The 284917-nt window shown below is 46.3% G+C and overlaps 7 protein-coding genes, 1 non-coding gene and 1 pseudogene across 24 annotated transcripts; 6 read left to right on the top strand and 3 right to left on the bottom strand.

Moving 5' to 3' along the window:
• The first annotated feature begins 16511 nt into the window (after positions 1–16511).
• On the top strand, positions 16512–24878 carry LOC118652036 (annotated as a pseudogene).
• A 13951-nt stretch (positions 24879–38829) lies between these two features.
• PRPH (peripherin) lies at positions 38830–42484 on the top strand. Of its 2 annotated transcripts, none has more exons than XM_036301193.1 (9): positions 38830–39605; positions 39968–40028; positions 40195–40290; positions 40688–40855; positions 40955–41080; positions 41173–41393; positions 41489–41538; positions 41763–41842; positions 42087–42484. In XM_036301193.1, exons 1-9 carry the CDS (start codon positions 39061–39063, stop codon positions 42153–42155), a joined length of 1416 nt encoding a protein of 471 aa, XP_036157086.1. In that variant the 5' UTR covers positions 38830–39060; the 3' UTR covers positions 42156–42484. The 2 variants fall into 2 exon arrangements, with proteins under 2 accessions (XP_036157086.1, XP_036157087.1); XM_036301194.1 differs by having other exon boundaries at positions 38841–39605; positions 42090–42484.
• A 23020-nt stretch (positions 42485–65504) lies between these two features.
• LOC118651728 (trophinin associated protein) lies at positions 65505–72567 on the top strand. Its single transcript, XM_036301198.1, has 15 exons — positions 65505–65636; positions 65837–65991; positions 66087–66270; positions 66941–67098; positions 67182–67319; positions 67516–67598; positions 68111–68163; positions 68608–68729; positions 69672–69788; positions 69895–69978; positions 70062–70121; positions 70833–70967; positions 71128–71761; positions 72032–72225; positions 72391–72567. The coding sequence occupies exons 2-15, from the start codon at positions 65848–65850 to the stop codon at positions 72436–72438; spliced, it is 2154 nt and encodes a 717-aa protein (XP_036157091.1). The 5' UTR covers positions 65505–65636; positions 65837–65847; the 3' UTR covers positions 72439–72567.
• A 1191-nt stretch (positions 72568–73758) lies between these two features.
• On the bottom strand, positions 73759–76349 carry C1QL4 (complement C1q like 4). The gene is made up of 2 exons (XM_036296502.1): positions 75801–76349; positions 73759–73938 (listed from the first exon to the last, which is right to left on the bottom strand). The coding sequence occupies exons 1-2, from the start codon at positions 76335–76337 to the stop codon at positions 73759–73761; spliced, it is 717 nt and encodes a 238-aa protein (XP_036152395.1). The 5' UTR covers positions 76338–76349.
• An 11015-nt stretch (positions 76350–87364) lies between these two features.
• DNAJC22 (DnaJ heat shock protein family (Hsp40) member C22) lies at positions 87365–92174 on the top strand. Of its 3 annotated transcripts, XM_036299736.1 has the most exons (4): positions 87365–87474; positions 88706–89663; positions 90765–90946; positions 91863–92174. In XM_036299736.1, the coding sequence occupies exons 2-3, from the start codon at positions 88824–88826 to the stop codon at positions 90942–90944; spliced, it is 1020 nt and encodes a 339-aa protein (XP_036155629.1). In that variant the 5' UTR covers positions 87365–87474; positions 88706–88823; the 3' UTR covers positions 90945–90946; positions 91863–92174. The 3 variants fall into 3 exon arrangements, with proteins under 3 accessions (XP_036155629.1, XP_036155628.1, XP_036155630.1); XM_036299735.1 differs by lacking the exon at positions 91863–92174 and having other exon boundaries at positions 90765–91250; XM_036299737.1 differs by lacking the exon at positions 91863–92174 and having other exon boundaries at positions 90749–90857.
• Positions 92175–103082: 10908 nt separating this feature from the next.
• SPATS2 (spermatogenesis associated serine rich 2) lies at positions 103083–227151 on the top strand. 6 transcript variants are annotated; one of them, XM_036300070.1, is made up of 15 exons: positions 103083–103241; positions 104042–104126; positions 151390–151645; positions 153909–154069; positions 173897–173976; positions 175391–175499; positions 176177–176226; positions 179117–179378; positions 180498–180665; positions 183155–183290; positions 205616–205674; positions 212523–212632; positions 223149–223251; positions 224395–224621; positions 225924–227151. In XM_036300070.1, exons 5-15 carry the CDS (start codon positions 173965–173967, stop codon positions 226236–226238), a joined length of 1551 nt encoding a protein of 516 aa, XP_036155963.1. In that variant the 5' UTR covers positions 103083–103241; positions 104042–104126; positions 151390–151645; positions 153909–154069; positions 173897–173964; the 3' UTR covers positions 226239–227151. The 6 variants fall into 6 exon arrangements, with proteins under 6 accessions (XP_036155963.1, XP_036155964.1, XP_036155959.1 ...); XM_036300071.1 differs by lacking the exon at positions 153909–154069 and having other exon boundaries at positions 179117–179231; XM_036300066.1 differs by lacking the exon at positions 153909–154069.
• Positions 126644–126748, bottom strand: LOC118652222. Its single transcript, XR_004966489.1, has one exon. It is a non-coding gene; the product is annotated as a U6 spliceosomal RNA (small nuclear RNA).
• Positions 227152–237169: 10018 nt separating the features above from the next.
• On the top strand, positions 237170–254456 carry KCNH3 (potassium voltage-gated channel subfamily H member 3). Of its 5 annotated transcripts, none has more exons than XM_036299125.1 (15): positions 237170–237817; positions 239215–239448; positions 239907–240041; positions 241245–241378; positions 241816–242056; positions 242399–242556; positions 242638–242845; positions 246431–246703; positions 247015–247214; positions 247563–247812; positions 250988–251205; positions 251839–252161; positions 252630–252736; positions 253284–253402; positions 253492–254456. In XM_036299125.1, exons 1-15 carry the CDS (start codon positions 237742–237744, stop codon positions 254086–254088), a joined length of 3273 nt encoding a protein of 1090 aa, XP_036155018.1. In that variant the 5' UTR covers positions 237170–237741; the 3' UTR covers positions 254089–254456. The 5 variants fall into 5 exon arrangements, with proteins under 5 accessions (XP_036155018.1, XP_036155021.1, XP_036155017.1 ...); XM_036299128.1 differs by having other exon boundaries at positions 237171–237817; positions 239219–239448; positions 241813–242056; XM_036299124.1 differs by having other exon boundaries at positions 237171–237817; positions 241813–242056.
• Position 254457: 1 nt separating this feature from the next.
• MCRS1 (microspherule protein 1) lies at positions 254458–264179 on the bottom strand. Of its 5 annotated transcripts, XM_036299136.1 has the most exons (16): positions 264058–264144; positions 263397–263586; positions 262873–262901; positions 262126–262264; positions 261629–261767; positions 260869–261027; positions 260613–260722; positions 259632–259740; positions 259141–259279; positions 256439–256514; positions 256067–256095; positions 255856–255948; positions 255636–255718; positions 255373–255460; positions 255009–255136; positions 254458–254900 (listed from the first exon to the last, which is right to left on the bottom strand). In XM_036299136.1, exons 4-16 carry the CDS (start codon positions 262233–262235, stop codon positions 254814–254816), a joined length of 1350 nt encoding a protein of 449 aa, XP_036155029.1. In that variant the 5' UTR covers positions 262236–262264; positions 262873–262901; positions 263397–263586; positions 264058–264144; the 3' UTR covers positions 254458–254813. The 5 variants fall into 5 exon arrangements, with proteins under 5 accessions (XP_036155029.1, XP_036155025.1, XP_036155028.1 ...); XM_036299132.1 differs by lacking the exon at positions 263397–263586 and having other exon boundaries at positions 262782–262901; positions 264058–264179; XM_036299135.1 differs by lacking the exon at positions 263397–263586 and having other exon boundaries at positions 264058–264179.
• Between the last annotated feature and the right edge of the window lie 20738 nt (positions 264180–284917).

Below are 284917 nucleotides of genomic sequence, written 5' to 3'. Positions count from 1 at the left end.
TTCTCTACTTGGATGTCTAATAGGCATCTCAGACTTTTTTTAATATATATATTTTTATTGATTTCAGAAAGGAAGGGAGAGGGAGAGAGAGATAGAAACATCAGTGATGAGAGAGAATCATTGATCTGCTGCCTCCTGCACGCCCCACACTAGGAATCGAACCTGCAACCCGACATGTGCCCTCACCGGGAATCAAACCTTGACCTCCTGGTTCATAGGTTGATGCTCAACCACTGAGCTATGCTGGCTGAGCTTGAAGTCGTTCTTTTTTTTTTTTTAATATGTTTTATTGATTTTTTACAGAGAGGAAGGGAGAGGGATAGAGAGTTAGAAACATCGATCAGCTGCTTCCTACACACTCCCCACTGGGTATGTGCCCGCAACCAAGGTACATGCCCTTGACTGGAATCGAACCTGGGACCCTTGAGTCTGCAGGCCGATGCTCTATCCACCGAGCCAAACCAGCGAGGGCTTGAAGTTGTTCTTGATTCTTCTTTTTCTCACAACTCACATCCAATCCACCAGAAACTCCTATTCAGAATCTAGCCACTTGTCACTATCTCTTTCTTGTGGACCAACATTCGCGAGAATAAGACCACCGACTCTAATTAGGTCTTAAACAGCAAGCGAGGATTTATTGAGCTGGCCAGTGACTACAGTTACAGCACCCTCCCGAAGCAGAGGCTGAACTGCAGTGCCTACTATAGGAGTTACATTTTATTATTAAATTCTGTGGAGGCTTAGAGAAAAATGTGTCTTTCAAATTCTGGGCCCCAGTATGGAGGAAACGCTCTTTATTTATACTTTTTCCAGGCCTTTGTCTCCCAAATTTGGAATGAGACTTCCGGCCTTCTGAGAAAGAAGGCCTGTGTGCTGGGAAGGGGCCATGAGACCATATCTCAAGGTCTGGCCTGATGTCAGCACCTTCCTATCTATGTGTTTTAGGAACAGACAGCACAGCATGACCCGTCTGGCCGAAGCGCCAGATATGCAGCCCAGCACATCTTCTCAGACGAGAAGTGGCTCCTGCCCAGTTATTACAGTAGCCACTTAACTGGGTTGTCTACTTCCATTCTTGCCTCCCTCCCTACATTCTATCCGAAGCATAGAGGCCACAGTGACCCTGTTAAACAAAAGTCTAATCTTGTCATTACTTTGCTTACAACTCTCCCATGATTTCAATCTCACACCTCTGAGGACTACACAGTCTGGGTCCCTCTCTCTCTCTCTGACGTCATCTCCTGTTGCTTTTCCCTCACTCACCCTGCTCCAGCCATTCTGAGTGCTTGTCCCCCAGAAATCCACATGGCTCAGTTCTTCCTTCAAACCAGACAGGCCTTCTCTGCCATGTTAGGTAAAATAGTGCTCCTCATTACCCTCTCGTATCTCTTTCCCAAAGGCAACATAAACTCCTTGAGGGGCTTTGTCTTGTCTTCAGTTCATAGTACAGTGCCTGGTACACACTAGGAGCCAGTAAATGAATATGTATTGAAGGAAAGAAAGAATAATGTGATTTTGCATTTCTAGAATAAGGTAACTTACATTTCAGGGAACGATACAAAATGACCAAATGATATAAGGAAGCTTAGAGGCTGTATTTTATTTCACAAATGACCAGACTAAGACCCGCTCAGTCAGTGGTACTATAATGAGACTCCAATCTCCTAAATCCCAGAGCAGTGATCTACTTACCAGGCTGTTTCAGAGCAGGTTTTATCCTCACACAGCAGGTGGGAAACTCGGGCACAGTGCAGCCAGGGACCTGGCCAAAGGCTGTGCTCTTTCATCACACCAGAACCAGAGTTCCCAGTGCCGAATAGTTATAATGGCTCTGAGAGTTTACACTCGAGGATATTTTTTTCATTGATTTTTAGAGAGAATGGAAGGGAGAAAGGAGAGAGGGGAGAAGGAGAGAGAGAGAAAGAGGGAGAGAGAGAGAGAGAGAGAGAGAGAGAGAGAGAGAGAGAGAGAGAAACATTGATGTGAGAGAGACACATCGATTGGTTGCCTCCTGCACATGCCCTGACCGGGGACCAGGGAGGGGATTGAACCTGCAACCTGGGTTGGTGCCTTTGACTGGGAATCGGACCCCCAACCCCTCAGTGCCAGGTGGCAGACTGACATTTTATCGTTGTATCTCACATGGCAAGAGAGCTCTCTGGAGTCCCTTTTATAAGGGCACTAATCCCATTCATGGGCTTCACGTCCCAAAAGCCTCACCTCCTGTTGACATCACAGTGGAGGTTAGGATTTCAATATATGCATTTTGGGGTGACACAAACACTCAGTCTATTGCAGGCTGTCTTGGCCTTGACCAGAGGCCACTAACCCCCCCAGTGCAACCAAGCCAAGGTGTGTCAAGGAAACAGGTTTCGTAGCTCGCTAGGCGACCTACATTCCTGGTTAATTTTTCTTTCCTCTGAAACAACTGGGGTTTACTGCCGGTCAGGCAGAGTAAAGGAGGATAGCAGCCCGCGTGTAAAATTTGTTTCTTTGTTTTTGAACACAAAGAACTCTTTCCTTCTCTCTGTTTTCCCCATAGTACGTGAACCAAGCTCTGTCCCTTGGGTTCTGTACAAACAAATGGAACAGGGTAAGCAAATTGATTTTGTAGTTACAGGCTGTTCCACGTAACTCATTTACAAGGTCAGTGGGGACCACAAGTTACCAAAACAAAGAAGTATGTGATTTAAAATGAGAATCTCTTGATTCATCAGAAACAAGCAAAGACCTTTCGGGGTTTCTAAAAGGCTTATATTCCTGACTCTATCAGGAACACAAAAGCTGGAGGATAAGAGGGGGAAAGTACACGGACTAGAGGATCAAAATAGCAAGTGCTATAAAGAGAGGCCGTGTGGTCCACATCTGCTAGAACTCTGTACCAGCCTCCTCCCTTCACGGCGTCATCACTGACGGGTTTGGGGATCATTCCAGGTTTGGAGGACTTGGAGAAATAAACATGCAATTACAGTTGTGGATATAAAAGTGGTTTCATAGGAATGTTTTTGGAGAGAAGACAGTGGTTTGAAACTGAGAGCATTAACAAGACCTCTCAAGGAAGGGGTGAGGATCCCGGAGAAGAAGGCGGGGCCTAACACAGCCTGGGCCAGCGTGTCTCCATACAGTTACTTACCCCCATGAGCCTCGATTTCCTCTTCTATAAAATGGAGGTAACAAAAGTTTCTACCTCACAGGGTTAATTGAGGAGAATAAATAACTTAAAGCTTGTAAACTTGTCAGTCTGGGTGGTGATGGAAGCCAAGGGTCCTGACACAGGAGAGGGGAGGGGGATGGTAGAGGAGTTTGGGGGCTTATAGGACCCAAGAGATAAAAAGGGCTGGGAAAGAACCATGAGGATTGGATTGGGGTTCGAGAGGCTAGGAGGTAACCCTTTCTTAACCCTGAAAGCCCAAACTGGGAGAAGCCAGGCTGGGCTTTGGGGCTTTGGCTGGCTGTGAGGAGAGGGCTAAAAGAACCAGGAGAAGTGGCCTGACTTGGTTAGTGTGGAAGGAGGGGCAGTGGTGGGCAGGGAGTGGAGGTGAGAGCCGAATGAGTAGTATTCACCAATTTCCATGGTGTAAATACATCCCCCACTGCTGATTTCAAACCACCAACATGATGTCATGTCCCACTGGCTCACAGAATTCCTGAAAATCTAACCATTGGCTCTCTAGGCTCTAGCACCGTAGGGAGCAGGGGAATCAGCACAAGAGCCTCACAGGGTTCAGTGAGGGGGCCTCCCAGTGACCCGAAGGGGGAGAGACAGGACTGGAGGAGGCCCAGTGCTTTCAGCCAAATTGAACAAATTACTTGAATAACAGGAGACTATTTCACTCCCCCAAGTTTCCTAACTGTGTAGAATTTATGCACTGACACTCCCTTGCATTGAGGTGCTATTGTACTAATTAGGTAGGAAAAAACAATTCTTGGTGCACTTGAGAATGGCTGGTTCTGTGTCCTGGGAGGAGGTGGGGGGAGGGGTGACAGGTGGAGAGATACCTGGAAAGGGGGAAGGGGGAAGAGTTTCCTGATAGTCAGGCTCCAAGTACATCCCCCACTGTGTTCCCTGCTCCCAGAAGTTACAGTCCCAGGAAAGAAGACCCGCAGGCCTTCTGCTGGGGGTGCTTTTTAGGTACACTGTATATGAAAAAGTGAAGTGATGAAATTAGTATCACCATAAATAGGAAAGATTCCCAGATTCCAGGACATGCAAGGTCCACTTACTGGATAAATAATGTAGGTAAGTGAAGAATGTGAGTAGTTCCTTTTAATTTTCTGCAAGAGATTTTACCTGTTTCTCCTAAAGCAGTGGTTCTCAACCTTGGCTGCACATTAGAATCTTTTTAAAATCCTGATTTCTGGGCCTCATCCTCCGGAAATTCTGTTTCTTTGTTATGGGGTGGGGCCATAACATTAGTAACAAAGAAACAGAATTTCTGGAGGATGGGGCCCAGAAATCAGGATTTTAAAAAGATTCTAATGTGCAGCCAAGGTTGAGAACCACTGTCCTAAAGGGATCGGGGAAGGGGATTAATTACAGAAGAGATTGGAAAGAGCGTGGGTAAGAAAGCTTGGCTGTAGTATATAGAGCAGAAATATAAGGGAAACACAACCTATTTCAGTCAGTCACTGTGAGGAAACAACTCAAAGTATTACATTTTTAGGGATTATAAAGCAGATTAGGTAAGTCAATGATGTCTCAGTGGAAGTAAAACGTGAAATTTTGGAGCTGAAAGCCAGTCTTCTCTGGTAATCTCCCAGAACGGAGCTAGCATCTCACATGCAGAGTCCTGCGGAAAGGGAAGAAGTCCAAAACACCCCCGTCAGGGGGAGGAGAGCTTTGAAAGAATGTGCAAAAAAGTTGTAAAGGCTGTAAATATTTGCAGCATAAAAAGAGCAGTGAGTGAAAGTTAAAGAATTAAGGATTATTTTTCTCCAACAATAAAATAACATATTACCTAGGAGATCATGTCCTGCTCTTCTGTATTTACAAGGATAACAAGAAAAAACAAACTGCCTGAACATACTTACGTTTTTTAAAAAGTTATCGTAAAAAAGGCAGTTGAACTTAATTGCAAGGAGTTCTAGCTGTCCTTTGGAGGTCTTGAAAGTTGAACAAATCCTCTTTTTTCTTGTTTTTATTTGCTTGGTTTGTTGTTGTTAATCCTTGCAGGGTGGGGGGACTCGGAGAAAAAGAAACAGTGGCCAACTGGTTCTTCCCACACCTTCCCGCATGCTGAACCTAGGTACATGCCCTTCACTGGGAATCGAAACCAAGACTCTTTGGTGCCCCGGCCAACACTCTAATCACTGAGTAACACTGGCCAGGGCTCTCTTTTCTATTAAATTAGTAGTAGCTTTGCCTTAAGATAATAAATTCAGTAAAGGACTTTTCTGGGACTTCCTCTCCCTGTGAACTAGAGCCACTTCTAGGGAAGGGCCCAGAAGTAAAAGAGGCAGGCGACTGTCATTTTAGGCATTTGTTCTGGTTCTACCTCTTGTGGTGTAGGGTAATCATTTCAAGTCTTAGGACCTTATTTCCCATAGTTCCATAATACATTCCTTTGTTAAAATACTTTTGAAAACTTTTCCAGGCACTATTGGAGTAGAAAATGTTTTGTTATAAATTGCTATATAAGCACAAAATATCCCCATACCGTTATTATTTGTAACATGTAATTTTAACTGAATACAAATAAATTTCTCAGTATTACTGGTATCCTCGCATAGCAAACAGGAATTAGACAGAAAAAACAGGAGGTTCAGTTTTATCTGAATTATTTTCTCTTTACTAATGTTTTGTGGACGTGCTATATTTATTAGCAATTTGAAGTGTAAGCTCCCTCGAGCCAGAGTAGCTATGCAACACTTCTTTCCCTAAAGCATTGTAAGACTCCAGCAAAAGCCCATCTGTAAGTATTTATCTAATTTACTTGTGTTTCTTAGAAGACGCTCACTGAGTGAAGTTTTCACTAAGTGGCTAACTCAGTGGTCAAAGTTTTCAACTTTGCTCATTTTTGTGCAGCTCACATGAACAGCAGAATCCTCAAGTCACAGCATCACAAAATATTAGGGCTGGACAAGGCCTTAGAGAGAATCCTGTCCGATCCCCTCATGCGAAACCTGGGCCCAAGGAGGAGAAATGCCCGTCCGGAAGTCATAGCACCAAAACTGCAGAGCACTGGCTCTGTGAATAACTCAGCATGTTTTTGGTGACTTCTGCAAAATTTCAACTTCTGCAAAGTAAGATCAGTTTCCGCATCTCATTCAGTAACATTTAGGCCCATAAAGATCTGTTTGCTTTAATAAAGGTTAAAATTTTAGCTGTCCACCCAGGAAAGAGATTCCCCACCTCCTCAAAAACAAAACAAAACACACACACACACACACACACACACACACACACACACACACTCTACTAGGGGGCAGCAAATGCAACAGGATGCACCTTCACCTCTAATTTTGTCCATTACCACCCCCACCCCCAACAGTAACAGCTACCAATTTTACTTAGTGCCTTACTATGTGTATGTGTTATGTATTATTTATCTTATTCAATCCTTATAACAATGTATCCATCTATAAGTTACATACTATCCCCATTTTATAAAGAAGGAGATTAAGAAATGTGCTCAAGCCCTAACCGGTTTGGCTCAGTGGATAGAGTGTCGGCCTGCGGACTCAAGGTTCCCAGGTTGGATTCTGGTCAAGGGCATGTACCTTGGTTTCAGGCACATCCCCAGTAGGGAGTGTGCAGGAGGCAGCTGATCGATGTTTCTCACTCATCGAGGTTTCTAACTCTCTATCCCTCTCCCTTACTCTCTGTAGAAAATCAATAAAATATATTTTTAAAAAAAAGAAATGTGCTCAAGCCCTTGCAATGGTTCTCAACCTGTGGGTCGTGACCTCTTTGGCGATAGAAGGACCCTTTCACAAGGGTCGCCTAAGACCATCCTGCATATCAGATATTTACATTACGATTCATAACAGTAGCAAAATTACAGTTATGAAGTAGCAACGAAAATAATTTTATGGTTGGGTCACAACATGAGGAACTGTATTTAAAGGGCCAGAAGGTTGAGAGCCACTGCTTTAGAGTATTGATGGACTGAAGAATCTTGGCTTCATTCCTGGTCAAGAGGGCATGTACCTTGGTTGCAGGTTCCCCAGCACTGGTAGGAAACAACCATTCTCTCCCCCCCCCGCCCCCACCTTCTCCCTCCCATTTCTCTCTTCCCCTCCTCCCTCCCTTCCATTTATCTAGAAATAAATGGAAAAATTATCCTCAGGTTAGGAGAAAAAAAATGAAAGAAAGGAAGAAGGGAAGGAAGGAAGGAAGGAAGGAAGGAAGGAAGGAAGGAAGGAAGGAAGGAAGAAGGAAGGAAAGAAGTTCAAGCTACAAAACAAAACAAAACAAAAAAAGCCAAAATCCAAACCAAGGTCATCAGGAATGCAAAACCCTTAAACATATTGTGGTTCCTCAGGGACTATCTGTTTGAATATGAGGCAGTAGGCAGTGAGAGGAAGAAAAATAAAGGTATTTTGTTAATAAATCATATGCAAACAATCCTATCTAATAAAAGAGCAATATGCAAATTGACCATCACTCCAAACACACAAGATGGCTAGCAGGGGAGGGCAGTTGGGGGGGCCAGGCCAGCAGGGGAGGGCAGTTGTGGAACAGGGGGGATCAGGCCAACAGGGGAGGGCAGTTGGGGGGACCAGGCCAGCAGGGGAGGGCAGTTGGGGGGGACCAGGCCAGCAGGGGAGGGCAGTTAGGGGTGATCAGACAGGCAGGCAGGCGATTGGTTGGGAGCCAGTAGTCCTGGATTGTGAGAGGGATCCCAGATTGGAGACGGTGAAGGCTGGGCTGAGGGACACATCCCCCGCCCCGCCCCCCCTCCCGTGCATGAATTTCGTGCACCGGGCCTCTAGTCAAAAAATAAAATGCCTGTTGTTTTTAAATTGCCACCCTGAACCCAATGGTTATTTTATATATATATATATATACTAGAGGCCCGGTGCACAAAAATTTGTGCACTCGCGGGGGGGTGGGGGGGTCCCTCAGCCCGGCCTATGCCCTCTCACAGTCTGGAACCCCCTCGGGAGATAATGACCTGCTGGCTTAGGCCTGCTCCCGGATGGCAGAGAGCAGGCCCAATCCCTAGGTGCAGCCCCTGGTCGGGCTCAGAGCAGGGCTGATTGGGGAGTTGGGGCGCCGCCCCCTGTCATGCACAGAGCAGGGCGGATTGGGAGGTTGCGATGCCACCCTCAGTCACGCTCAGGGTAGGGCCGATTGGGGGGTTGGGCACCGCCCCCTGTCACACTCAAGGCAGGGTTGATGGGGAGGTTGCAGCGCCACCCCCTGTCACGCACAGAGCAGGACCAATCAGGGGGGTTGGGGCTCTGTACCCTGTCACGCACAGAGCAGGGCCCATCAGGGGGTTGGGGAGCTCCCCCCTGTCATGCACAGAGCAGGGCCGATAGGGGAGTTGGGGCACTGCCCCCTGTCACACTGATCCCGGTGCCGGGAGGCGTCTCAGCTCCGCTGATCCCGGTGCTGGGAGGCATATTACCCTTTTACTATATAGGATAGAGGCCTGGTGCACGGATGGGGCCAGCTGGTTTGCCCTGAAGGGTGTCCTGGATCAGGGTGGGAGTCCCCACTGGGGTGCCTCGCCAGCCTGGGTGAGGGGATGATGGCTGTTTGTAGCTGGTCACACACCCTTCAGGGTGGGGGTCCCCACTGGGGTGCCTGGCCAGTCTGGGTGAGGGGATGAGGGCTTTTTTCAGGCTGGCGGGTGACTGAAGCTCCCAACCGCTCCTTTTTTTCTTATTTTTTTATTCTGGGCCAGCTTTAGCTTTGAGGCTTGGCTCCAGCTCTTAGGCCTCCACTGCTGAAAGCAGGTTTCTGGCCTTTGTTTACCTTCTGTATTTGAAACAATGTTGCGATCCTGCTGGCTGAAGCCCTGCGGACTAAAGCAGGTTTCTGGGGTTTTGTTTAGCTTCTATATTTGTAACATAGTTGCTTAGAGTTGCAGCTCAGAGGCCAGCAGCAGCAGGCGGGGAACGTTGGAGTCCTCCGTCACTGAAGCAAGCAAGCCTCATATTCGCTTTAAGCTGCCTGGCTGCCGGTCACCATCTTGGCTGGCAGTTAATTTGCATATTGCCCTGATTAGCCAATGGGAAGGGTAGCGGTCATATGCTAATTACCATGTTTCTCTTTTATTAGATAGGATATATATATATAATTGATTTTTTACACAGAGGACGGGAGAGGGATAGAGAGTCAGAAACATCAATGAGAGAGAAACATCGATCAGCTGCCTCCCACACCCCCCCGACTGGGGATGTGCCCGCAACCAAGGCACATGCACCTGACTGGAATCAAACCTGGGACCCTTCAGTCCACAGGCCGACGCTCTATCCACTGAGCCAAACTGGTTAGGGCCCAATGGTTATTTTTGAGTTCTCATCTTACTTGACCTATTGGCAGCATTTGACACTGCTGATCACTCCTTCCTTGGTTTCTTTCTTTCTTTCTTTCTTTTTTTCTTTTTTAATATATATTTTATTGATTTTTTACAGAGAGGAAGGGAGAGGGATAGACAGTTAGAAACATCAATGAGAGAGAAACATCAATCAGCTGCCTCCTGCACACTTCCTACCAGGGATGTGCCTGCAACCAATGTATATGCCCTTGACCGGAATCAAACTCGGGAACCTTCAGTCTGCAGGCCAATGCTCTATCCACCGAGCCAAACTGGTTAAGGCCTTCCTTGGTTTCTAGGACCTAACACTCTTGGGTTTCCTCCTAACTCACTGGCTGTTCCCTCTACTGTCCTTTTGCTGCTTCTCCCAGAGCTGTCCTTGGTCCTCTTCTATTTCTACACTCCCTCCCTCAGTGATCTCACCCAAAGTCATGACTCTAGGGTGGCATTTAGATGTACATCTCTACCCAGATCTCTCTCCCTTGAAATCCAGACTCTCATACCCCAGTGTGTATTGGCCATCACCACCTACACATGGATATCAACATCTTGACTTGACCCAAAACAAACCCTTGATATCATTCCCCTCCAAGCCTGCACCATTCATAGCCTTTTGCATCTGTTGATGGCAAATCCAGTTCTCAGCCATTCAGGCAAAAAACTCTGGAGTAATTCTTGGCTTCTCTGTCCCTTACATGTGAGCCTTTGGGAAATCATTTTGGCCCTATCTTCAGAATGTGGCCAACTCTAAACACTTTCACCACTTCCTCTGCTACCACTCTGGTCTGAGTCTTCATTATCTCTCAAAAGAATTACCATCACAATGAGTTATCATCTTAAGTTTTCTTCCTGCTTCTACTTGTGCCCTCCTGGAATCTAGTCTCAACACAGTAACCAGAGTGATCTTTTAAAAAAAGGTAATCACTTCTGTGTTTGGAACCCCACATCCCCCGCCACCCCTCCACACACACACCCCACCCCCTCCCCTGTGTCAGAGGAAAAGCCACAGGCCTTGTGGTTTACCAGAAGCTTCAAGATCTGGCTCTCTCCCATCTCCTACTATTCATCTTTTCCAGCCAAACTGGCCTCCCTGCTCTTCCTTCCAAGAACACGCTTGCATCTGCTCCAGCTGCTCACTGTTCCGGGACCACTCTTCTCCCAGAGAGCCACTTGGCTAACCTCTCATGACCTTCAAGTCTTTGTTCAGATCTCATTTATCATGAAGGCAAATCCTGACCATTTTGTTTATATTGCAAGTAATGGAGTCCAAGGTAGCCCTCCCCAAAATACCCCACAGTGGCATATTGATTATTTTGAATTGAAATCCCTTTAGAAGCAGCAGGAGCCAGAGGAGCTCTCAGACTCTCTGTCTAAATGCAGTGAAAAGGCCCTTCCCTGCTGCAGGCGAGCAGGGAAGTAGCAATCCGAGGAACAGCCTTATCAGCGGAAGTAGAGAATCCAGAGCTGAGAAGTCTCTATAAACAAACTTTGTTAACCTTACTAATTTACTGCCCTACCTTACATTCTACTTAAATTCCTTACTCGCCGGAGTCTGCAAGAACTCAAGAAGGGTAGAAGAGGGAATTTCCTCTCCCCGACAGAACCTGCCTTCCACCCCCATTCCTGCTGGAACTCTCATCCCACTTCACTTTGCTCTATATTTTCCTATAGCACTCTACACCTTCCAATGAATTATATAACTTACTCTTTAAAAACATTTTCTTGACAGGGTAGTTGTAACTTTATTGAGGATCTTTTTTATTGATTTCAGAGAGGAAGGGAGAGGGAGAGATAGAAACATCAATGATGAGAGAGAATCATTGATAGGCTGCCTCCTGCAGGCCCCACACTAGGGATTGAGTCCTGCAACCTGGGCATGTGCCCTTGACCGGAGTCGAACCCGGGACCCTTCAGTTCACAGGCTGACACTCTATCCACTGAGCCAAACCAGCTAGTTATTGAGGATCTTTTTAATTAAAATGCTTCACAGTAGAGACCACAGCCTGGAGGGGAGCAGCCTCCTAAATGTTTCCTGCCCAATGACCCATAGATGGAAGCAGAATTGGTTCATTCCCCATCCGCTTCAGGCTAAGGTGTAATGGATGGAAACGGAGACAATGACAAAGAAGAGGCAAGATTGAGGCTCAGTCTTAGAAAAGTCCTAAAGGGCTTCAACTTAAACTAGCTGAAGTTGGTTTTACAGCTGTTCTTCACCCAGTTCCAGCCAACCAGGAATAAATTAATGTTAACATAAAAACATCCAAACCTGTAAAGTATTTTTGTGAGTTTACTTGAGTCAAACTGTTGACAATTGCCAGGAAGCAGTATCTCAATGGATTGGGATAGTGCTCCAGAGAATGGCGGGTTTTTGTTTATTTTTATACATTGCAATCAAAGGAGGGGACATAGGTGGGTTACAAGAAATCCATTGGTGATAGATTAGAGAGGCAGAAGAAAGCAGAGGGAGGGGGGGACCTCTGGGATTGGATAAAAAGTAAAATGATAGACACATACTTAGATGGGTGTGGGATAGCCAACAGTCAACAATTAACATGATAACAATGAAGGAATTTGTGGTATCTGTCCTGGCGCCCAGGCACATTAGGTTATGCCCCAAGGGTTCTGGAAAAAGGGAAGTTACAAGTTACCCAGACATTTCAAGGGTATGTTATTATAGATCAGTGGTTCTCAACCTTCCTAATGCCGCAACCCTTTAATACAGTTCCTCATGTTGTGGTGACCCCCAATTTCATTGTTACAAATTGAATATAATTAAAGCATAGCGATTAATCACAAAAACAATATGTAATTATGTATGTGTTTTCCGATGGTCTTAGGCGACCCCTGTGAAAGGGTCGTTCGACCCCCAAAGGGGTCGTGACCCCCAGGCTGAGAACCACTGTTACAGATGCAAAAAGACTGATAGGCTCAGTGAAGGTAAAGGTTGACCTAGTCAGTGAAGATACCATCCTAGGACATAACTACCCACCATAACTGCTTTTAGTTCAAGTTTAATTTCAGACCATCCTTTGTGGTTACTTTAGGTCTCTGAGTTTGCAAGACCCACGCAGGCCTTCCCTGAGCTTGTCAGGCCAGCATGTGGCCCCTTTCCTCCACATTAATATAGTTTTGCCACCTAAGCTACTGACAACAGTAGCAGCTGTCCAGAAGTTGGGCCTAATTTGTACTAGTTGCCAACATCACAGCTCCCAAAATTGCCAAAGGAGATTTCAGCACAGCTCCTCTACCCTCTCACTCCTCGCAGCGGGAGGGCCAGGCTTCCCTCAGTGATCAGTCCAGCCGGCAGCCTTCATTTACGCTTCTTCTCCTGTTGCTGGTGAACCAAGAGTCTAGGACAGGGATGGGCAAACTTTTTGACTCGAGGGCCACAGTGAGTTCTTAAACTGGACCGGAGGGCCGGAACAAAAGCATGGATGGAGTGTTTGTGTGAACTAATATAAATTCAAAGTAAACATCATTACATAGAAGGGTACGGTCTTTTTTTTTTTAGTTTTATTCATTTAAAACGGGCCGGATCCGGCCGTAGTTTGCCCACGGCTGGTCTAGGAGCTTCTTGCGCTAGCATAACTTAATTTAATTTTTATTATTTTCATTGTCTTTCTTCCCATTCGCTCCATGAGGCAGAGATCTGTCGGTTTTGTTCCCGTACCTATTCCTGATGCCTATTCCTGTTACCGGAAAGGGACCAGGCCCAGAGCAAGTCTGCCTCCGGCTGGCCTAGAGTGTGTGGGTTCTTGACTTCGTGCAGGAAAGATTCCACAATACGCATCTAGGTGATTTCTAGAGGATGTTTATTAAAGCTGGGGACAGTGAAACAAGGAAGGGCCTCGGATAGAAGAAGCAACAGGAGAGCGTAGGTGGGCTGCTCTGGCTCACTGGAGAGTCAGAGTAAAGGGGGCCTTGGAGACAGGTTCACGGGGTTGGCCCCCGAAGGAGCTGCTGCTGCCCAGTGCTCCCCTGGTTGCAAGTCTCTGTGAACCCTGAGAGTCTAAGAGATACATGCCAGTGGGGGAAGAGGGAGAAGGGAAAGGTGCTGATGTGCTCCCAGGAGGGAGAGCGCATACCAGGTCCTGTGTTTTGAGGGTTTTAAAGGCTGGGAGTGTAGGGGAGGTCTTAGGGGAGGGTCTCAATAGAATATTCATTAGCTTTTCTAAGTATGCCCTTTCAGAATCGGGGTCTCTACTGATTGGTCAGTGCCAAGACAACTGGTCCTGGCATCACCCACCTGATTTTGCAGCTTTTTGGGGCCTGAAGCTGAAATACAACTGAAGCCTAGATGCTATTTCTAGGGAGGAAAGGTCAGGGCTCTAAACTGCATGACCAGTAATATGCCAGGGGAGGAAAACCACCTGGGAGTAGGTCTAGCACCAGGTTTGCTCCTTGCTCGGCACCCTGGGCTTTCCGTCTGTATCTGGCTGTGAATTGTTCGCCCAGTTCAACTGTCTCCTCAGTTCCCCCTTCCACTCGCCAAGAAATTTTCCTAGATTCTCACTATCCTGCCTCATTCCTAAGTACCTAGAAACTGTGCTGAGTTTGTTTGTGGAATGAATAAAAAAAAAAAGTGGAATTAAGACTAAAATATTTAGCAACAGACTAAAATGTTAGTTTTTCCAAATTTCAAAATACCTGCCACACAAAGGAATTCAATAAGCATTTGATGAATAAACTATGTACTGTAATCTCTGTACATATTTCCAAAGCATCCATTTTGTGTGTATGAGTTGGAGTCCATTCAAGTTCTGCCTATTCAGTATCCAAAACCCATTTTTGCTTTCATTTTGCCTTTTCCTATTTCAGGAAAAAACCCTTTAACTTACATACTGTATAGCAATCACTATTGTTCCCTGAATATTTCCATAAACGATTACCCAGAGCTGGTTAAGGAACTTAAAAGCTAAGATAACATGGCGAAGTTGCAGAGAAAGAAAAACAATGGAAATAAAGGATGCTAAAGCCAGGGCAGGGGAAGCTTTCTCCTAATCCCACTAGTTCTTCTGGCTGCTCGAATAATTCAAATGACATACAGCTAATTAACAGGAGAAAACAACATTTTAATACAAGTGCACGGAGGAATTCACCTAAGCATGAAAATTCCAAAAACAGTGAGGCAAAATGAGGTATGTACGCCATTTAAACTGAAGGTAGGTTGGCAATTCACTGGTAGATGAGAAAAGAGCAAACATTTGTCAAACAAATTCTTATAGAAAAAAAATGAGACACAGAGGGGAATCTAGCAAAAAAGCTTTTTGCTTTGATCCTCCCTGCTTGTCCCACTTTCCCCCCATCACCTGAGGATAGATCTATTAATTTGACAGAGAGAGAGAGAGAGAGAGAGAGAGAGAGAGAAAGAAACAATCAGCTGTCTTCCATATGTTCCCAGACCAGGATGAATCTGACACCTTTTGGTGTACTGGATTACACTCCAACCAACTGAGCCACCAGGTCAGGGCAACACACTTAATGTTTCTTTTTCTTTTTTAATAAAAATATTTTTATTGATTTCAGAGAGGAGGGGAGAGGAAGAAACGTCAATGATTAGAGAATCATTGATCAGCTGCCTCCTGCACGCCCCCTACTGGGGATGAGCCTGCACCTGGGCATGTGCCCCAGACCAGAATCCAACCGGGACCCTTCAGCCTGCAGATTGATGCTCTATACACTGAGCCAAACCAGTTAGGGCAACACACTTAATGTTTCTGTGCTAAGGTGAATATGCTAAGATTCCCTTCCAGAAGCAGGTTTTGCTATCTGAATCCCTTTAGGCAGATGAGAGGAGGTAAAAACCCTTCTTGAGTCTGTTGGGCTTTAATTATTTTCAGCTGGAAATAATTTGGATGAGGGTGGCACATTCTGGGGAGACTCACTCCTGAGGGCCAGCAGGGACAGTCTGAGTGGTGTATTTCCCATGAGTCAGCACAAGGTAGTGAGGGCATAAGGGCAGCTCCACCAGACCAGCTGTGTTCAACTGGTTTAATTCCTGAGTCCTCGTTTCCTCACCTGTGAAATGGGGATAACTCAGTTTGTTGCACGGATGAAGTGTGATTAATACAGTGTAAAACACCTGCTCCTCTGCACAGTAAGCAATCAAAAATTGGAAGCTATTATTATAATGAACTAAAAAACACACACAACAACAACCAGCTTTTGCACCAAGTGGAAAGAGATTGTTGTTAGGAACGAAAAGGTTCATTTAAAGAGTATCTTTATTGTTGAAAGTATTGAAAAGGTTCATTTGCTAAAGGAAACAGGAAAATGAGTAAGGAAACGTAACCCAAAAGGTGAGATTTCAGGCTGGCTGGTGGTCATGAAGGCCTGGAAAGGGCAACGGGCCTCTCTGGCTGTGTGTGTGTGTGTGTTGTGATGTTTTTATTGATTTTAGAGAGAGGAAGCGATAGAAACATGTGTGTGTGTGTGTGTGTGTGTGTGTGTGTGTGTGTGTGTGTGTGTGTGTGTGTGTTGTGATGTTTTTATTGATTTTAGAGAGAGGAAGCGATAGAAACATCTATTGGCTGCCTCCTGCGCGCCCTACCGGGGATCGAGGCCGCAACCCGAGCACGTGCCCTGACCGGGAATGGAATCGCGACCACGAGGGTCAGGGGAGGACGCTCAGCCACTGAGCCCCACCCCGGGGCCAAGCCATCGCTCTCGGAAACCCCTCCGCCTGCACCGGAGACTGAGGCCACGCGGACCGTCCTCCGGGGGCGCCCGCCCCGCCGAGGTTCGGCACCGGACGCCCGTCACCCTCCCACGGAGCACAGCGCGGCCTCTGCGCCTTCCGGCTCCTTCCAGTCTCCATCCCTTCCCCCTCCTCCGGCCCCGGGAGTCTCCTCCCCTTCCTGGTTCCTCCGGCTCCTTCCTAAGAGTTTGGTTTGAACTTTTGAACTCACCAATCAGCGCCCGGTGCCCACCCCCTCTCAGCCCGCCCTTGTGGGGCGGGGCGCCCGGCCAGGTGCCGCGCAGCTGGAGGCGGGGCCCTGGGGCCGGGCGGGGTTCGGGCCCGCCCCCCGACGGGCGGTGGGTATATAGGGTGCAGCGGGCGGCTGTCGGGCCACTTCTCCCCCGGATTCCTTGGTAATCTGTCAGTGGGAGGTCCTTGTTCCCGGTCCCTCGCATTTTTCAGCCCCGCCGAGCCCTACAAGTCTCAGCTATGGTGAGTGTGGAGGTGGGGGTGCGCGGGTGGGGGTCCCCGGGCGGCGGCATGTGGGGCGGGGAGAGGGAGCCATCCGCGCGAGCGGCGGGACCGGGCTGCACGTGGGGCCGCATCCCGGAAGCCTCCCGCAAACTGGCTTCTGGAGACGGGGCTGGGGAAGTTGAGTTCGCCGGGCGGACTCCTCCGGGGGCTGGAAGGCGCGGCCCGGCCGCTGCCCTCGGTGGGAGCGGAAAGCCCTCTTGATCCCGGAGAGAGGGTGTCGTCCCAGAGCCCGCCGTCGCCCAAGGACGGCGAGGGAGCCTTCCCGGCGGCTCCCCAGGGCTCGGGGAAGCTGGAGCCCCTCCTTCCCGTTTCCCCAATGACCTCACCTTCCCTTGCGCAGTGGGAGCACCTGGGGCACCGCGTGCGCTTCCGCTCGGAAGGTGCAAACGCCCGCTGCCCCCCCTCGGCGCCCTGTGACTCGCTGCTGAGTCACCTGTGGCCGGGCTCCGGGGAGGCGCCCACTGCACCAATCCACCTGGAGGCTGGCGGCGGGCTCCTCCCCGCTGGGTCCAGCCCTGCATTTCTGGTGCTCAGAGGGCTGTTTATAGCTTAAGCCAGCCTGTTAAAAACAAGCCCATGAAAGGATATTTTCTTGTAAAACCACAGAGTCACTAGTACTGACGATGTATTTGTAGTTTTAAAGAAACATGGAACTGTACACACAGCTTGCGTATTTTCTATGTAACTTCCAGAGGTGTTGAAAACAACTAAGAGAGCCTCTGTTGGTCTACAATAAGCCATGTTTTAAAACCAGTATTTATGTATCAAATGTTTTAAAACAGTATCGTTAAAAAAGAAGAAACAGTATCTTTAAAAAAGAATGGCCGGCAAGTTACATTCTTGGGAGATTACCACAGTTACCAAAAGTATGTCTGACTGTAACAACTTGCTTGAATGCTTTCATCAAGCAAACCCCCAAATACTGGTAAAAGTGTACTTCAGAAATCACTCTTTAAAGCAGCGACTTTCAACCAGTGTGCCACAAGAATTTTTAAAACGTGCAATACCTGACTAATTTAGTTAGGGGCACTGGCCTCTTTTCCCTTAGATTCTCAAAAAATATATTTTTCAGTATGCTGCAGAATTTTAGTAATTAGTTTATGTATGCCAGGAGCTGAAAAGGGTTGAAAATCGATGGTTTAAAGGGCAGCAGAGCAGCAGCAGCAGCAGCAGACCTATTTCAACAATAACATGTTAGATGAATAGTTTTTTATATAGGTTGCCAGTTCGATCCCAGGTCGGAATGCATATGGGAGTCAACCAACAAATCGATGTTTCTTCCCCCTTCTCCTCTTCCTCTCTAAAATCAGTCAACAGCCCTGACCAGTTTGGCTCAGTGGATAGAGCGTCGGCCTGCGGACTGAAAGGTCCCGGGTTCAATTCCGGGCAAAGGCATGTACCCTGGTTGCGGGCACATCCCCAGTGGGGGGTGTGCAGGAGGCAGCTGATCGATGTCTCTCTCATCGATGTTTCTGACTCTATCCCTCTCCCTTCCTCTCTGTAAAAAATCAATAAAATATTAAAAAAATAAAATAAAATCAATCAACAAATAAGAGAGACAGTGGCTACTTATCCAGTTAAAGCTAAACTAATTGACTCTATCATCTGTGTAGGTCTGTCCATCTCCCTAGTGGCCATGGGGTAGTGGAGGGCACAATTTAAACAAGGCATCCAGGTCGCCTGTTGAACAATGAAAGAGTTTGGGGGCCCAAAAGGTTGCAGTAGAAGTGTTTCATTAGATGGAGAGTATCTTCTGAGATACTGCATCTCCTTGGATCCGGTTCTGCCGTGAACAGATCTCTGACTCTCCAACTTTCTTGAGCTGTGGCATTTCCAAAGTCTAGTTAAAGGTAAACATGATGCAATGGAAAATAGTCATGGGTTCATTAGAACAGACAACTTCCCTTCTCCCACAGCCCTGGAGCTGGGCGAGTGGGTGCAGGTGACCCCTGAGCTTGCTGATGTGATCAGGGGACCGTGATTGTTTTATGGGGAGTGTAGTGTAGGTGGGAAGGAGGGGACCACAGTTCAAGGTTGTGAGTGATTAGGGTTTTATTATCTCAGGTTATGAAACTAGACTCTTTGAGATCTTAGCTGGTGTTGAATTTTCTTTAACTAGTTTTCTATTAGTGACTTAAAACTTAAAACTCTTATTTGAGGAAAATGGGGGGTATTTATTGTCAACATTTTGAAAGTCCTCTGCCAGTCCCCAAAGTAACTTATACAGTAAACACTCCTTTTTTTGTGTGTGTTTCCCTCTTAAGTCTGTGGGTATAGATATTCATTGCCTTGTTTTACTAAACAGGAATGAATTTAGTAACACTATTTTGTTAAGCAAATAAAGGAAAACATTTTCTCAATAATATTGTTAAACTCTTGAAACTGTAGATTTTCCCCACACTGCCAAAGATATATGTGTACATTTTACTAGGAAACTGCTAATTTCCAAAATTGTTAGTAAAGTCTTGGCTTTTATTTACATGTGTCTCCACCCCACCCAACCTTCCCTCAGTGAAGGGAAAATGTTGTTCCTTAAGAGTAAACTCACAGAGTTAGAAAGCTGCCTCTGACCAGTTTGTAAAATAGAGCTAACCGCTGCTTATCTGGTGCTTTCTCCATGAGTCATATGGCTGCAGTTTGCTGGTTTAAACTGGTTTTAAAGGGAGGGAGAAGCGCTTGTCTTTTATTATTTTTTCTTTATTTATTTTTAAATATTTTTATTGATTTCAGAGAGCAAGGGAAAGGGAGAGAGAGAAACATCAATGATGAAAGAGAATCATTGACCGGCCGCCTCCTGCAAGCCCCCCACTGGAATCCAGCCCACAATCCAGGCATGTGCCCTTGACTGGAATCAAACCCAGGACCTTTCAGTCTGCAGGCCAACGCTCTATCCACTGAGCCAAGCTGGCCAGGGCAAGCTCTTGTCTTTTAAAGAATAGGATTAAAGAGGGACCAGAATGAGCTCAGTAGTTACACAATCTCACAGAATGAATCACGGCTGAAAGATGGATTTTGTGTGCCTTTAAGGGCTCGGCCAGCATATTTTCCAGGAGCTGGGGAATGGACTGCTCTACAGCGGCTTTGTTTTTCTGGGGTGGGAAGAAACCTGACCTTTAATGTGGCTGCAAAGGAAGGGTCTGGTCTGTAGTCTGCCTGATAGTTAATTAACATATCTTTGGTTTTCCCAAGCATTTTTTCTGAATCAGTCTTCCACAGGCTTGATTGTGCAATAGTCCTGGGGCAGGAGTGGCCTTCCGAAAGGTGATTAATCTGTCCTAAAGTTTAATGAGTCATTTTGGTGTGAATCATTCCTAAAAGTCCCATCTGATGTGTCCTATTCTGACATTTTCCTTTTCTTCCTGCCACAGCGTGAGTGCATCTCCATCCATGTTGGCCAGGCTGGTGTCCAGATCGGCAATGCCTGCTGGGAGCTCTACTGCCTGGAACACGGCATCCGGCCCGATGGACAGATGCCAAGTGACAAGACCATTGGCGGGGGAGATGACTCCTTCAACACCTTCTTCGGTGAGACGGGCGCTGGCAAGCACGTGCCCAGGGCAGTGTTTGTAGACCTGGAACCCACAGTCATTGGTGAGTTGATCCCGGGGTCTGGGACAGGAGGTGTGTCCTGGGGGCTCTGTTGAGGCCTTGGGGTTGAGCAGGCTGTGCAGGTTGTTAGTGATGGGCGGCTGCTTTGTTTCGCTTTTGCAGATGAAGTTCGAAATGGCACCTACCGCCAGCTCTTCCACCCTGAGCAGCTGATCACAGGCAAGGAAGATGCTGCCAATAAGTATGCCCGTGGACACTACACCATTGGCAAGGAGATCATTGACCTGGTCCTGGACCGAATTCGGAAACTGGTAAACACAGTACTTTATTTAAAGTGGGGTGAGAGTTTTCTCTTAGAGTTTTAAAGAGAGACCAAACCACAACAGTCATTCCTCGCACACTAAAATAGGCCTTAGGCCCTGGCTGGTGTGGCTCACCTGGTAGAGCATCATCCTGTGCACCAAAAGGTTGCTAGCTCCATTCCCACTCAGGACACATGCCAGGGTGTAGGCTTGATCCCTGGTAGGGGACCTGCAGGAGATAATATATATATTTATATTTTACTGATTTCAGAGAGGAAGGGAGAGGGAGAGAGAGGCAAAAACATCAATGATGAGAGAGAATTGTTGATCAGCTGCCTCCTGCACACCCCATACTGGGGATCGAGCCCGCAACCCAGGCATGTGGCCTGACCAGGAATTGAACTGTGACCTCCTGGTTCATAGGTCGACTCTCAGGCCAATAAAAAATATTCTTAAATTATTTTTTTTTAAAAAAAGGCCTTACTAAATAATTCTATTTCAAAACTAGACAGTCCTGGGTGCGGGACTACTCTTTGGGGTAGGGATGAGAACAATAGGCAGAAGAGCAATGCCTTACAAGGCAGGTTTGGACAATTGCACATTCAGTGAGGGCATTTCACCAGGAGTCAGGGTGAGAACAAGGAGCCTGAGCAGTTTGACTGACACATAAGCCCATTAAACATCCCTGTTCATATTAACCAGTCAGCTTCCCTGCTTCAAGTTGAGACATCCCTTTTTAGGATATCTTAGTCACACTGAATGAGTAGGTGGCTGACTCTGACATGTAACTAAATGATCAAACTTTTAAAAAGAAAAATCTGGCCTGGTGCCTTACGTTGGTACAAAGAGTCAGGGCTGCAGAAGCCAGTATAACACGGATTAGAAATGGCCGACAGTGGAAATGTTGAACAACACGGAAAGTGGAGTTGGGGGAGCTCCCTTATTTTATATATACTAGTATATACTAGAGGCCTGGTACATGAAATTCATGCGCGGGTGCGGTCCCTAGACCTGGCTGACGATGGAAGGGCAGCTGATCTCTGGGCCCTGGGACCCCTGCGTGCGCCCCTTCCGCCTGAGTCATTGGGCCCCTGCCCAGCTCCCTCAGTGTCTGGGAGCCAGGTGGCAGCCCCACCCCCCACTTGCACCCACCTTGGCCTGGTGCCGCCTGCTCACATGCTCCACCATCCCGCCGCGGTCCCACTCTCCTCAGGGCCCATGGGGCCAGCAGTGCCTGTGCTGCTGCCCGCTACCATCACCCTGTCGCCGACGCCCACCATGTTTCACACTGGCCCCTGGTGGTCAGTGCATGTCGTAGCATGTTGTCAAATTCCCGGTCAAGGGGACAATTTGCATATTAGGCTTTTATTATATAGGATTTTTTTTTATTGATTTCAGAGAGGGGGAGAGAGATAGAAACATCAATGATGAGAGAGAATCATTGATCGGCTGCCTCCTTCATGCCCCCCACCAGGGATCGAGCCTGCAACCCAGGCATGTGCCCTTGACCAGAATGGGACCTGAAACCTTCAGTCCGCAGCCTGACACTCTGTCTGCTGAGCCAAACCAGCTAGGGCAGAGCTCCCTTGTTACAGAAGCAAGTATCAATAACTGAAACGAGGAAGGCAATGAGATAGGAACACAAAAAGCAGTAGGCTTGCTTTTCTAATAGAGCTCAGGGTGGTGTGGACTCGCCCTGTGGCAGAGAAATCTTAGGCAATTGTGTTCACATCAATGATGTTGATAACTGTTCTGGGTCATTTTAAGAGTCCTGCAGTCAGCTGACTCTGCTCCTTAGACATGTGGGCAGCTTGTCAGTAATTAACCCAAAATCAAGAATGAGCGCTTGGGTAGACTAGCTTGTTAGCTACTAAGTCCGGCCACAACTGGTCTATTCTAAAAAGAATGGCCTTGATACTTTTCCAGATGTTTATCGTGGTCGCCCCAGCAAAATTGGAGTATTGGTTCCTATGTTTGCAAGTCAAACTTTAGCTACAAGCACTGACTTGGGAATCAGGACCCGCCTTTAGGGACAAATAAACCTAGTAAAAGCCATTGACGGTTTATGAGTGAAGTTCATTAACTACCAAAACCATTGCATTGGTCCTCGGTGTTACTACTGTGTCCATATGCATAAGTAATGGATGTAATTGGTAAACTAGGGTTTGCCCCGTACATTGATCTTATTCAGTGTAGGGATCTACTGGAGAAGTGAGTTCTGAGGGGTTGGTAGAGAATGTCCACAAATCTCAGCACTTTTGAGAAGTAAGGGTTGTCAGCAGAAGACTTTGTTTGAGGGGAGTTGGCTAACCAGAACAGCTTGGTTGACAGTACATCAGCTTTCCTGAAACGGCTGGGCTCTCGGGTAACTAGTGCTTACCGTGCCAGGCACTGTTCCAAGTACTCATGTAGTTCTCAACAGCCTGAGGTAGATTACTATCCTCATTTACTAAATGAGAAAACCGAGATTGAGAAATGAATTTGGTCAAAGTCACACAGCAAGGCCCTAGTAGAGCCAGATCCAGACCCAGCCTGACTCCAATACAAGGGCATTCAGCTTGGCTGTTCTGTCATATTCCAGCTCCGAAAGCCTCTGCCAGGCCTTTGTAAGACAGACATCCATTGTACGGAGCTGGTGGTCCCAGCCCTGCCCTTGGTAGCTCTCCAGCTGATAAGAGTTGCCCTTCATTCGGGAAGAAATTCAAGTGCTGGAGCCAGATATAATAAGCGCCACCATGCTTGCGAAGCAGAAAATGGAGGTCATTTACGTGACATTTTTCATACATAGTTTTAAAATTCCCATTTTCTGTACTTTATATTATAAAAAAAATAAATAGGAAAAAGTACAAAACAAAACAAAAAAAGAGTTGCCCTTGTTCTGCTGTCGCAGCAAGGGCACCAGAGGCCGCCCTTCCAGTCACTGAAACTCGGGCCCGGCATCCATTCCAGACCTCATGATTCCTCTGCCTTCGGAGATGAAAGATTTCATTTTAAAATAGCCTTTTAGAAAAAATAAAATAGCCTTTTAGCAGATGTCCCCTTCCCCCAGGAGTTGATTGTGAAAAGTTTCTCTGAATCACTTAGCACTTTGGAAGCTTTTTGCAACTGCTTTCCTAGCAAATATTCAAAAGATTTTTAAAATCTTGCTCAATGTAGGAATTAAGAGTTAAAGAAGTCACTGCAGCACTCACTGAGGCTAAAATTAATGCTCTTTTTCTTTTCTGACAGGCTGACCAGTGCACAGGCCTTCAGGGCTTCTTGGTTTTCCACAGCTTTGGTGGGGGAACTGGTTCTGGGTTCACCTCCCTGCTGATGGAACGTCTCTCCGTCGATTATGGCAAGAAGTCCAAGCTGGAGTTCTCCATTTACCCGGCCCCCCAGGTCTCCACAGCTGTGGTTGAGCCCTACAACTCCATCCTCACCACCCACACCACCCTGGAGCACTCTGACTGTGCCTTCATGGTTGACAACGAGGCCATCTATGACATCTGTCGTAGAAACCTCGATATTGAGCGCCCAACCTACACTAACCTTAACCGCCTTATTAGCCAGATTGTGTCCTCCATCGCTGCATCCCTCAGGTTTGATGGAGCCCTGAATGTTGATCTGACTGAATTCCAGACCAACCTGGTGCCCTATCCCCGCAACCACTTCCCTCTGGCCACATATGCCCCTGTCATCTCTGCTGAGAAAGCCTACCATGAGCAGCTTACTGTAGCAGAAATCACCAATGCGTGCTTTGAGCCAGCCAACCAGATGGTGAAATGTGACCCTCGCCATGGTAAATACATGGCTTGCTGCCTGTTGTACCGTGGTGACGTGGTCCCCAAAGATGTCAATGCTGCCATTGCCACCATCAAGACCAAGCGCAGCATCCAGTTTGTGGACTGGTGCCCCACTGGCTTCAAAGTTGGCATTAACTACCAGCCTCCCACTGTGGTCCCTGGTGGAGACCTGGCCAAAGTACAGCGAGCTGTGTGTGTGCATGCTGAGCAACACCACAGCTATTGCTGAGGCCTGGGCTCGCCTGGACCACAAGTTTGACCTGATGTATGCCAAGCGTGCCTTTGTCCACTGGTACGTGGGTGAGGGCATGGAGGAAGGAGAGTTTTCTGAGGCCCGTGAGGACATGGCTGCCCTTGAGAAGGATTATGAGGAGGTTGGAGCAGATAGTATTGAGGGAGAGGATGAGGGTGAGGAGTACTAACCTGTCAGCTGCGATGTTACACTCCAGTGTCTTGGGATTGTCTTATTTCTGTTGTTCTGTGAAGTCTATTGTGTCCTAAACTTTGCAATAAAGTTGTTTTCATTTTGAATGTCAAACTGGTTTCTTCTGTTTCACAGTAAATACTTGCCCCTCTTATTCAAGGCCAGTTGGGTGGAGGCTGGCAGACCATCCTGATCATTTGATCAACTTTCCCAGTGGCTTTTGTGTGTGCTGTATTGTGCTAAGTGGTTTGTCCGTTTCACTTAAACCTGATTTGATGAGTGATGATAATCATTTCAGTGAGGCAACAGGCTCAGATTGGGCCACTTTCTCAAACTTTGGCGTGGATGTGTCACCTGTAGCCATTGAAATGCAGATCCAAGCTTTAGGTACTGCATTTTCCAACAAGCTTCCAGCTGATGCTCTTGGTCTACCAAAATTCCAGTAACCAGTCAGACTGCCAAGAGGTATGTCAGTATTTAATAAAACACTTGAATCACATGGGAAAGGCTTTGGAATTGTATTGATAAATTCCATACTTAGCCCTGGGTGGTGGCTCAGTGGTTAGAGCATCAGCCCATGCACCAAAGAGTCATGGGTTCGATTCCTGGTCAAGGGCAGGTACCTGGGTTGCAGATTCATCCCAACCCCTGTCAGGGTGCATGCATGCAGGAGGCAAGCAATCGATGCGTCTCATTGATGTTTCTCCCTACCCCCACTCCCACTTTGAAAAAGCAATGGGGAAAATGTCCTAGGGCAGTGATGGTGAATCTATGACACGCGTATCAGAGGTGACACGCGAACTCATTTTTTTGGTTGATTTTTCTTTGTTAAATGGCATTTAAATAATATAAAATAAATATCAGCTGAAACCGGTTTGGCTCAGTGGATAGAGCATCGGCCTGCGGACTGAGAGGTCCCAGGTTCGATTCCGGTCAAGGGCATGTACCTGGGTTGCGGGCATATCCCCAGTAGGGGATGTGCAGGAGGCAGCTGGTCGATGATTCTCTCTCATCGATGTTTCTGACTCTCTATCTCTCTCCCTTCCTCTCTGTAAAAAATCAATAAAATATATTTTAAAAAAATATAAATAAATAAATAAATATCACAAATATAAATCTTTGTTTTACTATGGTTGCAAATATCAAAAAATTTCTATATGTGACACGGCACCAGAGTTAAGTTAGGGTTTTTCAAAATGCTGACACGCCGAGCTCAAAAGGTTCCCCATCGCTGTCCTAGGGTGAGGATTTAAAAAAAAAAAATTCCGTACTTAGACAAAACCTACAATGGCACATATGTTTGTACTTTACAAATTTGCTGCTTAGAGAAAGTGAAGTTGGCTGAGACAAAATCAGGAGTTACAGGCAGTTGTATGATTGGTACCTGACCCAAGGTATGTCCGGAATGTTTGAAGTAGGGGGCCAAGGAAAATTGAAGAACTGTGTATGTGGGAGAGATTGGAGAGGGGAGAGTTCCCTGATGAGGATCCTCTTCCAAGCACCTGTCAGAAGCGGTGTGGTCCTTAGTTGGGGCAGGAGGGACTATGAGGTAAGGGTGGGGAAGAAGGGGCATTAACGTGAGTGGCTGGGGAGTTGGCGACTGGTACTCCGGTGCCAGTGCTGTGGCCTAGAAGGTTGAGCTGAGCAATGGAAAAGGACAGGATGACCAAAGGGCCAGGGCTCACGCAGAAGGGAGGGGCCTGTGTGGTGCTTGGGCACTGGCCTGGGTGGAAATGCCCCACGAGTGGCAGGAGATGGAGGCCCTGGTGACCCTATTCTGATGGTGCTCAGTTGCCATCTCTCCCCCACTGGTTTTCACCCCTAACCCCTTGCTCACCCCCTGGCTGTTGGAGAAGAGCATCTGAAATGTGCCTGTTCCACCTCCAAGCGCAGAGGGCACAGCTGGAGGTGCTGCACCGTTGTGCTCAGGGAGGGTCTCACCGCATTCACGAGTGCAGCAACCCTGGCCTTACGCCCTTCAGGCCGCCCCATCCTTGAGTACAAGGCCAGCTATTTCTGCTTATCACATGGGACAGAGTCCTCCTGCAGCCCGAGCACAGGCAGTCAGGGATGAAAACGAACCGTGGGTAGGCCGCCAGCGCAGCCACCAGAGGGGCACCCCGAGACCTTCCCGACCTAGGAAATGAATCTGCCGGTTGTCACAGTGTGCGCACTGGAGGAAACGGGACAAGCACGTGAGAAGGAGCAGGTAAGTCATCCGGCCGCAGCTGAGCGTGATGTCCCGTGACACCTGAGAGGCCCATTCTCTGAGCCAGCACTTCCCGAGCACAGCGCCCTGAGAATGGGATTCAGGGCTCCCTGGGCTACGTCCCCCTGGCAGGAGCCGTTCCTCCATTGACCTCAGTAAGCCTTAAGGTAAGTCATTGTCTACATGTGCCAGGTGTGGGAAGGTTGGAGACCTGGAAGCAGCTGCCATGGTGTGGGTGTGAAAGAAGGTGAGGATGCGTTTAGTTGAGAAATAGTCCAGTCCAACAGCCTGGGGAAAAGCAAAGTGCTGGCGGCTGGGAAGGGTTTCTCGCAGGGATGACGTCCCCTCCTGTGTCGGTGACAGTGGGTAGCAGTTAGCCTGCAGCTAAAGACAAATGCAGCCCAAGGTCTAGGCCGCTGCTTTGTGGCTGCCAATCATCCGACCTGCCCTTGAACACGAATGGAAAGGCTGGACTCAGAACTGCAGCCTTTGCTGATGGTGCCGAGGCTCATGGGGATACATGGAGAAAGCCTCAGAGTGCAGGCTCTGAGACCGGCTGCGCAGACACAGGGCTTAGGCTGCCCTCGCCTGCCCTGAGCAGAGAAACAGTCTGCTTCCCGCCACCCCACCCCCACCCCCGGAGGCCACTGGCCACTGAGGGCCCAGCAGGCCCAGCATAGCTGCTTGCAGCTGGGTGAGGAGGAGGGAACGGCTGTGAGGGGCAGTGTGCTGGCCTGTCTACCTGTCATCCTAAGTGTTTGGGGAGCAGCTGGCAAATGCCTCTGCTCCAGGGGAATTGGCCAAGCATCCCGCCGTCTGGACAGAGGCAGCCAGTGGTTCTGAGCTTTGACAGAGCCTGTCTTCAGGCCCCAGACTTCTGGAAGGCGAGCGGCAGGTTGTGGGGGGAAGGGGAGACTGTCAGAGCGGAAGTGTTCCATGATCTTCACCACACCCTGTGAGGAGATGCTTACCCATTTCCACAGCCGGAGAAGTCAAAGCTCAGGGAGATTAAGTATCAGCCTAAGTAAACTGAAATTTGACCCACAACTCTGGTCACATCCCTTGTGGGCCTTTCCAGTGCTGGGTGGGAAGGGCCACATGCTGGGGCGCTTCAGGCCTGAGGCCCACGGGGCCAGCCCTTGGAGCAGCACTGGATGGAGCCAAGCCACAGAACGGAGATCTTGTGATGCCATCGGTTGGTAGATCACCACCCAGGAGCCCATTCTGGTGACAGCACGCTAGTCCAGAGGAGCAAAGCAAGCTGGTCCCCACTCAGACGGTGCCTTCCAGCAAGGGGACTCCATTGTCCCGGCCTCCCTCTGAACGCAGGGAATCCATTCTCAGATCTGGTGCTCACGGGGTCCTTGCAGGGTAGTTGTTACCACCTTCCTGGACTCCTGCTGACGAGACTGCAGCCACAGGGCAGACAGGACAGCTAACACCTGGAGAACCACTACCCTAAGCACAGGGTCCAGGATGGTCTCCTGTCAGCCAAGGACACAAGGTGAAGCTGGCAGATGACCCGGGCAGATGGCTCCAGGCGTCCAATGCCAGGGCGGCTGTCAGGGAGGCAGGGCAGCATAAGGCGGGGAGGACAGACCCGTGTGTCAGGTGGGGAAGGCTCCCACCGCAGCCTCGTGGAGAAAGTCCCCCTTTGCTGACGTCTCATTAACCTGCCCCACTCATTCCAAGAGCCTGTCTCTGAGTCTATTCGTCCTGAGAGCAGATTCTGGGAAAACGGTTCTTTCCTCTTCTGATGCTCCTCGGAGTCTGCGCAGGAGAGACGTACTCATCTCAGCAGCAACGAACCTCACAGAACGAGAGTCATGTGTCCTTTACAGAAAATGCTCTTCAAAAACTCATATCACCACTGCAAGGCTGTTTTTCTCTCTTTTAAAAAACGAGAACAAGCCCTGGCCTGTGTGGCTCCGTTGGTTGGGCGTTGTCCTGGGCACCAAAAGGTTGCTGGTCACATTCCTGGTCAGGGCACATGCCGGGTTGAGGGCCCCTAGAGGGCGTGCAGGAGGCAGCTGATCCACGTTCTCTCACGCACACCCATGCTTCTTTCTCTCTCTCTCTCCCCACTTTCTGTTTCTCTAAAAATCAATTTTAAAAATCTTTAAAAAAAATAAAAAATGCGAACACAATATTAAGCTTTCCTAATTACACAAGAGTTTTGTCTACATTCACAAATTAATTTAATTCGTTGGGGTGGATATTAAGTCAGTCTCACTGCTGTCACCTCCCTCTCTTCTTCCCAAATCTCACTTGGCTCACAGGAGAGGTCTAGCCCGACGGTAAACTGATACTGAAATGCCCCCGGCCAAAGCAGTCATGTCCAATTATGCTCTAATGACAGTCATTTCCGTTTTTTAGTTTTATTCACTCATTATTTTGGGGAAAACCTATTTGGTGCCAGTCACTGTGCCAGGTACTACGGGGAGTATATTGTGTTTCTTGGTCCCCTCAGACCATAGAGACAGGTCATATAGGCACAACCCTAATTCAAGGCGGCAGACGCCACAGGTCAGGAGAGGTGGTCACATGTAGCAGCCACTATTGCATGTCTGCCCCGAAGCCATCCCAGCTGGCTGTTTTACCTGCCAACACAACCAGCTCTGTCCAGGTGTTGTGACCAAGTGCGTCAGGAGAGGCTGGGCCCCCCACCAACAGGATGAATTTAGCCTAAGGCTTAGGCCCTAAGCTGAGCAAGGAAATTCCTTGCCAGGGATAGGTTAAGCATCCAGCATGTGATGCAATTAGGGAAATGAGAGGTGAGGTACTGTCTGCTGGCTGGGGGCTGTGGGGGTGGGGGGAGGGGTGGGTGTTCTTGGAAAAATTTTCTTGCTCTTAAAAAGGAATGCAGGGGCTGAAACCGGTTTGGCTCAGTGGATAGAGCGTTGGCCTGCGGACTGAAAGGTCCCAGGTTCGATTCCGGTCAAGGGCATGTACCTTGGTTGCGGGCACATCCCCAGTGGGGAGTGTGCAGGAGGCAGCTGGTCGATGTTTCTCTCTCATCGATGTTTCTAACTCTCTATCTCTCTCCTTTCCTCTCTGTAAAAAAAACTCAATAAAAAAATATATAAAAATATATATATGTTAAAAAAAAAAAAAGGAATGCAGGGAAAGGATTCTCTGATTTGCAGCCCTGGGTAATACTGTGTGTGCACAAGATTCTTGAAGTTGCCGTAGTCATCTTATGACCACGAGGAGACAAAGGATGAGGACAGAAGCTAACACTGAGCGTGACACAGCAGAAGGATGAAAAGGACCTGGGTCCTTGATGGGATGTTGAACCCCTGAACCATCCCGGAACCATCTAGCCCCGAAACTCCCCTGCCTCTGGGTTTCCCATTATGTGAGATTATAAATCTCCTTGCTGTTTAGGTCATTTTGAGCTGGGTCTTCTATTGCCTCCTGCCAAAAGCATTCTAACTAATATAAAAGCCTTACGTGGTAATGTGATGATTCATAGAAACGTTTAGTAAAATAATAACAAAAATATTAAGACCCTTTAAACCTGTGTAGCCCTTTGAGTGCAAACATTGCCCCCTTCCTCTCCTCCGTTTTTGGCCTCCTTCCGGCCGCAGTTCCTAGTCATACAAACTGATCTGCTTCTTGTCAGTGTTTCCAGGAGTCTTGGTTGAGCTTAAACTGTAAGTTGAAAGCACACAGAGAACACTGATGGCCCGAAAAACGTCCCCTCTTCCCTTTTACATGCACCTGCGAATGGAGCCGGAGTCTGATCTGTGAAGGACTAAGGGCACAGAGCACGCCGCCCCCTCCCCTGCGCCCCTCCCTGCCTCCCTACCCGGGCAACACACACACACACACACACACACACACACACACACACACACACACGCACACGCACACCAGGAAGCCTGCCCTGACCCCAGGGCGGTCCCAGATCTTCCAAAGCCCACAGAGCTATGTGCTGCTCTTGCAGACAAGGAGGTGGTGCCAGGTGACTTGGGACAAGAACCAGACCAGATTTTGGGGACTCCAGAGTGTGAATAAAGGTCACCTGACTGGCTGTACCTGTGTGGGGGCACTTGGGTCCTTGAGAGGAGAAAGCCTGAGGGATTTTCTCCTTTTCTGGCCCATTTGGTTTTTCTACTTTTCCTCCCTTCTCCCCTCTCTACCCCAGCCCTCATCTGCCCTTCCCTCCCCTTCCATTTCTCTCCCCCACCTTCCTCACTCATCTCCCGCTTCCCCATCTCCATGTCCTCTTTCACCTCCCCTCCTTCCAGCCAATGCTCTGCTGAGAGAGTTCACCTGGAGAGTGAGGGAACAGCTAACAGAGGGCCAATTGTCAGGCCTGGCCGGCTGGGAGGCCCACTGGCCCTGGCTGGGCCCGGTGTCAGGCAAGGGCCTGTGTGGCCTGCAAGAGAGGGCAGGCAGGGCAGTTTGTAGGGCATCAGACTCTTTGAACTCGTCTGTTGGGCTGTCACCCGGCCTCTCCCTGCAGGAGCTGGGATGAGATGGATGGCAGTGTCCTGATTGCAGAAAACAGTCTCCTGTTTCTTCTCGCTCAGGCCCTGGCCTGGATAGGGAGGGGTGACCAAGGTTCCTCTAACAGGGACCGTGAGCCGGGGCCCTATCTCTCCACAGCCCCCTGAACTGTAAGGAGTACCTCCCATCTCAGCATCTTCCTTAGGAAAAGGAGGGAGGGGTGCCTGGGGATCCCAGAGTCTCCCTGGGACCTGCTGTAACTTGCTGGGGTTCCAGGCTGAAGGGCTCATGGCAGTTGTGTAGAAGGAGGGGGTGGGGGGAGGAAGTCTGCCATGTGGGCCAGCATAAAGTCTGCCTCTCTCACCTGGCCGGTGTGGCTCAGTGGTTGAGTGTTGACCCATGAACCAGGAAGTCACAGTTCGATTCCAGTCAGGGCACATGGCTGTGTGCAGGAGGCAGCCGATTGACGTTTCTCAATCATTGAAGTTTCTCTCTCCCTCTCCCTTCCTCTCTGAAATCAATAAAAACATATTTTAAAAAAACAATAAAGACCGCCTCTCCCCTGGGCAATCAATCCTAGAAAGTGGAGCTGGGGAGGAAATGCCTCCCTCCTTGGACTCCCTGACTGTGGTCCACTCTGAGCACGGACCCTTCAACGGGGATGAGACCACATGGGTGCTTCAGCTCGCACCATCCCAACACAGGCTGCCTCCCCTCCCCTCCCCTCCCCACCCTACCTCCCCTTCTGGGTAGGGACCGCCTCTCATTCCCACCGGAGGATCCTGGGGCACCGCCTTGTGAAAGAAGAGCTGAAAGCTCCCGGGGCCAGTGCTCTCAGACCCCTCACAGCCTTTAACAAATGTTTTCTTTATTACCCACGTCCTGCCCGGGAAGAGCGTCAGAGATGGTTTAATCTAAGCCCTTTTTTTTTACCAACGAGGAAAGCAAGGCCCACTGACTGGCCCTAGCCTGGGACTAAGTTCCTTGCACACCTTACGCCGGAAGGTGAAGAGAAACCCTCAGCAGGCACAGTCTCCTCCGAGCCCCGAGGAATCAAGTGGGGGCCAGGGTGAGAACCCCGGGTGCCGTTCCGATAAGTGATGTCACTCACTCGGCAACTACTCCTTCTCGGTCTCACTCACCCAGTAACCAGGCCATTGCCTGTGGCAGGACTGGAGACTGTGGACAGAGCACAGGGCAGGGGGGAGCTGAGGACGGATTTTGCTCTCCTTTCCTGGTTTTCGGCTTCTGGATGTGGGGGCAGAGGAGGCTCCTAAAGCCACGGGGAGAATAACCAGGGCTCTGAAAGCCTAACGCCAGTGCTGCTGTTCTATTTCACATGCCCTTAGGTAATGCTCCTCGTTTGTAAAAAGGAGGTCATAATTTTGAAGCATCCTCCAAATTCCAACGTTCCTTTTGCTTTGAGTCTTAAATACAAGCCTGGGTGCAAACTGCAGACATATCGTTCTGGCTTCTGGCCAGAAGGTGGCAGCAACACATCGCTCTTTATTTTCCACATTGACAACCAGGGGAAAGATTTTTTTCAGGTGCCTCAGTTTAATCAACGTTTATTTGACCAAGGTCCTGTGCTAGACACCACGATACAGAGGCGAACAAGACCTGATTACTGCGCTCAGAGATTATATTGTCAGACCCTGCTGGTGCTCAGTGGATAGAGCTTTGGCCCAGTCAATGGCACATGCACACACCTGGATCCCCAAGCCCTGGTTGGGGCATGTGGGAGACAACCAATCAATATGTATCTCTCATATCAACGTTTCGCTCTCTTTCTCCCCCTCCCCTTCCCTTCCCTCTAAAATCATTGGAAAAAATACCCTTGGATGAGAATTAACAAAAACAAAGATCATATTGTCAGGGAGGGAAGAGTCAGACATATAAACAGATTACTAGCTTACTAGCTGTGTGACCTGGGTCAAGTTGTTTAACCTCTAAGTGCCTCAGTTTCTTCAACTTTAAAATGGGAATAGTAGCCGAAACCGGTTTGGCTAGTGGATAGAGCGTCGGCCTGTGGACTGAAAGGTCCCAGGTTCGATTCCGGTCAAGGGCATGTACCTGGGTTGTGGGCACATCCCCAGTAGGAGATGTGCAGGAGGCGGCTGATCGATGTTTCTCTCTCATCGATGTTTCTAACTCTCTATCCCTCTCTCTTCCTCTCTGTAAAAAATCAATAAAATATATTTTAAAAAAAAAAGGGAATAGAATAGTACCTATGGATAGGGTTATTGTGAAGATTAAAAGTGGTAACACATGTAACATGTTGGCCATTACATAAAATACAGTGAGAGAAGTGATGAGATAGAAAAGATACCCAGAGTGTTCCTTAACTGGGAGAAGTGGAACCCCAAAATGGAGACAGTGGGGAAAGAGTTCTACTCTGGTGGAGCCACTCTGCCAGTGGGGACCCAGCTGGACCGGCCTGGGAGAGCCCGTTTGAATGGAGCTGGACCCCTGGCTGAAGCTCTTCCTGCTCCCACAGGCCCAGAGCACAAACACCGGCAGGGCCTGCCCTCCCGGAGAGGGAGCTGCCATTAGCTTAGTGTGCAGCCTCAGACAGGCAACTTGGTCCCGCTGAGCTTCAGGTCCTACCTGTGACGGGGAAGGGGATCATGGGAGCCAAGGAACGGGACTGAGGTCCACATCTCGGACACTGTGGGGAGAGCGGTGAAGTCAGCCAATTCAGGAGCATCCGGGACAGGGAGCTAAGGACGCAGAGGAAGCACTGGAAGGGCAAAGAGATCTTAGGGAGCACACTGCATTTTCCCCAGTGTGTGGAGTGGAGGCTGGGCCAGTCTTAGACCTCAAGGGTCAGGGAGACCCCAGCTGACACTTAGTTACAAGTCCTTAAGGTTGTGTCCTTGCTCCTCTGTGTCTGTTTCCTCTCTGTCACATGGGAGAGGAAGAAGACAATCAACAGTGTTGCGCACCCACTAACTGTCTTACGTACAACAGCTCATACAGAGCTCACAACCCTGGGAGGAGGGAGTCATCCTTCCAATGACACAGATGAAAAAACTGAAGCTCAGAGAGGACAGTAACTTGCCCAGGGCCATACAGCTCGTCAGTGCCCAGGCTGGTGTCCTGATCTTTTCTCCCCTGACCTTTTCCTTCACCCCCCTTAGCCTCCCTCCCTCAGAAATGCCCTGGGAATCTTCCCATCCATTAACACCCCAGCTCCAGGAACACAAACTCACACAGCCTACCCTCTTGGTGCCTCTTTCCATGTCTTTTTCCTGTGTCTGCTCCTTGGCCGTGTCTGGGAGTCCAGCTATGGACCCCTTCACTCTGCCAACCTCCCACACGCCCCCCCTCGCCCAGCGTTGAGTCCAGGGCCCATCATCATTCGGTTGCACTCTTGCTAGTGACCTAAACTTTGTTTCTCACCTTCCAAGCAAACTTCTGAATGCATCCAATTGCCATTTTTCTCCAAGCCTTCACCAAAGCAGCCAAGGGTGGCAGAAGGAAGAAGGGAAATAACCACACTGGCTAATACTCACAGCTCGTCCCGGGTGCCAAGCGCTAAGTGCTTCACATATTGCAATTCATTTCAGCCTCCGACACGATGAGGGAGGTGCTATCAGCCCCACTTGTGGATAAAGACAGTGGGGTGAACTGAGGTTAAATCACTCACCTACACCCAATGCGTACAGTTAATTAAATTGAGGAGCCTTGATTGAATCCAGGTAACCTGACTTGATCTCAGCGCTCACGTCTTTTTAAAAAATATATATTTTATTGATTTTTCACAGAGAGGAAGGGAGAAGGATAGAGAGTTAGAATCATCGATGAGAGAGAAACACCGATCAGCTACCTCCTGCACACCCCCCACTGGGGATGTGCCTGCAACCAAGGTACATGCCCTTAACTGGAATCGAACCTGGGACCCTTCAGTCCGCAGGCTGACGCTCTATCCACTGAGCCACACCGGTCAGGGCTCAGTGCCCATGTCTTAATCAGTGTACTATCTGCCCCGTGCAGAGGGGATGAGCCACCTTTCCCTCTCCATCAGCCAGCAAATACTTGGCTCCTTCAACCCTGGGCCCAGCACTGCTTGCAGCCACTAGTGCGGATACCTAAAAAAAGAAAATCCGCCCCTGAGGACATGCTGAGAGAGAGAGAAACATCGATCAGTTGCCTTCCATACGTGCCCTCAATGGGAATCAAACTGGCAACCTTTCAGTATACAGGACGATGCTCAACCAGCTGAGCCACCCTGGTTGGGCCAGCGGGGATAATTTAAAAGAAGTCCAGATCCTCACTGCATTAGGGGGCTGACAATATCACTCAGGAGATCAATAATATTAATATTAATAATAATGAAACTAGCTTACATTTTAAAAATATTTTTTAAAAATATTTGTACTGATTTCAGAGAGGAAGGGAGTGGGAGAGAGAGTGATAAAAACATCAACAGCTCTAGCCAGTTTTGCTCAGTGGATAGAGTCGGCCTGCAGACCGAAGAGTCCCAGGTTCGATTCTGGTCAAGGGCACATTCCTGGGTTGCAGGCTCGGTCCAACGTGCGGGAGGCAGCCGATCAATGATTCCCTCATCATTGATGTTTCTATCTCTCTCTTCCTCTCTGAAATCAATAAAAATATATTTTAAAAAACCGCACAAAAAACATCAACAGCTGCCTCCTGCAGGCCCCTACTGGGGATCGAGCCCCCAACCTGGGCATGTGCCCTGACCAGAACCGAACCATGCCCTCCTGGTGTATAGGTCAACGCTCAACCACTGAGTCACCGCGGCCAGGCTTACATTTTCAGCTATTATGTATTATCTAGATATTTTACTTATTCATTTAATCCTCCAAACAACACTATGAGGTGGAAACTACAATTATGCCTATTTTACTGAAGGACATGGAAGAACTTAGTATCAGAACTAAATTCATACAATAGAAAGTATTGAGTCAGATGGGAAGCTTGGCGACTGGATGCCAGAGCCCCAAGTCTTAACTGTGACCCTTCCTACCTTTCTTCCTGCCCCAAGATCTCCTGGGCCTCGCTCTTTCTGAGTAAGTGGGACGAGTCTCCTCTGCTTGCCAGCGGGACTTTCCCCACCGAGGCCCTGACCCTACTCCCTCCACAGCTCCCTGAGCCCTGCTGAGGAGGCCCTGGCCCTACTCCCTCCACAGCTCCCTGAGCCCCACTGAGGAGACCCTGGCCCTACTCCCTCCACAGCTCCCTGAGCCCCGCTGAGGAGACCCTGCTGGCCCTACTCCCTCCACGGCTCCCTGAGCCCCGCTGAGGAGACCCTGGCCCTACTCCCTCCATGGCTCCCTGAGCCCTGCTGAGGAGGCCCTGGCCCTACTCCCTCCACGGCTCCCTGAGCCCCGCTGAGGAGACCCTGGCCCTACTCCCTCCACAGCTCCCTGAGCCCCGCTGAGGAGACCCTGGCCCCCTCACTCTAAGGCATCTGGGGTGTGAGCTGGGAGCTCAAACAGAGGAGGGAATGGGAACTCCAACTGGAACTCCCTGGTCCCAGCCCAAGGGGCCTTTACTCTCAAAGACCCAGGTCTACCAGCAGCTCCTTATAAAGACAGGGTCTGAGCTGGTCCTCCCAGGTCCTGCCTGCCCCTCTGCATGCAGTACCAGCTCAGACTACCACTTTGCACCCTGAGGACAGCAAGCAGGGGCAGGGCAAGGCCTAGGCTGGAGTAGATGGGGCTCCAGGCCAATGGCAGCTGGGACTCAGAGCCTAGGGCTGTGGCAGAAAGTGCCAAGGTTTCCCCAGCCCCCTCCTCACATCTGCCAAGACCCTTACCCCCAGCCCAGGCAGGACCCTCTCCCTCCCCACTCCCAGGGGACCCAGGGGACAAGTCCTGGTATGCCTATTCCCTCTCTCCCATCCTCCCTCTTCCCATTCCCCTGGCAACCAGAACAGACCCATCAAGGAGAAGGACCTGGCAGCTGTGCAGGGAGAGACTAATGGCCCGGAAGGAAGGAGGGGCCTGGAGAGAGAGACGGTGGGGATGTGAGCCTGCGGTTGGGCGTTGGCCCTTCTCAGAGGACACACAAAGCGGGGGAGGCTGCTCTGCCCTGCAATGCTGAAGGAGCTGGCAGCCAGGGAGCCACCCTCCTCACTGCCTCAGCCAGAGATCCAACCCGGAGTCCCAAACCTGCTTCCCCAGATGCCCAACTCTTGTCCTGAGGGTCAACCCCAGGCAGACCTGTCCCTGCTGGAGAGCCCTAGAGTCCCCCACGGCAGCAGCCCCATGGCTCCTGGCAAATGCCCGAAGGTCTCAGCTCCTGCAGACCCTGCGAGCTGGAGCTGCCCCGTCCACTCCCCGGCAGTCTGTGCCTGCGTTCTGGAAGCCATTTGACATGCAAAGGCCGGACCTCAGCCTTCCAGCTAACTCCAGGGTGGGGAGGGGAGGAAGGGATGTGTGGTGTGTGTGTGTAATGTGTGTGCACATAGGTGTGCAGTGCTATTATACATATGTGTCTGTGTGCACAGGCTTGTGGATCTGTTCTGTGGCCTCCTTTCTCCTCTTTCAGTCCCTGAAGCGTTGGGGATGGGCATCCTCTCTTCCCCATCCAGCCCCACCCATCCTTGGGTACCTGCACCTCTCTAATACTGGAAACCGGTTCCTGTCAGTCCATCCATCTCTCAGCCTTGGCAGCAGCCGCCACCCCTCAGCCCCCTCCCCTTCCTACCTCAGGAATCGTCCTGGTTCCCGTAAGGCCATGACTGCGCAGCAGTTGGTTGGGGGAAGGGAGAATCCAGGAAAGCCAGACAGCACACACCCGCTCAGTCAGCTCAGCTTCTGGCAGACACAGACCCTGCCCGTGGGTCCCAGAGCTGGGCCCAGTCACCCTCAGCCCCTTGTGATGTGCCCACCCTGTTAGGGCCTGGGTGGGTCCAGGTTTGGAAGCTGTGTCTTCAGAGCGGAGACATAAGCAAGCACCCCCTGGCCAAGTGTCCGGGGAGGGGGAGGAGAAGTGGCCAGTCCATTAGCCGCAGAGCTGGCGCCAGGCAGCAACCCTTCACTGGGCCCTGGGGATTACGGAGAGGCGGCCTTCCCCGCTCCCTTCGCCGCTTCTCCCCTCCGGTTCCCCGACATCTCGCTGGGTGTGGCGACAAAGGAGGTGACTGACAGCAGGTGAACGCAGAGCATAGCCTTCAGGGGGAAAGTGGAGACACAGGCTCTGGGGCCTAAGCCAGGCCAGCTCTCCATCCACCTGAGCCACCTCCTCCCTACGGTGCCAGAACCCCCCAGTCCTCCTATCCCCCAGTTTTTACCAGGTCTTTCCGACAGGGACCCCAGCTCACATCAGCCCTCCCACCCTATTCTCCAGCTCTGGATGCTGGCTGAAGAGCGCTGACCTCCAACCCCGCCTGCCTGTGGCCTGTAGTCGCCATCCCTGCTGGCTTCCCTACCAGCAACAGGGGGAACCGAGTAGGCAGGGCGCCAGCAACCGGGGAGGGAGGGTGCGGCGCTCCCGCGGCTGCAGGGGTGGGGCGTCCCCCTCCCCACTTAGCCGCACAGTCAGGCCAGTGGGAGGAGCTGCCCGTGCCCCCGCCGAGCCTGCAGGATTATAAAGCCTCCCGCCGCGGTCTGCGGCTCGGGGACCAGCTCTGCCAGCGGCGACTGCTCGTCCTCGGTCACCATGAGCCACCCGTCGGGCCTCCGGGCCAGCAGCATCAGCTCCACCTCCTACCGCCGCACCTTCGGCCCGCCGCCTTCGCTGTCCCCCGGGGCCTTCTCCTACTCGTCCAGCTCCCGTTTCTCGGGCAGCCGCCTGCTGGGCTCGGCGTCCTCCAGCTCGTCCGTGCGTCTGGGCAGCTTCCGCGGGCCCCGCGCCGGCGCGGGCGCCTTCCTGCGCCTGCCCTCGGAGCGCCTCGACTTCTCCTTGACCGAGGCCCTCAACCAGGAGTTTCTGGCCACGCGCAGCAACGAGAAGCAGGAGCTGCAGGAGCTCAACGACCGCTTCGCCAACTTCATCGAGAAGGTGCGCTTCCTGGAGCAGCAGAACGCGGCCCTGCGCGGGGAGCTGAGCCAGGCCCGGGGCCAGGAGCCGGCGCGCGCCGACCAGCTGTGCCAGCAGGAGCTGCGCGAGCTGCGCCGGGAGCTGGAGCTGCTGGGCCGCGAGCGCGACCGGGTGCAAGTGGAGCGCGACGGGCTGGCGGAGGACCTGGCGGCGCTCAAGCAGAGGTCAGGGGGCAGGGCCGGGCGGCGACCTGGAGGCGGCTGCTCCACCCTTCCCTTCCCTCGCCCCCAGCCACTCCAGGGAGTTGCTTCCAGGCTCAACGCGGGAGGGCGTGTGCTGGCAGCATCCTTGCCCGCCCTCTACCACTTTGCTGAGTCTCTGGGGAGGCAAAGTGGCCATGTCTCTTCGTGTATAAAGCGGCCTCCGCTCAGCTCCCAGCCCACTAGACAGAAAATGGGGCGCACCCATCAGGCAGCCTGAAGACCCCTCCTGGGAGTCCTGGGCAGTACCCCAGATCCTGGGGGGTGGGGGGTGGGCGGGAGGACGGTGACCCTGCAGCTCAGCCTCTGCCCACTCTCCCCACCAGGCTGGAGGACGAAACACACAAGCGGGAGGACGCTGAGCACAACCTCGTGCTCTTCCGCAAGGTGAGCCGGGGCCCCGCGTGGGTGTCCGTCCCCCTACCTCTACCCCCGGCCTGTGTGTCCAGGGCAGCATCAGTGGGTGCGGGGAGGCCATCAGAAGCCTTCAGAGGCTCTTCCTCTTGCTGAGCAGCCCCTCCCTGCTCTTGAACCCCTATGCTACCCCATGAAGGACGTGGACGATGCAACCCTGGCCCGCCTGGAGCTAGAGCGTAAGATTGAATCTCTGATGGATGAGATTGAGTTCCTCAAGAAGCTGCATGAGGAGGTGGGTGAACCCGGATATCAGGGGAGGCTTCGGAGGTTGGGAGGTTGGTCTCTTTGGAGGTAGGAGGCAAGCTCTGGAGGAGACGGGCAGATACAGCGGAGGAATCGCCCTGGGGAAGCGAAGTGGGAGTCTGGAGAGACACAGCCCCTCCACCTCGGCCTACAGGTGGTTTGTCTCCCGCCCATGCGCCACCTGGTGGCGAAGAGCGGAGCTGCACCGACAACCTAGCCGCGGGCTCAGTGTGGGCCAGGCTCAGGCTGCGCAGTCCCGGGCGCGCTGCACTCCTTGGCGCCCCCTTTTGGTCACTCAAGTGTGTGTGCTCTTTTCTGTGCGGGAACTACGCGGCCCGCGTGGGATCTGCGCGGCGAACTCGACGTCCTGGTATCCTGGGCGGCAGGAGTTGCGAGACATGCAGGTGAACATGGAGAACCAGCAGGTGCAGCAGGTCGAAGTGGAGGCGACCGTGAAGCCCGAGCTAACAGCAGCGCTAAGGGACATCCGCGCGCAGTACGAGAGCATCGCGGCCAAGAACATGCAGGAGGCGGAGGAGTGGTACAAGTCCAAGGTGGGAGAGCCCAGGGGGTTGGGAGGACCCCAGAGGGTAGGGCGCCTGGGCGACGGCGCATCCCGTCTGCCCACACCTGGGGTGCCCTCCACCCTGCAGTACGCGGACCTGTCGGACGCCGCCAACCGAAACCATGAGGCCCTGCGCCAGGCCAAGCAGGAGATGAATGAGTCGCGACGCCAGATCCAGAGCCTGACGTGCGAGGTGGACGGACTGCGAGGCACGGTGAGTACCAGGCTGCCCGCCGGCTGGGGGCGGGGGGGCGGGTACGGTGAAGGCTGCCCCCTCTCTGACCCGTGCTCCCGCCCCCACCCCAGAACGAGGCGCTGCTCAGACAGCTGCGGGAGCTGGAGGAGCAGTTTGCGCTGGAGGCCGGCGGGTACCAGGCGGGCAATGCGCGCCTCGAGGAGGAGCTGAGGCAGCTAAAGGAGGAGATGGCGCGGCACCTGCGCGAGTACCAGGAGCTCCTCAACGTCAAGATGGCCTTAGACATCGAGATCGCCACCTACCGGAAGCTGCTGGAGGGCGAGGAGAGCCGGTGGGGGCGGGGCTGCCGGAGGGGGGCAGGGTGTGGTCCTGGAAGGGATGTGTTCGGGTCTGGGCAGAGGAGCTAACCACTTGCTTCGCCCCCAGGATCTCCGTGCCCGTCCATTCCTTTGCATCCTTAAATATCAGGACGACTGGTGAGTCTCCCACACCTGGCCCCCAGCCTGTCTGTCCCCTTGTCCTCTCCTGCCCTGACCGGACTCTTGCTAAGGCTCTGCTCTGGGATTATTTCTCTCTATCGAATCCTGGTCTACTCTCGCCCTTCTAAGTCCTGCCCCTCCCCTCACCATCGTCGGTATGAGCGCTTAAAAGGAAGTCATCACCAAACCTCCTCTCTCCCACCCTCACCTGCTTTTTCCAGTGCCGGAGGTGGAGCCTCCGCAGGACAGCCACAGCCGGAAGATGGTTCTGATTAAGACCATTGAGACCCGGAATGGGGAGGTGAGATGGGACACTTGGGCCCAGGACCCCATCGTTTTCCATATTATTTCTGAGCCCCAGCTTGGCTGCCGCTGATCTTAGGATGTTGTGGGATAGTGGTTCTTGGGGTGGGAGGGAGACAGAGAAGGTAGATGGATGGATCGGAGCCTCCGCCTTTTATGCCAGAAGGGAGATACCAGGTCCCAAAGGAGCTGGGAGGAGGGTGGTCCTGAATGTTTGTGCCCTTCACATGCCTTGCCCCCAGCAGGTGGTGACAGAGTCCCATAAGGAGCAGCGCAGTGAGCTGGACAAGTCCTCTACTCACAGCTATTGAACCCCTTGGTCCAGAAGTCCCTGACCTGCCCTAGGCCTACTCAAAGCCCATACCCGAACACCGGTCCTGAATTAGTCTCCTCTCCATCTGCATGCATCTAGGGACGGTACCAGTTGCCCCTTCCCTGGCCTCTAGCCAAACCCTACCCAGCCAGCTGTAGCTGAGCCTCTCCCTGCCCTGAATATAGATATGACTCATATATTCCCCTTTTCTGATCTCGGTAAGAGGCCGATGATTCCCCAGTCTACTTCTGCCATGATCCCATGATCAGTGGGGTGGGCCAGGGTCTGAGTTTAACTACGAATCAAATAAAACTGCTGTCAAAGAAACCTCTGTAGTGCATCTGTGTCTGTGGAAGTGGTGGTACCCGTGAGGAGGATTTTCAGCAGTATTTTCTCCTTGTCTCTAGTCATTTCTTTTCTGCATCCCACTATCTGTGCATCTCACTAGGAGGCATCAATGACTCCTATCTACCTTTCTGGCTTTTCTCCTACCTCTCTGTCCTTCTCAACTTGTGTTCCCCCTCTGCAGCCCTGAATGACCAGTTGCCTCTGGGTGTCCCATAGGCCCACAAATTCAACATGTCCCAAACTGAGCTCTTCTCTACCATCTGTAACCATGTTCTTCCTTCTGGATTCCCCACCTTAGAAGAAGGCACCACTAGAACCTCTATTGCCCAAATTAGAATTCAATTCATCTCACACCCTTTTCTTCACCTCCCCACCCCAGGCAATTCTGATAATTTTTTTCTTTTTTAAAAAAATTATATTTTTATTGATTTTTTTACAGAGAGGAAGGGAGAGGGATAGAGTTACAAACATCAATTCAGCTGCCTCCTGCACACCCCCCACTGTGGATGTGCCCGCAAGCAAGGTACATGCACTTGATGGGAGCTGAACCTGGGACCTTTTAGTCCGCAGGCTGACGCTCTATCCACTGAGCCAAACCAGTCAGGGCGTTAATTTTTTTCTTAATTCATTCAAGCCTGTCTGGTTCTCCCCATCCCCCCTGTCACCACCCTAGTCCAGGCCACCATCATCTCTGGCCTGGGTTACACTATCTGCCTCAGTAGTCTCTCCCCTAGCCTGTCCCTGTCATCCACTTAAACCTAATCAACACTTAGCCAGCAAATCAAACTCTGCCACCACTACCCCTCCCCCTACTTGAAAATGTCCACTTTTGCCCTGGCCAGGTAGCTCAGTTAGTTAGCATCATCCCAATATGCCAAGGTTTTGGGTTCAATGTGGTTTGATCTCCAGTCAGGGCACATACTAGAGTCAACCAACGAACACATATATAAGTGAAACAACAAATCAATGTTTCTCTCTCTCTCCCCCCTCTCTTGCCCCCCCACTCAAATCAAGAAATTTAAAAAAAAAATTGCAAGAAAAGAAAATGTCACCCTAGTTGGTTTGGCTCAGTGGATAGAGCATTGGCCTGTTGACTGAAGGGACCCAGGTTCGATTCCGGTCAAGGGCACATGCCTGGGTTGTGGGCTTGATCCCCAGTAGGAGGCATGCAGGAGGCAGCCGATCAATGATTCTCTCTCATCATTGATGTTTCTATCTTATTCCCTCTCCTGTCCTCTCTGAAATCAATAAAAATATTTAAAAAAGAAAAGAAAAGAAATGTCCGTTTCCACTCTGTCCTCCAACTCCATTCCACCTTACCCTTGCCTTCAAGTCAAAATCTACTTCTGGACTGCCCTGGCTGGGGAGCTCAATTGATTAGAATCAACCAATGAATGCATAAATAAGTGGAAAAACAAATCAATGTTTCTCACTCTAGCCGGTTTCTCTACGTGGATAGAGCATCGGCCCACAGACTGAAGAGTCCCAGGGTTCTATTCAGGTCAAGGGTGTGTACCTCAGTTGCAGGCTTGATCCCCAGCCCTGGTTGGGGCACATGTGGGAGGCAACCAATCAATGTGTTTCTCTCACATTGATGTTTCTTTCTCTCCCCCTCCCATCTACTCTCTCTAAAAATCAATGGAGAAATATCCTCAGGTAAGAGTTAATAAAAAAAAAAAAATTGGTGTTTCTCTCTCTCTCTCTCTCTCTCTCTCTCAAAATCAATCAATAAATTTTAAAAATATTTAAAATCTTTTTCTGGATTTTAAATGACCTTCACTCAATTACAGTGCTAGGTGAAGGAAATAAGCTAGAGTCCCCTCTCAAGAAGCTCACAGTCTGGGGGGGGGGGGGGGGGTAGATAGACAACTAAAAAGACAATTCCAACCTGGTGGTGAGTGCTATGACTGGGGAAGGAGATGGATTGTAGGAACATGAAGAGGAGCACCTAACACAGCCTTGAAGTAAGGCTTCTTCTCAAAGGGGGTGCCATCACACTGAGCACTGAGGAACAAACAGGAGTTATTCAGGGGAAGCAGGGAGAGGAGGAGGACTTTCTAGGTAAATGTCAGCCAAGAGGTAAGGGAACAAGTTTGGAAATTAAAAACATTTCTATAATGCTGGGGTGCAGGACAGAAAGGGAGGAATGGTGTTGAGGTTGGAGAAATGAGAACCAGTCATGGAGGATCTTATATGCCCCATTAAGGCATTCAGAATGTATCCTAAAGCCATGGTCGACAAACCACGGCTCGAGAGCCACATGCGGCTCTTCGTCCCCTTGAGTGTGGCTCTTCCACAAAATACCACGTGCGGGCGCGCACGTACAGTGCCATTGAAACTTCATGGCCCATGCGCAGAGGTCGGTATTTTGTGGAAGAGCTGGTATTTTGTGGAAGAGCCACACTCCAGGGACCAAAGAGCCGCATGTGGCTCAAAAGCCCTGGTTTGCCGACCACTGTCCTAAAGGAAAGGGAAGAAAAGGATTTAACCAGGAGGATAAAGTATTTAGATCTGCATTTTAGAAAGAATGTCTAGCTGTAGTGTGCAAAAACAATTGAAAGGAGATGGAGGACCAGTTCAGAGGCTGTTGCAGTGCAACATGCAAAAGATATTGTTGGGCAAAGAAGTGGATGGATTTGAGAAATATTCAAGGAGTAGAATCTGCAATACCCAGGGAGAGATTGGCAGGTGAGGGGAAAAGGAAATAGCAAAGGTGACCTAAGGTTTTGGCTCGAACAAACAGGCAGATGGTGAACCTTTCACAGAAACAGGAAAGATTAGAGTAATGGGAGAGGGGCCCAAGACAACAAAGTCAGTTTTGGACTTTTTGAGTGTGAGAAAAATCAAGAGGAATGGCTGGCAGGCAGTTGGATCCACAGGTCTGGAGTTCAGGTGTGATGGGATAGTTTAAGATACTGAATCTATCAGTATATTTCTGCTTTGATGCTTTCTTCTACAAGTAGCATATAACCCCATTTTTAAAAAAGAAAAAAGGAAGTAAAGAATGTAGGGAGCGGCTATGGGGTCAAGCCTCAGATTGACCTATGGCAGGATCACAAACAAGTCCCAGCTTGGAGGGCAGAGCCCTCCTAGCATAATTAAGCTTGACCTTGTAGTCTTCCCTAGTCCCTTCCTGGATAGCTAGTGGTCTGTGGGAGGTGCGGCAAGTGCTGCCAAAATAAGGTGAAACTCACAAGAACATGGTAAACATGTTGACCACTTCCCTTGTTTTGCTTTGTGTGCTCTGACTATAAAATAAAGCTTTGGCTTGCAGGCTGGGTCTCTCTGTGCCCTCATCCAGGCACAGGAGATCCACCTAGCCCCAGCTGTATTCTCTTGTCTGTCTTCTTTAATCCTTCACCATCCCTCCTCAGGTTCACTGAGCCTGGCCATGCTGAGCGCGGTTCAAAGAAATATCTCATGTAACAAGAGCCAGTGGCAGGCAGACTGAGATTGGTTGATTTGGCAGCTCAGTGATGTCATTAAGGGCCCAGCCTCTATCCAAGGTTCTGCTCAGCTTTAGAAGGAGCTCTGTTCTCGAGATAGTTCTCCTCGGGTCCCAAGTGGCTGCTAGAAGCTGCTGAGTGAGGCTTCTCTCTTCATAGCCAGTGGAGGAAAGAGAAAAAGCCTTATAACCTTGTAACTCAGACCTCCCAGGTATGACTTATGAGTCCTTTTCCTTAGTCTGCCTGTTGGTGTGTCCACTCCTAGAGCAATAAAGTTGCCAGGGGAAAGGCACCAATTGGTTGGGCTAATTCTCTGGTTTGGAAATGATGTTAGGAACCAACCACAGTGTCCATTGTAAATATTGCCAGGATCTCCACCACCATCAGTCACCCTCCACACACAGGCACACATATATTCACACTCTCACTTCATTTTTTTTTTTGTTTAAATTTTTTTGTTGAGGTTATTAACATTGGTTAATAACAGTATATAAGTTTCAGGTCCACAGCTTTTTTTTTTTTTAAATCCCAGTTTTTATTTGTTTTTATTTTTTTATTTTAATATATTGTATTGATTTTTTACAGAGAGGAAGGGAGAGGGATAGAGAGCTAGAAACATCAACGAGAGAGAAACATCGATCAGCTGCCTCCTGCACACTCCCCACCGGGGATGCGCCCGAAACCAAGGCACATGCCCCCGGCCGGAATCAAACCTGGGACCCCCGAGTCCACAGGCCGAAGCTCTATCCACTGAGCCAAACCGGTTTGGGCTCAGGTCTACAGCTTTATAATACATCATCTGCACATCCCATTGTGTGCTCACCACCTAAAGTCTAGTCTCCTCTCATCACCACAATTTTACCCCCCCCCCACCCTTTTTTTAAAAATATTTTTTATTGATTTTTTAGAGAGGAAGGGAGAGGGATAGAGAGTCAGAAACATCGATGAGAGGGAAACATCGATCAGCTGCCTCCTGCACACTCCCTACTGGGTATGTGCCCGCAAGCAAGGTACATGCCCTTGGCCGGAATCGAACCTGGGACACTTGAGTCCGTAGGCCGTGCTCTATCCACTGAGCCAAACAGGTTAGGGCAATTTTACCCCCTTTATCCTCTTCATCCTCCCTCCACTCCCTTCCCCTCTGGTATCCAAAATACTGTTGTCTGTGTCTAAGAGTTGGTTTGTTTTGTTTGTTCATTTGTTGCTTTTTGTTTAATATCCCACATATAAGTAAAATCATATGGTTCTTATCATTTTCCGTCTGACTTATTTCACTTAGCATGATAGTCTCAAGATCCATGTTGTTGCAAATGGCAGTATTTCATCACTTTTTATGGCTGTGGACTCACATTCTTTATAACACTTGCCTTTTCTCCCTTTGATTCAGCGGCAATTATTACCTCAGAGGAGAAATGTCACTACAGAAAAGCAGACAAAAGCTTTAGAGTTACAAATGTTTTCAAGTGAGCAAAATTTCAAGTTCGGAAACTTTCATATCAGAGTCTGTGGCCTGTGATTTGCATGGGATAAAAGGAAGAGGTTGAATTGAAGACAAGGGCATGGGCCTCTCCGGTGTGCTACGTGAGAAGAAATGAAATTACCTAAGAGCGGTGTATAAAGTGAGGAGAGAGAAGGGCCTTGGGAGGCTCCCAGAGCAGCAGCAGAAGATAGTCTTGAGGATTAAGCATCAGAGGTGTGGGGGGGAATTAGGAGCGTGCGGCCCCAGGACGCCGCCGTAAGAGCCAGCTCTCAGGAAGGAGCGGCTGGGCGCCCAGGCTAGAAAACAGTTGGAACATTTGGGTTTTACCAACAAGGAAGCTGTTTGAGACCTCCGTGGGGGCAGCTGCCAGCCAGAGGAGGGTCAGAGACAAACCTGCTCAAATGAAGCGTGAATGAGAGACGAGGGAGCGGGGAGCAGACTGGTTTCGAGATGTTTGGCAGTTAAAAGGAAGAACCACAGCAAAGACAGGCCTGTGCTTGAGAAGCGAAACTTTGAAGAAAAGAGAAACTAGACCAATAATTTTCACACTGTGAGTCATGAAACACTGTTATGCAATTATTGTGTCAAGATCAATATTTCTAAAGAATAGAAAAATTTTAATGTGGCAAAACTTTTATTTTCAGTGTATTTATGTACATGTGTACTGGATTGCCAGGTAAAATTCATTTTTTGCCTTGGATTTTGGTAAAAAAAAGAAAGAAGGAAGGCAGGAAGGAAGGAGGGAGGGAAGGAAGGAAGGAAGGAAGGAAGGAAGGAAGGAAGGCAAGAAAGAAAGAAAGAAAGAAAGAAAGAAAGAAAGAAAGGAAGAAAGAAAGAAAGGGAGGAGGGAGGAGGGGGGAGGGAGGGAGGAAGGAAGAAAGAAAGGAAGGAAGTAAGAAAGGAAGGAAGAAAAAGGAAGAGAAAGAAGACAACCAGACTGGAACCTATTTAAATGCCGAGAAGAATTAGAAAGAATCAAGTCGTCATGAAAGGGCCCAGCCATGTACAAAATGACATCATCCCAGACTTGGATGTGATTGAAGAGTTTTAGGAAAACTGAAAACCCAATTCTAATCAAGAGGATCTGATGTTAACCTCAAGGAGACAAGGCGGGATTTGCCTGTAATTAAGAAAGCTTAGCCCGCATTGATTTGTTGTGCTCTGCTTGTTGAAGGGAGAGAGTTTGCAGGACATCTACAAGAAGGTCATCTCAAAAGCCAGGATGTGGCCACATTTATTTCATACTCGTCCTCGAGAGAATCAGGTTGTGGTGGGCACCTGGATCCTGGGCCCCGGGGAGTGCCCACTGTGGCCGTGGAAATTCTTCAGGGGCCACTTGCAGTGAGTGGAAGAGGGAGTTCAGCCATTTGGGTTGCAAAGAGCAGAATATAACCAACTATCTCAGGCAGTTCATTGTGGTTATACACAAAAGTAAAGGCGACAAGAGCTGCCGCTGCCTGGGGTGGAGTGGGAGCTGCTTCACTTGAGCCTAAAACACCTGTGTGACCTGGCCTCACGGGAAGAATGCGCTCTGCAGCCTCTCAGGCCTCACAGAGGCTCAGAGGGGACAGGAAGCGCCCTCAGCAACGGGAGCACACGGCTCCCGGCCCGGGGTCCTGCAGCTTCCACCGCTCCTGTCACAATGAGCCAATGAGCTCACCCTCCACCCTGGTTTTTGCTTACTCAGAGGTTCTTCTTACTCTTGGCTTCAATGGACCTAGGGCTTCCATGCCTGATAGCAACTGAGTAACAACTTCCAGGGCTTTCTTTGGTTCTGCCCTCACTTCCTTTCTCAGAAGATGCCCACGTTCCTAGCCTTGCAGATTAACTGGCGCTCTCCATTCCCTCTGTGAGACACAACAGATATCCGCACACCGAGCTCTTGTTGGAGCCGATAGGCTGCTTCGTCCCTGTACACCTCCGCTCCCACCAGTAAACGAATGTTAAATGCATAACTAATGTTGACTGTATGTGTTCCTAAACCTGGTTTTGACACTTGTTATAAAAACCTCACAGGTCAAGCAAATATTTTTAAACTAATGAAGAGTGTGAAAAGTACAATTTTCATTAAACACGTGACATCGTGGTTAACATCTGCATTTAAATCTTGGGACCTTCTGCTTACTAGATGTATGGCCTGGGGAGGGGTACTTCACCTCTCTTTGCCTTGGTTTCCTCATCTGCAAAATGAATAGCAGCTACTCCGTGGAACTGTTGTGAAGATTAAATGAGAGTTGAATGGACTTGGCTATACTGGAGGGAGGAGAATGGGTGATATGGCCCCTAAACTGCTTCCCTCGGCAGGGTAACCAGGGACCTTATAACTTGTAAACTAAGGATCACAATTCCAGTTACTCTTTTTTTAAAGTACATTTTTATTGATTTCAGAGAGGAAGGGAGAGAGAGAGAGAAACATCAATGATGAGAGAGAATCATAGATCGGCTGCCTCCTGCACACCTTATAGTGGGAATCCAGCCTGCAACCCGGGCATGTGTCCTGACCGGGAATCAAACCCTGACCTCCAGGTTCATAGGTCGGCACTCAACCACTGAGCCACGCCAGCCGGGCTCCAGTTATTCTTTAACAGTGTAAACATCAAAGTGTTTTTTCTGTTTCAAGGGGAAAGCTCGAGCCTGTGCTGCAGCCTTTCTTCGTACTGTATACATTTCCTATTGCTGTTGTAATAAACTACCACAAACTTGGTGGCTTAAAACAACAAATTTATTACTGTGCTGGAGGTCAGAAGTCTAAAATGGGATGACAGTCCTAGTCAGTTTGGCTCAGTATATAGAGTGTCAGCCTGTGGACCGAAGAGTCCCGGGTTCGATTCCGGTCAAGGGCACATACTTTGGTTGCAGGCTTGATCCCTGGCCCAGGTCAGGGTGAAAATATCCTCGGGCGAGGGTTAACAAAACAAAACAAAAAAATTCACTTAAAATGGCATGACAGCTCTATGGTCCGGCTGGAGGGTCTAGAGCAGTGATGGCGAACCTTTTGAGCTCGGCATGTCAGCATTTTGAAAAACCCTAACTTAACTCTGGTGCCGTGTCACATATAGAAATTTTTTGATATTGGCAACCATAGTAAAACAAAAACTTATATTTTTGATATTTATTTTATATATTTAAATGCCATTTAACAAAGAAAAATCAACCAAAAAAATGAGTTCGCGTGTCACCTCTGACACGCGTGTCATAGGTTCGCCATCACTGGCCTAGAGACTGCCCCCTTTCCTTGGCCTCTGGCCCTTTCTATCTTCAAAGCCAGGGCGCCACTCAGATCTCTGCTTTAGTTATCATCTCTTCTATGACGCTGCTCCCCTTGCCTCCCTCTGATAAGGATCCTTGTCGTTACATTGTGTGCACCAGATAATCCGGGATAATCTCCGACTCCTTCACTTAATCAAATCAATTACCAAATGGGCAAAAAACTTAATACATGTTTTTCCAAAGAAGATATACAAATGACCAACAAACACATGGAAAGATGCCCAACATCATTAGTTATTAAAGAAATGCAAAGCAAAACCTTGAGATATCATTTCACACCTATTAGAATGCTATTAAAAAGAAAAAAAGATAAAAAAGCAAAAAAAAAAAAATGAGGACTGAATAGAACAAAGACAGAAAAAAAGATAGAAAATAACTGGTGTTGGGGAGAATGGAGAGAAACTGGTACTCCCATACATTGCTGGTGGAAATGTAAAATCAGTCAGTTGCTGTGGAAAGCAGTTTGGCAGGTTCCCAAAAAGTTACACCTTATGACCCAGCAGCTGCACTCATGGATATATATACCCAAAAGAATTAAAAACAGATACTCAAACAAGTGCATGTACATGCATGGGAACAACCCAAATGTCCATCAAAGGGTGAACGGATAAACAAGATGTGATATATACATATAATGAAGTACTATTCCGCTATAAAAAGGAATGAAGTACTTGTACATGCTACAACATGGATGAGTCTTGAGAACATTATGCCAGGTGGAAGAAGCCAGACATAGGAGACCACACATATATGATTCCACTTATGTGAAATATTTGGACGAGGGAGACAAAAAGCAGATTGGTGGTTGCCACACGTTGGGGGAGGGGAGAATAAGTAGGAACTGACTTTCGGGTATGAGGTTTCCTTTTGAGGTGATGAAAATGTTTTGGAACTAGATAGAGATGGTGGTTATACAACACCGTGAATGTACTCAACGCCACTGATGCTCACTTTACATTGTTTGATTTTATGTTATACGAATTTTACCCGAATTAAAAAAAAATACTAAAAAGAGCTTATAGCTAAGACCAAGTAGAACCAATATTTCAAATGAATATAATTAACATTCTTAGAGAGATAAGGAGTAATCTAATCTCCATAAAAATAGATAGTTACAAGAAAAGAATGATTAGAGACCTTGGAAATAAAAATTATAATTGTTGAAACGTAAAATTCAGCTTTTGTGTTCCTTATGATAGTCAGTCAAATTCAGCTCCAAGAGGAGACATAGGAAAGGCATAGGAAAACGAAGTTTATTACATTCAGGGGTCCTAGAGAGGGGTCACGACATGCCACACAGGGTCACAGGGGAAGCTATGGTTTTGGTCCAGTGGCAGAAGACGGGGGAGAGAAGAGTTAGGCCACCACATTTATTGGAGTTTCCAAGGGAAAGGCCAGGCAGGGCAGGGTGAATAGTTTGGGATTGGCTAGAATTAATACTTTCCGCAGGCTCTAAACTATAGGAGTGGCCCCTAGTTGCCTGATATCTGGTCCTGGAATGATTAAGGCAGAGGAATATTGACTCCTGGGGTGCATGGACCAGAGAGAAGAAATACGCTCTAGAATCGTTAATTTGCATGGAAAGGAATGCTCTAGGGGGAGTCCTTTGCTACCTTTAGGAATTAGCTGGTGCTGGGGAAGCAGTCTCTCTAGTTTGCAAGGTTTGGGTGTTTTTAAAAAAATATATTTTATTGAATTTTTACAGAGAGGAAGGGAGGGGGATAGAGAGTTAGAAACATCAATGAGAGAGAAACACCAATCAGCTGCCTCCTGCACACTTCCCACTGGGGATGTGCCCGTAACCAAGGTACATGCCCTTGACCAGAATTGAACCTGGGACACTTGAGTCCGTAGGCTGACGCTCTATCCACTGAGCCAAACTGGTTAGGGCTTGGTTTTTTCCCCCAAAGATGTCAGAACATTATCATAAGTAAGAAAAATAAAAGAAACATTATCATAAGCAAAAATATATATCATGTATTATATCTAAGTTATATATATAACACATATTACAGAGCTGACTTGAAGAATTCCAGAATGCTCCTATTAAAAACTAAATTAGGCCCTGGCTGGTTTGGCTCAGTGGATAGAGCAGACTGAGGGTCCCAGGTTTGATTCTGGTCAGGGGCACATGCCCAGGTTAGGGGATCGATCCCCAGTTGGGGGCGTGCAGGAGACAGCCAGTCGATGATTCTCTCTAACCATTGATGTTTCTTTCTCTCTCTCTCTCTCTCTCTCTCTCTCTCTCTCTCTCTCTCTCTCTCCCCCTCTTCCTTCCTCTCTGAAATCAATAAAAATATATATATATTTTAAAAAAAACCTAGCCCTGGCCGGTTTTGCTCAGTGGATAGAGCGCCGGCCTGTGGACTGGGGGTCCCAGGTTCGATTTCGGTCAAGGGTGTGTGCCTTGTTTGCGGGCACATCCCCAGTGGGAGGTGTGCGGGAGGCAGCTGATCGGTGTTTCTCTCTCATCGATGTTTCTGGCTCTCTATCCCTCTCCCTTCCTCTCTGTAAAAAATCAATAAAATATATTAAAAAAAAACAACAACCCACAAACAAACCCTAAATTAGGTCCTTGTTGGTTTGGCTCAGTGGATAGAGTGCCGGCCTACGGACGGAAGGGTCCCAGGTTCGTGGTGGTCAAGGGCATATGCCCGGGTTGCAGGCTCGATCCCCAGTGTTGGGCATGCAGGAGGTAGCCGATCAATGATTCTCTCTCATCGTTGATGTTTCTATCTCTCTCTTCCTCTCTGAAATAAATAAAAATATATTTTAAAAAATATTTTTTAAAAAATAAAATAAAATAAATTCGGCCCTGGCCCATGTGGATAAGTGGTTGGAGCGTCGGCCCGCACACCAAAGGGTCTCAGGTTCGATTCCTGATCAAGGGCACATAACTGGGTTGCAGGTTTGATCCTTGGCCCAGGTCAGAGCACACGAGGGAGGCTCTCTCTCCCTCTCCTTTTCTCTCTTTCCCTCCCTCCCTCCCTCTCTTCCACTCTCTAAAAAAATCAATGGAAAAAATATCCTCCAATGAGGATTAACCAAAAAAAAAAAATAATAATAAAAGTAAAAACTAAATTAGGGCTGCATTCTTCCAGAATTTACAAAAGGATGAAGAGAAAGTATAAAAGTTAAAAACATGAATAACAGATGCAGAAAATCCTAAATCTGTCCAATAGGAGTTTTAGTGGGAGAGAATAAACTAGTACTTCCCAAACTTTAGCAAGTCTGAATCATGTGAGGATCTTATTAAAAAGCAGATTCTGATTCAGAAGATCCATGAACCAGACTTTAATAAAAATTCTCCAAAGCAGCCGAAACCGGTTTGGCTCAGTGGATGGAGCGTCAGCCTGCGGACTGAAAGGTCCCAGGTTCGATTCCGGTCAAGGGCATGTACCTGGGTTGCAGGCACATCCCCAGTAGGAGATGTGCAGGAGGCAGCTGATCGATGTTTCTCTCTCATCGATGTTTCTAGCTCTCTATCTCTCTCCCTTCCTCTCTGTAAAAAATCAATAAAATATATTTAAAAAAAAAATTCTCCAAAGCAGAAGATGGGTATAAGTCTTGAGGTTGAAAGGCTCTTCAAGTGCTCGTTTGAATAAATTAAAACATACACCAGGATATAGTGAGAGAGGAGAGAGGGCTGAGATGAAGTTGGAGAGGAGACAGGGAAAATCAGGAAGCCCCTTATATGCCATAAACTCTGGGAAAACTTTGGTTGATTCTTACTGCAACTACAAAGGACTCTTCAGAATAAACCATGTTACAATATTTCCTCTTCTGGAGAAGAAATAGAATTGATAAATTATCATTGTTACTGGATTAAGATCTGTCTAGTTCAAGAGATAATTTATACATTTTGCAACATACAACAAAATTCTTGCAACTCTTTGCCTAGACAAGTATGCTTGCTACTTTAAAAAATATATATATTTTTATTGATTTCAGAGAGGAAGGGAGAGGGAGAGAGTGATAGAAACATCAATGATGAGAGAGAATCACTGCTCAGCTGCCTCCTGCACACAGCCCCCCACCCTCTGGGGATTGAACCCACAACCCAGTTCTGTGCCCTTGACCAGAATCGAACCTGGGACCCTTCAGTCCACAGGCTGATGCTCTATTCACTGAGCCAAACCAGCTAGGGCTGCTTGCTACTTTTAAAGATTTCTGTTACAGAATAGAAAATGCTGGCTTCTTAATACCTCTGCACTAGTGAAGATTATAAAAGGGGAATACTGAAACCTTTCTTCTAGGAAACAGTTACCAGGCCACATCCATAGAACTTGACCATAAATGAATCTCTCTTTGCTATCTCTTTTAAGACAAAGGAGCCTCAAATATTTGAAATGAAAAAATAAACTTCACCAGCAGAGGGCTAAGAAACCACTACAAGTTATGTCTGATGCTTACTTAAATCTGGATATATACATTGTAAAACAAAACAACTATTACCCTGGTCAGTGTGGCTTGGTTGGTTGGGCATCGTTCCATGCACCAGGAGATTGCCAGTTCCATTCCAGGTCTAGGGCACATGTCTAGGTTGTGGGCTCCATCCCCAGTGTGGGGCCAGCATGAGGCAGCTGATCAATGTTGCATTCTCACATCAATGTGTCTCTCTCTCATTTTCCCTTCCTCTCTCTCTATCTAAAAAAAATAAATAAATATTTATTTAAAAAAATAAAACAACTATAGAAAAACCTTTTTTGGCTGATGTCTGTCTCTCCCCCCCCCCTTTATTGATTAAGGTATTATATATGTGTCCTTATCCCCCCATTATCCCCCCACCCCCCCTGCTCGTGCTCTCACTCCCCTAGTGTCTGTGTCCATTAGTTAGGCCTATATGCATGCATACAAATCCTTTGGTTGATCTCTCCCCCTTGCCCCCCACCCTCCCCTGCCCTCCCTCTGAGGTTCGATGGTCTGATTGTTGCTTCCCTGTCTCTGGATCTGTTTCTGTTCATCAGCTTATGTTGTTCATTAAATGAGTGAGATCATGTGATATTTATCTTTCTCTGACTGACTTATTTCGCTTAGCATAATGCTCTCCAGGTCCATCCATGCTGTTGTAAGTGGTAGGAGTTCCTTCCTTTTTACAGCAGCGTAGTATTCCATCGTGTAGATGTACCACAGGTTTTTAATCCACTCATCAGCTGATGGGCATTTAGGCTGTTTCCAAATCTTAGCTATTGTAAATTGTGCTGCTATGAACATAGGGGTGCATATGTCCTTTCTGATTGGTGTTTCTAGTTTCTTGGGATATATTCCTAGAAGTGGGATCACTGGGTCAAATGGGAGTTCCATTTTTAGTTTTTTGAGGAAATTCCATACTGTTTTCCACAGCGGCTCACCAGTCTGCATTCCCATCAACAGTGCACGAGGGTTCCTTTTTCTCCGCATCCTCTCCAGCACTTGTCACTTGTTGGTTTGTTGATGTTAGCCATTCTGACAGGTGTGAGATGATACCTCATTGTTGTTTTGATTTGCATCTCTCGGATGATTAGTGACTTTGAGCATGTTTTCATATGTCTCTTGGCTCTGTCTCTTTTTAATCTCAATTCATTAATTGGAGCAAAGAGAAGAGAGCCTACCTTATTTTAGCAAGTTCCTAAGTAAGATATTTATAAAAACAATGAAAAGCCATTAAAGTATTTTAAAGCAGGCAACATGTTGAGTTTTTTGTTTGTTTGTTTTTTAATCACATCCTTTTTTATTGATTTTAAAGAGGGAATGGGGGAGGCACCAGGCCAAGGACCCCACCCTGCCAGTCACCCCACACACAGAGGGCGCCAGGCATCGGGAGATGGGGCCAGAAAGCGGGCGGGAACCGCCAACCTCTTGGTCCCTCCCCCCGGCCGGCAGGCTCCAATCACCCGATGGCAATGGGGGAACCGGGGGTGGGTGGCAGCTGGAGGGGATGGGGAGTGGGGATGGGGCTGGCTGCCAGCAGCCAGGGAAGATGGCCCTGATCACATGCCAGGCCTGTGAACGTGTTCCGTGTGCCAGGCCTCTAGTCCTATCTAATAAAAGGGAAACATGGTAATTAGTGTACGACCGCTACCCTTCCCATTGGCTAATCAGGGCGATATACAAATTAACTGCCAGCCAAGATGGTGGCCAGCAGCCAGGCAGCTTGAAACTAACATGAGGCTTGCTTGCTTCAGTGACGGAGGAAACCAACGTTCCCCGCCTGCCTTGCCGGCCTCTGAGCCTGCAGTTTGAAACATTGTAACAAATATAGAAGCTAAACAAAACCCCAGAAACCTGCTTTCAGCTAGCCGGGATCTCAGAGCTGGAGTTATACATTGTTTCGATTATAGAACCCAAACAAACCAGATACCTGCTTTCAGCAGCAGAGGCCTCAGAGCTGGAGCCAGAGCTAAAGCTGGCCCAGAATTAAAAAAAGAAAAAGAAAAAAAGGAGCAGCTGGGAGCTTCAGCCCTCAGCCCCTCACCCAGACTGGCCAGGCACCCCAGTGGGGACCCCCACCCTGAAGGGTGTGTGACCAGCTGCAAACAGCCATCATCCCCTCACCCAGACTGGCCAGGCACCCCAGTGGGGACCCCCACCCTGATCCAGGACACCCTTCAGGGCAAACCAGCAGGCCCCACCCATGCACCAGGCCTCTACCCTATATAGTAAAAGGGTAATATGCCTCCCAGCACCGGGATCAGCGCAGCCGAGAGGCTTCCCGGCACTGGGATCAGCGTGACAGGGGGCAGCGCCCAAACCCCCTGATCGCCCTGCGGCTCTGTGTGTGACGGGGGCGGGGCCACAACCTCCCTATCCGCCCTGCTCTGTTTGTAACAGGGGAAGACGCTCAACGCAGGAGCGGAAACCACAGGCCTGGAAACATGGAACAGACTGATGAATCTCAGAGGGGAAGGGCGAGGGGGGAGGGCAGGAAGAGATTAACCAAAGATCTTATATGCATACTAGAGGCTCAGTGCATAGGATCCCTGTGGGGATCAGGCCAAAACTGGCCCGATGCACAGATTCATGCCTGACCTGTGGGGATCGGGCTGAAACCGGCTCTCTGACATCCCCCAGGGTGTCCTGGATTGTGAAAGGGTGCAGGTCAGGCTGAGGGACCTCCACCAGTGCACTGGGCCTCTAGTCTATATAATAAAAGCCTAAGCAACTATTATGGCGGAATGACCAGAACGACCGGTCGTTATGATGTGCACTGACCACCAGGGGGCAGATGCTCAATGCAGGAGCTGCCCCTTGGTGGTCAATGCACTCCCACAGGGGGAACACTGCTCAGCCAGAAGCCAGGCTCACAGCTGGTGAGCGCAGCAGCGGTGGCGGGAGCCTCTCCTGCCTCCAAAGCAGCACTAAGGAGCAGCAAGCCAAGCAGTAAGGAGCAGTGAGCAGACAGGTGGTAAGGAGCGAGGGGTCCCAGACTGCGAGAGGGATGTCTGACTGCCAGCTTAGGCCCACTCCCCGTGGGCATCCCCAGAGGGCTCCAGGACTGCTGGAGGGTGCAGGCTGGGCTGAGGAGACCCCCCCCCCCGCAGTGTACGAATTTCATGCACTGGGCCTTTAGTGTATAATAAAGCAGTGTGCAGAACTGCCATTTTCTGAAGCATTTTCTCAATTCGTTCAGATTTGTTTTCCAGCAATTGTCATCAGTTTGGATCAAATAAACTCACAAAAATTATATACAGTTTTGAATGTTTCTTATGTTGACAATACTCTACCAACTGAGCTGCCTGGCTAGGGCAAAGCAGGTAACATGGTTTGTATTTATTTATTTATTTTAAATGTGTTTATTGATTTTTTAAAAATATATTTTATTGATTTTTTACAGAGAGGAAGGGAGAGAGATAGAGAGTTAGAAACATCGAAGAGAGAGAATCATCGATCAGCTGCCTCCTGCACATCTCCTACCGGGGATATGCCCGCAACCAGGCACATGCCCTTGACCGGAATCGAACCCGGGACCTCTCAGTCTGCAGGCCGATGCTCTATCCACTGAGCCAAACCGGTTTCGGCAATATTGATTTTTTTAGAGAGACAAAGGAAGGGAGAGGGCTAGAGAGATAGAAACAGCGATGTGAGCCCTGGCTGGTTAGGCTCAGTGGATAGAGCATCAGCCTGTGGACTGAAGGGTCCTGGGTTCGATTCCAGTCAAGGGCACATGCCCAGGTTGTGGGCTCCATCCCTAGTAGGGGGTGTGCAGGAGGCAGCCAACCAATGATTTTTCTCTCATCATTGATGTTTCTATCTTTCTCTCCCTCTCCCTTCATCTCTGAAATCAATAAAAATATATTTAAAAAATAAAAGAATGTTTAAAAAGAGAAACATCGATGTGAGAGAAACATCAATCGGCTGCCGCCTGCACACTCCCTACTGGGGATTGAGCCCGCAACCGGGAGCATGTGGCCTGACCAGGAAACAAACCAGTGACCTCTTGGTTCATTGGTTGGTGCTCAACCACTGGGCCACACTGGCTGGGCAGTAACATGGTTTGTAAAGGTCAATCTTGAACTCATGGTTTTCAATATATTTAGATATAGAAATAAATGTAAATGTGGTGTGTGTGTGTGCACATGCATGCCTGTGCAGTGTATCCCTTAGCTCTGTCCGCTGAGAGAGCCTGGAGCAGCAATATCCTAATAGCAATGAGCACAGCTAGTGTCCAATTCTTGGTTTCAAATAACATTCTCTATTAAAAGGAACCAGAGCTCCTTGGAGAAATGGCTGATTCCAGAGCTGATGCAGGGAATGTATAAATTGAGCCTGAAACATGTTGCTATGCCAGACAGAAAAAAAAACTAAAAATGATGAATGCTGAAAGAATACATTTGAAGGGAACCAAAGTTTTGCCAACCTGAAGCTGCCTTTTTGGGATATTGATTTTAAGCTGTTTATTAAGAAATTAGAGGCTCGCTGCACAAAATTTGTGCGGGGGGAGGGGGCATGGTGCCCCTCAGTCCAGCCTGAGCCCTCTCAAAATGCGGGACCCCTCGGGTAGGGTCCTTAGTCCTGGCCAGCAATCAGGGTCTATCGGGGCTTTCCTTCCCCCAGCTGCCGGCAGCTGGCCCCGGCCCCGCTGCTGCCACTGCTGGCCATCTGTGAGGTGCTGACCCCTCTCCCCTACCACTGGTCACCTCCCTCTGCAGGCGACAGGTGTGGGGTGCGATCATTGGCTGGCCTGGGCCTCCCTCTGCGGGGCAATCATGGGGCGATGGCGGGGGGGGGGGGGGGGGGGGGCGGTGACCAATCACATCGCACCCACCTTGGCTGGCCTGGCGCCAGTGGGTGTCATAGGGTGGTCATCCAGAAGGTCGTTCTGCTTTTGGGTTGTTTGGTCTATTTGCATATTATGCTTTTATTATTATAGATAGAAGACTCAGAAAGAATCTTTAACCATCCTCCCTTTTCCTGCCCCAAAATTTCAGACAGAAAAACCTACTTCAGGAAGGAAATCTTAGGATGCTCGACTTAACCAAAATAGCCCACCTTGACTGAAGTAAGCTAAAGAAGGGGCTCAGGCAAGAGCCTGTTAGATAGAAATCCCAAGGGCCATTGCTTCTGAGTTGCCCAACAAGAATTTGCCTGCCATGTATGTTCTGCTCTTCCTCAGAGCCTGTAAGTCGCCCATTCTCACTTCTGAAATCGAAGACCCCGTCCCTCTCCCTGCTTTTCTCCTTTGCCCAAAATGTCACATATACCTAATGTTGCTTCACTGTCTGGAATTGTCATGCTTATGTGAACTCCCCATGCACATGTATGCATTAAATTTTTTTATTTTCTCTTATTAAATCTGTCTCTGTTAATTTGATTATTAGCCCAGCTAGCAGAACTCAGAAGGTGGGAGGAAAAGTATTAATTTGTTTTAGCTCCCACGCAGTCATGCTGAAGGAGACAGAAGACAACTTGAAAGGACTCCCAGTGACCAAATCAGACAACTTGAGTATAAACATAAACAATATTGGTCATTGGATAATAATCCACTGAATGTGATAGGACTTTGAGTCCATACTGATGTAATTAAGTAAAGTGAAAGCGTGATGAGGAATGGAATATTACATAATCTCAAAGTCCCCCCCCCCCCAATACTTATTAATTACAAACAGGGAAGAGTAATTTACAGTAGAGGAACCTGGCAGATACCACTTTAACCAAGTAAGGTTAAAGGCCATGGGAACAGGCACAGCCTGATAAGACCAAGTAGGAAGAAAACAGAATCATTCCTGTGACTGTCCTGCTGCTGATGCATACCCTGAGTCTAATTATAAGGAAATTTCAGACAAACCCAAATTGAGGGACATTCTACAAAAAACTGGACAGTAGTCCTCAAAAGTGTTAAGGTCATGAAAGTCAAGAATGAAACACTGTTGCAGATTGAAGGAGACTAAAGAGACATGACAACTCAAGGCAGCATATTACTGTGGACTGGATCCTTTTGCTATAAAAGACGTCACTCGGAAAACTGGTGAAACTTGAATGGGGTCTGAGGTTTAGGAGTGGTAGGAATACATCCATGTTCTTTTCCTGGTGTTGATGGTTGTATTGTGGTTAAGTAGGAAAATGTCCTTGTTAGCAGGAAATATACACTGATGTATCGGGGTAGGGTGGGGATGGGCAACATATTGACAACTTACTCTCAAAATGGTTGAGATAAAAAGTTCTTTGTACTATTCATGTAAATTTTCTGTTTAATATAATTTCTCAAGAACAGGGGAAGAAGCCCTGGCCAGTGTGACTCAGTTGGCTGACCATTGTCCTGTGCACCAAAAGGTTGCTGGTTTGATTCTGAGGCGGGACACATGCCCGGGTTTCTGGCTCAATCCCCAGTAAGAGGAGGAAGCCAATTGATGGTTCTCTCGCTCTCATTGATATTTCTCTCTCTCCCCGCTTCCTCCTTTCTCTCTAAAAATAAATAAAAACTATATTTTAAAAAATAGAAATAAAAAACGGAAAAAAGGGTATTCTTTGGAAAAACTTTAGATGGTTCCCACAATCAAGTTGCCCCTAGTACTGCTACTGTTTAATATAATAATGTAAATTCTATGCCAGGATTTAAGAAAAAAACGAACAAAATCAAACAAAACACAACAAGAATAAGAAACCCATGCCCGGCCAGTGTCACTCAGTGGTTGGGCATCAACCTATGAGCCAGGACCTCAGGGTTCAGTTTCTGGTCAGGGCACATGCCTGGGTTGTGGGCTCAATTCCCAGTGGGAGGCCTGCAGGAGGCAGCTGATCAATGATTCTCTCTCATCATTGATGCTTCTATCTCCCTCCCTCTCCCTTCCTCTCTGAAATCAATAAAAAAAAATTTTTTAAACCACAAAGTGAAAAAACTGAAAGAAACATATAAAACTTTTTATTTGCAGAAGACATATTTATCTCTATAGAAAACCCAGCAGAATCAATAGACAAACTAGGAAAACCAAGAAAAGAGTTCATTAAGGTTGCCAGCTACAAATTCAATTATCTTCTACAGACCTAAAGGAAATATTTGCAATATCTAAAATGGATATGGGGTCAATATGTGAATATACAGTGAAATACTTTAAATCAACAAAAATAAAGACAGGAAAGTCAACTGGGAAAAATGTGCATAGCATGTGAGTAGGCATTTCAAAGAGGATGAAGCTCTACTGGCTAATGAGAATATGAAGTAATACTCAATATACTCAGAAGTACAACCGGAAAGAATTAAAAGCCCACTTAATACCCATTAAAGCTGTAAAAATTAGAAAGTTGTATAATATCAAGTGTTGGAGACAGTAGAGGTGATAAGAACTTTCAATTAACATTAAGTGGGTAGATACAGACATTCTGAAAAATGATTTGGTAGTAGTTAGTGAAGTTAAGTGTGCATAACCCTCATGACCCCAAAATTCCATCTGTATATGGTATGTATCCCAGGAAAATTCTTGAATGGGCTCAAAGGGGACCAGGTAAGAAGATATTTCTCTAGAATTGTTTGTAGAAGTGCAGAATGGACAAGTAAACTATGAAACTATGATGGACACCTACTATGGACTCCTATGCAGGACACAGTTGGAAACTGTCATAAGCAATAAACTTGATTATATGTAGCAATAAGGATGGATCCTAGACACAGTTGACTGAAAAAAAGTAAAAATAAAATGAAATGGCAATGCCACTTAATTTAAAACACATACACTAAACAACCTGTACTAGGTTGAATAATGCCCCCCCCAAAGATGTACACATCTTAATCCCTGAATCTGTGAATCCCCTATATATGGCAAAAGAGATTTCACAGGTGTGATTAAGTTCAGTATCTTTTTTTTTTTAATATATTTTATTGATTTTTTACAGAGAGGAAGGGAGAGGGATAGAGAGTTAGAAACATCGATGAGAGAGAAACATCGATCACTGCCTCCTGCACATCTACTGGGGATGTGTCCACAACCCAGGTACATGCCCTTGATCGGAATCGAACCTGGGACCTTTCAGTCCGCAGGCCGACGCTCTATCCACTGAGCCAAACCGGTTTCGGCAAGTTCAGTATCTTGAGATGGAGACATTATTCTGGATTATATGGTAGGCCTGATTTGATTACAGGGTCTTTATAAGAGGGAGGCAGAAGTGAGTGAGTAGTAAATGTGATGACAGAGCAAGAAGTTATAGAGAAGGAAGAAGGGGCCACAAACTGAGGAATGTTGGCATCCTCTAGGAGCTGGAAAAGGCAAACTAACAGACTCTCCCCTGAAGCCTAAGGAATGGAGCCCTGCCAATACTTAATTCTAGATTTCTGACCTCCAGATCTGAAAGAGAATAAATCTGCATTATTTTACAAAGCCACTAAATTTATGGCAATTTTTTATAGCAGTAATAGGAAACTCAAGCATACATGCATAGTTAGGGACATATATCAGTCACATTTGAGGGGTATCTATGAGGGAGAAGAATAGGAGAGCAGACAGAGAATGAAAGGAGGTGATAGAATAAAACAAGTGAGATGGCGTGTACGTCAATGAAAACACTGTTATAACCGGAATAAGAAGATTAACTCGAGTCTCTGTAGGAAAGGTCCAGCAAAGACAAGCAGAGCAGATCACTCTGACTGACGTGTAGAAAACAGCTTGTATGCTCTGATAGGTATGGCAGATATTCTGAGTATTGGCTCTGTTAAAGACTTCTGATATAAAACCAGTCTCCCTTGTGCCTTGATTCTGTGAAACTGGTGCCCTGAAGACCAGGCATAAATATGTTGGTTATCAAAAGGTATACCACTCATGATAAATCACTTAATTTCTCTTACAAATTTGATTAGTGTGTCAGTCCAAAGATCTACCCTAGGTAGCCTGACAAATTCAAGTTTCCAAGTTTGTGAAGATGAGGGCCAACCTTAAATGCACATAAAGACGTGGTGCAGACAACCTGCATCCTGATGCTCCCCCATCCTTCAAAGCCTCATTCCTTCTGGTATCCCAAATGCCTAGCAAAGGGCCTTGCACACAGTAGGCACACAGTGCTTGTGGTTAGGATTTAGGATTTGGCACATGTATAGCACCTGTTAGTGGAATAAGTGACCTTCCCTTTCCCTCAATTCAGACCATCTTTCTAGTTTTATTTCCTACTAGTGGCCCAGTGCATGAAATTCATGCACGGTGGGGGGAGGGGGGTTCTCTCAGCCCAGCCAGCACCCTCTCCAATCAGGGACCCACAGGGATTGAGCCTAAACCGGCAGTCGGACATCCCTCTTGAAATCTGGGACCACTGGCTCCTAACCACTCGCCTGCCTGCCTGATTGCCCCTAACTCCTCTGCCTGATCACCCCCAACTGCCTTCCCCTGCCAGCCTGATCACCCTCAATGATCACCCCCCCCCCAATCTGATCCCCCTAACTGCCCTCCCCTGCAGGCCTGATTGCCCCTAACGGCCTCTGCTGCCTCAGCCCTGCCACCATGGCTTTGTCCGGAAGGACGTAGGGAAGGTCTCTGGAAGGTCTCCCTGTCTAATTAGCATATTACTCTTTTATTAGTATATATGTCGCATCTACCCCTAAGGACTCAGTATTCTCTGAACACTCCATATCCTTTCATATTTGCTTGATATAAATGATGTTCTATTTTTAAAGAGGAAGTTCAAATATTACTTCTTGGGGATCTTTCTTGTCTTTCCATGCATTCATTTGATCAATTATTCATTCACCTGGTGACTCAACAAATATTGAGCACCTTTATAAGCTGGGCACAAAGCGAGGCATGGAGAATGGGATAGTAAGCCAAACATACAGGCTCACCACCCTCATGGAGGCCTAGCGGGGGAGACCGAGTTTAATAAACAGAATGTGTGATGTCCCCATTCATGAACATACAATTAGCATCTGACATGTTCTAAGGAAACAAACACTGTTCTTTGAGAGCACATCACCAAGAAATCCATTTGGAATAGGGTGGGTTATGAGTAGCGGGGCTCAAGGAAGGCCCCTCTGAGGAAGCGCTTTCTTAGGTGTCTGGAATGGCGTCCCCAAAGCTGGACGCCGCGCTCCGATCAGCGTCGGGGGCCGGGGACTCTCCCGCCGCCGCCCACAGAGGCAGCCCCAGCCAGGACGGCGGCCCTTCCCTCCCCAGCCCCGAGACCTCGCGAGAGCACACGGCCACCGGTTATGGCTCAGACTTCCCGGCCTCAGAACGGCCGCCCCCTTCCTCCCCTCGCCCTGCACCCCGCGCTCCGCTCTCGGATTGGCTGACGGAGCCGCGACGAGCTGGAAAGTGGTTCGACAACTAGTCCTATCTTTAGTCCCGCCCACGAAGCCTGCGGATTGGACGGCTGAGCCTGGCGTCACGCGCCTCCTAGAGCGCGGACGAGCCAATCAGGAGCTCGGCGTATTTTACAAACTGGAGAAGGAGCTGCCCCAGAAGCCAAGTCAGGGAAAAAGCGAAGAAGAGGGGGAGACCCTGAGGGGTTCCGGGGAAGGTGTGGCGCGGGGATCTTGGAGGTTTGTAAGGAGGAGAGGCAGCTCGGGGTCCTGGGGCGAAAGAATAGGCTCAGGGTGTCTGGAAGTGGCACCCAGAAGAGCAGGCCTTGCAGGCGCCGGGTCTTCTGGGCGCAGGTGAAGTATCAGGGGTGTGAGCACCGCATCTATGCCCCATGCTGGCTGACCTTTGATTCCTCGTCCTGCCTTCTTCCCCATCTCAGTTGTAGCCGTCATGACCACCTCCCAAACCAAGAAGGACCCTCTCCTCCGGGGTGTATCTCCCACCCCGAGCAAGATTCCGGTTCGCTCAAAGAGACGCCCGCCTCTCCCCACACTCAAGCCCAGCGACTTGGACCGGGAGAACCAGGATCCAAAGGTAAGAGGGGCTTGGTGAAGACAGTAGCTACAAGGAGGCAGCACACACCAGCAATGCACCCCAACGCTGAATTTTTTTGTCCTTCCCTCGCCCAGAGTTTGGAGAAGTTCAGTACTCAACGTCCCCTTGTTGACTCAGCAGGCCCCAGGCCAAAAGCCTCACATCAAACACAAAAATCAGAGAGATTGGTGGGGAGCACTCTGCTTCGGAAACCATTGGAGGAGCTCAGGCCTAGCCCTAAGGAACAAAGTGTGGGGCCTGGGCCCCCTCCCCAGAAAGGTACTTGTTGGGAACTAGAACACAGTCTCCTGGTGGGGAGACTGAGATGGGGATGGTGGAGTTTGGGGGCTTTGCACTGCTCCAGTCTCCTGCTGACTATAGAGTCCTTCCTGGTCCCTGCTCCTGGAAAGCTCTTTGCTCTCAGAAACCCTCTCCTTCCTTCAGAAAAATGTCATCTCTTCTAAAGCCTTTTCCAGCTCTCCAGTCACAATCAATTGCTCTGTGTCCTAATACTTTGCTATACTCTGTTATAACATGTCCGTACTTGGTTTAAGGGGAGGAGAGAGAAACATCGATTTGTTGTCCCACTTATTTATGCACTCGTTGGTTGATTCTTGTCAGCGCCCAGACTGGGGATAGAACCTGAACCTTGGTGTATCAGGATGACACTAACCAACTGAGCTACCCAGCCAGTGCACACAGCCATAATTTGGCTTGAGTCTGTTACCTCTCTATAGTTTGATGATAGTTTTTTGAGGATGGGCTTTGTCTTATTCATCTCGGGGCCCCAGGGCCTAGAATAGTGTCTTACATAAAGTTCTGTGAGCATTTGGTGAGTTGAGTCCTATTATATGAGTCTCTGGCTTACTGTTGCACCTCAAGGTGGCTACACTAGGGTACCTGGCCCCTCTTAGCTTTCCCATGTCACTTTCCTTCTCTTCCTTTACAGAGATTCCAGGGGCCATAGAGTTTGTGGCTGACCCTGAGGCCCTGGCTACCATCCTGTCAGGTGAGGGGGTGAAGAGCTGTCGCCTGGGGCGCCAGCCCAGTCTGGCTCAGAGAGTACTGGTTCGAGGGAGCCAGGGAGGCACCATCCGGAGGGGCCAGGTAATGAGACAGAATATGATGAGATCAGGCTGGGGTGGACTAAGGAGGGACTCCTGAGCTGATAGCCTCTTTTGGCATCCCAGGGTACCCGCGCCTCTACATATTTGGCTCCCAGGACCCCCCAACACCGACTAGACCCAGCCAGAGCTTCCTGCTTTTCGAGATTAGAGGGACCAGGACCCCGCAGCTGGACCCTGTGCACCCAGAAGCTAGAGGCTGTGGTGAGTGCCTTTGGGGGGCTGATACTCAGTGTTTCTGGGAGCTCCTTGCAGGGGACATAGCTGGCCTTGTGAGAGAAGGTATCTCATGATGGCCCTAAGGGGGTCTGTGGAGGCAGATGGGGTTGGTGGTGAAGCCTGAAGGTTTGGGGCTCACCTCTGACTCTGCTTTTTTTTTTCTTTTGCTTTTATGGGTCAGATTCCACCTTCAGGACCTTCCTTTTACCCCTCTGCTCGCCCCAGCTTCCAGGAGCTAAGAAGAGAGACAGGTGGCAGCAGCCGGTGAGAAGGAGGAGGTCATTTGGAAAAGAATGATCTAATGCTCCATCCAGGGGTCCCTCAGAGCTAGGGTCTTCCAGTAGCTTTAGGACTTCCCACCAACCCAGGAGGGGAAAAGGGAGGGTGGGCCTGTGACTGCCCAGGTGAGCCCTTGGAATAGGATTCAGGCCTTGTTAGCCAGGCTTCACTAGGACATCAGTTTCTTCAGGTTGTGGGGGTGGAAAGGTACAAAAATGAGAGGTGCTGTCTCTTTTATTTAGTGGCTAAAGCACAGACTGTGGCAATAAATGGAATCTAGTTTTGATTCCTGACTCTTAGCAAACTTGCTAGTTATGCAAGCTTGCCTTAATCTCCACGCTTCAATTTCTTTGTCTGTCAAGTGAGGATAATGTTTGTGCCATCATTAGAGGTTGTGGTGAGAATTAAATGAGCTGATGTTTGTAAGGCAGTTAGCACAGTGCCCAGCTCATACTTGACACTCAGTGACTTCTAGCTGCTGCCCTTATTGTCATCAGGACTGCAGTGAGCCAGGCCTCGGGATTCCACCTGGAGACCCCAGTCCAGCCTGGTGAGTGTGTTTGGCCATGGGGAGAGAACAGGGGCAAGTGGGCTGTCTGCAGTGGGGATCAAGAGGAAAAAGCTCAGTGGGCTGGGGGAAAGGGGCAAGGCCAGATCAGAAGGAGCTGGAGAGGAAGAGACCTTCTTGATAGGCCAGAGGTTGGCACAGTTGCACTTTCATCAAAGGATGTGGTCCCTACCCTCTCCCTGCCACTTCCTACAAGAATTGCCTTCCACTCACTATTTTACCTTCAGCTCCTAAGAGCCATTAGCACATCCTGAGCCCACTCACGGTATTCAGATTAATAAGTGATTACTGAGGTATTAGATGGATCTCCACCCTTGATGGGGCAGTGGGGGCTGTCAAACTGACATACCCTCTTTTGAGGTTGCACAGCCCTGTGCCAAACTTTGGTAGGTGTTCCAGATACTACAGAAATTTTCTGTCTCCTAGCTTCTTCTCTCACGGAAGGAGAACGTGAAGTAGTCACTCACTCAGATGAAGGAGGAAGGGGCCCTCCTGGTCTGGCCCAGTGGGTTCCATTAAGAGAAAGCCGGGAGCTAACCCACACCAAGGTGAGATGGGACCCTTCTGGGATAAGGGAAGTGGGGCAGGGAGATACCTGGGGAAATTCCCCAGCAGCGGCCAACACTGAGGATTGTGGGTATAGCCAGGTAGTCCTGGGCTTTAGATGTTAATTGGATCTGGGTTTGCTCCTGATGAGCCCATGCCCTCTCCAGAGAGGGACTGGCCTCTGTTTACCAGGTGTCTGGGGCCTGGAGGTGGGAGGTCACAGTCTGGTATATATTTGTATCACCATCAGATCAGTGCTGCGAGATCTGACACTTGTCAGCCAAAGCATTCATTCATTCATTCACTCCACAGTATGTATTGAGAAGCTACTGTGTTAAGCACTGTTCTAGGTTCTGGATATACAGTAGCAAATAAGTTCACATTCTAGAAGGGGGAGGCAAAAAGTAAACACATTGTAAAATATATAGTATGTCAGATGGCGATAAGTTCTCTGTCATAAATAAATAAGGCACGGAAGTGGAAGTGGGGAGGAGGTATTGCAAATGCAAATTGACTAATCAGGGGGATCTTATTGAGAAGATGACATTTAAGTGAAGACCAGAAGGAGCTGAGGGAATAAGCCATCCAGATATCTGGGGGAAGAACATGCCAGGAGAACTGCAGATGCAAAGGCGCTGAGGAGGAAATATGCCTGGTTTGTTTAGGGATCAGCGAAAAGGAGACCAGCAAGTCTGAAGTGAATAAGGAGAATGACAGGAAGTGAGGTTAGACTCAGAGCAATTGCAGGATTGGACTGGGGAAGGATTTACAAACCAGTGTAAGACCTTGGATTTTACTTGGAACGAGTGGAAAGCTATGGGGAGAGGGAATGAACAAGGGAGCAACATGATTTGATTAAGTCTTAAAAGAATCAACGCTGGCTGCTGTATTGAGAACAAGACAAAGAAGGAGGGATCACTCTTCCACCTTGTTCCTCTCCACAGGACAGCCCTGACTGCCACCTGATGCCCTCCCCTGGCCCTGTGCTGCCACCATCCATCCCCCGTCCATCCCCCTTTGGATTGGCTAAGCGTGTTCCCTCCCCTGGCTCCTCAGCTCCGGTTTGTGTCCACAGCTCCTCGGGGCTGGGCAAGGGCAGAACAGTCTGGCTGGGATCCCTGCTAGGTCTAGGTTTTTCATTGCTCAGCTAACTCCATCTCTCCCCAGCCCTCATATTCAGTGTTGCGGCGTCTTGCCATTCGCCCCAAAACCCAGTTCACACCCATCCCATCGGCCCCCAAAGCTCAGCAGGTAAGAGAGGGCAGGGAGGTAGCTGGTATAGGAAGGGAATGGATGGGTATAGGAAGAGTTATTACATCTCACTTCTATCCCAGGCTCAATGTTTGAGTGGCCTCTCTCCTCAGTCTTGCCCTGAAGAGCCTGCCCTGCCCTGGGTAAGTGCCCAAAGCCTTTCCATGCTGAAATCCCTCACTCTGTCCTGTTGGCCTGAGGTCCAGCAGTTTGTGGCAGGTGGGCTCTCTGGAAAAGCTGCCTAACTCTCCAAGTCTCCCTGCTTCTCTGCTGTCCCTCCTAATCTTAGTCTAGGGCAGTGGTTGGCAAACTCATTAGTCAACAGAGCCAAATATCAACAGTACAACAATTGAAACTTCTTTTGAGAGCCAAATTTTTTAAACTTAAACTATATAGGTAGGTACATTGTTATTAACTTACTTAGGATACTCCTAAGGCTTAGGAAGAGCCACACTCAAGGGGCCAAAGAGCCGCATGTGGCTTGCGAGCTGCTGTTTGCTGACCACGGGTCTAGGGCAGTGGTTCTCAACCTTGGCAGCACATTAGAATCACCTGGGAATCTTTTTAAAATCCTGATTTCTGGGCCTCATCCTCCTGAAATTCTGTTTCTTTGTTACTAATGTTGTGGCCCCACCCCATTACAAAGAAACAGAATTTCCGGAGGATGAGGCCCAGAAATCAGGATTTTAAAAAGATTCCCAGGTGATTCTAATGTGCAGCCAAGGTTGAGAACCACTCGTCTAGGGCCTCTCAATTAGAAACCTGACCCCTTCTTCATGAGGGTGGGACTCAGGCGGGTCTTCCCGTCCCAGCCAGACTTCCTCACATGGCCCCTCTCTCTTCCCATGTGGCAGGAGCAGATTGCAGTCCGGCTGTTTGACCAGGAGAATTGTAAAAGGTTACAGGAGGGGTCTGGGAAACCACCTATTGCAACTCCTCATGGACCCCATCCTAGCAGGACCCCCAACCTCCAAGAGCTGAAGATGCAGGTGGGTCTTTGTGGGCAACCGCTTTGATGCCAAATGGGCAGAGACAGGACTGGGGTAGGGAGAAATGGGAGGCGAAAGGGGTTGTGGGAATAGGACAGTGTGGGTAGAGACTTGAACCCTCATCTTGACATCACACTGGGGTATTCTCTCCCACACACAGCGCATCAGTATCCTGAAGCAGCTTTTGCAACAGGAAGTAGAGGGGCTGGCAGAGAGCAAGTGTGCCCCTCTTAGTGGAGGCTCCTCTCTGGATATGGTTGAACTTCGGTCCCTGCTGGCAGAGATTCCTAGAATTCTGAATGCCCCAGTGCAGAATTCTGGGGCTCTCCGCCTTCCTGAACTGTTACAGCACTCTGGACTGCCAAAGCCCTGCTTTCCAGAGGAGTGTGGGGAACCACAGCTCTGCCCTGGAGCAGAGCCTGAGGCAGCTCGGCCCTGCCCTCCGGCAGAGCCAGGGCCCCCAGAGCCCTGCCATAGGAGGGAGCCTGAGATACCAGAGCCTACCACCCAGAAGCAGCCTGAGGTATCTGAGGCCTGCCCTCCCGTAGAGCCTGGATCCGTTCAGGCCTGCTCCCAGGGGCAGGCTGGACTTCCAGAGCCCTCCCCTCGGGCAGAGCCTGAGGCTTCAGAGGCCTGCTCTCTGGAACCTAGGAGTACAGAGCCTAGTCCACAGTCCTGCTGCGGTCAGTGGGCTCCAGCGACCACCAGTGTGATCTTCTCCTCTCAACGCCCACTTTGTGCCAGCCCCACTATCCGCTCACTCCAGTCTCTGAGGCCCCCAGCAGGCCAGGCAGGTAAGTAGTTGGTTGGAAGGGGCTGTGAACAAAGGAGGTCCTCATCTCACTGGGAGCAGGACCTCTGCCCTGTACCCGGTGATGCCAGGCTTGCTTTCTTCCACCTACCTTGCCCAGCCTGGCTTGCCTTCAGGAAGATGGGAGGAGCTGGGCCTCCAGTCCTGTGCTCCTAATTGGTTTGCCTCTTGGTGGGGGATCGAGAGAGGGCAATATAAGGTAAGAGTATAGAACTCCAGAGCCCACCCTGAACTCTGGCCCATGGACCCCCAGGCCCCAGCAGTCTGGCTCCTCGAACCCTGGCACTGAGGCAGCGCCTCAAAGCATGTCTGACCGCCATCCACTGCTTCCACGAGGCGCGCCTGGATGATGAGTGTGCCTTCTACACCAGCCGAGCCCCTCCCTCAGGCCCCTCTCGTGTCTGCACCAATCCTGTGGCCAAGTTATTGGACTGGCAGGACGCCCTGGTGAGCCTCCCCATGCACAGCCAAGCTGTACCTACACAGCAAGCCTGTGGGAAGTAGGAAGCAGAGCAAAGGGGCCGACCTTGGCTCCTTTATAAAGATTATTGGGGAAGCGTTGGCTCACTTCAAGGATGGCTGGGCTATGACAAGGTCTTTCTCTTTCTCCAGTGTTTTATTCCAATTGGTTCTGCAGCCCCTCCGGACTCTCCGACATGAGGCACCCACTTCCACCCGTTCCTGCCCTGTCTTGATCCTTCCTTTTAGCCCTTATTTATTGTTGGTCCACCCTATGGGATTGGGAGTCGGGGAGTCGACACCCTTTTATCCTTCAATAAAGTTTCTAAAGTGTCTGAATATCTTTCCCTCTGGTCTGACCTGGGCCAGCTACTGCTGTTGCTCTCCAGTTGCCCACGTGGTGGCAGTGTCCTCCAGCTTAGAGCCAGCTCCGGACTCTCAGGATCCCAGGGCTCCCTCACCTTAGATCTGTCCTGAAGGGAAGAAATCATCCCACTCTTGTTCACCCCACCCACTCAGCAAGCTCCGTGACTGTGGGGCCAACACTCATTGTCCCCTTTGGTCACCTGCTCTTCTCCCTGGTTCTTAAGATCAGTGCACTTCCAGGAGCCGTCAGCAACTTCTTCATCCCCTAGAGACCCTCTTAGAACTCTCCCTGCATCAGGCAGAACACTGAACACTAGACCTATATCCTTGGAACCTTGTTGGTGTCACTCTGGTTGGTGACTCCCTACAGTGTAAGGCTGGAAGCTCTCCTGAAGCTCATACCGCTCCCCTCCCCGCTTCCCACATCACAGCAGAAGCCCTGGGCTACTCCCCTCCTCCAGAGGCAGGCTTGCAGGGAAGAACTAAGCTTTTGCCTCAGGCAGGGTGGGTGGGAGTCCTTGAGAGGAGTGTGGGTAAGGGTCAGCCTTCTGTCCCCACTCTGTGCACCAGTTAAGAGGCACACACACTCTCTAATGTCACTTTATTGGAAGAGGCAACAGCAGCCCAGATGGAGGTGAAATGGGGACTGTACAGAACGGATTTTAAATGCTAGGAAAGAATTCACTGGTTCCTCCAGTTCACAAGAAGGCTGCCAAGGCAGGAGCCTGGAGCCTGAAAAATGGGGATGGCAAGAGGTTTCACGACAGAGGACAGTGCCTACGCCAGTCCTAACATCTCCCACCTAGATGGACTCCTATCTCTGTTCTCCCTCCTACAACGCCAGGTCTGGCTAGTGAGACCATCCCCAGCTCCCAGCGGGAGAGAGGGCCAGTCCCCAGCTCCCAGCAGGAGAGAGGGCCACCGCCTCCTCGTTCTCAGACCCGCTTTCACAGGATGTGGGTGGTCCGCTCCCAGCCACTAATTCTGGAAGCACTGAGAGTCTGCCCAGTAAGGCCTCCTCCGGGAGCAGGCTGGTCCACCCCACAGCCAGGGTCTCAAAGGATGGGGTGGCACCTTGGGTGGGGCCAACTGAAAGTGGGTGAGGAGGGAAGAGAAGATAAAGGGCAAGCGAGGGGGGTGGAGGATGGGGCCGGCTCAGTCTGGGTAGATGATGAAGCCAGAGAAAGTGCTGTACTTGTTGGTGTTCCCGCCATGCACCTTCCCGCCGTCCAGCTTGATGAAGACTTCATCGCCCACATCCAGGTGCAGGATGACGCTGTTGCTGGCGTAGTCATAGTTCTGGTCTGCGTCCTGGGCAATGGCGCTGGCCCGGACCTACCGAGAGAGAACAGAACAACCCCCTCACTCCCTGTGCGGAGCTGGGGTGGTGAGAGGGGTCGGGCGGAGTAAGTGCAGCTGGGCCTGTGTAAGTAGCTGGCTGCAGGGGCTGGGATGGACAAGGAGAGGCCAAGAGATCTCGGAGCTTCTCAGGCACTAGTCTCACTAGCTATGTGACTCTGGCAAGTCTCACACCTTCTCTGGTCCTCAATTTGAGCTGTAAGGTGGAGGTAATAATAGAGCCTACCCTAAATTAGTTACTACATGTGAAGTGTATTAGAACAGTGTTTTGCACATAGAAAATGCTGTAAGGCCTTGCTATTATTATCATTTAAGAAATAAAATTTTAAAAAAATAAAAAGAAATAAAATTAGCCTGTAATTTCTAGGGTAATTTCTAAGATTCTGAACCCCCTCTGGCCTCCTAAACTTGCATTCCTATCCCCAAGTGTTAGGACACAGGTGTGTCCATGCATATCAAGGCTGAGGGCTTTAAATGGGAAGGTGCAGTGATGCATGCGTGCCTTGGGGTGCCCACTTCCCTCCTAGTTCCCTCTAGCGCACCCAGAGGGGTCGCCTTCTTCCCCAACAGGTAGCCCTTCCTCCTCTCTGGTCTCGCTGCCGCTGCCTCCTGCTGCCAGCCCCGCCCCCGCAACCCCCCTCTTCCTGTCCCGCAGGGGCTGGTTATTAACTCATTAATTATTCATCATTATTCTAATCACTATTTACTGTCCTCAGGGCCCGCAGCGCCCGCCCGTGCAGTGCAATTCTGAGTGGGAGCCACGCAGCCCCGGCCCCCTCGGAAACCGGCACACTCTATACACACTGCCTCCCCCTCCCCCCTCACAGACATCCCCGCCGCAGAGACCGCACACCTCCTCAATGCCACATACAAATAGACGTGCTCTTTGTTCACACCTTTGCACCAGCCCAAGCACCCAAAGACACACTTGGATCAATACACACTCACTTGCACACACAATCTATCTCATACAGACAGACACACAGACACTCGCACTCCCTCTCCCTGGGTTCCTGGGGCGGCCCTGCTGCGAGGAGACCCCAGTGCAGTGCCTGCGGGCCTTGCAGCAGGAGAGCGCTGTGGCCCAGCAGGAGGGAGTTTCCCCAGCCAGGATGAGCAGGCCCTATGCAGCACAGCACCCGCAACACCACCCAATCCCAGCGTGTGGGGGGAGGGGGCATTCCGAGGTCACCGCTAAGTCTCAACCTTATGCCCTGCTGGTTGCATGGCCCAGGCACCTAACCCAACCCTACGCCTGAGGCCCTCACTATTGCTGTGTGTCTGGGTCCTCGAGCTAAGCCACGGCAGCAGTGACTCTGGTTCTGACCACAGGGACAGGGAGCAGCAGAACCTGGAGGCCAGAGGTTGCCAGGGAGGATGTGTGGCCTACCGGACCAGGCCCCCCTTCTCTGCTTTGCCTTTCCTCCTCCAAACCCGTCCTTTGCCTTTTTTCCATCTCCAAATCCGTTCCTTCAAGCTGCCTGGCTGGTCCCTTGGTGAATATACCAGTTCTCACCTCTGCCTACTGACTCGGTATTAGCTGAGTGTAAGGCCACTCTAGAATTGGCCCTAGGCCCTGGGACTAGCAATAGCGCTGATGGTGACTGAGCCAGTATTTTCCTTCTTTTTTACCTTTCCCTTAAAAAATCCAGGCTGAACGCCCCACATGGGAACACCTGCCGACTGTGCACTGCCTGCGACCTGGCAGCCTGGCATTCCTGGGTTCAGTGAGGCTGTTTGGAGAAGGGGATGGGCTGTGTGATGAGTGCAGGGAAATTTAAGAAAGCTACCTGGCGAATCGGGGGTGGGGGGGTCGGGGGGGGGGAGGGGCATCTCACCTGTCCGTTCTTCATCAGGTCTGCCCACATGCTGGTCCCGTCGCCGCCGCGCATGAGCACATGGTAAGCGAAGAAGTAGACGCCCGGCATGGGGCAGGTGAACTTGCCGCTGGCCGCCTCGTAAGCGTTGCCCACGTTAGTCACCACGTCGTCGAAGCGCAGCACCTCGTAACCCTCGTGCGGCCGCCGCAGACCCGCATAGAAGGCAATGCGAGGCACGTAGCCGGCAGGGGGCGCCACCCCGCCGGGGCCGGGGCCAGGAGGGCCCGGGGGACCTGGCCTGCCCGGCTCTCCCGGTGGCCCTCTGGGACCCGGTGGTCCCGGGGGCCCTCGAAGACCTGCCCTTCCCCGCCGGCCCGCCTCTCCCTTGGAGCCCGGCGGGAAGGGGGGCACGGAGACAGGCGCGCCGTCGGGTCCCGGGCCTCGAGGCCCATGCGGGTCGCATACCATGCGACAGCGACCTAGCATCTCGTAGTGCGCTGGCCCGCGGGAGCTGTGCACCAGCAGAGGAATAGCCACCAGCAGCAGCAGCACCATGGCCACCCCGACGGCCGCGCCCGCCACCCGCTTGCGGCGGCTCAGACGCGACGCAGCCAGGGCCAGCAGATCCTCCTCACTCTTGGGCGCAATGGCGTCGGAGGCTCGGGGCTCTCCGAGGGCCCCCGAACCGGTGGCCCGGCTCGCGCCTGGGTCAGGACCCCCCCTGACGGCTGCGCCCGGTCCCCCCGCCCCTGCGGGCTCCCGCCTCAGCGGCGCGGTTCCCCAAACCTTCCGTCAAGGCGAAGGTCCCGCGTGGGTTGGGCCAGGGGCAGCTCCCGACGGTTCGGCGCCTGTGGTCCTCTATTAACCTCCTGTGCAGCCTATCGTCCCCGGGAGCCTGACATCTGCGGCTTCTCGGACGGCTGGCTTCTTACAGATCTAGGATTCGTGCTCTCTGGACAGCTTCTTTCTCCAGGATGGCGGAGCCTAGGTCCCCAGCTACCCAGACGGATTTCTCCTGGCCGGAGCGGGGACTGTTCTCCGCGCTCTGGACGTCCCGGGCTCTGCGCTGGGGTGGCACCCACCGGACGCGACCTCCTCCTAGGTTTTCGCTCTACCTCTTGGCGAGCACTGACCCGCCTTCCTACCCCAGCCGCGCCCCCAGCCCCTGCTGGAGCTTCGGCCCCGCGCGTCTCTCCTGGTAACGTGCTCCCTGTCTGCGTCCCTCACCTTCCTCTCCTCCCTCCCCAGGCGGCAGTGACTGTGGTGTGAGCAGCCTCGCGCCGGGAGCCGCTATAAGCGGCCCGGGGCGGAGCGACCCCTGGCGCCCAGAGCGGGAAGCGCGGGGGCGGGGCCGGCAGCGGCCCCCTCCCGCGGACCCCCGCCTCACGGTTGATGCCCGGCTCTGGGCGATTCTGCATGGGTTCATGTTCCCACCTATCCTTACTTCCACCCTCTACCCCGAGTTGGGTATTCCCGGAGCCCAGAGGAAGCCAGAAAATAGCGATGGGATAAAAAGGGGTCGAGATACACAAGATACACATAGAGAAAAGACAGGTGGATTCCTGAGCTAAAAAGAGCCACCCCCCCCCCGAAAAATTAAAATAAAATATAACAAGCAAACAAACGAGCCAAAAGGGTGGGGAGAAAAGAAATTCACCACCCCCTGCCCCTCAGTACCCATAACCAAATATCATATGGTAAAGGGTTCAACGGTACATTTTGTCTTGAACTAGAAAAGGCAAATCTCCAGCCACCGTACCCTCGACCCCCCAGCACTGGGGAGCACAGAGCCCAAGAGAATGAGGAAGCAGGAGAGAGTGAGAAAACAGAGGAGCCTGTGGAAGCCAGCAGCAAACCGACAGGAAAGCAGGGGGAGCGACAGGAATCAAAGAGACAGAAAGCCAGATAGAGACGCAGAGACAGAGACAAAGCTTGGAAAAGAGACTAACTGACAGCCCCAGAGGGGGAGAGGGAGAGACAGAGACGGCGAGAGAGAGGGGGAGACGGGAGCCCAGACAGGTTGACAGATCGAGAGAGAAATGTAAATGGTGCGCCGCAGAGAGACACCCAGGTCCGTGTTTGGACTCCAATGTGACATATCAACTGTGGGAAGACGCGGGGGCGGGGCGGTTCTTCAGCAGAGTGGTAGGCTCTGGGCCTGTGCATTGTGACCGTGCGCTGGCAGGTGTGGACGTGGATGTGGCCATGGGACCCTGGCCTTGTGTGTCCCTGGGTGAGTGGGGTTGTGGATTGTCTTGTCCTGGTGTGTGTATTGTGAGGGCTATTCGAAGAGAGGTTTTGTATTTGTCTTCCTCTTAGTCCTTAAATGTGGGACCCTATGAATGCCATTTCTCCTATCTCGGGGGAGTGGAGTCCACTGGGGAAAAGAGTCAGCAGGCGGCTCTTGTCCCTTTCCCATACCCAGCCTCGCCTCGTTCCAGCCCTGCCCTAGTCCCAGATTTTTGTCCAGCCCTAGGATCTCTGCCACCTTCCCTCCCCCTTCCTCATAGGTCTGTAGTTAGAAAGACAGAGAAGTTGATAGAAACCCCACATAATGAATGTTTGGAGGAGGGGTTTGAAGTTGGTTTTATAAATTAACATAACCAAAATGCAGATTAACTTCAGGACAGCCTCCCGTGAGAGATGACTGTGTCTGGCACTCCTGTGACCAAGAGGGAACACAAGCTTTGATAGTTCCCTCTCTGTGAGGGGTCAGAGTCCAGAGAAAAAGCGAATGGCTGCATTCCTCCTTAGGGCCTGGCCCTTCTGGGGGAAATTACTTGCTTACAGGGACCCCGGGGGCCAGAGGCATGGAGAAGAGGCTCTAGGACTGGCAGAGTGGGGATGTTTGAAGACCCTGAAGGTGGACAGCTGCAAAGGACTTCTTAGAGACTAGGATAGGCCGGGGCTGTCATGTATAGGAAAATGATGTGTACAATGGAGGGCACAAAGCACACCAGGGCATGATTATTGGGTGAAGGTGATTTCCTCATTTCTTCTTTACTGTACCCCTTTCCTGCCTCTTCCAGCCCATGATGGTTCAGGGAGAAAGAGGTTGCTGAGGGTGGGCCTGTGCGGAGGAAGGCCCCTACATGCTTGAGAAGGTTGGGAGAGAAAGAATTGGCAGTCAGTGGGGGAGGGGCCTCCTCCTCCAACCATAAATACAAATTTTATTCAAGGTCTTTGTCGCCATTTGTCTTCCTGGGGGTGGGGGGGAGGCTGAGGGCCATGTCGGGGCCGTGCATGTCTAATTCCAGATCTGCTCCCCTAGGCTGGATGATGGATGGGTCAGCGAGAAGAGAGCAGGTCAGGGCTCACATCAGCCTCTCCTGCCTGATCCTCAAGCCCCATCATCGACCCCAGGTCCAGCCACTCCTCTCCTTTCTCCTCCCCACTCCCTCCACTCACCTGAGGCAATCTTTGCTCAGCCCTGCTCCCTATCCCACTCTCCAACTCACAAAGACCCTTTTTTTTGAGCCCCTCACCTCAGCCTTCTTCTCTGGAGCTTCCCTTCTCCGCCTATCCCCAGCCCAGGCTATGAGCTGCGTTGACCGGCAGGCTGCAGGCAGCAGCGGTGTGTGTGGTGGTGGTGGTGGTGGTGGGGGGGGGGGGGAGCAGGCTTGGCTCACAGGGAGCTGAGGGGCCAGCTCCATGAATTTATTCATGTTCTGTTGCTCTTTCCCCAGGCTCTGGAATGAAGCTGCCAGCTTACTAGGTCCTTATTTCTTCCCCTGCAGCTGTCACAAGGAGGGATCTGGGTAGGGTCAAGGCCAGTGCTCCTGAGGCCAAAAGCCAAGTGTCTGGGTTCAAGAGGAAATTCTGGGGCCCAAGCTGGGACCTGGGATTATTTCCCCAAAGCTCTTGGGGAACCAAACTCGGAGGCCCCAGGGCAGTGATATGGTTGGGAAGGGGAGGTAAGCAGAGAAGGTTGTGCTACCGGACATAGAAGGAGCAGTGGAGGCGGGGACAAGGCTGATGGGGGAGAAGAGGAGAGGGGAAAACTTTAAGGAGTTCCCTAGGCTCCCCTCTATAAAAGCACAGTCTAGCTCTAGCCTGAATCTTGCCTTAACCTCCACCCCAACTCTGCACTAATCCTGACCCTAATCCCAAATTATACACTTGACTCCTGTATAGTCCTAATATGAATCCTAACTCCATATCCTCATCGTAAATGGAGCCCCTCCCCACTGGTCCTCTCCTGGAACCCAGGGGTCTCTCAAGAATTTTCCCCAGGGCTTACAGTCAGGTGTGCCTCAGAGTTCTGAGGACCAGACTTTTGATTAGCATGTGATTAGCATATTATTTGCATGTAATATGTGCCTTCTACTCTGCAGAAGTTTTCATGTTAAAATTTTATGAAGTCTAGCAGAAAGGTCCTGGCTTCTTGAAGGTTCTCTCTTTTTGTTCCTTTTCCCACACTCCTTATCACTGATCCCAATGCCCTCAAGGGGAAGAAAGGGGGTGAGGAGATGAGCAATAAAGGGCTCATGGGAGGGAAGAGTCTGGCAGGGTAATCTGCTCTTGTCATTGCAGTGTAACCTCCACAAGCCTCAGTTTCCTTATCTGTAAGAAGAGAGGAACCAGCTGGCTGATGCTACATTAAGATCTAAGGAAGCACTCCCCCCCCCCCCTTGCACTCTTTCCTTTCCCACCTTTTAGAGGTCATTCATGATGTGGTTCTCCTCCCTCCCCACCCCATACACACATTCTGGCTTTCAGCTCCCACACCTAAGATGACACAGGATTGGAAGCAGCTTGAGCTGCCGGGCACCAGACCCTTGATATGAAGAGAAAGGAACATTGCCCATCTGACAGCATAGAAAGGGAAATAACATTCCTGGGCGTTTCCTGTGTGTTAGGGCTTTTACATGCAAGATCTCACTGCATGTGAGATCCTCCCAGCATGCTGAGAGGTGAATATATTGTCTCCATTTTACAGACGAGGAAACTGGGGTCCAGAAAGGAGAAATGGCTTGTCCTAGATAGCCCTGTAAGTGGCAGCACTGAAAGGAGTTCTAATCTCCTGGCTTCCTTCCCAGTGCCCCAGAGAAGAGGAAAGGCAGTGGAAGGGTGAGAGAAGCAGGAGGGAGTAGGGAGCGAGATCTGAACTCCTGTTAAAGGGGAGACCTGTATGTGAACCCAGCAGGCTAGGTACTTGGCTCAGCGTAGTCCCCATCTCCAACTACCAGCGCTATGGAGACTGACTGACACCCAATGGGTGTTCAATTTCTAGCTAACAGATGTCAGTGTACGTTGGCTGCGGAAAAGAGCTGTTCGGAGGGAGAAGAATATGAAGCCAGCCTGAGGAAAATGTGCTCAAGAGGTGAAAGGGAGCAGGGCAGGCCAAGAGGACTAAGGCCCGCTCTCCCTCTCCCACCTCCAGTGGGAAAACAGTCACGGCCCTAAGAGCATGCACGCACTTTGCCCCCTTGCACAGAGGATGGCAAGGCCTCAGCCACCGGGGAAGGGCAAGTGCACCGCAGGGCCTAGGCCTCCCCTCATCTGCCGCAGGAGCCCCTGGAACCGCAGCTCCGTGCAGACTTGGGTTCAAAGAACCTCGCCAGCGCCCAGAGGGCAGAGGACGGGCTCCTGGCTCCATGGGGATCGGGTGGATGTTGCTTCTAAGGTGTCTGTCAGGCCACAGCTTCCGCAGCCCTTGACCCCTGGCCAGGTGCAGCTCCTCACCCTAACCTTCCTCGCCGCCTCCTTTTGCGACCCCCTCGTCCCCACCGTGCTCCTGCCCCAGCCTCCAGTTAATGAGATGTGGCGAGAGGCTGCACAGACAGCTGTCAGACCCCTCAATTCTCCGCCGGGATATTGGATCCCGCGCTGGGAGACCGACAGGTGAGCAGAGGAGGGGTTGTGGGGGCCGAGGGAGGGGTGCTGGCTGGTGCGGGGGGGCCGGAACCCAGGAGACAGCGCCATGTTCACAGCCCCCAGGGTTCGGCTGAGCGTCGTCGGCCCTAGGATGCTCTTTCTGCCTTTTTCCTCTTCTCCAACAAACAGGAGACTTAAGGAGCCCCACACCCAGAGCGCCCGGCCCCGGGTCGATCCGCGACACCTGGTCCTGCACCCCAGGCCAGCCTGGCTCGCGCGGGTGTCGCGCGCAGCGGCTCAGATTCGGCGGGCGCGGCCCGGTGCGTCCTCCCACCTCCCTCCCTCCCTCCCTTCTTGCTCCCCCTCCTCCCCGCGCTCCCTCCCCGGCGGCCGCGGCCTTTATTAGGGATTCCGTGGCTGTCGGTCCCACCATCCATCCTGTCCGCCGGCAATTAGGCGGCCAGACAAAGAGCAGCTTCGGATGGATGAGGGTCCCGGCGGATCGGAAATGTGAAGGGTCAGCGCTGCCGCCCGCGGCGCACCCCGCTCCCGGCTCTGCATAATCTCCGACCGCCGTCACTCAGCCGGCCGCCGGGGGAGCTCCGGGCCGGGCTGGGGAGCGGGCGGGGCTGGGGCTGCAGCCTAGGCGCTCAGGGCAGGGCGAGGGCGGACCTGCAACAGGGCGCGTCCTGCGGGAGAACGCAGGGCTGAGTGCGACTGGGCGCACCTGGAGGAGAGAGGGCAGGACATGGCCCCGGGGGCTCCCTGAGGGCGGGCAGGGGAATGGCTGCCTGGGGGCTCCCGTAAGGAAGCGGGGACTCAACCTGCAGAGACTAGAGGCTGGTGGCCCAGATACCCACGGCTGGGAATCTGGGGGCCCGAAGGCCTAAGGTCGGTCTTCGGTCTGTATAAATGGAACTGTGTCTAGGACGAGCTCCCTTAGGGAAACGGAGGGTCTGCGGCCCGGTGCGCCTCTATCGGAACGGAATGATACTACGCTTCTATCCCCCATCTCTTAAGTGAAATTCAACCCTTCCGCCCCAATAGAACCCAGAGGAAGTTGAAGGAGTCGGGTTTTTACTGCGGATTCTTTGGAGCTAGCTTCCAGCTGACAAATCAACATTTCAATCTGACAATTAGTGGTCGAGATGCGGGGAGAGGGGCTCTGGCTGCCAGGACCGTTTAACCCTCCCTGCGAGCGGCAGAGAGGTGGGCGGTGCTGGCAGTGATGAACGACTCCAAGGGGGCCCGGGGCCCCGAGCGCGCATTCATTACTCTTCTGACAGGCGGGCGGCGGGCCTGGCGGGCCGCGAGTGGACGTGCGGGGAAGAGGCCTGTGGCAGGAGGGAGCGTAAGGGAGGCGTTTAACACCCCCCCCTCCTGGTCAGCTCCCGGTTCTTCGCCTCGACCTTGGTACTTGACTTACTTATGCGTGGCCTCTCAGCTGTTGGGGCCGGCCCTGGCTGCAGAATTTGGAGAGCAGGGACAGGGACCTCAGCCCTCTTCAGGTTAGGCGATTTCAGATCTGAGATGCCAAGAAAGGGTGTGGACAGGCCTTAGGGCTAGAAGCTTTTGTCTGACCTGGGAGGAACTGTGCGGTTTTGCGTGTCTATGCACACAGAGGTGGTGTGTGACAGGCATTGATGGCTGTGGATCACGCGTGGGGGGCAGTGATTGTGTGTGTTAGTGTTAGGGAAGTGTCGGCCTGATTTTGTCAGCGAGCTTCGAATGTCTGAGGATGAGCTGCAGCCGCTCCTTGCTGTCTGTGCCCCTCCCCACCACCACTTGCTGTCAGCTCTCTGTCTTCAGTTCTGTAGGAAATGGCAGTGTGCATGGTGACAGCTGAGGGGTGCTTCTGGGGTTGGGAAGATAGATGTTACCTGTGAGAATGCTGGTCTGGACAACTGCTCCCTTCCCCCCCTCCACCCCAAACATCATCCTTTGCTCAAGCTTCCTGAAAGTAGTGGACATTTATCCCCCAAAGTCTGGAGACCCAGCTGCTGAGGAAGTGGTTACTACCAGGTTTCTATAGTCCACACACCGTCTCCATCACACATACAGTCTCTAATATAAGATATGATCGCAACCCTCTGGCTTCCCCAGGCCTGTGGTGAGCAGAGAGGAGGAGCTGGATCTCAGGAAGGGAAGAGGCAGACCATCGGACCTCCAAGACAGCCTACCTCTTCGGGGCCTGGGCTATTGGTCCCTGGAATTCTGACCTTGGATCTCTGGTCCAGTTGACACCTTGGGAGGATAATGCTAATCATATTCTAATTTCTATCCCTAATTACTCTATTCACCGGACTTTGTCTCCACTCTCCTACCCACTCTCAAACTCACCAAAAGGTTGATCTTTCTCCCCAGCTCTGAATCTCCCTGGTCTCCAGGGCAGAGATTTTGGGTGATTCTCAATCTCCGTTTGTTCAGTGTATCTTCCAGCCACCTTCCCTTTGCCTTGCTCTTCCTTATGTCAAGGGTATCTCTTGGACCTTCTGTATCTTTGTTCCTGCAGCCCTTCTCCTTGTGTCGGCATGTCTTGACATTTTTAAAAAATGTTTTTATTAATTTTTAGAGAGATTGATTTTTAGAGAGAGAGAAAGGGAGAGGGATAGAGAGATAGAAACACCAGTGAGATGAGAAACATCATTGTTCGGCTGCCTCCTACAAGCCCCCTACTGGGGAATGAGCCTGCAACCTGTCATGTGCCCTGACCTCTTGGCTCCTGGGTCGAGGCTCAACTGCTGAGCCAGACTGGCTGGGCTGCCTGTCTTCACATTTAGGGATCTTTTCCAGATTTCTCTCCCTACAATTTGGGGTATCTGTGTTCCCCTGGGGCTTCTCCCTCTGGGAATATCCTAGGACAACAGTGAGGCCTCATTGGAATGGAGAGAGGGAGTAGGACTTCCTTCCTACTCCCATCCAGTGGCTATTGCAACCCAAAATGGGCAGGCAGTGTCAGGGCCAAGGCCAGGTCGCTTCTCATTCAGGGCACAGGCGCCTGGTCGATGCCCCGCGGTCCGCCCCCCTCCCAACTGCCCTTCTCCAGGCCCTCGCCCCCTCCGCCCTCCTGGAAAAGGCAAATTTGACATTTTTAAATCCCGAGCCTTAGAGGGATCGATGCGGCCCGGGGGCCCCACCCGGGGTCGATATTCCTGATTGGGAAGCGGCCTCAGCGCGGAGCGGGTGTAAATCATGCGAACTGGGAGAGGGAGCTCCGGGATGCAACCGCGTCCCAGGCACGTGGAGGCAGACAGGGTCCCGGCCTTGAGGAGGGGGGGGACCCCAGGCAATGGAAGGACAGTCTTAAATACCCGGACACCAGCCCGCCCAGAGCCCCCCTCCTCCCCTGCCCAGCTCTGCCGACTCTGCGGGCCGGCTCCGGTTTCGCTTCAGCGGCCGCTACCCTCCGTTGCCCCTGGAGCCGCCAGGGAGGCCGGTGCCGGAGCCAGCCATGCGGCGGCTCCTCCGTGGACGCTCCCGCGGGGCCTGGGCTTCGGCGGCTGTCACGAAGCCGACAGGCCGGCCGGGCCGGGAAGGGGTGGGTGTCGGGGAGAGTCGTTGGAGGTGGTGGGGGCGGAGGGGGGGGAGGCTGGCGCGCTCTGGCTCACCGTGGGCGCGCAACAGATATTTGTGGAACTGAGGGACAGCAAAGTGACGTGGGGCGCGGAGCCCAGCGGGCAGGGAGTGGGAGTCCAGCCATTCGGAGGGGCTGAGCTGGGACAGGTGGCTCCCTCCCTGCGACGGGGGGGGGGGGGGGGATAGTGAACAACAAAAAAGAATGGAGTGAGTAGGGAGGTTTAGGCCCCAACCTACAGCCGCCTCCACCGCCCCTGCCCCTCAATCCGAGAAGAAGTTCCCAGTCGGGGAAACTGAGGCAGCGCGGCTGAGAAAGACCAGGAAGGTTAAACGCGGGGTCAGCGACGGGCAGCAGCCAGAGTCCAGCGTGGGCCCCTGAAGGCACCTGCCTGCGCCGGGCCGTCTGGGTGAAGACGCCTCCACACCCCCAGGGCAGCTCAGACCCTCGCTTCCACCGCAGCTGTTCGGGTCCCCCCACTCCCCACCCCGCGCCAGTTTATAGAACAACAATTTGGGGAAAACAATCCGGGCCGAGTGACGGCCCCGTAATTGTGACAAAGTGAGTGCGGGCGACTGGAGAGAGCGCTAGGGCGGGAGCGCGGCGGGCCGAGGGGAGGCTGCAGCGCCGCCCGCCCGCCCCGCCGCCCTCTCGTTCGCATTCCGGTCACCTCCCATCCCTCTCCTTGACTCCGATCCAATTCTTCTTCTCCCGGCCCCTGTCGCCTCCCTCCGCTTGTTCCTCCATCGCTCTTCCCTTTCCTCTCGGTAACAGCTCTTCTCCCGCCCCCGCCCCGCTGCAGGCCCTGCCCGGTGCGCCTTTTCCTCTCTCACTTCTCCCATCTCTTCCGCCCTCCACTCGTTTCTCCATCTTTTCTTTGCGCTCGGGTCGCCCTGGGGCCCCTGGCTCACACCACACAATCTGCTTCGTTCCCTCCCCAGTCCCAGCTTCCCGAGCTCGAGCCCTGAGCCTCCTCTCATAGAGGCCAGCACAGCCGCGCACTCCGGGGTTCCTTCGCAGCCCGGTGGGCCCCGGCAGCCTGCCTCTGCGCCCCTCTCACCGCCCCCCCCCCCCCCCGCGCCCCGCCGCCTTCTCCGCCCCTTTCTCTGCGCCCGAAGCTAGTTTGTTTGTGCAGCCGCGGAGATGTTTGCCCAGCTTAGCGCGCCGCCGCGCAGCGCGGGCCCAATTAAGTCTCATTCATTATTCAGCGCCCGGGTCAGCCCCCACCCCCAGCTGGCGGCTCCCGAGTGGCTTTGGGGCCCCGCCCAGCCCATCCCCAAGTCAAGGCTGGGAGACCTTGGAGAGCCGAGCTTCTCCTGTGCAGAGGAGGAAACAGTCCCAGAAGCCAAGGTCACATAGCAGAACCAGGATGGGGCCCAGGCTGCTAAAACCAAGGCATCCTTCATCCCAGCTCAACCACAGCATCCAGGCGGGAGGAAGGCCGTGCTCGCCTGCTGGGACGCCCCTCACCCCTTATCCCTTTTTGCTCCTGGCTCTCCCTTTCGCCGTAGCTGCCGGCATACAGGCGGCTTGGGCTCCTGCTTGATCGAGAGGCTCCTCAGGCCTCAGGCTCAGGCCTAGATGTAGTGACCCCTGACTGATACGCCTGGAACGGGGCAGTGAGGCAAACTCGTGTGTGTGTGTGTGTGTGTGTGTGTGTGTGTGTGTGTGTGTGTGTGCGCGCGCGCTGGGGGGTCCCTCTCTGCAGCCTGTCTGTGGGTGTCTCTGCCGTAGAGGCACTGGAAGTGGAGCCATCCAAGGCAGTCTTGAAGGACAAGTAGAGAGAGAGGAGAGTGCAGCCTGAAGTGAGGGGGAAGTCACTTTCCCATTTGTGGGGTGGAAAGGGGCGACCAAGGACCTATTTTTGAATTTTTAGGGACTGCTCTGGGCTGTTTCTCCCGGGCACCTGCACAAGGTGTCAGGGGACCCGCGGGGCCCTTTCGTACGCGGCAGCGCCATCTGGCGGCCGCGGCCGCGGTGCTTCGGTGCCGCGGTGCTGGAGCGCCTGGCCTGGACCCGGCACTCGCCCGCTGCTTGGAGCCGGGGGAGGCTGGATTCGACCAGAAAACCTTAAATCGACTTTACCCGAGAGGGCGGGCGAGAGGAGCGCGAGGTGATCCAGAGGCAGCCGGGCAGGGCCTCGGGGAGGAGCCTGGCCCCAATGACCCGACTTCCGTGACACAGCAAACACAGAAAGACAAAGTCCATTTGGATGGAAGTGGGAGCGGAGTGAAGGGCCATTTTGACTCTATGGTCCAAGGAAATGACTGGTCTGATGCGCGTGGCAGCCGGGGTGCCCAGGTACGGCCGTTCATGCGGGATTAGCAGGGACTGGCTGGTGGTCTGAGTCCCACTCTAAGTAGAGGGGAAGGGAGAGACTAGCAGGCACACTTGGGCATCTTGTTGTATATTCTGGGGATTCATGGCTGCTTTGGAGAGACTTTTCAAGTCGGCCCTGGCAGGAGGTGATTGAATTGTGGGGCACCAGCGTTCAGGTCAAAATGTAATTTCCCAGAGCTGTTTAAGGGGAGGGAATTGAGGACTTTTTTCATGTTTGACTTGTGGGAAGATTTCTTGGCCTGGAGAGAGTTGGAAGGCTGGAGAAGGGCTAAAACCTTGGGTCAGTGTCTGAGGGCAGCCATAGTCCGAGTTGGATTGGGGGACAGGAACTTTCAAAATGTGCAGGAACTTTAGAAGGGCCTTCTATTCACACTTATTCCCTCCACTCCCCATTGAGTCATTCCCAGGTGAGTGGTCCCAGGGGAGGTCTAAAATGTAAGCTTATGCCTTAACCGGTTTGGCTCAGTGGATAGAGCATCGGCCTGCGGACTGAAAGGTCCCAGGTTCGATTCCGGCTAAGGGCATGTACCCTGGTTGCCCGCACATCCCCAGTAGGAGGTGTGCAGGAGGCAGCTGATTGATGTTTCTCTCTCATCGATGTTTCTAACTCTCTATCTCTCTCCCTTCCTCTCTGTAAAAAAAATCAATAAAATATATTTAAAATAAAATAAAATGTAAGCTTATGATTTTTTGTACCTGTTCTGAGTTCTCAGTTACTCAGCTGAAAGCATTTATTTTGTTTTTGGTGTTGTTGTTTTTTTAAAATATATGTTTATTGATTTCAGAGAGAAAGGGAGAGGGAGAGAGAAATAGAACATCAATGATGATAGAGAATCACTGATTGGCTGACTCTTGCACACCCCCTACTGAGGGTCAAGCGGGCAACCCAGGCATTTGCCCTTGACCTGAATCGAACCTGGGACCCTTCAGTCCGCAGTCTGACGCTCTATCCACTGAGCCAAACCATCTAGGGCTACTGAAAGCATTGAAAACATTTTTCTCTCCTAAATTTGGAGTCGCTGTGGTTGTTAAAAAACAGACATGAGGTGCTAGACCCAAGGGCATGGAAGAATCAACATTTCAGGGACACTCAGGAAACTCTGGACTCTATTATTGGAAGAACAAATGGTTACTGTGTTGGGACATGGATGTGGTCTTAAAGCTGCTTTTTTTTTTTTTTTCTATCTTCTAGGGTCTAAGGATAACTCTGTGGCTATGGTGGCCATGATTCTCACAGCGGACTACAGATTTCTGCACTCTGAGCAAAGTCAGGTGCCACTGGAGTTGTTCTGAGACACTTTCCCTAAAGGATGGCCAAGGGGCTCCTGACGACCTATGTCCTCTGGGCTGTAGGGGGCCCTGCTGGGCTCCACCACTTGTACCTGGGCAGGGACAGCCATGCGCTGCTCTGGATGCTTACCCTGGGGGGGGGTGGGCTGGGCTGGCTCTGGGAGTTCTGGAAGCTCCCAAGCTTTGTAGCTCAGGCCAACAGAGCCCAAGGACAGAGGCAGAGTTCAGGAGGCGGGACACCCCCTGTGAGTCCCATTCGTTTTGCCGCCCAGATGATAGTGGGCATCTATTTTGGCCTTGTGGCTCTCATTAGCCTTTCCTTCATGGCCAGCTTCTATATTGTGGGCCTCCCACTGGCAGTTGGCTTAGGAGTCTTGCTGGTGGCTGCTGTTGGCAACCAGACCTCAGACTTTAAGAACACTCTAGGGGCAGCATTTCTCACTTCCCCTATCTTCTATGGCCGCCCCATAGCTATTCTGCCCATCAGCTTGGTGGCCAGCATCACAGCCCAGAAGCATCGCCGCTACAAAGCTTCCAATGTGTCAGAGACACTCAGTGTGCGGCTCTACCGCCTGGGCTTAGCTTACCTGGCGTTCACCGGCCCGCTGGCATACAGCGCCCTCTGCAACACAGCCGCCACCCTCAGCTATGTGGCAGAGACCCTGGACTCCTTCTTGAGTTGGTTCAGCTTCTTCCCCCTCCTTGGCCGCCTCATGGAGTCTGTCCTCCTTCTGCCTTACCGTGCCTGGAGGCTGCTGGTGGGGGATCGTGGCTTCAGCAGCAGCTACTTCCAGGAGTGGGAGAAGCTCTATGAGTTTGTTCGCAGTTTTCAGGATGAGAAGCGTCAGTTGGCTTACCAGGTAAGGCTTTCTTCCCGTCTGGGAGTTAGGCTAAGCCTGATTGGAGCTGGTGCCCCTTGTTTTCATGTCTGCTGCGTCAGGCCGGGAGGGTGTCCTGGTTTCTTGGGGTGTGAAGTGCCGAGGCTCTAATAGTGAGTGGGGGGAAACATGTGTATTTTATTTACTGTTCATTGAGGTATAACATATATAAAGTTTACTAACTTTATGTATATACCTATGTAACCACCACTCAGATCAAGGAATGGAATATTCCAACCCTAAGAATGTTCCCTCCCAAGCTATACTCCTTTCCTTGGAAGTAACCTCTATTCTGACTTCTGTTACCATAGTTTATTTTTGCCCATTCTTGAACTTCGTATAAGTGGATCATTCAGTATGTACTCTTTTGTGTCTGCTTTCATTCAACATTATGTCTGTGAGATTTATTCATACAGTTGCACACAATTGTAAAATGCTTGTTTTCTTGTTAAATAGTATCCCATTATATGAACATACCAGAATTTATGTACCCACTCTATTGTTGATGAACATTTGGGTTCCAGGAGGGGACTGTTCTGAATAAAGCTGCTATGAACATTCTTGCACATGTCTTTGGTGGACACACATGATTATTTCTTTTGCGAGGAAGAGATCCTGTCAGGGGTGTGAAGTTCTAGGTTGGAAAATGGGCAGCTGTGATTAAAGGCAAATTTTGATTCTTTTTTTTTTAAATATATTTTATTGATTTCTTACAGAGAGGAAGGGAGAGAGATAGAGAGTTAGAAACATCGATGAGAGAGAAACATCGATCAGCTGCCTCCTGCACATTCCCTGGGGATGTGCCCGCAACCCAGGTACATGCCCTTGACCGGAATCGAACCTGGGACCTTTCAGTCTGCAGGCCGACGCTCTATCCACTGAGCCAAACCGGTTTCGGCCAAATTTTGGTTCTTGCCATGAGATCCAGAGCTGGAATTCTAATGTGAGGCTCTAGGCCTTTTTCATGTCAAGTAGGAGCCGATCCCAGAGATATCACAGCCTGATTTAAGAAGGAAGCAGAGAAAGGCCCAGGTATTCTGACAACTTATGGGATTCTAATTTGTCAGCTTCTGTTTCCCTAAGGTTTTGGGTCTCTTAGAAGGGGCAACAAATGAAGAAATACATCAGAGATATCGGGAGCTAGTGAAGATCTGGCACCCTGACCACAACCCGCACCAGACAGAAGAGGCTCAGAGGCACTTCCTGGAGATCCAGGCTGCGTATGAAGCCCTGAGTCCACCCAGGAAACTCAGGGGATTCTAGAGGTGAGAAGAACATTTCCCTTTGAGGATGGACTCTTCCTGGTGGAGCTGGGCCGTTTGTCCCAGCTTGTCTTTGTCTACAAGGGGCACCCAACAGCATTAAAGAAACTGCTTGTAGTGGAGACTGAGAAAACCTTAAATAGGTGAGAAAGCTATTGTGGTGGAAGAATGTATTTATGTATTGAATTTCTGAGTTCTTGGCTGTTGTATTCCTATTTTTCTTAAAACCATATAGTGAAATGAAAAACATTATGAAATCAATAAAATATCTTTTAGAGAATATGCCACCTTATCCCACTCTTGGTAACATTGATGAGTGAGGGAGGAAGGTTATTTAACTTCTTTTTTTATGTGCAAAGCACTGGATTAGGAGATTGAAGGAAAAATATGAAGGTTTAATATTTCACAAGTTACCCTGTGACAAAAGAGATTTGATCAATTCTGTGGATTACTAAGGGGTAAAACTGATGTTAAATTTTAAGATTTCAGGAAAACATTTTAATTCCATTTATAGAACTTTCTAGGAGGTCACTTCCCCCAAGAAGGAACAAGCTGCTGTGGAGTAGGGGGTAGGCCCCCCCTTACAGACTCCTCTGCTTGGAGGAGTATTGTGGAGAGCCCTCAAACTTCACATGGTGGTTGGGCTGGCTGACCTCCGGTCTTCCCTGAACTTGGGGTGTGATTCTGAGCTACAACACCTTGCTCCCGGGGAGTTTACAATCTGGTTGAGGACAGCACAGATACACAGATATCAAAGTTCATCTCATTCAGTGTTTTGAACTAAGTGTCACAAGAGGTGTAAATAGAGTTCATTGGGATAGTGGAGAAGGGGTAGATGGCATTGTTGTACGAGCACTTATGGAAGAATTCATGATTTTATATCTCATATGACTTTATGGGGACTTTGGGGAAACTCTAGGGAACCAGCATCTCGAGCATCTGAAAGGAGCCTTACTGAATTCCTGAGTTACTAGCCAAGTGTGGAAGAAACAGTCCAGGATGCAGAGGAAGACTGGGACCAGGTGCAGGATATGAAAAATTATATACTTTTACTCCAGCGTTCTTGTTCTTTCTTATGTGTGGTTATCTTTTATACTTTTTTCCCTTTTTTTCTGGAAGTTAACTCTGAGCAGTATATATATTTAAAAAGTAGAATTATTTTGGCTACTATTCTCTATAAAGAATAATAATCCTATCTAATAAAAGAGAAACATGGTAATTAGCGTATGACCGCTACCCTTCCCATTGGCTAATCAGGGCAATATGCAAATTAACTGCCAGCCAAGATGGCGGCCGGCAGCCAGGCAGCTTAAAGCGAACATGAGGCTTGCTTGCTTCAGTGACGGAGGACTCCAATGTTCCCCGCCTGCCGCTGCCGGCCTCTGAGCTGCAACTCTAAGCAACTATGTTACAAATATAGAAGCTAAACAAAACCCCAGAAACCTGCTTTAGTCCGCAGGGCTTCAGCCAGCAGGATCGCAACATTGTTTCAAATACAGAAGGTAAACAAAGGCCAGAAACCTGCTTTCAGCAGTGGAGGCCTAAGAGCTGGAGCCAAGCCTCAAAGCTAAAGCTGGCCCAGAATAAAAAAAAAAGAAAAAAAGGAGCAGTTGGGAGCTTCAGTCACCCGCCAGCCTGAAAACAGCCCTCATCCCTTCACCCAGACTGGCCAGGCACCCCAGTGGGGACCCCCACCCTGAAGGGTGTGTGACCAGCTGCAAACAGCCATCATCCCCTCACCCAGACTGGCCAGGCACCCCAGTGGGGACCCCCACCCTGATCCAGGACACCCTTCAGGGCAAACCAGCCGGCCCCACCTGTGCACCAGGCCTCTATCCTATATAGTAAAAGAGTAATATGCCTCCGAGCACCGGGATCAGTGTGACAGGGGGCAGCGCCCAAACCCCCGATCGCCCTGCGGCTCTGTGTGTGACAGGGGGCAGGGCCACAACCCCCTGATCGGCCTTGCTCTGTGTGTGACGGGGTAGAGCCATAACCTCCCCATTGGCCCTGCCCTGAGTGTGACAGTGGAAGCAACCCAACCCCCTGATCGGTCCTGCTCTGTGCGTGACAGGGGGGAGCTCCCCAACCCCCTGATTGGCCCTGCTCTGTGCGTGACAGGGGGTGGCGCCGCAACCTCCCCATCGACCCTGCTTTGAGTTTGACAGGGGGCGGTGCCCCAACCCCCCAATCGGCCCTACCCTGAGAATGACTGAGGGTGGCATCACAACCTCCCCATCCGCCCTGCTCTGTGCATGACAGGGGGCGGCGCCCCAACTCCCCAATTGGCCCTGCTCTGAGCCCTACCAGGGGCTGCACCTAGGGATTGGGCCTGCTCTCTGCCACCCGGGAGCAGGCCTAAGCCAGCAGGCCGTTATCTCCCAAGGGGTCCCAGACAGGGAGAGGGCACAGGCCGGGCCGAGGGACACCCCTCCCCCCCGAGTGCACAAATTTTTGTGCACTGGGCCTCTAGTAATAATAATAATAATAATAATAATAATACCCAGCCCTAGCTGGTTTCGCTCAGTGGATAGACCGTCGGCCTGTGGACCAAAGAGTCCTGGGTTTGATTCTGGTCAAGGGCATGTACCTTGGTTGCAGACTCCTCCCCAGCCTGGACCCTGGTCAGGACTCCTGCAGGAGGCAACCAATGGATGTGTTTCTCTCACATCAATGTTTCTCTCTGTCTTTCCCTCTGTCTTTCCCTCTCCCTAACAGTCAATGGAAAAATATCCTTGGGTGAGGAATAACAACAATAAAAAAAACCCCAAACAAACAAATAAATAAAACTAAGACTAGCAAGCAAGAAGTCTTCCTTAGTCTCTACCTGAATTGATTTAGTGAAATCCAGTAAATTTGTATTCTCCCATTGCCACAAATAAAAAATTTATAGACCCTTTAAAAAGAGTTGGAAGAGAACTGAGAAGGCCTCTACCTCAAGAACCTATTCAATGCAGAATCTTGAGAATAGCTTCCTTCAGAGATGACCATTTTGGCTTTTCTTGAATAGGAAATTTCCTTCCTTTCCCACCTTTTGAATATCTGTAATAGTTAAGTTGTTCTTTTATTGAACTGAAATTAGTTTCCCTTTAATTTCTTTCTCTTTTCTTTTTAAAATATATTTTTGTTTATTTTAGAGAGGAAGGCAGAGAAACATCAGTGATGAGAGGGAACCATTGATCGGCTGCCTCCTGCACGCCCCCTACTGGGGATCTAGCACACAACCTGGGCATGTGCCCTTGACTAGAATGGAACCTGGGACCCTTTAGTCCGCAGGCCAATGCTCTATTCACGGAACAAAGCCAGGTAAGGTTGTAATTTCTTTCTAGATTAGTCATCTTTTGCTGCAAAGAACAAAAAACAGCCCAACCAGCCCTAACCGGTTTGGCTCAGTGGGTAGAGCGTCGGCCTGCAGACTGAAGGGTCCCAGGTTCCATTCTGGTCAAGGGCATGTACCTTAGTTGAGGGCACATCTCCAGTAGGGGGCGTGCAGGAGGCAGCTGATAGATGTTTCTCTCTGATCGATGTTTCTAACTCTCTATCCCTCTCCCTTCCTCTCTGTAAAAAAATCAATAAAATATATTTAAAAAAAACAAAAAAACCCAGCCCAACCAGTGTGACTCAGTGATTGAGTGTCAAATTATGAACCAGGAGGTCATGAATCATATTGGGAATATAATTTTATACTGTTTTATCCCCCTCATGGAATCAGGATCACATACACATACACATACACATATATATTAATTATTGTGAAAACTTCATATATATTTTTTATTGAGATGTAATTCACATGCCATAAAATAAAATTCAGCCTTTTAAAGTATACAATTTAGCGGGTGTTAGTATATTCATAAGGCTTTGCAAACACCAACACTATGTAATTCCAGAATGTTTTTACCATCCCAAAAAGAAACTCTATATGCATTAGCAATTACTCTTCATTCTTCCCCACCAGTTCCCAGCAACTACTAATCTACTTTCTGTCTCTATAGATTTGCCTGTATTGGATATTTTATACAAATGGAATCATACAATATCTCCTTTTGTGTCTGGCTTCTTTCTCTTATGGTTTCAAGATTCATCTTTTTTTTCAAATGACATAGTATTTTAATGTATAATATTCCCTTTATTGGGAGACATTTATGCTATTAATATATATTTTTGTTATAAAGAATGCTGCATCGATATCTTTATGTTTCTAATTCATCTATTCTCTTGAATTATTTCAGAATAAATCCCCTTGGGTGGGATTACTGGGTCAAAAGGTATGAACATTTTTATGGCTCTTGTCAATATTGCTTTTAAATTGTGGTGCCCAGAACTAAATGCAATTCTCAGATGTGTACAGACAGGACAGGGTACTGTGGGGTTATTAAGTTCTCAAGGTCTGGACAATATATCATTCTTTAAATCAAGCAGTCTAAGAATTTATTAGCTTTTTCTCATTGCTCATTGAGCTTATAGCCAATAAGTCTCTTAGATATTTTCTTAGGCACTATGTTTCAAACCTATGTTTGCATCTACTCTATAACCCAGTGCTTCTGAGGATTCTCTGACATGAATTTTGTATTTCTTTGTTTTCTTTTTTCTTTAGTGGTTGATCTTAACAAGCTAGCAGGAGGTGTGGGTGTATTGCAGTCTTAGCTGAGAACTGCAGATGGCGCCTTAAGGCTGTCACAAGGGTAAAATATGTGCCTTCACTTCTTTTAGGATCTGATAGTGGCACCTCAATAGCAGGTTTATTACCAGAGTTCATTACCATTTGTGGGGAAGGATAGAGCAACTGTGAATGTTATTCAGGGAAAGCTCCAACTGAAACATATTTTCTAGTTGTCATTTGATCTCCTAGGGGACTCTGGGGCAGTGTATTTCATATTAGAGGTTTCTTTGCTTGAACACACATTTCATGCCACTGCTTTGGCTGTTTAAGTTGACACCCTGAGAAGCTGAGATTTTTTTTTCTTTCTGTTCCTTGTCATCTCTTTCTTTTAGTCACTGCAAGGAATTGAAACTTGTTCAACTAACTGGTTTTGTTTGTTTTTGCTAAGGTGAGTTTTGAACAAAAAAAGCAGAACATTTACATGGGGTTTCAGCTCAATGAGATTCATTTCAATGGTTTTTTGCTCTTTTTTGTTTTCCTTTTTGTTTTCCTCCCAATTCTCTCCTTTCTCCTCGCCTCTCACCCACCGTTTCCAGAGTCCATCTGCTTATTTGCAAATTATTATACATTTAAGCAAGACCTTGACTTTTCTGGATTTAAACCTGACAAGTTTCAACAGAACAAAGCAGTGCCTTGTGTGGGAAAGTTGGAAGGGACTAATTTTAACTCATTCTGTGACTGACCTTAGTTTCATTTCTGGGCTGAGAAAGGTTGTAGGCAACAACAGCCTAAAAGGACATTTTTTTTTTTTTTTCCTATCATCAATAGGTCAGGCACCTTTCAGATGAATTAGTATCAATAAAGGAATGAGAAAATTTTTTTTGGGGGGGGGTAGCATTTAAATGTGTCCTATTCATGTGTCCCGGTCACCGATCTGAGGCCAATGAGGCCTATGTTACTCCCCCACCTTTTCTTCTATGACCATAACCACCAGGTTAGACTTGGCCTCTCTTGTGTCTTTCCCCTTTTCATTCCTGGGGTCCATAGCAGAGAGTGTACATTGATTGATCTTCTGTATATTTTGGGTTGGAAAGCAATGAACTGCAAGTGGTGCCATATTATTTTATATTAATTGATTGGAAACCCATTGTCTCTTAGGAGTGGACTTTTCTTTTTTTTTTTTAATATATTTTATTGATTTCTTACAGAGAGGAAGGGAGAGGGATAGAGAGTCAGAAACATCAATGAGAGAGAAACATCGATCAGCTGCCTCCTGCACACTCCCCACTGGGTATGTGCCCGCAACCAAGGTACATGCCCTTGACCGGCATTGAACCCGGGACCCGTGAGTCCGCAGGCCGACTCTCTATCCACTGAGCCAAACCGGTCAGGGCGAGTGGACTTTTCTTGAACAGCTAAGAGACTAATCCTTTCAGACTCTTCTCCCTTCAAACTCAAATTCTTTTCCATTGTGTGTTTCTTGTTCTCATGTTAATGCCTTTACTGATGTCATTCTTCTTTCCTGTAATTTTTTTTTTTTTAAATATATTTTATTGATTTTTTTACAGAGAGGAAGGGAGAGGGATAGAGAGTTAGAATCGATGAGAGAGAAACATCGATCAGCTGCCTCCTGCACACTCCCCACTGGGGATGTGCCCGCAACCAAGGTACATGCCCTTGACCGGAATCGAACCTGGGACCTTTCAGTCCGCAGGCCGACGCTCTATCCACTGAGCCAAACCGGTTAGGGCTTTCCTGTAATTTTTTACTGCTAATTGAAATCTTATATTTCTTTTATGATCCAGCTTAAGGGTTATCCCTAAATGATGCCTTCACTGAGTAATTCCATCTCCAGTAATCTTTCTTCCTTGAATTCCTTCAGCATTCTTGTCAGTTTTGTAGCATTCTATCTAGCATTTTCTTACATGTTGCCATATAATCATTCCATCTCGTGTTTGTAAGTCTCGTGCCAAAGCCTCTTGAAGGAAGGGGTCATCTTCGCCCAAGTTAACTAATAGAACATTTATTAAGTCTGTTAACTTGTTATTTAACAATTTAAAGCCTATTTCCTCATTTATTACATGGGGATAATGATGCCTGCATCACAGGGATGTTGAGACAATAAAATAAGACAATGTGTTGACAGCAGCTTATAAACCAAAAAAACGTATACAGAGGCATTATCAATTTTTATAAAATGGTGACAGACTGTATAAATGAAAGAGTATGCTGAAATTCCATGAATAAACTTACATAAAAGCAGTATTAGCTATATATATTACACATAGAAATAAATTCACATGATTAAATTCAAGTTTTTGATGAACCTGCAAGGCACTCTCACTGAATTGAGTGTTTAAAATCCGAGTTTTGGTTCTGTCATATTGCCACTAATTTTGCAATGTAACAAGTTAACCTTTGATAATTTAAGGCCTTTCCAGCTCTGAACATCTGATACACAACTGAATTTGGATATCTGACCGAGGTCTTTGGACCTCAGTTTTGTTCTCTGTAAATGGGAAGTGCCAACCTAATCAAAACCCTGTAATAGAACTTTATAGATGGGTGATCAAAGAAACATTAACCCTGTAGAGAAGCCTTCTGGGAGAATTAAGTTTCCTTGGGGGAAAGCTGCATACTTATATAGTGCATTCCCTTCAATATTAGCAAATCACATTTACCATATCAAATGCTCTGAGAAGTAAAGCAAGCAGTTCAACTTGATTTTGACTAGTGTTTCCTAAACTTATTTGGACCTGGAACAGTTTTTTTCGGATAACATCTATGTAGCATCCCATGAAACTAATTTTCTAATACACACAGTTTGGACTGCCCATATGAATATTCTTAGGTATTAGAAGTAGTTCAAGCAAAGGGAAAAGTACACCCTTATGAATGTACTAGTCTTTGTGCCTGCTGTGGCTTGTAGCCTTATCTTTAGTCAACAGAGATTTTGAAAAATCATGTTCCTCAGTTAGTCATTGATTATCAAGTCTCCAAAATAATGAGTAAAATTTTAAGTCTCTCAGATTATTGTTTAACTTGAGCCTCTTTTTCTTCATCATAAAAACATGGAATGTGGCAATCAATCATTTCAGATACAAAATACCAAATTAAAATAAAAACACAAGAAAAGTTCTCATCTCCAGGATCTATTTGAAACATATCAAATTAGGTCAGGTTAATATCTGCAGAATATATCTTCCAAGGTGAAGATTATGTCATAATTTATTCTTAGTTCTAGTTTTGCTACTCAATCATTAGGTAACCTGGGATAAATGAATTCCCTTAAGGCTGAACTGAGACATATGGATGTTATTTCAAAATGATCTTCTTTTGTAAGCCTTAGCAGTTATTCTAATAATTTCAGAAATTTGGTGTTTTTTGGTTTTTCAGAGTAGGTCACAAGAATTATGTTGAATTTATTACAGCATTTCTTTTCCTCCAATATAATTTATAGATTGTAAACAATTTGCAATTATTTAAAAGAAGGCAACATTCACTTTGTTTTATTGTGAAATATAGCATACAAAATAAAAAATGCATAGGTAATATATAGAACAATGATAAAATTAATCTTTATAACCAAGTTCCAAAGAGCATTAAAAAAATATTTTTATTGATTTCAGAGAGGAAGGGAGAGGGAGAGAGAGAGAGAAACATCAATGATGAGAATCACTGATTGGCTGACTCCCGTACACCCACAACTGCAGGCATGTGCCTTTGACTGAAATCGAACGTGGGACCCTTCAGTCCACAGGCCGACGCTCCAGAGTATTTTTGAGACATTTGTTCAATGTCTTTTTAGAGAGGTAGAGAGTGCTGCATGGAGAAAGGGCAAAGGTGGACCATGAGTTGCAGTAGGGGTACTTGCAAACCCCAGTCAGCAAGACATATGCTCTATGTGATCCATCCTCCTTGGAAAAGCTATTTAAAAAATATATATATATATATTTTATTGATTTCAGAGAGGGTGAGGGAGAGAGTCAATGATGGGAGAGGATAATTGATCAGCTGCCTCCTGCACGCCCCCTACTGGTCATCGAGCCTGAAACGCCGGGCATGTGCCTTGAGAATTGAACCGTGACCTCCTGATTCATAGGTTGATGCTCAACCATGGAGCCACAATGACCAGGCTGGAGGGCTATTGTTTGAGTAAAATCCTTGGAAGGAGCTTACCCTTACCTACTGCCACCCCAGGGACTTTGCAAAATGTTCCTTTCAACCACACTCAATCCTCCCTTGAAGGAGATCTATAAAATATGATATTCCTTTGTTTGTTTTATTAATCCTTACACGAGGATATTTTTTCCATTGGTTTTTAGAAAGAGTGGAAGGGAAGGAGGGAGGAGGAGAGAGAAACATCAATGTGACAGAGACACATTGATAGTTGTTGCCTCCTGAATGTGCCCTGACTAGGGCCAGGGATTGAACTTGCAATCCAGGTACATGCTCTTGACAGGGAATGGAACCCAAGACCCTCTGGTGCTCAGACCAATGCTCTAATCACTGAACTACTGGCCAGGGCGAATATGATATTCTTTATCTCGTTAAATTTCCAATGTTTGACAGCTCTCCTAGATTGGGCCTAGGCATGCTCCTTAACCTACCTCTTCTCTTTGAGTGGGGTATCCACATGGAAATAACTCTCCTGTTAAATCAGGGGCTCTCTTATGAGAGGCATAATGTCTTTCCTAAACAGACCATAAGGTTTCCAAGAGTGGGGACTTTATTTCCTCCCAAAGAAACTATATTAGTTTTGCAGCAGCAACATGCCCTGTAATGAAGGCATTTCCAGAGTGACTTTTGGTAGGTGAAGTCAGCCATTATAGAATACGATCTTGGATCCCATTGGTTCAGGTCCCATCCTTTAGTAGGAAGTTTCCTATTAACCAGAACATATCTGCCTGTTCCCACTCGGTATGGGAGGGAAAGGGAATTGTGAAAGAGTTTGTCATTCATTACACTTATCACTTTTCTGTTTCAGCACTTAACCACATTATTGTAGTTAACTAGAGGCCCAGTGCATGAAATTCGTGCACGGGTAGGGTCCCTAGGCCTGGCTAGCAATCAGGGCCTTCCTTTGTTTTGTGCCGCTTCCTGGTGGTCAGTGCACATCATAGCGAGCGGTCGGCCTCCTGGTCAGTCGAACTCCCAGTCAGTTGAACTCCCAAGGGGACAGTTTGCATATTAGCCTTCCATTATACAGGATTATTTAATATCTTATATCCTCTTTTACAACTGGATACTCTGCTGGTGATATGGCATTGTTTTAGTCTTCTTTGTAAGCGAACTAGTGCCTGGGCAAACTATGGCCCGCGGGCCGGATCCGGCCGTTTGAAATGAATAAAACTATTGAAAAAAAAGACCGTACCCTTTTATGTAATGATGTTTACTTTGAATTTATATTAGTTCACACAAACACTCCATCCATGCTTTTGTTCCGGCCCTCCGGTCCAGTTTAAGAACCCATTGTGGCCCTCGAGTCAAAAAGTTTGCCCACCCCTGGCCTAGAACAATGTCTACCACTTATTGGGTACTTACTAGTATGTCAATTTCTATTTGAATCTTTGAAAGAATATTCAATAGGAAGCAACACATGGTGTAGTGCACTAACTGGTTGGATGACTTACTCTTCTGTTTCTTTTTTAAAATATATTTTTATTGATTTCAAAGAGGAAAGGAGAGGGAGAGAGAGATAGAAACATCAATGATGAGAGAGAATCATTGCTTGGCTGCCTCCTGCAGCCCCCCCCCCCCCCATGGGGATCGAGCCCGAAACCCAGGCATGTACCCTTGACCGGAAAGAATCGAACCCTGGACCCTTCAGTCTGCAGGCCAACGCTCTATCCACTGAGCCAAACCTGCTAGGGCATCTTCTGTTTCTTTAGATCTGTAAATGATATGGTTGCATTAGATTAGACATTATTAACCAGGGGTCAGTGGGCTCCAGGGTATTTTTGACTCTCTACCCCATACAAAGTTTAAAACCAAAGGCCCAGATGACTTCATAGAGATTTACTCTATTACTCTATAACCTGTACTGCAACTGCAATAAATAACAAATATGTGGAAACCAAAACTGCATCGTGCCTGTGGCTATACACATTCACATACACTCCGGTTTGTTTACAGCCCCTTAGGGTTTGACCTCAAAAGATAAAAACACAAGGACAGATTCTGATTAAATTTTTTTTAAAATGTATTGATTTTATAGAGGGAGAGAGATGACAGAGAGAAATATCAATTTGTTGTTCTACTTATTTATTTATGCATTCATTGGTTGCTTCTTGTATGTGCCCTGACTGGGGGTCGAACCCACAACCTTGGTGTGTCGGGACAACTTTCTAACCAACTGAGGTACCCCGCGAGGGCCTGATTAATTTTTTTAAATGCCGATTATCTAAATTCCCAGCCTATAGCCGCTCCTAAATGGCGTCTGACCAGTGGGGTGAGCGCTTCACCCACGCAGGACATTGGCTAGGGAGGTGCACAGATATTAAAGGTGCTTCTAGCCTTGGGGAAGCTGGGAATCTGACCACGAAGACGGAGGACTATTTAACAGAAATTCGACGGGCGGTGAGACTGGCCGCAGCCGCCGAGAGGGATGGACAGCTGAGGTCGGAAAACCAACTCGGCAATGTACTGGGCAGCGCGTGGAGGGCATGTGGCCCGGGCAGAGAACCTCCAGCTCGTTCGGGACGTCTCCCCGCTCCAGGCCCGGCCAGCGCCTCCACCCCGTCCCACCCCCACCGGCCTCCCAGGAGGCTGAGCTGCCACCAAGTCCGGACCTCCGGGTTTCCCGCCGCTGGTGGCTTTTAAACGACCTTTTGTTGTAAAAATTTGGGTCTGGAAGGAGGCGAAGAGGAAAGTGGTGAAAATTCTCGGGGCGGAGACGTGAGAGGCGAAAGGGAGGGCGGCCTGAGAGATCAAGTGCGGGCCAGGACCTAGAGAGGAAAACCCTCGCGCGGTGCCCCTCGAGGCGCCCGCCTTCGGCCGCCTCCGGGAGAGTTTCGGCTCTTTCCGGCATTTCCAGCTCGGGCTGCACTCCCAGCGCGCGACCCCCACCCCCGCGCCGCCCGCTCTCTCCTGGCCCCGGCCGTTCTGCTTGCGGACGCAGCTCGGGTCCCACCCGTCCCCGCTTCTACCTAGGTTGTTCCCGACCTGCTCCTCCAGCCCGTTCCCTTCCCCGTAATCCCAATCCCTGGCGACGCCCGAGCCCCTTCAACTCAGGCGCGAGGGACTCGGCCCTGACGGTAACGGTAACCCGACCGGCCGAAGCCCGCCTCGATCCCGCCGCCTCTCCCCTCGCTCGCCGGGTTCGCGCCGGCGCGAGCACGCGCCCTGCGCGCTGGCTGGCTGGCGCGCACGCGCACGCGCCCGAGCGGGCTTCCGGGCGGGGCGCGCAGCTCGAGCCCGGGCGAGGTCGGTGTGGATCCGCAGGCGCGCGGGCCACTCGCCGCCACTGCGATTCCCAGCCCGCGGGCCGGCCGAGGAGGGAAGCGGAGAAAGGGGCGGGAGGGGGCGGGGCGGCGTCCCGCTCGGGAAGAGTTGGGGGAGGAGCGCGGCGGCGGCGGCGGCTCTGGAAGAGGCGAAGGAGGCGGCGGAGCTGCTTACCTCTTCTCAGACCCCGGAGCGTCCCGGACACGGAGCCCGGAACTGGGGGGACACGGCGACTGCGGGGACCCGGCGTCGGTGAGGCTGAGCGTGCTCGGTGCGGAGGGGGGCTTGGTGAGGGATGAAGGGAGCGCGGAGGAACTGAGAGCGGCTTGAGGGAGGGCACCGGGAAAGAGTAGTTGTTGGGGGCTGGGTACGGAGGGGACGGGGAAGTGAGCCCCCTGGGACTTGGGGTGCCCAGATGGTGGAAGGTGTCTGGGGTCAGCGGGGCGGGCCCAAGCACACCGGTCCGACTTGGGGTGTTTCCAGAGGCAGAGGCCGGGGGAACAATGGAGTGAGGGGGTTCTCTGGTGTAACCGTGTGTGGGGTATTGGATTTTAAGAAACAAGGAGAGATGGAAAATAATGAAGAAGAAAAAAAGGGGGGTTATTTGGAAGTGGAAGTACAATGGATTGGGAATGCAGTGGGAATGCGTAAGGTCATCTGCGTGGGTGCCGGAGGTCCTTAAGATTTGGGGCAAAGTGGGATTTGAAAATAAGAGAAGAGCATTTTTGGAATCGAGGGGAGATAAAAGAGCATTCTTGGAATTGGGATGGTGGAAGAGAACGGAAAATTATGCGAAGTGGGGCAGAGGAATGAAATAGATGTGCTTTGGGCTTGAATTAAAGCAGAGGGTAGATCTAGTTAGAGAGTGTAGGGTAGGTGGACCGAGTTCTCCTAATTCATCCAGGGTGATTGGGTTATTTTAGAAGGTGGATCTGTCCCAGGCTTGTCCCTCTGCTAAGGAGTACAAGCTGCTCTTTTAGTAATTTGGTTGTCATGTATAGTCCGTTTCATTGATAAAGCATACCTGTAATAATGGTGTCTCCTCTGCTCAGGTTGCAGTACGTATTTTACCTGTGGTTAATGAAGCAGGAGAGGACGGGTCTCCAGAAACAGGCGGCTATCTTGCTTTTGAGTCAGGTCAGTGATAATGCAGAGTTCATGGTGTTTGAGGGAGAACCAAGAGTTTGTTTTCATTTAGACCAAAAGGTGATGAATAAAATCGAAGTTATCTGTACTTTATTAGAATTGCATTTTCTCACTGAGAAATGTTCAGGTACCATCTGCTACTGGGTTTATGTTCGTGAGAGAGCGTGGCTGCCTCAAAATCTTGATGCTGATTGCAAATGATCAGGCTGCCTCATATTTCCCAGTTTGAATGAAGGTGATTTGAAAATCACCTTATTTGAAAATATCGTGGGGGGTGGGAAGTATTTCTGATAGCTTGGATTTCCAGACTAAATTTTGAATGAATGGTATTAGGTACAAGATTGTTGGTTTTGAAACTGTAGTTACCTTCCTGTGTTCATAAATAGTCCACGGTAAGCTTTTTATTTGTTGGGCATTAAGTTTTGCTGACTCATTTAAGATTTCTGGGAATTCATCAGTTTGTATTTATTTCTCAGCTAGATCTTGTATAGTAGCATTAGGCCACTTTATAAAGGTCCAAAAATAATTATGTAAATTGTCACTTTACTTATATGTTATAAAAACTGGACAAAGCAAGGAGTGAGTGCAGTGTCCTCATTAATGATAATATGGCTTTTTATTGACCTCTTTCAGTGGGCTAGGCAAGGTGCTAAGATTGTTTTGCGTACATTATCTCATTTAATTGAATCCTCACAATTATTTCCTATTTTATAAATTAAGAGGTGAAATAATTCATTGAGGTCACAGAGCTAGTAAATAAAGCTGAATTCAGATCCAGCTCTTTTGGATATCTTCTTTAAATTTTCACTGTCTGGCCCTAGCTGGTTTGGCTCAGTGAATAGAGCCTTGGCCTGTGGACTGAAGGGTCCCAGGTTTGATTCTGGTCAAGGGCACATGCCCGGGTTTGGGGCTTGATCCCCAGTGGGGGGCGTGCAGGAGACAGCTGATCAATGATTCTCTCTCATCATTGATGTTTCTATCTCTCTCTCCCTCTCTGAAATCAATAAAAATCTATTATAAATCAATCTATCAATCAATCTTCACTGTCTAATGATTCTTCCTGCCTTCTCCATCCTCTGGTTTTGGTTGTAGTACAAGCAGCATGAATTGGTTGCAACTTGGATCTGGTATAATATTAATTATTTAGATGAAGAGTGGGTTAGTGGGCTACATCTCTAGAGTTAATTGAGTGTTTACTCCTCCTGTAATTTACTAAATCTGGGGTCCTGATAATAGTGCTAACACATCTTACTAAGGTTTGTCCTGTGAGCACACTTAATTTTCTGTTTAGTGTACTGCCAGCATGCTGTGCATACATGTCACTCTTCCTTGTAGAAGTCAAGACAGCCAATTGTGGAATCAAAACTAGTTCACACAGGAAAACAATGGAAAACTGCTGAGTATTCAAGTGCCCTCCAAGCACCTGTTGAGTCCACAGTTGGTACTAGCATTATCTCTAAATATAGATAGACTCCTCTTAGAAACCCCTAGTGAAACAACTAGAACTGAGAGAAACAGCTGGGGCCTGAGGTTACTGGCCAAAACATCAGCATAGCCCCTGGAGGCTGATCCAGGAGTAGCAAAGGGCTACAGGTACTATTGAATGGCAGGAGGGAATTATTTGTTGAGCATTTCTGTAGTCTAGGCATTGATCTCAGTGTGTTTTATATATATTACTTATAAGATCTCCAATCAATCATAATAAGATAGTTATAAGCATTATCCCCATTTTTCAGATGAGATTCAGAAAGGTTAAGTAACTTGTGCAAAGTCAGTTAATAAAGCAGTGAAGGATGTTTGTATGTACTATTTATTGTTGTTATTATTTTAAACTAGTGTCCCTACACATGAATTCGTGAGCAAGTTGCTCTCTGCAGCTTGTCTCAGCTGGCCGCCCCACCCACTGCTGCTTGTAGCTCTTCCCCACACTGCAGTTTGCTGCCCTGCCCTCCTGCTGATCGGTCGTTACCATCATGGTGTAACAACCATTTGCATATTACCTCTTTATTACATACTAGAGGCCTGGTGCATAAAATTCATGCACTGGCAGTGGGTGTCCCTCTGCCCAGCCTGCACCCTCTCCAATCTGGGACCCCTCGGGGGATTTCCGACTGCCGGCAGTCGGACATCCCTCTCACAATTCTGGACTGCTGGCTCCCAACCACTCACCTGTCTGCCTGCCTGCTTGCCCCTTATCTGCTTCTACCTGCCAGCCTGATCACCCCCTAACCGCTCCCCTGCCGGCCTAGTCACCCCCAACTGCTCTTCCCTGCCAGCCCGGTTGCCCCCAACTGCCCTCCCCTGCCAACCCGGTCACCCCCAATTGCCCTTCCCTGCTGGCCTGATCGCCTACAACTGCCCTCCCCTGCCGGCCATCTTGTGATGGCCATGTTGTGACCACATAGGGGTGGCCATCTTGTGTGAGGGTGTGATGGTCAATTTGCATATTACCTCTTTATTATATAGGAGGATTGCTGTTTGCAGTTTTTCACTATAGAGCCACCATGTTAAAATTGGGAATTTAACAGTTACTCTCTAGGATCCACTATGCTTCTTTGATAGAAGAAGTAGAACTGATTTTTTAATCTTGCTGCTTTCACTGGAGACTGGAAGGAAAAGTTTTTTTATTTTATTTTTCTTATTTAATTGTTGGGAAGGGGAGCCCATTCATTTATTTAACAGATGACTTCTTGTAGAATATAGTTCAGTTTCTTCAGTTGCTTGGTATCTATATATATAAAATCCTAATATGCAAATAGACTGAATGGTAGAACAATTGAACAACTGGTTGCTATGATGTGCGTTGACCACCAGGGAGTGCACTTGGAACATGGCGGGTGTCAGCAGCAGGCAGCAGAGCATGGAACATGGCGAGCATCAGCTGGGGTGTGATGGTGAAACAGGTGAACGAGGGGGGGGTGGGGGGTAGGGAGGAGTGCCAGACCAAGGCTGGGCCCTGTCACTGTCATCGGGCGAGCCTCTGGTGGTTACTGAAAATTCTTTGCTCCAGTGTGCTGTGGTCCTGTCTGGCACTTGCATCTGCTGCTGGTGTTGGCCCCACTTGCACCCGATGCCGGCGCCAGCCAGCCCCGACCGCTTGGCACCATCAGTGGGTGTGAGGGGCAGCTGCTGGCCCTGATCTCTCCTCAGGGCTTTTCCAACTCCCCCTGCTCCTGAGGGGCGATCAGGGCCAGCATCTACCTCTTGCACCTGTTTCTGGCGACGGCCCTGCTCACACCTGCTGCCGGTGCCGGCCCCGGTCCCAATCGCTCAGCACCATCAGCAGGTGCAAGCGGTGGCTGCCGGCCCCGATTGCCCCTGAGGGCTTCTCCACCTTCCCCTGCTCCTGAGGGGCAATCGGGGCAGCAGCCGCCGCTTGCACCTGTTGATGGTGCCGGCCCTGCTTGCATCCGCTGCTGGCATCAGCCCTAATCGCTCCGTGCTGTCAGCTGAGTGGGGCTGGCACCATCAGCGCATGGGAGCAGCAGTGCAGGAGCGGGGCTGCCAGCAGACAGGAGAGGGGGGCCGTGGTGGGAGAGGCCAGGCGGGGTCATGGAGGATGGGCTGAGACTTGTCCCTGTGCCCACTGCAGCTTCGCCGCCCACATTTCCTTTCAAGGTGCATGAATTCGTGCTCTGGGCCTCTAGTATAATTATATATCTGTTGCAACATGAAAATGGTATGTCCGTCTCTATTTTGAGATCTTGACTTTCAGGTAAGTCATCTAGGCTCTGCAGGATGACAGTGAAGCATGCCTGTTACAGACTTTTATCACTCCTGATATATTTTTGCCACAATAGTTTAATCATGTTCTTGCTTGGTTACTTTAAAAAAATTGTGGTAAAATATACATAACAAAAGTTACCCTTTAAACCATTTTTAAGTGTACAGTTCAGTGGCATTAAGTATGTTCACATTGCTGTGTAAGCATCACCACCATCAACCTCTAGATATTTTTATCTTCTCAAACCAAAACTCTTTACCTATTAATAACTCCCTAATTCTTTCTTCTCTGAGTCCTTGGCAACCATCATTCTACTTTCTGTCTCTGTTAATATAACTACTCTGCATACTTTGTATACTTGGAATCATAGTATTTGTCCATTTGTGTCTGGCTTATTTAGCACAGTGTCTCCGAGGTTCACCAGTGTTTTAGCCTGTGTCAGAATTTCATTTCTTTTTAGGACTGCATACTATTCCACTGTATGTGCATACCATACTTCATTGATCCATTCATCAATAAACACTTGGGTTGTTTCCACCTTTTGGCTATCTATACTAATAATAGGGTAATATGCAAATTGGTCAGGACGCTGTCACAGTAATGATTGGTCAGCAGGCTGCATTCACAGCAGGCGTGGGTGGGCGGGGACTTGCAGTGTTGGGGATGGGGGCAGGTGCGTGGAGAGGCCCCTCTGCTGTAGGCCTGGCCTGGGGGTCCACAGGCCTCCCCCTGCTCTGGCTTACCTCTGGGGCAATCCATCGAGGAGCCCTGGATGGGTGGGTGGGGCCTACCTCTTTGGGACTCCCGCACTGTGATAGGGCACAGGCCAGGCTGGGGGACCCTCCCCCTCTGCCCCGAGTGCATGAATTTCATGCACTGGGCCACTAGTGAATAATTCTGCTGTGAATATTGGTGTATAAATATCTGAGTCATTGCTTTCAATACTTGTGGGTATATACCTAGAAGTGGGATTTCTGGGTTATATAGTAATTTTTAATTTTTTGAGGAAGCTTGGTTACTTGTAAATGGTGATTTTATTATGAGTTCATCTGAAGGTAGAAATTGGCTTTATGTTTGATGGATGATGTTCCTCTACTGACTTTTTCTGTACTGTTTGTAGGACACTTGTACTGGAAATGATTCAAAAGGAAATGATCTACCTAGTTTTGATTTCTTTCTTTTAGCTTCTGCCTACTTATATTTATGTATCATGACATCTGACAAGCACATTAAAACATGTTTCAACTTAGCATTAAAGTACTTTTTGAAAAAAAATTTTTTTTAAGCTTTTTTTTTTTTTAAAATATATTTTATTGATTTTTTACAGAGAGGAAGAGAGGGAGATAGAGAGTTAGAAACATCGATGAGAGAGAAACAGATGAGAGAGAAACATCTATCAGCTGCCTCCTGCACATCCCCCACTGGGGAAGTGCCCACAACCCAGGTACATGCTCTTGACCGGAATCGAACCTGGGACCCTTCAGTCCACAGGCCGACGCTCTATCCACTGAGCCAAACCGGTTTCGGCTACTTTTGAAAAATTTTTAAACATTTCAGCTGATGAGTAAAATGGTAGTTTCTGTTCTAAAGTGTGAAATGTATCCAATGTAGAAGGAACCATTTGTTATGTGCAGATCTTTTCAGTCATACCTGTAAATGTGGGTAATCATCTTAAGAACATTATCTGTATGTGTATGTGAGAAATGTGTCAGCAGTGTAGAGGTTTTTCAGTTTATTTTGCTGCCTTTGATTGAAATTCAAGGTACTTTTTTCATTTTAAAATGTTTTATATGTATGAGCTACTGATTACTGCTTATCTTTGGTATCCCTTCTTCATCCATTTGAATAAGGTTTTAGTGTCTGCCATAGGCTTTAAATACTTCAGGTTTTAAATATAGCTGTAATACAGGAAGTAAAATTGGCTGAAGTTATTTGTTTAACACCATTTTTCCCCCCTCCATATGTGAGATAGTTGACATACAGTATGAAATACAATAGGTTGAAATAGCTGCAGACTGACAGTGAATTGTGTCTTCTGATGGGTCTACCTCTCATTTCATTTTTTCTAAATGTCACAGGAGGTTAGTTTATACCTGTATCTTGTTTCTTGAGATTATTGGATTATAAAGGCTCATGTGCTATTTTCTGGGAACCTCAGAGGAGACTTAGTGAGCCCACACCTTGGAGGTGGTGTTAATTCTGAAATATTTCTAAAGATTTGAAGTTTGTAAACACCTTTTCTTTAGGTTACTGGTTATTAAGCATTGGTCAGAGGCCAGCATTTAGTATCCATGTTCAACTCTACCATGGTGGCCTGTATAAGGGTGGGTTCTTGGAACATACATAATCTCCAACACAGATTCTGTAGCAGCCCTAGGCCCTTAAAACATTCTGCAATGTCTGAGGATGTAGCCATTAGCTTAAAGGCAATTTCTGCAGTCATTGCTCAATGACTAATTTGTGGTTAGGGGTTAGCTAGGAGTTCTTACTAGTTCAAAACCTAAATAATAACCTTGGATTGCTAGTAAGGAGTATTTTTACATTACTTAATTAGCAAAATGACATGATTACTAATTGTGGAGGATGTGTATGTGTGTTTTTCAGAATTGGCTAAAGCAGCGGTTCTCAACCTGTGGGTCGCCAACCTGTGGGTCATGACCCCTTTGGGGGTCGAACGACCCTTTCACAGGGGTCGCCTAAGACCATCAGAAAACACATATATAATTACACATTGTTTTTGTGATTAATCACTATGCTTTAATTATGTTCAATTTGTAACAATGAAAATACATCCTGCATATCAGATATTTACATTACGATTCATAACAGTAGCAAAATTACAGTTATGAAGTAGCAATGAAAATAATTTTATGGTTGGGGGTCACCACAATATGAGGAACGGTATTAAAGGGTCGCGGCATTAGGAAGGTTGAGAACCACTGGGCTAAAGGGTATTGGGACTGAGGAGAACAAAGAAGTATGTGATGAGGCCATTACGTGACTGTAGATGAATCATTCTATCTGTATATATAAAAGCCTAAGCAACCTTCCGACCGTTCGGCCGGTAGCTATGATGCACACTGACCACCAGGGGGAAGACGCTCAACACACAGGCATGGAAACATGGAACAGACTGATGAATCTCAGAGGGAAGGCAGAAGGGGGGAGGGCAGGAAGAGATCAACCAAAAATCTTATATGCATACTAGAGGCCCAGTGCACGGATTCATGTACCGGTGAGGTCCCTTGGCCTGCCTGCAGGGATCAGGCTGAAACCAGCAGTCCAACATCCCCTGAGGGGGCCTAAATTGCGAGAGGGTGCAGGCCAGGCCAAGGGACCCCACCGGTGCACAAACCCATACACCGGTCCTCTATATTATTAAAGGCCAGTGGCCGTAACACCATAATGACCAAAGGACCAGTCACCAGGAGGTTCATGGAGCACCTCTTGGGTGGGCCTCCCCCTCCCCAGGGCTCCGGCAGCGTCAGCGGAGTGTCACGGGGTACTGGCAGTGTCCCCGGATGGAGCTCTGGCAGCGTTCGTGGAGCGTCACGAGGCACCGGCAGCGTCCCTGGAGCATCGCAGGGTGCCGGCAGAGTCTGTGGAGCATCGCGGGGCACCAGTAGCGTCCACGGAGCATGTGAGGCTTTGGGGGTCGGTGGACATGGCCCTGATGTCAGGCTAGGCCTAGGGGACCTTACACGCACACGATTTAATTGTGCGCTGGGTCTCTAGTATATATATAAAAGCCTAAGTGACCTGACGGCCCGCCGGTAGCTATGACGTGCACTGACCTCAAGGGGGCAGACAGGCAGACACTCAACACAGGAACTGCCCCCTGGTGGTCAGTGCGCTCCCACAGTGGGAGCACAGCTCAGCTGACAGATGGGCATGAGACGCAGGGCTCACGGCTGGTGAGTGCAGCTGGCGGCGTGAGCTTCTCCCGCAGGCACTCCCCCTGCATGTCTCAAGTGGCAGCTGCAGCAGGCACAGTGGGGCTGGGATGAGCGGGAGTGGCGCGGCACCCAGCACGGGCTTGGCTCCTTCCTGGCTGCCTGCTGCTTCGCGCACTACTTCGTGCTAGTGGGATCAATGCGGATAGCAGGCTGGAATCCAGTGAGCTGGCGGATAAGGCCGGGCCGCGGTGGCGTGGAGGTCCACTGATCCCTGCAGGCCAGGCCGAGGGACCCCACCAGTGCACGAATCCGTGCACTGGGCCTCTAGTTGTGGATACATGGAGAGGAGATGTCTTTTGTATTTGAAGATGCTGCTAATGTTAGTTCCTATTGACCTGCATTGAATTGAAAAGACCATTTTGAAAAACTGCCAGTCCTTCCTTTCTTGGGTACATATGATCTGTCCAGTAGTAAATGATTCGCTGTTGTTTCAAGGCTAACACCAGTAGTAGAGCAGTACTTTTCTTTAAATTATCCACTTGGTCTCTCATTATAGCATACCAGTGTTGTCAGCTCACTGCTGGTTCTTCCTGGTTGTCTTCTGTTACATTGACTTAAAGTATGCATTAGTGTGTGATGGAAGTGACTCTTCAGCTTACTTTGTTTGGCTATCTTATATCTTTACTAGAGGCCAGGTGCTCGGATTCGTGCACCGGTGGGGTCCCTTGGCATGGCCGCGGGGATCAGGCTGAAACCGGCAACCCAATGCCACCTGCTGCTCCCGCCTGCTGCTCTTGTTCAGCCTGGCCCTACTGTGCCTGCTGCAGGCTTGCGCCCAGTCAGTCCCGATCAGGAGAGGCTCATGTTGGCTCAACGGCCTCTCCAGCCGTGAGCCCTGTGTCTGGTGCCCATCGGTCAGCTGAGTGGCGCTCCCACTGTGGGAGCACACTGACCACCAGGGGGCAGCTCCTGCATTGAGCATCTGCTCCCTGGTGGTCAGTATGTGTCATAACGACTGGTTGTTTGGTCGCTTAGGCTTTTATATAGATAGTAAATTGCCTTCATAGCTTACTTAACTCCATATCCTGCACAAGCTCTCAATACAAGGATCTCATTATAAGAAGCTCCCTCACATTTGATGAAAATGGTGAAACTTGTCTATAAAATAAGAAGGAATGACAGGAAGCTAAAGTATTGTACCTGAATGGTAGGTGGTATAGAACCATCTTAGACTAAATCAGCCATTTAGTTTCGATACAAACTTTTTTTTTTGTAAATCTTTATTGTTCAGATTATTACATTTGTTCCTCTTTTTTTCCCCCCATAGCTCCCCTCCACCCAGTTCCCACCCCACCCTCTGCCCTTACCCCTCCACTGTCCTCATCCCTAGGTGCACAATTTTTGTCCAGTCTCTTCCCGCATCTCCCACACCCCTTTCTCCACCAAGAATAGTGAGTTCATTCCCTTTCTATGTCCCTGATTCTATTATAATCAACAGTTCATTCTGTTCATCAGATTATTTATTCACTTGATTCTTAGATTCACTTGTTGATAGATGCATATTTGTTGTTCATAATTAGTATCTTTACCTTTTTCTTCTTCTTCCTCTTCTTAAAGGATACCTTTCAGCATTTCATATAATACTGGTTTGGTGGTGATGAACTCCTTTAGCTTTTCCTTATCTGTGAAGCTCTTTATCTGACCTTCAATTCTGAATGATAGCTTTGCTGGATAAAGTAATCTTGGTTGTAGGTTCTTGGCATTCATCACTTTGACTATTTCTTGCCATTCCCTTCTGGCCTGCAAAGTTTCTGTTGAGAAATCAGCTGACAGTCCTATGGGTACTCCCTTGTAGGTAACTGAGTTTCTTTCTCTTGCTGCTTTTAAGATTCTCTCTTTGTCTTTTGCTCTTGGCATTTTAATTATGATGTGTCTTGGTGTGGTCCTCTTTGGATTCCTTTTGTTTGGGGTTCTCTGCGCTTCCTGGACTTGTAAGTCTATTTCTTTCTCCAGGTAGGGGAAGTTTTCTGTCATTATTTCTTCAAATAGGTTTTCAATATCTTGCTCTCTCTCATCTTCTGGCACCCCTATAATTCTGATATTGGTACGCTTGAAGCTGTCCCAGAGGCTCCTTACACTATCTTCGTATTTTTGGATTCTTTTTTCATTTTGCTTTTCTGGTTGGGTGTTTTTTGCTTCTTCGCATTTCAAATCTTTGACTTGATTCTTGCGCTCCTCTGGTCTGCTGTTGGGAGTCTGTATAGTATTCTTTATTTCAGTCAGTGTATGCTTAATTTCTAGTTGGTTCTTTATCACCACATCGAGGGTCTCATTAGATTTCTTGAGGATCTCAATAACTTTATCGGCGGCTTCTAGACAGTTCCTGAGAGACTTTAAAATTGTGGTTCTGAACTCTATATCTTCCATTGACAGTTTTGTCCTGTTTCTTTGTCTCCGCATTTTTTATGCTTTCTTGGTGCACCCCCTAGTGGTCTTTGTGCGCAGTCTTGTTGTAGTTAAGCCTTGATTGTTGTCGTTAATACTAGGGGGATTTGATCTCCAGGCCAACTGGCTGTGAGAATCAGCTGTGTCTGCAGTGGGGAAACTTCTGTCCTCTAGGGAGGTGCTAATCTAGCCTTTGCCTGAGGCTATCTGGCAAATGGCTCTGCAGGGCCTGGGTGGGGCGGGTCGCACGGGATCAACAGGGTGGGTGGAGGGAGCAGTTATGGCTGCTCTCAGTCCTGTCCCCAGAGGCTCTGCCTCTCAGAGTCCCAGCAACCGCTGCAAACCTCGGACAGAAAGCTGCCCTTGCGTTCTGACCGATGCCAGACAGTCCCGCTTCTCCCGTTTGAGTCTGGGTCCCTAGAGACTCGCCCAGAACTGGAGCTCAGAATCTGAGACTGCCCCCCGATTGAAAACGACAACCGCGCCCTCAGCTACCAGCCCGCTCCACGCGTACCTTCGCACCTTTGTATTTTCCGCACTGCGCCTCCTCTGAGTCTCGTATGCTGTTCTCTTTCCTTCTAGTTGAAGAATTTCCCCTCAGCCAGTCTTCCTGTGGTTCTGGGTGATGTCTGTTCCGTCTTTTAGTTGTATTTGTGAAGTGGTTGTTCGAGGCAGCAAACTCCGGTGTTTACCTATGCCACCATCTTGGTTTCTCTAGTTTAGATACAAACTTGATGTTTTGTTACATTGTACAAGTCAGTACCCAGGAGATTTCTTCAGATGGGTTATCTAATTCCTTGTTACATGGACAGTGCTTTAAACAAGGCTTAGGTGGGTAATCTTTTTCATCTCTGTCACTACTCAAAGCTTGTACATATTTTATGTCAATCTTTTATAAGTTCATATTTGACATTTGTCATTGGTCTGCCTGTCCCGTATTGTTATGATGATCCTATAAGTTATAGGATATGTGATGCTGTGTAATTTGGGAGCAAAGGATTGCAACAGTGATGACTAAATTTGTGTTTGGGCATCTTAATTTAATAACAAAGGAAAAGCTCCTAAAAAAGGAGGGGTATTTGGTACCTTCATCTTGATTACTTGTTTATTGAAATCTTAACATTTAAGTAAGATTAAGTAGAATTATATTCAATTTTGACATATTACATTTTTTAATATTTTTTTTTATTGATTTCAGAGAGGAAGGGAGAGGGAGAGAGAGAGAGAAACATCAATAATGAGAGAGACTCGTTGATTGGCTGCCTCCTGCCTGCCCCACACTGGGGATTGAGCCAGCAACCCGGTATGTGCCCTAACCAGGAATTGAACCATGACCTCCTGGTTCATGGGTCAGTGCTCAACCCCTGAGCAGCACCACCTGGGCTACATGATTACATTTTTGATTAGGCCGTAAAGCTGAGAACACATCATGCTTTCACACTCTACTGGCTAATCATTCCATTGTGAAATAACCCCAAGTATATTATTAAACTTGGCAGATGAACTTTTTTTTTTTTTAGAAAAGAAAGCAAGAATTTATTGACCATAGCAAAAATATACTTAAGACAATGAAACAAGGAAGGGCATAAAAGAAGTAACAGGAGAGCCTAGGTTGGGCTGCTTTGGCTCTCTGGGAAGTCAGAGAAAAGGGGGCCTTGGAAACAGGTTCAGGGGGTTAGCCCTGGACAAGCTGCTGCTGCCCATGGCTCTCCTGGTTGCAAGTCTCATGGTGGTCTGTGAGGTTTGAAAGGTTGGTGACCACTGATTTAGAGGTTAGGGGATACATGCCTGTTGGGGAATGAAAAGGGGAAAGGAATGGCAGGGGCGGGCTCCCTGGAGGGAGAGCCAGCTGGGACTGATGAGGCTGAACTGCTGCTGCCCATTGCTCCCCTGGTTGCAAGCCTCATGGTGTCCCTCAGAGGTTAGGGCAGTGGTCTGCAAACTGCGGCCCCTTGAGTGTGGCTCTTCCACAAAATACCACATGTGGGCGTGCACCTACAGTGCAATTGAAACTTCGTGGCCACACTCAAGGGGCCAAAGAGCCACATGTGGCTCACGAGCCGCAGTTTGCCTACCACTGGGTTGGGGGATAAGTGCCTGTGGGGGAAGGAGAGGGAATAGGGAATGGCCCAGGCGTGTTCCCTGGAGGGAGAGCACGCCTGAACTTTTTTTTTTTTTTTTTAATATATTTTATTGATTTTTTACAGAGAGGAAAGGAGAGGGATAGAGAGTTAGAAACATCGATGAGAGAGAATCATCGACCAGCTGCCTCCTGCACACCTCCTGCTGGCCGGAATTGAACCTGGGACCTTTCAGTCCGCAGGTCAACGCTCTATCCACTGAGCCAAACCGGTTAGGGCTGAACTTTTTTTTTTTTTAAATTCCCACCCAAGGATGTGTTTTCATTGACTTAGAGAGAAAGGGAAAGAGAGAGAAACATTGATGTGAGAGAGAAACATTGATCGGTTGCCTCCTCGTATGCACCCTGACCAGGGATCAAATCCTAAACCTATGTATTTGCCTTGACCAGGAATCAAACTCATAACCTTTTAGTGTACTGGACGAATTTGCAACCTATCATGCTAGGATGATGCTCCATCCAACTGAGCTACTTGGCCAGGGCAGAAGCATTTTATTGAGTGCCTGCTATCTGTCAGATACACACAGTAAAGTAAGTATAAAAATCCTTGCCTGCATGCAGCTTATAGTCTGATAGGGGAAGACATATATTAAGCAAAGGCGTAAAATGTTTGGTATTTCAGTTGGTGATAATTGGTGTTGAAAAATCAAAAACAAAATCAGAAAGGTGATAGAGATAACTCTGTTAGCATGTGACTCAATGTGAGAGAAAGAGAAAGAGAGAAAGGGGGGGAGAGAGAGAGGGAAGAAGGAAGGGAGGGAGGAAGAAGGTCTTGTTGAGAAAATAATATTTGAGCAAAGACTTAAAAGTCATCTTTGATTCCGTTCTCTTCCTCCTATTTCACATCAGGTCCATTTCCAATTCTTGTTGATTTTGTCTTCAAAATACAGTGGGGCCTTGACTTACGAGTTTAATTCGTTCCGAGACCGAGCTCGTTAAGGAACTCCTTAACTCAAATTACTCTATCAACTCAATGCAAAAAATCAGCTGAGAGACAGCTGGTATCTCAAAAAACTCGTTAGTCGGGACACTCGTAAGTCAAGGCCCCACTGTACATCTCAAACCTACCTAAGTAGGTGGATTAAATTGGCAGTGGCAGTTTGTAAAAGTTTTCTTCTGATTGTTTTTTATTGTTCTCAGTGAATTAGGAATCAAAGTGCTCAGCTGAAAGTGAGGGTGGGGAGCAGGAGGGAATGGAGGTTTGTGGAGAAAGGAGAAGGTGTGAACTTGTTCAGGAGAGTGGGAGAATATCTGAAGCAGGGAAATATTGTATGATTGCCAGGTGGCTTTAAGAGCCCCTTGAGGTTTGTGGTCATGAATTTAAAGTGAGATGAGTCAGTATGGTTTTTTCCCTCCAGCCACAGTCAGCTGCAGTGGTATGTTTGGAGTAGATTTAACCATAGAGAGGTTTTACCAAGATAGTAGAATAAAACACGAGAGGGTCAAGGAATAGAGGATATGTGCAAGGCAGCAAATATGTTATGCTGTGGAATTGAAACTAGGTGAGGAGGGGAGGGAGAACATTAAGTGACTAAGAGATGGTGAAAAAAAATGGTTGAATCAATGAATTGATGGACCTGGTGGGATCAAAAGATGTTGGAATTTGGGTATGTGAGAGATAGCTATAAAGATAGTAAGTTGTGGTCAGATGGTAGAATACAAAAAATAAGATCATGGAAGCATTATCATGGGATGCATGGGTAAAGGGTGAGGTAATCGGAGGCAAGGAATTTAGAGAAAGAGATAGGAATTCAGAGAGATGAGGTGTTAGAAACATCATCTATTTGAAATCATTTGGACTTAAGAGTGGTGTTAAAGAGAGTCACAGTGTTGGGGCTGTCCAAAGAAAAAGAACCAGTAAGATCTCTCATCTATGTCCATGTCTGTTATTTCTCTATATATTTGTCATGAATGAAATTTATTTTAAGGATTGGTTCATGCCATTATGGGCGCTGAGAAGTTCCATGATCAGCCATCTGCAAGTCAGAGACCCACGAAAGTTGGTGGTGTAAATTCCAGTTCAAGTCTGAATGCCTGAGAACTAGGACTTAAGTTCCAGTGCAAGGGCAGACTGATAACTCAGCTCCACAGTCGGCCAAAGAGAGAGAGAGGGAGAAGGATGCTGTCTTCCTTTGCCTTCTTGTTCTGTTCCTCATTGGATTGGTAGATACCCACTTACATTGGGGAGGGCCATCTGCTTTATTCAGTCTGCCAATCCAGATGCTAATCTCAGATGAAAACACCTTCTATGTTCGGTCAAATATATGGGCACCTGTTGTCTAGCCAGGTTGACATAAAATTAGCCATCACAGCCAGATAATGTGTAATAAAGTTTTCACGTGATATTCAAGTAGAGGTTTTTTTTATAGGGAAGAGGGAAGGAGACTGATTTGGAAACATCATTGAGGAGCAAGGAGGACACTTTCCTCATCCCCCAGTTCTAGTGGTGTGAGAGGGTGGAGAAAGATAGTTTTCACCACTTGAAGGCTGTGAGGGGTGTTTGGCTTGAAAGGAGAACAGGTTTCAATTAGAACAAGAAGTCGAAGGGAATCTTCAGAGTGGAGGTTGAAAATGTAGGGAACAGTGGAATGGCTTAAAAATTTGGAGAGAGGTGTAAGGCAGATGGGGACAGAGCAGAGGATATGTAGAACAGTGTGGGGATTAGAATATAGGAGGTGAGATTAGATTAAATTAGAATCATCTGGGGATTCTTTTGATGGACAGCATAAACAGAGATCAAGAACATGAAAAGGCCGAAACTGGTTTGGCTCAGTTGATAGAGCGTCGGCTTGCGGACTGAAGGGTCCCAGGTTCGTTTCCGGTCAAGGGCATATACCTGGGTTGCAGGCATATCCCCAGTTGGAGATGTGCAGGAGGCAGCTGATCGATGTTTCTCTCTCATCGATGTTTCTAACTCTCTAGCTCTCTCTCCCTTCCTCTCTGTAAAAAATCAATAAAATATATTAAAAAAAAAAAAAAGAAGAACATGAAAAGATTAGGCCCTGATAGCAGGCAGATAATGGAGGTGAGGGTATGAGTGTTGGGAGGAAGGAAGGGCAAGGAGTCTGGATCCTGGGAAAGGGCATTTTTATATATTTAAATTGTACAACATGATGTTTTGATAGGCATATACACATGGTGAAATGACTACTATAGTCAAGTTAATCAACATTTTCTCACATAGTTACCTTTTAAAAATTGTGATACAAGTACCTGAAATCTACTCTCAGCAAATTTCCAGTATTCAATAGAGCAGTGGTTCTCAACCTTCTGACCCTTTAAATACAGTTCCTCATGTTGTGACCCAACCATAAAATTATTTTCTTTTTCTTTTTTTAAAAATATATTTTATTGATTTTTTACAGAGAGGAAGAGAGAGGGATAGAGAGTTAGAAACATCGATCAGCTGCCTCCTGCACACCTCCCACTGGGGATGTGCCCGCAACCAAGGTACATGCCCCTGGCCGGAATCGAACCCGGGACCCCCCAGTCCACAGGCCGACGTTCTACCCACTGAGCCAAACCGGCTAGGGCATATAAAATTATTTTCGTTGCTACTTCATAACTGTAATGTTGCTACTGTTATGAATCTGATATGCAGGATGGTCTTAGGCGACCCCTGTGAAAGGGTCGTTCGACCCCCAAAGGGGTCGCGACCCACAGGTTGAGAACCGCTGCAATAGAGTACTAACTGTAATCATCATGAGCGCGCGTTAGATCTCTAGACTTAAATCATCCTACATAGCTATAACTTTGTACCTTTTGCCCCATTTCCCTGCCTTGGGTAACCACCATTCCACTCTCTGCTTCTGTGTATTTGAGTTTTTTAGAGTCCAAATATCAGTGAGATCATGCAGTATTTATCTTCTCACTTAGCATAATGTCCTCCAGGTTCATCCTTGTTGTTGCAAATGACAGGATCTCAGGAAGGACATTCTTGGTCCCGCTTCTTAAATATATGTCCATAGTGGGGAGGGATGTCTTAACTCCACATTAAGGGGTCCTCTTTTGATGAAACCTGAGGGCTCTCTTTTGATGATCATATATTAATGATTTTTGCTTTAGCTTGGCCAGTGTGGTTCAGTGGTTGAGCATCGATCCATGAACCAGGTTCAATTCCTGTTAGGGCACATGACCAGGTACGGATGATTCTCTCTCATCATTGATGTTTGTATCTTTCTCTCCCTCTCTCTGGAATCAATAAAAAACATTAAAATTTTTTATAAATAATTTTTTTTAAATTAAATCTTTATTGTTCAGATTATTACATTTGTTCCTCTTTTTTCCCCCCATAACTCCCCTCTTCCCAGTTCCCACCCCACCTTCCGCCCTCACTCCCCACCCACTGTCCTCATCCATAGGTGCACGATTTTTGTCCAGTCTCTTCCCGCATCCCCCACACCCCTTTCCCCCCCAAGAATAGTCAGTCCATTTCCTTTCTATGTCCCTGATTCTATTATAATCACCAGTTCATTCTGTTCATCAGATTATTTATTCACTTGATTCTTAGATTCACTTGTTGATAGATGCGTATTTGTTCATAATTTGTATCTACCGTTTTCTTCTTCCTCTTCTTTTTTTTTTTAATATATATTTTATTGATTTTTTACAGAGAGGAAGGGAGAGAGATAGAGAGTTAGAAACATCGATGAGAGAGAAACATCAATCAGCTGCCTCCTGCACACCTCCTACTGGGGACGTGCCTGCAACCAAGGTACATGCCCTTGACCGGAATCGAACCTGGGACCTTTCAGTCCGCAGGCCGACGCTCTATCCACTGAGCCAAACCGGTTTCGGCTCTTCTTCCTCTTCTTAAAAGATACCTTTCAGCATTTCATATGATCCTGGTTTGGTGGTGATGAACTCCTTTAGCTTTTCCTTATCTGTGAAGCTCTTTATCTGACCTTCAATTCTGAATAATAGCTTTGCTGGATAAAGTAATCTTGGTTGTAGGTTCTTGGCATTCATCACTTTGACTATTTCTTGCCATTCCCTTCTGGCCTGCAAAGTTTCTGTTGAGAAGTCAGCTGACAGTCCTATGGGTAATCCCTTGTAGGTAACTGAGTTTCTTTCTCTTGCTGCCTTTTTTTTTTTAAATATATTTTTTATTGATTAAGATATTACATATGTGTCCTTGTCCCCACGTTACCCTCTAACCCCCCCCCCCCCCACCTCATACCCTCACCCCCCCATTGTCCGTGTCCATTGGTTAGGCCTATATGCTTGCATGTAAGTCCTTTGGTTGATCTTTCCCCCTTACCCCCATCCTCCCCTACCTTCCCTCCAAGGCCCGACAGTCCAATCAATGCCTTTCCGTCTCTGGATCAGTCCTTGTTCATCAGTTTATGTTGTTCATTATATTCCACAAATGAGTGAGATCATGTGGTATTTATCTGCTCTCCAGTTCCATCCATGCTGTGGCAAATGGTAAGAGTTTCTTTTTCTTCTTCCTCTTCTTAAAGAATACCTTTCAGCATTTCATATAATGCTGGTTTGGTGGTGGTGAACTCCTTTAGCTTTTTCTTATCCGTGAAGCTCTTTATCTGACCTTCTATTCTGAATGAAAGCTTTGCTGGATAAAGTAATCTTGGTTGCAGGTTCTTGCTATTCATCACTTTGAATATTTCTTGCCACTCTCTTCTGGCCTGCATGGTTTCTGTTGAGAAATCAGCTGACAGTCATATGGGTACTCCCTTGTAGGTAACTGACTGTCTTTCTCTTGCTGCTTTTAAGATTCTCTCTTTGTCTTTTGCTCTTGGCATTTTAATAATGATGTGTCTTGGTGTGGTCCTCTTTGGATTCCTTTTGTTTGGGGTTCTCTGCGCTTCCTGGACTCGTAAGTCTATTTCTTTCACCACGTAGGGGAAGTTTTCTGTCATTATTTCTTCAAATAGGTTTTCAATATCTTGCCCTCTCTCTTCTTCTGGTACCCCTATAGTTCTGATGTTGGTATGCTTGAAGTTGTCCCAGAGGCTCCTTACACTATCTTCATATTTTTGGAATCTCTTTTCTTTTTTCTTTTTTGGTTGGGTGTTTTTTGTTTCTTTGTATTTCAAATCTTTGACTTGATTCTTGGGATCCTCTTGTCTGCTGTTGGATCTCTGTAAATTATTCTTTATTTCAGTCAGTGTCTGCTTAATTTCTAGTTGGTCCTTTTTCATGTCCTCCATGGTCTCACTATACTTATTGAGGGACTCACTAAATTTATCGGCGGTTTCCATAAAATTCTTGAAAAACCTTATAAACGTGGCCTTGAACTCTATATCCAGTCGTTTGCTTTCCTCCATTTCTGCTATTTGTGACCTGTTTCTTTGTCTCCGCATTTTGGCAGCTTCCCTCTGCACTTTACTTCTGCAGCTCCTCTGGCGCTCAGTGTGCTTTTCTTTCCTTCTAGTTGTAGAATTTACACTCAGCCAGCCTTCCTGTAGTTCTGGATGATGTCCGTTTTGTGTTTGCCACTTACGCTGCTGGGGAGTCCCCGCCACAGAGCCAGCTGGATGCATCCTTCGTTGCTACCGCCGCCGCCCCAGCCACGGTTCCCTTTCTCTTGCTGCTTTTAAGATTCTCTCTTTGTCTTTTGCTCTTGGCATTTTAATGATGATGTGTCTTGGTGTGGTCCTCTTTAGATTCCTTTTGTTTGGGGTTCTCTGCACTTCCTGGACTTGTAAGTCTATTTCTTTCACCAGGTAGGGGAAGTTTTCTGTCATTATTTCTTCAAATAGGTTTTCAATATCTTGCTCTCTCTCATCTTCTTGCACCCCTATAATTCTGATATTGGTACGCTTGAAGCTGTCCCAGAGGCTCCTTACACTATCGTCGTATTTTCGGATTCTTTTTTCATGTTGCTTTTCCGGTTGGGTTTTTTTGCTTCTTGGTATTTCAAATCTTTGACTTAATTCTTGCCATCCTCTAGTCTGCTGTTGGGAGTCTGTATAATATTCTTTATTTCAGTCAGTGTATGCTTAATTTCTAGTTGGTCCTTTATCACAATATCGAGGGTCTCATTAGATTTCTTGTACATCTCTTTAAGTTTATTGGCAGCCTCTAGAAGACTCTTGAAAGACCTCAAAAGTGTGGTTTTGAATTCTATATCCAGCAGTCTGCTTTCCTCCATTTCTGTCATTTGTGTCCTGTTTCTTTGTCTCGGCATTTTTTATGCTTCGCTATGTTGATAGAGTGGCTTTCTGTGCTAAGTGTCCCAATTACCTGAGGTAGACACTCTTGGTGCACCCCCTTGTGGTCTTTGTGCACAGTCTTGTTGTAGCTAAGCCTTGATTGTTGTAGGTAACACTGGGAGCGATTTGACCTCCAGGCCAATTGGCCGTGAGAATCATGTGTGTCTGCAGTGGGAGAACTTCTGTCCTGGATCTCTAGGGCGGCGCTAATCTAGCCTCTGCCTGAGACTATCCAGCAAATGCCTGAGTGCAAGGCTTGGGCGGGGCGGGTCCCAGGGGATCAATAGGCCGTGCGGAGCGAGCAGTTATGGCTGCTCTCAGTCCCATCCCCCGAGGTTCTGCCTCTCAGTGTCCTAGCAACCGCTGCAAGTACCTCGGAGAGAAAGCTGCCCTTGAGTTCCGACCGATGCCAGACAGTCCCGCTTCTCTCGTTTGAGTCTGGGTCCCCAGAGACTCTCCCGGATCTGGAGCTCAGAGCTTGAGACTCCCTCCCGATTGAAACAGACAACCACACCCTCAGCCGCCAGCCCACTCCGCACACACCTCTGCGCCTTTGTATTTTACTTCAGCACCGCACCTCCTCTGAGTCTCAGTATGCTTTTCTCTTTCCTTCTAGTTGTAGAATTTCCCCTCAGCCAGCCTTCCTGTGGTTCTGGGTGATGTCCGTTCCGTCTTTTAGTTGTATTTTTGAAGTGGTTGTGCGAGGCAGCAATCTCCGGTGTTTACCTATGCTGCCATCTTGGTTTTTTTCTCTATAAATAATTTTTGTTTTAAATCCTATTGTGTCTGATATTAATATTAAATTTTGTTTAGATTAACAATGTGCAGTCTTTTTCAATTTTCTTTTTTTAAAGAAGTTATTAAAAATATTTTTATTGATTTCAGAGTAAGGGAGAGGGAAAGAGAGATAGAAACATCAATGATGAGAGAGAATCATTGATCGGCTGCCTCCTACACACCCCCTACTGGGGATCGAGCCCACAACCCAGGCATGTGCCCTTGACTGGAATCGAACTCGGGACCCTTCAGTCTGCAGGCCGACACTCAATCCACTGAGCCAAACTGGCTAGGGCTTCAATTTTCCTTTTAGTTTTCCATCTTTATGGGTCATTTTGCTTTAAGTGTATCTTGGTAGTCTTTACATAGTTGGATTTGAAAAACACTAACCTGATAATCTGTTTTTTGATAACTTTAATCTGTGTGTGTGTGTGTGTGTGTGTATAGTGTGTGTGTAATCACTGATAGTACTTTTAGACTTATTTCTGCCATTTTAGTTTATACTTTTTTTTGCTGTACTTCTTATTTGCTTTCTGTTGTATACATAGAGTTCTTATCATGTATACATGATGAACTCTAAAATGAATATCTTGCCTAACCAGCATGCCTCAGTGGTGAAGAAGCATTGACCTATGAACCAGGAAGTCACGGTTTGATTCCCAGTGAGGGCACATGCCCAGGTTGTGGGCTCTATCCCCAGTGTGGGGCATGTACGAGGCAGCTGATCAATGATTCTCTCTCATCATTGATGTTCTTATCTCTCTCTCCCTTCCTCTCTGAAATCAATAAAAACCTATAACAGGGTGTGGGCAACCCCTGGCACGTGTGCCAAACATGGCACTCCAGTAACTTTTGCTGGCACGCGAAACCCTCTCTTATAATCTTCCATTTACAATTTTTTTCTTAATATCGACCCCCCCCCCCAGTGCACAAATTTTTGTGCACCGGGCCTCTAGTATATATATATAAAACCCTAATATGCAAATAGGCTGAACGGCCTAACAACCAGTTGCTATGATGTGCTCTGACCACGAGGGGCGGGGCGGCGCGCGTGGAACATGGCGGGCGTCAGCAACAGGCGGCAGAGTGTGGAACATGGCAGGTATTGGCTGAGGCGGGATGGTGGAGCAGGTGTGTGGGGGCGCCAGACCAAGGCAGGGCACCGGTCACTGTCTTCGGGCGAGCCTTTGGTGGTTCCTGAAAATTCTTTGCTCCCACCAGGCGCTGCTGCTGGCGCCTGCCTCTATCGCTCCATGCCATCAGCATGGTGGCAGGAGTGGGGTTGCTGGCATTCAGGGGACTGGAGGCCGCAGAGGATGGGCTGAGACCTGCCCCAGTGCCCACCGCAGCCTCGCAGCCCATAGTTCCTTTCAAGGTGCACGAATTCGTGCACTGGGCCCCTAGTGTATATATAAGTCTACACAAACTAGAGAGTATTTCATTGGTTCTAAGATGTGTATCTCCTCTCCCCCAATCCCCCCCCCCATTTAATCTCTGAATTTGTGATGTGTTTTACAATTGATTATATTTTGACAGAGTTATTTTTTCCCTTAGTGGCTTATAAGATAATGTGTCTGGCTTCTTAGATTAGAAGGAAAACAGTATTTAAAATTTTACTCTTCAGCCCTGACCAGTTTGGCTCAGTGGATAGAGCGTTGGGCTGTGGACTAAAAGGTCCTGGGTTCGATTCCGGTCGAGGGCATGTACCTTGGTTGCAGGCTTGATCCCCAGTAGCGGGTGTGCAATAGGCAACTGATTGATGTTTCTCTCTCATTGATGTTTCTAACTCTCTATACCTCTCCCTTCCTTTCTGTATAAAGTCAATAAAAATGTATTTAAAAAAATAAAAAAATTAAAACTTTACTCTTCATAAAAGCAGCATCATATTGGCTTATCTTTTGGCAATTTGCTTTACTTGCTCAGATGGTTTTTGAGATTTGTCCCATATTAATAAACATAGCTCTCTTATTTTTTAAATTAATCTTTATTGTTGAGATTATTACAGATGTCCCTCTTTTTTCCTCCCATAGCTCCCCTCCACCCGGTTTCCACCCCACCCCAGGCCCTCGCCACCCTATTGTCTGTGTCCATAGGTAATGCATACATGCATATAAGATCTTTGTCTAATCTCTTCCCGCACCGCCCCCCCCCCCCCAAACACACACACACTCTCTTCCCTCTGAGAATTGTCAGTCTGTTCCAATTCCATGCCCCTGATTCTATTCCATTCACCAATTTATTCTGTTCATCAGATTTTTTATTCATTTGATTTTTGGATTCACTTGTTGACAGATATGTATTTGTTATCACTTTGTTCATATTTTTTATCTTTACCTTTTTCTTCTTTCTCTTAAAAATATGAACACGTCACGAATTTGTGTCATCTTTGTGCAGGGACCATGCTAATCTTCTCTGTATTGTTCCAATTTTACTATATGTGCTGCTGAAGCGAGCACATTGGTTGATTCTTTTTTTTTAATCTGTAATTTCTTTATTGGTTAAGGTATTACAAATGTGTCTTCATCCCCCCATTAACCCCCAACCTCCCCCGCCCTCCGCCCATTTATGCTCTCATCCCCCTCTTGTCCGTGTCCATTGGTTTGGCTTATATACATGCATACAAGTCCTTTACTTGATCTCTTCCCCTTACCCCTACCCTCCCCTACTATCCCTCTGGGGATTGATAGTCTGATTGCTGTTTCTCTGTCTTTGGATCTGTCCCTGTTCATCAGTCCATGTTGTTCTCTATATTCCACAAATGAGTGAGATCATGTGGTATTTATCTTTCTCTGACTGGCTTATTTCACTTAGCATAATGCTCTCCAGTTCCTTCCATGCTGTTGCAAATGGCAAGAGTTCCTTCTTTTTTACCACAGCGGAGTATTCCATTGTGTAGATGTACCACAGTTTTTTAATCCACTCATCTGCTGATGGGCATTTAGGCTGTTTGCAAATCTTAGCTATGGTGAATTGAGCTGCTATAAACATAGGGGTGCATATATCCTTTCTGATTGGTGTTTCTGGCTTCTTCGGATATATTCCTAGAAGTGGGATCACTGGGTCAAATGGGAGTTCCATTTTTAGTTTTTTGAGGAAACTCCATACTGTTCTCCACAGTGGCTGCATCAGTCTGCATTCCCACCAGCAGTGCACGAGGGTTCCTTTTTCTCCACTATCTCTCCAACACTTGTTGTTTGTTGAGTCGTTGATGATAGCCATTCTGGCAGGTGTGAGATGATACCGCATTGTCGTTTTGATTTGCATCTCTCATATAATTAGTGACTTTGAGCATGTTTTCATATGTCTTTTAGCCTTCTGTATGTCCTCTTTCGAAAAGTGTCTATCTAGGTCCATTGCCCATTTTTTGATTGGATTGTTTATCTTCCTATTGTTAAGTTGCATGAGTTCCCTGTAAATGTTGGAGATTAAACCCTTATCGATGATATCATTGGCAAATATGTTCTCCCATGCAGCAGGCCTCATTGGTTGATTCTTGTATGTGCCCTGATTGCGGATTGAACCCACAACCTTTGAGTATCAGGATGATGCCCTAACCAACTGAGCTACCTGGCCAGGGCAGGGAGAGTTACTAGTAGCTTCAGGTTTCTTAAATCTGGCCAAGGAAACAGGAGTTAGAGGGAAAGAATTTGAACTGTGTCCAGGGAGGGGAGAGTAAAATACTATTTGGAAGGAGGGAACCTGCCCAAGGACCTGCATCCTGACAAGGTTCCTGAAAGAGCTGTTGCTGGATGGGAGATTCATTCATTTCAAGAGATATTTACTAGTACCTACTATGTGCCAGGCACTGGGCTAGGTCCTCAGGATATCATGTTAAGCAACTAGATATGTTCCTGCTAACATGGATTTACAATCTAGCACAAGCATGTCAAACTTGTGACCCGCGGGCTGCATGTGGCCCACAATGAATATTTTTGTGGCCCAGCCAATACAACAGTATGTAAGAGACATATTAATAAAAATTTTGTAACTTAATTTTTACAATATCTTGTTATGCATAATTATTAATAACGAATTACAACGTTCGCTAATGACTGATTTCTATAATCGTGTTGCATTCATTTCCCTTATGTGCCTTACCACAGGCGCACCATTTCTCTCCACTAATACCAGCAGCGAATATTTTAGCAACCTATTGCCACATCCTTAGTCTTGGACTGAAGTGTTTGGTGTGTGCAACCAGAAATATTTCACTTTTGGAGAACAAGAAAAATAGGTTTATTTGCGTTACACTTAGTAATTTGTGCAGTGTCTGGTAAGTTAATGTTCAAGAAAAAATATTAATTTTTATTAAAATGTTCTATTATTTTATGTTAACAATTACTCATTTATTTTAGCACTTTGTATTCAGCATGTCTCTATCGAAATAAACCTATGTTTCTATGAAAATTGAAGCTTTTGTTTTTTGCGGCCCACATAAACTTAAACCTTGTTTATTTGGCCTGGGTCAGCCTTTGCCTTTGACATGCTTGATCTAGGAAAGACAATTAAACAAGAAGTTAAAATTTATTGTGAATGCTATGATAGAAGTTTTGAGGATTCTTTAGAAGCCTATAGTAAAAACATTGGATTAGTCTTAGATAGGGGTAGAGTGTAGGTTCTGGAGTTCGTGACATTTGAACAGAGACCTGAAAGATGAGCTGGAATTAGCCAGGCAAAGAGAATAAGGAAGGAGAGTTATATGTCCAGCAGCCATCCAAAGTCAGTTTTATTGTAAGATTGGGACTTTTTGTGAGAATGAAGAATTAGGTAAATGGATTCTCTGTAGGGAGTGACCTTTTTTTAAAATTTTTATAGGGCCTAAACTTTTTGCCCTCTGAACAAGAGAAAACCTTTTTATCTCCCTTTGTATTGTATGGCTCGTTCCTCTAAGGACCCAGAACCCAGACTGATATTTCAAATCATCCATATTTTTGGTTAAATAGACTTTTGCATACTGATCTTTTGTTTTAGTTACCCAAATTTGAGTATAGGTATTACTCAGTGTTCAAAGCAGAATGCATTTTATTCTTTAAATTTTCTTCTCAAACTGATTATGATTATATTTTATTTCTTCTCACTGCTTGCTGGCTGGCTAAAAAAATTCAAATATTTGACAGGCTAGGAAAGTCAAAAAAGTTTAATTAAATTGCTACTAAATAATGTTTGTTTTAGTTATTTGGTGGCATAGAGGATTAAGGCGTTTTTCCTTAAAGTGTGTAGTTGAGCCCTGGCCAGTATTGCACAGTAGTCAGAGCGGTGGCCTGCCTACCAAAGGGTGGTGGGTTCTATTCCTGGTCAAGAGCATGTACCTGGGTTGCAGGTACGATCCCATGCCATGGGGTGCATGTTGGGGGCAACCAATCCATGTATCTCTCTCACATCGATGTTTCTCTCTTTCTCTTTACTCTCTCTAAAATCAATGGGAAAAAATATCCCCTGGTGAGGATTAACAAAAACAAACAAGCAAAATGTGTAGTTGGAAGTGCTTATACAATGGAGAAAGTAATTCCATTTTCAGAGTATTATCTTGACGCCAGGCCCCCTTGTTCTTCCTATTCCAGAGTACCTTCTGCCATTCTGCCAGTTAGTTCTCAGCTCAGGTGTTTCAGTGTCTCTACAGAAGTTGAGCTTAGCTATGTTTATAATCTGTGAACATCAAATTCCTTTTTTTCTTCTAACAGCTAGAACATTAAGTTCCTTGCCAGTGATTTAAAACACATTGAATTCTACATCTTCGGATGCAAAAGATTTATTTTCTCTGAACTTAGATTATGATGTTTAAAAACAAAGAGACTTTAGAAATGAAGAGAGCTTAGGTTAAATATTCATGATTATTGTAGTTCTGCTGCAGATATATACACAGTTAAAAACACTATAAATTAGCCCTAGTTGGTTTGGCTTTAGTGGATAGAATGTCGACTGTGGACTGAGGGGGACTGAAGGTTCCAGGGTTCGATTCCGGTCAAGGGCACGGTCTAGGACATGGTCATGGGCACATACCTTGGTTGCAGGTTTGATCCTCGTCCCCGTGCAGTAGGTAACCAATCATGTCTCGCTCACATCAGTGTCTCTGTCTCTCTCTGTCTCTCTCTCTTCCTCCCTTCCTCCGTCCCTCCCTGTCCCTCTTCCACTCTCTTTAAAAAAATCAATGACAAAATATCCTCGGGGGAGGATTAACAACAACAAAATCAACAAACAAAAACACTACAGCCCTAGCTGGTTTGGCTCAGTGGATAGAGCGTTGGCCTGCAGGTCAAAGGGTCCTGGGTTCAATTCCGATCAAGGGTTGCGGGCTCCTCCCTGGCCTGGGCCCTAGTCAGGGCTCGTGCAGGAGGCAGCAAATTGATGTGTTTCTCGCATATCGATATTTTTCTCTGTCTTTCCCTCTCTCTTCCACTTACTCTAAAAATCAATGGAAAAATATCCTTGGGTGAGAATTAAAAAACAAAACAAAGCAAAAAACCACTATAAATTAGTGTTTTATTCCAGAGGATGTAGTATGACTTCCAGTCTCAAGTAATTTAATCATTTAAAAATATTTGTAAATAAGTGAAATCATGCTAGTAAGCAACAAGTTATTAACTGTGTGTGTGTGTGTGTGTGTGTGTGTGTGTGTAAATATAGGTGATTTTAAATGACACTTAGATTGGCATACAATTTGAAATGCAATAATTGTCATACCGCAATAGTGACAGTTAAATTAAATCTGTCTTAAAAATATCTTTTTACCATGATCAAATCAAATATTTCAGTTGGGGGATGAAGGAACTGGGTGAGCATAATGATATTGTTTGATGTTATTTGGTTGGTAATGTAGAAAGCCAGGCTAAGTTTGACCTAACATTTCAGGCTAGGGTCTCCAGGCATGTTGTTGCAGTTGTCTGTTGCTGAGGAACAAAACCACTCCAAACTTGGCATAAAACTCTTATGATTCTGGGTGTTGACTGGGCTCAGGCTAAGTTATTCTTGCACAAGTTCTGTCATGCACTTGTAGTCGCACAGGGCCTGGAGTTATCCCGAAGGCTTCCTTTCAAACTCACATGTCTGGCACTTGAGCAGGGAAGTCCAAATAGCTAGGAGTTGGAATAGCCATAGCTCCTTGAACATCTTTATTTTTCACTATTTCTTTGTAGACTCTCCAGCAGAGGGGCTTCATAGTAGCCAGACTTTTTACATGAAGAGGCTTAGGGCTCCAAAAGCACTTGTTCTGAGTAAGGGAGCCAGAAGGGAGTTGTATTATCTTTTATGACCTAAATTCAGAATCAGTGTCACTTTCACTGCATGTTGTTCATTAGAAGCAAGTCACTAAGTCCATCCCATATTCAAAGGGAAGGAAACTGGACTCCACTTCTTGCTGGGAGGTGTGTAAAGAATATGCAGTTGTATTTCAAAATAATTTCAGTCTTCCCTCTGTTCACAAATTCTTTACATTCCTCCTACATTCAAAACACACTTACCGCTTCTCAAGGCCCCCAAAGTCTTATCTAGTACAGCATCAGGCTCAGGCTTGGGGTTCAGGATCTTGCCATCTAAATCAGGCCCAAGTGCAGGTAAGGCTGGATATGGTTCCTTGGGTATAGCTTCTTGAGTACTGTTGCTTTCACTTTAAAGACCTGTGAATTAAAGAGTTACATTATCTCCCATTATATCCAGCCCACCCAATATGCAACAGTGGACAGGCATAAGAGAACCACTATAGACACTCCTGTTCAAAAATACAGATGTATTAACTACAACAAGACTGTGCACAGAGCCCACAAAGGGGTGCACCAAGAGTGTCCACCTCAGGTAATTGGAGAGGCTGAGCCACTGGGCCCTATAGGACACCTAGCACACAAAGCCACTCTATCAACACAGGGAAGCAGCCAAAATGCGGAGACAAAGAAATAGGTCACAAATGACAGAAATGGAGGAAAGCAAACTACTGGGTATAGAGTTCAAAACCACAGTTATAAGGCTTTTCAAGAATTTTCTAGAAACTGCCGATAAATTTAGTGAGACCTTTGATAAATTTAGTGAGACCCTCGAGGATATGAAAAAGGACCAACTAGAAATTAAGCATACACTGACTGAAATAAAGAATAATATACAGAGATCCAACAGCAGACTAGAGGATCATAAGAATCAAGTCAAAGATTTGAAATATGAAGAAGCAAAAAACACCCAACCAGAAAAGCAAAACGAAAAAAGAATCCAAAAATATGAAGATAATGTAAGGAGCCTCTGGGACAACTTCAAGCATACCAACATCCGAATTATGGGGGTGCCAGAAGATGAGAGAGAGCAAGATATTGAAAACCTATTTGAAGAAATAATGACAGAAAACTTCCCCTACCTGGTGAAAGAAATAGACTTACAAGTCCAGGAAGCGCAGAGAACCCCAAACAAAAGGAATCCAAAGAGGACCACACCAAGACACATCATCATTAAAATGCCAAGGGCAAAAGACAAAAGAGAGAATCTTAAAAGCAGTGAGAGAAAAACAGTTAGTTACCTACAAGGGAGTACCCATATGATTGTCAGCTGATTTCTCAACAGAAGCTATGCAGGCCAGAAGGGAGTGGCAAGAAATATTCAAAGTGATGAATAGCAAGAACCTACAACCAAGATTACTTTACCCAGCAAAGCTATCATTCAGAATTGAAGGTCAGATAAAGAGCTTCACAGATAAGGAAAAGCTAAAGGAGTTCATCACCACCAAACCAGTATTATATGAAATGCTGAAAGGTATTCTTTTAGAAGAGGAAGAAAAAGGTAAATATACAAATTATGAACAACAAATACATATCTTTCAACAAGTGAATCTAAAAATTAAGTGAATAAAAAATCTGATGAACAGAATAAACTGGTGAATATAATAGAATCAGGGGTATAGAAAGGGAGTGGACTGACAATTCTCGGGGGGAAAGGGGTGTGGGGGGTGCGGGAAGAGACTGGACAAAAATCGTACACCTATGGATGAGGACAGTTGTGGGGGGTAAGGGCAGAGGGTGGAGTGGGAACTGAGTGGAGGGGAGTTATGGGGGGCGGGGAAAGAGGAACAACTGTAATAATCTGAACAATAAAGATTTTTAAAAAAATACAGATGTAAGGAACACACTATTCACTGGTTCAAAGCAGTTCTGAAATTCAGCCAGGCACATATTACCAGTTCTGTGATCAGTCCTACTGCCTAGGAACCATTCTCCACAGCTTTTAGTTTTGCCCCTGAATTATTCTTTTCCATAAAATGTATCCAGTGTTTGCAGCTGAGTAGGTTTCTTAGCCTGTTTCCTGGACATAGAGGTTTGAGTGTGTGTATGTGTGTGTGGGGGGGGGGGGGGGGGAAGGGAGGTGCAAAAGCCTCTTTTCGTTTTGTACGGTTTCTGTCCTTTTTAGTTCAATATGACAATGTTTCTGAACATAAAATTATCTGAATCTTTACTCTATTAGACACACTGATATAAGTCCTTTTCTTTGTACTTTAGGCTCTGTAGAGGAGGAAAAAGTTTTCCTTGAACCTCTTAAGTCCATGGATGGGTTTGAAAATTAAACTGATAAGACAGATTAAGAGGAGAAAGTATACATATTTATTTATGTTTTACATGACATAGCGCTTTCATAAGTATCTGAAGACCTGAACAGAATGTTTAAACTTAAGTATGTTTATGCTGTGTTTGATGAAGAGTGGACAGTCATGAAGGAATGTGATAGTTTAGCAGTGGTCGGCAGACTGTGGCTCGGAAGCCACATGTGGCTCTTTGACCCCTTGAGTGTGTCTCTTCCACAAAATACCGACTTCTGCGCATGGGCCACGAAGTTTCAATCGCACTGTATGTGTGCACCCGCACGTGGTATTTTGTGGAAGAGCCACACTCAAGGGGCCAAAGAGGCGCATGTGGCTCGCGAGCTGCAGTTTGCCGACCACTGGTTTAAGGAGTATGAATTAAGTGTATAAACTAGGGAAATTTGGCAAGGTCTGTTAGGATTCTTCTCTGTGTCCCTTTGTATTTGTAGATAAGGATGTTCCTTTCCTTCTGGTTATAGGGAGGACATGTTTCACATGATTTTATTACTTGCTTTAGGGGAGGAGGGCAGGGGCAGGACCGAATGACCTTCCTGCTTCTGCCATTTGCTCAAGTTCCTTCAGCTTAAAATATTCAATATGCCAAAATGCCATATTTTGGGGTAGCATGTCCAGAACCCTATCAGCTACCTTTAAGACTTTAGTAGGGCAACACTGTTAAGATACTTAGAAAGCCTTTTTGTTTGAAAGTATCTACAAGGCATCACCTTAAATCTCTTTGGAATCTAAATTAGGTGTAGGCAAACTACCAATAAGCTACATTTGTTTTTACATTTGTGTTTAAAGGGTTGTAAAAAAAAAAAGTTCACCAGACACTGTATGTGGCCTTTAAAGCCTAAAATATTTATATGACCCTTTACAGGAAAAGTTTTCCAAATCTTTAGTCTAAACAAAAGCTTAATTTTTTTATTAGATATTTCATTGATTTTTCTTAGAAGGGGAGGGAGAGAGAGAGAGAGAGAGAGAGAGAGAGAGAGAGAGAGAGAGGAGATCAAAACACACCCCCTACTGGAGATTGAGCTTATAACCTGGGCATCAAACCAGCAGCCCTTTGGTGCACAGGACAATGCCCTACCAACTGAACCACATAGGCAAGAGCCAAAAGTTTAATCTTTAGGCTGGGTTTCCCTGCCTTGGAATTGACCTTTGTCCAGGGGTATTTCTTAATTTGAGAAACATTTTATTATATGGGGAAGCTGGGAATAAGAAACAGGTTGTTTTTTTTTTGGACCTAATAAGTCCTTTATTTTATATTTTCTCTATATTCTGCTTGAAAATTGTATAATTCCCCTTCTTTTTCTTATTTCTCTCTACCTGTATTTTATGATACATAGCTCTCAACAACAATAATAACAACAAAACCAACTGGTTGATACTTTTGACATTCTGGAACTCTTCTTACCCAGATTAATCATTTCATTTGTTGTATTTTCTGTTTTCCACATTACTGCAGGTGACAGCTTTGCTAAACTTTACACCATTATCTAGTAAGATTCTTCTTTCAGCTTCCAATAACATTTTCTTTTAAGGCAAGAATCAGTAACCTTTTTCTGTCAAGGGCGAGATAATTAATATTTTAGTTTTTTGGGGGCCATATGATTTCTGGCATACCTGCTCAATTCTATTGTTATAGGAGAAAGCAACCACAGACAATATGTAAAGGGGGATGACTGCGTTCCAATAAAAATTTATTTACAAAAACAGGCAGCAGGTTAAATTTCACCAGTAGGTTGTAACCCTTTAGTTGGCTGTTTTGAAATCATTGTTGATATCTTCCTTGAGGCTTTTCCTAACATTGTCTTTAAGACCCTTAAGGCCCAGCTGGAATGGCTCAGTGGTTGAGCATCGACCTATAAAGCAGGAGGTCACAGTTTGATTCCCAGTCAAGGCAGGCTTGATCTCCAGTGTGGGGTGTGCAGGAGGCAGCTGATCAATGATTCTCTCTCATCATTGATGTTTTTCTCTCTCTCTCTCTCTCCCCTTCCCTTCCTCTCTGAAATCAGTAAAAAGATATTAAAACAAAACAAAACTTTCAGGCTTTCACTAACACTTTCAAGGCCCTTCTTGCCTTCTCCTGCCATTGAGTCCCAAAGCCAAACAATTTAATCACCAAAATCTGTTTTGGCTGTCTATTGCTTTGTAACATAACATGCCAAATTTAGTGATTTAAAATAGCATTTCTTTTTATCTTTTATGGTTCTGGTGTTTAGGCTTCGCTAGGCAGTTGTGTCTCTCATTTAGAAGGCTTCCTCACCAAAATCTCTTAATGCAGTTGGAGTCAGCTGGTAGCTGGGCCTGGAGATGACTCCTCATTCACATATCTGATGGCTGAGCTGGGAGGACTCAAAAACAGCTGGTACTCCTCAGACATCTAATTCTCTATGAGTCTCTCCAGCACAAGGGCTTTAGGGAACCTGGATATCTTATATGGTGATTCAGGCTCCAAAGTTGCCTGTCCTGGGAGAGAACCAGACAGAAGTTTTCTCAGCTTTTATGACCTAACTTCTGAGGTTGCTCAGTGTTACTTCTTCATTCTCTTTATGGGAAGTGACTCTACCTTTTGATGGGAATAGGATCAAAGAATTTGTAAACATGTTTCAAAACACAAAAATGTCTCCTTTCTCCCCACCCCCAATATAAACAAGTTTGGAAGCTGGAATGTAGTGGATCTTGCCTTGTTAGGACAGGCTTTCTCTCTCTCTCTTTTTTAATCTTTAATTTCTTTATTGGTTAAGGTAATACAAATGTGTCCTCATCCCCCCATTAACCCCCAGCCTCCCCCACTCCCAGGCTTTCTCTTTCTTGTTGGTGGGGGTGGGGTAGAGGTAGGAGATCAGTTCCCTTCATTTAATGTTCCAGAATGGATTTGTCAAGATGTCAGGAGCTGTGGAAGGAGACTTCACAGTAACAAATGTCTCTTTTCTTCAGTAGAGATAGGGCTGGGAGCTTTGGACTTGACATTTTTTTTTTTCTTTTTGTATGAGAGTAGGCATAATGGTGCTTCCATCCCAAAAGAGAAAACAAACTAAACAAACAAAATCTCTCTAACTATTGAAAGTTCTACCATTTAGCCTGGCTGGCATGGCTCAGTGGTTGAGCATCAACCTATGAACCAGGAGGTCACGGTTCGATTCCTGGTCAGGGCACATGCCCGGGTTTCAGGCTTGATCTCCTGTTAGGGGGTCTACAGGAGGCAGCCAATCAATGATTCTCTCCCATCATTGATGTTTCTATCCTTCTTCCTCTTCCTCTCTGAAATCAATAAAAACATATTTAAAAAATAAAAATAATAAAAGTTCTACCATTTATAGCTTCGTTTGAATTGATGAGTAACATTTTTGCAAGGGTTAAAGAGTATGTGTGCCTCTTTATCGTTTATACTTTCCATTGAATTAGTTTAGCTAGCTTTCTTAATGCCTGCAGGGATACTTCCAAGGGAAATTTTGAAAAGGGGATAGGTGATAGAAATAATTTTAAATTTGGGGAATTCTAGAGCAGGTGGTAAAGCAGGTTAGATGAGACTTTGAATAGCAGTAGGGAATGATCTCTAGAACTTCACTACTACCTGACCTCATCTGAAAAGACTTTGCTCACCTTATGTAGTGATCTGGCTTTGGAAGTAAAATAATCAGAAAAATTTGTCTTTGGTGATATGTGCTTTGTAGAGGCTATTGTGTTATTTTTCCCTCCTTTCTCTCTAGGTAGAAGAAGGTGGCAGTGAATATGTTTTGCTGTATTTGTTTATGGTCATACAGGCAATGTGAATATTGATTTTTATGTTTTTTCCAGTTTTGCTTCTTTCTTTACCCTTCTTTCTGGTTTTGTACACCAAATTCTCTGATTATCTGAGAAAAAGAAGATAGCTTAGTGAATAAGAAGTTATAATATAAGTAGCTGCCTTCCATTACTCTTCCCACTTCTGGAAAGAAGAAATGCCTGTATTTAATCATTTACCTGTTTTATTTTTCTTGGTATCCAGATCTATATATACATTGTTGAATTGGGGTACAGAAAAAAGCCTACTAACTTTTATTTTAAATGATTTGGTTATTTCATTTTTTAAAGTGCCAGATGGTAGAATTTTATGGTTTTAATTAATACGAATACAATGTGCACACAAGCTGTCTATTAATTTTCTGGTCTGTGCAGCTGGGCATTGGGATTGGTGACTGAAGGCCAGTTGGGCTTTCCACAGTGGCTTGTGGGTCTTTGAGGAGAAGCTGTGAGCAGTCTCAGCACAGTAAGATTGATTGCACATCAGCAGCCCTTCAAGCTCCTTGACATTGTGGACCGCGAACTTCCAAAAGTCACTGGGCAACACGTGCTTTGTTTTCTTCTTGCTCCCATAACCAACACTGGGCACCAAGACCTGGCCCTTGGAATCTCCTGTGCACTCCATTGCCTCTGGGTTTCCGCCAGTTACACTTAATTTTGACATATCAATCTGACTGGTGCCAGATGAACTTCTTGGTCCTCTTTTTTTCTTTTTAATTTAAAAATAATATATATATTTTTAAATAATATGTTTTTATTGTTTTCAGAGAGGAAGGGAGTGGGAGAGAGAGGCAGAAACATCAATGATGAGAGAGAATCATTGATCAGCTGCCTCCTGCACACCCCACAATGAGCCTGCAAGCCAGGCATGTGCCCTCACTGGGAATTGAACTGTGACCTCCTGGTTCATAGGTTGATGCTCAACCACTGAGCTACACCAGCCGAACTTAAATATATTTTTATTGATTTTAGAGAGGAAGGGAGAGGGAGAAAGAGATAGAAATATCAGTGATGAGAGAGAATCTTTGATCAGCTGCCTCCTGCACGCCCCCCACCAAGGACCGAGCCTGCAACCTGGACTTGAACCCTTGCCTGACTGATGCTCTATCCACTGAGCCAAACTGGCTAGGGCAGTGGTTGGCAAACTGCGGCTCGCGAGCCACATGCGGCTCTTTGGCCCCTTGAGTGTGGCTCTTCCACAAAATACCACGTGCGGGCGCGCATGTACAGTGTGATTGAAACTTCGTGGCCCATGCGCAGAAGTCGGTATTTTGTGGAAGAGACACACTCAAGGGGCCAAAGAGCCGCATGTGGCTTGCGAGCCGCAGTTTGCCGACCACTGGGCTAGGGTATTGGTCCTCTTTTTTAAAAAAAATATATTTTTTGATTTTTTTACAGAGAGGAAGGGAAAGAGATAGAAAGTTAGAAACATCAATGAAAGAGAAACATCGATCAGCTGCCTCCTGCACACCCCCTACTGGGGATGTGCCCGCAACCAAGGTACATGCCCTTGACCGGAATCGAACCTGGGACCCTTGAGTCCGCAGGTCGACGCTCCATCTACTGAGCCAAACTGGTCAGGGCTATCGGTCCTCTTTTTAACAATCTTAGGTTTCACAAGGGGTCTGAGGGCAGCCATGATGCAAGTAGAAGATAGGTGCCCAATTCAGTTATTTTTTTTATATGATATTTAAAAAATGATGTTACATATGCTAATAATTTGTAATATGAGAACCTCAAGAAGAGTCAGAAAAGGAAGATCTGGAATGAGTTGCATTCCCAAGGAAGAGAACAATACATCTTGAACTACTGAAAATGGGGAAGACTTTTCACTACAGTTCTTTAACTTCAGTTGCAACTTGGAAGAGGTAGCATCTTTTGGGATTAGTATTCTGTACCTTTTTCAGTTGTTTGTCTGCATTTTCTTTTCTCCTTCCTTCCAGTTGACACACATATGGTTTGGAGGGAGTAGAGGTGGGAGAAGGAAGAGTTAATTTTTCATGCTTTTAAATCTGCTAATATTATTTAACTGATTTCACCTAGAGGAAAACTTATTTTTTAGAATATTCAATACATGGTATGTTGCATGCATTATGTATTCATTTAAAGCAGGGGTGGGGAACCTTATTTCTGCCAAGGGCCATTTGGATATTTATAACATCATTCATGGGCCATACAAAATTATCAAGTTAAAAATTAGCTGCTATATTTGGTCATACATTTAATTAACTCATCCCAATGCCTTGGCAGGGCCAAACCAAATGATTTTGAGGGCCTTATATGGCCCACGGACTAGATGTTTTCCACCCCTGATTTAAAGAATTATAGTAGTATGAATTTATGAATGATATGGATAGCATATTATTTCCAGCCTAAAATTGCTCTCTTCATTTTTGGACATAGTAATTACCTGCTAGAGCAATATTTTTCTGGCATGTTATAAGCCATGAGAATGGTTTGGAATGGATCTGAATGAAAGGTTTTTGGTGCAACTCAATTTTATTCTTTCTTTCCTTAGAGTGTTGGTGGAGTAGTTTGCTCTTGAGAGAGGAGAGGAAAAAAGCTGCTTTGTGAAAACAGTAATTCCATAGAGACTGGTGGTATTAGAAATATTTTATTTTGGGGGTTTAGAAAGTCAGAAGACCTAAGCATTAATGTGCTCTCTCCCCATGTATTAATGAATTTAAAATATGTTGCTGAGCCCTGACCGGTGTGGTTTAGTGGTTAGAAGTTAGCCTGTGCACCGAGGATCATGGGTTCGATTTCCCATCAAGGGCATGTACCTGGGTTGCAGGTTGGAGTGTGTGCAGGAGGCAACCAGTCGATGTTTCTCTCCTCACTTCCTCCTCCCTCCCATCCAGTCTCCCTAAAAATCAATGGAAAAAATATTCTCCAGTGAGGACTAACAACAAAAAATAATAATAAAATAAAACATATGTTGCTGATTTAATGTTGAGTTTGTGTATTGACTTCTGGTTTGGGCTTCTTTAAGCTGTATGTATATATTGAATCAAGTTAGTTTGTTAAAAAATATTTAATTCTGTTCTTTCAACTGACATACAATATTTTGAAAATATTATTTTGAAAAGACAGCTATTATTTTGAAAGTAACAGATGTATTTAATATTTTTGTGATTGTACAGATGTTACTGGCAAAAAAATCTTTGGATCATAAAAAGCGTTTGTCAAATGTGTATTTTTAGTTTGGTCTAAAAATGTACCATCTATATTATTGGTTAGTGTAATTAACAAAAGTAGTTCAGATAAAAGAGTCTAAGTCTGAAATGATAAAGCTTCTGTTCTTAAGACAGTGCTTTATTTACACTAAGCATCAGGAAAAAAACAGCTGGAAATACCATTTGAAAGAATTCTTATGTTAGTTATGGACTCTTTCAAGAACTACCAGCTTCTGCAATGACTATGCCTCTTAGAGTCTTAAAAATTTCAGAGCTGGGAAGAGACAAGACAAAGTTTTATCTGGTCTTCTTTAAATATAAACATGAATGGAAAAGGATTTTTTCTTCCCTTGAGCTTTTGCATTAAAATTTTCATTTTCCATGGTATTTACTACATGTATGAAATTCATTGTTAAAGGATTTTTTTATTTTTAAATAGGCAAAATCACTATTTTCATACAAACATGAAATGAACACATGTAAAAAATATTACTAAACTGATTAATTATTGCGAGAACCAGTAAGAAATTAAAAGTAGTTCAAAGGAAAATACAAAGTACCATTCATATTTAGGATCAAGAATGCTGAAATGTATTTACAGGTTGACACAAAACTGGCTTTTTCCACTTGACATGTGGGAAATCATTCCTCCTTTCACTGGACAGAATCTGTTTGCTTATGTATAGACAAGAATCCTTTGCATTGCTCTCAGTTATCTACAACTTAACATTTCTAAAATAGCTCAAAGATCATAAAGGATACAAACCCTGTGGAATCAGATAACTAGGAAGGGTGCACATTACATAATGCCAATAAAAAAATATAGATATGTTTATTGACTTCTGAGAGGAAGAGAAAGAGAGAGAGAGGGAGATTGAGAGAGAGAGAGAGATAGCAATGATGAGAGAGAATTATTGATCGGCTACCTCTTGCATGCCCCACACTGGGGATTGAGCCCTCAATCCGGGCATATGCCCTGACTGGGAATTGAACCATGACTTTCAGGTTCATAGGTCAACGCTCAAGCACTGTCACGCTAGCCGGGCCACAGTGTCAGTTTTTTCACTGAAGATGCCAGTGATCTTTTTGGTTCATTTCAAAGTCTTTTACAGTTTTCTCCATCATAAAAGGGCAAAATAAATGGGTCTGTATTCTGGTTTTTGACAGCAAGGCGAATGTCTGTTAGTCTTAGGGCAGCAGTTCTCAACCTGTGGGTCGCGACCCCTTTGGCGGTCGAACGACCCTTTCACAGGGGTCGCCTAAGATCATCCTGCATATCAGATATTTACATTATGATTCATAACAGTAGCAACATTACCGTTATGAAGTAGCAACGAAAATAATTTTATGGTTGGGTCACAACATGAGGAACTGTATTTAAAGGGCCAGAAGGTTGAGAGCCACTGGTCTTAGGGTCTTACTGTTATTCCTTGTAAATAAAATAAGTTGTTTTTTTTTTTAAATGATATAATGAACTTTAATATATCCATCAAATAGATTTAACAGTTTGTTAAAACAATTTCTTTATTGGCTTTTTGCTGTTGTTGCAGCAGTTTAAATTCCAGACAACACAATATTTCACCCCTAGATAGTACAGTAGGCACCCCCCAAAAACGGGGCATTTTTTAATATTACTACTAGAAGCCCTGTGCACGAAATTTATGCCCAGGGAGGGGGGGGTCCCCTCAGCCCAGCCTGCACCCTCTCCAATCTGGGACATCCCTCTCACAATCCAGGACCGCTGGCTCCTAACTGCTCACTTTCCTGCCAGCCTGATCACCCTAACCGCCTCTGCCTGCCGATCTGATCGCCCCCAACTAACCCCCCCCCCCCCCCGCCAGCCTGGTCACCCCTCCCTGCCCCCCTCTGCCTGCCTGGTTGCCCCCAACTGCCCCACCCTGCTGGCCTGGTCGCCCCTAACTGCCCCACCCTGCTGGCCTGGTCGCCCCACGCAGCCTGCTGTTCAGTTGTTTGGTCGTCTGCCGGGGTCCAACCCCAGCAGGTCCAGGGGTCCCCAAAGGTGTTGACGGAGTCAGCGAAGAAGGAATGACACGGAGACAGCGTTCAGTTGATCAGCAGCCTAGCCAGGATCTCTAGCCAGGATCTCCAGCCAAGTTCTGGTCAGGATCTCCAGCGAAGTTCTGTTCAGGATCTCCAGCGAAGTTCTGGTTAGGATCTCCAGCCAGGTTCTGTGTCCATGTTCTGTTGATAGGTTCTGTCTCTAGGTTCTGTCCAGGTTCTCCAGCTAGGTTCTGTCACCATGTTCTAGTCAGGTTCTCTTGCCATGTTCTATCCAGATTCTGTAGCCAGGTTCTGTCTCTAGGTTCTTCAGCCAGGTTCTCGCTAGGTTCTATCTCTAGGTTCTGTGGCCAGTTTCTGTCCAGGATCTTTTGCCATGTTCTCTCCAGTGAAGTTCTTCTGTCTCTAGGTTCTGTGTAGGTTCTGTGCCTAGGTTCTGTCTAAAATAAGTTTTTAAAACAAAAGAAAATCAAGTTATTCTTAAGTGGATGTTTTCTGGTATTTAATCAGCATTAGAACACTTCCTCAGATTAGTGTTTGAAGTTTGGACAGATAGTTAAACTGTAGCTTCAAATGGTTAGGTAGTAAGTTCTGTAAGACTACTCAGGGCCTACTATTTTATAGGTATTTAAATAGTTAAAAATAGTAATAATAATTTGAAGGGAGGTGAAATTCTTCTGCCCAATTTTAGTCCTTAAAAATACATGTGCCCAGCCAGCGTGGCTCAGTGGTTGAGCATTGACTATGAACCAGGAGGTCATGGTTCGATTCCCGGTCAGGGCATATGCCCAGGTTTCAAGTTCAATCCCCCGTAGTGGGCATGCAGGAGGCAGCCAATCAATGATTCTCATCATTGATGTCGCTCTCTCTCTCTTTCTCTCTCTCTCTCTCTCTCGCCCTTCCTCTCTGAAATCAATGAAAAAAAATTTTTTTTTAAAGTACATATTAATTTGTTACAACTTTAGCAACTTCCCCATGAAAATACTTTTTACCTGGGTAGTTGAACGTAGGGGGGAGAGGTCACAGAGTTGGCATTATCTACTCCAAATTCGTACTAATTTTAACTGGACCTTTGTTGCTTCATGATAAGTTTATTTCCCTTGTATTTCTTCCCTTGCATATCTCTGATTTTGAAACGCCAGTGTGGTATAGTGGAAAGAATAACCTAACATGTGCCAGGCAGTATTACATTCTCTATACACAAATTTCATATAATTGTTTAATGTTTATTATTCATTTTATTGGAGAATTTGAGATTATAAAAATTTCCCAAGAGCAAATAACTAAGTGGTAAGGTGGTGATTCAAACCCAGATGTACGAGACTAAATTTCAGTAGTTTTCAAGCCCTCAAGCCTTCTTGCTTTCTCTCCTGTTTCCATTATCAAAACAATTGCAGTCATTTGGTATGACCTCTTCTATCTCTGTATTTTTTACCGTTTTGCTTGTTTCAAAAGTATGTTTCTTTAATCTTGCAAGGTTGTTGTGAGGATTATATAAGATAATGTGTAGGAAATTGCTTAGTACATTATCTGACATATATTAGGTATTAAATAAAGATTAATTGAGCCCGGCCCATGTGGCTCAGTGAGTAGAGCATCAGCCTGCGGACTGAAGGGTCCTAGTCAAGGGCACATGCCTGGGTTGTGGGCTCAATCCTCAATGTGGTGCATGCAGGAGGCATGATTCTCTCTCATCATTGATGTTTCTATCTCTCTCCTCTTCTCTGAAATCAATAAAAATAACATTTTTTAAAAAGATTAATTGAACCTGAATATAAGGTTAAGTTTATCTTTGATTACCTTTCTATCTTTTCCTTTTCAGTTATTTTCTCTTTCTACAAGTATTATCTTTCTCTGTAGTACGTTTGATCTTTCCTTCTCTCTCTTTTTAAAAATAGTTTATTGATTTTTAGAGATGAAGTGAGAAGGAGAGAGTGAGAAATATCTATGTGAGAGTGCAACATTGATCGGCTACTTCCTCCATGCTCCCCACCAGGGATTGAGCCCGAAACCAGGGCATGTGCCCTTGACAGGGAAACGAACTGGCAACCTCCTGGTGCACAGGATTAGACTCAACCTGACACTAAGTGTAAATAGGCAAAATCACTATTTTCATACAAACATGAAATGAACACATGTAAAAAGTATTACATGCTTCAAACCAGACAGGGCTTTCTTTTACTGTTTTGAAAGAGTGTTCCCGATTTTGGGGTAAAACTTACCTTTTAATTTTGCCATGCTAGAACTCTGGCTGATATCCTATTTCTTTCATTTTTTTATTGCCAAACTTCTCAATTGAGTAGTTAAGGGGTTTGGCCTCCACTTTTTCATCGCCTGCTCTTATAGTAAACTCCTGCATTCTGGTATACTATAATTCTCCCCTGAATCTGAAACAGCAGCACTCTCCCACTCAATCCTCCCATAAGGCTTAGAATCTAGTAGGCATTCAATAAATATTAGTTGAATAATGAATGAAATAGAAGCTTTAAAAGACTATCACTGAGCCCTAGCTTGTTTGGCTCAGTAAATAGAGAATCAGCCTGTGGACTGAAGGGTTCCAAGTTCGATTCTGGTCAAGGGCACATACCAGGGTTGCAGGCTCAATCCCCAGTGGGGGCGTGCTGGAGGCAGCCAATCAATGATCCTCATCATTGATGTTTCCGTCTTTCTCTCCCTCTCCCTCTCTGAAATCAATATATATATATTAGTATATTTTAAAAAAGACTGTCACTGAGAGCTATCTAATACTTTCAATCATGGATTTAAAGAAATCTGATAAGAGCCCTGGCTGGGTGGCTCAATTGGTTGAAGCATTGTCCCATACACCAAAAGGTTGCGAGTTCGATTCTCAGTTAGGGCGCATACCTAGATTGCAGGTTTGATCCTGGTTGGGGTACCTACAGGAGGCAACTGATCGATGTTTCTCTCTTTCTCTCTTTCTCTCTCTCTCTCTGAAATCAATAAAAACACACTCTTTGGTGAAGATTAAAATAAAAACAGAAACAAAACAAAACTTAAAAAAGAAAAGAAGAGCCCTGACTGGTTTGGCTCAGTGGTTGGAGTGTCAGACCTGGAACTGAAGGGTTACGGGTTCAATTTCCGGTCAAGGGCACATATCTGGGTTGCAGGTTCCCCAGCCCCGGTAGGGGCAAGGGCTGGAGGCAACCAATCTATGTGTCTCTCTCACCTCCATGTCCCCTTCCCTCCCTCCCTCCTTCCCTTCCTTTCACTCTCTCTGAAATCAATGGAAAAAACATCCTTGGGTAAGGATTTAAAAAGAAAAGAAAAGAAGAAATCTGATAAGAAACTACTATACCTAAATTCAATCTAACTGGATGCTTTTGTATAATGTGAGTTTTGTTGTTTTTTTGGTTTTTTTTGGTGTTTTCTTTTGAGAAGCCCATGGTTTGTACCAGATTCTGGAAAGAAATTTAATATATGTTCTTTTAGAGAAAGTTTTAACTCTCTCAAGGAAAATTTTTTAGCAAAAGCATCTTTTCTATTTTTCCTATCAAGAGAACTCAGACCATTCTTTTCCCAGTTCAGGGATACTCAGACTTTGGTTCTTGAACCCCATGTAGGCCTTTCAGCAGCTGTCTTTTTCTAAGACCTCCATTGTTTTAATCAGATTATGCCACAATAGGGTAATAACCATGCTGCCTTTGGTTAATGATAACTAAAAAGGTAGATTCTTTTAAAAACAGCAGTTCCAGCTTTGATCAATTGATTTCTCTTTAGTCATTTTAACAAGTAGACTTGTTAACAGTTAATATTTTTGCTTTAGCTGTCTAGTAGATAGTATTAATTTGCCAAAAGTTGTTACAAGTTTTCTTTGATATAGTAGAAGTCTTTTTACCTATTGCTATTCTATCTTATATAGCTTATTGTTAATTGAAAAAGTTGGTTAAAGCAGGAGATTAAAATGATACATACACACCATAAGCATTTTATTTCAGTTTGAAACAAATAAATATACATTTATTCACCAACCTTATGATGTATTAAGTATACGCCTGCTGATTAGAGTTCTTCATCTTTTTGGCATTAATTACATCCTGTGATTCATTGCTTGAAACTTCCAATTACAGTTTTTCTAAGTGGAGTGAGAGCTCTTAGTTACTTGAAACAATGAGTATAGGCTCCTCCTGGATTTTTTAATTTGCCCTAGGCTTATTTATGTGTCTTAACACACTTAAATTGAGGACAGTTTATTCATTTATTTTTAATTGAATTTATTGGGGTGAAGTTGGTTAATAAAATTATACAGATTTCAGGTATACAATTCTATAATACATCATCTGTATATTGTATTGTGTGTCTACCACCCCAAGGACAGTTTTTCAAATTATTTCTATTTAGTCTTCTAGAGCCTTCAACTTAGTTTTCAAAGAAAGAGCAACTTTTTTACACTCATAGTTTATTAATACACTTAGGATTTCAGTATAATTATGTAATTATAATTATGGGCACAACTGGCATTGAGTAGTTTTGAGAACAAGTACACTGATCCAAGAGTAGTGTAGTGGGAGCAGAAATGCCCCCATACCAGTGTTGCCTGTTAGCTACCAGTGTTCAGTCAGGGGTATGGGCAGTGCATGGTAAAGGGAATGGAGAATATCAGGTAAACTGTCACATTAAGAGGTAAAAGGATGTCTAGCTTATTTGGTAAACATTTTTTTAAAAATATATTTTATTGATTTTTTACAGAGAGGAAGGGAGAGGGATAGAAAGTTAGAAACATCAATGAGAGAGAAACATCTATCAGCTGCCTCCTGCACACCCCCTACTGGGGATTTGCCTGTAACCAAGGTACATGCCCTTGACCGGATTCGAACCTGGGACCCTTCAGTCCGCAGGCCGACGCTCTATTCACTGAGCCAAACCGGTTAGGGCTGGTAAACTTTTTAATGTAATATACACAAAATGAAATGCAGACTGCTTAAGGGAACCATTTGATACATTTTGACACAGTGAACACACCCATAATAACCATTATTTAGGTCATGGTTATAAGACATTACTAGTATCCTAGAAGCCTCCCTTGTGCCCTCACCCAGTTTCTCTCTCACCACTATTCTGACCTCTATTACTATAGATTAGTTTTGCTAGTTCATGACTTTCATATAAATGGAATCATACAACATGTACTCTTTTACACCTGACGTTTTCCACTTAGCATCGTTTTTGAAAGTCATCCGTGTTATATTGGTAGCTTGTTCTTTTTCATTGTGGCATAATATTCTATTCTGCGAATATGCCACAATTTGTTTATCCATTCTGTCATTCATAGATGTTTAGCTTTGTTTCTAGTTTTGGACTCTTACAAATAATGCTGCTATAAACATTCTTGTACATTACCTTGATACACATATACATACATTTTTGTTGAGCATATACTTTGGAGTGGGACATCAGGATCATAGGATATGCTTATGTTCCACTAGCAATATGTGAGAATCAGTTACTCCACATTCACCAATGGCACTTAAAAAAAACTTTATTATGTACTTATTTATTTTGTCATTTTGTTTATGTTGTATACTTGTTTTTTAAAAATATTATGTAGAATATTTATGAAATCACCATCTAACCTAAGCAGTTTAATATTGAATATTGACAATATCTTACATATTCTCCTAATGTCCCCTTGGCTTTCAAGGTAAGTGCTATTCTAAATTTATTTTTTATTCTTTTCATTGCCTTCTCAAATAATAGTTTTATTTGAAACTATTTATCAGATACATATGTGTGTCTAAATAATATATTGTCTAATGTTAGTTGTATTTGAATTATGTCTCCTTTTTTCCCCCCATAGTCGTATTTGAATTTTTAAAGTTTTTTAAAATTAAATTTTATTGATTTTTTACAGAGAGGAAGGGAGAGGGATAGAGAGTTAGAAACATCGATGAGAGAGAAACATCGATCAGCTGCCTCTTGCACACCTCCTACTGGGGATGTGCCCGAAACCAAGGTACAGGCCCTTGACCCGAATCAAACCTAGGACCCTTCAGTCTGCAGGCTGAGGCTCTATCCACTGAGCCAAACCGGTTAGGGCTGTATTTGAATTTTTAAAAAAGATATGCTGTATGTAACCTGGAAATTGATTTTTCTTTCTTTTTTAATGCTTAACATTATATTGCTAAAATTTATCCATATTGTTACATATAGTTGTAGTTGACTCACTTTCTCTGCAATATATCATTTAGTACAGGGGTCCTCAAACTACGGCCCGCGGGCCACATGCAAATACAAATATTGTATTTGTTTCCGTTTTGTTTTTTTACTTCAAAATAAGATACGTGCAGTGTGCATAGGAATTTGTTCATAGTTTTTTTTTAAACTATAGTCCGGCCCTCGAACGGTCTGAGGGACAGTGAACTGGCCCCCTGTTTATTTATTTATTTTTTTATTGCTTAAAGTATTACAAAGAGTATTACATATGTCTCCTTTTTTTTCCCCCCCCGCCCTTGACAATCCCCTGCTGGCCCCCTGTTTAAAAAGCTTGAGGACCCCTGATTTAGTGAATACATCACAACTTACTAATTTTCCTGTCAATAACATTTGGATTGTTTCCATTTCTTACTATTATGAAGTCTACATGTTTTTGCATGTACCATGAGGAAGAATTTCTCTTTGTACTTAGGAATGTAATTTCTGGGTCATAGGATTGTAAATGTTTTACTTTACAAAAGAATGCCTATATTCCAAAGAGGTTGTACCAGTTTATACTCCTGCCAGCAGTAGATCAGAGATGAAATCATGTTCATTATGAGAGAATTTAAAATTACAACCTCAATTACTTTTAGAGATATAGGGCTATTTAAATTTTCTATTTTTGTGTGTATCTGTTCAGTAACTGGCATTTTTTAAGAAATTTATTCTCTAAATTTTTGATTGTATTTACATACTGTTGTCTCTATTATATTTTTGTCCATAAAATCTATTCTGATTCTTTTATTTAGAAGATCACTAATTCATATTTTACATAAGCTCACTCAACTTTAATATATTTTTATTGATTTCAGAGAGGAAGGGAGAGGGAGAGAGAAATAGAAACATCAATGATGAGAGAGAACCATTGATCGACTGCCTCCTGTATGCCCTCCACTAGGGATCAAGCCCGCAGCCAGGCATATGCCCTTGACTGGAATCAAACCCAGGACCCTTCAGTCCACAGGCTTGTATCCACTGAGGCAAACCAGCCAGGGCTATACTGATTCTTTTTTAAAAAAAACTGAATATTGTTTTTGGTTTTTTTCCTTGATCAGTATTTCTAGGGATATTTTTGCTGGGCTGACAAGTAAATTTTTTCTTTCATAGTTTTAAAATCTTAATGCATTACAAATTTTAAAAATTTTGGTAAAATACATGTAATATAAAATTGACCATTTAAACCAGTGGTTCTCAACCTTCCTAATGCCGCGACCCTTTAATACAGTTCCTTATGTTGTGGTGACCCCCAATTTCATTGTTACAAATTAAACATAATTAAAGCATAGTGATTAACCACAAAAACAATATGTAATTATATATGTGTTTTCTGATGGTCTTAGGCGACCCCTGTGAACGGGTCGTTCAACCCCCAAAGGGTTAGCGACCCACAGGTTGAGAACCGCTGATTTAAACCATTTTATTTTATTTTTTATGCTTGGTGTAATCTTTTTTAAAAAAATCTTGCCTGGTGTAGCTCAGTGGTTGAACATTAACCTATGAACTAGGAGGTCATGATTCAATTCCCAATTGGGGCACATGCCTGGGTTATGGGCTTGATCCCCAGTGTGGGGCTAATCAGTGATTCTCTCTCATCATTGATGTTTCCATCTCTCTCTGCCTCTCCCTTCCTCTCTGAAATCAATAAAAATATATTTTAAAAAATAAAATAAAATTCCTTTGTGTGCTTCCCATTCACCCCCAGCCCCAAGTTTTTTGCAATTGTATTTGAGCTGGGAAACCTGAGGAGAGATTAGAAATAGGAAATTCTAGAGGAAGAAAAAAGACCCTTGATTTGGACAGGAAGAGCAGGTAGCAAGAAAGATCTTAGGGAGTGATGAGATAATAGTTTGTAAAGCAGAGATGGGGATAATATTTTTGAGATAGATACAAAATATAAGATGTCTAAGAGAACATGCTTCCTGAAATAAGAAGATGGTTTGATTCTAAGATTAAAGTTTCTAAAAGAGCAAAACATTGCTTTTTATAGCCATACTAGAGGCCCAGTGCAAGAAATTCGTGCACAGGTAGGGTCCCTAGCAGCTGCTGGCTGCCGGCCAGGGCCTCCCTTCCCTGGCTGCCGGCTGCCAGCTGGAGCCTTCCTTCATTCCACACCACCCCCTGGTGGTCAGAGTATGTTATTGTGAGCGATCGAACTCCCAGTTGGTCAAACTCCCGAGGGGACACTTTGCATGTTTGGCTTTTATATATATAGATTTTTTAGAGTACTTTTCTTCTAATCACTAGTTTTGTTTAGAAAAAATGCAAAACAAAACCTGTGGATATCTTTCAGAAATTTTGTACAAATAGCTATTACTATAACTGTAATTATGTGTATTTTTCCTCCCTCTAGAATCATCCTGGAGAGACATGAATGTCTGCAATGATATTTCCTGATAAGAAGATAATAGAAAGAAAGGAGATCACCAGTTAGCAGAATTTCAAATAACCAGGATTTTGTACTTAACACCTCCAACTACAGACTTCTCTTGCCTACCTTTAAATCAGAGATAACTACAATCAGAACCCAGACAAGGCAAAAGAATACTTTACTTCTGTATCTTTTGAGATAAAAGAAACTGCAATGTCCAGGAAACAAAACCAGAAGGGTAAGAATATATATGGGCATAAATTGTTAAAAGCATAGTTGTGGAGTAATGATCAACATTTATATCTGTATTTTTAAAAAGCATTCTCTTAATGTGTTTTGAATGGTTATACTTTCCCTCACCCTGTACAGTACTACTGTTAGTTACAACTTTTTATCATGACAGAAATTAATTTTAGAAGAGTACAGAACATTCATAACTTTATCTGTTACCTCATTAACTAAGTATCTGTAGATATTACTTTACAGCTTTGTGTATTACTACTTTTGGAATTCATATAACACTTGCTTTTCTTATCTTAGAAACCTAATAAATTGGAATATACTTGCAGGATGGCCAAATGCCTCTTGAAAATGTACTTTTTGGAGAGTGAACATATGTTAGGGGGGATGTTAGGAGATAATATACTGCAGAATATTCTGTATCCTTTGAGTTGATTTTTCATTGGAGATAGGAAATGAAGCAAGAGAAAATGTTTCTAGATTTTGATTCCTTCTTTAGCTTTCCTTCTGGGATCATTACTCTAGTTTCTTGTCAAAAGTAAAATATAAGGTCCAGAGAGTCAAGAAATAATCAAGAATAATTATAAGGAGGGAAGGACAACAGGACTGTATAAAATCACTTTTCCATTTCCTAGAATAGCTGCAAAAAGGTTAAGGGACAGATTTAACAATAGCACTAGAACTGTTATACACAACTGGAATATATTTATTAAGGGAATGACGATAGCTATTCTGGCTCCTCTCCCCCTCATTCAATTTAATTTTCAATTTAATGTTCTTTAATAGAAAACAAAGCTGTAGATACTACAGATCTCACATGTTAAATATGAAAAAAAATGCTTTTAAACTTAATTCTGACATTGTAGTTACTACTAAAAACCTCATTATAAGAAAAATATATCAAAGCTCCTTTTGGTCTTGAGACTGTTGTTTCATTGTATAGTAAATCAATATAAAGACAACCTGGGCTCTAAGGAACAGTTAGATTACTAAAGAAGCTAAACTGTTCTATGGAATGCGATTTATCAACTGAAAAGTTTTTATAACCCTTTTGTTTCTTTTTTAAACTTTAATTTCATCATAATTCAGTTTGCTTTTCCCCCAGTTATGCTTGAAACACTGATATCTGTTTTCCTCCTGCAAATGAGAAACATTATAGTAAAAATAGGATTCCAAACTTTAAAATAAAATAATTTATTCTAAAAGGTTAGCATTTAATTTTTCCTAAAGAGTTAACTTTAGCAGATTGCTCTGACCTCTAAAAACCTAGTCTTTGTTTATTTCATGTCTGTGTTTTGCTAGAGTTATAAAAATGTCTTGATTACTGTAGCTTTATAGTATTCTTGAAGTCAGGTAGCATCACTTCTTCAACATCGTTCTCCTTCAATATTGTGTTAGCTGTTCTGGATCTTTTGTCTTTCCATATTAACTTGAGACCAGTTTGTCAATATCCACAAAATAAATTACTGGGGATTTTGATTGGGATTGCTTTTAATATATATTAAATATACTAGAGGCCCGATGCATGGATTTGTGCAAACAGGGGGGTCCCTCGGCCTGGCCTGCAGGGATCATCGGGCCAAAATGGGCTCTCCGACATCCCCTGAGGAGTCCCAGGTTGCTAGAGGGCGGTTCTCCGGTGATGCTCCCTGGAATCCAGCTCCCTCTTCTCTGGCTCCAGGTGTGTCACCACAGCTCAGCAGCTCCTGCGTTGAGCATTTGCCCCCTGGTGGTCATTGTGCATCATAGCTACTGATCCAACGGTCAGACGGTCGCTTAGGCTTTTAGATAGATTGTGTGTGTGTGTGTGTGTGTGTGTGTGTGTGTGTGTGTGTGTGTGTATGTGTGTATAATTTCAGAGAGAAGGAAGAGAGAAACATCAGTGATGAGGGAGAATCATTGATTGGCTGTTTCCTGCATGCCCCCTACTGGGGATCAAGCCCATAACCAGGGCATTTGCCCTGACCAGGAATCAAACAGTGAGCTCCTAATTCATAGGTCAATGCTCAGCCATGAACCACACCAGCTGGGTTTAGGATTGCTTTTAATCTACATACCAAGTTGGCAAGAACTGACATCTTGACAATATTGAGTCTTCCTATCCACAAACATAGACTGTCTTTCTATTTATTTAGTTCTTTTCTTTCTTTAGAGTTTTGTAGTTTTCCTTGTATAGGTCTTATGCATACTTTCTTAGATTTATACCCAAGTATTTTTGGGGTGTTAAAGTAAATGGTATTGTGTTTTTTATTTTAAACTAGAGGCCCTGTGCATGAAAATTCACACACTTGGGTGTGTCCCTCAGCCCAGCCTGCGCCCTCTCGCAGTCCGGGAGCCCTCAGTGGATGTCTGACTGACAGCTTAGGCCCGCTCCCTGGAGGGGAGGCGACCTGGCAGGCTCATCAGGGGACGGAGCCAGTTGGTGAGCAGCCACCTCCCCAACCCCTGCTGCTGCAGCCGCCACCGGTGGCCTCCCTCTGCATGAGGTGAACCCAGCGAGCTGATTTGGGGAAGGTGCTAAACAGCCCCGCCCCAAATTGCCTGGAAGCCACTGCAGCCACCAGTGGCCTCCCTCTGCGGGAGGCGATCAGGGCGGGCCTATCAGGGGACGGCCGGCCCAGGGAGCAGTGGGCACTGACCACGCCCATCACACCTCCTCTGCCACTGGTCACTGCTGCCCCATGATTGCCATCACCTCCCTCTGCCCACTGGCACGCGCCTTGGCTGGCCTGGCACCGCCTGCTCGCCCGCCCTCCACTAACCGGTAGTTCTGCTGTTTGGTCAATTTGCATATTACCCTTTTATTATATAGGATTCCGTGTATTCATTGCTGTTACAGTGATGAACTTCTGTATCTTAACCTTGTATCCTGCAAAGTTGATATAATCATTATTAGTTCCAGAAGTTTTAAATGACATTTATTTTTAAAGTTTATTATTGACATTAAAAAATATGTTTTTATTGAATTTTAGAGAGAGAGGAAGGAAGAGGGAGAGAGAAATAGAAACATCAATTGGCCTCCACCAGGGATAGAGTCTGGGCATGTGCCCTGACTGGGAATCTAACCGGTGACCTCTTGGTGCACAGGATGATGCTCAACCAGTGAGCAATACCAGCTGGGCTATTATTGAAATTTTAAGCTTATCAAAAATAGAATGGTATGGTGCACTCACCAATAACCATAATTCAGGTCCAATAATTAACAATACATGGCCAATCTTTTTTGTGTATACTTTAACCCCCAGTGGATTATTGTTATTATTATTATTTTTGTTTATTTGTTTGTAAATCCTTCACCCGAGGATATCCGTCCATTTATTTTTAGGGAGAGTTGAAGAGAAAGGGAAAGACAGAGAGAAGCATTGATGTAAGAGAAATACATTGATTGGTTGCCTCCTGCATGAGCTCCGACCAGGGCCCAAGCGGGGGAGGAGCCTGCAACCAAGGTACGTGCCCTTGACTGGAATCAAACACAGGGCTCTTTGGTCCTCAGGCTGACGCTCTATCCAACTGAGCCAAACCGGCTAGGACTATTATTTTTAATGTTCAAGGATCTCTGAACTTTTTTATTGGCCTTCTGTCCCGCACCCCCATGCTCTCACCAAGGAGTACCCCATTTCTGCTGCCTTAATACCTCAGAACTTTGGTGTCATTGACCTTAGATACCACTTTGCTGTCCACAATCCTACGCTGGTGGTCTTTTGAATGGATTGCATGGAGTTGCTGTTGTCCAGGGCATCACCAAGATGGAAGTCCTCCCCTTCTTCCAGCAAGCAGTAGTAGGTGGTGATCTCAGCCTCCAGCTTGACTTTGATGTTCAGCAGGGCCTTGTACTCTTGGACCTGGCACTTTCCCTCTGCCCAGGTCTGGGCCAGCTCTGACTCTAGCTGCAGCAGGATCCCATTGAGCTGCTCCATCTGCATGGCATAGCACATCTCCACCTCCCACAGGCTGTTCTCCAAGCTGGCCTTCAAATTTTTCATGGAGTCCAAGTTGATCTCCAAGGACTGGACTGTATATCTCAGCCCCGTGAGTGTCATCTCAGGAACTCCTATCTCAGCAGTCTGTGAGGTGACCACTGTGGTGCTCTCCTCTGTGACCAATAATTGTCTAGCTGGGACCAGTACTTGTCTAGCTCCCCTCCTTTCCTCAGAGTCAGCTCGTCATACTGGGCCCAGATGTCCGCCATGATCTTGCTGAGGTCCTGAGATTTGGGGGTATCCAACTTCCCAGTCAACACTGAGTCAGCAATCTAGTTTGGTAGAACATTTACTTCCTCCTTGTTCTTCTTCATGAAGAGCAGGTCCTCCTTGAAAGCCTTGCTCTCTATTGCCAGCTGCAGCTGAGTGATATTAATGTCATCAATGACCTTATAGAGCTCATTGATGTCACTCTCCACTGACTAGCGCATGGCCAGCTCTGTCTCATACTTGACTCTGAAGTCAGCAGCAGCAGGACAGACATCATCAGTCAGCAGAACGATGTGGGTTTTGTCCACAGAACTTTCAAAAAATCTGAGCCCTCGGGTCCTCAGTTGTCTTTGAAATAATGCCCCCAGTCTCTGACCTGGGGTCCCTTTTTCTCCAGGTGTTCCTGAACTTGATATCCAGTATCCAATTATCAGCCTCCAGGCTTCTCACCCTCTCCATGTAGGAGGCCAGGCCATCATTCAGGCATTGCATAGTCTTCTCGCTCTGGATACTCCCTGTGCCCAACAGACCCCCAGCCATCCCTGCAGCCAGGCCCCGGGACCTTCAGCTGTCCCACACACTGGTGGAGTGGGACACAGAGATCCAGGAGCCAGAGCCCCTGCCACCTACATACCTGGTAGATGCTAACTGTGCTGCTTGTTGCCCGGGCTTGGTCACTGGCAACTGCACTGAGTCCAGGGTCCAGTAGTTTGTGGAGAAGCTGGAGTGGGTGCTGAAGCTCAGGTTGTTCAGGGAGGAAGGCAAGAAGCTGAGACTCCGGTTCAAGTCACCCCCCAGCCGATTATTTTGAAGCAAGTTTCTGACATCATCGCAGGGAAAGACTTTTTTTTTAATCCTCACCTGAGGATATGTTTTTACTGATTTTTTTATTTTTTATTTTCGAAGAGAGAGAAACATCGATTTTGGAGAGAAACGTCGATCAGTTGCCTCCTGTATGCACCTCGACTGTGGGTTGAACCTGCAACCTAGGTATGTGCCCTAACCAGGAATTGAACCTGCATCCTTTTGGAGTATGGGATGATGCTCCAGCCAACTGAGCCACCTAGCTATGGCACAGGGACTTTTTAAATAGACATAAAAAGCACTAATCAGGAAGAAAAAGAATGTTGCTGCATTGTTACATTAAAATTAAGAACTTCTGTTCATCAAAAGGCACAGTTAAGAGAATGGGAGAATAAATTTGCATCATATTTAAAGAACAGGGAACTACTATAGACCAGTAAGAAAAAGATAATTCTGCCTTCTAACTCTGGGCAAGAGTAGGCATGCCAGAAAAAAGAATATCAAAATGGCTGATAACATGTAAAGGCACTCAGTCTTTTTTGTTGTTAATCCTCACCTGAGGATATTTTTTCCATTGATATTTAGAGTGGAAGGGGTGGGGTCAGAGAGAGGGAGAGAGAAAAACATGGATGTGAGAGAGACACATCATTTGGTTGCCTCCCACATGTGCGCCTATTTGGCCCGGGGATCAAATCTGCAAGCCAGGTACATGTTCTTGATTAGGAATTGATCCCATGATCCTTTGGGTGTGAGGGCCAACACTCTAACCACTGAGCACACCAGCCAAGGCAGCACTCCATCTCTTTAGAAATGAGTGAAATGCAAATTGAAATGATATTTAGATGTGGCTCGGTTGGTTGGAGTGTCGTCTGGTGCACCAAAAGGTCAAAGGTTTGAGTCCCAGTCACATGCATACCTATGTGTAGGCTCTATCCCCGGCTCTGTCAATCAGGACAAGTGTGAGAGGCAACTGGTTGATGTTTCTCTTTCACATCGATGCCGCCCTCTCTCTCTCTCCCTCCCTCCCCACCTCTCTCCTCCCCCCCCCCCACCCCTTCCTCTCTCTCTAAAACATCAATGAGCATGTCTTTGGGTGATAATTAAAAAAAAAAAAAATTAATAATGCCAAGAGAGTGAGTATGTGGAGCATTAGAAACTTTTAAAAAACTGCTAGTGGAAGTTTAAATTGGTATTTTGAAAAATTGTTCGACATTATGTATTAAAGTTGAAGATATACATACCCGATGACTAGGTTGTATTTCTGGGTATGTTCGGCAGAAAGGCATTCCCAAGTATGTGAGGAGATTGTATAAGAGTATTCAAAACAGCATTATTTGTATTGGCCAGAAACTAGAAGCAACCCAGTTGTCCACTATCAGAATAAACAATGGCATAATCATACAATGAAATATTATTAAGCAAGGAAAATGAACAAATTATTTACTTGTAAGAACATGCATGAATTTTACAAACACAATGTTGAACAAAACAAGCCATGCCCCCAAATTAAATACATGTGGAGTTAGTCCTTTTCAGACAAAAGCAAAGCTATACCATAATACTTAGGTATGTGTTTTTAGTTGGTAGCAACTATAAAGAAAGGAAGTTTAGTTACCTTTGGTGAATGGGAGGAGCTATAGGAGGGGGGTACATGAGGAGATTTCTAGGGTATTAGAAATGTTTTATTTCTTTTTTTTTTTTTAATCTTTATTGTTCAGATTATTACAGTTGTTCCTCTTTTTTCCCCCCATAGCTCCCCTCCAACTGGTTCCCACCCCACCCTCCGCCCTCACCCCCCCTACACTGTCCTCATCCATAGGTACACGATTTTTGTCCAGTCTCTTCCCGCATCCCCCATACCCCTTTCCCCCACAAGAATAATCAGTCCACTCCCTTTCTATGCCCCTGATTCTATTATAATCACCAGTTTATTCTGTTCATCAGATTATTTATTCACTTGATTTTTAGATTCACTTGTTGATGGATGTGTATTTGTTGTTCATAATTTGTATCTTTAGCTTTTTCTTCTTCTTCCTCTTCTTAAAGAATATCCTTCAGCATTTCATATAATCCTGATTTGGTGGTGATGAACTCCTTTAGCTTTTTCTTCTCTGAAGCTCTTTATCTGACCTTAAATTCTACATGATAGCTTTGCTGGATTAAGTAATCTTGGTTGTAGGTTCTTGGCATTCATCACTTTGAATATTTCTTGCCACTCCCTTCTGGCCTGCAAAGTTTCTGTTGAGAAATCAGCTGACAGTCGTATGGGTACTCCCTTGTAGGTAACTGAGTTTCTTTCTCTTGCTGCTTTTAGGATTCTCTCTTTGTCTTTTGCTCTTGGCATTTTAATGATGATGTGTCTTGGTGTAGTCCTCTTTGGATTCCTTTTGTTTGGGGTTCTCTGCGCTTCCTGGACTTGTAAGTCTATTTCTTTCACCAGGAAGGGGAAGTTTTCTGTCATTATTTCTTCAAATAGGTTTTCAATATCTTGCTCTCTCTCATCTTCTGGCACCCCTATAATTCGGATGTTGGTACGCTTGAAGTTGTCCCAAAGGCTCCTTACACTATCTTCATATTTTTGGATTCTTTTTTCGTTTTGCTTTTCCGGTTGGGTGTTTTCTGCTTCTTCATATTTCAAATCTTTGACTTGATTCTTGCGATCCTCTAGTCTGCTGTTGGATCTCTGTATATTATTCTTTATTTCAGTCAGTGTCTGCTTAATTTCTAGTTGGTCCTTTTTCATAACCTCGAGGGTCTCACTAGATTTCTTGAGGGTCTCACTACATTTATCGCCGGTCTCACCAGTCTTTTTGAGGGTCTTACTAAATTTATCGGCGGTTTCTAGAAAGTTCTTGAAAAACCTTAAAAGTGTGGTTTTGAACTCTATATCCAGTCGTTTGCTTTCCTCCATTTCTGTCATTTGTGACCTGTTTCTTTGTCTCCGCATTTTTTATGCTTCCCTGTGTTGGTAGAGTGGCTTTGTGTGCTAGGTGTCCTATAGGGCCCAGTGGCTCAGCCTCCCCAATTACCTGAGGTGGACACTCTTGGTGCACCCCCTTGTGGTCTTTGTGCACAGTCTTGTTGTAGTTAAGCCTTGATTGTTGTAGGTATCACTGGGAGGAATTGACCTCCAGGCCAATTGTCTGTGAGAATCAGCTGTGTCTACAGTGGGAGAACTTCTGTGCTGAAGACACCCTTATGAGGCAAGACTTGCTTCAGTGGGGCTTTGGTGCTCACTGAGTCTGCCCCCTGAGTGTGACCCTTATGGATCTGAGGAGTTGTAATTGGATGGTCCCACTCTGACCACTGGGTACACTGGCTCTTGGATCTAAGGAGGTGTTAATTTAGCCTCAGCCTGAGACTAACCAGCAGGAGCTACGAAGAGATCTGCAGATTCCCCTTCCTTGTTTGGGGTTTGGAGGTGCCTATAGGAGGCCCAGCTGTGAAGCAATGTAAGCTGCTGTTGGGCCTTGGGCCTTCTCTTGGAAGTTTTGGGTCTGTCTGGCCCAGCTGCAGTTTGTTAGGTAATTTTCAGATTGCAAAGGGCCAGGGCATTCATATGCAAAAGCCTCTGCCGCAGCTTGGGTGGGGCAGGGTCTCAGGGAATCAACAGGGCGGAGCAAGCAGCTATGGCTGATTCTTAGCTCTGCCCTAAGGGGCCCCGTGTCTCAGTGTCCGGTAATGGCTGCAAGCACCTTTGAGAGAAAGCCGCCCTTGTGTTCCTAGTTCTGCCCGCTGCCGGACAGTCCAGTTTCTCCCCGTATGAGTCTAGGTCCCCAGAGACTCACCCAGAACTGGAGCTCAGAGCAGTCGGGGGCTTGTGACTCCCTCCCGATTCAAAAAGACAGCCGCATCTTCAGTTGCCAGCCCTTGCTGCATGCGCCTCCGTACCTGTGCACTTCCACAGCTCCTCTGAGACTCACGTGTGCTTTTCTCTTTCCTTCTAGTTGTAGAATTTCCACTCAGCCAGCCTTCCTGTGGTTCTGGATGATGTCCGTTTTGTCTTTTAGTTGTATTTTTTAATTTGTTGTGGGAGGCAGCAATTTCCTGTGTTTACCTATGCTGCCATCTTGGTTTCTCTATCAGAAATGTTTTATTTCTTAGCCTGATTAGTAGTATTTGGGTATTTATTTTGTGCTAAATTATCAAGCTGTCATACTTTATGTGTATATGCACTGTACATGTTATATTTCACAATAAAATTGTTTAAAGAGAAGACATCTCCTTAGAACAGAATGGGCTTAAATAAGTGTGTAATTTAAGTGTAGTGAGTTTCCTACCTTCACAAGTATAACACTTAAAAGCTAGGGTTCGCCTGGCCGGTGTGGCTCAGTTGTTGAGCATTGACCTGTGAACCAGGAGGTCACGGTTTGAGTCCTGGTCAGGGCACATGCCCGGGTGTGGGCTCTATCCCCAGTGTGGGGCATGCAGGAGGCAGCCGATCATGTTTCTATCTCTCTCCCTCTTCCTTCTCTGAAATCAAGAAAAATATATTCTTAAAAAAGAAAAATAAGCTAGGGTTCACCTTGTGATAAGTATAACAACTATTTGGAAATAGAAATATTTATAATTAAAATAGATTATTGATCCATAAGTCAATTTAAGAAAGAAGCTAATAGATTTAATTCTTATTTGCATGAGGTTAATGAGTGAAGAGTAACAGATTTTGCAGTGCTGTGGTTTTATGAGAATGATGTTTTTGTTGGAGACAGAAGCATGTGATTTTTAGAATTGACTTGTTCGTTTCTGTACTCCCCCCCTCATTATTTAGAGAATACTTAGTTTCTGTAATCAAACCCATGTGGATTAAGACCTTATATATTTAATACTGTGCGCACTGCATTTCTGTACTTTGAAGCAAGGGGATGGGATGGGGTGGAGAGGGATGACATTGACTATTTGACAGGGCTAGCAGGAACATCCAGAGCAAAGTCTTTTACAATGATAAGAAAATATCTCACATCTATCATCTATCGTACAGTTTTAAAAAGATGATTTCCTTTTTCTCACTCACTCTCCTTCAGATTCTCAAAAATTCTACCATTAGTCTGTATTGACTGATCTTAGTAATTGAAGATGTTTGATTTTTTTTTTTTTACTTTTTTTTGGGGGGGTGGTGGTGGTGGTAATCCTCACTTGAGGATATTTTTTCCATTGATTTTCAGAGAGAGTGAAAGTGGGGGTGGGGGGAGAGACAGAAAGAGAGAAGCTTCAATGTAAGAGAGACACATTGATTAGCTTAGCTACCTTTCGCACTCGGATCGAGTCCGCAACTGAGGTACTGAAATCGAACCCGGGAACCTTCAGTTCATGGGCCGATGCTCTCACCATTGAGCCAAACCGTCTAGGGCTGTTTGACTTTTAAATATTACAATTCTTAAATATTTTATTTTTTTTGACTTATAGAATTGAGTTTCCTGGAATAGGGTAGAATTCTTGAGAATATGAAGGACAGTGAGGAGAAGGAAATAATAATAAAAAAATGTGTGTTCAATTCACCTAATCCATCTAAGCCCAGAAGTATGGCATAAGTTGCAATAACATCCAAGAATAACCATCTCATAAGATAGAAGATCCCATTAATAGAGAAATGCAAGTGAAATTTAAAAATGAGGGTTGGACTGGTAAGAGAGACTGAAATAGGCCCTTATTAGCTGAAAGTATCTTTTTCTTCAGACTTAAGAAAAAGTATCTTTTTCTTCACACAGAGGCATTTTATAAGATGTGATTTATTTGCAAACTGATTATCTGGCTTTTAGATCATCCAGGTTTCTTGATTTTTTTCCTCCCCCCTATTTTTATTGGCTGTCCATCTTTTAGCCACATTACAATTTATTTTTACCTTTCCCTAAATAAAAGGAGAGATTAGCAAGTAGAAAGGTAAAACTCAAATCAGTCCTTCTTACTACTTGGAAATAAATAAAGACTTAACTAAATATTTTAATTTTTATTCTATTTTAGTGCTCCTTTCCTTAAAAAAGCCTGAATGTTGGCTGTAAATAGCAAAATAATCCTCATGTGGCTTCATAATTTTCAAAGTAACTTTGAATGCATGTAATCCCTGGGACTACATACAAAGTTTTTTAAATCTAAAATCAGCAGAGAATATGTACTAATGTTAGTAATGCAAAATTTGAGTTTTGTTTTTTAATAAAAATCACAGTTCTTAGGTGCTTTAATTTTTTGACTTATGAAATCGAGTTTCTTTCCTGGAACAGCTGGTAGAATTTGAAGCATAATAAAGAGTAGGAAAGAATTATTTTAACAATTTATTTCATATGTGGAATAACTAATTCCAGAGTAACGGGAAATGGCATGGAGACAGAAGAGGTTGGGCATTAAAATAAATATTATTGCCTCACTGCTATTCTCTAGAGCAGTGGTTCCCAACCTTTTTTTGTCCAGGCCCCACCTAAGCATCTCTAAAATCCTGATGTCCCCTCTCCCCCCATGACATATAATTCTTATTATTCAAAGAGTGAACTCTTATTCATGTGGAGGAAGCCTAAAAGGCCATTAACTTGGTCTGAGTAAACTTCCAGAAAACAGGGGATCCATGAAAGAAAAATAAAAGGACAGTTGAAGTACTGAGGAAGAAATCACTAAGAAATTGTTTATAAAAAATAATAATATGAAGTGATATGAAAAAATAGCAAATAAAGTTTCAAAACAATAGAGAACTGAAATGCATAAGTTTGTCACAATATATATTTATATACTATATATGAGTCCCCTAGAACCATAAGAAATGCAAAAAATTCAGTTAATAACTTATTCTCAAATTGCCCCTCTTAAAAATGTGCCCCACGCTGGGAACCACTGCTCTAGAGTATATTATTAAGAATGTTTTTGAAAGGTAGACTGAGTTTCCTATCCAACCGTGGAAGAATTGACAGAATTATTATTGGAACAGCAAACTTTTTAAGCAATGAGAGAACCTCAAGAATTCTTGGAACTTAAAAAAGGAAAGCTTATTCTGTTGCCCATGCTAGAAACCTGGAAAAATCTATTGGTGTGAGTAAGGTAGGATTTAATTGCTTGTCTGTATCTTTAATAAAAACCCTGATTTTTCATCAGGTTCTACCTGGAAAAATCACTCATTCTAGAAGCTTGGAAATTCCCCAGTGTAAAAGAAGAGGCCTAACATCCTAGAACAGGGGTGGGCAACCTTTTTGTGAGTGCGTGCCAAAACCAGCAAAATCTCTGACTCAAAATTCTTCTGCATGCCAACCCTAATTTATTTTTTTTTACTTTCTTTTTTTAAAATTTTTTTAATTAATAAATCTTTATTGTTCAGATTATTACAGATGTTCCTCTTTTTTTCCCCCATAGCTCCCCTCCACCTGGTTCCTACCCCACCCCATGCCCTTACCCCCCGCCACTGTCCTCATCCATAGGTGTAAGATTTTTGTCCAATCTCTTCCCACACCCCCCCACACTCCCTTCCCCCCAAGAATTGTCAGTTCACTCCCTTTCTATGCCCCTGCTTCTATTATATTCACCAGTTTATTCTGACTTAATTTTTAGGTTCACTTAATTTTTAGGTTTATTTGTTGTCACTTTATTGTTCATAGGTTTTATCTTTACCTTTTTCTTCTTCTTCCTCTTCTTAAAGAATATCCTTCAGCATTTCATATAATCCTGGTTTGGTGGTGATGAACTCCTTTAGCTTTTTCTTCTCTGTGAAGCTCTTTATCTGACCTTCAATTCTGAATGATAGCTTTGCTGGGTAGAGTAATCTTGGTTGTAGGTTCTTGGCATTCATCACTTTGAATATTTCTTGCCACTCCCTTCTGGCCTGCATGGTTTCTGTTGAGAAATCAGCTGACAGTCGTATGGGTACTCCCTTATAGGTAACTAACTGTTTTTCTCTTGCTGCTTTTAAGATTCTCTCTTTGTCTTTAGCCCTTGGCATTTTAATTATGATGTTTCTTGGTGTGGTCCTCTTTGGATTCCTCTTGTTTGGGGTTCTCTTCGCTTCCTGGACTTTGTAAGTCTATTTCTTTCATCAGGTAGGGGATGTTTTCTGTCATGATTTCTTCTAATAGGCTTTCAGTATCTTGCTCTCTCTCTTCTTCTGGCGCCCCGATAATTCGGATGTTGGTATGTTTGAAGTTGTCCCAGAAGCTCCTTACACTATCTTCATATTTTTGGATTCTTTTTTCATTTTGCTTTTCCTGTTGGGTGTTTTTTGCTTCTTCATATTTCAAATCTTTGACTTGATTCTTGGGATCCTCTTGTCTGCTGTTGGATCTCTGTATATTATTCTTTATTTTAGTCAGTGTATGTTTAATTTCTGACTGGTCCTTTTCCATTTTTTTGGCATTCTCATTAAGATCCTTGAAGGTCTCACTAAGTTCCTCGGAGGTTCGTAGAAGATTCTTGAGTAATCTTATAACTGTAGTTCTGAACTCTATGTCCTCCCTTAGTTTGCTTTCCTCCATTTCTTTCATTTGTGACATGTGTCTTTGTCTTCGCATTTTTGGCTGATTGCGAGGACCCACTGTGTCTATAAGAAGAACTGCTGTGCTGGAGACACCCTTATGGGGCAGGACTTGCTTCAGTGGGGCTTTGGTGCTCACTGAGTCTGCCTCTTGAGTGTGTCCCTTATGGATGTGAGGAGTTGAAATCTGGTATCTGACCAGGGGTACCCTGGCTCCTGGATCTCCAAGTCAACCACTGTGTGAGTCCACCCAGCAGGAGCTACAGCGATATCAGCAGATTTCTCCTCTTTGTTTGGAATCTGGAAGGTTTGGAGCTCTCTAACTCAGCTGCAGTTAGATTAGGCCGCAAAAGCCAAGGTGATTCCTTTGCACTGCTGAGCACAGCTTGGGAGGGGAGTAAATTGAGTGGGGCGGGGTCTCAGAGAATCACCAGGGCAGAGCGACTGTCCTCAGCGTGTCTGCAACTCCTCGGGACTCCGCGTCTCTGCAGTCCCACGCTCCCACAGCAACAATGATCCCTGCAAGCAGCTCTGTGAGAAAGTGCCCCTCACTTTCCAAACCGCTGTAAGACAGTCCAGTTTCTCCCCATAGGAGTCTGGGACCTCAGAATCTCGCCTTAAACGAGCTCAGTGCATTCAAGAGCTTGTATCCCCTTCCGAATGAAAAAAACAGCGCACCAAGGTGCAGCCGCCTCACGCACGCCTTCATACCTCTGTTCTTGGCGCGTCTGCACCTCCTACCAGGTCTCAGTGTGCTTCTTTCTTCCCTTCTAGTTGTAGAACTTCCACTCGGCCAGCTTTCCCGTGGTTCTGAATGATAGCTGTTTTGTCTTATAGTTGTAATTTCAGTGTTGTTGTGGGAGGCAGCACTTACAGGTTTATACCTTATGCCGCCATCATGGTTCTCACATCACATATCCAACCCTAATTTTTTGAGAACGTGTTACGCCTACTTGATATCTCTTAAGGTGTACATATGTGAAGAACCTTGAAGAAATAATAAAATTCATTCGCGCGACAAAAACACAGTATATGATGATGAAAAATATCTTTATTTTTTAATGTATACATGTACACTGATAGTCCGACAGAAAACTTTATGACTCCGTTTGATATTATCAGTGGGACTTTTGCTGCTGCATCACTGATGACAGAGATTTTACATCAGGTTTATATTTCATGACCTTCAGAGATATGCACGAGCTACTACTTTCATCCGTCAGGCTACTCCTATTACGAGACTTCACAAAATTCATCACTGAGAACAAAGATTCCCAAGCATATGTGGATGAAACCAAAACACTGGTTGGTTCTAGGAAGGCAGGGAGAGTTAAGGCAGAGGCATAGAAATTGCTCTTCCCCTCTCTTTATCTGAAAAATAAAAAAGTCGATATTAAGGAAAAAATTGTAAATGGAAGATTATAAGAGAGGGTTTCGCGTGCCAGCAAAAGTTACTGGCGTGCCATGTTTGGTACGTGTGCCAGGGGTTGCCCACCCCTGTCCTAGAATGTATTTGAGGAAGCACTCAAAGGAACAAAGAAAAAATTAATCAGCTATTACGCTATATGACAGATAAAAGCAGAGATAACAGAAAGATAAAAGTCTGCTTTCATCATTCAAGATCCATTTAGCAGATTGATCATTTAAGTGTGGATTTTTCTGAACATATAAGCCACAGTAGTCACCTGAGATGGCTGGAAAGACAAGTTGATGAGACTGTACTGAGAAGATTTGTGTGTTTAGCCATGGCAACCAAGATGGAGGTTTCTTTATAACTTTTAAAGAACTAAATATTGGCCACAACAGTAATATAGTAAAATTACAACAGACTAGCCCTAACCGGTTTGGCTCAGTGGATAGAGCGTTGGCCTGCAGACTAAAGGGTCCCAGGTTCGATTCTGGTCAAGGGCATGTACCTTGGTTGCGGGCACATCCCCAGTGGGGAGTGTGCAGGAGGCAGCTGATCGATGTTTCTCTCTCTTTGATGTTTCTACCTCTCTATCCCTCTCCCTTCCTCTCTGTAAAAATCAATAAAATATATATTTTTTAAAAAAATTACAACAGACTAGAAGTCTTACAAAATGGCACTTTGACATAGCTGTCTTTCAGAATTTTTCATCTCTGATTTGCTTCTCCTCTGAGCCTGATTCCTCATTATTTATACATTCTCTCCCCTTTTAAAAATATGTAAATATCTTCTTTCTTATCCAAATAGTCATAATTCTTACAAACTTAGGTAGTAAATTGGCATAAGATAGTATTACTACTACCTAGGAAACTGAACTTGGTGGCATTTTTAGTTTTGAAGTAGTAAATACATTCTAGGCTTTAGCTAGTAGTGTCTGTGACAATAACTTTCTTGCAGTCACACTTGTTCAATATAACCCCCATCACTGCATTTGCCACTAGTGCACATGATGAAACTAAACTCCACTTGTTCTTTTATTGGTGACTTATATGTGGATTATTCTCAAAATTGGCCTGAGCAAAAGCTATATGAAGACATTGGTGGTTGAGTATTGTTTCTTCACTCTAAAGGAGAACTTCAGATTGTTTAATTGTTCATGAGATAACACTTCTACAAGATTTGGCACTTAAATAACCTTTGCTTTTGACTTGACTTTTTAATTTTTAAGAGCAAGTGTATACAGTTTGAGATAAGACAAATGATCATCACACTTGTTAGATTATCTGTTTCAATAGGCTTCCTCACCTCAGAGCTTACCTGCATTTAATTTGATCTTACCTCTGTGGCCTCTCTTTGGCCATGGCAAAATGTGAATAATTTTGTTACCCAATTTGTTTTATGTATGTGTAAGGAATATTAGCAAATAATAACAAGAATCTGAGAGCCCAGCTGGTATGGCTCAGTGGTTGAGCATCGACCTATGAACCAGGGAGTCACAGTTCAATTTCTTGTTAAGGCACATGCCTGGGTTGGGGGCTCGATCCCCGATGTGGGGTATGTGGGAGGCAGCTGATCAGTGATTCTTATCACTGATGTTTCTGTCTCTGTCTCCTCTCCCTTACTTTCTGAAATCAATAAAATTATTTTTTTTTAAAAAGAGTCTGAGATCCTTAGAAGAAAGATAATATACCAAGGTACTGTTAAAATAATGGCAACTTGAGAGCCAGTATATCTGCTGAGTTACTATGATTCACAACTTGTTAGGATACTTGTTCAGTTCCAAAGAAGACATATAGATGACCAACAGGTACATGAAAAGGTGCTCAACATCACTAATCATCAGAGAAATGCAAATCAAAACCACAATTCTCACACCTGTTATAATGACTCTTATAAAAAAGACAAGAGCCCTAGCTGGTTTGGCTCAGTGGATAGTGTGTAAGCCTGCAGACTGAAGGGTCCTGGATTCGATTCTGGTCAAGGGCACATGCCCAGGTTGCAGGCTCGATCCCCACTAGGGGGCGTGCAGGAGGCAGCTGATCAGTGATTCTCATTATTGATGTTTCTATCTCTCCCTCTCCCTTTCTCTCTAAAATCAATAAAAATATAAATTAAATTAAATAAAGATAAGAAATAACAAGCATTGTCCAGGTTGCAGAGAAAAGGGAACCTTGTGTTGGATTGTAAATTGGTGCAGCCACTATGGAAAATAGTGTGGAATTTTCTAGAAAAATTAAAAATTGAACTATATGATCCAGCAATTCTACTTCTGGGTATTTATCTGAAGAAAACAAAAACACTAACTCAAAAAGATAGATGCACCCCCATGTTCACTGCAACATTATTTACAATAGTTAAGATATGAAAACAACCCAAGTGTTTATTGATGTATGAATGGATAAAGAATGTGCTATGTATATGATTATTATCATTCAGTCATGAAAAAAGGAAATCTTGCTATTTGTGACAACATGGATGGACCTTGAGGGCATTATGCTAAGTGAAATAAATCAGAAAGACAAATATCAAATGTGGAATCTAAAAAAGAAAATCAATACAAAAATAAATCTAGCTCATAGATAACAGAGAATATAGATTGCTGGTTACCAGAGACAGGGGTGGGTCATAGGGGGTGTATGAAATGGATAAAGAGGGTCAAAAGGTACAAACTTCCAGTTATAAAATAAGTCCTGAGCTGTAATACACAGCATGGTGACTGTAGTTAATTATTCTGTATTTCATATTGGAAAGTTGCTAAAAGAGTTTTGTAACCATGTATGGTAAATGATGTTAACTAGACTTATTGTGGTGATCATTTTACAGTATATACAAATATCAAATCATTATGTTGTGTTCCTGAAACTAATCCTATATAATAAAAGCCTAATATGCAGATAGGCCAAACTGGGGAACAACAGGTGGAACAACCAGTCGCCATGATGCACACTGACCACCAGGGGGCAGACACTCAAAGCAGGAACTGCCCCCAGTCTGCAGGCCCCAGGCCAGCCAAGGCGGGTGCTAGCAGGGGTGGGGGGGCGGGGCCCAAATGCCCTGCCAGTCACCCCACAGATGGGCTCTGATCATTGGCCAGGCCTAGGGACCCTACCCATGCATGAATTTTAGGTATTGGGCCTCTAGTATTATATAAATGTTAATTATACTTAAATTAAGAAACCTGTTCGTGGTTAGTTTGCTATATGGTATAATCAGACTCAGACATTTCTATGTCATTCTCAATGCCTAAAATAACTTTTGCCTTATTATTATTTTTTTTAATATATTTTATTGATTTTTTACAGAGAGGAAGGGAGAGAGATAGAGAGTTAGAAACATCGATGAGAGAGAAACATCGATCAGCTGCCTCCTGCACATCTCCTACTGGGGATATGCCCGCAACCCAGGTACATGCCCTTGACCGGAATCGAACCTGGGACCTCTCAGTCCGCAGGCCGACGCTCTATCCACTGAGCCAAACCGGTTTTGGCTGCCTTATTTTTTAATCCAGCAAAAACAATAATAACAAAGCCTGTAGTATTTACAAATATGTCAGTGATACTGTAAAGAACATACTTTTTCCAAAATGTTCCTAATAGAGGGAAATAAATGATAAAAAGAAAACTCAATCTCAAGTGTTCCTCGTATCCTTTATGAATCTTGCCTGATAATAGTATTCAACTGCATTTTGTTTTGCTGTAAGAATTCATTTCTGATAGAGTATGCATGCTCTTCAGTCACAGGATGAGATCCTTCCTTTTTTTCTACCAATGAAGTTAAATAAATCTTGGGCTTTCTTTGCATGTAAAAATAAGAGAATTGTTAAATCATTAAATATTGTTGATTGGAATTAAAAATAACTTTCTCTGTAATGCTGAAAGGCACTTAAGCTCTAGTTCTTTGATACAAGATATGAATGTACTTGATTTGTTGGTTTAAGAGGCAATATAGCTGGTGAATAGACAAGTTAAGATGTTAAACTATTGTTTTCCCTTTTGGGTGAACTCATTATTGAAAAGATAAATACTCCCTTAAGGGTTCTCTTGCCCTTGGGCTTCCGGTTGGGTTTAGCCATTGGGTAGCATTGAGGCAAGGAGGAGAGTGAGGTAGGGATATTTATTTCCCCAGTCTTTCCCTGAGGGGTCACTGGGCTTACTGTGACCTTTGACCAAAGGTTATGTTATAGCTCAGCGGTTCTCAACCTGTGGGTCGCGACCCCTTTGGGGGTCAAACGACCCTTTCACAGGGGTTGCCTAAGACCATCGGAAAACATGTATAATTACATATTGTTTTTGTGATTAATCACTATGCTTTAATTATGTTCAATTTGTAACAATGAAAATATATCCTGTATATCAGATATTTACATTACGATTCATAACAGTAGCAAAATTACAGTTATGAAGTAGCAACAAAAATAATTTTATAGTTGGGGGTCACCACAACATGAGGAACTGTATTGAAGGGTCACGGCATTAGGAAGGTTAAGAACCACTGTTATAGCTACTGTCCTATTGCCCTACCACAACAGATGAAACGAAGATGAAAAAGCCCTCTGTCTCTGGGTTCCAGTAATTGCTGTCTCCTTATGCCTCTTCAAAACCTCAGGGTAGCAATTCACATTGCTGCTATTAGCCAAGGGGTAACTGCACTGCATCTTGTGGTTTCCCTACTACCTAATACCACCTTATAAAATAGTCTTTTCTTAAAACTCTTCTCAGTTTTCCTGATTTGAGTGTGCCATATGTTTCCTGCTGTGATCCTGACGGAAATAGCGGCCCTATGTATTTTTAATCATTATCCTAATTGGTATGCCAGATAAACTCTAATAATACTGTGCTAATTTTGAGGGGATAATAACTGAAAGTGTTTGCAGAACTACTCTTGTTTTCCTTGCACTTTATTTCATCTAAAGAAAAGAAATAAAGTGTTAGATGATGTATAAGAAGCTAGTAATACTAATAGTTCATTTTAAGATAGACACTGAAATGTTGCTTTACTTTGTGTCTCCTCTTTTCCCTAAAAAAGATTGGTGGTTTGATTCTCTAATAAGATAATTGAATTCCTAGGTATCATCTCACTGCTTATTAATATCTCATTTGGCTAACCTACAGCAATTCTGAAAAGATTGTTAGATAGTATTTTGGCTATATAGGATTTTCATCGTATGTACTGTGTCTCTTCAATTATTAAAGACTAGAGGCCCAGTGCACGAAATTCTTGCACGTGGGGGCTGGGGAGTCCTTCAGCCTGGCCTGCACCCTCTCGCAATTCGGGACCACTGGCTCCTAACCGCTTGCCTGCCTTCCTGCCTGATTGCCCCTAACCACTATGCTTGCCTGCCTCATTGCACCTAACCACTCTGCCTGCCTTTCTGATCACCCCTAACCCCTCTGCCTGCCTGCCTCATCGCCCCTAACCACTCACCTGCCTGCCTGATTGTCCCTAACTGCTCACCTGCCTGCCTGATCACCCCTAACCACTTCTGCCTGCCTACCTGATCGCCCCTAACCACTCGCCTGCCTGCCTGATCGCCCCTAACCACTCTGCCTGCCTGATTGCCCCTAACCACTCTGTCTGCCTGATCACCCCAACTGCTCGCCTGCTTGCCTGATTGCCCCTAACCTCTCTGCCTGCCTACCGGATCTCCCCTAACTGCTTGCCTGCCTGCCTGATCACCCCTAATCACCTCTGCCTTGGCCCCTGCTGCCACAGCTTTGTCCGGAATGACATCCAGAAGGTCGTTCGGCTGTCTGGTCTAATTAGCATATTATACTTTTATTATTATAGATAATTGGGAATTAATCATATTATGTAGTCATCTGGAAAACTCAGGTTTAAGTACTGAGTTTGTGTAAGTGCAGTCTGATTTTTTATTTGTTAACAGTCTCAAAACTGCCAGTATTACAGAGAGGTTAAATGTAAATGAATGCACGGTTCATTGGTAATTGGCAAGCATAGTTTCTCTTGGAATGACATACATTGTATTCATATCCTCTTTTCCACTTTTAGTACCAAAATGCGTTGTCATTTTAACTTATCAATCTTCCATAGCAACTAGGAGGTATTTGAAAACACAGGATAAAGACTGAGCTGTAAAAGAGGCTTTAGTTGAAATACATCTGTTATAATAGAAAAAGAATTTGGAAAATGTACTGGAATATTGCTGTATTTTTTTAAACCCCTGTCCTTTCAGATTACTATAACAAAATGGATGGCTTATAAACAACATAAATTAATTTCTCACAGTTCTAAAGGCTGGATGTCTGAGACCTGAGTGTCAAATGGTTGGGTGAAGGCCCTGTTCTTGCTGGCAGACTTCTTGCGTCTTAACATGGTGGCAGGGGCTAGGGAGTTCTGTGCGGTCAGTTTTATAAGAGCACTAATCCTATTCATGAGGGCTCCACTCAGGATTTATTTACCTTCCAGAGGCCCCAATCACTAATACCATCACTTTAGAATTTTGACATATGAATGGGGGGGAGAGGGCGCACAAACATTTAGACCATAGCAACCCCCTTTTTAAAAAACTTTCCCTTTTCCTTGCTTTGTTGAAATTCTAAACCCCAAACTACTCCCAAGTATGGTGCATGGATCAGCAATGTTGATACCACCAGGGAGTAAAAATCTCAGGCCACAGGCTAGACTACTAAATCAGAACCTACATTTTAAGCTGAAATGCCCAGATAAGTATATACATCATAATCTGAGAAACAGTGTAACCATTTCCTGGATTGCATCTCATTAGATTAAAACAAAGTTGTTAAGTGTTTAAAGTGGAGGTAATTTATTGATGACATGGTCTCAGGTAAAGAAATGGATTAAATTTGCAGATAGCCTTTTCTTTATAAGTGCTGGGAAGCCAAACTCTTTTCTGTAATAAACCACATTAAACTTAAGTTTTCCCGAGTTGTGCTGGTGATGTCAACTCCAGCACATTGATTGTCAAGCATTAGGTTGACGAATGTATTCATGGAGTTAATAGTCTAAAAACATGATGTGTGTGGTGCACTCTAGAAAACTGAAATTACTTTCCTGTGTTGTTATTGTTAATGCCACAGGAGCTCTCATCCTCACTCACATTTTCAGATTTGTTAGTGGTAAATTTTACTTTGGGGAGCCATTGACTTGCAACATTTATAGAGGGCCTTTTCAATTAAGATATCAAGGATTACTGGACAGTTTAATATAGTTGCTGTATTTAGTGTTTTTCTTAAGTTGTTACAGTTTCTATTAAAATAAAACTTTATTTCTATAATTTTAATTCAAATGTAGTTATCAGTTATTTATATAATAGAGTTTGCAAAGTACATAAGTTGTTAACTGTTTAAAGCCCTTCTATTTGGAAGATGATCACATGTCAGTTTTAGATATTGTTGAATATATTTTTCCTTCTCATTCTTTCAGATTCATCAGGATTCATTTTCGATTTGCAGTCCAATACTGTACTGGCCCAGGGAGGAACTTTTGAAAACATGAAAGAGAAGGTATGATTAGTTACTGTATGTATATGAGCAATTTTCTTTTAAAAAAAATATTTTTAATGATTTCAGGAAGGAGGAGAGAGAGAGAGAGAGAGAGAGAGAGAGAGAGAGAGAGAGAGAGACAGACAGACATCCATGATAGAGAATCAGTGATCGGCTGTCTCCTGCAAAGGCCACAACCCGGGCACATGCTCTTGATCTAAAAATCTGAGCCACTGGCTGGGCAGATTAGTGATTTTCAACCAGTGTGCTGCAAGAATTTTTAAAACATGCAGTACCTGACTATTTAGTTAGGGACACTGACCTCTTTTTCCTTAGATTATCAAGTAAAAAGATGATAACAGTCAACATAACAATAGTTGTCTAGTGTGAATTAATTAAAATTATACCAATTTTATTTTTTTCAGATTGGCAAAAAATATAGTACATTAATAATATAAACACTTCCACATTTTAAGTTACCAGAATCTTACCTTTATTGCTGAATTTGTAAATTTTGCGTAAAGTCCATTTTCTAGTGATTAGTGCTAAGTATTTTGTTCATCTCAAAAACGTATAATTATAAATTATCCCTCTTTGGATTATAGATTATATACCTTTCCACTTATATGGTTTTAAACCTTATCATTAATTAAGCCTGAAATAATAAAAGTATAGAATGATATGAAAGCAAGTGTACTAAAAAAAGACTTAGGTTCTAATACAGACTCTGCTTATTACTTGGACAAGATACCTCTTCTCATCTATAAAAGGAGTTCCTTTTCAAGCAGTATTGCTGACTAGATAACTTGAAAGCATTCATAATATAAAATACCAAGAAATATAGAATAAAAAAAACATACATAATTTTAAATGTATAGCTGAACAGAAGTTAGGAAAATCCCTAGAGGCTAAGTGTATAGAGGGAATGTGTTTTGCCATTCTTCATAACAAATGGGTTTTACCACACAGGGCCATAAAGCTGAAGGTTTGTCCTTGGTTAGGAATTGTTATCTTTATAGTGTTATACAGTTAAATGATACGAAATAAAATGTTTCAAAAATGCTGTATAAAAATCGAAGTTCTTATTGGTGGTGGTTCATAAACTTTCCACCTTTCTCTACAGTATGCTAAAAATGAGGAAAGGTTGATGCTAAATTTAATACTTGATATCTAAATTAGACCTCCCTTTCTTTGAGCAAAATCTAGCATATACTTTCTATTTCTAGAAATGTTCTGCTTTTCTAAGTTTTGAAATTAATTTTTATGTGATGTTACCACTCATCTATTAATCATTCCTAGTGAGAGGTTGTATGTACTCTCACTGACACTAAAGAGTGATACATATTGTTAAGAATGAAATGTCACTGTGTAACAGGTCTCAGTTGCCAACTGACCTACTGATGTTAAAATTTAATGACCCTGTCATCTTTTCCAGATAAATGCAGTGCGTGCAATAGTTCCCAATAAGAGCAACAATGAAATCATCCTGGTTTTGCAGCACTTTGATAATTGTGTGGACAAAACAGTACAAGCATTTATGGAAGGTAATCCTAGTTTAGTTTTTTAATAAGTTTGTGTTTTTTCAAATAGAAGTTGCTTCAAACTTCTATAACATTCATTTAAAAACCTGGTATTTCATAGATGATATAGTAGACCTCATGATAATATAACATATCATGCCATTTAAAAAAGATATCTCATCATTGAATAGGTACATCAGATTAAGTCTCCCTGTTTCTGTTTTTCTGCCAGTATAGAATAAACAGGTCCAAATACTATACGGTTTTTTTTCATTGTCATCTGTTTTCTTGGTAATGTCAGCATTTGGGTCTAGGGTAGTGTACAGCTCTCTAAAACAACATAGCCAAAGTGGTGTATAATCTTCTGGAGGAGAGGGGATAGCATACGTGGGCTGAAACCACTCATCTTTGTATTTGATCTAAGTTATATAAAAGAATTTCAAAATGGTCAGGCTACATTAGTCTCTTCTTGGAAGAACTTACTGAGAAAATTACATGGAGAAGGGGAATCTAAATGGGCAGGTATTGCAAAAGATAAGCATGATGTGATTATCTTATTATATTAGCTCAGAGACTTGAACCTTAACTTTCCTGTTACGAACTTTAGAAATTCTCTAGCATTTACAAAAAGCAGAGACACCTATTCCTTCTTGACCATGCATGTGGTAGCAGAGAAAATCTGTGACTGGTTTCTCTTACAGGTAGTGCCAATGAAGTACTCAAAGAATGGACAGTAACAGGCAAGAAAAAGGTAAAAATGAATGAAATTTAAAAGCATGATGTTGATATTATAAAAATTTAGGCTGCAAAAATATTTGAAAGAAAAGATTTACATATGCATCTTCAGTTCACCTGGTTTAAAAAAGTCTTCTGTGACATTGAAACACAGCTGTGTACATAGAGTACCATACAATCTCCTCCATGTGATTTAAGACAGGAAACAATGACCCCGCCATGGTGGAGTTGCTGAAGGTGTATTAATACTAGGCAGGAATGAAACAAGAGAGAGAGTATGTCAAGGAAAGCAGAGCTCCACTAGAGAAAGTGATCTAGTCCAGTGGTTTCAACATTTTTCTTAACATAGATCAGTTAAAATAGTTTAGGTTCTTAGGTCAGACAACTGTGTTGTAATCTCTGGTATTAATGACCTTTGACTTTAAGCCCAAAGAGGGTCTTTGCTATTATTAGTTATATAGAGGGGCCTGGTGTTCCAGTTTAGAGAGGGAAAGGCACTTGGGCTGTGGAGTCAATCAGAACAGGATTTATATACTGTTCTATTTATGGGCTTTGCAACATGGGAGTATTGTTTAACCTTGTGTGCCTTAGTTTGCTCATCTCTGAAATAGGAAAGTTATAATAATGAATACTAGTACCTAATTTCTAACATACTGATTCTCATTTCCTTCTTCTTGTCCACTTGAAACCAAAATGCTTACCCCAAAGGATACTAGCTGGTCTCAAAATGCTTTCCACAGCCCTGTACTCTAAATCTAGCTTCTTTAGGAAATGCTTGAAGTATGAATTTTAATCAGGTATCTCTATGAAAGCCCTTTGGAAAATTATTTTCCTATATCAGGTTAGTACTAGAGTTTTGAAATGCTTTCTTGATGACTCTAAATCACTTCATAAGAGATCTATTAAGTCTTGACCAAACCAGGCTTGAGAGTGACCCTTGAGAGTTTTTTCCAAGGAGAACCTAATGTTACTACAGTTCCCTCTATAGCTCTCCCTACCTAGAGCTTTGAATATTTGCTTAACTTCTTCTCGTTGCTTTCATCTAACATAAATAGCTCTGTGTGCTCTGGAAACATCAGTTTATTAATTTACTGATCCAGAATAGTAAGTTATTTAGTGATGTACATATGCTTGCAGCTGGAAAAGTATGTGTTAGAGACATAAATTTCTTAAAATTTAGAGAAAGAAAATTGGCTTCAGTTTGGCAGTCCCAAATGCCCAAGTTCAGTCCAGTTAACTGTTGAGATTAGTTCAATAGGATATTACTATGAGCCGGTACTGGGACAGCTATTATATACATGGGACAATGATATGAAAACTTACCCAGTTCACATGAGAGAAAATATTTAAGAAAAAAAAGATGAGAGATGTGAGGAGAAAGTTATATCTAGAGTTCCAGTAGTGTTCCTGTTAGGGCCATGAGAAGGGTTTGGGGGAAAACTGATTCCATCATGTCAGTACAGCCTTAGGAATAGAATTAAGTATTGCTAGTAGAGCTGTGCTTTGTTAAAATAAAAGGTAAAGAACTTTTTTGTTTGTTTTAATTTGACTATTTGCCTAGGTAATATATTCATGTGGCTCCAAATTCAAAGCTACAGAAATTAATACATACACTGAAACGTCTTTATCCTGTCCCTGTTCCCCAGAAATAAACAGTATTATCAATTTCTTGTTTATCTTCCAGGATATTTTATGCATGTGTGAGCAAACATGAATATATATATTCTCTCTGCCTGCAGTTTGGTTTTTTTTACTTTATTTTGTTAATCCTCACCTGAGGGTATTTTTCCATGATATGTGTACTTATTTTTATTTTTTGTTAATCCTCACCCAAGGATATTTTCCATTTTTAGGGAGAGTGGAAGGGAGGGGGAGAGACAAAGAGAAACATCTCCATGTGACACATTGACAGAGACACATTGATTGGTTGCCTCCTGAGCGCGCCCCCTACTGGGCCGGGGCAAAGTACATGCCCTTAACCCAGATCTAACCCAGGATCCTTCTGTCCGAGGGCTGTGGCTCTATCCACTGAGCCAAACCAGTTAGGGCTCTTGTTTTTAATGTAAGCATTTATAACTATAAATTTTCTCTTAATACTGCTTTCACTGCATCCTATCAAAACTCTTCATGCCGAGGACAGTATATTGTACAGATGGACCCCAACTTAGAATGGTTTGACTTATGAACTTTTGACTTGGCGATGGTGGGAAAGCAGTAGCATTCAGTAGAAACCATACTTTGAATTTTTATCTTTTCCCAGGCTAGCAATATGTAGTGTGACACTTGCTCATGATGCTGGACAGCTGCAGCTCCCAGTCAGCCACCTGATAATGAGTGTAAACAACCAATAGATACTCTACATTGTATTCACTATTAGATGATTTTGCCCAACTGTAGGCTAATGTAAGTGTTCTGAGCCTGTTTAAGGCAGGCTAGGTGGGGCAACAGATTCCTGATGCTTCCTCCTCTGCCATCTTCTTAGAATCCTCTGCAGCGCAGTTTTAATTTATGTCTCTTATTACTGAGGTTGCGTATCATTTCATATACTTATATCCTTTACCATTTTTTACTATTGTTGTTTTGTTTTTGTTAGAGCTCAAAATATATTTGGCTCTTTGTATATACGTTGTACATATTTTTTCACATTATGTAATTTATCTTTTGATTTTGCTTTTGGTGTATTTTACTATGCATAAATTTCTTATATTTATGCATTTGAGTTTATTCAAAGTATTTTACATAGTTATTTTAGTTAGTAATTTCACACATACAGAAATGTGTTCAGTTTCTGGAAGAGCATATGAGAAATTGGTAACATTGGTTGCCTTTGGGTAGCTAGAGTTACCTCTCTGTGTTGGGGGGGTCTTCTCTTCCTTTTCTTTTTTCAAACCTTTAATAATCATTAGAACAAAAAGAAGAAAAGCAAACCAAAACCTGCAATCGAAGCAAGTAACAGTATCCTAGATTCCAGTAAATTGGTTTCTATTCAAGAGGAGCAGTCCACGCCTTCTCCAGAAAAAGGTGATATTAATGGTTACCATGTTAATGGTGCCATCAATGATACTGAGTCTGTGGACTCACTCAGTGAAGGTGTGGAGACACTTTCAATAGATGCCAGAGAATTGGAGGATCCTGAGTCTTCCATGCCAGATGTGCTGGACAGAACAGGTGAGTTTATTAACAGATCTTTGAAAAGTTGCATTCTCAGCCAGGGGCTTCCTGGTTGAGAAAGCAATCAAATTAAATCTAGTTAGTCTCTTTTTAGTTTTTGTTACCGCTCATGTGAAAGAGTCACATTTTGTAATTATCTATGGCCTAGAAAAATATAATTATTTTCCATTGTCTCATATTTTAATTTCAGTTTAAAGCAGTCGACTACAGAAGATGCCCTTAAGATTTTTTAAATTGTACACTTATTAAGGAAAATTATTATAATGAATTGATGTTGATATTATTCTAAGATCCAACACAGTGGAAAAATATGATAATAACTGTAAATCCATGAAGTATACTATTGGTTTTTATAGTCTTACATTTGTTTTCTAGTACAGAGTTAAGATTAGTGTTAGTTGTAAATTTACATATTTTGTATGTTTTCCTTTGTTTTATTAACCATTTTGATGAGTGTTGGGAAGATATTGGGAATATCTCTTAAAATAGTTTTTTTAATTACTTGTTTGTTAATCCAGTTCTCCTTGCTCAGTTGCACTGGCTTTATAAGTGTAATGACAGTTTAAGAATTATGCTGTTTTCTTATGTTCTTTTATTGATTTGCACAAGCACAGAAAGACAAAGAAAAATATAATTGTTGAGGCCTAAAGTGACCTCAAACAAACCAAAGATAGTCAGTGGCTTCTTTTTTTATTTTTTTGGAGCGAGCTCTCTCGTTTTCTAACTCTGCTCTTTCTGTTCCTTAAAGATTTTAAACTCTTCATGCCCTAGGACAGTATAAAGCTCTTTTTCCCTCAACATAATTTATAGAACCTATCAGAAGTTACAAGGAAGCTACAGGTACAAGGAACAAGCTAGTCTATCTGGAGATGGGTTAGCACAGACTTTTCTTCTTCATTCAGGACGCTGCCTAGAGCAAAGCGAGAGGGCCTCATTCAGCTGATGGGGCTTAATCGATTTTGTTCACAGCCATTTAAGAAACATCATTTTTTGGGGGGAGAGATGAAAAGAAACATAGTTTTGCCTAAAATATTTCTCTCTTTTTCTTTGTGTGCACTTAGGACTGCTTGATTGATTTATCCTTAAGTCTTGCCTAAAGCACTCTGTTTCTGACAGGATCCATGCTGGAAAATGGTGTCTTTGATTTTGAGTCCAAGTCTTTGACTACGCACCCTACTCAGAATTCCCAACAAAATAGGAATGCTAGCAAATCTCTCTCAAGACCTCAGTTTTCAAATTTGGGCATGGAAGATGTTCCACTCTCCTCCACCAACAAAAAGCTAGGTAAATAGGGGCTTAGCCTACCTTTTAGAGAGAAAAAAAATCTGTGTTTTTGGCTAAGGAGGGCAAGTTACCTCTTTCTTCCCATAGATAAGGTCTGAGAAGGTTCTGTAGGTAATCCTTATACTGTTTCCCAGGCAGTGACTATCCAGTTCTTACTGGATTCTGTGTACACAGAGTCTAATAGTAACTCAAATGCTATACAGTCTTGTTACAATAGTGGGGATTTTTTGTGTGTGAATGAAAATCAAACTCTACTGCAAGGATGACTTTTATGCTACCATTAATCTGTTTCTTTTACTTGGTTTACTGCACATTTTTATCTTATTTTCTTCATTTTTATCTCCTGGTTGACTCAACAGTAAAAAGCTCTGACATATTTGAAAGAAATGTTTTCGTTTCTCTTCACAACTTCATACTCTTATTAAAACCTGCCAGACTCTAGTTTTAAACAAGGTCATTTTCTCTTAAATACTTAGCATTGACTTGTGGTAGCTTTTTGCTTTTTTAAATTTAACTATAATAGTCATTTAAATGATCAGTTAATTAAACAGATGGAGATAATAGCCTTTTTGAGTATCATACATATAAACGTGGTGGTCCACTCCACTAAACAAATGAAACAAATGTGAAAGACACTTGTAACCTGTAGCTCTTTACTGAGTTATTTATTCCACATGAGCTAAATTTAATCAGTGAAGTTCTCCTTTTTCATCTTTCTAACATAACCGTCAGCTTGGTGCAGAAAAGCAAGTCTGAGAATATTCAGTCAAACAAAATAAAGGCACAAGGCTTGAAAGCTTTTAGGTAGATTTTAAAAGAAACCAAATTGATATGAGGAAGAATTTAAATTAAAAAATTAAAAATCTATATCTGGGCACATTATAAACTTCTAAGATCTGTGATGCCAACTATCAATTGTATATATAACTTTGACATTGGTGAGTATAGAAAGGTTAATAGAACTTTAGAAACTGGTTAAAATTGTGCTGAGTACATAAATTATTTTATCTTATTTTTAAAAATGTGCTTTTATTGATTTCAGAGAGAAACATATATATGAGAAAGAAACATCAATTGGTTGCCTCCAATGTACACATCTCAACTGGGGTTTGAAGCCGCAACGTATTTTGGTGTATGGGACAAGGCTCCAACCAACTGAGCCACCTGGCTTGGGCTTTCTAGTAATTTTAAAAATATATATATTTTTATTGATTTCAGGGTGGAAGGGAGAGGGAGAGAAAGAAGGAATCATTGATCGCCTGCTTCCTGCACACTCCCTACTGGGAATCGAGCCATCAACCGGGCATGTGCTGTGACCTGGTTCACAGGTTGATGCTCAACCACTGAGTCACACCACCTGGGCTAGTAATTTTTTTTTTGGATGCCAGACGTTGTGAATTTTGCTTTGTTGATTGCTGGATATTTTTGTATTTTTAAAATTTTTCTTGTAATTTGTTCTAGGACTATTCTTTGGAAACAGTTTGAGACTTGCTTTTAAGCTTTGTTAGGTTGTACTGGAGCAGCCTTTATTCTAGAGCTAAGTTTGCATCATTACTAAGCACTTCCAAGTGCTGTACCTTGTGCCTCACTCTGGCTGGTATGAAAATGAACTATTCATGGCCCGGGTGCGCTCTGGGGATTGTTCCACTTGCTCCCTTCCAGCAGTTCTTTTTCCTGTCTTGGGTAGTTGCCTCACACTCATGCATTCAGAATCCTCTGTAGACCTCTGTACAACTCTCTCATCTTTGTGTAGCTCTCTCCTCTCCAGTACTCTGCCCTGAGAACTCTAAGCTTGACCTCCCTGAATTCTCAACACTGTCCCCACAAGTCAGGGAGACTTCCAGGCTCAGTTTAGGATTTCTGCTCCTTGCATTACAGCCTGAAAACTTTCTTGGGCCATAGACCTCACTTCTTTTATTTCTATTTTCTCAAGGAAAAAGTACTGCCTATTGTCCACTGTCTGAAAATCATTGATTCAGATTGTGTGTGTGTGTGTGTGTGTGTGTGTGTGTGTGTGTGTGTGTGTTTTGTGTAAGATAGGAGGGTAAATTTAAATTCCTATTACTTCTTCTTGGTCAGGATACTTATTTATTTTATTTATTTATTTATTTATGTTTATACTTTCATTGGTTTCAGAGAGGAAGGGAGAGGGGGAGAGAGAAACATCAATGATGAGAGAAAGTCATTGATTGGCTGCCTCCTGCATGTCCCCTATTGGGGACCAAGCCCACAGCCTGGGCATGTGCCCTGGACCGGAATCGAACACGGGACCCTTTAGTCCACAGGCCGATGCTCTATCCACTGAGCCAAACCAGCTAGGGCTTATTTTTTTAAAATCTGTGAAAACATCAGTTTTTTTGTTGAAGAGGGTAGCCTTTGGGAAACTTTCCTAGTCCACACATTTGTTACTTTACATGTTTAGGTGTTCAGATCCATCTTTCAAGTTATCTATACTTTTAAAGATTAATCTTTGGGGCTTTTTCCTCAAGGTTCCAATATTGAAAAATCTGTGAAAGACCTCCAGCGCTGCACAGTGTCTCTTGCACGATATCGAGTTGTAGTTAAAGAAGAGATGGATGCTTCCATTAAGAAAATGAAACAAGCTTTTGCTGAATTGCAGAGCTGGTAAGTTAATTTGATATCAGTAGCACAAAAATGATTATTTATAAAGATGGTCAACCATTCATCAATGCACTAGGTGAACCATTCAACTACTGCACTTCTAGTGCCTTTAATTCCTGACTCCTAACTACTTTACATAGTGGGAGAGACGTTAAAATCCCATGATAGAGTTAGCTTTCTGCTTTGTTCTGCTGCTTTTGGTGACAGTGTGGGAATGAGTGGGACAGAGAACTCATAATGCTCTAGATATGGGCCTGAAGTTCATACTGTTTGGAAAGGGACAAACAATTATGCATTTTCACTTTAGGGATATACAATCAATGACATGATATTTGTGAAAAAAATAATAAAGAAGGAGAGATCTGTCTTTGTTTTCCTACCTCCTTTCATCCTTCCTAACGCATCCTATTCTAATTTGTGCTCTATTATGAGTCATTGATTTGTTTTTAATTTTGTATTTTTCAAACTGTGTCTTAAAGATACTCATATCTGCGGGAGTTGAAGACTGAGTCCAGGGAGCACAAGATAAGATACTCATATCTTAAAATTTATTAATATGTACTCTGTGGGGGAAATACAGTTTGGTAGTTAAATAAGTTTGAAAATACTTTTAACAAAAATTTTACTGCTGCACTTCTAGTGCCTTTAAAATGTTAATGTGCATTGTGAATCTTCAAGAGGGAGATATACTGTGCTGTTCCTCACATGTATTTGATCATAGAATCTTTTTTGGGGGGAGAAATATATTCTAATGCTTTCTAGAATACCAACGCTGTTTTAATTATTTGGTATTAGTGTTTATTGGTATTTAAACCATAACTCCTTTTTGGGAAGCATTTGCATTTTATAAAGGGACTTTTTTGAAGTTAGAAAGGACTTAAAGAACAAATTAAGTAGAATTATGGGAAGAAAGCAGCTATGTTGACATTTTGAGACAGAGGACTGTCTGCTCTGCTTATTTGTAAAACTTGCTTGAATTTCTGAAAAATGAGAGGAAGTATTCATGAATAAAGAGAACCTATGCCATTCTTGCTCCCAGCCATCTGTTTTCTTGCCTGTCATGTTCCCTTAGGTCAGTGGTTCTCAACCTTCTGGCCCTTTAAATACAGTTCCTCATGTTGTGACCCAACCATAAAATTATTTTCGTTGCTACTTCATAACTGTAATGTTGCTACTGTTAACAATCATAATGTAAATATCTGATATGCAGGATGGTCTTAGGCGACCCCTGTGAAAGGGTCGTTCGACTGCCAAAGGGATCATGACCCACAGGTTGAGAATCGCTGCCTTAGGTCATGCTCAACTGTGTCTCTATTTACAAACTTAGTCTGGTTACGTTATCCCACAGCAGGCCAGAAATAGAGGGAGTATGGATAGCCTCAGTCCTCCTATTCTCTGGAATTGAAGAGGAGTGAATTAACAAAGATGTAGAATGAAACCTCCAAAAAGTTCCTGACCCCCGTGTTTACCATTTGTAGATTTTAGAGTGGTTCATTCAGCCATTATAACCAAAAAGTACTTCTAGGATAGGTCATTCATATACTTGTCTATCCATGCTTTGTCCTAAATCCCAAATTTCCCCTTTCAGGCTTTATAACTAGAAACTTAATGTCCTATCTTCTGTTTTTCTTACAAACATTTTTGCTCCAGCCTGATTACCATTGTCTCAAAAACTTAACATTCACACTTCCTCTCCACTTCCCCAGACTAATATGTAATATGCTCTTCTATATCTTTGTACTTATCTAAATCCAACTAATTATCCCAAACTCACCTTAAATTAAGTTCTAACTTCTGGAAATTTTTCTAAGTAACTGATTTCTTCTCTTTCTGTACCTCTTCAAGGAAGTATTATGCCCTTTTCCCTGGATTATGATCATATCAGATATTGGCTCATTTGGAAAAGAATAAAGTGCTAAGAGTAGGTCATCACAACTTTGCCTTGATAAGCCTCTGGTCTCCATGATTGCTTAGTTTACTGATTACTTAGGCACAGGATCTGATTCCATTCAGAACCAGCCTGAAGCAGGAAACACAGTTCCGGGAGAGAGATTTGTGAGTTCCTGTTGACTTGGAACCCAGCCAGGGGGAGCCTCCTTCAGTAAATGACAAATGAAATGGTTTCCTACCTGGGAACTGTGTATTTAGGATTGATTAGCAGACATAGCAACCAGGTCAATTTACTTTGAGGAAAGAGATTACCTGGCCTTTCCTGCTGATATAAAACCCTTCTCTCTGGCTGATTGGGTTTTTAAACTACCTTATTTCAGTGTCCCTTATAGTTGTTACTTCAAGACATAATTGGCAGGTGAGCTAACTCCATTTGGCACCGAACCAGACCTTGGAGTAAATGTCACTTAGGATGCCATTTTTTTGTGTTGGTTATAGTGTAAAAGCAAAGCAAAGGGTTCTAACAAATTTCCAACAGTAAGATTACATTACCCTTGCTGGGGCGCTAGGGGAATTATACAAATAACTGCTTTCACTTTGAGGCCAAATGAAAGCTGAGACATACCTGTGGGAAGGTAAAATCAAAAGCTCTAGCATAACACTCAGAAATCTGGTTGTATTGTTGATTCAGTAATAATCATCTCTGGACTTAAGTTTACTTTTCTTATTATTAGTAAAATTTGTCTGACATTGTTAGAACTATTAGTTGACTTAAGTTTAAGGCTATTAAGGAGCAGAAGGATATGGAGTGGAACATGAAGCTGGAATATACTAGTATAAACTACTTTAAGATGGTTGTCATATGTGTTTTTGAAAAATACAGGATACAACACTCAGCTTGCCTTTTAAGTAAAAATTTCTATTTTGTTGACATCAAAAGGTACTTTACAAAAGGAGAAAACAGGTAAGAGAAAAAGACTGTCAAGAAATTTGAGGTTATACATAAAATCCATGTAAGTCTGTGCTTAAGATTGTGAAAATGTCCTAGCTGATTCCTCATTGACCTTAGAAAAGTTACTTTTATTTGAGCTTCTCTTTTCTTCTTATATTAAAAAAATTTTTTAATATATATTTTTATTGATTTCAGAGAGGAAGGGAGAGTGAGAGAGAGAAACACCAATGGTGAGAGAGAATCATTGATTGGCTGCCTCCTGCACACCCCCTACTGGGGATCGAGCCTGCAACCCGGGCATGTGCTCTTGACTAGAACTGAACCCAGGACCCTTCAGTCCACAGGCTGACACTCTGTCCACTGAGCCAAACCGGCTAGGACTCTTTTCTTCTTATGTTAAGCTACTAGGAGTATTACCAAAGGCTTTTAGATCCTTAAACTTACAGTCTAGGTGGAGATGCTGGAATCATTTTATGAAACAGAGTACTTCAAAAATGTCTCAGAAAGCATAGAAATAAAGGAATGGGCTAATGTGTTATTTAAAGTGTACATATCATTCTATATTTCTAAATTCAGTTTTTAATGTTTAGCACATTGATACCTTATTTCTACTAGTACTTTAGCTCCATTGGTCTCTGTTCCTTTTTTTTTTTAATATATTTTTATTGATTTTAGAGAGGAAGGGAGAGTGAGAGGGAGATGGAAACATCAATGATGAGAGAGAATCATTGATCGGTTGCTTCCTGCATGCCCCCTGCTGAGGATCCAGCCTGCAACCCCGGGCATATGCCCTTGACTGGAATCGAACCTGGGACCCTTCAGTCTGCAGGCTGATGCTCTATCCACTACGCCAAACCAGCTAGGGCTCAGTGTTCTTTGATTTAAAAATTTAACTCTTAAAAAAGTAAAATAAAAATTTAACTCTTTAATAATTTCTGAAAATAACTAAAAACATGAAAATTACAATTCACCAAACATGTTTAATCATATTATCAGATATATTTATCCAGATTTTTATCCTAGGAAGTAGGAACTTTTTATTTTACTTTACTATTTTTAAAAAGAAATATCTTTTTCATTGACTTTTTAGAGAGAATGGAAGGGAGGGGAAGAAACAGAAAGAGAGAAACATCGATGCGAGAGAGACACATCAACTGGTTGCCTCACGCAAATATCCTGACCAGGACCAGGGATAGCCAGGGATCGAGCCTGGAACTGAGGCACATGTCCTTGGCCAGAATCAAGCCAACGACCCTTCAGTCCTCAGGCTGAGGCTCTATTTTTTAAAAATATTTTTAAAAAAATATATTTTATTGATTTTTTAGAGAGAGGAAGGGAGAGGGATAGAGAGTTAGAAACATTGATGAGAGAAAAACACCAATTCAGCTGCCTCCTGCACACTCCCTACTGGGGATGTGCCCACAACCAAGGTATATGTCCTTGACCGGAATTGAACCTGGGACCCTTCAGTTCGCAGGCTGATGCTCTATCCACTGAGCCAAACCAGTTAGGGCTTAAAAATATTTTTTTATTGATATCAGAGAGGAAGGGAGAGGGAGATAGAAACATCAATGATGAGAGAATCATTGATTGGCTGCCTCCTGCATGCCTTCTACTAGGGATTGAGCCTGCAACCTGGGCATGTGCCCTTGACCAGAATTGCATCTAGGACCCTTGAGTCCACAGGCCAACACTCTATCCACTGAGCCAAACCAGCTAAGGCTCTACTTTACTATTAAAAGGGATTTGAGTCTGAGGTGTTATGCCAATCAATGCTTCTCTCTCATCATTGATGTTTCTATCTCTCACTCTTTCTTCCTCTCTGAAATCAATAAAAATATATATTAAAAAATCCTATCTAATAAAAGAGAAACATGGTAATTAGTGTACAACCGCTACCCTTCCCATTGGCTAATCAGTGAGATATGCAAATTAACTGCCAACCAAGATGGCGGCCGGCAGCCAGGCAGCTGACGCAAACAGGGAGGCTTGCTTGCTTCAGTGACGGAGGAAGCCAAGCTTCCCCGCCTGCCTTGCCGGCCTCTCAGCTGCGCTCTAAGCAACATTGTAACAAATATAGAAGCTAAACAAAACCCCAGAAACCTGCTTTAGTCCTGGGCTTCAGCCAGCAGGATCGCAACATTGTTTCAAATACAGAAGGTAAACAAAGGCCAGAAACCTGCTTTCAGCAGCAGAGGCCTAAGAGTTGGAGCCAAGCCTGAGATCTAAAGCTGGCCCAGAATAAAAAAAGAAAAAGAAAAAAAGGAGTGGATGGGAGCTTCAGTCACCCGCTAGCCTGAAAACAGCCCTCAGCCCCTCACCCAGACTGGCCAGGCACCCCAGTGGGGACCCCCACCCTGAAAGGTGTGTGACCAGCTGCAAACAGCCCTCAGCCCCTCACCGAGGCTGGCCAGGCACCCCAGTGGGGACCCCCACCCTGATCCAGGACACCCTTCAGGGCAAACCAGCCGGCTCCCACCCATGCACCAGGCCTCTCTCCTATATAGTAAAAGGGTAATATGCCTCCCAGCACCGGGATCAGCGGAGCCGAGAGGCCTCCCAGCATTGGGATCAGTGTGACAGGGGGCAGCGCCCAAACCCCCTGATCGCCCTGTGGCTCTGTGTGTGACAGGGGGTGGGGCCACAACCTCCCTATCGGCCCTGCTCTGTTCGTGACGGGAAGGCGCCCCAACCCCCTGATCAGCCCTGCTCTGTGCCAGGTATGGGGGAGCTCCCCAACCCCCTGATTGCCTTGCGGCTCTGTGTGTGACAGGGTGCGGCGCCCCTACCCCCACCCCCCCACGGGCCCTGCTCTGTGTGTGACGGGGTAGATCCATAACCTCCCCATCCGCCATGCACTGAGTGTGACAGTGGCGTTGCCCCAACCCCCTGATCGGCCCTGCTCTGTGGGTGATAGAGGGCGACGCCCCAACCCCCTGATCCGCCCTGCTCTGTGTGTGACGGGGTAGAGCCATAACCTCCCCATCGGCCCTGCCCTGAGTGTGACAGGGTGCGGCGCCCCAACCCCCTGATCCGCCCTGCTCTGTGTGTGACAGGGGCAGTGCCCCAACTCCCCTATTGGCCCTACTCTGTGAGTGACAGGGGGGAAATCCCCAGCCCCCTGATGGGCCCTGCTCTGTGCGTGACAGGGGGGAGCTCCCCAACCCCTGGATCGACCCTGCTCTGTGCGTGACAGGGTACGGAGCCCCAACCCCCCTGGTGTGCCCTGCTCTGTGAGTGACAGGGGGCAGCGCCCCAACCCCCTGATTGGCCCTGCTCTATGCGTGACGGGGTGGCACCGCAACCTGCCCATCGACCCTGCCTTGAGTGTGACAGGGGGCGGTGCCCCAACCCCCCAATCGGCCCTACCCTGAGCGTGACTGAGGGTGGCATCACAACCTCCTGATCCGCCCTGCTCTGTGCATGACAGAAGCTGCGCCCCAACTCCCCAATCAGCCCTGCTCTGAGCCCGACCAGGGGCTGCACCTAGGGATTGGGCCTGCCCTCTGCCACCCGGGAGCAGGCCTAAGCCAGCAGGTCATTATCTCCCGAGGGGTCCCAGACTGCAAGAGGGCACAGGCCGGGCTGAGGGACCCCCGTACCCCCAGAGTGCACAAATTTTTGTGCACCAGGCCTCTAGTTTTAATATAAGAGGAAAAGAGAAGCTCAAGTAAAAGTAACTTTTCTAAGGTCAGTGAGGAATCAGCGAGGACATTTTCACAATCTTAAGCACAGACTTACATGAACTTTATGTAGAACCTCACATTTCTTGACAGCTTGGGAAGAAGGCTGGGGATTGTTGTTGAAAAACCCCACTGTAAGAGAATTTAGGGACTAAGGTTTTTAGTCATTAGGGAACAGGGTAAAATGAGGAGGACTGAGATTTTGACTGAGCCTATGGAAGCCTTTATAAGTATATTTTTAGTTAAAAATAAAACAGTAAGAAGTAATATTCTACCCTAGCTGGTTTGGCTCAGTGGATAGAGTGTTGGCCCAAGGACTGAAGAGTCCCAGGTTCAATTCTGGTCAAGGGGATATACCTCAATTGCAGGCTCAATTGTAGGCTCAATTCCCAGCCCTGGTTGGGAGCGCGTGCGTGTGGGAGGCAACCAATTGATGTATCTCTCTGACATTGATGTTTCTCTTTGTCTCTTCCCCTCCCTTCCACTCTCTCTAAAAATCAACGGGAAAAATATCCTTGGGTGAGGATTAACAATAAAAAAAGGAATATTCCATCCAAATAATTTGTATTTCAGAAGACCGTAAGTTACTTTTCTTAAGTCACAACTTGGAGTGACTTTTGATTCAGATATCCTGTTCAGGTCTTAGTTGTGGGAAAAGTATGACAATAAGGGAAAGGCCACTATGGGATGGAGTCAATTAGAAAAGATATTTTGGAGGAAATGGATTATTATGAAGCGTTGAAAGAAGCATGGAATTTACATTGGCAAAAAGAATGAGGATAGAACACTGCACATAAGAAATATGATATAAGCAAAGGGATAGAAGGAACATGCAAGGACTTTACACAGTGTAGCTCAAGCTAAGGAACAACATATACTAAAAAGTAGTGAGGGGTGAAGTCAGAGACCAAGGTAGAATGAGAGCATTTGATGAAGGAATCTGAATTTTGTTTTTCTTTTTTGTAAAGGTTTCATTATTTCCCTATTTTCACTATATTTCCCATAATTATAACAATAGTTTTTTAAAAATAGAAATGAAAGTCATGTAACTCCATAACACATAATTTTCTTGGTTCCCTTGGGTCCCTTCTCTATCTGCATACATAATCTTAATAGTTATAATCATAGCGAGACTAATTTTGTAATACTTTTTTTTTTTTTTTTAATATATTTTATTGATTTTTTACAGAGAGGAAGGGAGAGAGATAGAGAGTTAGAAACATCGATGAGAGAGAAACATCGATCAGCTGCCTCCTGCACATCTCCTACTGGGGACATGCCCGCAACTCAGGTACATGCCCTTGACCGGAATCGAACCTGGGACCTTTCAGTCCGCAGGCCGACGCTCTATCCACTGAGCCAAACCGGTTTCGGCTGTAATACTTTCTTTTCACTTAAAGGTGTCTTAGATTCACCTTTGTATAACTGCCTATACTGTTAGTGTGTGTACGTGTTTATTTAAGAACTAGAGGCTTGGCGCATGGATTCTGCACTGGTGGGGTTCCTCGGCCTGGCCTGTGGGGATCAAGCCGAAACCGGCTCTCCAACATCCTCCAAGGGGTCCCAGATTGCAAGAGGGCGCATGCCAGGCTGAGGGACCCCATCGGTGCACAATTGGGGCCAGGAAGGGAACGCAGGAGGGCTCCAGGGCATGTCTGGCCTGTCTCGCCTAGTCCTGATCAGCCAGACCTGCCGGTCAGAGCATCTGCCCCCTGATGGTCAATGCGTGTCATAGCCACTGGTCGAATGGCCAAACGTGTGGTCGGGCACTTAGCATATTAGATTTTTATTATATAGGACTAGAGGTGCCGGGGTCCAACCCCAGCGGGTCCAGGGGTCCCCAAAGGCGTAGACGGAGTCGGCGAAGAAGGAATGACATGGAGACAGTGTTCAGTTGATCATCATAGCCGGGTTCTCTTGTCAGGATCTCCTGCCAAGTTCTGGTCTGGATCTCCAGAGAGGTTCTGCTTTGGATCTCCAGCCAGGTTCTGTAGCCATGTTCTCTTGCTATGTTCTCCAGGCAGGTTCAGTAGCCATGTTCCCTCGCTAGGTTCTCCAGCCAGGCTCTGTCCAGGTTCTCCAGCCAGGTTCAGTCACCAGGTTCTAGTCAGGTTCTCTTGCCAATTTCTGTAGTCAGGTTCAGTCCAGGATCTTTTGCCATGTTCTCTCGATAGGTCCAGGATCTTTTGCCATGTTCTCTCCAGCGAAGTTCTTCTGTCTCTAGAGAACGTTCTGTGTAGGTTCTGTGCCTAGGTTCTGTCTCTCTTGGTTCCGTATTCTAAGTTCTGTGTTCTAAGTTCTGTGTTCTAAGTTCTGTGTTCTAAGTTCTGTGTCTTGCTGTCTTATTACATCTGTATTTATACCAGTTGATTCAATCCTATCAATCTCTATTACAAAGGTTAGGGCGTTTCTTATCTCCATTCCAGGGAGTAAAGATTATGTAGCTTAAGCATGATTGTTCGTAGTTAAAGTGATTAATTACCCACCTGGCACTAGTTAAGAGGTTTTATTCCCTCCCTAACTTCAGGGGAAAATCCCTACCTGGGGAAACAACCTTTCTCAGAGACCTTGGTTAAAACACATAGTGCCAAGAAGGTGAGCAAACATATTAAGAACAGTATGCCATATATGCCAGGTCCCTTGAAACAGCAAGTATGGACCAGCTCCCAGCAAATTCCCCCTTTTTTATTTTTTAAAATCAGGCATTAAAAAGAAAAACCCAAAATGCTCTCTTGTATCCATTTTAAGAGTAGGATTGGCGCTTTCCGCTATTACCTGAGTCCTGATCTATCACCCCAGGGAGAGCTTGCCAATCCTGCACTTTCCCGGGGTGGAAAGGCTGCAGTGGGGTTAAGGATAAGGCTCCTTGGGCCTACCTTCTCCCATGCCTTTACATTTACCTTTCCTTCCTCAGAAAAGCATGGACATACTTCTTGTATAAAACGTTCTGTCTGACTGGGAGTAACCTTAATTCCTCTGCTAGCAAGCATATGTGTTAAAAGATCAATACAGAGTCTTATTTCTTTAGACTCAGTATGGCACATCTTCTTAATCTAAAGATCAATACAGAGTCTTCTTTCTTTGGACTCCGTATGGCACATCTTCTCAATCTAAGAACCAATACAGAGTCTTCTTTCTTTGGACTCAGTATGGCACATCTTCTCAATCTAAGTTCTGTACTATCCACCTTCTTACCCTACTTATCCTCTATAGGGGGGTTTGCAGCACCCTGGTGGAGTCCTATCCGTCCTGAATGTGGGGGTTCTCAATGGGGGGGGGCTTACCTAGGGGAATCCTGTTCCAGGGGTTCCCAAAGGTGTGGACGGAGTCGGCGAAGACTATCCACCCTCTTCCTATGGTGGAGTCCGATCCATCCCTATTGTGGGGCAAAGACTATCCACCCTCTTCCTATGGTGGAGTCCTATCTGTCCTGAGTGCGGGGCGCTTACCTAGGGGTCCCTGTTCGGGCGCCATATGCCGGGGTCCAACCCCAGCGGGTCCAGGGGTCCCCAAAGGTGTGGACGGAGTCGGCGAAGAAGGAAGGACACGGAGACAGCATTCAGTTGATCAGCAGCCTAGCCAGGATCTCTAGCCAGGATCTCCAGCCAAGTTCTGGTCTGGATCTCCAGCGAAGTTCTGGTTAGGATCTCCTGCCAGGGTCTGTGTCCATGTTCTCTTGCTAGGTTCTCCAGCCAGGTTCTGTAGCCATGTTCCCTTGCTATATTCTCCAGCCAGGTTCTGTCCAGGTTCTCCAGCCAGGTTCAGTCACCAGGTTCTAGTCAGGTTCTCTTGCCAATTTCTGTAGTCAGGTTCAGTCCAGGATCTTTTGCCATGTTCTCTCGATAGGTCCAGGATCTTTTGCCATGTTCTCTCCAGCGAAGTTCTTCTGTCTCTAGAGAACGTTCTGTGTAGGTTCTGTGCCTAGGTTCTGTCTCTCTTGGTTCCGTATTCTAAGTTCTGTGTTCTAAGTTCTGTGTTCTAAGTTCTGTATCTTGCTGTCTTGTTGCATCTGTATTTATACCAGTTGATTCAATCCTATCAATCTCTATTACAAAGGTTAGGGCGTTTCTTATCTTCATTCCAGGGAGTAAAGATTATGTAGCTTAAGCACGATTGTTCGTAGTTAAAGTGATTAATTACCCGCCTGGCACTTAGTTAAGAGGTTTTATTCCCTCCCTGACTTCAGGGAAAAAATCCCTACCTGGGGAAACAACCTTTCTCAGAGAGGAGACCTTGGTTAAAACACATAGTGCCAAGAAGGTGAGCAAACATTTTAAGAACAGTATGCCATATATGCCAGGTCCTTTGAAACAGCAAGGATGGACTGGCTCCCGGCATAGAGGCCCAGTGCACAAAATTCGTGTACGGAGGGAAGAGGGTCCCCTCAGCCCAGCCTGCACCCTCTCCAATCCAGGACCCCTTGGAGGATGTCCGACTTCCGGTTTAGGCCCGACCCCTGGGATCGGCAGTTATACATCCCTCTCATAATCCTGGACCGCTGGCTCCTAATTACTCACCTGTCTGCTTGTTCACCCCTAACTGCCCCCCCCCCTTGCTGGCTGGATCGCCCCTCACTGCCTCTGCATGCCAACCTGATCGCCCCCAGCTGCCCCCCCTGCCTGCCTGTTTGTCCCTAACTGCCCCCCCTGCCGGCCTGGTCATCCCCAACTGCCCCCCTCTGCTGGCCTGGTCGCCCCTAACTGCCCCCCCGTCAGCCTGGTCGCCCCTCACAGCCCTCCACCCCATCCCGCCGACCTGGTCGCCCCATGCAGCCTGCTTGTTCAGTGGTTTGATCGTCCCTCACTAACCCTCCTGCCGGCCTGGCCATAGGCAGCCATCTTGTGAGGGTGTGAAGGTCAATTTGCATATTACCTCTTTATTATATAGGATTTCTAGACAATGGATCTGGAATGTATAATCATTTATCAGAGTTAATATGAAGGCGTTTTACTAAATAAATTATTCTGAAAATGGGAAATCAAGATTAGTACAGAAAGTTAGAATAGTAATTGCTCTTGCCATTATTGAGCTGTATGTCAAAAGCTTTTATGCACAATATCTCTAATGTATATAACAATATCACTTATATTATACTCATTTTATAGATAAGAAAAGATGAATACAGAAAAATATACTTTACCCAAAGTCATACTTGATGTTGTGACACTTTCCCACTGTACCATGCTTCCTTTTTCTGTCTTATCAAGTATCTGTTTGCCTTTATTCTTCAATTGCTATCATAATTCCAGAAGAGGATTCAGAAAACAAATCAGTTTCAAATGAGGATCTCATCAGCTATATGACTTAAAACTAACCAGTTTTCCTTACCAACTAGAAACTTAAACAATAAACTCCTTGGTAATCTAGATTGCTGCTGCTTCTTTTTTCCTAAATGTATTATAAAATGTTATTGAGTCGTATGGTCTCTAGTGTTACTTCAGGATTAAGATCCTTTGACCACTAAAAAGAGCAGAAAGAAAGGTTATTCATTGAGGGCCTGTCCCACAGAACAGCTTACATTCACATTCTAACTTCTTAAAAAGGTACTTTAGACCCTTGAAATATGAAATCACCTGTCCACATGTTTTGTAAGGGACTCCTGACAAAGAGAAACCCATTAAAATTTTTCATAAGGTCCAATTTTGATTTAATAAGTTAGTTTGTTCAATTCATTTTACCTAACTGTTCAGCTTTGTATGATTACCTGGCTACCTAACTGGTATTTTTTTGTTTTGAGCCCAGATGGCCAGTAAAGGTAATATAAAGTGTTGCAAAATACATGAAGCATTATTAAGTCTCTGCTAATAAAAACTACTGACAATTCTCTGTTTTGGGGGAGGTTATTTTATATGTAAAGAGAGAGTGTCTTTAGAGAAATTAAGGTATTTGTATTGGCTTTGCTTGGCTAATAGAATTAGAATAAATAGGTTTTAGGTTATCAGCAAATAAAATCAAGTACAAATGTTTTCTAAGAACATTATTGAATAGTTTAGACTCGCAGTGGTTCTCAACCTTCCTAATGCCGTGACCCTTTAATACAGTTCCTCATGTTGTGGTGACCCCCAACCATAAAATTATTTTCTTCATAACTGTGATTTTGCTACTGTTATGAATTGTAATGTAAATATCTGATATACAGGATGTATTTTCATTGTTCGCGGCCCACAGGTTGAGAACCGCTGGTTACAGTATCACCCTTTGAAATCATTGGCTGTGGAATTACTAGAATTGTGGTTCCATTACAACATTGTTTTCTAATGCAGTAACCATAAAGAAATGATAGTTAGTTCTTTGCTACTGAAAGCAAGAGCTAGAATCAGTAAGCTGTATGTTAAATATAATAATAAAAGGGCTTGCTTCATATGACAGACCCAGTATGTCATAGAGATATTAATGGTAATGCTACAGAAACAACTATTCTGAGCAACTAAATTACACAGATGCTTTAGAATAAGTTGAACAAATGTGAAGGTGATAAAAAGTTCTGGTAAGGAGAAAAGGAAATACAGAATATTCAGTGACATTCAGAACTTAGTAACAGTGACTAATCATTTAAAACCATCTTTCATGATTGAAGAAAGGATATGGAAATTCTGTACACCACATAAGGCCCGGGCTTAATAATAGTGTTTTTTTCAGTAGAGTCCCAGTAGTATTTAGCTGAATTTCATTAGCAGTTTCAGAATCCAGTATATCAGTTGCTTATTATGATATTTCCATTCAAGAAAGCCTTAAGAGAACAGTTGCAAGTGCATTTAGTATCATGGATTGGAATGAGCAAGACAGGAAAGTGTGGAAGTCTGAATGAGCCTTCTTCACTCTCTTAGGGGAGTCACTGCGTGCATTTATGGCATCTAAAAATTTGCCCTGCTGAGTAGCTCAGTCGGTTAGAGCATCATCCCAATATAAAAAGGTTGCATGTTTGATCCTCAGTCAGGGCACATACAAGAATCGCTGAATGAATCTATACTAATAAAAGAGTAATATGCTAATTAGACCGGGACCTTCCGGACAAAGCCAGGGGCTTGTCCAGCCTGCAAACCACCCCCAGGCCCTCGCCCAGGCCTCCCTGCCCCCCAGCCCAAGCTGCCCCGCCTCCAGCAGAGACCCCCCCCCCTGCCCTATCAGGGGCTGGCCAGCCTTCAAACTGCCCCAGGCCCCTCACCCAGGCCACCTGCTCCCCAGCGGGGACCCCCACCCTGATGGGGGCATGGGTGGCCTGCAAATGGCCCTCAGCCCCTCACCCAGGCCGGCCCTCACCCCCAGCAGGGACCCGCACCCTGATGGGGGCCTGGCTGCCCTGAAAACCCCTGGTGGCCCCTCACCCAGGCAGGCCCCGTGCCCCAGCGGGACCCCCCACCCCAATGGGGGCATGGCCAGCCTGCAAACCGCCCCAGGCCCCTCGCCAGGTGGCCCCATCCCCCAAGGGAACCCCCACCCTGATCCAGGACCCCCTTCAGGGCAGACCAGCTGGCCCCCACCCATGCACCTGGCCTCTATACTGATAAAAGGGTAATATGCTAATTAGACCAGACATCCTTCCGGACAAAGCCATGGTGGCAGGGCCAAGGCAGAGGCAGTTAGGGGTGATCAGACTGGCAGGGGAGAGCAGTTAGGGGAGGTCAGGCCGCAGGCAGGTGAGTGGTTGGAGCTAGCAGTCCCAGATTGCAAGAGGGATATCCGACTGCTGGTTTAGGCCTGATCCCTGCAGTCGGACATCCCCCGAGGGATCCCGGATTACAGAGGGTGCAGGCCTGGCTGAGGGACACCCTCCCTCCTGTGCACAAATTTCATGCACCGGGCCTCTAGTACATAAATAAGTGGAACAACAGGTTTATTTATTTCTCTTCCCCCCTCCCCCCCTCAAAGCAATAAAAAATATTTAAAAGCTATTACCTCAAAATACAGGTACTTTTGAATCTCTTGGCCACAGATCTGTACTGAGACCACCGTTTCACTTAGGAACAGATGGAAACTATAGCTTAACACTCTTTATTGTTAGTTGTATTATAGTAAACTATTGTTTTTAATTGTAAATAATGCCTCTTCTATTTATCCCTTTGCTTATCCTGTTTCTCACTTTTGAACTCTTCCTACCTTCTCTATTTATTTTGTAATACACATAGTTCCCCAACATTTTATTATGAAAACTTCCAAAAAATAGAAAAGTTAAAGGATCACTGTATTTACTCTATGTGTGTGTTTTGGTGGAACTGTTTGGAAGTTGCAGACATGATATATCAGCCCTAACTGCTTTAGTATGAATGACTAAAGATATGGTTGTTCTATACAAACAAAATACATTAGGTGATATACCTTTTAAAATATATATATTTTTATTGATTTCAGAGAGGAAGGGAGAGGGAGAGAGGGATAGAAACATCAATGATGAGAGAGAATCGATCAGCATGCCTCCTACTGGTGATCAAGCCCACACCCAAGCATGTACCCTGACCGGGAATTGAACCGTGACCTCCTGGTTCATAGGTTGATGGTCAACCACTGAGCCACACCTGCCAAGCTCTGTGATGTACTTTTTAAAAAAATATATATTTTATTGATTTTTTACAGAGAGGAAGGGAGAGGGATAGAGAGTATCAAACGTCGATGGGAGAGAAACATCGATCAGCTGCCTCCTGCACACTCCCCACTGGGGATGTGCCTGCTACCAAGGTACATGCCCTTGACCGGAATCGAACCTGGGACCTTTCAGTCCGCAGGACGATGTTCTATCCACTGAGCCAAACCGATTAGGGCTGTGATGTACTTTTAATAAGAAGGTTATATGTTTTGTCGATCTCAGGTTATCAGTTGTGATGCTCTCAGTTAGGAATGCCTAGGGGCACTCACCTGGGCCCGTACTACTGTAGCAATCCCCCAAATGAGCCAATATTGTGGCTGTACTGCAAGATACACCTCAGCAACAACATCTGGGAACTTTGAAAAAACCAGATTTACTATTCACAGGTTCTGGAGGATAAGGGCACTCCTAGGGCCACACAGCGAGGTCACAGAAAGAGAAAGGAGGGGGGTGGGAAGAGGGAACACCTAGGATTCTACCTTTATTGGGGTAAAGTGTGGGGTGCCTAGGGTTTTCAGGTTCACTCTTTATTGGTGAATTTAAAAATAAGAGTGGGAATTAAAGTGAAAAAGTGAAAAGCAGGGTCATTCAAGTGGTCAGTTATCTAGGTCACCCAAGGTTTTCTAAAAGGGGAGCTTCATGGGTGGGGTAACCTGGCTTTTTTACCTAGTTGTGTAGCTGGTAATTTGTTTATTAGAGATGGATGCCTTTGAAATGGACATCTCAGCAATGAAAAGCTTCATGTTAAGCAGTTACACTATATGTATTTGAACATTTATTCCTTTTTGTATTTTAAAGACTTGTGAAAAATTTAATGGAAAATTGCAAATATTCATCAATCTTTTCTCCAAGAAATTATCCCAACAGCTTTAGTCAACCAGTAGATTCCTCTGTTTAATGCTTGGGTGACATCACAGGACCTTTCAATAGATGTTATTAATAGGTGACAACATGGCCGTAATCCATTTAGCTCAATGGATAGAGCGTCAACCTGCAGACTGAAGGGTCCCAGGTTTGATTCCCATTAAGGGCATGTACCTCGGTTGCAGGCTCGGACAACCAGTCGATGTGTCTCTCTCACATCAATGTTTCTTTCTCTTTCCCTCCTTTCCACTCTCTAAAAATCAATGGAACCCAGCTGGCATGTCTCAGTGGTTGAGCATTGACCTATGAACTAGGAGATCAGGGTTTGATTCTTGGCAGGGCACATGCCCAGGTGCAGGCTTGATCCCTAGTGTGGGACATGCAGGAGGCAGCCAATCAATGATTCTCTCTCATCATTGATGTTTCCATCTCTCTCTCCCTCTCCCTTCCTCTCGAAAATCAATAAAAAATATTAAAAATCTGTATATATAAAAGGCTAATATGCTAAGTGTCTCTCCATCCGGTCACTATGATGCACACTGACCACTAGGGGGCAGACAACTCAGGAGCTGCCGTGATGCACACTGGCCATTTACAGAGAAATGGCACCCACAAAACAACACTTGACTTCCCCCAAGTGGGACACAGTTCCTGCCACCACCCCAGAGCTACAGCCCACCAAAGCAGCCAACACTGCTGAGACCCCATGGCTCAAAATGTGGCCCACACGCAGCCCAGCCCAGAAACGGTGGCTGTGAGTCCCCGGTACTGACATCACGTAGCAACGCCCAGCTTCCTCTCTCTAGCAACAGGCCATTTAACAATAAATGGCACCATGGACCTGGTGCCCACAAAGCGTCACTCGGCTTCCCCCGAAGTGGGACACAGACCCCACCACCACCCCAGAACAACAGCCCACCAAATTGCAGCTGACGCTGCCGAGACCCCATGGCACAAAATGTGGCCCTAAAATGGCACTGTGGGCGCCAGGTAATGATGTCATGTAGCAATACCCGGCTTCCTCTCCCTAGCAACTAGCTTCCTTGGAGTTTCTTCAGCCCAGGAACACGACTTGCTTTATAGCCAGATGCAAACATTTCACAGTTTAACCAAATGTCTGTGAAGCATTTTCCCGTGCCTCATCTCATTTGATCCTCACAGGAGTCCTGGACTAGGTAGATAGGAGACTTGGAAGAATCCTATTTTCTTTTTATTAGCCTGAAAATGGAGATTTAGAAAGTTTAGAAACTTGACCTGACTGAAAAGAAGTAAGAAATGGTGGACCTTGAAAATAATTTCAGGTTTACTCACTGTGCAGAATATAGTCAAATACTGCTAGAGTTAAATATTTTACCCTTTGTTCTCCCTGCATGACCTATAATAATAATCTGCTTCATGTTGATATTTACTGCTGTGTTGCTGTCAATTACCTGAAAGAGAAGTTGAGGTGCTTCACTGGGCTGGAAAAAGTTTAGCTAAATCAGAAAGTAGGTCTAATTAAGCAAGTTTATTCTATCTACACTAATAAAAGAGAAAGATGCAAATTAACCATCACTCTGCCACTCCGCTACACCCACAAGCCATGCCCACCAGCCAATCAGGAGTGAGTATGCAAATTAACCCAACTAAGATGGCGGCGGCCACCGAGCTGGAGTGAGCAGGAGGCTTGGGTTGCCCCCAGCAATGGAGGAAGCCAAGCTTCCCGCCTGCCCTGGTCGGCCCTGGGCTCCACTCAAGGTTACAAAGTTTCAATTATAGAAGATAAATAAATCCCAGATACTTGCTTCCAGCCCGCCCTGGCCTCAGCTCAAGGAGTTGCTGAAAAAGAAAAAAGAAAAAAAAGGAGAGGCTGGGAGCTTGGGTCACTGGGGGGGCGTGGCCAGCCTGAAAATGGCCATCAGCCCCTCACCCAGGCTGGCCACACCCCCATGGGTTGAGGGGCCCCTCGAGGGCCTTGACCAGCCTGCAAACAGCCATCAGCCCCTCACCCAGGCTGGCCAGGCACCCCAGGGGGACCCTCACCCTGATCTGGGACACCCTTCAGGGCAAACCAGCTGGCCCCCACCCTTGCACCAGGCCTCTATCCTATATAATAAAAGGGTAATATGCAAATTGACCCTAACAGCAGAAAGACTGGGAATGACTGGTCACTATGACACACACTGACCACCAGAAGGCAGACGCTCAATGCGGGAGCTGCCCCCTGGTTGTCAGTGCGCTCCCACAGCGGGGAGCTCTGCTCAGCCACAAGCCAGGCTGATGGCTGCCAGCACGGCGGTGGTGACGGGAGCCTCTCCCGTCTCCTCAGCAGCGCTAAGGATGTCCAACTGCAGCTTAGGCCTGTTCCCCGCTGACAAGTGGACATCCCCTGAGGGCTCCCGGGCTGCCAGAGGGATGTCTGACTGCCAGCTTAGGCCCAGTCTCCCAGGGAGCGGGCCTAAGCCAGCAGGTGGACATCCCCTGAGGGGATGAGGGATACCCCCCCCCCGAGTGCACAAATTTTTGTGCACCAGGCCTCTAGTATATATATAAAAGGCTAAGTTGACTCACACATGCAGATACATATAAAGCTCTCGATGCCAATCGCACGCATGTGTTTCAGTCTGTCATTGTCCACCATGAATTTGGTTGACAGTTCTAGTATAGAGAAAGGGCGAATAGCGATATTAAAATATTCTAATTAATTTCCTTTCAATGTGCACGAATTTGTGCACCAGGCCTCTAATAAGTAAATAAAAATCAGTAGAAAAATATCCTCGGGTGGGAGTTAAAATAAAAAAAAGATGGCAACATGGAAAAAAAATAGAAGTACTTATTCCTTGTCAACATTTTTTGGCATAAAAATGCAAATTAATATTTTTAATCCTCACCTGTGGATATGTTTATTGATTCAAGAGAGAGAGAAAAATTGATTGGTTGCCTCTTGTATGCGCCCCAATTGGAGACTGAACCTGCAACCTAGGTATGTGCCCTGACTGGGAATCGAACCCGTGACTTTTTGGTGTACAGGATAATACTCTAACCAACTGAGCCACCAGGCCAGGGCTAGAATTTTTTTTTAATGTTTTTATTAATTTTTAAAGAGAGAGGAAAAAGGAAGAGGTATAGAGAGATAGAAACATTGATGAGAGAGTAACAGCATCATCCTGCCTCTTGAATGTCCCCTACTGGGGATTGAGCCTGCAATCCCAGCATGTACCTTGACCGGAATTGAACCAGTAACCTCTTGGTTCATGGGTCGATGGTCAACCACTGAGCCACACCAGCCGGGTTAAACTAATTTTTTTAATGGAGTGCTTGTATGGTTGTTCATATGCTGCCCTATAAATTTTTTATTATTGGCAATGAGTCAATCAAGCAACAAAGTTTATTTAAATGGATGCTTTTTCTCAGGGGGAAATAAAAGTACCATTGCAAAATACTAGCTCATAAATACCACAAAACAGTCTGATTGTGATAGTGCAGATTATTATTTTTCCTTGCTAAAAGCAAGGTCATGTTAAAGTCGTCTTTTTTTTTCTTTTCTTTTTTTTAAAATATATTTTATTGATTTTTTACAGAGAGGAAGGGAGAGGGAGAGGGATACAGAGTTAGAAACATCGATGAGAGAGAAACATTGATTCAGCTGCCTCTTGCACGCCCCCTACGGGGAATGTGCCCACAACCCAGGTACATGCCCTTGACCGGAATCGAACCTGGGACCCTTCAGTCCACAGGCTGACACTCTATCTGCTGAGCCAAACTGGTCAGGGCTTCTTTTTTTTTTTTTAATATATTTTATTGATTTTTTACAGAGAGGAAGAGAGAGGGAGAGTTAGAAACATCAATGAGAAAGAAACATTGATCAGCTGCCTCCTGCACATCTCCTACTGGGGATGTGCCCGCAACCCAGGTACATGCCCTTGACCGGAATTGAACCTGGGACCCTTGAGTCCGCAGGCCGACGCTGTATCCACTGAGCCAAACGGTTAGGGCCAGTCTTCTTTTTTTAAATATATTTTTTATTGATTTCAGAGAGGAAGGGAAAGGGAGAGAGAGATAGAAACATCAATGGTGAGAGAGAATCATGGATCAGCTGCCTCCTGCACGGCCCCTATTGGGGATTGAGCCTGCAATCTGGGCACGTGCCCTGACCCAGAATGGAACCAAGACTTCCTGATTCATAGGTCAACGCTCAACCACTGAGCCACGCCTGCCTGGCATAGTCTACTTTTCTTTTCTTTTTTTAAAATATATTTTATTGATTTTTTACAGAGAGGAAGGGAGAGGGATAGAGAGTCAGAAACATCGATGAGAGAGAAACATCGATCAGCTGCCTCCTGCACAGCCCCCAACTGGGGATGTGCCCGCAACCAAGGCACATGCCCTTGACCGGAATCGAACCAGGGATCCTTCAGTCCACAGGCCAATGTTCTATTCACTGAGCCAAACCGGTTAGGGCAACTTTTCTTAATCAAGATTATTATGAGCCCTAGCCAGTTTGGCTCAGAGGATAGAGTGTCGGCCTGCAAACTGATGGGTACCGGTTCGATTCTGGTCAAAGGCACATGCCTGGGTAGTGGGCCCGATACCCAGTAGGGGGCATGCAGGAGGCAATCAATGATTTTCTCTCATCATTGATGTTTCCCTCCCTCTCCCTTCCTCTCTGAAATAAACAAAATAATGTATTTTTTAAAGATTATTATGAATATTAACATAATTACATAAATCACAAAAAGCTAACTTGTTTTCTGAAATCTTTTTTCCCCCTAATATATTTTTATTGATTTCAGAGAGGAAGGGAGAGGGAGAGAGAGATAGAAACATTGATGAAAGAGAATCATGGACTGGCTGCCTCCTGCACACCCCCAGCTGGGAATTGAGCCCACAACCCGGGCATGTGCCCTTGACTGGAATTGAACTGTGGACCCTTCTGTCCCAGGCCAACACTCTATCTTCTGAGCCAAACTGGCTACAGTGTTTGCTGAAGTCTTTTAATAAATAGTTTACAAGCTTTGTCAGAGATAAATTTGTCATTTGGTGGACATGGTGTCTGCATCTTATGATGATTTAGTGACAGAGAGAAGTAATGTTAAACTCCAGGCCCGGCAGCTCCTGTCTCAGTTGTGCTTTTGTTTTGCCTTTTAGGTATTCCAAATGCTGCTAGAGTTCTTGGAGCAAAATATTGCCAAGGTTTGGGAAATGCTTTCCTAACAAAGTATTGCTACCCCACAATAGTTATATCTTTTCTCCAGTCTGGTGCTTTTGGATTAATATGCCAACCACATTTGTTCCATTACAAGTCTATTTATTAACATCATGCATATGATTATCAAACCTGTGTTCCTGGCACATTACTATAAAGGATTTTGCTCTTTGAGGAAAAGTCCCTGCCTTATAACTTTTTTGTATATTTCATACTGTAGTCTCCTTATTAACTACTTTGTGCTAACATAACTACATGCTGAGCTAAATTGAATTAGTGTGTGTGTGTGTGTGTGTGTGTGTGTTTGGTTTTACAACAAGAAACAAGAGTAGAACTTTTATTGATCCTTTCATTCCCGTTCATAAGGAGAAATCATTCTGATTTCCAAATTTGAAGAAAGTTGGAACATTTCATGGTTGTGTAGATATTAAAATTTCTAGTATTTTTTCCCCACCACTAAGCAAAGTTGATATGGTAAGGGAATACTAGGACAGCCTACTTACTATCTGAGCTCTTCTATAAGGACATAGAAAAGCTATACATGCCAATTACATTTGCAATGGAGAAAGTGCTAATTGTCCATTTAATGTTCTTTTTCTGTAAAAAGACTACCAGAAAACTTAATTCCATATTTCCTGGATTACTAGTAAATGTTTATCAGAAACCTGCACACATGTGACTACCCTTCATTCTAAAGATTAAAGTGCCAGTAGAGACGAGTGCAACTGTGGCAAAATGTTGAAGGTGTACAAACCCTAATCATGGATAAATTTACCATGCCTAGCAAGGATGCTGCCTGGCAAATGCATTAGAACCAAAGCTGTCCAACTCATGGACCAAAATATGTGAGCACATATATGGAAATATGTAATTTCCATAAGGACTTTTTGCTTTTAGCACAATTTACCAAGAAATGTTTGATAGCTTGCTACTGCCATCTACTGGTGTGCTGTAATACATAGAAATAAAAGGGAATTAATTCTTTTTCATAGAATCCTTAAAATATTCTTTACTGAGGGTAACACAATTTCCTTATGGTTCATACAGTATTTACTTTGTAGTATGCTTTTAGTGAACAAACTCTGTAAGTCTTTCTCCACTATTACAATGTGCAATTTCTCTGTTTCGAATTTCTGATCAAACCTTTTTTCCCCCTTTGTCATCCGTTCTTAGTTTAATGGACCGAGAAGTGGCATTGCTGGCTGAAATGGACAAAGTGAAAGCTGAAGCAAGTAAGATTGATCTTTAATTAAAGCCATTACCAGTTAGTAGTCCTTCTTCTCAACCCCTATAGCTAAAGCTCAATAAATGTCAACACAATAGTTTATATATTTAATTAAACAATTTTGAGCAGTTGTACTGCATTAGTGTATGAATTTTTTTCAGGCAAAATTTTATAAGAGCCTGTTTTTAAAATATTTCCAAATTTTAATATTTTGGATATAGAATTAAATGTATAAGAGACTTCATCATGGTGTCGTCTTCCACCACAGCATCAATTTAGGAAAGTAAAGTCTCCTGCAGGTGCCTGGAGTATTATTTTATTCTATTTTTTCTCCAGTGATTGAAGATTTCCTTTGGCACAATCAGAGGAGACTTGCATGTTGCCTACAATTTAGTGTATACATTCATGTTGTTAGCTATCTCAGAACTTTTTTTTTCAGTTTATAGAACAGTCTTTACTCAGTGTCTAATCATTTGGGTAGAGGAAAATCGATGGATTGAAGGTTCAAGATACCTTGACTAGGGTTCCTTGAAAGCTTATAAAATAGATTCTGGGGGGGAGAAACCAAGATGGCAGCATAGGTAAACTCTGGAGTTTGCTGCCTCAAACAACCACTTCAAAAATACAACTAAAAGACAGAACGGACATCATCCAGAACCACAGGAAGGCTGGCTGAGTGGAAATTCTACAACTAGAAGGAAAAAGAAAAGCATACCGAGACTCAGAGGAGGCACAGTGCAGAAGTAAAATACTAAGGTACAGAGGCGCACATGGAGCGGGCTGGCGGCTGAGGGCGGGGTTGTCGTTTTCAATTGGGAGGGAGTCTCAGGCTCTGAGCTCCAGTTCCGGGCGAGTCTCTGGGGACCCAGACTCATATGGGAGAAGCGGGACTGTCTGGCATCGGTCGGAACTCGAGGGCAGCTTTCTCTCGGAGGGACTTGCAGCGATTACCAGGACATTGAGAAGCAGAGCCTTTGAGAGCAGCCATAACTGCTAGCCCTGCCCTGTTGATCCCGTGGGACCCACCCCGCCCAAGCCCTGCAGGGAGGCTTTTGCTGGATAGCCTAAGGCAGAGGCTAGATTAGCACCTCCCTAGAGATCCAGGAGCCAGGAAACCCAGAGGTCAGAGTGGGACCATCCAGTTTGCAGCTCCGTGGAAACATAAAGGACACACTCAGGGGGCAGACTCAGTGAGCACCAAAGCCCCACTGAAGCAAGTCTTGCCCCAGATGGGTGTCTCCAGCACAGAAGTTCTCCCACTGCAGACACAGCTGATTCTCACAGCCAATTGGCCTGGAGGTCAATTCCTCCCAGTGATAACTACAGCAATCAAGGCTTAACTACAACAAGACTGTGCACAAAGACCACAAGGGGGTGCACCAAGAGTGTCCTCCTCAGGTAATTGGGGAGGCTGAACCACTGGGCCCTAGAGGACACTCAGCACAGAAAACCACTTTATCAACACAGGGAAGCATAAAAAATGCGGATACAAAGAAAAAGGACACAAATGACAGAAATGGAGGAAAGAAAACTACTGGGTATAGAGTTCAAAACCACACTTTTAAGGTTTTTCAAGAATTTTCTAGAAACTGCTGATAAACTTAATGAGATCTACAAGAAATCTAATGAGACCCTCGAGGTTGTGATAAAGGACCAACTAGAAATTAAGCATACACTGACTGAAATAAAGAATATTATACAGACTCCCAACAGCAGACTAGAGGATGGGAAGAATTAAGTCAAAGATTTGAAATACCAACAAGCAAAAAACACCGAAACGGAAAAGCAAAATGAAAAAAGAATCCAAAAATACGAAGATAGTATAAGGAGCCTCTGGGACAGCTTCAAGCGTACCAACATGCGAATTATAGGGGTGCCAGAAGAAGAGAGAGAGCAAGATATTGAAAACCTATTTGAAGGAATAATGACAGAAAACTTCCCCTACTTGGTGAAAGAAATAGACTTACAACTCCAGGAAGTACAGAGAACCCCAAATAAGAGGAATCCAGAGAGGACCACACCAAGACACATCATTATTAAAATGCCAAGAGCAAAAGATAAAGAGAGAATCTTAAAAGCAGCAAGAGAAAGAAAGTCAGTTACCTACAAGGGAGTACCCATATGACTGTCAGCTGATTTCTCAACAGAAACTTTGCAGGCCAGAAGGGAGTGGCAAGAAATATTCAAAGTGATGAATGCCAAGAACCTACAACCAAGATTACTTTATCCAGCAAAGCTATTATTCAGAATTGAAGGTCAGATAAAGAGCTTCACAGATAAGAAAAAGCTAAAGGAGTTCATCACCACCAAACCAGTATTATATGAAATGCTGAAAGGTATCCTTTAAGAAGAGGAAGAAGAAGAAAAAGGTAAAGATACAAATTATGAACAACAAATACACATCTATCAACAAGTGAATCTGAAAATCAAGTGAATAATCTGATGAACAGAATGAACTGGTGATTGTAATAGAATCAGGGGCATAGAAAGGGAGTGGACTGACTATTCTTGGGGGGGGGGGGCACGGAGTGAGGGAGATGCGGGAAGAGACTGGACAAAAATCATGCACCTATGGATGAGGACAGTGGGTGGGGAGTGAGGGAGGAGTGTGGAGTAGGAACTGGGTGGAGGGGAGTTATGGGGGGGAAAAAGAGGAACAAATGTAATAATCTGAACAATAAAGATTTAATTAATAAAAAAAATAGATTCTGGAGGAATAGTCTAACTTGGGTAATTTGTGGGGTTTTATACAGAAGAATCAAATACCTGTTTTTGGTAATTTCTGTAAGTGTAATTTAAAAATATACAGCTGTATGAAAGTCAACTGCAGCTTATACAGTGGCATTACTTTGGGGCTTTTCAGCAGCAGATTTTACTTTCATGATCAAATGACAAATTTGTAATTAAGAAGGTTGTTTCTTACCCTGGCCAGTTGCTCAATGGTTAGAGTTTGGCCCATGGACCAAAGGGTTATGAGTTTGATTCCTGGTCAAGGGCATGTATGTACTTCGATTTGCAGGCTCCCTAGCCCCGGTAGGGGCACATGCATGAAGCAACCAGTCAATGTGTCTCTCTCATATTGATGTTTCTCTCTGTCTCTCTCCTCCCTCCCTTCCACTCTCTCTAGAAATCAATGGAAAAATATCCTCGTGTGAGAATAAAAAATAAATAAAAATAATGTTTTGTTTTTTTAATATATTTTTATTGATTTCAGAGAGGAAGGGAGAGGGAGTGAGAGTTAGAAACTATCAATAATGAGAGAGAATCATTGATTAGCTGCCTCCTACACACCCCCCACTGGGGATTGAGCCCAAAACCCAGGTATGTGCCCTGACCAGGAATCAAACCGTGACCTCCTGGTTCATAGGTCGACGCTCAACCACTGAGCCATGCCTGTTGGGCAAAGGTTGTTTTAACCTGCTTTTAAACTGGTAAGAATGGAAATAGGTTAAGATGATGACTCACAATTAAATCATATGTGTCAGTGGTCAGGGACCAGAGGAGGCAACTTTGAAGCACTGAGCTGAATTTAATTTTTATCCATTTTAACCTGAAAAGTTCAATATATAGCAGAGATGTTAGTCACTATTTTTCAGAGGTAAGATTTCATTTAAATTGAGTGATATATCCTGAAATTTCTAAATGTGACAGTTTTAGTCCATTAATAAGCCTGTGTTCTTTTTTTAAGATGAAGGTTCAGATAACATAAATCTAATAAGAACACATAGTCCTTACTATTTGAAATAGAGAGGCTAATATAATTAATCCCCACCGCCCAGCTTCAACCAGTTACCAATTCATGAATCTTATTTTATCAAATTCAGAGCTATAGTTTTACTGAACTTCATCAATTTTATATCTGTGTCTCCTTTCTCCCATGCTAAAAATTCTGGTCCTCAGAGACACTAATGTAATTACTCATTTACCAATACTACCAATAAGGTGCTGCTTTTTTAAAGTACACTACATAGTTTTATTAATTCATATGTTCATAGTACTTTACAATTCAGAGTTTTGTTACTGCTATATCATCTTCATGTAAACTTTATGAGATAGGGTTTCCTTTTCTTTTTTCCATTTCATAAGTGAAAAAACTAGTTATTTGGAAAAAATGTGACTTGTTCAAAGTCATATAATTAGGTTCTCTGAGTTAATCTGACATGTGTAGAAATCTTTACTCAACATGTTTTCTCCATTTTAGAATCCTAGAATCTGGAGCTGAGAAAAAGTGAATTTGATACAAACAGCAAGTTCTTATCTTGAGAGCCAGACCAATAGATCATTTGTAGCTGTTGGTCCTTGGTGTTTGTAGGCAGGTTTCTACTTTATTGGGAAAGTATGTCCTTACAGATTAACCTGACATGGGTATGGGCAACCTGGGGGTGGCATATATATGTCAAGCAGGTTAAGAAAACTTGCTAAAGTGGTTCAGCCTGCTGTAATACCTGATGTACCTCTTTGAAAATTCTATTTTTTCTAAGATAAATTTGGCTAATTCTCAATAGATTACAGGATTCTGTGTATAACAGTTGGTAATTGAGTTTGATTACATGTTAACAGAGTGGCCTAAATAAATGTGAGTTTATTTTTCTCTTGTGAAATGAAAGGTGATCCAGCGTTGAAGGGAATCTCCAAAATGACATGGGAGACCCAGCTTTCTCTATCCTTCTACCCCAGTGGTGCTCAACCTTCCTAATGCCGCGACCCTTTAATACAGTTCCTCATGTTGTGGTGACCCCCAACCATAAAATTATTTTCGTTGCTACTTCAAAACTGTAATTTTGCTACTGTTATGAATCGTAATGTAAATATCTGATATACAGGATGTATTTTCATTGTTACAAATTGAACATAATTAAAGCATAGTGATTAATCACAAAAACAATATGTAATTATATATGTTTTCTGATGGACTTAGGCAACCCCTGTGAAAGGGTCATTCGACTCCCAAAGGGGTTGCAACCCACAGGTTGAGAACCGCTGTTCTACCCAGACATTCTTAGTGTATGTTTATGGTCAAAGAGGCTCCCGTCAGGAAAGGGCAAAATGTTACATGTTGCCTGAGACTCCTTTAAAGAGCTTTCCTGTGAACCTCGCCCTGTGAGTTCTGCTTAGATCTCAGTGGCCAGACTGTATCACATGACTGTCTTGTCTGTAGCAGGGTCAGGAAATACAGAATTTTGCCTAAATAGTTTATACCCAACAATATTGGACTTCTGGCAGGAAGAACAGGAGAATGAATATGAAGTCATTAACAGTCTTTGCTATAGTCCATCCTCCAATATCTCTCTTTTTCCCCAAATGAGAATACACTCACCTCGTCATCTAGTTTTAGTATACTCAGCTGAAAGTTCAGGACTTCTGGGGAATTTCAGATCTTTTAGCAGGTCTGGATATGGCACACTGCTATGTGGAGCCCCATAAACTAAAACAAAAATTAAATGCCCCCTCCTCCAATATTATACTGATAGAGAAATAATTATAGTAAGAATTATAGTAAAAATTCCCATTTGGAAAAGCAGTAATCAAACCTTACTGGACGGGAATAGCAGAGTCCCTGCCCTGGTGGAAGAGAAGTTTCCTTGATTTATCTAGCAGCCCCAGGTTCTGCTTTTAGAGGACTATTTTTTGCCCGTGCCCTCTGTTGTCTCTGTTCTCTACTGTGAGAGGTTTTTAGTTTGTTTGTTGTCCTTCTCAGTCATATTTGAGTTACACATCTGGGAGCATGCTAAAGATGTTTCTTAACAGGCTGTAAACAGCCTAAATATCCATCATTAGGGAAACTTGATAAATTATTATGGTATTCCACATATCAGACTACTAAGTGGCTGTTAAACAGTGAGGGAGATCCAGTGTATTAATAGGAATTGAACCTCACGATATATTAAATAAAAATAGCTAAGGTAGCCCTAGCCGGTTTGGCTCAGTGGATAGAACATCAGCCTGCGGACTGAAGAGTCCCGGTTCAGTTCCGGTCAAGGGCACATGCCTGGGTTGTGGGCTCGATCCCCAGTAGGGAGCATGCAGGAGGCAGCCAATCAATGACTCTCTCTCCTCATTGATATTTCTATCTCTCCCTCCCTCCCTTTCTGAAATCAATTTTTAAAAATATCTTTAAAAAGTAGTTTTCCATGAACTATTTTTTAAAAAATAGCTAAGGTAATGGGAGGACCATGTATATGATACACTCGCATGAGTGAGGAGAAGAAAAAAGGAAGAGAGATATTTGTTATATATGCATAGAATATATTTGGAAGTATACAGAAGAAATAAACTGGTTTCCTCTGGGGAGTGGACCACAAAGTCAGAAGTAGGAGAGACACTTTAACTTTTCATTTCATGCTCTTTATTCTAGGTAAGTCTTTTTTAGCATGTGTGCATATTCTTTTTTAACTTATATGATTCTTTTAAAAGTTTTTTAAATTGATTTTAGAGAGAGAGGAAGGGAGAGGAAGAGAAACATCAATGTGAGAACAAAACATCGAAAGGCTGCCTCCTGTATGACCCCCACCTGGGACTGAACCCACAACCTGGGCATGTGCCCTGACTGGGAACTGAACTGGCAACCTTTCGGTGCATGGGACAACACCCAACCAACTGAGCCATACCAGCCAGGGCGTTAACTTATATTTCTTGATAAAAAATGTATTTTCCTGAGAAGGGGAAAAAGAGAAATGACAGATGATTTATGTGTCTTTTATTTCATGAAGTCTTTACCTGTAACTGCCTTTAGAGTCCTTCAAGAAGGTGGAAACTGGACCTTTGGCTCTCCAAATACATACAGCAAGGCCTGTATTTCCAGTTCTTTATCCTTTTGAGCCAGAACATAGAGTTATACTTCTTTTTCCTCTACAGTGGAAATTTTGCTCAGCCGACAAAAGAAAGCTGAACTTCTAAAGAAGATGACTGATGTGGCTGTTCGAATGTCAGAAGAGCAGTTGGTTGAGCTCAGAGCTGATATCAAGGTAAAACTTCCTTCTTCTTTCTGCCTTTCTTCTTGCCCTCCGGGACTAAAGTAGCAAATCTCCATAATTCATGGACATATCTAATATATTGAACTCATGGTCTTTCCTTTAAAAACCTGGCCCTCCTCCAGGTTCCCTTTCTCTGTAGTGATACTGTCATCTATCCAGTTTTCTAAGCTGGAAACTTTGGGAAACTTCTCCTTTCCAGCATGAAATCTATCAGCAGACCCTGTCCATTTGAATTCCTACTGAATCTCAGATCTGACCTTTTCTCTTCATCTCCACCACCACTGTCATGATCAAGTGACTATTATCTCTTGCTTGAACTGCTGTAATAGCCTCATAACTGAATCTATTCTATTCTCCCTCCCCATCCCTCCAGATCTGTTCCTCACACTGCAGTAACCTGCTTCAAATTTTCCATTTCGTTTATTTGTTTTGAAACATTGATATGAGAGAGACACATCAATTGGTTGCCTCCTGAACATGCTCCAACTGGGGCCTGGGATCAAACCTGCAACCCAGATACATGCCCTTGACCAGGAATTGAACCCTGTGACCCTTCAGTGCTTGGGGCAAAGCTCTAACCATTGAGCCATGGACCAGGGCGCCATTGCTTTAGGATAAAGACTATAATCCTTAGCTCAGCCTGTAGGACTCTGTGCAGTTGGCTCTGCCAGCATCATCCTTTTACACCATGCCCCCTTGTTCTCATTTCCAGCCATATTAACTTTTCCTTTCTGCAGACACATCCTGCTCCTTCCTGCCGGAGGACTACTGCACATGCCGTTCATCTATCCAAAATACTCTTCCCTCCCTGCCACTCCCAGCACACAGTCACTTCTCATCCTTCCTGATTTTCTTCCTAGTTTGTGCCTTCATAGCAGTTATATTCCATGTACATTTGATTAATCTGTTATTCTCACTAGCTGGTGAACTTTACAATGGAAAAACTGCTGTCTCTCCAGTGCCTAGCATAGTACCTTGGCACATAATAGGTATTCAATAAATTTATGTATGTATGTATGTATGTATGTATGTATGTATTTTGTTCATCCCCACCTGAGGATATTTTTCCCATTGCTTTTTCAGAGAGAGTGGAAGAGAGAGGCAGGGAGGGAGGGAAAGAAGGAAAAAGAGAGAGAGAAACATCAATGTGAGAGAGACACATCGATTGGTTGCCTCCTGCATGCACCCCAACAGGGGGAGGGGCAGGGAGTGAACCCAAGACCCAGAATGTGTCCTTGACTGGAAATCAAACCTGCAACCCTTTGGTGTTCAGGCTGATGCTCTAACCACTGAGCACACTGCCCAGGGCTATTATTAAATATGTTTTATTATTGATTTTAGAGAGAAAGGAAGGGAGAGGGAGAGAGAGAGATAGAAACATTGATGAGAGAGAAACATCAATCAGCTGCCTCCTGCACAGCTCCCGCCGGGGATCAAGTCCACAACCTGTGCATGTGTCCTGACTGGGACTTGAGCCTGTGGCTTCCTTTTTTTTTTTAATATATTTTATTGATTTTTTACAGAGAGGAAGGGAGAGAGATAGAGAGTTAGAAACATCGATGAGAGAGAAACATCGATCAGCTGCCTCCTGCACATCTCCTACTGGGGATATGCCCGCAACCCAGGTACATGCCCTTGACCGGAATCGAACCTGGGACCTTTCAGTCCGCAGGCCGACGCTCTATCCACAGAGCCAAACCGGTTTCGGCAACCTGTGACTTCTTGATGCATGGATCAACATTCAACCACTGTGTCACACCATTTGGACAGTGTTCAGTAAATATTTAAATGGTTGGTCGATTCTGATTTTATAGAGAAAAATGAGCAATATGAGATGTTAATTATAATCTGTAAAGATTATTTGTGTTTAACACATATATTTTTTAAATTTTTAAATTTTATTTTTCAATTATAGTTGACATGCAATATTATTTTACTTTAGTTTTAGGTGTATAACATAGTGGCTGACAATCATATAATTTACAAGATGATCTCTCCCCCGCCCCGCCCCATTTCAAGTACCCACCTGGCATTATACATAGTATGACAATATTATTGACTATATTTCCTATGCTGTACTTTACGTTCCCATGGCTATTTGGGGACTGCCAATATGTACTCCTTAATCCCTTCACCCTTTTCATCCATAACCCCAACCCCTCTCACCTCTCCCCTCTGCACTCTGGCAACCATCAGTTTGTTCTCTGTATCTATGAATCTGTTTCTGTTTTTGGGTTTGTTTTTTTCATTTTATTCTTTAGATTCCACATGAAAGTGAAATCAGATGATACTTGTCTCTCTCTGTCTGACTTCTTTCACTTAGCATAATACCCTCTAGATCAGTGATGACAAACCTATGACACGCGTGTCAGAGGTGACACGCGAACTCATTTTTTTGGTTGATTTTTCTTTGTTAAATGGCATTTAAATATATAAAATAAATATCAAAAATATAAGTCTTCCATCAAAAAACTACTAGACTTAATACATGAATTTGGCAATGTAGCAGGATACAAAATTAACCCCAAGAAATCTAAGGCATTTCTATACACCAATAGTGAACTTACAGAAAGAGAGACTAAAAAAAAAATCCCATTTACCATCGCACCAAAAAAATTAAGCTACCTAGGAATAAACTTAACTAAAGAGGTAAAAGACCTCTACTCAGAAAACTACAGGACGTTGAAAAAAGAGATAGAGGAAGACATAAACAGATGGAAGAGCATACCGTGTTCATGGATTGGTAGAATCAACATCATTAAAATGTCCATACTACCCAAAGCAATCTATATATTCAACGCACTTCCCATTAAAATACCAATGGCATATTTCACAGATCTAGAACGAACTCTCCAAAAATTCATCTGGAATAAAAAAAGACCCCGAATAGCTGCAGCAATCCTGAGAAAGAACAAAGTAGGTGGGATCTCAATACCAGATATCAAGCTGTATTACAAAGCCACTGTTCTCAAAACTGCCTGGTACTGGCACAAGAACAGACATATAGATCAATGGAATAGAATAGAGAGCCCAGAAATTGGCCCGAACCAATATGCTCAATTAATATTTGACAAAGGAGGCAAGAACATACAGTGGAGTCAAAATAGTCTCTTCAATAAATGGTGTTGGAAAAATTGGACAGATACATGCAAGAAAATGAAATTAGACCACCAACTTACACCATACACAAAAATAAACTCAAAATGGATAAAGGACTTAAATGTACGATGGAAAACCATAAAAATACTAGAAGAATCCATAGGTAACAAAATTTCAGACATATGCCGAAGCAATTTCTTCACTGATACAGCTCCTAGGGCACTTGAAACTAAAGAGAGAATGAACAAATGGGACTACATCAAAATAAAAAGCTTCTGCACAGCAAAAGAAACCATCAACAAAGCAACAAGAAAACCCACTGTGTGGGAAAACATATTTGCCAATGTCATATCTGATAAGGGCCTAATCTCCAAAATTTATAGGGAACTCATACAACTTAACAAAAGGAAGATAAACAATCCAATCAAAAAATGGGCAAAGGACCTAAATAGACACCTTTCAAAAGAGGACATTCAGAAAGCCAAGAGACATATGAAAACATGCTCAAAGTCACTAATCATCCGAGAGATGCAAATCAAAACAACAATGAGGTACCATCTCACACCTGTCAGACTGGCTATCATCAACAAATCAACAAATGACAAGTGCTGGAGAGGATGTGGAGAAAAAGGAACACTCGTGCACTGCTGGTGGGAATGCAGACTGGTGCAGCCACTATGGAGACAGTATGGAGTTTCCTCAAAAAACTGAAAATGGAACTCCCATTTGACCCTGTGATCCAACTTCCGGAAATATATCCCAAGAAACCAGAAGCACCAATCAGAAAGGATATATGCACCATATGTTCATAGCAGCACAATTCACCATAGCTAAGATCTGGAAACAGCCTAAGTGCCCATCAGTAGATGAATGGATTAGAAAACTGTGGTACATCTACAGGATGGAATACTACGCTGCTGTAAAAAAGAAGGAACTCTTACCGTTTGCAATGGCATGGATGGAACTGGAGAGCATTATGCTAAGTGAAATAAGCCAGTCAATGAAGGAAAACTACCACATGATCTCACTCATTCATGGATAATAAAGACCATTATAAACTTATGAACAAAAATAGATACAGGGGCAGAGCTGCCTCTAACAGACTGTCAAACTACAGTGGGAAGGCCGAGGAGGGTGGGGGGCGGCTGGAGGGGGGGGTGGTTAAGAGATCAACCGAAGGACTTGTATGCATGCATATAAGCATAACCAATGGACATAAGACACTGCGGGGTAGGGGAGGCCAGGGGATTGTCAAGGACGGGGGAAAAAAGGAGACATATGTAATACCCCTTGTAAGACTTTAAGCAATAAAACAATTATGTTTACTATGGTTGATAATATCAAAAAATTTCTATATGTGACACGGCACCAAAGTTAAATTAGGGTTTTTCAAAATGCTGACACGCCAAGCTCAAAAGGTTCGCCATCACTGCTCTAGATCCATCCATTATGTTGCAAATGTCAAGATTTCCTTCTTTTTTATGGTTTAGTAAATTCCATTTTATATATGTACCACAGCTTTTTTTTTTTTAACCCTCACTGAAGAATATTTTTTCCATTGATTTTTAGAGAAAATAGAAGTGGGGGAGGTGGGGGAAAGAAAGAGAAACATTGACATGTGAGAGATACATCAGTTGGTTGCCTCCCACATGAGTCCAGACGGGGGTCGGGAATTGAACCTGCAACCCTTTGGTCTGAGGGCCAATGCTCTAACCACTGAGCAACCGGCCAGGGTTACCACAACTTTTTTATCCACTCCTCTTTTGCTGGGCATTTGGGTTGCTTCCATGTCTTAGCTATTGTAAATAACACTGCAGTGAACATAGGATTGCATAAATCTTTTTAAATTCGTGTTTGGGGTTTCTTTGAATATATACCCAGAAGTGGAATCACTACGTCATAAGGCAATTGCATTTTAACTTTTTGAGGAGCTTCCACAGTTTTGTTTTGCTTTTAATCCTCACCTGAGGATATTTTTCCATTGATTTTTAGGGAGAGTGGAGTGGGGGGGGGAGGGAGAGAGAGAGAGAGAGAGAGAGAGAGAGAGAGAGAGAGAGAGAGAGAGAGAGACATCGATGTGAGAGAGACGTATGGATTGGTTGCCTCCTGCACGCACCAATGGGAGCCAGGGATCGAGCCTGCAACCAAGGTACATGCCATGCCCTTGATGGGACTCAAATCCGTGACCCCTTTAGTCCAAGGGCTGACACTCTAACCACTGAAACAAACTGGGTAGGGCAGTATGGACATCTTAACGATGTTAATTCTTCCTACCCGTAAACACAGTATATGCTTCCATTTTTAAGGGGGGGGGAGGGCAAAGGTAGATTTACAGTTGTGTGTAGGAGAAACACAGAATTTATTCTTATATTATTATTTATTAATTTTTGTATTTTCCATATGAACAATTATAAACCTACTTTTGCCCACCCTGTATTTGTATCTTCTTCAATTTCTTTCTTTGGTGTCTTATAATTTTCCAAGTATAGGTCTTTTACCTCCTTGGTTAAATTTATTCCTAGGTATTTAATTTTTATTGATTTTATTATTATTTTTTTTCTTTTTTTTTATTTCTTTTTTTTTAAATTAAATCTTTATTGTTCAGATTATTACATTTGTTCCTCTTTTTTTCCCCCCATAACTCCCCTCCTCCCAGTTCCCGCCCCACCCTCCGCCCTCACTCCCCACCCACTGTCCTCATCCATAGGTGCACGATTTTTGTCCAGTCTCTTCCCGGATCTCCCACACCCCTTTCCCCCCCAAGAATAGTCAGTCCATTCCCTTTCTATGTCCCTGATTCTATTATGATCACCAGATTATTTATTCACTTGGTTCTTAGATTCACTTGTTGATAGATGCATATTTGTTGTTCATAATTTGTATCTTTTTCTTCTTCTTCCTGTTCTTAAAGGATACCTTTCAGCATTTCATATAATACTGGTTTGGTGGTGATGAACTCCTTTAGCTTTTCCTTATCTGTGAAGCTCTTTATCTGACCTTCCATTCTGAATGATAGCTTTGCTGGATAAAGTAATCTTGGTTGTAGGTTCTTGGTATTCATCACTTTGAATATTTCTTGCCACTCCCTTCTGGCCTGCAAAGTTTCTGTTGAGAAATCAGCTGACAGTCGTATGGGTATTCCCTTGTAGGTAACTGAGTTTCTTTCTCTTGCTGTTTTTAAGATTCTCTCTTTATCTTTTGCTCTTGGCATTTTAATTATGATGTGTCTTGGTGTGGTCCTCTTTGGATTCCTTTTGTTTGGGGTTCTCCGCGCTTCTTGGACCTGTAAGTCCATTTCTTTCACCAGGTGGGGGAAGTTTTCTGTCATTATTTCTTCAAATAGGTTTTCAATATCTTGCTCTCTCTCATCTTCTGGCACCCCTATAATTCTGATGTTGGTACGCTTGAAGCTGTCCCAGAGGCTCCTTACACTATCCTCGCATTTTTGGATTCTTTTTTCATTTTGCTTTTCCGGTTGGGTGTTTTTTGCTTCCTCGCATTTCAAATCTTTGACTTGATTCTTGCGCTCCTCTGGTCTGCTGTCGGGAGTCTGTATAATATTCGTTATTTCAGTCCGTGTATGCTTAATTTCTAGTTGGTTCCCCAATATAATATCGAGGGTCTCATTGGTTTTCTTGTAGATCTCATTAAGTTTATCGGCGGCTTCTAAACAGTTCTTGAGAGACCTTAAAAGTGTGGTTCTGAACTCTATATCTTCCATTGACAATTTTGTCCTGTTTCTTTGTCTCCGCATTTTGTTATGCTTCCTTGGTGCACCCCCTAGTGGTCTTTGTGCGCAGTCTTATAGTTAAATCTTGATTGTTGTAGCTAATTCCAGGGAGGGTTTGACCTCCAGGCCAAGTGGCTATGAGAATCAGCTGTGTCAGCAGTGAGAGAACTTCTGTCCTCTAGGGAGGTGCTAATCTAGCCTTTGCCTGAGGCTATCCGGCAAATGCCTCTGTGCAGGGCTTGGGCGGGGCGGGTCGCACAGGATCAACAGGGTGGGCCGGAGAGAGCAGTTATGGCAGCTCTCAGTCCTGTCCCCAGGGGCTCTGCCTCTCTGGGTCCCAGCACACGCTGCAAAGCTCAGAGAGAAAGCTGCACTCGCTCTGACTGAAGCCAGACAGTCCCGCTTCTCCCGTTTGAGTCTGGGTCCCTAAAGACTCGCCCGGATCTGGAGCTCAGAGTCTACGACTCCCTCCCGATTGAAAACGCCAACCGCGCCCTCCGCCGCCAGCGCGCTCCGCGCACTCCGCACCTCAGAATTTGACTTCAGCACTGTGCCTCCTCTGAGTGTCCGTATGCGTTTCTCTTTCCTCCTAGTTGTAGGACTTCCACTCAGCCAGCGTTCCTGTGGTTCTGGGTGATATCCCTTCCGTTTTTTGGTTTCACTTTTGAAGTAGTTGTTCAAAGCAGCAAACTCCGGCGTTAACCTATGCCGCCATCTTGGTTCTCGGTCTGATTTTATTATTTTTTAATATAGTTTTTTTTTATTTCAGAGAATAAGGGAGGAGGCTAGAGAGATAGAAACATCAATGATGAGAGAGAATCACTGATTGGCTGCTTCCTGCACACCCCACACGGGATCCAGCCCGCAACCTGGGCATATGCCCTGACCAGGGAATCGAACCTATTTCATAGGTCAACACTCAACCACTGAGCCACTCTGGCTGGGCATTTTTATTTTTTTGATGCAATTGTAAATGGGATTGTTTTCTTAGTTTCCCTTTTTATTAGTTCTTTATTGGTGTATTAAAATGCAACTGATTTCTGAATATTTTGTTTCCTTTTTGTTTCCTACTACTTTACTGATTTCATTTATCAGTTCTAGTAGTTTTTTGGTGGTATCTTTAGGGTTCTTAACACGTGTACTTTTTAAATTCTTAGATAAAGAACAGTGTTTCTGCCCTGGCCAGTGTTTCTAAGTGGTTAGAGCAGTGGTTCTCAACCTTGGCTGCACATTAGAATCACCTGGGAATTTTTTTAAAATCCTGATTTCTGGGCCCATCCTCCGGAAATTCTGTTTCTTTGTTACTAATGTTGTGGCCCCACCCCATAACAAAGAAACAGAATTTCCAGAGGATGAGGCCCAGAAATCAGGATTTTAAAAAGATTCCCACACCCTAACCGGTTTGGCTCAGTGGATAGAGCGTCGGCCTTTGGACTGAAGGGTCCCAGGTTCGATTCCAGTCAAGGGCATGTACCTTGGATGCGGGCATATCCCCAGTAGGGGGTGTGCAGGAGGCAGCTGATCGATGTTTCTCTCTCATCGATGTTTCTAACTATCCCTCTCCTTTCTTCTCTGTAAAAAATCAATAAAATATATATTTAAAAAAAAATAAAAAAGTAAAAAAATAAAAAGATTCCCAGGTGATTCTAATGTGCAGCCAAGGTTGAGAACCACTGGGTTAGAGTGTCGGCCCACGCACTGAAGAGTCATGGGCTTGATTCCGGTCAAGGGCACATACCTGGATTGCAGGTTGAATCCCCAGCCCCAGTTGGGGCACGTGCAGGAAGAAACCAATGGATATGTCTCTCTCACATCAATGTTTCTCTCTCTCCCCCACCCCACCCCCTCTTAAAAAAAAATCAATGGAAAAAAATATCCTTGGTTTAAGATTAACAAAAAAAGAAAGAAAAAGAGAGCAGTGTGTCTGAAACTAAGCATGGGAACCTTAGAGAGGTCAGGGTATTCATTGATAGTTGTAGACACTGGGGTTCTAAAAAATTGTTTATAAACTATGAGCTATATAGACAAGGGGAGAAGTGGCTCTAATCCTGAGCCCTTAACTTCTGTTCTTTCTGAATACATGAGGTTTATTGCTATATTTAAGTGGAATACTTGCTGCAGAGGCTATATAACAGCCTTTGTAAAATAAAAGCATAGATGGAAGATCACCTAAGCCCTTGCAGGTATCTTTGTCATCACTCTGATTCAGTATTTTACACAAACCCTAGGTTATGTTATTACTTTCACTTCTTCCACTTAGACTCTATTGGGGTGAAATAGCAAAACAATGCAAATTTTTAATTACCATTTTCTGATTAACTAAAACTATGTTACTAAATTTTATAGAAAGTAGTCTTCATAGTGATGCCAATCTGTCTCATTCAACTATCTGGGAGAAGCCGGAAACCCCTTTGGAATTAAGATGAGAATTCTGGCTCTTACAGGCTTCATCTGTTCTTCTTCCCGCGTGGTTGAAAAGCTGCTAGAAATATTTCTGCAGGCTGACTAAGGATCTGTTTCTCTCCACATTTGAGTGTACTGAAGTGGGTGCTATGCAATTTAAATGTCTGATTTCCAGATCATTTTATTTCCGTCATTCCTGTTATGTCTTTGGCTCAACAGACTCTAGAATTTGTTTCAGACTTAATCTCAGACTGATATTACATGTTGAAGGCTTTGTCACAGAGCTTTGTGTGCTTTCCTGAGCCACAATATACTCTGAAGCTTTAGGGCTTCAAAGGCCAGCGGTAATTTTTATTTCTCCTTTCCCTTTCACTGCTAGACGCATCTCAAGGATTCTGATCCATTCAGTTCTACCCCTTGAACATCCAAAGTGGAATTAGACCACTGCCAAGACTGCTCTAAGGAGTTCAATTCTTCTGAATTTTATCTAGAAGAATTATAACTTTTCTTTTTCATCTCCTTTTCATCTTAAAGTGATTCCAGGCTACGTTAGAAAGGCTATTGTTTATTGAAATAGACCCTCAGAAACACTTTATTCCTAACATGTATTTAGTCCCTCTCTTTCTGTAGTATGGTTAGTTTTTGACCCAAGGGGTTGACTACTTCTCAACTCAGTCAGCTTAAAAGGGTTAAATTATATGCAGCACAAATTTCTCATTTGTGAAGTTGACTTTTTCATATGAATGATTTTCCATCTCAAGAAATTGTTTCTATTTCAAGGACTAACAAATTCTACTTTACAAAGAGTTAAAGTGGGTTTCCTAAGGAAGTTTTTACTAAAGAGCCAGACCATCTATTTAAATGGAATCATTGTTGTAACTTAAGAGTGTTTTTTTGCTGCTGCCTCTGTTTATAAACTGTGAGCTATATAAAATGTATAAAATGGAACAACGTGGAGAGTAGCCAATAGCGGAAAGTGGCCCTCTATAAAGACTTTCTCCTTTCTCTGCAGTTTCTTGTGATTATACTTAGTGGGCTTTGACCATCATGTAGTATTTCATAAAGCTCCTAAATAGACTTCTCTTTGGGCTCTGAAGAAAATGACTGAATTTTGTCAGTCACCCAGCATTGGTAATATTGTGGCCATTGAGCAAACTTTGAAGCAATAAAAATAATTCAGTTGAAAATAATTCTGTTTCATTCATACATAGCAAGCTGTAGATCCCATGTGTACTGCATGTCTCACCTGGAGGCTTTTCTTTGCCCTTTTTCCAGCACTTTGTTAGTGAACGTAAATATGACGAGGATCTGGGAAGAGTAGCCCGGTTCACCTGTGACGTGGAGACCCTAAAGAAGAACATTGATTCATTTGGACAAGGTGAGATAGCAAGAGATTCCGGGCACTGGAGATGGTGATGAGAAGACCACACTACTAATTAGAGACTGAAGTGCTGGCTGGCTTCTCTTCTGATTCTTCTTTCGTGCCTCTTGTGTTTTGTTTGTTTTTATGAAAAGTAGCTCTGAGATCTTTAAGAAGTCAGTGGATGCAGATGCTTGGAGCACTGAGGATGGGCTCCCTAAATTTGCAATAACATTTTTTTCATCCATTCTCTGTTGAGTTGAGAGTGTATGATATGAAGTATAAAGAGCATGGAGCTCTGGAGTCAGACCAAGTTTGCCTCTACTCATTTTATTCCTCTGGAACCTCATTTTATTCCTCTCCAAAATGGAGATAGTAATGCCTACCTTGCCTGGCATACAATAGGTGATAAAACAATAGCTTCATAGAGGGTGGTGCCTCTAAGGTGAGAGTTTGTGGGCCACCAATCCTGAGCTCAGCTCCTTGGTTCTTTCCATCTCGGTATGAAAGTGAAATGTTGGCTCTAGGGCAGTGATTGTGAACTCAGCACTAGTCCAGGCTTAACACCAAGAAAAAAATCTAGTGGGGAGCATTAAACCATTGAATTCTGACAAAATTCGAATTGAAAATGTTAATATTTTTCAGCTAAATTGGTATTTTAAGTTTGGGATTGTTTTTGCGAAAGAATCCTAGGAAGATACATGTTTGTTGTAAAGACTAGTTCTGTTCATATTAACTAATCTTGATTAGTTATACTGTGCATCATTCAAATTTTTTTAAAAAGATTAACTCTTTACCTTTGTCTTTCTTTGTAGAGTGTTCCTTTGTCTGTACTTTAGAGTGTTCCTCACATAGTAACTGTATGTATGGCTTATATTGTTATTCCTAGGTTTAGGTAGTAGGAAGAGCCAGGACCTTAGGTAGTAGGAAGTCAGGAAGGCACTAGTTGGTGGGGGGATAGGTCACTCTGGTCTTGAACTATTGGCATATTTCTAAGAGCAGTGGGGATTTGGAGGAAGATGGCAGAAGGGAGATTTTCCTTTTTGTTACCCGTTTTATGTATAAGCATTCTTTATCTTAAATTGCTCTTGTGAAATGGTGAAAACCTTACCCTTCATCCTCTTTCATCATATGACTGCGTATTTCATATATTTGTTTCAGTGTCCCATCCAAAGAACAGCTATTCAACCCGATCGCGATGTAGCTCAGTTACATCTGTGTCCCTGAGTAGCCTGTGTGATGCCCCTGCTGCTGCTGTTGCTGCTGCTGCTTCCACCTGTGCCTCTGGTCCCAGCCTTACAAGTACTAACAAGAAAAACTCGGCACCAGGAGAGACTCCTGCAGGCAGAGCAGACTCCAGTGGCCGGTCCTATCAGCCTCATCGTCAGGTAACCTGGCTTCCACACTGAGCTAGTCAGGAAGAAAGCTACCAGATTTTCAGGTTTTTTTAAAAAATATTTTATTGATTTTTTTACAGAGAGGAAGGGAGAGGGATAGAGAGCTAGAAACATCGATGAGAGAGAAATATCTATCAGCTGCCTCCTGCACACCCCCTACTGGGGATGTGCCCGCAACCAAGGTACATGCCCTTGACTGGAATCGAACCCGGGACCCTTCAGTCCGCAGGTCAACGCTCTATCCACTGAGCCAAACCGGTTAGGGCACAGTTTATTTTTTTATTTTTTATTTTATTTTTTTAAATATATAGATTGTCACCGTTTAAGTGCTGACAGTTCAGTACATTACCTTCCTCTCTTTATTCCCATTCCACACCTATTTTGAATCTCTCCAGCCTGTTAGTTCCAGAGAAAGCATTTGGTATGTATGTTCCAAACCACCAGCCAGTTTAGATTTCCTGTTGCCAAGACTGCTGACTTTCTGATGTTGGCAGTGATTCTAGCTGTCGTAGGTAGTAACGCCTGGTAATTAGTCACAGTGGGAGTCGTGCACCCATCTCAAGGTAGATAAATACCACAGTGGCAGGTTCACCAGAATGAAGCAGCAACTCCTTAGAAGTACAATGTAGAATATACCGGAGAGAGTGTGAACTTGGTTCCATACGGAGTGAACACTAGAAAGTTGAAGCATAATCCATAGTTTCTTTTCCTTGGTTTGAAAAAGATACACAAGAGCAATTGAAAGCAGTGCTGTCGGTAATTCTTCAGAATTGAAATTAGAAGACAAAAAGAAAATCCCATGCCATAAACTTTCTGGGTTGTAATGTAAAAATGTACTGCATGTCATAGCAGTGTGATTGAATCTATGGTTTATATAGCAAAGCAGATCATAATGATGTTTATTTTATTATAACAAATGTTCATTATCTTTACAAATTATTTATTATCTGCAAAGCTCAGACATGTAATAAGATACTTGCCCAATTGAGGGCTTGTAACACCCCAAGGAATGTTTTTCTTTCTTTAGCGTGTGCCCAGCTAAAGAAAAGTGAACTCCTCTTCAGTGGAGAAGAGCCTAGGGGTGAAAAGCAGGGGAAAATAGTGAAAGAATGATCATTTCTGATGCAGTGGCTAGGTTGAATTAGGCAGAATTCTGTGAATCTTGAGAGATCACTGAGTCCCGAGTATGGACTACCACAATTATGCTGTCAGAATACTCCTATAAACTAAACTGGAACAAATGGAGTACCACAGTGCCAGAGTATTTTGGACATCATATTCTTTCGTCCTTAGGTGTTGCCGGGGAACCGACGAGGAGGACAAGGCTACAGGCCGCAAGGCCAAAAGCTCAGTGACCCCACGAACCAAGAACAACATGACAGTATGGGTCGTTACAGAAATAGCTCATGGTATTCATCTGGTTCCAGGTATCAGAGTTCACAACCCCAGGCACCAGGAAATGCTAGTGAACGGGGCCAGGCGCTCTCTGCAGGGAACAATGGAACTGGAGCCAGCATGGAACCCAGCCCACCTAAGCCCTCATTCAAAAGGGGCCCACTCCCCCAGCGCAAACCCAGGACCTCTCATCCTGCAGCTGTGAACTCTTGAGGGAAATTCCAATTGGCCTTTCTCCTTTATCCCACATAATTCAACTTGGTAACTGGACTTTAGGAAACTTATAGTTAGATTTAATAACAGAAAGACGTTTTCGCATATCAGTTTTTATACCATTCTAAATATTTCTTTCCTCATTTCCTCATTATTCTTGGAAGGCAATCTTTTTTTTCCCCTTGACCTTTCCCCGTGATTTGGATTCATTCTGATTGGTCATTTCTACCAGGAATCATGGGCAATGATGGCCAAGTTTCCCAAGAGTAAGCAGTGTTCTTCCCAGGGCACCAGGCCTTTCAGTTGCCCGCAGAGGCCGTCCTCAGCAGCCCCCACGGTCAGGCTCTCAGGAGTGGATGGGCCGGCGCTAGTCCTACTGCCTTTCCAGTCTAAGAGGAGCCACACATGCCTGTCAGGTTCCCTCTAAACAACAGTTTCACCAGGAGAGGCACTGAGGGGATTGTGTACTGCACTGAATTAGAGAAGTGGAAAATTTAATTGGTGAAAAGGAAAAAAAGACTAGGAAATATTTAAGAATCTGCCTCTCACAAAGTGCCTGAGATTGACACTCAGATCAGGGTTTCAGTCTCCCACTTGGCATGATAGCTTAACCTGCAGTTTCTTCAAAATATCCAAAGCTTTGTTTCCTTAATTTCCTTAGACTGCAAACGTGTCTAGGGAAGTCCATGGGAAAATAGCATTTATTTAAAGTTAAAAGAGGGGGGAAAGTATTTCTTTGCTTTAATGTTTGAAGATTTTTGTTGTTATTATTCTCATTCTAAATCGTATTCTTATCCTAAATCAAATTTATAGCTATGTAATTAGTGTTAATCTAAGTGTTACTCATCAAAAAATTGCCACAGTCAATCTTTAGAGTTGAGTAAATAAAAACAACTGCATAAATGTTCCCACATTTGTTTCCCAGTGGCAAGTGACTTCATTTCATTATCTATTTTTCTTTGGGCCTCATGTGGTAGAAGTCTCTGAGACAGCTTGTTCGGGGCTTAAATGAGGGTGTCTGATGCCTAAGTCATCTGTCCGCTGCTTAGCTTCAGAACCAAATTAAAATGTGAAGAGCCAGAATGAGCAAATGCAGCTGTTCCTGTGGGAAAGATTCATAGGATAGGGAATGACTTTCCAAAGGAGAGCTTACCAGTTTAGAAAAACCACAGCTGCCAACGGCTCTCCCAGGCAACCAAAGGTTATATCAGCACCCTCCTCCCTGCCTGTCCCTTGACAGGAGTAGTGAATGTAACCGTATAATTGAGCTCCCGCACGTAGCAGGTGGCATCGGTGCCAGATCCTTGCACCCTATCCCCACTCCAGCATCTATGATTTAATAACAGCAGAGCGATTTATTTCTCCGGTATTTGTTCTCCCAAGTCTGAATCCCAGACTGAGTGGCAGTGGTGCAGAACTCAGCTGCCTCAGGGCTTCCCCTGGCTCTTTGGCTGAAGCTGAGCTGCCTGGTTCAGGTTGGTTGAACAGATTTAGAGAGGACGAGAGATTGTGTGTGTCTTTCAGTAATGAAAACAGTAGTCAAGGAGTACTGGGAAGCCATTTTCTAAAAGGCTCATCACCTCATTTTGGGGAATTTGTCCAATAACACCATCAGCCTGCTGGGTGTCAGGAAAAAAACCCCCTGCTTTTCTGATTAATTGCTTACCTTACTTTATAGGAAATTCAGAGATTGAAACAACCTTGAAGGATTCTGAGGTCTATCTCTGTATCCAAGCAAAACTGTACTTAACCACCCAGACAGATGGGAAGCCACTGTTTATGAAAACAGTCTTTAAGTCGAAATTAAAATCTTATAGAAAAGTATTTGAATATATTTTTCTGTGACCATAAAAAGTTTGAAAATTATCAAGATTTTTCTACATTTTGTTTTTAATTACAAAGTAGTATTTAAAATATCAAATAATGCCCTAACCGGTTTGGCTCAGTGGATAGAGCCCCGGCCTGTGGACTCAAGGGTCCCAGGTTCGATTCTGGCCAAGGGCATGTACCTTGGTAGCGGGCACATCCCCAGTGGGGAGTGTGCAGGAGGCAGCTGATCGGTGTTTCTCTCTCATCGATGTTTCTAACTCTCTATCCCTCTCCCTTCCACTCTGTAAAAAATCAATAAAATATATATTTTTTTAAAAAAATCAAATACTACAGAAATGTAAAAGGAGAAAATTAAAGTTTCTATTCCTCATGCTTAGTAATGACTTAGTTTGGTGTAGCCCAGATGTTGTGGCTCAGTGGTCGAGCATTGACCCATGAATCAGGAGGTCACAGTTCAATTCCCAGTCAGGGCACATGCCTGGGTTGCGGGCTCAATCCCCAATGTGGGGCATGCAAGAGGCAGCCTATCAATGATTCTCATCATTGATGTTTCTATCTCTCCCTCTCCCTTCCTCTCTGAAATAAATAAAAAAACATATTTTTTAAAAATAATAATTTGGTCTATACCCTTATAGATTTTTCAAGGCATATATGTATATATATACATGAATATATAGATTTTTTGTTTGTATGTGTTTTATGATTTTTTTTAATCATGTCTAAACCATAGTTCATTTAGGATCTTCTGTTGTAGATATTCTGTTCCTAAATTTGCCAATTTGACTTTCTTTGATGAAGATAAGTTAGGTTTATCTTAAGTTTGAATTGTGCAGCCATTCCTTGCTCTCCATATAGATCTGGCCTTCCTAAGAGAAGAGAAGCTCTGAACCCTGGGCAGCTCCCATTGGCTGGTCAAAGAGATCCTACCTAATCATCATTGTTCCTTCCTTTTCCATTGCCTCTTAGAGGTCAATGTCTTGCTTTTCCCCAACTTAGAGATAGGACTTGAAACTTCAGATTGCTTATCTCTGACAGTTATATGCCCCTGGAGAGAGAACATTTCAGTTAGCATGGCTTCATTATGAACATCAGGTGTTGCCTAGGCCCCTTATTTATCACAGTTCTTAAAATTCCCTCTCTCCCTGCCACTCTTCTCTTAAAAAAAAAAAAAAAAAAAGATCAATGGAAAAAATATCCTCAGGTGAGGATTAACAATAAAAGGATGGTACAAAAGGATGGATGCATGATGGAAGATAAAAAATCTTCCCCTATCTTGTCCCATTGGTAAGTTTCATATATATCTTGCCACAAATTTTCTAAATTTCAAACATGCAAATATATATATTTTTTTCTTTTATATAAATAGGAATCAAACTATTCATACTTCTATAACCTTGCTTTTTTCAATTCTCACTTTTTATAATAGATTTTTTGTTTTATGAAAAATCAATATATATATAAATGCTAAAAAAATTAATAATAAATTTAAACAGTTCAAAAGTACATATGATGAAAAATATGCCTCCATCCCACTCTGGACTTTTTGCCCCCTCCCCTGAGGCCACCACTCTTAAGTACCTTGTGTTCCCTTCAGAGATTTTCTGTACTAGCTCATGTATATCGTAAGAATGTATACCACTCTTTAAAAATTAAATTTATTGGGGTGACATTGGTCAACATGAATACATAGGTTTCAGGTGTGGGTTTCTATGTTACAAGATTTGTATATTACACCATACGCTTACTACTCTAAGTCAAATCCCCCTGTCACCATATATTAGGACCCCTTTCTCCTCCCACCCCCTTCCCTCAGGCAACCACCACACTGCTGTTTGTGTTCACAAGTTTCAGTTTTATATCCCACATATGAGTGAAATCATATAGTTCTTAGCTTTTTCTGACTGACTTATTTCACTTAGCATAATGTTCTCAAGATCCATCCATGTTGTTGCAAATGGAGCTATTTCATCCTTTCATATGGTTAATTAGTATTCCATTGTGTACATGTACCACATCTTCTTCATCCAGTCCTTTATTGCAGGGCACTTTGGTTGTTTCCATGTCTTGGTCACCATGAATAATGCTGTAATGAACATAGGGATGCATATAGCTGGTGATTTCAAGTTTTTTGGGTATATACCCAGGAGAGGGATTGCTGGGTCGTATGGTAGCTCTATTCTCAAATTTTTGAGGACTCGCCACACTGCTTTCCATACTGGTTATACCAATCTACATTCCCACCAGCAATCGATGAGGGTTCCCCTCTTTCCACAACCTCTCTAACACTTGTTATTGCTTGTCTTATTGACAATGGCTACTCTAACAGGTATAAGAGTTTTTTGTTGTTGTTTTTAAAATATATTTTATTGATTTTTTACAGAGAGGGAGGGAGAGGGAGAGCGAGTCAGAAACATCGATGAGAGAGAAACATCCATCAGCTGCCTTCTGCACACCTCCCACTGGGGATGTGCCCACAACCAAGGTACATGCCCTTGACTGGAATCGAACCCTGGAACCTTCAGTCCACAGGCCGATGCTCTATCCACTGAGCCAAACCGGTCAGGGCTATAAGGGGGTTTTTGATTATAGTTTTGATTTGCATTTCCCTAATTACCAGTGAGGTTGAACATCTTTTCATATATCTGTTGGCTGTATCTTCTTGAGAGAGGAGTATTTTCAGGTCCTCTGCCCACTTTTTGATTGGGTTGTTTGTCTGGTATTGATTTTTATGAGTTCTTTTTTTTTAAAAAAAATGTATTTTTATTGATTTCAGAGAGGAAGGGAGCGAGAAATAGAAACATCAATGATGAGAAAGAATCATTGATCAGCCACCTCTACTAGGGATTGAGCCCGCTATCCCAGGCATGTGCCCTTGACCGGAATCGAACCTAGGACCCTTCAGTCCACAGGTGGACGCTCTATCCACTGAGCCAAACCAGCTAGGGCTATGAGTTCTTTATATTTTTTTTTAATTAAACCTTTGTCAGAGCTACCGTTTGCAAATATCTCCCATTCTGGTTGGCTGCTTCTTTATTTTGTTGTGCAGAAGCTTTTTAGTTTGATACAGTCCCATTCATTTATTTTTGCCTTTACTTCCCTTGCCTTTGGGGTCAAGTTCATAAAATGTTCTCTATGACCAAGGTCCATAAGTTTGGTACCTATAGTTTCTTCTATGTAACTTGTTTCAGGTCTTATATTTAGGTCTTTGATACATTTTGAATTAATTTTTGTACATGGGACAAACTGTAATCCACTTTCATTCATTTGCATATGGCTTTCCAGTTTTCCCAGCGCCATTTATTGAAGAGAGTATTTTGACTCCATTGTGTGTTTCTGGCTCCTTTGTTGAAAATTATCTGTCCATATACATGTGGTTTTATAGCTGGGCTCTCTATTCTGTTCCATTCTGTGTGTCTGCAAATGCCATGCTGTTTTGATTATCGTAGCTCAATAGTATAATTTGAAGTCGGGTAGTGTGATACCTCCAGCTTCATTCTTTTTTCTCAGGATTGCTTTGGCTATTCAGGGTCTTTTGTAGTTCCATACAAATCTGATGATTTTTCATTGTATTTTTTTAAAAAATGACATTGGGGGTTGCATTAAATCTGTATATTGCTTTGGGTAATAGAATGTACTATACCACTTAGACCTCTTTTTATGTCAGTATTCACAAACATACCTTGTTCTTCCTATGGCTGGATAATATCTCATTGTATAAATTTATCATAATTAGTTTATCCCGTCCCTACTAATGGTTTTCAGGTTTTTGCTATTATAAGTATTGATGAAATGAGCATCTCATAATATGTATATCATTCCTCATTTGTAAATGTGTATCTTCAGGACAAATTCCTATAAGTGGAATTGCTGGACCTCATTGGTAAAGTATTCTTAAAGATGCATGGATATACACTCTCGCCAACAGTGTTTGGGAGTGCTTAGTACAGGTGCTGAGCTGGAAGCTGAGGAAAGACAAAGATAACCAAAACACATCCCTTCAAGGGGCTGATAAGCCAGTTGGGGCAACTGAGACATACGGATAAAATAATACAAGGTAATAGTGTTGCATGAATGAGCCATGCTGTCTTCTGAGTGAACTGGGGGAAGCACCACTTTAAGGGCTGGGTCCTACACTTAAACTGGAACTATTCAAGGGGTGATCAGGCGTTTGTTCGGTGGTTTATAGGTAAGGTGGCCTTATTTCAGAATCCCAAACCAGGGTACAGACTTACGAGTATGAATGTATGTATGGAGGGGAAACAGGATAACTACATTAGGTTGGGAGTGACCTGGAACAGTCAGGATGCATGGTCATCAGTCTGTGAACTAAGCTGTACTGTTGGAGGTCAGTAGAAGAATGACTTGTTGCCCCTGGGAGTTCTGCCATTTGACTTAACAACATGAGGCTTTGTCTTGCCTGATTTATTGGGTTCATCCTACCTTCTTGCCCCACCTGGTGAGGGTTATATCCATACAGCAGCACACTGCATGGAAGAAACAGGTTCCAAAATGATAGCTGTGTGTAGGTCACCAGCTGATACAAGGAGCTATTTTGTCACTATTTTAACCAGTTCAGAGTACCAGACCATAATGCTGGTCTGGTAAAATCAGTCAACTTGACTAAAGCACATTTTTTCCCTTCAAACATTGAGGCACCTACTATGCACTAGGCCGGTGTTCTCAGCCTTCTGGCCCTTTAAATACAGTTCCTCATGTTGTGACCCAACCATAAAATTATTTTCGTTGCTACTTCATAACTGTAATGTTGCTACTATTATGAATCGTAATGTAAATATCTGATATGCAGGATGGTCTTAGGCGACCCCTGTGAAAGGGTCATTCGACCGCCAAAGGGGTCGCGACCCACAGGTTGAGAACCGCTGCACTAGGCACTATGCTGAGTTCTGAGGCTTAGATGAATGGTTCTAGCTCTTGCCTCAACCACTTTGCAGGTGAAGGGAATAGAGCTTTTAGCTCTTCCTTAAACTCTTAGAAGCTGTGCCTGGTGGCTAGACAGTGTGGTAGAATGGGAAGACCCTGGACTTTTGAGACACACACTTGGATTTTAATTCTGACTTCACAGCTTGGTAGCCATGTGAGTAGCAAACCTTGGGAAAATCATATCTTTGGACCTCTCCATGGACTATAAAGTGGAGACAATGGCAACTACTTCATTATTATGCCAGGTGTTGCAGAACAATACCCTGGTGTCTGAGTTAACCCGGGACCAATTGGAAGCTCACTCACCGGAACTTTTGCTTGTTGTGTTTCCTGCCCAGTTAAAAAGTGAGGAAAGACTTCCCCTGTCTCCAGCCATACAGACCTTACTAACAACAACAACAAAGTCATCCTATATTCCTTTTGTAGCTTTTCTCCTCTGAGTGCATATCTCCCCAGCATGGTGCCCCTCTTATCTGTCTGTCATACTTGTCAGGAAAGTGCACCCTCACCCCCAATTTCTGAGCTCTCTGGATGGGGCAGGCCAGATGCTCAAGGCACTACCTGGGTAAACGCAGTCACCAGCACAGCAGCATACAGGAGTGAAGGGGAGCAGGGCAGGCTTGCCCAGGAGAGAGACAGGGAATGTTATTTCATACCGGTGCGGAGGGGATTTTATTACCTGCATTGCTACTCCTTGGAAACACTATCTGAAGAAGGTTTTTCTGGGTGAGGAAACTCACCCACCATCACCACAACCAGCACAACTGTTCTGCAGTCCGCCCGCCCCTTCACTGCTGTCAAAACAGCAGGAATGAACACCACCCACTCTGATTCCTCAGGGAAAAGTCAGGTCTCCTTTTTATGTCTCTCTTCAGCTTAACCCAGTTAGGCTTTCTCTGTAACTTGATTTCAAACAAACCCATTTTCTGGTGCTGCTAGGACATAGAGATTGAGATTTCTCAGCCTCACTCCCTTGCTGGCTCCAGGCAAGGTTGTGGTAGCCTGCCCTCCGGCAGGCAGGGCATGAAGTCCAGGTTGCTGTTTACAGTGGGCACTCACTACAGGTCACTAACTGACCACTCATCAAAATGACCATACTGTTGCCTTTTAATGGGCTGTTTACCAAAGGACCGGACCAAGCACCCCCGCAGTGTGGCACGGTAGCATACTGCTATCAACCCAGTCAAACCTTGGTTCAGACCCGGTTCCACCACTACTAGCCGTGAGACAAAACAGTTTCTTTACCTGTTAATAAAACCATGGACCTTCCGGGATTTCCTTGTTTGAAAGTTTATTGTTATTTTCTCACAGTAGCTAGGATCACCCACTAAAAGGAAAGAAAAATGGCTTTGTAAAGTATATGATTATCTAACCACTATGCTGCACACCTGAAACTAATACAAAATACTATTGAATGTAAACTGTAATTGTAAAATAAAGTTTAAACAATAATAAATAATGCTATAATAAACATCATTTAACATAAAAAAAGGAATGGCCTAAAATGAGACAGCCAAGAGGTGGCCAAGTACTGAAGGCCTCAAAGTATTCCAAAATGTTGTGTTTATTTTGGTGGGGAAGGGGAACCTTCAGTGAGGCCTTATTCTGAGCTCATTTCAGTGGTCCTAGCACCTAAGGCCAGAGCAAGCGTTCAGGGGAACATTTAACAACAACTGCTACCACTTCCTAAACTCAACAATCCTCTGAGAAAAGACCATTACAAATGAAGGGACTGATGCTGTGAGACGAACACCCATCCTGCCCAAGGTCACAGCTGTTTGATCAGTGACAGAATTAGAGCCCAGACTACTATGACCTGAAAGCCTGAGATGTTCCCACCACACAACACAGCCTGAGAAGCAGGGCATGGCCACGCTGGCCAAGAGACAGACTGCGGGAGCTCCAGAAAGGAGGGTAGGAAGAATGGAGGAGGGAGGGGCCCTGGGCTCTATTCCTCGACAGCCACCTGTTCTCACCCACACTGCACACAGACTAGCTCCTACTGTGCCTGGGGGAGGGGGACTTTTTCCATCTTTTGTGTCTTGAATTCCCGCCGCCCCTTGCTTTGCTCTTCCCTTCTCTCCTTGTTCCTTTTGTAGATAATACTCCCACAGACTTCCCACCGCAGCTCCAAAACGCAGCCTCCTGAGTTTCTTGTTGACAGTGGCTTTGAGCTATCTCTGAACAGGGCTCTCCCTCAACCTTCCTCTCCCTGTGACACCCCCCACGGCTGAATGACGAGTTGCGGGGGGGGGGGGGAGAAGAAATGAGATTACAGTGAGGAAGCCGGTGCTCTCCAACTTCACAGCGCTCTGTTCAACTCCCTAATCCCCATTTACTGTCTCCTTAATGGGGGTCCCTGCCCCTTGTGTGTGTTTGGGGGTTGGGGGAGGTGGAAAGAAAAGGCAGGAGGATCTTACTTAGGGACTTAGGTAACAAGGTACAGATAGAGAAAGAGACTTGCTGAAAGTAACCAAGTTGGTAAAAACTATATACCTCTACCTCTGTTTCCTCATTTGTGAAATGGAAGTGTAACTAGCACTACCATGCCTATTTCACCAGGGTTCCTATAAAATTGAAAATCAGATAAACATTTACATGGTGTAAATGTCACACATTGTTCTAGGTCCTTTACTCATTCCTAACAATCCTCTGAAGTGTTCTTATCATCCCCATTTGACACATAAGAAAACCGAGTCACAGAAGGAAAATCACACAGTAAGTGGCAGAGCTATTTTCAGACCTAGTTTGGTTCCCAAGTTGGTGGGTGCTCTCAACCACTGCCTCATCCCGTCTTCAAGGTGAGCTGACCCTAACCTGCACCCTCTCCTTAGCAGAATGCCTGAATGTCACCCGGAGGAGCGCAGAAGAGCGGCTAAGGGAGGGTTACTTTGCAGCCCAGGACCCTGGTGGGAGTGGGACAGCCAGGACCCTCGTGAGGGTGGGAGTGGGGGTGGGGAGCATGAGCTGCAGACTCCTTTTTAGGCTCTTTCTTCCTGGGAACAGGATTTCAGGATTCAGAGTACGCTTCCTCTCTCCTCCCAAAAGCACCAGTTCATTTTAATACAGGTGCTTGGGGCTTGGCCCTCGTTGTGGACGAGTGGGAGGTGGAGCGGCGGACTCTCCTTTCGGATACTGGTGACACTGGGTGTATCCTCTAGAGCGGTGGGGAGTGCACAGCCGCCAGCCTCACTCGTTCGGGAACAAATTGCTGTTTTGGCCCCGGCGGCTCCTCTGGGCGCGGGCGGTAGCCGTGCTCACTTGCAAACCGTGGGAGGGAGGAGCGGCGCTGGCAGCGCGAGGCTGGGGACACCGACGCAGCGCCAGAGACGAGCAGGAGACTGCTCGGGCCGCCTCCTCTCCGGGCGCCTGGCCCCTCCTTTCAACTCCTCACCCGAGGGGGGATGGAGCCAACGCACCCCACCTCTGCCAGCTTCCCCTCCAGATCCCAGCCGAGTTCTCGAGGACTGAAGCGGGGCGGGGAGCGGAGGCTGGGTCCTCCTGACTCCGGGCTCGCCAGGACCCACGTGCTAGGCTAGGAAGTTCTCACCAGCGTCTGACGTCTACCTGTCCCCGGCATTGGCAACCGGACCCTCTAGCGCAGCCTGGGAGCAATAGGTGATGAATAGAAATATGGGGGCAAGGCAGAGGGTCTGGCCTCCCCGCATCCGCGCACACCTGTACCCTTTCCGCTCCGGAGCGCACACGGGGAGCATTTGAACCTTCCTCCCAGGGCTTCCCACCCTCCAATTTCCCAACAGCTCCCGGCTGCAGCGGCATCTGCTATAGATGGAGCGATCCATTTCCAGGGGTCAAGTTGAGGCTGAGAAAGGCTGGCATGCCCAGAAGCTGTGTGCAGAACGTCCCCCTCCCCCCAGTCGCCTTTAGACTTCCCCTGCACAACTGGGATCCCTCCAGGGGTCCCAACCTCCGCCAACTACCCGGCCTTCACCTGCTGCGCTAGTGCCCCCACCCCTTTTCCGATTACAGTTTCCTCGGGGAAGGCACACTCTACCTTCCCTCCCGCCCCCGCCCCCAGCCCCAGCCTCTGCTCAGGTCCCTATTGCGGAGAAGGCGCCGCTCCCCTGCGGCTGGGGAGCCCCAGCCAGACCCGGCGCTCGCCGGTCCTTCTCCGCAGGGTGGGCCGGGCGGCTTGGGGCGGGCCGGGCGGCGGGGATTGGAGGACCGCCACCTCCCCTGCTCCCACCGAGGTCCCGAGGGGAGGGGGTTCCCTCGGTGGGAGTCCTGTCCCTTTAAGGAGGCGGCCCTGCCTGGGTGTGCCCGGTCTCCATGGTTACCCCGGTGCAGGCGGCGGGCGCCCCAGGGAGGGAGGGAGGCTGCCGCTTCTCCCCGACAGACGGAGGGAGCCGCGGGGACCCGGCACCCATTCGAGCCCGTGCGGGAGCCGAACTGCAGCTGAAACGGGAGCCACGGTCGCCGCCGTTGCGAGCGGAAGGTGCCGAGAGCGCAGCCGGCGCTGAGTCTGGAGCCGGGGATTCGTGGGCGGCCGGAGCGCGAGGGGCCGCGCGCCATGCCCCGGGCCCCGACGGCAGGGACGGCCCCTCGCGCGCGGGCGGCCGGCGGGGCCTGCGAGTCTGGGGTGGGCATTGTCCCCCGACAGCTGCGCTAAGGGGCGCGGGGCCCGGCGGGGGGCGGCCGAGCTGGGCGCCCTCCCCCGGCCCTGAGTCCCCGCGCCCCGGAGGGATGGGGCGGGCGGCCACGGCTGCCTAAGATGCCGGCCATGCGGGGACTCCTGGCGCCGCAGAACACCTTTCTGGACACCATCGCCACGCGCTTCGACGGCACGCGTGAGTCCTACCCTCGGCCCGATGGCCCCTGAACGAGCCGGCCCCTGCCCGGGGTTCCGCGGGTCCGGCACCCAGCATCTCGGTTGGCCGCCCTCCTGCGCTCACCCTCCCTCCTTCGCGCTCCGCCTCCACCTGCCCCAGCTGGTAGCTGAGACCTCCGTCTCCTTCCAGACGCCCATTCCCCTCACCCCCTCCCGCCCCCAAGGTTTAGAATCAACTCTGACCCAGGCCAGGAAAACGGCGAGAAGCCTCCGGGTTTGGGGCTTGGGGTGCCGTCTGTTTGCCGAGGCGCGACCCCAACCCAGTCAGTCTTGCCCATCCTGTCCCTGGACATGGCGCGTTCCCACCCACTACCTTCTGCCTTCGCACTGGCGGGATAGCGGGTGAGGTGGGGGCTCAAAAACAAGATTTAGACAAGAGGTTCGCAAATGGAGATAGAGTCGGTGGGACTCAGGAGTGTACCGCTTGGCCAAGCTCACCTGACCGCCTAAACCCACGGAGTCCACTAGCCCCCAAAGGTCGATTTGGAAGCTACCAAGGAGACTGGGGAAGTTTGGAGAAGGCGACCAGAGCGTCTAGATTGTGGGTTCCTGAGGTCTGAGCACAGGGAAGATCATGGCAGCCCCTCCCCTCTCCTCCTCCCCCCAGGGGGCTTCCCAGCTCCCTGCCTGGCGCCCTCTGTGGTCTCCTGTTCCTGATAGAAAGCCGGTGGGAGCCCTTCTGTGAGCGTCCCCCCCACCCCAGGCTTCTCCGTCTGCGTTGCTGTGTGCTTGGCTCCTGCTGATTCAGCACCCCCCACTTCCCAGTACATTTCTGGCTCCAGACTCCATATTCAGCTCCCATTCTTACACTCTCATTCTCGGTCACATTCATTCATTCCTGAGCCAGGGCACCCAGCTGGGGCTCAAACAGGGCAGAATGGATGGTGGCCTGGACAGCCTCTCAGGCCAGTGGGAGGGGCCACATGGCCAAATTGGGTGCCTAGCTGGTGAGTGAGCTTAGCAGAGGTAGGGTGGGGCTGAGGCTGGCCTAGAGCTGGTGCTGTGGTCCTCCTTTCAGCCTCCCCAAACCCACCTCTTGCCCCAAGCTGCTCAGGACACACTCCAGAGGGCACAGTGCCCACACTGCATTCACCAACCTCAGTGTTCACAGGTCCTGATTCCCAAATGCACCCATACACACACTGCAAAGAGTGGGGCACTGACACAGGTGACACGCTCATTCCTGTTCATAAACATTCCTGCCTAACCCTGTCCACACCCCCAACACGCGCACGCACGCACGCACGCACGCACGCACGATTCCTGGGTCTTAGGAAGCCCACCCTAATGGAAAGGAGGGGTGGTGGACCCTGCACCTCTTGTCCCAAGCTTCCTCTGAGAGATGCTCTCTTGCAGACAGTAACTTCGTGCTGGGCAATGCCCAGGTGGCGGGGCTCTTCCCTGTGGTCTACTGCTCTGATGGCTTCTGTGACCTCACGGGTTTCTCCCGGGCTGAAGTCATGCAGCGGGGCTGTGCCTGCTCCTTCCTCTATGGGCCAGACACCAGTGAGCTCGTCCGCCAACAAATCCGCAAGGCCCTGGATGAGCACAAGGAGTTCAAGGCAGAGCTGATCCTTTACCGGAAGAGTGGTGAGGGGCCACCTGGCACCTCTTCAGTTTCCCCCAGACTGGCACCCACCCCATCCTTTGTGCCTCCTTTCCATTCTCATCTTCTCCATCTCCCCATCTCATCCTAACTTCCCACACACCCACCTCCTCTTCCTCCACCCCACCCCATCCCCGGCCGTCCTCTCTTCCATCCTCACCCCGTCCTTAGCCTCCATTCGGTTTCCCATCTTGGGTTCCCCAACCCAGCAGGAAAATGTCCCAGTGTCAGTAGGACAGATCTGTGAACACACATGTCTGACCGTCATCCCTGCTCTCCCTTGCTTTCTACCACCCTGTTCCATCAAAACCTGTCCGAGATGGAGCAGGCGGCTGCTGCCCTCCCAGGGTCCTGCTGTGCCTCGCCGTGGGTGTCAGTGGAGCCTCTGTCACCTGGGGCAGGTGGAGAATGGGAGCTGGGCTGAGTCTGTCTTTGTGCCCAGGGCTCCCGTTCTGGTGTCTGCTGGATGTGATACCCATCAAGAATGAGAAAGGGGAGGTGGCCCTCTTCCTGGTCTCTCACAAGGACATCAGTGACACCAAGAGCCGAGGGGGCCCTGACAAATGGAAGGAGACAGGTGGGTGCCTGTGGGGCCATTGATTTAGCGTCTGTGGCTGGGGTGTTGGTCACCTCAGGCCTGAGCTTGTGGCTGCCCCACCCATTTACACTTGTTGGCTCCCACTCTGCTGGCTGAGAGGCCTGTGCTGTTCTCCGCTCCACATGGCCCGGTATAGAAAGCCTGTTTCCAAGTAGACTGGTGGGTATACAGTTGGAGCATTTTGAAGTTTTGTTATTACTAATCCTCACCTGAGGATATCTTTTCCATTGATTTTTTTCTTTTTTTAGAGAGAGAGTGGAAGGGAGGGAAGGAGGGAGAGGGGAGAGAGAGAGGCAGAGAGACGGAGAGAGAGAAACATCGATGTGAGACACACACATTGATTGGTTGCCTCCCACATGTGCCCCAACCAGGGCCAGGCATCGACCCTGTAACCCAGGTATGTGCCCTTGACCAGGAATTGAATCCGAGACCTTTAGGTGCATGGGGCAATGCTCTACCAACTTAGCAACACCAGCCAGGGTGTATGGTTGGAGTTTCGAAGTCAAACTTGGTAAAAAACTGAAAGCAAACTCCACTAGTGCCTGTGAAGTTCCATTTTCTGACCAATTAGTGAGGCTGAGCCACAGCCCGCAGCCCCAGGCCTTTTCCTCACATGTCTGACTGGAGAGCCCTGGCCAAAGCCCCCCTTTAAGTCCTCCCAGGGCTGGGAAGGCCCTTAGACAGCTCACCAAGCTGTCATCCGAACCTGCTCCACGGCCTCTCTGCCACTTGGGGGTGTTGGGTAGTCTCCATTCCTCATCCCCCACCCCAGCCCTGACTCAGCCTCTCCACAAGGTAAGTTCTTAGTGGTCCCTGCACCTGGACCCTGCAGCCCTTCTCTGAGCTTCTGCAGCTCTGCCTGATGGCCTCTGCTTGCTCTGCACTCCCCCCACCCCAGGGACCACCTCTCCCCTCTGTTCCCTGGCCTTTCCCGGTGGAGAGCCTCTCCTGCCTTGCCTTGGTCCACACCTCCTTCTCCTTCAAGCAGGCACTGGGTGTCTCAAGCACCTGTAGGGTTGCCCTTTGCCGGGGGTGCAAGTGATTCTAGGAAGGGAGGCATGCCAGAGCCTCCAACTCTAAACAGACCAGTCAATGAGCCAGACCTGTCCATGGGCCAGCACCTACTATCTTACACCCAAGACCATTCCACCATCGTCCTCATGGGCCCCTCTTCTTTTGCAGGTCGTGGCCGGCGTCGATATGGCCGGGCAAGAGCCAAAGGCTTCAATGCCAACCGGCGGCGGAGCCGGGCTGTGCTCTACCACCTGTCTGGGCACCTGCAGAAGCAACCCAAGGGCAAGCACAAGCTCAATAAGGTGGATTGAGCACTAGGGTGTGTGTCTGGGGGTTGGGCCAGGGTAGGGACGGCTGAGGAGATGGAGGGGGCAACTGAGAATGTCCAGGAGACCACACAGGCCCCACCAGTACTTTGGGGTTGTGACTGAGGGAGGGACTGTCATATGCACGATCCATCGAAAATATAGAGGAGGGTCTTGGCCCTGGGGTCAGATGGGCTTTTTGGCTTAATCCTGGCTCCTCCCCTAAACAGCTGTGTGACCTTAGCTAAGTCACTTGACCTCCCTAATCCTCAGTCTTCTGCTCTATAATGTGGGGACTCGAATGCCTATGTCAGAGGTTACTTTGAGAATGCAGGGAGGGAAAGAAGATGGATGCCTGTCCTGGACCCTATCCAAACTCAGCCTGTACCAATTTCCTGTCATCCTGCCTGGACCCGCCCTGCCTCACTCAGAAGGTGTTTGGGGAGAAGCCAAACTTGCCTGAGTACAAGGTAGCCGCCATTCGGAAGTCACCGTTCATCCTGCTGCACTGTGGGGCACTGAGGGCCACTTGGGACGGCTTCATCCTGCTCGCCACCCTCTACGTGGCTGTCACCGTGCCCTACAGCGTGTGTGTGAGCACAGCCCGGGAGCCCAGCGCCGCCCGCGGCCCCCCCAGCGTCTGTGACCTGGCCGTGGAGGTCCTCTTCATTCTTGGTAGGTGCCCTCTGTGCCTCCCACCCAACCCCGTGCCAGGTGCCCCTTGGGCTTTCGTGGGGAGAATCTGCATGGCCCCAGTGCCCCGGGCCCTCCTCCTGTGGGCTTTGAAATCAGACCTAAGTCCCACATGTGTCTCTGCCGCTAACGGGTTGTGTGACCCTGAGCCAGTCAGAGCCTCTCCAAGCTTCAGTTTCTTTCTCCATCCAATAGGCCTAGCCGTGTTCACCTTTTAGAGTTACTACAGGTCAAGGCCCCAGGATAGTGTCACATACTGAGCTGGTGCCCAGTAAAGCGTGGCTCCTCCCCACCCTGAGACAAGTCCCCCCGGACATTCCACAGACATCGTGCTGAACTTCCGAACCACGTTCGTGTCCAAGTCGGGCCAGGTGGTGTTTGCCCCCAAGTCCATCTGCCTCCACTACATTACCACCTGGTTCCTGCTGGACGTCATTGCCGCCCTGCCCTTTGACCTGCTACACGCCTTCGAGGTCAACGTGGTCAGTGTGGCCGGGCAGGGTGGGTTTTGGGGTGGGACAGTGGGGGCTGGCCCAGGAGTGACCTCTCCCCCCCCCCCCCAGTACTTCGGGGCCCACTTGCTGAAGACTGTGAGGCTGCTGCGCCTGCTGCGCCTGCTCCCGCGGCTGGACCGCTACTCGCAGTACAGTGCTGTGGTGCTGACCCTGCTCATGGCTGTGTTTGCCCTGCTCGCCCACTGGGTGGCCTGCGTCTGGTTCTATATTGGCCAGCAGGAGATTGAGAGCAGCGCATCTGAGCTGCCTGAGATAGGTACGAGAGGCTGGGGTGGGAGGGGGGCATTCGAGTGTGCATACATATGTGTCCAGGAGTGTGTCTACTCGAGTGTATGTGTGTCAGGGAAGTGTGAATGCATGTGTCTCTGTCAGGGCATGTTTGCGAGCTGGTCAGAGATGTGTAGAAGTGTGTGTGTGTGTGTGTGTGTGTGTGTGTGTGCTTGTATGTGTGTGTCACAGTAACATGTGTGCAAGTAGACGTGTGTTTGAGAAAAATGTGGGGGTGGTATGTGTGTGAGTGTGACAGCCATCACCTCACAGTAGGCCTGTTCTCCAGCAGCGGGGCATTGTGGAGAAAGCCTGGTGGGCTGCCTGGAGGAGTCTTATTCACCCATAATGACCTTCTTGTGGCCAAACTTTTATCACATTCTTCAAGCCCCTGCCTAGCTGGAGAAGGCTGTGCAGGGAGCCAGTGTCCTCCAGGGTTCCTCTGATGTCTGGCACTTCCCTGCTACCTTCTCTGAAGCTCATCCCCCAACATCTCGGCTCCTAAGCCTTAGTCCCCACTCTTGTCACCTCCAGGCTGCATCTCTCTCGGCTGCTTCTCAGCCCTCCTCCAGCCTAAAACTCGGTCTTTTCCACATCCCACCAGTGTCTTCACTCTCCTTCATTTCACCTCCACTTTCACAACTCCTCCCTCTGCTTACCTCCCACTCACATCTTAACTCCTGCTAGGAGAGCTTCCAGCTCTACTTCTCATCCCAAAACATCACCCGAAATGTCATCCAGCGGGTCACAGCGATCTGGGGCCAAACCCTCATCCTCTTGAAATCCCTGTAGCACCTGACCCTGCCAAACACAGTCTTTCGAAATGTTCCGCCCCTCTGCCCTGGGCTGGCCTCCTCCTACTCCAGCCCCTCAGCTCCGAGCTTTCCTCAGATCGCCCCCCTCTCACCTTGTTCTCCCTTGCAGTTCCCCTGGCGTCACTACGTGGACATCTCAACTTCCATTTTTTCTCTCTGACGCCAAACCATTCTGTCCCAGCCATTTCTAACTCTCCATGCTTGCAGCTCCAAAATGTAACACCCCAGTCTTCCTCCCCGCCCTCCAGCCCTCCAGCCACCTCCAGTGCTGGCCTTTCGCACCAGTTCCCAGTCAGTGGTAAGACATCAGCTGCTCTGACAGCCTGTCATGACTGTCCACTCCTCGGTGGGAGCCAGGTTGGCCTTAGAAACCTACTCGGGTCAGTTCCCAGGGATGGGGAGGCTCCTGTGAACACTCTCTCCTTCTCCAGCCCAGAGAGACCCGTGTGAGGACCAGAGGGCCCACCTGGACATTTCCCAAGCCCTGGAGTCACCGAGCACACAGATGCTCCAGGCAGTGTCAGCTCCTTGGCGCCTGCCCTTCCCAGAGTGGGGCTGTGTGGAGGCTGCTCTGGGTTCAGACGGCCGTTCAGTGAACATGTAGTCAGAGGGCCAAGAGATGGATAACGGGGACACAAAGCGCTGACCCCAAAGTGGGCTGAGACACCAAATTCCTGGGTCCGCCCCTCCATCCCCAAAGGGGACCCAGGCACCCTGGGCTTTAGTCCATGTAGCTCTTTTGTCCTGGCTACTTCACGGGCTAAGGAGCCGACATTGGTAACACTTGTGGCTCCCAGCGGGCTCTGAGTCCACCAGGGAGAGCCTGGTGATGTGGGGGAGGCGGATTGCTTTGTAGATAGACATGGCCATTCTTGTACCCTTGAACCTCAAGTTCCAGAGTACTTTTGTCCTATTTGGGGCTGGTACCAGTTCACATCTGGGTTGTTTCCAAGTTCTTCGGGTCATCACCTCCACCTTCTTTCTCCAGGGAAACTATCCCAACCCGGGCTGGAGTCACACCAGACCTCCCAAAGTCCGGCCCCGCCGGCCCGCTCTGTCTGCGGGAGGCACCTTCCTGTGGCTTCCTGGCCTTGTTCCCCTGGTCCACGGCCCGTGGTGTGGGCACAGGATTCCTGCCCCAGATTCCCATCAGCCCAGTGGAGATGGGCTGGATTTTCAAAAGACTGTGCTAAGTACTGAGGGACTCGCTCAGGGCAATTCACAGTATACGTCACCAGCCTCAGGAACAGACTCTGCTGGCCTGACTCCCCATATGGAGGCCCAGGCCAAGGTGAAGAGGGGCACCTCAGCCACCCTCCCCTGTGCTCCTGCTTCTTTCCCCGTGCCCCCCTCCCCCCCCTCACCTGGCCACTGGCTTCACCCTCAGGGCCCAACTAATGACTGAAAAGTTTTGCACGCTCCCCTGCATTCTCACAGGACACCTCAATTAACAGGAGGGGAATCTCACCTTGGCTCAGGCCTTCTCACAACCCCCCAAATTTCTTGGCCCGGAATTTGATGCCCCAGTGTGAACCCCCATCTACCTAAGCCGAGTTGCTTGCCTGTACTTGTTTCCATCTTGAGATTTTGCTTATGCCTTTCCCTATACCAGGAATGACCTCCCCCACCTCAGTTTCTTTGTATCAAAACTCTATCCATCCTCTGAGACCAAGGACAAATGTCTCCTCTTCCAGGAAGCCTTCTAGCCGTAGCCCATAGCATGTTGGTGTGAGCCCCGTCGTGTGGCACTCTGGCCTTGTGTAACTCTGGATGTAGCTCCTACCCTGCAGGAAGCTCCCATGGGTCCCCGCAGCTCCTGGCCTCTGCAAAGGGTTGCCAAATGAATGAATGGGTGGGTAGGTGAGAGAGGGAGAGTTGGGATCATGGTGGGGGGGGACACAACATGTGTAAGGTGTTGGGGAGAGTGTGGAGCAGGGGGTCTAGGGTGTGTTGAGGTGGGAGGGGGCAGGTGCATGTGAAGAGGTAGGTCCCACTGCTCCCACCTCCTGCCAAGGGAAGCCCAGAGAATGGGGTTGATGGGGAAACTGGGATGATCTTCAGCCTCCACCCAGCCCGCCAGGCTGGTCTGTGTCTGCATGTGCCCAGGTGCCTGCCTGCCTGTGGCCTTTGAGTGTTCTCACCCATGTGCTTGTATCCGTGCGAGTGTGTCCCCTCTCCAACCTGGACACCAGTGTGCAAGCACCTGTGTAGCCTTGTCTATCTCCCAAGTGCTCACTGGCCTTCTCTGTGTGAGTGGCGTGGCTGTGCCTCTGCGAACGTGCTCACATGTGTGTGCCCTTGTCCTCCTGCCTGTGGGGAGCACGTGTATAGCCTTGGTGGTGTCATGTGCATATCCATGTCGCTGTGCTTGAGAACATGCGTGTGAAGTTGAGTGGTGTGTGTGGTTGTGTTTAGAGATGAGGCAAGTTCAAAGATGAGTGGACAGGGCAGAGGAGGTGGCCTCGCCCATCCAGCCCTGGGAACAGTGGTCTGGGGTTAGTGCCAGCTGTGGGGAGAGGGTACAGTGCTCCTTACTCCGTCCTCGGCACCAACAGACTCCAGCTGGGGAGATGGCAGCCTCAGCCTCAGGCTAAGGGGATGGAGAGGAGGGCACTGGGCCGGCAGAGGAGGAAGGTGGAGGGAAACCATGGCATAGATCTGTATCCACATGTCCCCCACCCCGGGGCTACCAGCAGGCATACCTGCACCCACAGCCTGGCGTGCTCTCCTGCTGACTCGGGCCCCTGCCCCCTTCCCAGGCTGGCTGCAGGAGCTGGCCCGCCGACTGGAGACCCCCTACTACCTGGTGGGCCGGAGCCCAGCTGCAGCGAACAGTTCTGACCAGAGTGACAACTGCAGCAGCGAGGCCAACAGGACGGGGCTGGAGCTCCTGGGTGGCCCGTCCCTGCGCAGTGCCTACATCACCTCCCTCTACTTCGCACTCAGCAGCCTCACCAGTGTGGGCTTCGGCAACGTGTCTGCCAACACGGACACGGAGAAGATCTTCTCCATCTGCACCATGCTCATCGGGGGTGAGGCCTGCCACGCTCTGGGACGCTCCCAGACTTCTGGCCCCAGGTGGCCCCTCCCTCTCCACCTCTCCCAGGTTCCCACGGGTCTTCCCAGAAGTTCTTCTGTTTTAGGGGCCCAAGGACCTTGAGGCCAAGGCCGGGAGAGCCGATTTGGCTGCAGGCCTCCATGCCACCCAGCGCAGCCCTGTGCCTTTCCCAGGAGCCTGTGGAGGACGAGGGGGGGCGGGGCGGGACAGACGTGCGCAGCCTGGTGTCGGTCAGGCTGGGCCAGGCCGGTCCTGGAGGTGACCCCCTCTCGCCACCCTCCCCAGCCCTGATGCACGCGGTGGTGTTTGGGAACGTGACGGCCATCATCCAGCGCATGTACGCCCGCCGCTTTCTGTACCACAGCCGCACCCGCGACCTGCGCGACTACATCCGCATCCACCGCATCCCCAAGCCCCTCAAGCAGCGCATGCTCGAGTACTTCCAGGCGACCTGGGCCGTGAACAACGGTATCGACACCACAGAGGTGCGCAGGCCTCCAGGCTGACCCTTCTAGCTTTGCTCCTTCAAGGGGTGTGCAATTGGTCTAAAATTCTCAGGAGTGGGCTGGGAGGCCAGGAATGCAGAATTCTGGCCTCCTTGCCCTTGCTCTCTCCTGGGGGACAGCAGCATGGGGCAGAGGGTGGCCAGGAAGGTTTGGAGGCCCCTCTCCACTCTTGTTAGGTCTGGAGGAGGAGAGCTGGGCTGCTCATGGAGGGAACAAAGTGGCAGAGAGGGAGGCAGAGAGCCCCTCAATGACCAGTCCCTGTGGGGCAGGTTGGAGGCTGCCTCCCTTTCTGCCACCCCAACCCTCCCCTCTGCTCCCCACCTGCAGCTGCTGCAGAGCCTTCCTGATGAGCTTCGAGCAGACATTGCCATGCACCTGCACAAGGAGGTCCTGCAGCTGCCCCTGTTTGAGGCGGCAAGCCGCGGCTGCCTGCGGGCACTGTCCCTGGCCCTGCGGCCCGCCTTCTGCACACCCGGCGAGTACCTCATCCACCAAGGCGATGCTCTCCAGGCCCTCTACTTCGTCTGCTCCGGCTCCATGGAGGTGCTCAAGGGTGGCACCGTGCTTGCCATCCTAGGTTTGTGAGGGTGGGGGAGAGGGCTTGTGGGAGGCAGATGGCCCCGTGTGCAGAAAATCCAGAGAGGGGACCCAGGCAAGACCACCTGGAGAGACAGCCAGGATGGAGCCAGGAGCAGCCATGGAGCAGCCATGGAGCTCTGGGAAAAGCTCAGCGTGGGCCTGGTGGCGACGTAAGGAGGTGGAACCGATTTAGAGGGTGTCAGAGGCCAGAGCGAGTGGGGGACCAGTCAGTCTGTCGTATATGACGGGACACGGGTGAGCGGCACTTTCTGACAAGGAAGAAATTCAAACGCTGAGGATTTAAGTGCTGGAGAGTGTTCAGGAAGGGCTGGGAAAGCGAGGAAAGGACATTTGCTTTGTGGGCCTCCCACCACCACTGGGCTGGGGAGAGAGGAGATGCTACTACTCTCCCAGGGCAGATGACAGCCAGCCCAGGGCCTTGAGGGATGACAGCAGAGTTCAGAAGCAGCATGTATACTCCTTTCTTGGAAAAGGAAAGAGGTGAAAAGGGGAAAAGGAAAGGATCCACTCCTTGACAAGGAAGAAGAATTTGCAGTTATGGAATCAGCATCATAATAGTGCTGACGCCAGGGTCTCACAGCGGGGCCAGCTTGCACCTTCCTCTCAAGCAAACCTCAAAACCCTGGGGGAGGAAGTGGTGTTATTCCTATTTTACATAGAAGGAGACAAAGGTTCCCAGAGGTTGATGAACTGACAGGCTTAGAACTTGTCTACCCAACTTTAGACCTCAGGCTTCATACACTGTGCTACCAGGCGCTCTGCTCTGTGGAGACTGCACCCAAGAAAGGGCTTTGTTTCAGGATGCCCTGACGTGCAGCACATCTGGGCATCCGGGAAACATGGGCTGCATGGCACCTGGGCTATGAGAGGCTGCCAGCAGTGACCTCAGAGGGCCTTGCACACGGGAAAGGCCTGGACGGAAAGGAGGTGGCACCCTAACCACGGCTGAATCCTCAAGCAGCCAAGCACTTGTAGACTCACTGTGTGGACAGGTGATGCCCGGAGCAGCTGCGATGTGTACTAATCTGGAGAATCAGGATGACCAGATGCCAGCAGCTACTGTGTCCATCCTCTCTCCCTCGAGGAGGAAGATGTTCCGACAGGAAACAGGTCTTGGAATTGAGAGAGGCAAGAGGCTGCTTCACTCTTCACCTTGTGTCATTCATGAGTTTGGCTTCTGGGCCAGATGCCGTTTGTGCCAGGACTCTGAGCAGACAGAGTTAATGGCTGCTCACATGTGTCTGTCCGTCCTTGAGAACTTGTGGGGAACTGGAGAGATTCACAAGGGTGAGAAGACAGATTTTGATCATTGCAGACTGGTCACCCCAAAGCAAGATTGTCAAGTGGATTATTAAACAGATGGCTTCAGCCTGCATCGAGGAAGCAGTGTGGCTGGGAGCTGGCATGAGTCCTGCAAGAACATGTCTTCACTGATGCCAGGCACCAGATCTCAGAATAGCCACGTTCAGAATTGATACAGAGCCTCAAGAATGACCACCACCTTCACCCCGGGCCTTTGCCTCCAGAATGTCCCCAGCACCGGGACTTACTTCACCTTTGACCCATCCTGTCCCTGCACATCTGTTCCAAATGAACTGTTTCCTCTGTTGACTTGGCCGCTGTGGGTGCCCAGAGAATGCCTGATTCCCTGGGACCTGGTTCACTGCTTTGCCTTCATCCCACCTCCCACCTGCTTCCTTACTTGAACATCCAGTGACTCCTGCCTGCTCCTGGCAGCTAAGGCTCACCGTGCATCTAGCAATGTCAACTCCAGCCCCTTCCTCTGTGTATGAACTAAGCTAAGCATGTGCAAACTCCGTGCGGGGGAGGAAGAAGGCAAGCCAAAGAGGTGGGTTGGACTGTGGTGTCAGGAGGATCTTGATGAGCTTGAGTGGGAGGCTCTGCTGAACTGCCAGCCTGGAGGGTGGTCGCTGGTCCCTGAGACCAGTGGCACAAAACTCTGTCCCTGCTCCTCTCTTGTTTCTCAGTTTTATCTCACCTCCTGGATGAAGACAAGAAATATACACGTATCCTATTTCCGGATGACACACATGAGGAGAGAGCTCATTCATCAGATGATCACATTGAGATCCAAACAGCTCTCAGAAGGAACCAGAAGGATGGCCTGATACCAAGAAAATAAGATTTAACAGTGATGCATTCTAGTCTTAAGTTTGAGCAAAAGTCCATGAACATTTAGCGTTGTGCTGGCAGCATGAGGCAGCCCACGGCGCGGGCGGCAGTGATCCACCTTCCCGAAGGATAAGGAAACACTTTAATCTGTGAACTGACTGGCTGTGGGTTGAGCTGGCTTGTGAGGGCAGTGGGTGCTCTGTCCAATCCCGGGTGGCACCCCATCCCTGTTGGAAGGATCTACAGGGGACTTGTGGGCAGGGGAGGAAAGGAAAGGAATTCTGATTGATGGCCTATGTCAGGCACTTTATCTCCACTAACTTACTTAATCTTCACCACATTTCTGTTCGGAGACACCGCATTTCATTGATTCTAAGACATACATTTTTCCCCTCCGTTTAACATTTCTGAGATTGGGATACAGATTTACAATCTGTCAGCCAGGTGGCAGAGTCAGCAGGTGGTGGGATACCCTTCGTTGACACCTGCTGGTCAGATCAGGAAAGCACCGCAGCCTCAGTTCCATGCGGATCTATTGCAGAGACCAGGCATCAGGGCTGGAAGGACATGAGCTTGGCATTTCCACTGTGCCATATGGGCACTGACCTGCCGGCTCCACACTGTTCCCGGATAAGCTACCCCCGAATCACCTGCGAGGCCGGAAAACCATCGGATCATGGGGTCTCCCGTGGATACTCTGACTCTGTAGATAGGAACGGGGCCTGGGAGTCTGGCTTTTCACTGTCCCAGAGCACGCTGGCCCCCGGGCAGGCTGGGAGCCACTAGAATTGGTGACTGCTCACTGGTCTCAGGTAAAATTTGGATGTGTGTCAGCACAGTGGCTTTGATCCCGTGTGCTGCAGCACCTGGGTCACAGTGCTGTCCTGGCCCCACAGAGGGGAAGGGGGGGGGGCAGCTGAAAAGCCCTCAGCCCATGAGGAAAGCTCAGTAGCCTCCATTTGACTTCCCTCCATCCAGGCCGAGGGGCGGGCTCACTGACCTCTGCTTCCTCTCCCCAGGGAAGGGAGATCTGATCGGCTGTGAGCTGCCCCGGCGTGAGCAAGTGGTCAAGGCCAATGCCGACGTGAAAGGGCTGACGTACTGCGTCCTGCAGTGTCTGCAGCTGGCTGGGCTGCACGAAAGCCTGGCACTGTACCCGGAGTTTGCCCCACGCTTCAGCCAGGGTCTCCGAGGGGAGCTCAGCTACAACCTGGGTGCTGGCGGAGGCCCCACGGAGGTGAGGATGCTGGGTATGTGCATGGATGAGGCTGGGGTGCCAGGGAGCCTGGGGAGGTGAGCAGAGGCTGGGGTTTTTGGAGGTGCTGTGTTAGTACATGGCCTGGACGAACACCCCCCGCACATGGTAGGAGTCTACACTCTCCCTGCCTCTTCACACCCACACTCTGTCCTTTAGGGCCCAGCCATGCTCAGCCACTGCGCCCAGTTTTCCTGGCCTCCAGAGTGAGGTCTTAGGGGAGGGCCGCCGAGCCCACTGGTACCAGAAAAGGAGCCTGTAGGCCCAAGAGGAGGGATGGTGTCAGAGGGCAGGGCAGCGATTACACACAGCCACCAGGCCACCTCTGAAGAAAGCCCTGCATCTGACCCGCTTCTTCACCATGAAATAAAACTGACTTATGTCACAAATTCCAAACCAGTTTTTAGTGCTGTGTTCTCTTCGACAGTTCAGTTAGCCTAAGGGACCAAGCCACACTTGGCTAGAATTTTGAGGGGCTTAGTGGCTTTTGGTGACAGCAGGAAAGCAGCCCTCCCCTCCCCCAACTGAGCTTCTTCCTCAGTGGGGTGAGGTCAGGGTGGGGGAGGTGAATGGAGCATAAGATAAGCCCAATTCCCTGGCCCCCACTGTTCGCAGGCGGACACCAGCTCCCTGAGTGGCGGCGACACCCTCATGTCCACACTGGAGGAGAAGGAAACAGATGGGGAGCAGGGCCCTGCGGCCTCACCAGCCCCAGCTGATGAACCCTCCAGCCCCCTGCTGTCCCCAGGCTGCACCTCCTCATCCTCCGCCGCCAAGCTGCTGTCCCCGCGCCAAACCGCACCCCGGTCCCGTCTGGGTGGCAGAGGGCGGCCAGGTAGGGCAGGGACTGAAGCTGGCCCCTCTGCACACCCTCGGAGCTTAGAGGGGCTGCAGCTGCCCCCTGTGCCATGGAATGTGCCCCCGGATCTGAGCCCCAGGTGAGCAGGCGCTGGGCCACTGCCCTCCGGCAGAGATAGTGCTGATAGGACCAGGGCCCCGGCCACTCACACCCCTGCCCTGGGTGCCCCTCCCTCCACCCTAACCCTCCCAGCCTCTTCCATTGCCTCGTGTAACTTTCCTGACTCCTCCGTTTCCCGGCGGCCCCTCACCCCCTATCCATATAAGTACACGCTCTGACCGACTACGCCTCTGGAGTTCCCATACCTCCCATTCAGAACTCAGCTCGGAACTCTCCTGCTGTTTCATGTGTCAATCTTGGATCCCCAGTGAAACTGCAATCTCCTAGGAGAAGGGACCTCTCATATTACCTTTCTCTTGGGGTCCCAAGCCCCCTGTCCCGGCTCCAGGGTCCTGTAACTTCTATATGAGGACACTGGGGTATCTTGTCCCAAGAAACACCGCAGTGGTTACCTGTCGATTTACTGTCCTGGTGCCTGTGTCCACAGGGTAGTAGATGGCATTGAGGATGGCTGTGGCTCCGACCAACCCAAATTCTCCTTCCGCATGGGGCAGTCTGTCCCAGAATGTAGCAGTAGCTCCTCCCCTGGACCAGGTACTGGGACCCGGTGCTCGGGGGAAGGTTGGCAGGGCACTCCCTTTGCCCTGTGACCCTCTGAGAAACCAACAGGATACAGAGGTTGCCTAGAAGCCCTCCTCCCCTCCGCCCACTGCATGGTATGAGCAGGGAGTTTGGTGGTTAAGACCAGCACCTTGGTGGTGGAGGGTGGCTGGGAACGGGTTTGGAGCTCTGCTGTCAGCTCTCCAGCAGTGTGACCTTGGTTCTTGCCTCAGCTTCCGGTCTGTAAAATGGTTGTGTGCATCTAAATAAGATAATGTTGCTAAGATCCCTAGCACAAGATCCCTGGCTCACTGGCAGGGTAGAGGGCTAAGGCAGAGTTAAAAATGGCCCCCAGCCAAGCCATGCAGCCCTGGGTGTGGACCAGGTAATGAGCTCCCAGGAGCGTCCATGTCCCTGGAGGACAGAACAAGAGACAGAAAGCAGCTTCCTGGGGAGAAGGCAAGGGGCAGGGTGTCCGAGGTCCCCTGGCAGTTTGGGCAGAATTCATTAACTTGGGCCCTATCTGTACTAACCGGGGCAGAGGCCTGGACCCTGGCTAGTAACCTCATCCTACGGTCCACAGAGAACAGCCTGCTTACCCTCCCCCTCGGACCCAGTGAGGCGAGTAACACAGACACGCTGGACAAGCTTCGGCAGGCTGTGAGTGAGGGGAAGAGGGGAGGGAGGGCAGGGAGACTGCTGTTGTGTAGGTCCTGACTCCACTGACCTTCCCTCTTCCCTCTGTGAAGGTGATGGAGCTGTCTGAGCAGGTGCTGCAGATGCGGGAAGGACTGCAGTCCCTGCGCCAGGCAGTGCAGCTCCTCCTGGCGCCCCACAGGGAGGGCCCATGCCCTCAGGCATCAGGAGAGGGGCCCCGCCCAGCCAGCACCTCTGGACTCTTGCAGCCTCTGTGTGTGGACACTGGGGCATCTTCCTACTGTCTGCAGCCCCCAGCTGGTTCTGTCTTGAGTGGGACCTGGCCCCACCCTCGTCCGGGGGCCCCTCCCCTCATGGCACCCTGGCCCTGGGGTCCCCCAGCATCTCAGAGCTCCCCCTGGCCTCAAACAACAGCTTTTTGGACCTCCACCTCTGACTCAGAGCCACTAGGCTCAGGAGAACTCTGCCCAGAGCCTAGCACCCCCAGCTCGCCGCCTCCTGAGGAAGAGGCTAGGACTGAGCCCCTGGATCCTGTGAGCCAGGCGGAGGCTGCCAGCACTGGAGAGCCCCCGCCAGGGTCAGGGGGCCTGGCCTTGTCCTGGGAACCCCACAGCCTGGAGATGGTGCTTATTGGCTGCCATGGCCCTGGCACGGTCCAGTGGACCCAGGAAGAAGGCACAGGGGTCTGACTGCCAGCCCCAGAACTCATTGTTGCCAGACATGCTGCCATCTGCTGCTTTGCCCAACGTCGGGATAGAGGAAGGGTGGCAGCCACCCCAGGGACTCCGGGCTGCCTGCTGGCTCAGGGCAGGAGCCTGAGAGCCAAGGAAGGCCTGGCCCTGGGCTCTCATGGAGGGTGGGCTGGAGCCTCAGGGACAGGCCCCGGGCTAGTCGTCTCCTGGCCCCTTCTGGTGGGTCCCCCGCTCAGCCTGCTCCTCTGACCTCTTGTCTCCTGGGAGACAGAGGCTGAGGCCAAGGAGGGGCTCTGCCATCCCCTGCATGTGCCCCTGACTCACCTGTCCCACATTTTTTATATTAAAAGGTAATAAAGAAACTACTTTGGAACTCAGTGCTTTTTACTTACAAAAGAAAATACAGTAAAAGTCTGAAGCTAATCAGCTGGAGACACAGGGATTAGGAGTCCGGGGAGAGGGGAGGTGGTCTGCTGAGAGAAGGGGAGGGGCTCTGGCTCTAAGGGAGCTGCAGAGTCCCAGCCCCTAGGGGTTCCTGAGGGCCAGCCCTGTACCCTCTCTCCCCTGCCCCACCCCGGCAAAGGCTCAGATCAGTGGGCTGTCAGTTGGGTCTCTCGCTACCCACTGGTTTTTCCAGGAGCCCGAGTTCCCAGCTCTAGGTAGGGAGCTGGAATGGCAGGCGAAACTGAGGCCAGAAAGCCCATGGGTCCTGCCACCATGCCTCACTGTGGGGTGATCTTGGCAGCCTCAGCCCGGATAAGGGCAATGAGGTCCTGGTTGATGAGGAAGACGAATCGCAGGCTGGCAATCTATAGGCAGGAGAGAAGGGGGGCTGAGGACAGAGGTGGGCCCACATATTGGCTCACCACACCCCAGGCAGGTCTCAGTGTGGCCTCTCCACCTCCTTCCCAACTCACCTCCACCACGGAGTTATTGCTGAGGCGCCATTTGGAGCCACACAGCACCGGCCGTCCATCGATATAGATGGGCCGCCGACCTTCATTGGCAATGAAGAAATCACCGTTGTTTTTCAGTTTGATGACACCTATGGAACAGAGAAGAAAAAGAGGATGGTGTGGTGGGGGAAGACCAGAAAAGAGCCCAAAGCCCCCATGTACCCTCTCTGATTCTTGGGGGTGGGCTAGAAGGCACCCAGGACTCCCAAATTAGAGATCTTGAAATGCCAGCTCATCCATGAGCGTTTCCTCAGAGACCAAGCCCCAAGGCTGCAGAGGGCAGTGAGAAACCAGGAGAGACATCCTCACTGCTTCCTGTTGGTACCTTGCTTCCGGGAGATCTTCCAAGCTGGACCCTCCAGAGACAGGTCCACGTCAATCTGGTTATCCTTGGTTGCCCTCCCCAGGGTGATCTGAGGAAATGGAGCAGGTGAGGGCTAGCAGCTGAGGATTGGGGGATGGGTCCACACAGGCCAGGGAAAGATGAGAAATGAGGGACCAGACACAGAAAGGACATGAGGGGAAGACTGATGGAGAAGGGAAACAGGAGGGGGTAACAGGAATGGGATGGAGCGGGGCCTGCCTTACCTCTCTCGAGCGCATCAGGTACCGCACCATGCGGCCCCGTAGCACTGCCAGCGTCTGGTTGTCGAAGTCCGGAGAGCTCATGCCTGGGGAGGAGCAGCTCGTGTGGGGGAGAGCCCACACTTTAGGGCTACAGGGCAGAAGGCAGGGAGCCAGGGCAAGGTCTACTGAGGGAAAGGAAGATGCACCTAGCCAGGCAATCCTGGTCCCCTGGCCTCCTCACCTGTGATGCTGTCTACGAGCACCTGCCACTTATGCAATTCCTGTTCCAACTGACGAATCTCTCGCTTCTGGCGCCGGTCAGCCACTGTCAGCTCTGGGGTGAGTTGGGGTGGCAAGGAGGGACACACCAAAGTCACTAGCACCCGGTACTGGTCCGCTGTGTTCAGGCAGGAGCTTCCACCCCTTTACTGTCCCCACCAGAGCACACTCACCATGTTCCAGGACCTCATCTCGCATGTCCCTGGGAGGTGAGAAGAGAAGAATGAATGAGGTTCCACTTCCAGCTCACCTGCCATCACCATCAGGTACTCCTCGGCCCATTAGGACCTCCCTCAGCCAGTTAGCCCAGCGGCCCAGGAGGCTGCTTCTCTGGTCTCGGCCTAGCCTTCTCCTTGGGAGCCTGGAGGTGTAAGGTGCTGTGGGAGTGTGAGGGTTGAGCAGAGAGACCAGGTGCCAATCGCTACAACTGGAGCTTGAGGCTGTACCTGGGCTGAGCTCTGTTCTCTGCAGCAGGAGCGGTAGGGCCACGTACCTGAGCACTCTGCCCCAGGGGGAACACCCTGCCTGTGGGCCCAGCCACTCACTTGAGCTTACTGTCATCAATCAGGTCCTCTGCATCGGAGAAGTTCAGCACCTGGTCCCCCTTGGGCAGCGGCTGCACTGAACAAAGGACGGAGGGAGGGTCAGCACCGAAGCTACTACTCAGCCTCCAGCTGCTGAGCAGACCACTGAGCTGAGGGGACACACTGTAAAGACTGAGCCTGTGAGGTCAACTTCCTGCTGAAATGAACAAAAGTTAATCCAACACAGGTAAGGAGTGAATGTCAGATTAGGCTGCTTGCTAATCTGGCACAAAGCATGCCTGGGGTTAATGGAGGGCAGAGGCGCTTCTGCAAAGGGAAGGGAATTAAGTTTGACCTTTCGTGTGGGCTTTTTGGTGTGTGAAGGACTCTCACACAGCCTTGAACTAAGTAGAGAAGGAACCGCTCTTAGTTCCATTTTACAGATGAGGAAATGGACGCAGGAGGGAAGGTTCATCTATGAGACTCTAGTTTAGGACAGAACCAAGATTCAAGCTCTGCTTTCCTGATTCCAAACCAAAAAACCAAAGCATCACATGCTCCTGAACATTTTCTGCCGCCCTCAGCGAGGGGCTGAGGCACTAGCCCATTTAGAAAGGATGTGCTAGGAGTTACCCGACCCTAACCAGTGTTTTTTCAAACTGTGAGTCATACTGTGTTAATGAGTCGTGAAATTAGTTTCATTTTTTCCAAAAATGAGATGGAAATAGGATAATATCAGAGCCCATTAGATATTTTCAGGATAAATATTGTTTCATGAAAGTTTCTCAGTTTTTTTCTAGTCAAAATGTGAAAGGGACCCGGGCCTCCAAAATCTGAGAACTGCTGCCTTAAGGCTGGCTCTTCCCACAACTGCAAGTGTCTGTTCAGTAGCCGCTCCCACTAGCTAGTGGCTGTGAAACTGTCGGTTGAGGGGTTTGACAACACTGGGTGTCCTCACTCCCTGCCAAACGTTCCCTCCACCACCACACCGGCCTCCGTAGGTCAGACTGTGTGGGGAGATGGGTTGGGTGGTCACTGCCACCAAGTCCCTCCCCCACCACAGCTGCCTGAAATTCCACCAGCCTAATATTCAACTGACTTAACAACTAAGCAATGTACATTCCCTGTTGCTAAGGACTCCTAGCTCTAAACAGCAAAGAGAAATCAAATACCCACATAAGAACTCTTGGAGAGAAAAATTAAACCTTTAAGTTAGCAAGTAAGTTTACACAAATAATTTTCAAAATAGTAACAAAGGAGCTAGCTATAATAGCAAAAATAACTTTATCCAGTCTCCATTCTCTCTGGGAATTCAGTGATATTTGGGCCGGAGGAAGCAGATTTGGATGCTGCAGGAATAAAGTGGGCTGCCTGCTGGGCACTAAATTCAGAGATCCCTAGGATCCTCTTGTAGGAACGTCTGTAAGTAGCCAGAGCTGCAGGCCGAGGTGGTAAAGTGAAGGGCATGGCCAAAGTTTCCTTTTCACAACAATGTGAACAACACTGTAGAAGGCAACGGGCAGTAACGTTTAGGAAGAGCTGAGTGCTGCATTATGCAAGTCTGACGCTGAATCTCAAACCCAACTGAAGCATTTCCTGCAGTTTAATCAGACTGCTTTCCTGATCTGTCACTAGGAGTGAGTTTTACTGCTGAGGGAAGAGCTGGAGCAGGGAGCATTCTGGCCCTTGGGGAAGAAGGACAAAAGGACCCGATGTGAAGTCCCAGTGGGGGTTCTGAATGGCCCAAAGGCAGCCTGGCAGCACTGACTGTTGGTGGGAGGAGAGGCAGTGAGTGAAAGGTGAAGAGAGGGAAGGGCATCATCTCTTGGTTGGGAAGTGGGGAAGGGTGAGAGTGAGGGGGATGTTCACATTTTGCTCATACCTGAATGTTATTCATGAAGATTATATTAACGTATTATTTATCCTATATAATAAAAGCCTAATATGCTAAGTGTCCTGTCATCTGGTTGGCTGGTCAACCAATCAAAGCGTAATATGCTAATGATATGCTAAGGCCGCTCAACCGCTCGCTATGATGAGCACTGACCACCAAGGGGCAGTCGACCAGTCGAGCCAGTTTTGGCCCAACGGCAGAATGACCGGTCACTATGATGTGCACTGAACACCAGGGGGCAGACACTCAATGCCGGAGCTGCCCCCGGTGGTCAGTTCGCCTACTACAGGGGGAGCACTGCTCAGCCAGAAGCTGGGCTCACGGCTGCCGAGTGCAGTGGCAGTGGTGGGAGCCTCTCCCACCTCCGTGGCAGCGCTAAGGATGTCTGACTGCCAGCTTAGGCCCGCTCCCCATGGAGTGGGTTTAAGCTCCATTAGTCGTTAGTCGGACATCCCTTGAGGGCTCCTGGACTGGAAGAGGGCACAGGCAAGGCTGAGGGACCCCCCAAGTGCATGAATTTCATGCACCGGGCCTCTAGTGTAATTATAAAATGCCAAAACCCAAACAAACAAAACCAGAAATGATAAGACAACTGCCATCTAGACATTTTGCCCAGGATTCCAAGCAATTTTGGCTGAAATTACCCTTGCCATGAAGCTGAAGACTGTTCCAGCTACTGTCCCTCCCTCTAGAAGGAAGTGGCTTTTGCTGCAAAGAGAGGTGAACCAGACACTGGGAGCCACTGAGGAACTACAGGGCACGTGAAGGCAACTGTGCTCAGAATACTCACACACACAAACCCACTCTGCCGGTTCATGGGGCCAGTTACCTGTCTGGTCCTCCAGCAAGTAATACTGCTTCATGAGCTGCCAGTGGGCCTGCAGAGCCTTGGCAGTACGGGCCAGGTAGAAGGCATCAGGGTGTCTGTGCAGCAGGTCCTGGAAGGTCTCCAAGGTGGGCTGGCTGGTCTGAAGGGCAAGAAGCATGCTCTCTCTAGGCACCTAGGTTTTCTCACTGCTGCCTTTCCACCACACCCTTGCCCACCCCCAAGCCATTCCCACCAGGAGCCAGAAGCAGCTATGGCTGTCCAGGGAGCCGGGCTCGCCTCTTCCTGAGTGCAAGGGTGTGTGGATCTGCACAAGCATGTCTCCAGGCAGTGGGGTCTCCCCACATCAGTTTTCTAGTTCAGCGGTCACCAACTGGTGGTCTGCGGACCACTGGTGGTCCATGAGGTCCGAAAGGTTGATGACCGCTGTTCTAGTTAGTCCAGTTCCCACCCTGCCCAGCCCCTTCATCAACCTTACTAGCCCTCATCCTTACCGATCCCACTTTGCTGAGCAGCTGTTCCTCAGCCTTGCTGAACAGGGCCTTGCTCTGGATGGCGGCAATGGCCTCTGGGTGCAGCTGCCTCATGGCCTGGCAGGCCAGCCTAGGCAGGGAGGAGACAGGTCAGGACAGTGTTGAAGGGAGGGTGTTGAGCAATCTAAAGTTCCTATTTCCCCCAAAGCCTGCAGGTCTTTGAGATGCAGGACGAGAGGCCAGGCCCTCAGTAGAAAGAGCCCAAGGCTTAGCATGGTCTCATGGGTTTGTCCAAAGTATGAACAGGCAACTCAGGAAACCAAGTCCCTGTGTTCAACTCAGTGAAGAGATTCAGACACAGCCCGCTTGGGGCCAGTCCCGAAGATCCTAAATCCAGCTGAGGCTCTCTAACCAAGACCTTTGTCCTTGGCCAAAGCTGCCACCCATTAGCCACTGCCTGCGCTTCCTCTTTCTCACACTGAGCCCTGCCTGTTTCCTGGTATATCAGGACCATGGCTAAAGCTTAAGCAGTGCCAGCGGCTATGGAGTAGAAGACAGGTGTTAAGCATCCAAACAAATTTGGATGACATTAAATGAAGTAACTGAGGAGGAAGAGTGTGTGGTGCATGTGTGCACAGGTTTATTTGGAACTCGGGGTGCTAAAATTAGAAGGAATTGTGGGTGATCTGTGTGAAAAGGTTGAGAGGTGACTTGCCTCAAACCACAATGCACACAGTGGTGGAACCAGGGCTCCCCTCATTCATGTGGGTGTTTTCTCCTAGTCTATTTCCTTGACTTCTAGATCCCCTTGCTCCTGCTATCAAGCCAGAACTAGCAGGGTTGGCAGCAGGAAGCAGCTTCCCTCTAAAGCCTGAGGATGCAAGGACCCAGGAGCCCTGCCTCCCGGACCCCCTCTTTGGGCCCTTATACAATTCTCTTGTTCCAGGGGCCAAATTCTGGTATCCCCATTCCTTCTCCCCTGCTGGAGCCAGCCCCACTCACTTGGAGATGACAGGATCGTAGAGCAGGGCGTACCAGCGCTCCTGGACTTCCCGAAGGGTGAAGCGGCAGCTGAACTTCACACCCAGGTGGACTGATGTCAGGTCATTGGTCTGCAAGGCCCCAGAGGGGTTTGCTTCAGCCTTACCGCTGGAAAGAAACCCTTCCCTTGCCACCCACAGGGCACTACTGGGCTAGTTGGGGGACAACTGGAGGCTGGGGGAGAAAGAGTGCCAGGAAAACTGGTGGGAAGCACTACCTGCAACACAGCGTTGATGAGCAGGAGGTCATCAGCAGGCTTCCAGCGGCCCAGATCCTTGGTCACCTGAAGTGGCTGTTTGCTCTTTTTTACTCGCTTGGTGATTCCAGGAGTGGGGGCTGGGCTGGGCGGCACAGGAGTGCTGGGGGCCTTGGACACCTGGGCAGAGGACAAGAACACAGTGAGCTCAAAGCCAGCATCAGGGCAGCTGGTCTTCAAGTGACAGCCCCAGCCTCACTCAGCAATAAGCAGCATAGGCAGGGAGCTAGTTTTCTAACACCCGTTCCTACCAGAGCACTTCTACATAGTCCTTGACCATATGGGGTCTTCTCTTTGCTGGTGGCACCCCCAACCCTAGAGTGGAGGGTGGGTAGAGAGGATACCAGGAAAACACTCTTACTGGTACAGTGTCTGGGGCCAGAGCAATGCCACCTGGGGATTATTTTTACACCCAGCAATGCTGGGAACAGGCTGTCTGCTCCCAGAATAGATGCATGCTCCATGCCTCCCACACAGAATGTGATACAGGATGCATTGGGGGGGGGGGGGGGAATGGGGGGAGATGTAGAACAAGAAAGAGGGAGTAGGAAGAGAAAGGTTCCCAGGAGGGAGGCATCTGAGGTAGTCTGGTCCTCTCAGCATCCTCTGAAGAACCCTTGCCACGGACAGGTTATGGGGAAACCCTTGCCAGCTGACAAACTGTGGCCCTAGACCCCACCTTTACCCTCCCACCTCCTTGCCACGTCTTCCCATTCCTCACCTTCTTCTTCTCACTAGAGGAGGGTTCACTTCCAGAACAGCGCCCTGGTTCCACCCCACTGGCCCCCTTCGCCCGCGTAGAGGACTTGGCCAGGCTGCTCTCCACCAGCTCATCATCAAACTTCTTCCTCTTGATAAACCTGTGGAGAATCCTACCCAGTGAGTAATCCTGCCCCCTCCCCAACAACCACTTCCATCATGCCTCCAGAACAGAGCAGGTTCCCAGCAGGGTGCTGACTGCTCCAGCTCCGTGGATGGGGCATGACACAGCTGTGCCCACCCCTCTGAGGCAAAAGAGTACTGTACCACAAAGACTTCATGTCAAAGACCTGCGATCTCCCTCCCTTGCCCTCTGTCGGGGATTTAGTAGGGACAGGAAAAGCACGAGGTTCTGCCAATTGGGCCTCTAAGGGTCTCAGGTAGTCATTCCCAATAGGGATGAAGGCGTGCAGTGCCTAATGCCCCTGGTCAGTCCCTGGCCATCCGAATCCTTACTACCTGGAGGAGCTTCTCCGTTTAGGGATGGTGCCCAAGGCCTGTGAGGAGGCTCGCTTCTGCCCTGCCAGTGACTCTTCATCCTCTGAGCGGCTGGCAGTGCCTGATGCCATCAGGGATGAATCTAGTAGCCCCTGAGAATCTAGAAAAAGAGAAGTGGTGAACTCAGACCTCCTAAGTTCCTAGCAGAGCCCTGAGCCTCTGCTCATAGGTCTTCTCAGCCCTCCCCTTCCTCTGCCAGCCCTCTCAGCCCTCCCCTGCTTCCTTGACACTTGAGGTTTTAAGGTGGGAATTCCTTGGCCATCCAGATCCCATCTGGGCTCAGACCTGGCCCAGACCTTCCATGCTGGGCAGTTTTCCCGGTGCCACGTGTCATGTTGTGCAGCACGTGGTGCTCAGGTCAGACTGGTGGTGATGACACACTGGGCTCTGGGCATAATTGTTCCCTCTGCCATCAAAATGCAGCCATGCCAAAGAGCAGCAGCTCAACAGCAAGTTGGTCAATTGTGGCCTCTGCCGAGAGCTATGTGGGTGGTGCTGGCCCCGGGGGAGGTGGCAATGCCCAGCCAGGGCGGAAAGACACATGTGCCAGGCACAGGGTGGACTCAGCAGATGCTTGGTGCCCAAACATTTGGGGAGCTGGCCCAGCCTCATACTACCTTTGTCCATCCTCTTACAGTCCCAAAGCCACCGGTTCCAAACCACAGGGCTAGGAGGAAGGGTCCCACAGGCTCATCCAAGGATTCTGACCAGGTGAGCTTAGAGGCTGAGAGGAGATTCTGCAAAGGAGAAATGAGGCTCCATGAGGCTCAGGATTCCAACTGGCCAGCCTCACCGCCTTATACTGCAACAGGTCCCCCAGGTCCCATAAGCTAGGGAAGACACAAGGAGAAGAAAGACAAAAGTCTCTATTTCGCCAACATGACCCTGATAAATCAGTAGCCTTTTGGAAGCCACTGACATCTTTGAGAACATGATAAAAGCTATGGATTCCAGAAAAATGTACAAACACATACTATTTAGGGGGTTCACGGACCCCACTAATTCTACTCACAGCCCCTAGGTTAATGGCCTTGATATAAACTAGCAGAAAACAAGGGATTCTTGGCTCACTCTCAACAGCTGGCCACTCAGCTCCACGGCACCACCCCTTTCCCTCCTGGGCCAAAGAAGGGAAAAGGATAGAATTCCAACCAGTCCACCTCTTTTCTCCCCCCATTTGTATATCTAGCTGAAGATTTGGTGGGTGGTATCTTGGGGAAACTGAAAAATACAGTTTGGAAACTGCCCGAATATCAACCGCCACCCGGGGGACGGAGAGGCTCTTCAACGCGGCCGAACTCGGGTGCTGGGAACTCGAGGGGGCGCGCCGCCTGCGGGTCCCGCTCCTCCTGCCCAGGCTGTTCTTCCGGCCCCGCCTCCAGGTGAGCTCGCCCCACGGAACACGGCTGGGAATCCTGCCACCTGGGGAGAGGGCGAAGGGCCCCGATCCCACGCCCGACTGAGGCAGGGTCTGCGCCCCCTTCCCTCCCTCGGTTCATTCTCCCTCGAGTGCACAGCAAGGTGGGGGTTGGTCCAGGTCAGTTTCAGGAGCTCGGGATAGCAGTGGTGGTGAAACTCAGAAGCAACACCGAGAGAACCCCAATGCTCTCGCGTCCTCGGTTTGAGCCCCACGGACTGGTGGCGGGGAAGCGGGGGGAAAACACCCGGCCAATTCTCACCCCACCTTCAGTAAGCCACCTTTACGCATGCGTAACGTCTCGGACCAGACGCTGGCCCGGCCCACGCATGCGCAGATTACCGGGGCGCTACCGGGGCGGGGCCCTAAATCGGGGGCAGAAGGGGGGGGTCGTCCCTGGAGGCACTCTGTGAAATTCTATTTGACGCCCCCCCAACTCGGCTCACAACCCTCAGAAGAGAACCGCGAGGTCTCACCATTCCTAGGCTGCCAGCTCCAACAATTTCTCCGCCGCGATGGCAGCAGCCGCAGGGCCAAAGCCAGTTTCCGTGAGGTACATCCACTTCCGGGTCTACGAACCAGGAACTTGACAATCCCTTCCGGTTCTCCCAGAGCACAGGCGTGAAGGGGGCGTGGCCATGGCTGCGGAGGTCACAGTTTTGCTAACAGGTGAAATTAAAGGCTTTCCCAATAGGGAAACATCAGGGATTATAGGCACCCGAGAGGTTACCCGGTTGAGGGGAGCGATTAAAGGGAGATGCGAGACTTGGGGCGGGATAGGCTGAGGGGCGAGACCGGGCGGGGCGAGGTGGGGCGACGCTGGGAGGGGCGGCCCGACAGTGGGGTAGGCGGAGGCCGCGCGCGGACTGGGTTACCGAATTCGCTCGAAGAATAGGAGTCTTTGATAGTTTCCCAGGACCAGTATGCACTGGTTGGTTCGACCATAGGTTTTCGAGAAACTATTCTGTCAGACCCTGTGCTAGTCACGTGACGTTGAGGCGCTCGCCAGAGAGAGGTGGCGTCCCAAAGGGGCAGGGAGGTTGATGTCTATGCTGTGGAACGGATGGGCCGCTGGGAGAGGCGCCGAGAGGAGGAGCGGTCTTCAGCCCAATGCCACCTGGGCTGCTAGAGGCATTGTGGGTCCCCGGAGGTAGGAGAGAAGGCCAATGGAAGCACCTTCAGAGGGGAGTGCCTGCAGGGAATCTTGGGATGAGAGAACAAGCCTGTAGGAAAAGTTGGGAGGTGTAAGGGCTGCCCCGGGAAACCAGAAAAACTGTCTTCTAAAAGAGGATTTCTCTTAGTTTTATGTTTCCTTGGAGTGCACAAAAGAGTAGTAGCTCACTCACCTGGACATTGCCGGGGAATTAAGTATCAGATGGAGGGCTGGCCCTTCTAGCCCCGGCAGTGTATGATAGCCCCTGCTTCAAAAGTGCCCACTTCATTTACTGTCCTGTGATTGTGCTTAATGAATATTAACCTATTTAATCTCCCCTGAAAGGTTGTGTTTCCTGATATAAGGTCTGATGGACCATCTAGATATAGTATCTATATTCGATGAGAGTTATCAGGGAGGTCTCTAAGCAGGTGACAACTGAGCTGTGATTTGATAGCTGATAAGGAACTAGTAATGCAAAGAGCTGGGATTAGATGACCTGGTCAGAGGGGCAAGCATAGCTCCAAGCAGAAAAGAGTTTGGTGAATTTGAGGAACAGGAAGGAGTCCAGTGTGGCTAGAGCAGGATGATAAAGAAAAAGAGTGAAGGAGAAGAGAACCAAGAGGTCATCAGGAGAAGATCACATTAGCCCTTGTAGTTCATGGAGTGAACTTTGGCCTTTATGCTTAATGCACTGGAAAGCTCTTAAAGGATTGCAAGCAAAGGCATCCATCCTGTGATACTTAATTTTTAAAATGAGCCCTCTGGCTGCTTGTGGAGATTGGATTGGAGGAGTCAAAAGAGGAAGCACAGAGGTGAGATAAGAGGCTTTTGCAGCAATCCAGGTGAGAGGTAAACCCAGATGGTTTAGCTGGGTTGTGGTAGCAGTGAAGATGGACAGAAATAGTGACTTCAGTATGTATTTTGGAGGCAGAACCACAAAGACTTGCTGATGGATTAGGTATGGGATAAGAGGGAAAGAGAAGAATCAAGGATGAGACCTAGGGGGAGGGGGAGTGGGTAGGAATAGGTCAACCAAAGAACTTGTATGCATATATGCATAATCCATGCACACAGACAATAGGTGGTGAAGGCCTGGGGTGGGGGCCAGGGAAGGTTAGAAGAGGTCAATGGGGGCGAAGGGGGGACATATGTAATACTTTCAACACTAAAGACTTAAAAAAAGAAAATAAGAGAAAGAGACCTAGATTTTTGGCCTGAGAAACAGTGATGCTAGCATCTTCCCTTTAGAATATGTTCAGAAACTGGTCCTATTGCACCAATTTCTCATATCCTGACCCAAGTCTCCTAGATCCATCATCTCTCACCTGGACTATTGCAAGAGCTCCATAACTAAGTCTTCCAGCTTTCATCTTTACTGCCACTCTTTCAATTTCTTCACAGCAGTTAGGCTGTTCCTATTAAAATGTAAATCCACTCATGTCAAGCCTTTTCAAAATCCTCCATCTTCTGCCCTGGCTGGTGTAGCTAATTGGTTGAGTGTTGTCTGTGCACTGAGAGGTCACCAGTTCGATTCCAAGTCAGGGCACATGCCCAGGTTGTGGGCTTGATCCCCCATAGGAGACATGCAGGAGGCAGCCAGTCAATGTTTCTCTCCCCTCCTCTCTCTAAAATCAATAAAAACATATTAAAAAGAAAAAATTCTCCATCTTCCTTGGAATAAATGCATGGTCTAATCCCTTTTCCCTCACTGACCTCATCTTCTGCTCCTCTCACTTGCCCTTTTTAAACTTTTTGTCTGTATCCCCTGCACTGTTTACCCTTTCCATGCTTTGTTTTTCTCCTTAGCCCTCTAATGTATGATGTATTTTACTTATTTTTTTCTCTTATTGTATGTCCGTTGGCAATAGAATATAAGCTCTATGAGGGCAGAGATTTTTGTCTCTTTTGTTCAGTGCTATAGTAGGTGCTTAATAAATGGTGTTTTTTAAATTTTTATTTATTTGAGAGCGAGGAAGGGAGAGAGAAATACCTATTTGTTGTTCTACTTATTTATGCATTCATTGGTTGCTTTTCTTGTTGTTGTTTTGTTTTTAATTCTTACCTGAGGATATTTTTTCCATTGAATTTTTAGAGAGAGTGGAAGTGAGGGAGCAGAGAGAGAGAAACATCTATGTGAGAGAGACACATTCATTGGTTGTCTCCCAAATACTTCCAGATCCGGGCCAGGGATCAAACCTGCAACTCAGGTACATGCCCTTGACCAGAAATCGAACCTGTGACCCTTTGGTCTGAGGGCTGACTCTCTAACCACTGAGCAAAACCACTCAGGGACATTAGTTGCTTCTTGTATTTGCCCTGACTGAAGATCAAACCCACAACTTTTACATATTGAGACAATGCTCTAACCAATTGAGCTACTCCGCCATGGCTTTAAATATTTGTTGAATAAGTATCTATATATATAAAAGCCTAGGCCAGTGGTCGGCAAACTGCGGCTCACGAGCCATGTGTGGCTCTTTGGCCCCTTGAGTGTGGCTCTTCCACAAAATACCGACTTCTGCACATGGGCCAAAGAGCCGCATGTGGCTCCTGAGCGCAGTTTGTCGACCACTGGCCTAAGCAACCAGGCGACCATCCGGCCAATAGCTATGACATGCACTGACCAGCAGGGGCAGATGCTCAATGCAGGAGCTGCCGGGCTGCGGTGACTTGGCAGCTGCTGTTCTCGGATGACATACCCGGAACCAGAGAGGAGGGAGCCCAGTTCTGGTGCATCACCCGAGAACTGCCCTCTCGCAATCCAGGACTCCTGAGGGGATGTCGGAGATCCTGTTTTGGCCCACAGGCCAGGCCAAGGGACCCTACCGGTGCACAAATTTGTGCACCAGGCCTCTAGCCCATTGGCTGCCCACTTCGGGTCTGGCTCCCCATGGGGCCTCTAGCCTGTTGCAGAGGTCATGGGTCTGGCCCTTACAGAAACTTTTTGACTCAATTGGCTAAATGATGACACTTGCAGGACCTACTGGCTGCAGCCCCAACGTCTAGCCTAATATCTGCTTAATATCAATTTCCAGTGGAGGCAGCAATTTCCTCAGTACCACTCTCGGCTGGGAAACTGCCACGGCTTCCCTCCTTCCAAGGTGCGTCACCAGAGGACTGTCCTGTCGCAATCCGGGATCCCTCAGGGGATGTCAGAGAACCAGTTTCGGCTGATCCCAGCAGGCCAGGCCAAGGGACCCACCAGTGCACGGCGCTGGGCCTCTAGTGTTAAATAAACCTACTGAAAAGAAGTCTGTGGCAGGAGCATATTTGTATGGGGGCAGAAACCAAGAATTCTGTTTAGATATGTTAAGTGTGAGACGCCTGTGAGGTGTTGGTGGAGGTGTTGAGTAGAGAGATGTACCCTAGCCCTGTCAGGGAAGAGGCCTGGACTGGAGATACATTTTAGGGAATCATTATCATGAAGATCTGGATGCCATTGTCTAGGGCAGCCGTGGGCAAACTACGGCCTGCTGACCGGATCCTGCCCGTTTGAAATGAATAAAACTAAAAAAAAAAAAAAAAGACCGTACCCTTTTATGTAATGATGTTTACTTTGTATTTATATTAGTTCACACAAATACTCCATCTTTTGTTCCGGCCCTCCGGTCCAGTTTAAGAACCCATTGTGGCCCTCGAGTCAAAAAGTTTGCCCACCCCTGGTCTAGGGAGAAAGTGTAGATAGAGAATAAGAAAGGTCCAAGACTAATTCCTGAGGCACTCTAATGTTTAAGGTAAGGTTGAGGAAGAACCATCAAAGGAACAAACAGAAAAGTGTGGATTAAAAAAAAAAAAAGCTAGCAATGACACCAGTCATCCAGCTTCCACCTAACCATCACTGGTTCCAGAGTAAGTAGTCTTTCATAGTCTAGCACTGTTTGCCTGAGATAGATGTGGCTTACAATGGAGGTCCCATTCACGGTTTTTTCAGGATTTTTGTGCATCTGCTCAGGACGCCAGGCTCCTCCTGGAGGATTAGAACATTGTGGTTAAGAAGACATGCTCTGCCCCAGCCAGTGTATCTCAGTGGTTAAGCATTGACCCAGGAACCAAGAGGTCATAGGGACCAGTTCGATTCCCAGTCAGGGCACATGCCCGAGTCGCCAGCTCAATCCCCAGTATGGGGCATGTGGGAGGCAGCCAATCAGTGATTCTCATCATTGATGTTTCTATCTCTCCCTCTCCCTTCCTCTCTGAAATCAATAAAAAAATATATTATTTAAAAGAAAAGAAGAAGACAGGTTCTGGAGTCAAACTGGCTGCTTTTCAACCTCAGCAATATCACCTACCAGCTTGTGACCTTGAGTAAGTTACCGTTCTTTGCCTCAGTTTCATCAGCTGTGGAGAAATAATAGGACTCACTTGATAGATGGTTCTGAGGAGTAAATCACTACTTTGACTAGTGGGTAGTATAAAGCAAGTTTTCAAAAACTATTAACTGTTGGTACTGATCTTAGGGCTTGGATCTCAACATCTCCTGCCCGGTGGTCAGAGTCAAGGACCCAGACTTTGAATCTAGGTTTTTCCCCACTCCTGTTTACTAGAGCAGGGCCAGTTCCCCTCCTACCTTCTGGGCACCAGTCAGAGGACACAGGATCTATTTGCTGTTGGCTCAACTATAGGAAGTCAAATTTAATAAAACTGTTGACCAGTACAGAGTTATCTTGGGGTTCACAATGCATTTTAAGTCAACGTAATACTCAATATCTGTATACTTTTTTTTTTCTCTAAGAAAGGAGAAACCATCTGCAAAGGTAGAGTCTCATACACACATTGAAACCCTCTGAAATATCAATCCCTAGGTTAGAGAATCACAGACAGACTTTATGAAATATCCAACTTCATTAACATGATAAAATGTACACATCTCACCATGGCTGGGTGGCTCAGTTGGTTGGAGCATCATCTTATATACCAAAAGCTTGCAGATTCGATTCCAGGTCAGGGCACATGCCTAGGTTGTAGGTTTGATCCTTGGTTGGGACACGTATGGGAGGCAACTGATTGATGTTTCTCTTGCATCGATGTTTCTCCCTCTCTCAAATCAATAAAAAAACAAACAAACATATCCTCAAGTGAGGATTAAAAAAAAAAATGTACACATCTCAGTCCAAAAGCCAGAATGACAATGAGGAAACCTAAAATATTCCCATTAAAGTTAGGCATTCCACAAAGATGGCCCCTGTGACTCCCCCCCCCCCCCCCACATTGCTATGGAAGTACTAGCCTACTTAATTACAAAAAAAGAAGGAATGAAATATGAAAACTGGAAAAGAGGTAAAGTTATTATTTATGATATGAGAGCCTACCTGAAAAATCCAGGGACATCAACTGAAAAACTAATACAAGACTCTAGCAAAGTGGGCACAAATTTTTTATTTTTATTTTTTTTAGTGGGCACAAATTAATATACAAAAAGCCAATGAACAACAGCCAATTAGAAAGTATAGGGGAATAAATTTATAATTTACAATAGCAACAACAAAGTAAACTAAGAATAATCTTAATAAATATGCTAGATCTAGGTGCCCCAAACTAAAATGCTATATATCATAGGACACAAAAGGAGGCTTCAATAAATGGAAAGGAATACTCTATTTTGGGGTAGAAAGACTTGCTATCATAAAAATGTCAGCTCTCCATAAATCTGTAAATGTAACACAATCATAAAAATACACTACATAACCTGAATATAAAGTTCACATGGAAATTTTTACATCAGGAATAGCCATGAACATTTTGAAAAAGGTTAACGAGAATGGGGAGGGCTAGAAGAGGTCAATGGGGGAGGGACGTATGTAATACTTTCAACAATAAAGATTTTAAATAAGATCATATAAAATTGATTCATCTACAAAAAAGATTAATGAGGAGAAGAGCTCTACCAGATATTAAACTGTTAAAAGCTACAGTAATTAAAGTAGTATAATTGAGGGGACACTGGAGCATGCATAGGCACCATGGTCAAGAGAATAAGAGAGTCCAGAAATAGACCCAAGACATTTAAAATGTTAGTGTATGATAAAGATGGCATTCTCTACCAGTAGGGAAAAGATGAGTTATACAGTGATATTGAGACAATTGTGTAGCCACCTGAAAAAAAAAAAAAGTGGTGTCTCTAGCCCTTACACTAATGTAAATTCATATGAAAACAATTGTGTTTAAATAAAAGAGTAAAATCAAATTTATAATGTTGTAGTGGGGAAAGTATTTTTCAGGATAGCTTAAAATTTCCCAAAACCTAAAAAAAGATGTTCTGTCAACATAAAAATCTATAATTTCTGCAGAGCAAAAAACACCATAAGCAAAGACAAATGGCAAACTGGGGGAAATATTTGCAATTCATATAATAGACAAAGGGACTAATTTGCTTCATATATAAAAAATCCCTTCAAATTAATATGAAAACGAACAAAAATCCAGTAAGGAAATGGGATGGTTAACATAAAAGACAAATGACTCTTAAATATTCAACCTCACAAGAAAGTTAAAACTACATTTAGATACCATTTTTCACCTATAGATTGGCAAATGTTTGACAATAGACTCCTGCATGGTTGTCTAAGAGGGGGATATAGACACTTAGTTATTACTGATAGAACTGTCAATTAATGCCTGTCAAAATTATAAATGCATATAATTTCTGATCCAATATACTTGTACACATGCATAATAAACTATACACAAAGTCATCGACTTTAGAAGCAAAAGTTTACAACCAAATATCTATTAGAAGACTAGCTAAGTAAGTTACAGTCTCTCTATACAATGGAATATCACACAGCCAGGCCAAAGAGCTGTCACAAAAATCTTTATAGGCCATGATTAAACTCATGAAGAAATCACTAAAGAGTTTTAAGCAGGGTGTGTTATGAGGTCAGGATTTTAAAAAGATCTCATTGGCCTATATGGAGGATAGATTGAAAGAGTATAACTAGAGGCAGGGTGATCAGTCAGGGTAGTCATCAAGGAGAAGAAAAACAAAATATAAACTGGGTAGGGCTTGGTGATAGATTAGATGTAGGGATGCAAGAAATGAGGCACCGATGATACCCTGGCTTCCAGCTTTGGCAGTAGAAGTAGAGTGATGGTTAGTGCATTGAGTTAGGAAGCACAAGTGAAGAGGCCAGTTTTGGGTGAGAAGGAAAAATGAGTCTGTTTTTTTAATTAAATCTTTATTGTTCAGATTATTACAGTTGTTCCTCTTTTTCCACCCATAGCTCCCCTCCACCCGATTCCCACCCCACCCTCTGCCCTTACCCCGGCCACCCACTGTTCTCATCCATAGGTGTACAATTTTTGTCCAGTCTCTTCCCACACCCCCCACACCCCTTTCCCCCCTGAGAATAGTCAGTCCACTCCCTTTCTATGCCCCTGATTCTATTATATTCACCGGTTTATTCTGTTCATCAGATTATTTATTCACTTGATTTTTAGATTCACTTGTTGATGGATGTGTATTTGTTGTTCATAATTTGTATCTTTAACTTTTTCTTCTTCTTCCTCTTCTTAAAGGATACCTTTCAGCATTTCATATAATACTGGTTTGGTGGTGATGAACTCCTTTAGCTTTTCCTTATCTGTGAAGCTCTTTATCTGGCCTTCTATTCTGAATGATAGCTTTGCTGGATAAAGTAATCTTGGTTGTAGGTTCTTGGAATTCATCACTTTGAATATTTCTTGCCACTCCCTTCTGGCCTGCATAGTTTCTGTTGAGAAATCAGCTGACAGTCATATGGGTACTCCCTTGTAGGTAACTGAGTTTCTTTCTCTTGCTGCTTTTAAGATTCTCTCTTTGTCTTTTGCTCTTGGCATTTTAATTATGATGTGTCTTGGTGTGGTCCTCTTTGGATTCCTTTTGTTTGGGGTTCTCTGTGCTTCCTGGACTTGCAAGTCTATTTCTTTCACCAGGTGGGGGAAGTTTTCTGTCATTATTTCTTCAAATAGGTTTTCAATATCTTGCTCTCTCTCTTCTTCTGGCACCCCCATAATTCGGATGTTGGTACACTTGAAGTTGTCCCAGAGGCTCCTTACACTATCTTCATATTTTTGGATTCTTTTTTCTTTTTGTTTTTCCGGTTGGGTGATTTTTGCTTCTTTGTATTTCAAATCTTTGACTTGATTCTTGTGATCCTCTAGTCTGCTGTTGGAACTCTGCATAATATCCTTTATTTCAGTCAGTGTATGCTTAATTTCTAGTTGGTCCTTTTTCATATCCTCGAGGGTCTCACTAGATTTATCAAGGGTCTCACTAAATTTATCGGTGGTTTCTAGAAAATTCTTGAAAAACCTTATAACCATGGTTTTGAACTCTATATCCAGTAGCTTGCTTTCCTCCATTTCTGTCATTTGTGACCTGTTTCTTTGTCTCCGCATTTTTTATGCTTCCCTGTGTTGATAGAGTGGCTTTCTGTGTTAGGTGTCCTATAGGGCCCAGTGGCTTAGCCTCCCCGATTACCTGAGGTGGACACTCTTGGTGCACCCCTTTGTGGGCTTTGTACACAGTCTTTTTGTAATTAAGCCTTGATTGTTGTAGGTATCACTGGGAGGAATTGACCTCCAGGCCAATTGGCTGTGAGAATCAGCTGTGTCTGCAGTGGGAGAACTTCTGAGCTGGAGACACCCTTCTGGGGCATGACTTGCTTCAGTGGGGCTTTGGCGTTCACTGAGTCTGCCCCCTCCCCCCCCCCAAGTGTGACCCTTATGGATCTGAGGAGTTGTAATCTGGATGGTCCCCCTCTGACCACTGGGTACACTGGCTCTTGGGTCTCTAAGGAGGTGCTAATCTAGCCTCTGCCTGAGGCTACCCAGCAGGAGCTATGGAGAGATTCCTCTTCTTTGTTTGGGATTTGGAGGTGCCCAGATGAGGCCCAGATATGAAGCAATGCAAGCTGCTGTGGGGCCTTGGACCTTCTTTTGGAAGTTTTGGGTCTCTCTGAATCAGCTGCAGTTTGTTAGGTAATTTTCAGGTTGCAAAGGGCCAGGCCTTTCATATGCAAAAGCCTCTGTGCACAGCTTGGGTGGGGCAGGGTCTCAGGGGATCAACAGGGTGGAGCAAGCAGCTATGGCTGCTCCCCAGTCCTACCCTAAGAGGCCCTGCGTCTCAGTGTCCCGGTAATCTCTGCAAGCACCTCTGAGCGAAAGCCACCCTCGAGTTCTGCCCGATGCCAGATAGTCCAGTTTCTCCCCGTATGAGTCTGGGTCCCCAGAGACTCACCCGGAGCTGGAGTTCAGAGCAGTCAGGAGCTTGAGACTCCCTCCCGATTGAAAAAGACAACCGCGTCCTCAGCCACCAGCCCTTTCCATGTGCGCCTCCGTACCTCTGCACTTTACTTCCGCACCTCCTCTGAGTCTCAGTGCTTTTCTCTTTCCTTCTAGTTGTAGAATTTCCACTCAGCCAGCCTTCCTGTGGTTCTGGATGATGTCCGTTTTGTCTTTTAGTTGTATTTTTGAAGTGGTTGTGTGAGGCAGCAATTTCTGGTGTTTACCTACGCCACCATCTTGGTTTCTCCGGAAAGATGAGTCTTATTTGGATGAATAGAGTTGGAGGTGTCAGTGGGCAACAGGTTGAGATGTCAGTTGGGTGTTTGGATATACAAGTCAATGACTTGAGGGAGAGATTGGAATTAGGGAATCACCATATAGCTGATGTTCCAAGCAGTAAGGGAGATGAAGTCATCTTGGGATAGTCTATGGCAGGAATAGAGAATCCAGGCACTAGAGCAGCGGTTCTCAACCTATGGGTCTCGACCCCTTTGGTGGTTGAACGACCCTTTCACAGGGGTTGCCTAAGACCATCCTGCATATCAGATATTTACATTACGATTCATAACAGTAGCAAAATTACAGTTATGAAGTAGTAACGAAAATAATTTATGGTTGGGTCACAACATGAGGAACTGTATTTAAAAGGCCAGAAGGTTGAGAACCACTGCACTAGAGCAACTCCTAGAGTACACAGGCAGAAGATAATGAGCCCCTACTGGGACCAGAGCAGTACATGGGGGACATAGGAGGGAAGCCAACTATCACAGAAGTCAAGGGAAGAATGTGGTAGCATTTTAGTGGTCTGTGTCTCACCTTGAGGACATAAGCTGGGTTTTATTTTTATTTTTGTTATCTGCTACATCCCTACTTTCAATCAACACAAAGTTTTGCACATAATAGATATGTCTGTGAACAAATAAGGGCATGAATCCCATCATAGCTGGCTCTTTACACTACTTTAGTACACATCTTCATTATTGCTCCTCTGATTGGTCTCCTAGCATCTCCACATTGCCAAAGCTGCCTCTAAAGCACAGATCTGGTACTACCACTCCTTTCCTTGAAAATCATCAGTGGCTCTCCACTGCCTACAGAGGAAAATCCTCAGCTTGGCCTTCAAGCTTCACAAACCCAATCCCAGCCCAGTTTAGCTCCCACAACACCTTGCTTTTACCCATTGAACTACAGCCACAGTGACCACTTTGTAGTCTACAAACATGGTCTGTGCTTGACGTGCTCTATGCCCTTTCATTCCCAGACCCCTCTTTCCCTGACCTGTGGTAGTTCTTCAACATGCTGTTGAAATCCCACTTAGCCCTGAAGGTTTTACCAGGCCCACACTGCCATGAACATCTCTTCCCCTGTTCTCCATTTTACTTTGCACCTCTGTGACATCACTGGCCCTGCACTGTGTCTTACATATGCCAGCTTCTCACTATTCACTACCGATCTCCACACTGGAGTGTGGAAAGGGATTGTATCTCAATGTCGCCTTTATACATCCAGTACTTATTAAAGTGCTAAATGAGTAATAGGTAATCCTGAGAGTACTAATGTCTAGTTCTCCCACTCCAATGCTTTGCATATGGTTCTGTATCCTGTGTTGGCAATAAGCTTCTTGGAAGTTTGTTTTATTAACTTTTATACCCTCATTGCCTAGTACAGAGCACGGCAACACAGTAGGTGCTCAATAAATGTTTAAGTACGTAATAATTACCCATTTAATTTGCTCTCAGGAGCCTCCAGAGAGGCCAATAGCTTTGGCAAACAGTGTTTTGTATGTGCTTCCTGCCAGCTCTGACAGGCTGCCTCTGTAGGCCAATGACAAGCTGTGTCATGTAAACATGGATCTACTGAGGGACTGTGAAGTGTGGCTAACAGAATGAGTTAGGGCTGTCATGGTGGGTAAGTGTTTAACTCAAAGAGATGTGGCTCTCCAGGCAGAAACACAGCCCAGAAGAAGCCTCAAAGGCAAGAGCAAATCAAATCAGCTAAGGAGGGATGGGATCACTTATTCCTTAGGGGAAAGTATGACTGGGTTTCTACTTTGTACACAGCCCTCTGTATTGGGGCAGCTACAGCTGGGCAAATAATTGGAAAATAACTAGGCATCTGCTCTTAAAGAGTGTGAAGTCTGGTGGGGCTGAGGACAGGCCCATCAGTGATCCCAGAACAAAGTCAAGATTGACCAGTGCTAGAAGAAATGCATGAACAAAGGATGAAGAGAGCAGCCAGGAGAATCTGAGCCTTCGGGGGGATTAGGAGAGGCTGCATGGTAGGGGGAGGTAGCATTTGAGTTTATTTACTAAGCTCTCCTGAATGGGAGGGAATTGTAATAGGTCCCCACTGTCTTTCTTCCTTCTTCCAGCTTCTCATCATTGTAGCCAGAGCAATGCTCTTGAAGTGTAGGTCGGAGTATGTCACATCTCTGCTCAAAATTCTGCAATGGTTCCCATTTCATTCAGAGTAAAAATGGCTCCTGTTCATTCGGGGTGGAGGGAGGAAGTCTTTACAGTGGTCATTAAGGCCTTATGTGATCTGCCCCCAGTCACTTCTGCATCATTCCTTTTCTTCTTCTACTCTCTCACCCCAAAGCAGCCACACTGAGACTTCGCTATTCCTTGAATCTGCAGGCATGCCCCCACCTTAGGCCATTCTCTTTGCCTGGAATGTTCTTCCCCATGGTTTGCTTCCTCACCTCGAGTGTTCATTCAGATGTCACCTCGCTAAAGCCTGACATGACCTATTTTAATTGTAACCCCTACATTCTGGTACCTTACCCCTCTTTTGGAATTTCTGTTCCTCCATGGCATCTTTTATCATCTGACATACTATGTATTGTACTGTTTTTTTGTTTATTGTTTGTTTCTCCCCAATTAAATATGAGTTCCATAAAAACACTTAAAAAGGACAAATATCTTCATCAAATCTGTATCCCTAACATCTAGAACAGTGGCTAGTATTAGGTGCCCAATAGATATTTGTTGAATGAATGAGGACATTATACATGCTTGAGAAAGTCTATAGGAAGTGCGTCCTGGTGGAGTTCCTAAAAAATAGTTGCCTGGCCTCGCCGGTTTGGCTCAGTGGATAGAGCATCAGCCTGCGAACTGAAAGGTCCCAGGTTCAGTTCCAGTCAAGGGCACATGCCCGGGTTGTGGGCTCGATCCCCAATGGGGGACTTGCAGTAGGAAGCCGATCCATGATTCTCTCTAATCATGGATGTTTCTATCTCTCTCTCCCTCTTCCTTCCTCTCTGAAATCAATAAAAATATATTTAAAAAACAAAAAACAGTTGCCTGAAAAATCATTTGCAAGGACATCTCTGACCTGCAGAGCCGAGGACCCTGCTGAGAGTGCGTGGTCAGGTGAGGAGGAAGTGGCCGTTAGCTGCGGGAGGGAAGACTCCAGCCACCAAGAACTGTCTGCAGGATCCAGATGTCCAAAGGATGGGTCAGGAATCCCTTGTCTCTTTCCCCTACAGTTGTCATACTTGCCCTCCACGCTCAGTCAAGCACCTTCTCAGGTGAACCCCACCCAGCTTCAGTTGTGTCCATCTTTCAGCAATTCCCATACTTATAATTCAGCCCTCTCCTTATCCAGGCCAGCTCAATCCCTTTGCTGCCCCCTTGTGGCTCCTGCAGTAAAGGAACTCTCCCAGAAAGTCTGAGGTGACAGACCTACATAAGTACTCTTAGAACAGGGATGTGGGAGAGGAAATCTGAATCAACACCATGGCATCTCTGAATTATTGATAGCTGCCTTCCCTCACAGGCATTGCCACCAATAGCAATTACAATCTCTCAACTGAACTCTGATAGGTATGCCAGCTGGACTCGGGCTTTGGTTGTTCTGGGCTGGTCACCTTTGGGGGAAAAATTTGGGACAACCAATCACAGGGCCTACCTTGAGGAGCATTTAGGCCAATTGACTAGTCTATCCAGCCTCCACCTACTCTGTGTCCTTCCAACTCACAGCCAATAAATAGTCTTTGAGGGTGATGCAATCACCAGCCAGCTCAGGACTAGGTATGTATAAAGAGATGAGGAGTTAGGTATGACACAAGAGGGAGGGCTGGGCACTGTGGATAACTGGAGAGCTATGCCCTGTAAGAAACTGCTCAGCTGCACCACTGCTCAGTTCTGCCAGGGTGCAGCCCCAGCAGTCCAGGGGTTCCCAAAGGTGAGGAGTGCGTCGGCGAAGAATGAAGGACAAGGAGACAGCATTCAGATGATCAGCATAGCCAGGTTCTCTTTTTATTCTCCTGTTACATCTGTATTTATACCATTTGATCCTATAAGCATGCCTCTATAGTCACATCATGGTATGTTTTGGGTCCTCCCTTGACCTTCTACAGTTCCATAGTTTCTTATCTGACTTTTGCCAAAAATCCCATCTCCATCTAGTTCTGTTGATTTTAATCCTATCCATTCTATTCCAAAGGTTAGGGCTAGTTTGTTACCTCCATTCCAAGGTCACTACTCTACTGTTCTATTAAGCTACAAGGAAGTAACTGAAGGAGATTATCCTAAGTAAACATTATGTAGCTTAAGCGTGATCATAGTTAAGGTGATTAACTACCCTCCTGGCACTTAGTTAAGGGTTTTTTGTTTGTTTTTTGTTTTGCTTTTTTAATTAAATCTTTATTCAGATTATTACATTTGTTCCTCTTTTTTCCCCCCATAACTCCCCTCCTCCCAGTTCCTGCCCCACCCTCCGCCCTCACTCCCCACCCACTGTCCTCATCCATAGGTGCATGATATTTGTCCAGTCTCTTCCCGCATCTCCCACACCCCTTTCCCCCCAAAGAATAGTCAGTCCATTCCCTTTCTATGTCCCTGATTCTATTATGATCACCAGATTATTCACTTGATTCTTAGATTCACTTGTTGATAGATGCATGTTTGTTGTTCATAATTTGTATCTTTACCTTTTTCTTCTTCCTCCTCTTCTTAAAGGATACCTTTCAGCATTTCATATAATACTGGTTTGGTGGTGATGAACTCCTTTAGCTTTTCCTTATCTGTGAAGCTCTTTATCTGACCTTCAATTCTGAATGATAGCTTTGCTGGATAAAGTAACCTAGGTTGTAGGTTCTTGGTATTCATCACTTTGACTATTTCTTGCCATTCCCTTCTGGCCTGCAAAGTTTCTGTTGAGAAATCAGCTGACAGTCGTATGGGTATTCCCTTGTAGGTAACTGAGTTTCTTTCTCTTGCTGCTTTTAAGATTCTCTCTTTGTCTTTTGCTCTTGGCATTTTAATTATGATGTGTCTTGGTGTGGTCCTCTTTGGATTCCTTTTGTTTGGGGCTCTCTGTGCTTCCTGGACCTGTAAGTCTATTTCTTTCACCAGGAAGGGGAAGTTTTCTGTCATTATTTCTTCAAATAGGTTTTCAATATCTTGCTCTCTCTCATCTTCTGGCACCCCTATAATTCTGATGTTGGTACGCTTGAAGCTGTCCCAGAGGCTCCTTACACTATCTTCGTATTTTCGGATTCTTTTTTCATTTTGCTTTTCTGGTTGGGTGTTTTTTGCTTCTTCGCATTTCAAATCTTTGCCTTGATTCTTGCGCTCCTCTGGCCTGCTGTTGGGAGTCTGTATAGTATTTGTTATTTCAGTCCGTGTATGCTTAATTTCTAGTTGGTTCTTTATCATAACATCGAGGGTCTCATTAGATTTCTTGAGGATCTCACTACATTTATCGGCGGCTGCTAGACAGTTCTTAAGAGACCTTAAAAGTGTGGTTCTGAACTCAATATCCTCCATTGACAGTTTTGTCCTGTTTCTTTGTCTCCGCATTTTTTATGCTTTCTTGGTGCACCCCCTAGTGGTCTTTGTGCACAGTCTTGTTGTAGTTAAGCCTTGATTGTTGTCAGCAATACCGGGGGTGATTTGACCTCCAGGCTAACTGGCTATGAGAGTCTGCTGTGTCTGCAATGGGAGAGCTTCTGTGCTGGATCTCTAGGGCAGTGCTAATCTAGCATTTGCCTGAGGCTATCCGGCAAATGGCTCTGTGCAGGGCTTGGGCGGGGCGGGTCCCCAGGGATCTACAGGGTGGGCCGGAGCGAGCAGTTATGGCTGCTCTCAGTTCCGTCCCTAGGGGCTCTGCCTCACAGAGTCCCAGGAACCACTGCAAACCTTGGAGAGAAAGCTGCCTTCGAGTTCCGACCGAAGCCAGACAGTCCCGCTTCTCCCGTTTGAGTCTGGGTCCCTAGAGACTCGCCCGGATCTGGAGCTCAGAGTCTGAAACTCCCTCCCGATTGAAAACAACAACCGCGCCCTCCGCCTCCAGCCCACTCCGCGTGCACTCCGCACCTTAGTATTTCACTTCAGCACTGCGCCTCCTCTGAGTCTGGGTATGATATTCTCTTTCCTCCTAGTTGTAGAATTTCCACTCAGCCAGCCTTCCTGTGGTTCTGGATGATGTCCGTTCCGTCTTTTAGTTGTTTTTTGAAGTGGTTGTTCGAGGCAGCAATCTCCTCGTTAACCTATGCTGCCATCTTGGTTTCTCTCTAGTTAAGGGGTTTTACTGATTTATTCCCTTCCTTAGTCCTGTTAATCCCTAACTCCAGGGAAAAATCCCCACCTGGGGAAACAACTGTTCTCGGGGAGGTGGCCCTGGTTAGAACACATAGCGCTAAGAAGGGGAGCAAACATATTAAGAACAGTATGCCAGGTCCCTTGAAACATATGCTGTGCAGATGTTTCTTCCCTGCAGCGACTATGTCAAGCAGCAAGGATGGACTGGCTTCTGGCACAGTTCTATCCAGTTGTTTTTGCAGGTAACAGAAACCTATCTAAGCTAATATCAGCCCCAAACAGGGGAATGTCCTAGAATGCTCCTGGATTATATTGTGGACTTATAAGACAGGGATACAGCCCTGACCAGTTTGGCTCAGTGGATACAGCATCAGCCTGTGGACTGAAGGGTCCCAGGTTCGATTCCAGTCAAGGGCATGTACATTGGTTGCAGGCACATCCCCAGTGGGGATTGTGCAGGAGGCAGCTAAATCGATGTTTCTAACTCTTCCTCTCCCTTCCTCTCTGTAAAAAAATCAATAAAATATATTTTTAAAAAAAAGACAGGGATACAGATGGACCTCAGTAACCATCTGGCTGGCACAGTTTCCAATTAAGAGACTGCTTTGTTAATTATTTCTCTGTAATTTTTTTTTTCTTTCTGGCTACTTTCAAGGTATTTTCTTATCTTTGTTTTTAGTACTTTGACTATGATATGCTTAGGTGTGTGTGGTTTTTTTGTGTGTTTATCCTGTTCGGTGTTCTCTGAGCTTCATGGATTGGTGATTTGTTATCTTTCATTAATTTGGGAAATTCTCAGTGATTATCTCTAGATATTTCTTCTGCCCCGTTTTCTCTCCCTTCTTCTTCTGGGACTTCAATTACACACATGTTAGACCATTTATCATTGTCAGATACATTTTGCTTAGTTTTGGATTTGCATGATTGTTTGCTTGCTTTTACTCTGTGTGTTATAGTTTAATTTCTATTAATCTAGCTTAAAGTCATGGATTTTTTTCTTCTGCTTTTGTCCAGTTTGCTGATAAAACTGTTCAAGGAATTCATCTCTATATTAAGGTTTTCACTTCTAGCTTTCTATTTTACAATTTCATTTTTACAATTTCCTACTCCCTGTTCACACATATTGTCTATATTTTCCACTAGTCTAGATCCTTTAATATATTAAATATTAGAGGCCCAGTGCACAAAAATTTGTGTACTCGGGGAGGTCCCTCAGCCAGGCCTGTGCCCTCTTGCAGTCTGGGACCCCTCGGGGGTTGATCACCTGCTGGCTTAGGCCCACTTCCTGGGAGATTGGGCCTAAGCTGGCAGTCAGACATCCCTCTGGCAGCCCAGGAGCCCTCGGGGGATGTCCACTTGCCAGCGGGGAGCAGGCCTAAGCTTCAGTCGGACATCCTTAGTACTGCTGAGGAAGCGGGAGAGGCTCCCACCACCACCGCTGTACTGGCAGCCGTCAGCCTGGCTTGTGGCTGAGCAGATCTCCCCCTGAGGGAGTGCACTGACCACCAGGGGGCATCTCCTGCTTTGAGCATCTGTCCCCTGGTGGTCAGTGTGTGTCATAGTGACCAGTCATTCCCAGTTGTTCTGCTGTTAGGGTCAGTTTGCATATTACCCTTTTATTATATAGGATAGAGGTCTGGTGCATGGGTGGGGGCTGGCTGGTTTGCCCTGAAGGGTGTTCCGGATCAGGGTGGGGGTCCCTGCTGGAGTGCCTGGCCAGCCTGGGTGAAGGGATGAGGGCCGTTTTCAGGCTAGCCACACCCCCTTCAGGGAGGGGGGTCCTGCTGGAGTGCCTGGCCAGCCTGGGTGAGGGGCTGATGGCTGTTTACAGGCTGCCACAGCCCCTTCAGGGTGGGGATCCCTGCTGGGGTGCCTGGCCAGCCTGAGTGAGTGGCTGAGGGCCATTTTCAGGCTGGCCACACCCCCTTCAGGGTGGGGGTTCCTGCTAGGGTGCCTGGCAAGTCTGGGTGAGGGGCTGATGGCTGTTTGCAGGCTGGCCAAGCCCCCCAGGGGGGACCCTCACCCCATGAGGGTATGGCCATCCTGGGTGAGTGGCTGATGGCTGTTTGAAGGCTGTCCATGGCCCCCAGCCACCTAAGCTCCCAGTGGAGGCTGGCTGGAAGCAGGTATCTGGGATTTATTTATCTTCTGTAATTGAAACTTTGTTGCCTTGAGCGGAGGCCACAGCCAGCCAGGGCAGGCAGGAAGCTTGGATTCCTCCATCGCTGGGGAAACCAAGCCTCCTGCTTGGTCCAGCTCCATGGCTGCTGGCCGCCATCTTGGTTGGGTTAATTTGCATATAGTCACTCTGACTGGCTGGTAGGCATGGCTTTGGGCATAGCGGAGGTGCAGTCAATTTGCATGTTTATCTTTTATTAGATTAGATAGCTATTTAAAAGTCCCCAATTGATAGTTACATCTAAGTCATGCTCATATTCTCTTTTTGAGATGACTCCTCCATTTATGGAGTCATGCTCATCCTTTTTCTAATTTTTTCCAAGTTGCCTCCCCAGTACATAGGACACGCCAGACTCCACATGGCTTTCCTCCCCCAGCCTCTTTGGCTGGATTGTTTACAAAAGTTTTTGGTTCCTTCCACTTCATCCAGGCCTCCTTGAAGATCACAGTGAGGGCTAAAGTAGACCTGTCCCTCATGTACCTTCCACATTAATGTTAGTTTCTCATCTTTGGAGGTTCCAAGACAAGCAGAGCTATGGCCAACCCCAAATCTGGCTTGAAGAACTATGCCAAAAAATATTCCTTTCTATTCCTGAGCTTTTTTTGAGAGTGGAGGCATACCAAATATATAAACTTTGCTCTGGAAAAAAAAATGAGGCACATATATAAAATCAAGAACCTCATTGCTAGAAAAGCACTATATATATCTATATATCTCCTTGCTTTTCAATCCTCTTGGCTTCACAGCTTAAACCATCCAGGCCTTCTTTGCTTTTAAGGAGATGAATTGTTGGCAAAGCAGGAGAAGAACCTATCAGATACTGTGCTTGTTTGACAGATAGCTTGCTAGAGGACATGCAGAAAGCCAAAGTCCATCATCACCAGAGCAAGTTTAGCCACTAAGCTACTTAAGCACAGTTCCAAGAGCATATGAAACATGTAAAAATGTTACTGTGGCTTTTTTTTAAAAAAGTTACTGGTTTCAAAAAAGAAAATATATTTAAAATATGTATATATAATTAAGTGTTTATAAAACATAGAATTGCCAGTTTCATTACACTGTCAAATTTAATATTCAAAATATTCTTATTACATTTATTAAACGTGTTAGATTTTATATCTATGTTGAAAAGTCACAGCCAGCTACACATTAAAAACACTTACTCATAGCCAGTTAATTTCCAAAGCAGAGTTATAAAAAAAATCCTTTCAAATTATTTCAAACAATACATGGAGCATGAGGCCATTTTAATGTTGGATACAATTGGTGTGAGGCCTCCAAAAAAGAATAAGTCTAGAACAGTGATGGCGAACCTTTTGAGCTCGGCGTGTCAGCATTTTGAAAAACCCTAACTTAACTCTGGTGCCATGTCACATATAGAAATTTTTTGATATTTGCAACCATAGTAAAGACATATTTTTGATATTTATTTTATATATTTAAATGCCATTTAACAAAGAAAAATCAACCAAAAATTGAGTTTGCGTGTCACCTTTGACACGCGTATCATAGGTTCGCCATCACTGGTCTAGAACCTGAAAAGCTAGAAAGGGCCCTTTGCTGCCACAGCTGTACTGTATGACCTGCATCAGAATGCCTCTTACCTTCCTCCCGACCACCCCTCCACCCTGTCCCCCGCCCCCAACTAGGCTTTCCTTGCAATAATGTAAAGCTGTGGCTCAGAAATCAAATCCTACTCAAGCATCATTCAAGAGCCAGTGGTTCACATCCTTTTCTTTCTTCCAGACTCTCAACCTTAAGCTGGAAGCAAAAATGGGCGCCATTCCTGAGAAACAGAATCACTGGATTGCAGGTTCTCTAAGGATAGAGTCACTTCCCAGTTAAGGTTTTATTATGCCTAGTCCCTGGGCTGGTGCTGGCTGGGTGAGTAGAGAAGGAGGGGGAGGGTGGAGGCCCAGGGAGAGATGAGACAGATGGCTGTGTGCTAGGAACAGTGAGGGTGGGACAGTGCTCTTTAGCTGAATGAACTAAGGAAAGTAGTGTCTTAACTGAACAGACAGACAATTGCCAGAGATGGCCTCCTTAGCCCACACCATCTAGATCTGGAACCTCCTTATCTCCATTTCTGCCACTTTTGCCATCACTCTTGAGACTCCCTTTGCCTCCCACACAGTGACACTTGGCTCTGACTTGCATGCGATATTTCCTTTTGTTTTTATCCTTTGTGCTTT

The sequence above is a fragment of the Myotis myotis genome, unplaced genomic scaffold (genome assembly GCF_014108235.1).
Source record: "Myotis myotis isolate mMyoMyo1 unplaced genomic scaffold, mMyoMyo1.p scaffold_m19_p_3, whole genome shotgun sequence".
Taxonomy (NCBI): Eukaryota; Metazoa; Chordata; class Mammalia; order Chiroptera; family Vespertilionidae; genus Myotis; species Myotis myotis.
The sequence above is the reverse complement of the archived record's forward strand: the minus strand, read 5'-3'. Positions and strand labels throughout refer to the sequence as shown.

Excerpts from the sequence above, each read along its gene's own strand:
- DNAJC22 (XM_036299736.1), top strand. The coding sequence starts at position 88,824 with ATGGCCAAGGGGCTCCTGACGACCTATGTCCTCTGGGCTGTAGGGGGC. Across the intron at positions 89,664-90,764 it reads AGCGTCAGTTGGCTTACCAG|GTTTTGGGTCTCTTAGAAGG; the intron begins GTAAGGCTTTCT and ends TGTTTCCCTAAG.
- LOC118651728 (XM_036301198.1), top strand. The coding sequence starts at position 65,848 with ATGACCACCTCCCAAACCAAGAAGGACCCTCTCCTCCGGGGTGTATCT. Across the intron at positions 65,992-66,086 it reads GGGAGAACCAGGATCCAAAG|AGTTTGGAGAAGTTCAGTAC; the intron begins GTAAGAGGGGCT and ends TCCCTCGCCCAG. Across the intron at positions 68,164-68,607 it reads GGAGACCCCAGTCCAGCCTG|CTTCTTCTCTCACGGAAGGA; the intron begins GTGAGTGTGTTT and ends TCTGTCTCCTAG.
- SPATS2 (XM_036300068.1), top strand. The coding sequence starts at position 151,621 with ATGTCCAGGAAACAAAACCAGAAGG. Across the intron at positions 183,291-205,615 it reads TTTGCTGAATTGCAGAGCTG|TTTAATGGACCGAGAAGTGG; the intron begins GTAAGTTAATTT and ends ATCCGTTCTTAG. Across the intron at positions 212,633-223,148 it reads AGCTCAGAGCTGATATCAAG|CACTTTGTTAGTGAACGTAA; the intron begins GTAAAACTTCCT and ends CCCTTTTTCCAG.
- MCRS1 (XM_036299132.1), bottom strand. Across the intron at positions 261,028-261,628 it reads CCTCTAGTGAGAAGAAGAAG|GTGTCCAAGGCCCCCAGCAC; the intron begins GTGAGGAATGGG and ends TCCTCTGCCCAG. Across the intron at positions 255,137-255,372 it reads GAAGATCTCCCGGAAGCAAG|GTGTCATCAAACTGAAAAAC; the intron begins GTACCAACAGGA and ends TCTGTTCCATAG.
- PRPH (XM_036301193.1), top strand. The coding sequence starts at position 39,061 with ATGAGCCACCCGTCGGGCCTCCGGGCCAGCAGCATCAGCTCCACCTCC. Across the intron at positions 39,606-39,967 it reads CTGGCGGCGCTCAAGCAGAG|GCTGGAGGACGAAACACACA; the intron begins GTCAGGGGGCAG and ends TCTCCCCACCAG. Across the intron at positions 41,539-41,762 it reads CTTAAATATCAGGACGACTG|TGCCGGAGGTGGAGCCTCCG; the intron begins GTGAGTCTCCCA and ends TGCTTTTTCCAG.
- C1QL4 (XM_036296502.1), bottom strand. The coding sequence starts at position 76,337 with ATGGTGCTGCTGCTGCTGGTGGCTATTCCTCTGCTGGTGCACAGCTCC. Across the intron at positions 73,939-75,800 it reads ACCTGATGAAGAACGGACAG|GTCCGGGCCAGCGCCATTGC; the intron begins GTGAGATGCCCC and ends CTCTCTCGGTAG.
- KCNH3 (XM_036299124.1), top strand. The coding sequence starts at position 237,742 with ATGCCGGCCATGCGGGGACTCCTGGCGCCGCAGAACACCTTTCTGGAC. Across the intron at positions 242,057-242,398 it reads GGAGGTCCTCTTCATTCTTG|ACATCGTGCTGAACTTCCGA; the intron begins GTAGGTGCCCTC and ends GACATTCCACAG. Across the intron at positions 253,403-253,491 it reads TGGACAAGCTTCGGCAGGCT|GTGATGGAGCTGTCTGAGCA; the intron begins GTGAGTGAGGGG and ends CCCTCTGTGAAG.